Source organism: Drosophila nasuta, chromosome 3 (genome assembly GCF_023558535.2).
Source record: "Drosophila nasuta strain 15112-1781.00 chromosome 3, ASM2355853v1, whole genome shotgun sequence".
NCBI classification, from domain to species: Eukaryota; Metazoa; Arthropoda; class Insecta; order Diptera; family Drosophilidae; genus Drosophila; species Drosophila nasuta.
Window position 1 is genome coordinate 22877659 of NC_083457.1, and position 210853 is coordinate 23088511.

Here is a 210853-nt window from a genome sequence, read left to right on the forward strand (position 1 = left end):
TTTGCGTCATTTCGAATGCCAGACTCAGACTCTGAGCCAGAGCCAAAGTGTTGCGGCATTTGACGGCTTAGCATCTGACTATGTGTGTGTGTGTGTTTGCATATGTGTACGTGTGTGTGGTGGGATGTTATGACAAGTATGACTGACATTTGCTAGCATCGAGAGAGATAGAAATAGAGAGAAAGTGAAGCAAACGTGGCGTTTAAAGCGAACGACCCATTGACCTCGGCTCTCTCTCTCTCTCTCTCTCTACTGAGTACGTTTAACGTGCGAGCTTATCTGTGTATAGGTGTACAACAACGACAATAGCAACAACAACAACAAGTACTATAACCATAACAACAACATTATGTTAGCTGCGTGTTGCTTTCATGATTTTTTTACACCATTTGCTGGCGCTGCGACAGGAAACGCCTTTAGTGATTTCCGCCTGTAGCCGCTGGCCCCGTTAACACACACACACACACACACACACACACACACACATACAGTCTCGCATACAGACAGCAGCATATTGTGGCTGACATATTTTGTATGGTTTCCATTCCTTTTTCTATTCGCACAATTTAAAGTGGCGAAGCCAAATCCCATAAAAAATGCAAAGCTAAAAACCAGCCAAACGATTTGCGTGCTTCTAATGCATGTGTGTACTGGTGTGTGTGCTTGTGTGTACTCGGGTGTGTGTGTGTTGAACCACATAATTAAAGCGTGTTGCAAGCAAAACTGCAACTTAGCTTGATATCTGACAAAAAGAGTTAGCCAACTTGGACTATCAACAACTAAAAACGTTAAAAAGTTACAAGTTTAACTTGAAGCAGCAGCAGCAACAGGAAATGCAACAGCAACAGCAACTACAAGCAGCAACTCACAGGTGCAACACAAGCATAGCAACTACATCAATGAGTGGCAATGGATGAGTTGCTTGCCATGCCACACGAATTGACATTACACTTGCTGCGGCTTCAGCTTAAAATAATCGCATTTGCGACAGTTTCATCTAGATGTTTCACAACAACAATTTCATAAACAAAGTCTTATCTACTTTTGTGTCTAATAACATTTTATTAAAGTGTTATGCAAAATGAATCAAATTAAATGTGACAATTCAATAGTTGAAGTTGTTTTACAAGCTGTCAAAAAAGCGTTACCTAAGTTGTAATACATTTAAAATCAAAATGCATTTTTTGTATAGCAATATAGCAATATATCATATTTGATATTTTAATTAGAGTAATCTAAAGCATATTTAAGTTCAGTAAATATTTAAGAATGTTATAAAAGTTTCTGACAAAAGATTGACGATTTATATAAATAGGGATTTAAGGCCTTATTTGTTCTATCTACTAGATTTTAAATACAAATTTAGCAAACTAAAGCACTTCAAGTAAGGAATTTTAAGTATTGTAAGTGAAGCTAAAATAAAATAGTAAATAATTGGCAAATGAAGAAAAGTGTTATCAAGTCGATAATGAAAATAAAAATCATATTTCAAATTTTATCAGATTCAAAAATAGGCAAAGTGAATAGGAAACATATGAATTTAACTTAACTGCTTCAATGAAAATACGACTTCTTGCTGATCCATTAAGCAATGATATAAACTTTATAAGAGGAAGTCTTCTATTAAATAGTAAATAGCCATGCGGAGTTGTAGAGTTTAAGTTGCAGCCATAAAATGTGTGATTCATATTAGAAGTAAAATGCGCATAATATGGCAAAACTTAATCCTGTGCGTGGCAAACGGAATGACAAAGGCGCAAGGCTCTGGCGAAGGACTATCACATACTTATAATAATAGAGGGATAAGTTTTACAGGCGCTCAACGTGCAACAACTTAACCATAGGCACTTGCCGTGCCACACTACATGTGTTCCAGCCAGCGGGGTGGCAAAGGAAGTGCAAAAGTGGAAAAGAGCTGGAGGTGAAGGTGGAGGGAAGCTGCACTTAAACGCAACTTCAGTGTGCAGTTTAACGGACGGCAGCTTATCAGCTGCCACTGGGGCAACGTTTTATTTGCGGCACGGCTGCGAGCGCTGAGCTCAGCTGAGTGAGCAACAACAACAATTAGGATAAGCAGCAGCAGAGAAGAAGGAGGCAAGAAGAAGCTTTCGTGAATAGCAAGTCAGACATTCGAGGCTACATTTGATGCCGAGGGCAAAACGAGTTGTCATTATGAATGTTGCCCACCCCACTCACTCAAGTCGAAGGCGGACGGAGCGAAATAAACCAGAGCATTATTAACGTGCCACAAAGTAGCGCAAAATGCCAAAAGTGTAAATGGTTTCGCAGTGCGTAGTGAGTAGATTGCGTATACGCAGCGTGCGCTGTCCCCAGAGCATAACATCACAACACAACACATAATGCCCCATTGCTGCCCCCGAGAAATGTGAATCCTTTCGGCATTATTATGCGATTATTAGCCAATATTTTATTTGAGCTCGTGCCGTGCTCTCTCTCCCTCTCTTTTGCTCTCCTCATCTGGTTGGTAATAAATTTTTATTTGCTGCAGCAAAGGGTTGTAAGGAGGACCATTATGCTTGCTTTTAGCTTTTATTTGGCCATGTCGCAGACGTGCACAAGATGCGCCAAGGGGCGACTCAAAACAGACTAACACCACCCCATCAACCAAGACAGACCGAGGCAGCCAACAGTCGAGAGTTGAGAGCTGGGGCCACATGGAATTTATGGCCGCAAATTGATTGCAAGTGCATAAAATGTATGCCACTTGGACTCCTTCTACGACTCCGACTCCAACTCCAACTGCGATGTTCACCAATTTTTCTGTGGCATGGACTTGGGCCGCGCATAAACATAAAAGCTGCCAAAAGGCTTTTAACAGCCACTGCGAGCGAGTGCCAGGCTTGGGCATAGCACATCCATCATGTCTCTTGTAACGATCTCGCACAAGTCCATGAAATGCGTCTGAATCTCGAGAATAAATGTGCTCTTCGATTATGCTAAATTGTGAACATATGTAGAGTAGGTTAAACTACAGATGTTCCAGCTTAAACAAGCGATTAACATTTAACGAAGGTTATGAATGTGATTGGAAATAGTTTTGACTTAATTTGTGAATTGCTAATCATACAATTTCATTTATGAGTCAAGATATTGGAGGAGAATTCTATAAAAAGCTGCTTTTTACTTTTTGTGGCAAGCATAGAATACTTTACTTATAACTAAGTTAAACCATTTCCTATTAAGCGTATGAATTTTAAATAGGAACATTTAAAAAAGTGAATGTGACAATGAATTCATATCAATTTAATTAGTGGATCAGTAGCAAACTTTTTTTTTAAGATAATTCCTTTCGAATTTAAAGCACTTACAATATGGGTTTAATTCACCAAAAATGTTCCCTGAATATTTCTAAGCTACTTGTCAAAGTTTATTGCTCTCTTTTATTTTGAGTTTTCTGTAAAATATCTAATAATACGTGCTTATAGCAGTTTTTTCCTTTTTAATGTAAAGCACTTAATTGTCTTCAATTTACGAGAAATGTTTTGTGAATATTTGATTTCTTTTCTCCGATTGTTCTGCGAAATGTCTAATAACAAATTTAATTAGAAATCGACCTTTTTTAATTAAATCTTTAAGTTTATTCCGGAGATATTTAAATATACTCCTACTTAGTCTTGTGCCTACACAATAAATAATAACTAATATACTAAACATACTTAAATATACAAAATTCTAGTATACCAAACATTCATTAATTTACTATATTTGAATATAGTAAATATAAATAAATATGCTGAACTATAATATCAGTTAAGTAACATAAACACACTAAATTTAAATATACCAAAAATACATCAACATACAAAATCCCAATAAACCAATAATAATACTAAATATAAACAAACATACTAAATTCTAATATACTAAACATACATAAGCATTCTAAATTGTATTCAACAGCACACCTATAAAGGCAATTTTGAAAACGTTTGCAAACCACTTTGAAACGCTTCACTAAAAGATTTCATCGCTTCATAGAGGAACTCAAAAGTCACAGCAGTCGATTGAGCATATTTCAGAGTCGGCCATTGTCTACGTTGTAGCTGGTTTTTATCAAAGGCATTTTTTTTTGTGGCTCTCCCAAAGGTGGCAACAGAGTGTGCGGAAATTGTGTGCTGCCGGAGGGAGTAAAAGAGAGAGAAAAAGAGTCGGTTATGCTTGTTTACCGTTGATTGGCGTGCTAAGCAGAGAGTGAGAGGGAGACAAAAAACGAAAGAAAGAGAGTGAGAGCGAATGGCAACCACACACTGACAATCAAGCAAAACCAACTGTGGGAAAATCTATGAAAATAGAGGCCGGCATTTTGGGGCCACAGTTTTGATATTGGCATGCTAACTTTAACTTGGCCACAAAACAATCAAAATTGTCGACCGCAATGCGCAGCCAGCGATTGCTTCCCACCTCCCTCCTCTCCCAGTTTAGCATTTCATTTTCAGATTCGAGCTTTGCTTTGCCAATGCGGTTGTCTTGGATTGGAGAATTGGAATTGGAGTGCCGAGAGATGGCAAAAGAGAATTAGTCTTGAGGGTGTTTAGTTTTGCTGCGAAGCGATTTGCTGCTTGTTAGTGAAGCTGCCGCTATTTGTGGCACTTGTAAAGACACTGCAACACGCAGAAGAACTTGTTAAGTATTCTCTGTAAATGCATATTGAAAATCCGCAACAACTTCAGCTACAACCTAGTGCTATATAAATTGCAGTCAGCTTTCGGCTTTGGGCTTGCATTTCCCTCGCTCTCTTTCTCTCTCTACTTGTCATTGTCAATGTGACAGCTGTGAAACAGCAATGGCAAACTTGTTGTGGCTGCTGTTGCAATACATTCACATTCACTGGCTGCCTCTTTTGTTTGCCACAGCTGCCAGGCAGTTGTAGCGTTCGTTCCAGCAATTGACACATTGAGCGATGAGCCTTTGGTTAATGCGGCTGCCTAGAGAAAATTATAATACTGCTAAAATTCTAATCGAAATTCCACAAGAAATTCCATATCAGTTGTGTTTTTCGTGAAATACTGAAATTTGTATTGAATTTCTCTAGAAATTCCATATTAATTATATTTTTGTTGTGTTCTAAGCATTTCCATTTTTTTGTCTTTTAAATATACTAAATTAACACATACTGAACATACTGATTCTGAAACATACTAAATTCGAAAATACTAAACATATATAAACATGCTGAAATTGTAGTGCACATTCCACTAGAAATTGCATACCATTTCCGTTTTATTGTATCTATTCTTCAATTGCCAGAATACATTCGAAATGCAAAAATTAACCATTTTGCATGCACATTAAATTGTATTTTGTCTCAATTAGCGCCAAATACTTTTGCGGTTTTGCTGCCTGTCAAAATGGCCAAAGTCATTAGTGTGTGTGCTTTTTTTTTGGTTGCCAACTCAACTTCCCCAAAAGTATTTGCACATCAAAATGATTTGACTTTTGTTAGCATTTTAGCCAAATGCTTTTTGACCCAAGTGCGCGCACCGAACTCGAAGAGCAGCGCAAATATTTGTGTGCAGGCTTTTAGCTTCACTTTCGTATCGATTGCAAGCGCATTAACATTGGGAACACGAAAAAAAGTGCAAAATTAATTACATAATTAGCAGCTGGGGGCAGCAACAAGAAAAAGCTAAAGCTGAGAGCTGAGAGAGCTCTGCGTTCAGTTTGCAGTTTGACTGCGAGTTTCATTTGTCAAAGGCAAACACAATTTTTCGAGGAGGCTTGATGGCAATTTGAGTGAGCAGCAACAAAAGTGAGCATGTAATGAAAACTAACAAACATTTCAGCATACCCACACACACACACACATGTAGATGTCACACACATTCACATATAAAAAGAGAGAGAGAGAGAAAAAGAGAAATCCACCACACGGCACGTAGTCGGCTTCCGAGTCTGACAGCTGATGCTGATGACGGACGTGACAGCTGCACAATGGAAAGGACCCTAAAAGCTGAAGCTGCCGCCGCCGTTGCCGCCAACGTCGCTGCCCCAACTGCTGTCATCTCTGCCCCCAACAAAAAGTAGGCAACAAAAATGAATACCGTATTTTGAAATAAATGAATTCGTTTCGGTTTGCCCCAAAAAAAAACATTGTAGAAGCAGCATGCGAGGAAAAAAAAACACAAACACCAAAAGTTCAAATTATTCTTAGTTTGTTGGTCAAATAAAAAAAAAATATGTCCGTATAAAGTATGAATATGACGAGACTGCTAAGTGCTGCAATACCTTGTAAAATGTACACAATTTGATAAAATCGAAATGCAAATATTAAACCACAAATACATAGTTGGAGATGGTTTTTGCTACGATTCATTGCTAAAAATGTGAATTCATTTGAATGTGAAGTACAATTAAATTGTAATTGAATTACATTTATGCAGAATTTTTACAAATTTAACTTATACAAATTAAATATTTTAGAGAAATTCAAAATATAGTTGCAAATAATTTAAGTTGACATTTAAATACACATCAAAAGAAATATCTATTAAAAATAATTTAAATTAAAAATACAAAAGTTAGTTATTTGTCGAGTAGAATTCTAATTAAATTATATTTAAATGGAAAACAAAATTTTACAAATGATTTAAGAAAATAATATTTTTCAAAAAGCTTTTGATGTATGAAATCTGTAATCTACATTTCAATTTCAATTTTTCGCTCATATCAATAGTATTGTATTTTACAGGGTATGTTTTATGCGTAGTGTCAGAAAATTGAGTCAATTTTCTCTTTTCTATTTCTGTGGGAATGCTTTTTTTGCTATGTTTTTTTGGTAGTTGAAAGATTACTGGCCCAAGGGTGTTAGGCTGTCTACGTGCATACACCGAAAACTGTTCACACACACACACGAAAATGTGGTGTTATGTGTATGTGAGTGTGTGTGGTTGTGTGTGTGTGTGTGTCGCTGGACGGCACAGGTGGTCGGTCGGTCGGTTGGTCAGCCAGCAGGAGCAAGCAAATGATGTCAGCCATTACAATGCACGAGTCAAAAGTTGAATTTTAATCAAAAAAGCGCAAAATCCAAACGCAAAAGAAAACTGTATATACATATGTATGTGTGTGTGTTTGAGGCTGGCATGATTAATGAGACAGTGTTGAACATTTGCTTGACATGACCTGCCCTGAGTACACACACACACACAAGTGAGAGAGAAAGTTTGAGTGGGCCTCACACTTCAGCACAGATGTCGCCTCCCCAAAAAGTATGCAACGTTTTTTTTAAATTTCATTGTCCGTCGAACATTTTAGCAATTTGTTCGCTTAGCCTTGAGAGCCAAAGACATGTAAAATGGAAACTGAAAGAGAATGAGAGTTAGAGTTAGAGAGCATCGCTTTGTCAATTGTTCAATAATTGAAATTTATGAAATATGCGCTTAGCTGCGATGACCTTGCTGCTGACCAGCGAGCACGATGCTCGAGAGAATTGAAATTCAATGCGCTGACAAATATTTTACTAACCCCAATGTTTGAAAAGGCAAAACTGGGCAAACAAACAAGCCAAGCTGGCAAGCAAGCAAATTGCTAAACAAGGCCTCATCTCAAATTACTCGAACATCAATACACACCCACACACACACACACATACACATGGATGTTTGCCTCAGGCATTAAACTTTAATTTGTGTGTAATTTAAGTTAAATCTAGTTGAAAATAACAGACAGCTAGCTGCATGTGTGCCACCCCTTCGATCAACGTTTCCTTTTACATACCATCAATTTCATATAACCTTAGCCCAAAAAAAAAAATCAACAAAAAAATAATAAAAAACAAGTTGGAAATTTGTGGGCAAAAGTATTGGACTAGCAAAATACTCTGTAGAGAATTTCAACAATATTTTGCTCCTTCAAATATCAATCCTTAAACGTTGAATAATAAAATAGTTTTCTTTGAATAAATTGATCAAAATAAGTGAATTTTCAAAACGTGTTTTTAGTGACTAATGCAATGCATTTAAATGAACTTGAACAATTGAATTTGTAACATATGCAAATGGAGACTTATATTCCAAATTGGCCAGCTTCGTTTCTGGCGGTGCGTCTGCACCGTTAAGCAGGGTATACAAATAACGTGAAAAATCATAAAATAGAAAATGAAAATGGAGCGCTGTGCTCGTAGTTTGGGCACTGAAATCGAAGCTCGATAATTTATTTTGCTGCCATTCCAAGCGATTTCTCTCATGCGGCGTAGTACATTTATTACTTATGCTAAGGAGCAGCCAGCAGCACACACACACACACACTAACACACACACGGCAGGATATCTGTCTCAGTGTGTGTTAGTGTGCATGAATTCCCATGCATGCGGCTGGCAGCTGGCGGGTGTTTTGGGAACTGAAAGTTGCATGCCTCGGATTATATATGAGTTCGATTATTTCAAGTTACGTTGCCTAAATGGCAGCCCCGAAGAGCGGGGCGACAGAAGAGGGCAAAGGCGTCGCGTCAGCAGCAGCAGCAACAACATAAACCATCAGGCCAGGCATCGACCTTGTTTTGGCATTTTATATTGAAAAGTTCTTATAATACGAATATATAATATTCCACATTCGATGTGCTAACGAGAACATGCCTTAATTTGTTTGACTGAAGCTGAAAAATCATTCATAGAAAATGTTGCTGTCAGAAATGAATATTCATAAAATACTCAGTTGAATTTTAATGGATTCGTATGCACTCACTCGGCTCGCTTGTTCAGCACAATAAAACAGGCCATTCAATTATGGCTATTGAATCACATTTGCCTTCTTCATTTCACCATTGTTTTGAGCAAAAAACCAGCTGGATTCAAGTGCTGTCCAAATATTTACAGCATCAGCAAATATTTGCATTGCAAATACCCTGTAAAGTGGTTGCGAAATATATGATACAGAGTAAGTGATCGGAAACAATTTGTTCTTCAAATCTTGATTTGATTATTGCAGATGTGAAAATTAAACTCGTGTAAGGCAACAAAATATTTCTGTTTTGTTAGAAAAGAAATAATTTGTTCAATAAAAATTGAAAAAAATAAAAATAAATTGTTATAAAACAACGAAACAATTTTTTTAGTTGTAAGAAATTAAATTATTTTTCATTTTAGAATTTAAGAGAATAATAAAATCAATTCTAAATATTTTCTACTATTTGAAGGCTCTATTATTTACAATCTAGGGTATCCCTTCCCCGAGTTATACATTCTTATTATTTATTTATTCTATTTTTACGTATTTTTGCTCTCGTGTGCAATTTAAACGAATCGATAATGTTATTATCCAGTTTCATTTCTCTGCCTTTTATCAACAATTAATTGAAGAATAGTTGCAGTATTTTATATCTCAATGCAAAAACTTTGTGTTTAATTAATGCATCGAATTTTGCTATAAAATAACAAGGATTAATGGGATTTTATGTGCAGCAAAAGACATTGTTATTTGATATTAATGAAATATTTAAATAATGAAATTTATGATGAAAATAACTTTTTAGTTGTCATCTAACAACTTGACACTTAATAACTTTGTTGAATGCTCCTCAAGGAATATAATTTCATCGTCAATCGTTGGCATATTTCAATAGCTATGCACAATTTCCATAATGTTGTAAGAAATCTTCGCAACGTTTCTCGATGATGGCTTCTCAATGATGACTCCCATTTTCCACCTTCAACTGCAGTTATCATCAGTCATTGACCGCTCTGCTCGCCGGCTGTCTGTGCAATTTAAGTTCGTCTAATGTTCGTTCTCTAGGTGCCGCGTGTAACTTGCTGCTTGCTGCTTGCTTGTCGGCCACGTCAATATGAAAACTCATTAATATGGAAAACTTTTATGAGCATAGTCCCGGTGGCAATGGCTTTCTGTTCTTCGCTACTTTGCTCGGCTGTGTTCATTGTTCGCTTTGCTTTCGCATGTAATTTCGCTTTTAGCAAGGTATAATTTTAATAGCATACTTTTCAGCGCCGGACGCCGCGGCCGCGGCTGTCTAAAGCAAGTGCCACGAAATATGGTGGTGCATCAATTTCTGAAGTTTCTTTCGCTTCGCATTTTAATGGACACGCTGCAGCCATTTCGGGTGCTATGAGCTAACAAGCGTATAAATTTCATGGTCTTGCCCAAAGTTATGTTGAGGGCAGTTTCCCGCCCACCCCGAAAATATCACGGGGCGGAGAGGTAAGCCGGTAAGCTTGCAGTGGCATTGCATACTTTTTGGTCATTAAGCGTTTAGTGTAATGTAAATTTAATGTGCGCTAAAAGCTTAATAACGATATCAAAAGGTATTATGATCGATTGCCGGTTCGCAGCAGGTATGTTGTCATCCACTTCTCCTAGTCAGTCAACCTCCGCAACCAATGACTGGAATTTTTATGATGGTTATTAAAAATTGTTGAACAATTTTACAAGAGATAGAGCGAGAGACGTTTGGATAATAATTGAATTTCTATGCAAACTCTGTGTGTGTGATAATTTAACAGGGCAGTTAAAGCCCGAAACGTGCCCGAGCGAGCTATCAACTAATTGCCAATGTTGTGAAAGTCGAATGTTGGGCAATTTAAGAAAAAGTCTTGTAATACTCTTCGCCAACACACTGCAGCAGCACTGCAATTGCAAATATTTGAGCAAGCCTTTGATAAATACTACTAGCATTCAGGGTCTGCCCATCTGTTTGGCTTTGGCTCTGGCTCTGGCTCCAGCTACTATCTTGTGGTAGTTACTGGCACAAAGACGAACATTATTGGGGCTCGTGTTATGCCTGACCTTGTGTGTGTACGCACACTCGTGCGTATACGTGATTTATACGCTTTTGGGCTGCCAATTTCGCTAGCCTGAACACTGCACAATTGACTGTCTGATTGATTTACTCACAAAGCATTTGATTGATTCGCCAACAAGCAGCCGAAACAGCAAGCAGACAGAAAGACAACCGGACCGACGCGACGGATGGACAGATGGACAAGGATGAAAATGCCAGAAAACTCGTGCGTACAGTTTTGCAATCAGCTCAAACGGAATGGCTCAACGCTCTGTGGCCATTTTATGGAGCTCTAATCGAAAATTTGCATCGCATAAAATGGCTTGGGATAAAAGCTATGCGGATATTGCGCATACGCCATGTGCAACGACTAACAAATACTCAAGCACTCTTCATTCGCTTATTAGCGCCCGTAATTTTAATTAGTTTGCGCCACAACTGATGGATCTAAAGCAAGAGGAGGGAGGAGGAAGGGTAGAGTAAAACACACCTGGAATCATCAGTTGGACTGGTTCAAAACTGGAGTGGCAGCTAATTAAATTAGAAGCAGCTCGAGATTTTGGGGAGAAGCAGCATAGCACAGCTGCCACCTTGTGTGTGCAGTTACTCGTATATGCTAATTGATGTGTCTGTTTAACTACGAGTACATTGTTGCACGTTGCACGTTGCACGTGGAACGTTGCTAGCAGCAGCCGTAGCACGTTGCACGTAGCTGTAAGCTGTAAGTCTCGATTAAGTCGCTCTCAGCCTGTAGGCAACAATTTCCAGTTATGGGACACACAAAGTGTCCTAATTGAGTTTATTCACATCGAGGCATCGATACGAAGAGAAGACTGAAGAGAGATAGGAGAAAGTGACTGAGTGACTGAGACAGCCAGGTAAATGAGAAAATTAACTGAAAACCGGGCGACACACAAATAGGAAATTATAACGAAATTTCATTTTAATATGCAATGTGTTTGCGAAACTCAAATTCAGTTGGAAAAGTCTTAAACGAAATGGAAAAGTTTTCAAGGATAAATCTGAGACTTGAATCTTACACACAGCGAGCGAAATAAATGATTTTGTTATAATTAATTACGCTGCACACTTAGAGAACCTGCCACAAAAAGTCGCTTAAGCAGCTTAGGCAGCAACAACAGCAAAACAAATCATATCAACACAGCGAGAGAGAGAAATGAAGAGAGAGGGAAAGTGAAATAAAAATGCCGCACAAATGTGCTGTGATGTCGTGCAGAAAATGGGCAAATGACAAAGGCAAATGCTGTCTGAAGATTGTATACATTGGACAGGAAACTAAACAATTGGCCAACAAATTAATGATGCCCCAACTGGTTGGGGCTGCAACACAGAACAATGAACCGAGTTTCTGTTGCTGTTGCTGCTCTAAACTCGCTCCCACTCCACTCCAAGTTTTGCCTGTTTGATTAATTGCTGTTTTGCCTCGAACTCTCTCTGCTTTTTCCTCATATGCAGATGCAGGCACTGCATGTTAAAGTGTAAAGCTTATAGTTATAATGGGAACTCATACTCTCTCGGCTTTATCATTTGCTAACCTTGCTAACCGCATATGGACATTCTCTGTGGAATTTCTTTGCCTTTGCCTTTGTCTCTTGCACACACACACAAACCCACACACACGCCCATACTGCGAAATTACGATGAAATAACTTGCATATCAAAGAGACGTTACGCCTACTCCGACCACGCCTCAAGGCATTTCTATTTCTATTTGTACCTTGCTTTTTTTTCTCTTGCCTTCTTTGCACACAATAAAATTGAAGACGAACTGCAAAAGACGTCAGATATGTACAAATAAAATGCAAAAAGGGGGGCTCAAATAAAGAAGAAAAAACGGAAAAAAGGGAAGCTGGCGCAAAGTTATGGCACAAAAGAAAATACCGCGCTAAAAAACGCAAAAATATTGCCAAGCATTTTCCAATAAATTTGCATAAGTTGCATTGCCGCAAACGTCGTCGTCAGCGTCATCGTCGTTGCCTGCAGTTTTCATTCCTATTTTATGCCTCGCTTTTTTTTTACCCCCATTTGTGTGTTGCATACTTTTGTGGGCGCAGCAGGTAACTTGCCTCATGGCGGCAGGCGAACTTTGTCCTGCCTTGCCTCTCTCACTCTCTCTGCCAGGCATTGTTGATCGTGTTTGGCTTGACTGTAAACGTGTTGTTGTTGTTGTCGCTTCGTACTTAGTTAGTTGGCTGCAAAAAGTAGTTTCTTCTTGAAAAAGCATTGGCTATCTTATCTGCAGTTCTTTTGCCGCTTCCATTTTCACTTAAATATCTGTGACTGTTGGTCGAGTAACTCTGCACAATAAACTAGAGTTTCTCAAAGCGAGTCGAGTCTTTAGCAACTTTTGATATAAACAGCAACAGTTAACTTTCAAATTATTAATGTATATTTTATGTATATTTTCGTACTAATTATACTTAGCTTGAATGTATGCAAACATTAATAATTTATTCAATGTAATCTGTAATTCTCAGAAGAAAAAAACTTGTTTGCTTTGCTGCAGCATTCCATTTGAAGCTAAGTTTGTTGTTCAATAAGATTGCGTATCAATTTCGTTGAAATAAGCCCCAAATTCCAGGAACCAAAATAAAATGTTGCAAGTCTGGGAAAAAGTAAACTACAGCTCTCACGTACTTTTTGCTTAAATGGAATACACAATGGATTAATCGTTCTATTTCTATAACAAGTGCAATTTGTGCTAGGAAAATAAATAAAAAATGAGAGCAAAACGAACACAAGGCTGAAGAAGAAGTCTATGCATTGTCAACGTTACACGTATGACAGAGAAAACTTCTCAAGGTGTTCGACGGATATAAATAACAGAGAGACAACTTAACTATAGAGGGGGAGGCAAAGAGGCAGCTACAAGTGTTGGTCCCATGGCAGGCAGCTAAGAGCTGAAAGCGGAAATCGAACACAAAGCGCCAAAGCATAAACCAAAAATGGGCAAACTCAGCTAGAGGCAGATCAGGGTCAGCAGCTAAGGCTGAATTATAAATTTTCAATGAATTGACACTTAAGGTCATATTGGGCTAAGCTTTTAATTTTGTGCACGTAGCAGGGGGCAGGAGTAAAGCGGGAGCAGAGCAGAGGTGAACACAACTATGTGTGCTGTGGCCAACATTGCGTATGCGTGTTAAGCCTGACAGCCATGGGCGGCCTTGAAGTGAAAGCTGAACGGAAAGGAATGGAACGGAACGGAGGCAAAACGAATGAAATCTAATGGTGCACATTTTTTGTCGCTGTTATTGGAAAGTGTCGTCGCCTGAGGCCACTTGGCACATGTGGCAAGCTCTGCCTGCTTTTGCACAAATTGATGGGTTGAACCGAAAGTTTTGCCGCACAACTTTTGCAGGATGTGCACGACGACAGTTCGCATCCTTCTCCTCCACGCCTCTTATTCATTTATTCCGTGTTCCATGCGAAGTCTTCAAGGACATGGCAGAGCAAGAAGCAAGGAACCTCGAGCCTGGAGCCTGACCACCAACGACACCCTTGATAATTCTAATTACCTTGGTCCAGGTAATAAATGTGCATTGAAATTAGTTAAACACATTTATGCCGTAAATCGCAGCACACAGCACAGCACAAAAAGAAAACTAAGAGTGATGCTTGCCGCATTGCGCAGTCGCCGCCAGGACGAAGCGTCATTTAAGAGCAGTCCAGCTAAAAGGATATTTTCTCTTAGCCACGTTTAACGAGTGTTTGTTGGCTAACAAACAATCTCCGGCTGGCTTCAGCTGTTAATTTATGTGTTTAATTTGTGCGTTCGCATTATTCGTGAGACGCAATTGCGAGAGATTTGCTCAACTGTTGCATGGGGCATGCAACACACACACACATACACACACACAAGTCGTGTAGTATGTAACACTGTACCGAAATAAATGTGCTCACATTTATTCGCCAGATTGAAATATAACTAAACCATAAATTGTTAATTGCCACACACATACACACTATATACTAAATATATGTATGCGTGTGTGTGGAATCTGTGCAAGGACTTCTGACATCAGACAAACGACAATCAAGACAAATGACGGAAGGTTCCATTTGTTATTACATTTTACAATAATGCTCTATAATCATTGAGGAAATGTCCTTTACTCAACGTGCTTTCAATTTCCATTTACTGCCACAAAGACACAAATTTATGCCGCAAGAATTTGAGTTCAGTTCCTAGTTTACAACAACATTGAGATTACAATTTAAATATAAATATTTAGTAACGTTTGTCTATAATATTTATTATTTATTGTTCTCAATTGCCCAAAAACTAGTTGCTAATAAATCATTAAAGCGAACATTACTTAAATAAACATGTGACCAAAAATACGCAGTGTGTTTTTGATTTACTCGCAAATTGGGCAAATATTTCAAATATTTAATAGCGTTCTGCGAATTGAACAATTAAACTATTTAACTCGGTTATTTGGGCGATAAAAAAAAAAACGCTGCAAACATGAAATATGTTCATTAAAATATTTTGTGAAGTTTTACATCAAAATTAAGTTGCGTATTAAATTTGCATTTGAATTAAGTGAAATAATAGAGAACAGATTTATATATTCAATTGGTTAGCATTAATTTAGATAATTTATAAAAATGTGGAGAATGTATTTTAAATTCACATTAGCTGAATTGAAGGACATATGACAGCCAATATGTTCAATAAAAATTGCGTTGTGAATTTAATTTGAAATTTGAAATAAGTAAAATAATTGTATAAAATATATATATATCAATCTGCTGTTTATATTTTATTAATGTATAAAATCTATGTTGTTTAAATAATTATAAATATAGCAAACATTTTTGAATTGCGAAATTCTTTAATTAAAGGACAACAAAATATTTAGTATAGATTTGCAACAAAATTGAGTTGCGAAATAAATTTAATTTAATTCAAATAAAATATATGTGAATATTTTGTTAGTAAACGAAAATTAATATTGTTTAAATGGTTGAACGTGTAACCAAATATTATTAAAATTCGACACAGGTGAAATGAGGCACATAAAATGCATTAATTAACTTCAGTTTACTTTAAAATTTGAAACCCCTTTCGCATCTCAATTACGAAAAGTAAAATTGCTCAAATGGCATTACAATCAAAGTGTTATTGGAAACAAGGAACTACATTAATTCATTTGAAATTGACTTGAGTTTCCTCGCAGCATAATTGGCGAGAGAGAAAGGAGAGAACATCGTCTTGGGTAGACGAACAGCTGCTGGCACAATGAAAGGTAGCTCAAGTTCTTTCCACCTGTCCATTAGCTGCAGCCTTTGTTTTCTCATTTTCAGAAGTCAAACATAATTGGTTCGGGCAATTAACAGAATGTGCATAAAAAGTTCCCGAAGCAACAACAACAGAAAGAGCAAAAAAATCTCGTTAAAATTTCCGTTGTTGCTTTATAAATAAACCATTAAGCTGGCAGGCAGCAGGCAGCATTCAGCATTCAGGAACAAAACGCACTGAATATGCCGGCAATATGCTTTTGCCTCTGGCTTATACATGTTGATTGTTGCTATTGTTGCAGCAACTGTTGCTACCACTACTATTCGATTGCCTCGACTGGCTGACTGGCAGTCATGCCTCAAGTTACAATATGTTGTTACTGAATAAATTCCAAAACTTGGCCAGCCTCGATCCCCGTTGTTCCACGCTTGAGCTAAGGGCCAAAGCAATTTCTATTTTCATTTAATAGCTAAAGTTGTTTCCTCGAAATACCCTTGCGGAGGTTATGCCAAGTTTCGCATAAACTGTGCAACGCATTTCGAAGTAAACTGTTTATTATATTAGAATAATGTTGAGCAAGTTTGAGAATTAGTTGTCTTCTATACTAAACTTCTTCGATAGTATTAAAAAGTCAGGCAGAGTATTGTCGCTTCAGCAAAGTAAATCTGATCTTTTTTTTTTTTAGAAATTTGTGCCAAATATTTTGTTAAGCAGCAAACTTTTTTTTCGTACTTTTACTTTTTGGCGATAAAAAGCAAAGCGTTTGCTTCAACCCAAAAGGTGTGCCCTAAGAGAGCGTAAAATGGAGGCCATAAAACACACGAGTCCAAGCACACCCACACAGACACACCCCCTCACACACACAGACATACAAATACACAAACACTTTCCACATGTTTTTTGCTTAACATTTCAATTTGAATTGCTTTTTGTTTTGCGCGTTTCTTTGGCATTTCTTTTTTTGTTCTCCGTTTGGGTTAAAGTATGAAAATTGTTGTGTGGATTTTCGTCAATTTAATAACCTGACCGAAATTGCGCTAAAAAAATCTGAAATATTTATGAAATTAAATTTGCCATGACAGACATTAATTTGCCTGGCTCAAGTTCAGCGTGGGGAAGAGAAATGATTCTGAGAAGGGGGAGAAGGGGAGGAGAAGGCAATGCTTGACTCGGCAGCGCGCTTTGAATTTGCAATTTCAATTTGAAAACAATAAACTAAGTACATCGATTAAATCCTGCGCACGTAAGGCTCGACCGTCTCGGCTTAGTGTTGTGTCCTTTGTCCTCGTTGTGCCTCTCGGTTGTCTTTTTGGCCGTTTACAGTTACTTGATTTATGCAAGGCATGACCATCCTCTGCTCCTCTCCTTTCTCCCCGCTCGCTTTGGCTTCATTATGCCAACGCAATCGCTTCAAAAACAAAACCCAACCAGGGGGGAGCAGGGAAGGAGAAAAAAAAACTGCCAAGAAGAGGAATAGCCAGGCTAATGCGCTTCGAAGGATAATATTGAGGCGTCCCCGGGGCGAGGCAAATTCCCCCCATACCCCATCCTTGGCTGGCGATCTTTATTGGCGCACATATTTATGCCGGCAACAAGAAATTACGAGCCTGAAAATGGCCACAGTTTCCTCATTTGTTAGTCCTTCTGCGTTGGCTCATATTTTATTTGGTTTTTGCTTTTGCCACAAAAAATAAATTTAGCGCATAATCAGGCTTTAATGCCGTAGCCGTTGCCACGCCATCGGCCATCCGACTGTCTGTATATCTGTGTCTGTATCTCTAACTGGTGAAGTTGTTGCTCTTGTTGTTGTTGTCTTGCTTGTTGTTGTTGCCAAAATCCACATAACAGCTGTCAATTAAAAAGGATAATTTGCCTGATATTCATCACAATGCAAATGAAAATGAAAGCAAAGAAAAAGGTTTTCTCTTTGCGGCTTGCAAATAGCCGACAATTTAATACCCTGCGGAAATTACAGTGCTTCGGCAACTGCACAGGAAATGAGTCATTGACAGCAAATACCCTATAATTGGCTGTATGCTGGGCGAGGGTATAACAAAGACTGGCCTAAGAGCAGCCAACTTGAAACAGCTTAGCCCGAAGTGAATTATGGCCAACAAATTAGTGTGGATTAACACGGCTGTGTGTGAATTGTGTGGCGCTATTCGGAGGGGAGAAAGGAAAGCAAAGGAAAGTGAAAGGCAAAGTAGAAGAAGGAGAGATGGAGAAAGACCAAAACAAAACAAACCAAACTGTGGTTATCCTGCCTTCAATTTGCTTTCGCTTAGATTGGCAGCTCCCTTTGGCACTCTATCAGCTGCCACGCACACATACATATGCGTGTGCAAGTGTGTGTGTGTTTGAGTGTATTCGAGGAAAACCTTTTAAAGGCCAAAGTCAGTTTTTGGCTCGTTTGTCAGCGCATTGTGCGCACGAGCGAGATTTTGATACATTTTGATAGATGGCCCCGCGAAAAACAAAATGCCCAATTATTTTTTACTTTAAGGCCAACGAAATAAATTGCCTGCAACAAAGAATCCTACTAAGTCCTGTAGCCAGGACAACAATTAGAGTTTTGCGCCACCGAAGTTACTTATCAGAATGAAAGGCCGCCGCCTCGACCTCGATGGACTTTGTCTCTCTTTCTCGACTCCTTGCTATCACTATCGCTGTCGCTGTCAAAGTCAATGGCTTTGTCGTTTACACATACACATACACGTTGATAGACAGCACATACACAACACACACTCGGACACACACACATTGACAGACAGTGGCTATAATCCAGTGTAGCAATTTGCTGGACAAGAGCAATGCGAGAGCACCACAATGGCTATTGACAGCCGACAGTTCTTGGCATAAAGCAAAAGAATGAAAATGTTAACAAAGTGAAAATAAAATACAACAAAAATAAAACAGCATAAATCCATAATGGAACCTTATACATAAAGTCGTACTCCTCGCATCATCGAAGGAACAGAAAAGCTTTAGCGATTAGTTGATGTTCTTTGCGAGCTTATCCTCGGCAGTTATGATTTGGATTTGCTGCTCGCTTTTTTTTTTCGGGGCAGATTGTCAACTTGCTTGATTGGCAATCAATGTGGAGTTCACTGCTTTGCAGTCACTTGTGGCGCAGAACTTTGTAGACTACCCTAAAAAATAATAGTGTGTTAAAAATGCTCAAGAGTTTAAGCTAAAGTAATCACATTTTTTCAGATATTCTCGAAATCTTAAGCTTCCTAGAAATAATTTTATTAATTTTATTGTACACACAGCGAAAAATATCGCTCTAAACCAAAAACAGTATTCTAAGATGTATTATGTTTTGATCCTCAAAAAATCATAGAAACAATATTTCGTTCTTCAACCTCTTCAACCTTCTTCATAAAAAATATAAAATTATATATATATATTCTTTTCAACAATTGAAATTGGAGAACGTCTGAAAATGATCTAAAATGATTCGAACTGGCTTTTTGATATTTTTGCATTATTCAAATGTATTCTATAATTTAAAAAATGGCAATTACAAGTATATTTATTATTAGACAAGAATCAATGTAGAATTTTGATATTAATTCAACAATTTATCTGCTGTGTTCATGTATGATCATGCTTTAAGAATTTGTTCTCAATTTTAGAACTTTTTTTTTCTGTGCAGTCACTTTAAAAGCATTAATATGCCCTGGAGAAATATTCTATATGAAAATGTGGAAAAACAATTTTCGTTTCTTAGAATACAATATAAAAAATATTCACTTGAAGATAGAGATTAATTCTCTATACAAATATTGCAGCACTTGAAATTTTTATGATTTATTATCATTTTATTTTCAACGTTTCCGCGGAGCTCATCATTAAATGTTTATTCTGCAATAACATTACCAGTCGATTGAACAGCAATAAAAACAGCAGCATAGACTAGACATAGAAACCAAAATTAATTGACTTGCAGATAATTTCGTCTGCTAGGCTGAAGTTTATTTTTTCTCCTTTTTTTTTGGTGAGAATCTATGGGTTAAAATTGCTGCAATATCAGATGAAGCGGACGTTCATCTATGACACTTAAAGAGAGAGGACAACAAAAGAAATGAAGAAGCGAATGCTACGCTTAAAGAGTCGTTCCAAGAAAGGGCTTCATCTCGACGACGGCAACAGAGGCGAGACAATTTTTCCTTTTTGGGTTTCCTTGGCATTGGGGCAAGTTGACTTTGCCACGTGCTGTCTACTGCAGGCACTGCTCTGTATGAGTTTGTGTGTCTAGCCACACATACATAGACATATGTGGAGAGCGCAGAGAGAGGGAGAGAGAGAAAGAGTGGAAGAGAGAGAAGGAAATAGCGAAATGGGAAGGCAGTCAAAGTCAAAGTCAAGCGGCACTATTAAAGCACAATCACATTTTAGCATTTATTGTGGCAATTTCGCCAAACGATTTCCATCTAATGGCTTCTTTGATATGCTCTCCCAACCAGCCACCAGCTACGAGCTACCAGCTACCAGCAGGAATTGCTCTAGTTGTGGCGCTCGTGCACCAAATGGCCATTGTTATGTGTATCAGTTACTAAATTCAAATATTGAATACTCTGGGCACAAGCGGGTTCAGGTTCAGGTCCCTTTTTGTCTTGCGGCTGGCTCTCGCAATCGCATTTCCCAAACCAATCTTCATCCTCAATCTGCAGATGTTTCTCGATGTGTGTGTGCTTATGCTCTAATAACCATACTAATAATAATAAGCAACGTCAACGACATCGATAACTTTCGATATGCCACTTACATTTGACTTTTGTGCAGCGCTTGCTAATTGATTTCGGTTCGGTTCTCTCTCGCTCGGCCTTAGGACAATGGGGCGTATGAGTGCTATGCAAATGGTTTAGGCTAAGGGTGCGCGTGTCTACAGCTAATGCATGTGGCATGTGCCAAGTGGTGAGATAAGTGTGGGAGTGAGGGAATGAGGAAAGGCATGCAACAGCCGCTGCTATCATCAATTATGTATGTGTTTAATTCCATTTATTGTTAACCAAACTTAATTGAAATTCAACAACAGCACATGCATAGTCATGGAGTGAGAGAGAAGTTGGTATTGGAAAATGGGGGAAAAACTGGCAACAACGAGTTTCCCGACTATCCTATTTATCACGCAATTATAATGAAAATGTAAATACCAGCCAGAAAACAATGACCGTACGCCTAATGCGCACTATTTGCGGCCTTTTTCGCATTCCGCATTCCGCTTTCAGCATTCAGTTGGGATGCTGCAAGCGGATGTCCAGCTGCAAAAGGGTTGGTGCTGCGGCTGTTGCATTGCCATTGGCATTGGTATATTGCCTGTGGCAAACTGTGAGCATGTCAAAGTCGCCGCTGTTTCATTATGCGCCAAACAACTGAGGCAGCTGCAAAACCCAGTCAACATGCAATGGCTGCTGCCTCCTCCTCCTGCGTCTCTATCTTCTCACTCCATGAGTGGCATTTGACATCAGCCTGATAATGAACAGCAGCAGCAGCGCATTAAGCAAATAAAGCGCTGAGTTTGCAACGTAATTACATAGACCGATTCGGGAATACTGTCATGGAATCTATATGTACATATAAATGAGACACCCTAAAACATTTCCATTTCACTCCTCTAAAAAAAAGCCAGCCAGAGACTTGTTTGGATTGTGGCAAACGCATGTTGCAGTGCACGAAAAAGGTCTGCATAAAATGTGGCATATTGCAAAAGCTTCTAATTTATAGTTATCAAATTAAAACGCGCAAACTATTTTGCGCTAATCTTGATTCATGCCGGACACAACAGATTCAATTGACCTACAATATAAACCAACTCCAATTCAATTAATATTCTAATGGAATCGATACAAATTTATCACATACTTTATGCTCTCAGTTATGGTATAAAACTCTTTTGGTTTATGGTTTAAATTGATTCAAAATTATTCATAACTTTTCGCGTTTTAAAGTATTCAATTTCTGCGTTATACATTTTAAAAATGAATTTTTACATTTTTAAATTGAGATAAAAATCAGTTGATTTCGAATAAAGTAAATTAAACCAAAGTTATGTTTTTGTATTATTGGAGAGGCAGTTTTACGATAATTTTTTAGTTTTACATCAATTAAAAAAAAGGTGCACACAAATTTCTATCATCATGAATATAATTTAGTTCTTCCTTTATAACATTTTTAACATTTTTCAGCGGAAGAATTTTTGAAATTTGTGCTATTTTTAATTTCGTCTATATATATATTAAATTTTATGTTTTTTATCAATTTAAAAGTGGTGAATTAATAACAAAAAACTAACTAAAGTACTGGCAAAAGCCAGAAAGAATTTTCTTTGCTTTCTTTACTATTAACAAAGGAAATGCTTATTCAGAAAATTAATGTCAATCTATTTTACAGGGTATATCTGCAAATGTGCCACACAATGCTATTGGCTACTGCCTAATGCAGCACAGAATTTACACGTAATTAATGTGTAAGAACAATTGCAGCTTAACACACTGGCACGAAACTTTTGCCAGGCACTGTGTGTGCGCCGAAAACATTGAATTAAATGGTCGCATATGGAATTACCAGTAAATGATGCTAAATTTGCATGTACAAAACTATTTGGAGGCGGCTGTTTGCATGTTGCACGTTGAATGTTACGAGTACATTCAAAATGTTGATTGTTGCATGTTGTATGTGGCATGCTGTCGCACTATTTCCGACGCTTTTCGGTGTGCTGCAAATTGAACAGCGAGTGATGTTTGACTAACCGACGCCAAAGATTGAGCCGAGGTTGCGCCTCTAATGACACGGCCACGCCCCGCTCGCAACAATTTCAAGCGCATGCAACAATTGTGGCACACACACACAGTCACGTTGTCAGCAGTCTAGACACAATCTTTGGGGAAGCGTCTCTTTGTTAGTTCCTCGAATGTATATGTTTACTGTTCTACGAGCTTGTCGCTAACAGCTTCTTACAATTGCTTCTCTCAATTGTTGTTTCAAAGCGTGTTTACTCGTGTTAGCTCGACAAAATGTTCAGAGCGAGGCATGAGGCATACGGGGCATGAGACATGAGGCATACGGGGCACGAGGCATGTGCATAGTATGTTAGCTCCAAGTTAACAATGTAATTATTGCAAAAAGCAAGCAAGTGCTTAAGTGATTGCGTATGGAACGAACTGCAAATGATGTTGTCAATTAAGGCGAAAATCAAATGAAATTAACGAGATGTTCAAGAAAAAGTGCGCTTGGCTCCGCTGAATCCAAATTGCATAAGCGCAGCTCTTTCACAAACTAGGAAGAGGGAAATATCACACATATGTACATTTTTATAAAATTCGAAATGGGAATTAGAAAGACAAGACTCCAATGCTAAAGCCTTTAATATATGATTAGAAAATAAATTAAAAAACTTTCTGACTCTGTCATAAATAATCTTAATTCAAAATAATGAAAATAATACCATTTCTTCGTATAATACTATGTAAAAAAAATCTTATGATAAAATAATTAAAAGCTTACCACAGAACTTTTTTAGTATTCAATAGTTCAAGCCAATGTGCTGGTAAATTGAAAGTATTTGCGTAATTGGAATCAACCGAATATACCAATATTTTATACAATAAGTAGATGATTTTGTTCTTGTTATAATAAGTTTATAATTTAAATCATTTCCCTTTCCACACCACAATCAGTTTTCCAAGATGACGAGCAAAATTAAAAGAGTGTCACCAAATAAAAATGTATGGATTGACGGAAGTCTTTGCCTCGATAACATAATTGCTTATTAACTATATTATTTTGAATAAAAGCCATTAATTCATAATTAATAATTAATAAAGAATTCTTTCTTTTAAAAATAATTAACTTTCTTAGTATGTAACATTTTAACCAAGCTTTCAATTCTATTTCCATTCGATTCCAAACGAACTGGTGATTTTAAAGTTTCTGCGTAATTTGGAACAACCGCATATAGCATTAGTTTATGTGGCCGATAAGTACACACTTGTTCGAGGGATTTCCGGCCAACCGACAATCAACCGTGAGACTCATTTGCGGTATTGCAGCTCGCTGCGAAATCGCCTTCGTTCGACTCGTTTATTGCCATCAATTATTTATACATACAATTATTCTTTCTCCATGTGTTCGTTACATACTGTTTGGCGCATTTCTTTTCCTTCATTTTTTTTCGCTCTCTCCCTTTCGGCGCTGCTGCTGCTGCTGCCGACAATGATCCTTAATCGGGTTCGAGTGGAGTGCAATTGCTTGTTGTTGCCAGGTGAACGAAGCGAAGCCAAACAAATGCTCCTGGCCAGGCCAATTATGTGCGCCTGGCTGTGAGCCAAATTGTAGCCGCTTTGTGGCAACCATTTCAGTCAGTTTTGGGGGGGGAGACGGAGGCAAAGTTGTCGATATCGTCGAGGAGAGGGGAGGAGAGAAGGAGACGCCTGCATTTTACAACTTCGCAATAAATCAAACTTGATAAATTGGGGTCAAAGTAGGGCCCGAGAGTGGACACAAGTCGCATATTAATTATTGAATTGTTGACTGTTGCTTGTTAGTTTGTTTAATGGAATTGTGATTGTTGCAATTTCATTTCTCTCTCTCTTTCTCTCTCTCTTTCTCTATCTGTTTTCACCTGGGTTTGCCGTTAATTAATGCCTTGCGCTTTGCATTACGTATACGCCGCGTTGTCCTCGCATTTGTGTGCATTATTTATAGAAACCAAAAAGAAATATGCTTCACATGAGAACATCATCATTTGCTTCCACGTGCGCGTCGCTGTTCATTGTTTTCGCGGAATTTCTACTTTTAAATTGCTTTGTTTGTCTGCCCTTAAAATTTAATCAGTTAAAAAATCAAATCAGCTACAATGTGAGAAGCTCACACGCGCGCGCGTTCTGATTTGTTTTCTTCGTTATTTTAATTTTTTTCTTCTCGCCTCGAAAAATTTCCACTTTCATGCACAACAATTTGCACCTTTTCCAAGCAGCGCGCTTCGGGTTCTTTGACAAAATTTGTTTTTCTTTCGCTGATGTTTTTCACGCGCCCCATTTTCGAGAGTTTTGCCCACTTGTTTTGATACCCAGCAGGGCGAATAAAGGTATCGTCAATCAAAGATCAAGCGCTAGAGCATCATAAATATTCATCTAGAGCGTATTTGCTCGTCGTTCCCGACGGCAGTTTGTTTTGCCTTTGCATATGTGTTGGAAATAATTGAAAATTAACTTCTTTGCCAGGGTGAGAAAGAGAAAGAGAGAGTTTGAGGGGCGCGCATTCATTTAACTTGGCCAACGAGCCAAATCAATGGCGGCATTATTTTTTCTTCTTTTTTTTTTTTTGAGGTAAACAACAATTTTGGCAATTGTTTTTCTCTCTAGCAAGGACAGCTGGCGCAACAAAATAAAAATATTATGTATCAAGAATCTACGACTTTTTGTTTCGCATATAATTTGGATTTCATTTCCTTTTGCGCTTTCGCCATCTAATGATATGGAAATAATTATTGATTTCAATTTATACATCATATTTGAGTTGCCAACACACACACACAATACAAGTGTGAGTGTGAAAGTTGTGGGGCACAAACATATAACAATCCCTGCATATACATATACATATACATATGTATGTTATCCCATTGTGTTATCCATTGAAGCTTAATAGATGTTGGCGCCTTCGTGCGTACATTTCAGTTATCCTTAAACTTTTTTGCTTCCCTTCCGACGCTCGTTCGTGCGTATGTGTGTGTGTGTGGCTGTGCTGTAATTTTCCACATATGAGATTGCAGAGAGCAGCAGAAGCAGAAGAAGTAGTAGAAGCAGAAAAAAATGAAATAAAAATAACAACGGGAAAACAAGGCAAAAGCTGTTCGGAATATATGGCAAGCCATTTGCAAATAAATTGAATGCTCAATTTCAATAATTTTGCATACTTTCTGGCGCACGACGACGCTGCAGACAAAGTTGCCTCTAATCCATTTCGACTACCCAGACTAGCAACAACAACAAGTAAGAGAGAACGAGAGCGAGAGATAACCACAAACTTTAGACGGTGTGCGGCAGCATTTGCTTATTGCATATGGATACCCTAGAAATTTAAATTTAGTTACTTAGAGATGGAATTGATTGAATTTTAATTTAAAACTAAGTGATTAAATTTAAATTTTATAAACTGTAAAGTGACTTTATTTTCAATAATATTTCTGCTATAAATAAAATTTAGATTGTAAAGTGTGTTGTAAAGAAAAGAGAAAGAAAGCAAATGCATTAAAAATTATTAAAAAAAACTATTGTAAACTATAAAGTGAATTTATTTGAGAAAACATCTAGTTTCTGAATAGTGTTTTAAAGGTTTACTACAGAGTATTTGGTAGTCTTGCTAGCTAATCTTTACTGTTATTATGAGTCTAGTCAAGTGAGAAAAACGCGTTGCTCTAAGCAAATGTGTGTGTGTGTGTGGGTGTGTGAAAAAGTCGACCAGCTGTTAAATGCGCACATTCATGATTAAAAAAGTTTGGCGCTCAAGGCGCTTGAAGCAATTAAAGTTTTTATATTCGCAGTGGCCACACACACAGACACCCACACACACATAGCTGCATGTGTATTAAAGGCAGACACACCTCGGTGATATTTGCCCAGTGATGATGAGTGTAATCTTATAACTGCGCGCCATTCTATTGTTCGCCAAGGTCGCTGTCTAGACGTGTATTCTAAAATGATCTGAAGCGTCGCGGGAGTCGCAATTTATGCTACGACTTATGACGACCTTCGGCAAATTTACACACACACACACTTAATGCAAATGCAAACTGGGAAACAAAACAAGCAAACACAAAACAAACAATACGATCAACAAACAGGCGAAGCAAACAAATCAGGCAGACGGACGTACGAACGTACGGACGGACGGGGAAAACAATTGACAAACATGCAATGGCAAAAGTTGAGCGGCCAGACAACAGAATAAAATGATACGGAATGAAAATGCTTCAATGAATAAACCGACTGGGCTGAATGACTAAATGAATAACTGACTGAGTGCACGCTTGAATGTTGTGCACATGAAATTGTAAAATTTATTTGTTATTTTATTTGCATAAATTTCCCAGGGGAAATTGCAACTCACACACATACAACCACGTCCTTATGCACAATGCATTGACGCAAAGGACCTTCTGCAATGGTCCAACGAACGCACACACACATGCACAAAACACAAACACACACACACACACTTCGATGCCCACACACATCTAGCATACAGACTGAGCCGCTTATGGTTATTTTTGTGGGTCCATGAGTTCCATGTGCTGCCTTCAGCCAACTCTAGATGGCATAAGAGGGCCTTTATCGATGCCGAAACAAATACCCTGTGCTGTAATGCCAATCAAAGGGTATGCACACTATACAAAAAGGCAGATATTTAATTTGTGATGCACTTTTTATTAAACTTTTAGTTAAGGAATCTTTTCTCATTGGCGTGCATTGATTTTACTAGCTCAGAAATATATTAATGTAGTTTTTTGACTTCAAAATTTGTAATATACGCCAGTGAAATTTTAAACTCCAATTATTTATACAACTAATTATTCTCGTAAAAAATATTCCATAAATTTAGTTATTTCTAAATGTAATAAAAATGAAATTGGGTTATTGTGACAAGCGGTTAAATTTGTGGGGAAATTTTTTAAGCCGTAGAATTTTTAAAAGTTATGCAATTTTTGATTCGCTGGTGTATATCTAAATTTGCAATTATTTTATGAATCTTGTTTACTATTAACTTTTCCATTTCAATGCATAGCTTAAGATCTATCATTCCCATAATTATTTTCTAAGAATCATTTTACAGCTCAGAGTTTTTATGCCATGCAAATTTGTGCTTGTGAAAGTTTTAGTTTCTTTCGACGAGAATTTTCGTTAGTTTTCGTTTTTAATAAAAATAATTGCTGAAAACAGAGCACTGTCAAGGCGAACCGAAAAAGGCACTGCACACTCCTATATATGAGAGATGTTTGTTTGTTAGCTTTTGCCTTGTGGTTGGAAAGTTGTTAGCTCCAAGGGAATTTTTGGACAACATTTTTGCGTTGGCTTTGATGCAATTAATTCGAGCTAAGAATGCAAACAGGCAGCAGCTGCTCCATCTCCAGTTCTTGGAGGGGACATTGTCAAGGTCTGAGAAGGTACAAAGTAAATCGTATGCAACTTGGAGAAGACTTTTGGTGGGCGCCACTTGAGGCAGCTGCCGCTGTTGCCTTTGCTGCCGCTGCCGGCGCTGCTCTACATTGCGGGCATTCTAAACTGCGTCCGTGGCAAGCTGCTGTTTCCGTCCGTTTTTGTGCGCTGTGGCATGGAGTGGCAACAAGTGCCACTTGCACTTTGACTGATGTGCCACGCCTACCACATCCCCCCAACCCCCAACCCGCCAGCCCATTGCAGCATCAGCAAGACATCTTAGGCAGCTAAAAAGTGCGCAAAATTAAGTGGCAGCTGCTGTCTGAAAGGTGCTTCAACTTGAAGCACGCACGCAGCAGCAGCAGAAGAAGAAGCACAAACTGCCACACGGTCATATTCAACGACAGCTCAGACGTTGTGTGTTGGTGTGTGTTTTCTTCTCCTTCTTCTTCTCTCGTTGCTTCTCTCTCAGCTGAATGACACTCGACTTGGCTTGGCTTGCCAGTTAACCTGTTTAGCTTGAAATTCAATTCAACTGCAGTTTTTTTTTTCGCTCTAAGCATCGACTCACCTGGTCGCCGAGCTGTGATTAATTGCATGCAGCAGCTGCGTTCAGGGTCACTCTCGAGGGGGGCGGCAGGCAGATCCACTCCATTCACTGCTCGCCGCTCGGCTCCTGTCACATTGACCAACTGACAGTCTGCTACTTTACATGCTCTGATGGCATCGCCAACGCCAACGCCGACGCGGCGTCTGAAAAATTGTGTTTCTGCACGTACGAATTTATTTTTGGAATTTTTCAACCTCTCGCCGCAGATTTATATGTTTGGACATTTTTTTTGATGCCAACAAAAATTGCGAAAACAGACGGGAGAGAGATCTGAATAAAAAATAAAATAAAAACGCAACTCGGCCATCGGCAATCAAATTGTCTAAAATAAATCTAAATTTTCGTTGCGCTTCTGCATGGCATATTGAGAGTGTAGTTTATGCATGACGCCAAATCATTTGAAGCAAGATACATATACAACATGAAATTAAGTGCTCTCTGTCGAATCTAGAATGCCCTTGGCAATACAACGTATATACAAGTATTTTTGAAAAAGATTCATATTTTATGAACTTGCAAGCGAGTTCAATGATCATCAATCAAACAAAATCTGAACGCATATAAATATTATTAATAGATATTTTGCACTATGAGATAATAAGCGAGTACAATGCAGACTAACAATAAATATGATGAACGCTTAAACTAAATATTAATGGAGATATGCAAATAGTAAATAAAACAGTTTGGAAAGGAAAACGATTGACGAGTTACGAACGCAACAAGTGAAAATCATTTTCAGCGAGTAATTGAACTGTTGTTAGATGCAGCGAGTAAAAATTAATGGTTATCTAACGAGTTAAGAATAGATTGTGTGTATCGACGATTAGAAATTGCTTTGTCGCTTTAGCGAGAAAATAAAAATCATTATGATATTTGGTTAGCTGTAAGTTTAACATTGAAACTTGGAGGTTTTACCAAATTCGGCAACTCGTAACTCGCTTGTTTCGGCATATTGATGGTTATCTAACGACTGAATCACACATAGTCTAAGCGAGTGATTAGTTCGATTCAACAAGCATATTAAAAGTTTTTAGATATACAATTATAAAAATATTGGGCGTCTGGGAAAGCTAAGCGAAACTTAGCTAAGATACTTCGCTACTCGTCACTCGCTCACTTCGGCAAATTGATGATTATCAAACAAGTGAGACACAGTTTGAGCGAGTGATTTGTTTGACAGAATGAAATTACTAAATATTAGGTAATGATGCAACAACATGTAAAATTTGAATATTCAACCAGAAGTTCATCAGCCACTTAGCATGCACACGCTTCGCAGGCATCTTTTCTTCTCCTCGGCACTCGCTCGGTTCTGCGGCAGATTGATGATTATCTAACGAGTGAATTATGCAGTCAGGCTGACAAACTTACTGCCTGAGCTTATGCTCCACTAAGGGTGAGGGTATAACAATTATAAAACCATTTTCAAATGAATTGTTGGCCCTGGTCTGGCACTTGTTGTCGCCGCTGCGTTTCCGGCAATCAAAATGGGCATTGCCAATGTGCTTGTGGCACCTGTGTCCAACAAAAACTCGCAGCGTGCTCAGCACACACACTTTTAGGCGCCACTAACGCTGCGTTTACAGGTAGAACAGCGGCATTTTCGGTATTTTGATTTATTGTCAATTTGACTTAAATTATGCATGTGGCAGATAAGGCGAGGGGGGTGAACTAGAGACTGAGCTTGGGGTATTCGGCTGCTGCATCTTGGCATATTTTTAGACATTTGTCATATTTTATCACTGCCTAAATGCGTACCATAAATAATTCGCATTTTTTTCTCTTTCTCTCGGCTTCCGAGTACTGATTTAATAGACTCGACACAAGGCACGTGAGCTTGGTTTTGGTGGCAGGCAGCAGCACTCGATGCTTAGTCTCCTGGTTACCTGTAGCGCATAAATTTAAGCCGAAAGCCACGCAGCAGCGTCGGCGATGCCAACTCGATAATAATTTGTCAAATGGGGTTGGCAACGCCGCGTTCCGTGCGCTTCATTCCGCTGGCTAACCGCTTGGCGACGATTTGCAGTGCATGCAATTTATCGAGGCGCTTATGCCTTTGAAACATTTTGTCTCATTTTGTTGGCTTTGGCATTCGCCGCATCGCTGTCGCCGTCGCCCACAGCAACGCCCGCTGTAAAACCCGAGGCGTGGTCCACATAAATGGCTGTGGCAGCCGTGCGCTCAATTAAACAGCAATTGCATTTTGCCTTACAACTGCATATACGCGTGTGTATTTGTGTGTGTGTGTGCTCTTAATGGGCACAGCTTATGCGACCGTTAATTGGTTGCGGCGCTTTCGTTAACTGCGCGCCTTAAAATGTTGCTTGCCACAGCAACAACTGCAACTGCAACTGCCACTGCAACAATTTATGTCAAACACAACTCACAATTATCAATGATCCTGCAAACGAATTTTAGTTATCGACTTAATCGACTCTGATTTCAATTCAATTGAAATGTTTTGCTCTCCGCTCAGATATTAATCGCCAACGGAATCTGGTTAGGCTTCATTTGTTCCACGTGCTGGCAGCTCGTAATTCGAATGCTGACTGTGGGTGTGTGCTCAAATAATTAAAACTTTTTTATGCGCATTGCCAAGGCCAACACAATAACACGAAAAAAAGAGAGCAGCGAAGGAATTGCGAAGTGAGAATTCGACATTGGGTATAAGTTGAAACTTGAATACCCTAAGGCAGAAAGGAAAAGTAGAAGAGGAATTGAGGATATGAAGAAATGTTTGGTTAAAACTTTTGTAAACACTTTGATACACTTTTTGTATAGATAAATACAATTATTCACCAAATTATTTATTAGAAAAATGAAATAATATAGATCAATAATGAAATATCACTCATCAACTTTGTAAAAGTAGTCTTTTTAAAGTAGTCTAGACACATTGAGATTCAAAAAAAAATGTTTTATATTTTTAAATTATTTGCCCAAATTATTTAAAATTTTTAGTAAATTAAATAGTTTAGATTAATCAAATATTATTCGTATACATTTCTTTACACAAACGATTTCATAGAACTAGAACATTTAACTACAAATAAATTCATAAATTTAAATTGAAACATAAATAATTTAGACTTAAAATACATGCATAAATACAATATTACATAGCTGTATATAGTATCTATTTTAGATTTGGCAAATAGAAGCAAATTGAATCAGTTCTGCAAGTAAGCAAAACCAAAAGGTTTTCTTTTGTTGTGCTAGAGACGTTACAGACGTTAATACAAAATCAATTCGTTGCAGAGCACGAAATGGAATTGTAAAAGCGTCGCCACAAACACGCAGCAGTAGCTGGAGCACCAGAAGAAGTGGCAACAACAACAGCAGCAGCAACTGTGAGGTGGCAGAGAGCATTTTCGGGTAGGGAGGCGGCATAAACCAAATTCCTTGGCCATTGGATGCCTCAACCACTTTGCAATGTGCTGAAAATCAAGCGGTCGAGTCGTAAACATTTTTTAATTCATTTTCCAGCGTGCTTAAAAATACACTCACACAGACACACACACACACACGTACGTTCACACGGACACACATACTTGTAGAGCTGGGCTGCCATTAAACAGCTGCAGCTGTACTTTAGCTACCGCCATTTTCTTTGGCTTCCGTTGTCGACGCCGCTGCCATTGGCTCTCTTTCTATCTATCCCTCTCGTTCTATCGCTTTCTCTCAATGCGGTTGCTCTTGTGTGTGGCTGTGGCTGCGGCTGTGGCTGAGTGTTTGTGTTTTTCAAATTGTGTGAATTTATTTTTGTTTTGTTTTTATTTTTATGGCGCCTGAAATTATGCTTATTTCGCCATTTCTGTTTAGCTCTTAAAGAAATTAAAAAAAGGCAAAGCAAAAGCAAACCCAAAGGCAGCCCCATTCAGCCAAAGCATAGGCGTTGTGTTTTTTGGGCATGGGGCGTGTCTGCCTTATGCCTTGCCTTGGCGCCTCCAAATAGACATTGTTCTTGATAGCGCTGTTGTTGTTGTTGTTGTTGCTCTCTGGACTCTGGGAAAACGGAGTATGGCCCATGGCGTGTGTTCTAAATGCAAAGCAAAAACTTTCTCTTGTTTCCAGCCCGAGTCTTTTGTGTGTGTCTGTGGCCATTGTCAATGACAAATTTAAATATATAAAAATAATAATACAATAATAAAGGCATAATAATTTCAGCCTTTCTCTCGGCACGTGCACATTAAACAATTAGACAAAGTCGCAAATTTGCAATTTAAATGCGAAAACGAACATTTTCTACAGTGTTATTTTTACTTGCTCTCTCCATGTTGTGTTTCTTGTCTGTCAATTTAATATGGCTTTAATGGTTTTTGGACAACTGCTTTTGGCAGCCACTATGTCACACTGTCTGACATTCTGACAGCCGCTCTGCAAACATTTTGATATTGACACACGGATACATTTATAGAGCATCTTGTGCACTGGCAGATATCAAATACTCATTACCAGTCCAGACCAGACCTCGCTCTCAATCTCGTTGCTCTTGTGTGGGCGGCCGAAAATGAGAGAGCTTAATGATCATTACCCCAATAGATTGAACGGCACATGAAATATTGAAATAATACATAGTTAAAAATAGAATAGAATATTTGCCGAGCAAAAGAATCACAAAAAACAATCACTGAGAAAGCAGGCGAAAATTATCTACACAACACTGAACTTCAAATGCCTTTTCACTTATTTCAATAGTTGTTTCAATAATTATATTCGTAGAAAATTTGAAATACTCGTATCTTTCGTCAAATGCTTTTGCGCCGCCAACTTTGTTTGACATTTCTATGGAGCCTCTTCTCTGTTAGTGTATCAAAAGAGGCCACATTGCCAACCCACATTTCAGTTTCATTGTATCTTTGGCAGAAACTTTGCTTATATAGTATATTTTTTTTTTAATTTTTTTTCGTGTACTGTTTTTTTTCTTTCTGTGGTGTAGCTATGTTAATTACTGTTTGCTTCTTTTATTCGCTGCGACTTTTTGTTAATTAAAACTTCAAGTACACTTTGGGGGCTCGATATTGCAATTCGATGTTCAAGTACTTGGACTTATTAAAAATTGAATTCTCATTTAATGAGCGGGCACTTGACACTAAACGCATCAATGGCTTTATGAGCATAGTAGCAAAGCAAAAAATTAATTATTTATTGCAAAATTATTGGCCGAATTTTCGCCTTTTCAGTAGTCGCAATCCGTACATATAATGTATTTTGTTCTGATTGGTGATTAGTGACAAGCACATCCTAAATGGGAAATAGTGACAAATTTCAATACTTCATAAAAATATTTATCCCTCTCCTTGGCTGCGGGAACTTCAGAAAAACAAGTAAGAAAGTTACAGTCGAGTTATCTCGACTGTGAGATATCCGCTACCTCTCAATATATACTATAGAATACACAATATACCCTTCTATCTTATTGGTCTAAGCAACTTCAAGAACTAGCTAAATTGAATTGATTAATATGATTACATATTAATTTTCATACGAAAATAAACACCTCTAAGAAAAATATATAAGGTTTAATGATTCTACTAATTAAAGCATCAAAACATCCGCATTGACATTTTTCTTTAGAAGTTATTTGAGAAATCTTGTTCTCTTACTTTAATAGATATTTCCAATGAATCCATGTCGATATTTTCTTTTTTGACCTGTAATCAATTATTTGTAGAAATGATCAAACTGTTGATAGCTATAATTAAATATTTTTTTGCATGCATAGCAACGCAACGCAAAGCATTTGAATTTGACAGTTTAATTAACCTAATTTCCAATTTCTGTTTTTATTCACTTTATGGCAATTACCATAAAGTATTATAAAGTTTGACATGAAGAAAGAAAAAAAAATAGCAAAAGTCAGCGGAATTTTTATTTTTTCATTTTCCACAAATATTGCAAGCCATAAAAATGTAACGTTAAGTAAGTCAACTGATATGCTAACTTCATTTTGTATTTCCGGCGCCTTCAAGTACTTCCGTCGTGCTCAGCGTCGTCGACGTCGTCGGTTGCCAGGCTCAGGAATTCACAATTCCTAGGTACAAAAGAAACACAAAAATGTTTGCCTTTAAAAAGGACCCCAGCCAAATTCGTGAATGACATTTTTATACTCTGGCAGCGAGTCAAAAAGAATTTCTAATACACTGTATGAAAATTCATTCGGTTACATAAATAGAAAGTAAAGATAGAAATGTAAGGCTATGTAAGATATTAAAATATTAAAGTTGATAAACATAAATATATTTACGGTTCTAGCTTTATAAACCTGCAGCGTATGCAAGCTTCGTCATATGAAAAACCTCAATGGTTGCCTTAGAAAAATGCTGGCCTCAGTTGGGCAACAGTTGAGCCAAAGTCAGAGTTAGAGTCGGAGCCCAAAATGGGGCAGGAACATGCTGTGGCATGCCTCGGCTGAAAAAGAGTGCCATTGTGGCAGCGTGGCACTGCAAAATATATAGTTTATGGGCACGACCGTAGTAAGCTCTCTGGCATATTTATGGCGTGCATTATATGCTTTATCGAGGTTTCCCTGCTGCAAACATAAATATATGAATGTATAAATTGTAGAGTGTAATTTCATAAATTACATGATTATCTGTGGATAATTGCTCCAAGTCGCTTTTGTTTAAATAATTAAGCACAAGACAGTTTAGATGCCTTCGATTGAGTTGGCCTCTCTCCGTGGCACAATCGTGTTCCTCATTTCATTAGCTGTTGGTTATGGTAGAGTAAACACAGATAATTGTAGTGCTATTCTCTCCCCTTCGCAGTTAGACAAACCTATACGAGGAGTAACCACTTCAAAGCCTACCCAAGCGTTGCCCCCATCAAGCACACACACACACACATATACATAAATGATAGGGGAGACACACACACTGACCCACACTCTCATAACTAGGCAAAGTGGCAGCATAAAGTAAACAAATTACACTGTTGACCTTCGCTCGATGGCAGCAAAAGTTTTCCTTTTGAATGCTAGCTGAGCCTCAATTGACTCACAAAGGCCGAAACAGGAAAACTCAAGCTCCAATGCTAGAACAGACAATTTCTTTAGCATATTTATAGGCATTATTTTTCAATGATTTCCAGCAGCAGCGCGCATTTGCCTCGTTAGCGGCCAGCTCTGAGTTCTTATTCTAGTTACTGTTTTGTCGTTGCTGTTGTCGCTGGCAGCAGCGGCAGATTTATGCTTTTGCCAAAGTTTTTTAACAATATCTAGAATTTACGATTGTCAAAACATACTCGTATACAAAACACATAACAAGGCGTGGGGGGAGACGCCGCATCTTGGTTAACTTGGCTTTTGGTTTGAATTGTTTTGATTTAGTGAGTCGGGTTGGACATTTAATTAGTGTCGCCAGCAAGTCGGCTCAACTCGATAAATAAGCTGGCTATTAGTTAGCAGACAGCCAGTCATGTTGGCCCTCTTAAAGACGTGATAAGCCTTCAAATCGACTCATTCACTGCATTAAAATTGAATCTTATTCAAGTCAACGAACTTTTATGGCAATTTACATTGCCATTTACATTTCTCAAATATTAACTTGCTTTCATTCTTTATTTTTGAATTTTTTTTTGTTAAAAACGGAATGTATCTCTGGCAATTATCAAAGTCTTGGCCCGAAAAGTCTGCGCCTGACAATTGTGTTAATGAGCTTCCCAATGTCAATTGCAACCTAATACTCGGCCCGCCCGCAGCGCTTTGTGTTCATAAGAAAAGCATTCGGAAAATGTCTCACAAAATTAAATGAAAAATATTAGACAACGTCACACAAAACTGACTTTTAGATATCCTATATACGCTTTTATAATTATCAATTTTATTCAGCTTTATTCGATGTAAATTTCACTTATTGTATTTAGGCATTAGTTGGTTTGCCAATACACAACCAAAAATGTGCCATTTTTTTTGCAGATCGGATCGGATAGCTCAGCTGTAGAAGTAGGCTTCGTTGGAATCGTTGGAATTGTTGGAGTCGTTGGAATCGAGAGTAAAGATGGTCTTGGAGTGGGAGGAACGGGTATAGATGGTCTTGGAGTGGGAGGAAGGGGATAATTAGGATAATAGGGATAAGAAGGATCGTAAGGATCCAGATAGGTTGGATATCTAGGAGGAAGAGGCGGAAAGAGCGGCAGAATAGCTGGATCGAATGCGACTGTTGCCTCTGTTGATGTTGTCTCTGCTGTTGTCGAATCAGTTGGTGCTGCTGTTGTTGTTGATGATGTTGTTGATGATGTTGTTGGTGCTTCCGTTTCTGGATCGGTTTCCGGCTCGGGTTGCGGTTTTGGCTTGTGCTTTGCTCGCCAGTCAAGCAAATATTTATAGGCCAACAATTGTGGAAATTGTTTATAGGTTTGGAGCAGAGCTTCGTATTCAGCGTACTTTCCAATTGGTCCATGTTGTGAATACTTGCCGAATTGACGTCCTTCGGGAATTAATTCTACATAAGCTTCACCATTATCCTCAAAACTATTTCTTTCATGCTTGTAGAAGGACTTGGCCTTTGCAAAGGCAAATGAAAGTGCCAAAATGAAGCACAGTGCGAACTTTAAGTCCATTTTGTGAATGCTTCTATCGAACTGAAGAATTAAAGCCAAGACATTAGTATTTATAGTTCACGCCAAGACAAACATTGTGATTAAATGATAACTTAAATGATACACATTAAATACAAGCTTAATGGTTCCACATACTCCAGTACTAAACATAAATCTAAATTCTAAAGCGAATGTGCAAAACAATCTGATAAGCTTCACACGCTCAGTTGAGTATTTGTCTTTTTTATTACTGAGGTTATTTATTTTCATTACATTGCAGAAACAATACAAATCTTTGCTATTTGTTCTAACCACTTCCATATTGTAAAGTTGAACCTTAATAATAATACCTTGAACCTTAGTAAAAAGCATATCAAAGAAAGTTAAAGAATCAAAGCCAAAATTCATGCATTGCAATATATCTTCATTTCACTATAAGAATATTTTAAAGAACTGTAAAGACACGTAAAATAAATCTTATTTAAATTATTATTATGAGTATAATCTGTAAGTATGTTAAAAAGTGTTGGAAACTAACTATAATATGTCCTAACTCTAAAATGCATTGCGGTTTTGTTGTCACTATTCATAAAGATTATTTTCATATCATTTTTAAAGAAAAACTTTCTTTCTAACAAAAAAAAAATTATTAAATAAATAAAAGTATTAAAAAAAAAGAAAAATATGAGATACTATCAAAGCACATTTTTTGAAGAAAAATATTCGATAAGTGCACAGCGCTAGACAATTTATTCTTAATATCGATCTTGATTTGAAATATTATTTCTCAAACCGTTCACTTCGGCAATCATATAGACGAAATGCAAAGAACTGTAATAAGTAAATTACCTCTTAATTAGAATATCTAAATTATACATAGCTTACAAAATAAAACAAAAAATAAATTACATTGTTTTATAAAATTGTTTTATTGTCAATAAATAGTATTAAGTTAAGTGACATCGTTCGTTTTGAGATGCAAATAAATGCTCTACAAGCACACCACACCAATGGGGAAGATCTTCTTGCAGTACTTAGTGGTCTCAGTTGAAGGAGCCTTTGTGGTTGTGGTGTGCGGCTTGGGATAAGGATATCCAGGATAGTATGGAGGATAAGGGTAGCCGGAAGGAGGAGGAGGATAAGGGTAGCCAGGGTGGTGTCCATGCTTTGGTGGATAAGGTCCAGGAGGGTAAGGTCCTGGTGGATATGGTCCTGGTGGATAAGGTCCTGGTGGATAAGGTCCAGGAGGATAAGGCCTTGGTGGATAATACTGTCCAGGAGGGCCTGGTGGTGGTGGTGGTGGTGGCGGTGGCGGTGGTGGAGCTGGCTTTGACGACGACGGAGTGTCCGAACTGGATGATGAACTGGATGATGAACTGGATGATGAACTAGATGATGAAGTTGGTGGTTTAGGTGGTGGTGGTCCGGGTGGTGGGTAAGGATAGTAGTATGGTGAGTATCCGTAAGGAGGATAGTAGTACGGTTGATAGTTGTACTGACGACCGGATTCCTCTTCTTGCTCCTCGTCGTCCACAGCATTAAAGTCGTTCTCTTCCAGATCGGTTCTCAGGTTGCTGTAGTAAGCCTGAGAGTCGTAGAGTTCCTGATCGTCGCTGTCGTCATCCTGCAGCTTGTAGATGAGCACATTCTTGGTGGCCTTTGGAGCAGCCTTGGCTACGGCAATGCCGCAGCAAAGTGCCGCAAATAGGCAGAGAACAAATTTTGAACTCATTTTCTGAGTGTTTGTGTCGAACTGATTAATGTCTCTTTTGGATTGTGTATTTATAGGCATTTCTTGTCTCTGTGGACTGCATACGGTTTGTTGTCTTTGTGGGAGATAAGTCAATTCACAAATTTTCCGTTTACATATTAAAACTGACCCACATATTGTCAGCTAGACCATCTGTGATTAGCGTGAAGACAACGCCTTAAATATACAAAATTTGAATACAAAGATGCCAATCAATGATGGCATGCAAATAAGTCAGACTATAAAAAAACAACTAAGAACTCGACGAAATGTCGTTCTGTTTTACCCGTTTTTATCGGTGTCATCGAACATTAAATTTATTTCTTCGCGAAATGATCAATTTTATATCAAGGTAATAAAAATAAAACTATCTGTCTCAGGATGATGTGACAGTTTTCTGCTATCGATCGAGCATTATGTGAATGGATAGCATCAAAGTGCTTTCTTTTCTTGTCTAATTTAGAGCAATAAATGATGAATGGTTTTCTTAATATTATGTTTAATTTTGTTTGTAGAAAGATCGCAAAGATAGAATCGGCAAGTATTTACACATGTCGTTTCCAGTTAAGCAAGTTATTGTTCTTATGTTTGGAGCTAAAACTAGTTTGCAGACCAGAAATCGTTTACAAACATATTAACATTGATCAATATTTATCTAATTCCATTAAAACATTTACATACTCAACCATATTGTGAGCCATGAGCACTAGATGGCGCCAGTTTATTTTTCCCCTCTTTATAACCGCCGTCACTACTATGGAATATTAAAACTTCAATGGATGTCTGTATGAAAACAAGGACCTCAAAGACTATAAGGGATAGAACATACATAGATATAATGACACAATAACAACTACAGTGCTAATGATTCCTGTAAATTTTGTTGTAACCAGATACAAACAGTTATTTAGAAATCAATTATATACGGTATATTTAGAATGCTGTAGTAAGTATATATACCAAATATGCATATCTTCTGGGTTAGTTTAGTATTTTTCTTATAAGTTGAAGTTGGTATAATTTCACAATACTACCGCGTCTTCGCACTGTTTTTCTCTTAGCTGTAGTTTCCTTAATGGTTAAATTAATAGAATAAACGTTTCTTGAATAATTTAATTTATTACTCGATCTTTAAAGTAGATACATATAATTAAAATGTTATCCAAGCTTGACAAATTGTTCTAAAGTTGCTTCTCTTAATAGCAAGTCTTGCCCCTCGTTTGGGTTTGACGGCAGTTTTTGGCATTCTTTCCAGATTTACGTGGAGCACCGTAATAGTAACGATTGTAGTACTTAGTTCCTTGAACCGGACCTTGGTAAACGAAATCCGGGTATGGAGAAGGAAAACCACTATAGCTGCTATAGGGATATGGAGAAGGAAAAGCAGCATAGGCGCCATAAGCTGAATAAGCAGAAATAGGAGCACTGGGAAAGAAAGGAGGTGGAGGAGGAAGTTGCTCTGGATCAGTTTCCGGATCGAAATCGGGATATTCGTCACTATCTGAATCGAATTCCCCATCCTTGTCTACATGTTGTTCGCTTTTTGTAAAGAGATAATTCTTTAAGGGCAATTGTCCCCAGTTTAGTCCAATAAGTCTTCCTTGGCCAGCAGCGACTCTCTTGATGCTCCTGGGACTTGCATAGTAGGCTGCAGCAGCCTGAATGCTGCTCTCGTCCATCTTGTAGACCACAGCATCGTTCTCATCCTTGGCCATGGAAAGACCACACCAAAGTGCCAATAACAAGCTAAGCGCAATTGTTGAGTTCATGTTTAGGGTGAACGATTGCTGCAACTGCTGAACTCTGCAACTAGTTCTTAGTTTTTATAGTGACAGCTGTCAAGTGTCACTTGGAGCAATCATCAAGTCACCAACCATCCAAGTAAGAAGTATGCTCAGTTGATCTACACTTCTTTGTCAAAGATGGAGAATCATTAACATGCAAATCAGTTAATCTTACAGAAAGCTAATGTTGTCGATCTTTGTCATATTAGTCAAGCTATAAATATCAAACTCAGCAAGTTGAACTTTAAATCTTAAATGCTTGCTTCCTAATAAATCACGGTTTTCTATGACTATTAACTGATTAATTTTGTAAGTCAAAGTCTAATAATTTACAATAGATTTATAATCTATCCGAATGCTCAATAAATCAATACACTCCTAATAAGTCTTTAAATATGATTTATTTCAAAATTTGTGATTTCGTTGTTATCATTTCGTAGTGCAAATTCTTCCTAGGCCTAGTATAGTCTTTGAGCAGATCCTTGTCGCATCTTCAGTTGACTCCCTGCCGCGGAAGGGATAACCAAGATTGGGATAAGGATATCCTGGATAAGCATAGGGATATCCATAGTTGGGATAACCAGGGTACTGGTAACCAGGATAACCAGGATAACCAGAGTAGCCAGGATAGCCAGGAGAATAGTAACCGGGATAAGGCCAGCCAGAATAGGGGCGATAACCGTGATGATGTCCATGTGATCCAGGTCGTGGATAGCCCGGATAGAAGTAGGGCGGATAACCGAAAAATGGATTGTTTAAATAGTATGGAAATGAACCTTGGAGAGCTGCAGTCTCGGTTTCCAGCAGCGCCTCTTCTTCACCAGTTTCAATAGCCGAAGCGAGTGCAATGGTATTGCTTTCTTCTTCGATGTCATCGATGTCATCGTAATCATCTTGTCTTGTCTTGGCTGGTTCCCCTTCGATGGCAACGGCTATGCCACACCAGAGTGCCAGGCACAGGCATAAGGCCAATTTCAAGCTCATTTTGCAAGCGTTGCAGGCCAAATGATTAGAATCTTATATTCCACTTACGTATTTATACATACATTCATACAGCAAAGCAGATCAAATATTCCACACTTATGCGAATGGTAACCCAATTTTGGAGATAAAAAAAATGCCGCAAAAGGCCTAATGTAATATGACATTTTTTTGTCGCATTAGGAAGAGAAACATCGTCATCGTCATCGTCGTTAAGAACAATTCGAATGCTAATAACTTGGACTAATATCATCAGATTAGACCACACTCTAAATTCCGCGCCCAACAAACGATGAATAAAATATGAAACAAAACAAAATCACTGGAAAGAAAAGAACATAAAAAGATGAATATCATTACTTGAAGAAGAGCAACACTTTGATATGGATCAGTTTGTGGTTCAGTTGTAGGTTAATGTCTTGCTAATCTAACCGATCAATGTGTTCTTGTTGAGCTGTTAAACTCTGAACTCTGACAGTGACATGTGACTGACATGATGCCTTAGACTTGTTCTGCAATTAATCAGTTTACTTTGGTCTACTTGAGCGCATTCTCCATGGTATATAAGCTGAAGAACAATGAAAGAACTATACTTAGAATTCAGTTGACTTTCAAGCGAAATGTTTGTGGTTCTATTTAGTTGTCTTTTGCTTGGCCTTGCAAATGGCCAACAGTTCTCATATACAAACTCGAATGGCGTAGTTGTCGTTACAATCAATGTGACTGATATTGTGAAAAATATAACAAGTCTCATAAAGCCTCAACCAACGTCTGATACCCCGTTACAAACATTCTTATCGAACATATTCAATCAGTTTGGAATACCGGCAACTATTACTTTCGGTCGAAACCTTGAGGAGGTGCCACAGGCTTTAATACTCCATCCTCAATTGGAACCAGTACATGTGGGCGACGTTGACTTGGATGTGCCTCAACAGACTGAAGGACGCTACACTGCGGAAGACTTACAAGAATCACGTAAAGTTCGCGTGCCAATCTACAAGACTGAACCGAAGTCCTATCGTCTCTATAGCTACATCAACAATAGAGCCAACTACGCCGACGCTTTGTATAAACGATCATCACGTGTGGGCCATAAACCTAATTAGTGAAATGATTGGGACTTTCATTCACACGTTGTGTGACGCAAATCTTCAAAATATGCAGATATTTTAACGACTATAACTGAATGAAATTAAATAAAAATTATTGAATTCAAATTTCCTAATAGGAACTATCAACTTTGACATCAGCCTGTGATACGCAGTCAAATTATGCGCATATATTTTAGGGCCAGACAATTAATATGCACAGATATAATATGTATATACATATGTTTCTGAGCTGCAGAACACAAAAACGCTACATTTACATAACTAATGGTTACTATTAATGAGCTGGAACTGAACCCGACCCGAACGTTCTGTAATCTATATAAAGGCCTCTTGTCATCTGCTGTGCATCAGTTGCTTTTATTCCTCAATAGATCAGAGAATGCGTCGCTTGAACTCCATACTCCTCCTTCTTGGCCTTTGTGCCCTAACGCAAACGCAGGCCTTGAGGGTCTTCGCCCGCACAGCGTTGCCCACTTCCCAGGAGCTCGACGATGAGGAGCCTGAGCCACAGGGACGTCTCTTCTCGATTATCCGAGAGACGGAGCCAGCGCGCTACCCACTGTACGACCCCAAGCCGATCATAATCTCGCAACCACCCCAGGCATCGTATCCACCACTGCCATACTACCAAAGTCCAGTACCAGCTCCACCGCCACCACCACCGCCAGCACCAGCTCCAGCGCCTTATCCCGTGCCACAGCCCATTCCCTTCCCGGTGCCAGTGCCACCGCCAATTCCACCCACGATCATCAGGCCCATCATCAGCAGGCCACATCATCATCATAATCCCGGCTTCGGCGGCTTTGGCGGTTTCCCGCCATTCATCAACATCACCTACTCGCCAGTGGTGCCTGCAACCCGCTCAGGTCTGCTCAATCGTGGTGTCGAAGAAGCGCAACTGAATGATCTTAACCAACTGTCGCAGTTGCTGTTCCCTCAAGGTCAGCCTCAGTTTATGCCTCAGCAGCTGTCGCAGCTGCAACAGCTTCAACAGTTCCAACAATTGCAGCAACTCTCCCAGCTGCAGAATCAGGCACTGCCCACCAATGTGGCCTATCCGCCATTCAACGGCAACGTCAACAACAACGCCAACAACCAAGAGGGCACCATTACTCTGGCTCAATTCCAACAGTTGCTTTCAAACTATGTGCCATCGCAACAACTGATCGATATTGATATGAATGCAGAGCCGGATCAGCGTATCAAGATGCGTCGCTCTCAAAAGTCCAAGAGGAAGTCCAAGAAATCCAAGAAGTCCAGGGTGCATCCTCAAACGGTTTACCTAGCCATTGACCCCGTCCAAGGACAATTGCCAATCGATGTTCAAGCGCAAGCGCAAGCTCAAGCTAATGCTGTACAGGCTTAAAATAAGTACTTTAATGAACTTTGTAATGAAAAACTGAGTATGTTTTATGAAAAAATAAACAAACAAAAATATAATTGAAATAGATATTTATGAACTGCATTCACACGAGAATTCGCTTCTGTTGGGCTAATTAGGATGGCCTCAGGGGAAAAAGGATAGGGTAAAAGCAATGAAATTGATATGGCAAATATTCAATAGAACTGCGTGCATATAAATTATCATATTTATGATGCATTGTTTTTATTCAATTTAAATAAAAGCTAAACTGTGTTAAGCATATTCAAAGTTGTAAAATGTAATTTGTTACACACTTCTCAATGAAATTTAAATTGCGAATAGATTCATAGCAAATGACAGAAAAGTTGACCAAGTTGCTAAATCGATTCTTAGCTGTTAAACTGACATAAAATATATGCTAAACTATCCAGGAATGTGTGCAAAAATATTGCATAATTAAGAAATGCCAAAACAAGATTAGAAGATTAGGCAAATGTGTAAGTCCTTTTCACCTTTCACCAGCACCAGTTTGACCATTTGACCAGGTGACCAAATGACCAAATGCAAATGATATCGGAATTCACGTCTTCGCATTATATTTTTATTGCCGAATACTTTCATTTTTAGAAGGAGACGCCTCAATTTAAGCATCAATTATTTATGCAAATTGCGCTCGAATCGGAATATTAATATTAACACTAAAAGAAGAAGTCTTGAGAAAAAATAAACAAAAGAAGGTCAGATGGGTTATAAGCATGTTATAAAAGCCACTGTTCATTCTTTACTGACCTCAGTCAGTAAACATACAGAAAGTTTGCCGCACGCGCAAAAGATTCTTTCAAAGTTCACAGCCACAGAAATATACAAAAATGTTTGGACGCCAACTGAAATTGGTGATCCTGCTGGTCCTGGCGACCATGGCAACAGCCCAGGTGGGTTTCCAAGCACGGGAATTGGAGAACAATAAACTGGTGGTTGAGTTGCCCACTGTCAACTTTACTAGACTCTACAATGCCCTCAGTCTTAGCCCGCTCTATACTAAGCTCTTGAATTTGACTTCCAAGACCGGACTGATATCTGCGCTGGAGACTGCCACCGACACAAGGACAACCCCAGAAGCCGTCAATCTGCGTCAGGCGCTTCTCACACAAACTCTTGCCGCTTCTCTTCTACAGAATGGCCTCCGCTACAGGCTTACCCCACAAGTGCCCACTGGATACTTTGGCGGTGTGCCCACCCTAGCTACAAATACTATAACACGCACTGGAACCCCAACGTTAAACAATTTAATCACAGGTCAGGTACCCACCGGAGTAAATGGATTACAAATTTATGGTGGCAATTATGCTCCCCAGCTTGGTGCTAACTATGGAACGCGTCTTGGCAATGGTTATGGATATCCTGGAGTACAACAGATCATTGGCTTGAACAACCTAAACAATATACCCGGTCTGCGAGTTCAGGAGCTGCCCTACTCCGTGTTACAGAACAATGGAGGACTCTACACCTTGTACAACGACTACAACAATCGTCGCCGACAAGGATATCGCAGGCGTGGCAGCAACCGGGATCGCTACTCCAGTGAAATTGACGGCTATCGCCAGTGGCTGCGTAACAGGTATTCTTCACAGAGATACGACAACTCCCCGAAATATCATCGCTATGGTTATGGCCAGCAGAATGTGAACAGTTATGGCCAAGATGATTATGGCGACGATGAGGATGATTATGCTGAGCCAAGTGGAACTGATTTCGCCGAGGGCGATGACTTTGGCGACGACTACGAAGATGGTGATGATTTGTGGCGCAAAGCGAATGCTGATACACAAAGCAAACCAAAGCAAAAAAAAGACAGCAAGAAAGAGAAGAAACGGATAGAGCCAGAGCAACAATCTCAACAACGTTCCAAACGCATTAGTTATTAATGAGTTAAAAGTGTTTTCAATAAATTGAATGACTGCTCCGACTTTGACTACGAATCGATTGTTAAGCAGTTTTTTTCCGGGGGAGAAATTTTGATAGAAATTTAACCAGATACATTTGCATTAAATAATTTCGGCGCTTTTGCTGAGCTCTAGTTAAATATGCATAAACCATGGGCGAATCATTTAGTTGGTTTGCAAACTTGTAGCGAAATGAATCCCAAAACGTCTCTGATCTGGCCTTTGATCGTTGCCCTGGCCTGCCTTCAACTGGGCATCCACAGCTTGCCTCTAAAGAAAATAAAACAAGAGACGCGTTCACTCTTACCCTTGGTATTCCTAGTGGGATCTTCGAAAGTGAATGTAAACGTGGCAAATACCGATTCAACAGAGTCGGCACTTCGACGACAACAAGAACAGTACGACGATAACCGACAGCAAAATTTGGTGGCTGACGCATTGTCACAGAATGCCGCTCAGATTGAGGAAGCTTTAATCCGTCAACAGTTTCTGCAAAGTCTTGCGGAGTCGCTTTCAGGCAACAATCTGGACAACAATGGAGCAACAATATCAGAAGCTGCCCTGTTGGATTTGCTTGCACAGTCGAAGAATCGCGGGGCTATTGACGTTAACGATGGAGAATACGATTACATAGATTTTAATAAGGGTTCACGCATCAAATACGATTTCGTTAATAATGAACAATCATTTAATTATGCTCCAACAACAAACAATATTTTAGCATCACAGATTGGTTATCTCATTCCATCTTGATGGGAATGAAAGCAAGTCTAGTTAATGCTGATCGAATGCCATTATTCAAATGTTCCTTGTCTCTTGTATTCATTGTATTTGCTTGCCAATAGCCTAAGATAATAAAGTTATGCTCTGATCATTTCTTTTTTTTTTTTGATAGAAACTCACCCGGACCCATTTGCATTAAGTATCTACGGAGCTTTGTCTGAACTCTAGTTAAATATGCATAAACCATAGCCGAATCATTTAGTTGGTTAGCGAACTCGTAGCGAAATGATACCAAAGTCTGCTCTGCATTGGCCTTTGATCGTTGCCCTGGCCGCCTGTCTTCAGCTAGGCGTTAACAGTGTGCCCATAGAAGCGAAACCCGAGACGCGTTCGCTATTCTTCCTGTTAGGATCTTCGAAAGTTAATGTCAACGTTGGAAACAATGGGTCGTCAGAGTTGGCTCTTCGACAAGCACTTGAGGATTACCCACCATTCCAAGACCCAATTTTGCTGGCTGACGCGTTACAAAATGCAGCTCAACTCCAGGAAGCGTTGATACGTCAACAGTTTTTGCAAAGCTTTGTGCAGTCGCTTTTGGCCAACAATGCGCCCAACACTATTGCAACAATATTACCAGATGCTCCCATAGACTTGGATGCACAGACGGATGAAACCGATGAAACAGACTCCGAGGCCATAGATGAGAATGATGGCGAATACGATTACATAGACTTTAACAAGGGATCACGCATCAAATACGATTTGGATAACAATCGGCAACTAGTTGATTATGTTCGAAACCCCAACAAAATTTTAAGGGTTCGACCAGCTCCACAGATTGTCGGCGTCTTTAATAGACAGCAAACTGGTTATCTAATTCCATCTTGATGGGAATGAAAGCAAGTCTAGTTAACGCTGATCGAAAGCCATTATTCAAATGTTCCTTGTCTCTTGTCTTCATTGTATTTGCTTGCGAATAGCCTAAGATAATAAAGCTATGCTCTGATCTTTTCACATTTTATTACATTTGCCCTGCTGTCTTCTGTTTGCTGTCCGCTATCTACAGTGACTGCTGGGTTAAAACTATAAATTAGCAATTCCCTCTAGCAGACTAGTTAAGTAGCTGCAAATATATAAAAGCATTTGCACTAACCTCACGAAGGTTCAGTTCTTAACGAGTTGCTTTGACGTGAGGTCGTCGAAATGTTAATTAATCGCGTCTGGCTCCTACTTGTCTTTGCCTGTGCACCTGCATGGGCTCAGTTCTCTACGCTCAACGTTGGGCCTTTTACTCTGCCAGTTTTTAATATACGGGATGCTATTAATCAGCTCACAGGACAATCGACGAATGGACAAAACGCACAAAACAATAATGGAGCCGGTAATAATGGAGGCGGCAATAATGCTTTTAATCAGTATAATCAATATGAAGCCGACTTATGGAATGCCTACTACAATGATTACAACTATGCCCAATACCTGCAAAACTACGAGTACTACGCCGCTTTGCTGGCCTATCTAGAAGCCCAAAATGCGAACTCACAGACCACAACTACCACAACAACCGCAGCACCGACAACTACCACAACAACAACAGAGGCTACAACGGTTTCCACTTCTACAGCATTGCCAACACAGTCTCCCACGGTGACTACATCGACAGCATTGCCAACATCTTCGCCCACGGTGACTACTTCGACAGCATTGCCAACATCTTCTACTACAGATTCAACCACTTCTTCTACAACTGAATCGACAACAGCTTCAACAACTGTCTCGACGTCAACCGCCTTGCCAACATCTTCAACAATTACCACCTCCACAGCAATACCAACATCTTCTACCACAGATTCAACTACTTCCTCAACAACAGAGTCAACCACAGCTTCAACAACTGTTTCGACCTCCACAGCAATACCAACATCTTCTACCACAGATTCAACTACTTCCTCAACAACAGAGTCAACCACAGCTTCAACAACTGTTTCGACCTCCACAGCAATACCAACATCTTCTACTACAGATTCAACTACTTCCTCAACAACAGAGTCAACCACAGCTTCAACAACTGTTTCGACCTCCACAGCAATACCAACATCTTCTACTACAGATTCCACCACTTCATCAACAACAGAGTCGACCACAGCTTCAACAACGGTTTCGACCTCCACAGCAATACCAACATCTTCTACTACAGATTCAACCACTTCATCAACAACAGAGTCGACCACAGCTTCAACAACGGTTTCGACATCCACAGCGATACCAACATCTTCTACTACAGATTCAACCACTTCATCAACAACAGAGTCAACCACATCTTCAACAACGGTTTCGACCTCCACAGCAATACCAACATCTTCTACTACAGATTCAACCACTTCATCAACAACAGAGTCGACCACAGCTTCAACAACGGTTTCGACATCCACAGCGATACCAACATCTTCTACTACAGATTCAACCACTTCATCAACAACAGAGTCGACCACAGCTTCAACAACTGTTTCGACCTCCACAGCAATACCAACATCTTCTACTACAGACTCAACCACTTCATCAACAACAGAGTCAACCACAGCTTCAACAACGGTTTCGACATCCACAGCGATACCAACATCTTCTACTACAGATTCAACCACTTCATCAACAACAGAGTCGACCACAGCTTCAACAACTGTTTCGACCTCCACAGCAATACCAACATCTTCTACTACAGACTCAACCACTTCATCAACAACAGAGTCAACCACAGCTTCAACAACGGTTTCGACATCCACAGCAATACCAACATCTTCTACTACAGATTCCACCACTTCATCAACAACAGAGTCGACCACAGCTTCAACAACGGTTTCGACCTCCACAGCACTACCAACAGAATCTACGACAGCTTCGTCAGATATTACAACTTCCACAGCGTTGCCAACATCTACAGATATTTCAACATCAACTGCAGTGGCCCCGTCAACCACACCAACCACGACTGTTCCAGTACGAAAGTTTGTTCCTTATCCTTTACTGATTAGCAACAGCAATGGAAACAATCAAAGAATTCAGGCTCCCGCATCTGTGAGCGAAGATGAAGTTCACTACCCAAGTGTCGTCGAAGGTCATCAAGGACAAATTTCGCTGCCACCAAATGCACAGTTTGTTCGATTAACTGATAAAGATGGAAGACCTTTGATATTGATAATGCCCAGCTCCGACAAACAGAGCTGGCAAATGGCTCCAAGCACATTCAACCGGTATCAACAGCCTTTGCCACTGGCACGGCCCCGGCCACAAAAACAGCCACAGAGACGACGACCTGTTGCACCTTACACCAGCTACCCATATTATTACAACAATCAGAATTCGTTGTATCATAAAAGAGGTCAGAAGTAGACAACTTTGGAATGCATTGATAGCTCATTAGATTAGAAAGTTATTCAAGCGATAATCTTGTGTATGATTTGGAAAGACAATAAAATGCAAAAAAAATTTATTAATATGATTAAGCAAGAGGGAACGAGGGTATTGTCTTAGCGGCTCTCCGTATAAAATCTCATGATGCGGCAGAATGGATTTAGTAATAATCCAGTTTCCATGATCTGAACACATAGCGAAAATGCTGCTTACCGTGGGCACAGCATGGGCAATCACTTTTAAGATTGGAGACTACAGAATAACAGGGCCTATTTTGGATTTTAGTGACACAGCGCAACTAATCAACGAAGCAAAAGGACTTTTCATTCCAAGGCCGGCAATTGATAGACAATACTATTACTATTATCCGCCTGCTCCGCAACTATGGTACTATCGTATCAATCCTGTAAGACCAATAAGACCACCAAGACCGCCAAAACCATCGCATCCCACACGGCCGCAGCCAAGAACACCACCAAATGAGACGACAACTGAGTCATCAACTGAGACACCAACGAAACCAGAGGTCACAACAGTTTCTACTCTGACAAGAAATCGGGCATCGAATCAAAATTTTATTCAAAGATTATCTCTTGTCTCTGCTCCGAATCCATTGACACTGTTATGTCTACTAAATTCACAGCTCTGTGAACAAAACACAAATCTTATAAACTAACCGACTGATTTCTAAGTCTTTAAGAACGAAATATTATTATTGAAGGTACTTTGCTTTTAAAAGTGATTTTATTAATGTGGCTATTTAAAATCCTTATCTAAATTATTCTTTAAAACACAATGAGAAAAAATCAAAATATTTTCTAAAGCTAATCGTAGTGATAATTTATTCTTTATCAGTGTCACCTTTTCTTATTTCTGCATTTGGATCGATTTCATTGTACCCAAAAGCGAGTTAGTTTTCGCAAAACTCGTGCTGCATCTGTAGGTCATTAGTCTAGAAAGTTATTCATGCTAAAACCAAATTGGAGCGTGCAAAGAAAGACAAAAAAATTAAAGACGTCAGACAGGTTTTGTTCCTGTTTATCGCAATTCAGATAATATTTAATTACTACTAGCCCACAAATATTGAGAACTATAGGGGTATTCATAATATTGATAAAAAAATAGAAGAAATCATCAAAAGGATAAAAAACAATTATCTTTATTTTTACTTGTTTATTGAATTTACTTCCTAAAAATTTAAATTATGGGATTAAATACAAAAAAAATTAGGAAAAGTTTCAGTACTCCAAAAGTTATAAAATTTAATAAATTCCAAACTTTGTACATTTTAAAGACTAATCTTCTAAAGATTAATATAATGATATTCAAAAGCTGCCTTATAAAAACACTTCTTGAATGAAAGTAAAATCTATAGAAACATTTTCTAATCCACAATAACAATATTAAAAGTGATGAAAAGCAAGTTAAAGAAGTGATAATAGCCAGGTATTGTTTCATCTAAAGGTGCGTAGTTTTATGCTATTGAATGTGAATTAACGCTTTAGGCAACCATTAATCATCAATATTAGAATGGATAGCTTTATTAGTTTTATTGCGAGATTAGCCCCAACTGATGTCTATATAAAAGCACTTGGACTTTGCCAATCTCTCCTAAGTTCCGACCAAGACGCGTGCCCGTAAAGTGATGTAAAATTTACCGAAAAATTCGAATCCGTAATGTTTATAAGTCGCGTCTGCATTTGGCTATTGCTCGCAGGGTCAACATGGAGTCAGTCACCAGGCGATATTGGACAGATGAGACTACATATTCCTGTGTGGGATATAACCGATATTTACTCCAGGATAACGAATGCATTGCACGCTCCGCATAAAAAGCAAAAGACTGAGAGGAAAAAAAAAGTTGATGTTGCTGCTTTGGACAACTATTACAATGATTATTGGGAGAATTATTATTATCACAATCCGCCGTACGTGGAGTATGTGCTTCCGCCGCCACCTCCTCCCCCTAGACCAAGACCTTCGCGCAGACCCACCAGAAGAACAACCACAACGAGGAGAACAACCACAACCACTGCCGCCACAACCACAGTTGCCACAACAGCTGCAACCACAACAACAGCAGCCACAACAACAATTGCCACAACTGCTTCTACAACTGCAGCCACAACTGCATCATCTGTGGACTCAAACAATGCTACTACTACAACACCGCAACCAGAGACAACCACAGTTTCTTCCGACACAACAACAACCATCCCAACAGCCACTACCACACCATCATTTCCCAGCGCAAGCAGTGAGCCTTCTATCATCGTCTCAAGTGACTCTGAAGACATTTTAAGTCCCGCTCAGCAGTTGTCCATCAAGTCGCCACCAAAGTCTATGAACTCATTGTGCTACAACTTTCCAAAGCTATGCACGCAGCCGGAGGATGCACAGTACGTGGAACTCACCGATGGCAATGGTAATCCTTTCTTGCTGATATCGCCCAGAGCAATTGCTAAAACAGTCAAAAAGCCAAACATCTACAAACCTACGTTAAGACCTTATAATCAACGGAAGCGAAGTGGCAATCAGTTCTACAGGACTTTAAGAAAAGAAACGAGAAAGCGTCCGTCCTATTATTAGTTCTATGTATTGAAAATAATTCAATAAAGTATTTGTGGAATATTGTTGTGATTGAAAAGAAATAGTCTGCGAAATATGATAGAAATTAATTTTAAAAGCCAAGATTACATCTTTACATTTTACTTTACTAAATTGTTTTGCATTTGCTGAGTAAGGCATTACTTATGGGAAACAAAATCATCCCAAAGTGCTTTTATGATACATTACATTTTGCATTGTAAAACTTACTTATTATTCTTCGAGTATCTACAGCTCCAAATTAAGAGCAGAAGGCTATGACTAAGATCTTTTGGAATTCGGTGAAATAGATTTCTGATAGAAATCAAATCTGACAACCAGAGCGAAGCCCAACTTTTTCTATATCTTTTAACCGATTAACTTTCTAATGATTCCAAGAAACTCTCGACTGAAACCAGCCAGAAGTGAGCTCACCCAAGAAGGAGAGCTGACAAACTCTATAAAATCAAATCTCAATCGCAGAGATGTTGTTACGTAATTGCCAGGTAGCAAGAGTGGGCGCCTCTGGTGAAGCGAAAGGGTTCAGGGCATCAGCATAAATTCGGTTGTCATTGTCATTGCCATGGCCATTGTCTTTGTGTTTGTCTTTGACATGTCAAAGCAAAAAACGGGTTTGAGTTCAGCTGACTTGAAAGCCAAATGCCAGTCGCAATCGTAACTCAAGAGCAGCAGGTACTTAGCTCACAAGGTGTCGCTATGGCAATGTGCGATGGATTGCGGATGCTGTTGTTACTGCCAGCGATGGTCTTAGCCTGGTCAGTTGTACGTGTGGACGCCACACTCGTTGAGACACTGCAGCATATACCCAAATTAAGCCACGCCCAAGTGGCGCTAATCGCTGACAATGCCACAGCACGTTGCAAGCTAACGCCAGAGCTGTGCGATTGGCAACTTCATCTGTACGAGGGGCACGCATTCAGCGTCCAACTGCCACAAGACAACAACATCACAAACAGTACAAGTACTACCACAAGTCCATCGACTTCAAGCACAACATCCACAACTAGTTCACCGCCAGTTGAGACTAAACCCATTCCCGTAATCTTTACGGTGCCTGGCAGCGATCAGAGCCACAAATTACTTATCTATGCGCAGGTGGAGCGACAACAGAGCTGGACAAAGTTGGGCAAGTCACAACGGCAACGACAACGGAGACGGCGACGACGACGGCGAAAGCTGTTGGCCAACTTCAAAACGGTTATGTAAACAAAGCGATAGACAAGTTCAAAAGTTCCGCTTTGCTGCTTAAATTCAATAAATGAAGACAACAAATAAAACGACAAAGAACAAAATCCCAAGAAGTCTTAAATGGCTCAAGATTCATGATAGTTTCCCATTTGACTTATTTAACGTCTTGGATGCTGTTCTGGCGCTTTAGGCCAGACCAACAAAACTGCCTTACAGGTTATCGAACAATAAATAAGACTATTATCTCATTAATGTCCATTCACGCCATGCTGAGCGCTGTCTGCTGTCGGCCGTCCAAACTGGAAGTCAGAACTAGAAGCCGTTGGACCGCTTTCAACTTTAACCTGTGACCGCATCGTCGCGTGTCCCCTTCCCCTTGTGCGTCTCCGTCACTTCGATAAGCTGTCTAAACACATTTCATTTGGTGTGAACTAAGCCGTCATTATGCTCATCTTCTATTTGTTTACTTAAATATTAATAAATTGCCTTTTAAATGCCAGAACGTATTTAATTAAGTCATTCGTTGAGTTTCTGAATGAACTGAGCTTTCGATTTCTCGATAAACTCGACGGGGGGAGAATTTAGTATTGAGAGACAGGTGAGTGACAATTGAAGGCATTAAGAATAGATTAATTCTTACTTAGCGCATTTGCATACTTAAGAATTTGTAGAAAGTGAGAGAAGAGCATTCATTATTCATTGTTAACAGTGACAGTTATTCACGCGGAAGAGAATCCGTGTCATAATTATTCATTCTCAATCGAATGAATTGGCAACAATTATTTGGAAAGTAAAGGTATAGGTCAAGAGAAAGTTGCCTAAAAACTAACCAGGATAAGCCAACAATCAAGTAGGACAAATCAGTTCTTTCTTGCATCAGTTACAATCCCAGGCGCGCCATTCATTTCCAAAGTATTCATTTCGAAATGGTTACAAGTGAATACAAAATGTGAAATTGCCCAAGTTGAGCAGGAACTTCTCCAACTTTCGCTCGGCATTTTACGATTATATTTTATTTTTTACGACCAAGTGCTGAGCATAAAAATGAAGTTTAGATCCACTAACTTAGTTGGTAGTTGTAATCAACACTAAAAACTTACCCCGATCCCTACCAAACAGCTAACATACAACTGGACAGCAAACTGGGCTCATTTGAACGGAAATTCAATTCAACGCTCGCTGGACACCAGTTTTGTTGTTGCCGTTCCCCGCTGTTCCCAAAACCTGACAATAGAACTGGTTGCACAGTCATATCCGTTGGGCTGGATGATCATTATCATGATGATGACGACCAAGGCGACGGTCATCGTCATCCTCGGTGATGCTATCATAAATCGTATTCAAAAATTTTCTAATTTCCGCATATGGTAGTATCTGCCACCAATTTGTCGTAGTTTCGATTTCCTGCTCCAACTCCTGCTGACTGCCACTGGGTCGACGTTGTGAACCCTTCCTCCGCTTGCCCTTCCCCTTTCCCTTGCTCTTTTTAGTGTTGGGGGCGTGTGTGCTCGTCGTCGTTGTGCTGATTTCCGGTGATACTTTCACTGGCGCCTTGACATTTGCTGTCCCAACCATCAGCATTGCTCCAGAGCTCGGTCTGATTCTGCTGCCACTGCTGCTGCTGCTGCTACTCGAAGTCGTCGGCTTTGTATCAATTTCATTGGGTCTCTTCTTTGTTTTTGGTTTTGTTTGCTTTCGCCTGGACTTGGGAATAGTGAGAGGCTTATCTACAGCAGCAACTGGTCGTGGCATCGACTCGAGTTGAAGCACAGCATTGATGCCATTTGCTTGTCCATCATTGTCATGCCGACTGTCGTTCTTCTTCGTGGAATGGTGATGCTCACCATCAGCATCAGTCTCAGCCTCATTCTCGACCTGCAACTCTGGCTTCGGCATCAGTTGCTCCTTGTCATATGCATTAGCTGTATTAGCTGCTTCAATTGTCGTCATATTGTTCGCATCCTTTGCTCCATGTTTGCTGTCATCAATGCCAGCAGTGCCATCATTGGCATTGCTCTTATTAGGCTGCTCAGTTGTCGACTCTCTGCTCATGCTTTCCATTTCATCTAATGTGCTAATTGCTTGAGAGTGCTCAGAGTCCGGCTTGACTAGCATCTCTGCTGTGCTCAAATTTTCGATCATTTTCGGTGTTGTTGTGTGTTCCTGTTCCTGTTTTTCTTGCTCCTCGTTCTCCTCGAGTGTTGGCATTGCCAATTTCAAATTCAATGGCTGCGTTTGCTGCGCAATAACTTCTGCACTGTCTGGTTTACGATCCTGTTGCTGGCTGGCATTCTTGCTGAGCGTGTTGAGCAGCACAATCTTCCGTTTGCCCATGTGCTCACATGGAACTCATGCGAGTATAAATTACGCATTGCATGCGAGTTTTTCAGACTGGAATTCATTTGCTGCTCGGCTAATTGACTGTTTATTGCCTCGCTATTGCTGGTTGCAGTTGCAGTTGTTTCGGTTAGTTTAAGATCCTCGTTCGATTGTTTTCGCTGCGTAATTATCTGTTCTGCATCTGCGGTTGCATTAGCTGAGGCAACTTCTGGGTAACTCGCCATGTAATTATCGGTGTCGAGGTTACGGTAATGTGATTTCGCCACTGTCAATTCACGACGACTGATATGCGAGAGTTGCTCCAGCAGTTGACCCATGGGCAGCGCCTGGCCAGGTTCAGCTATCGCCTGCTTGCCTACCAAATTGGACAGTGGTTTGTTGTACGCATAAACATCAACGTTGAATACGCCATGAACTGGCGCTCGCTTCCAGTGCTTGCGTGCTCCATGGACAACAGCAGCTGGTTGAGCTGCAAGAGAATTCCGTTGGGATTTAGTCAGTGGAGTAAATTAACATTAACGTTAGTTGCTTTACATGCCAAGGCGATGATTATCAATATCTTTACTGCCGGCAGCCACATGACTTTAGCATAATTTGGGCGTTCCGTTCCCGTCCGTTCCGTCAACGACTAAACCGATTGTGCGACACTCACGCAATTTTATCACCTCTGAATTTGGGTCAGACTAAGACATGGAGCTGTGAAGATCAAGTTTTGGCTGCTGTCTAATTTGCATTAACCATTCACATTCATTCGCAAATGTTCTAAGAATGTGAAAATCAACTTGAATTGCCAAAAAAGCAAAAACTGGTTTCCCAATTGGCTCAGACAACGGCACTTTTCTGTTTTTTACCCTGTCTGTCAACACAATGGATCGGAATGGGATCTGTTTGGGTTCGAATATTGTTATTGTTGCTGTTTGCTAATGCTATGCCATAAAACTTGATTGTTATGGATAAGACAAGATGATGGGCCTGTCGTTTAGTTGCCGCTTTGACACGCTGACCTGTCAGAGCCTTGACCAATTTCATTTTTACGCGATGGCGATGCTTGAAAACTTAATAAAGTGACACACGCGATGACGCGAGGTGAAAGTCGATTGTCGCCAATTTGCATATGAATATCGATAGTAATATCGATAATTAATACCAAAAGGAAAGTAAAAAATACCACCTCCATAGACATTACTTATATACTTAATCACAAATGTCAAAAATAAATTGCATTTGTTTGTGTTTCGTTCCCCTCCATCCAAATTCCCCCAATTCAATTTTCGGGCATTTGGGAATTTTATTTATCTTTGCGAAAATGTCAAAAGCAGTTGAGCGAACGGCAAACAAAAGAAAACAAACGAATTGAAGAATTGGGCAGCAGCAGTAGCAGGGGAATACGGCGAGTGACAGCTTGCACTTAGAGCACTTAAGATAACTGTATCTTGTGGCAAGTGCAAGCAGGGCTCACGGTCCAGCCCAGCGCTGATGACTACGATGATGTCTACTATGCAAGATTTATGAAAACTGTTGACATTTAGTGCTTCGAACCGTAAACAGTGAAGCAAGGCTGCCAAATCTACATGCGAACAATAGCGGCTCCAATGAATGCAGAGGCATAACGCAAATAACACACAAAATGAAAAAAAGAGAGTGCAAAAAAAGAGAGACGAAAATGACAAGCGGGCGGACAGTTGGACAGTCTGACAAGCAAACACACACAAAGACAGTTTACTGCATTTGGCAGAGAAAGTGATGGCGATGGAAATTGCAAAGGGTAGGTAAAACAAAAGGCATAAATGAAACATTTAAAAAAAGGTTCTGATTTTGGCTTCATCAAATAGGGCATGATAACTAATTCAAACGGTTCAATTTAAATACGCTACATTTTTATTTATATTTATCGTTTCGCAATAAATCGAAATTCGAACAACAAACGTTGTCTCTCAATTGCTGAATGATATGGAAGTATCAACTCCAACGAAAGCTGCAATCGAAATTCTTATCGATTACGCATGAGTTGCGCTAATTACTAAAGTATGGAAAAGTAAAGCGTAAATACTATAACTCTAGACTGTTTCTAAATATATTATTTATTTATTAATAAGTTTAACTTAGTTTTCAAAAAGTAAACAAATTACTTGTGGCAACGTCTTGTGGAAATATCCTGCTTAAAATGCAATTCGATTAATTATCGTCAACCAGCGAATAATCGATAGGAGGCCATAAATAATATATTTGCAAACGCGCGCGCAAAAGGAATTTTTCGCTTATTGCGCACAGTTTTTATGGTACTGCAAAGTGAATTGAATTGTTGTAAGTTTGGCATACTTAAAGGGTATTTAGACTTCACAACTTTCTGGCATTGTTGCAATAAAAAACTTTGTTTCTTTCTGCTCTTTGCAGTTTTGCTTACAGAGGCGAGCATAAGTGGCAACTACGAGTCTCAATTCAGTGCTGAAGTGGCAGTGGGAGTGGAAGAGCGAGGGTTATACTGCAATCAGATGAAGCTGACGCCGTCAGTTGCTGTTTGCTGACCAGTGGACATCCTTCCGGTCGGCTGGTCGTGCCAAGGTGCCTATGCAAATAAAAATAAGGCATGGGCCAGCGCACACAAGCAAAAGTTAAGCGGATAAACGGAACGGAACGACAGCGATAGAGAGAGACAGCAAGAGAGAGAAAGGATTTACAAGATGGCGTTGCTGCAAAGGCGAACAAAGACGGGTGAGACAATTAAGAGCATTGTCATCAGCATCTTAATTAAAGAGAATCAAAAGAACAACAACATTATGAACTGCCTTTTGTGGTTGACTCTTGAAGAAAGAACTTCTTTCATTATTTATTCAATTGGCAACTTTAAACTTCAATGCAAATAGTTTAAGTTGCTTTATTGTTGCTGTCACTCTCAATGTTGTTGTCTCTGCTGTTATTGTTGTTGTTGCTCAGAAGTCCAAATGCAAACAATTTACTTTGTCATTAGACGGACAATTTCAACACCCCACTTTCCACTCTTCCCCTATCACCGTGTCCTGTGTCTGCCTTTGTTATCCTTTTGTATACGGCTTGTCCTGGCTGCTGCTGCTCATTTGAGCCAACCAATTGCCCAGTTGGCAAATACTTTGTGTCCCGTTTGTTTTTTACTTTTATTTGGACATTCATTTGTTGCATTTGAAGCAGAGACTAAAATAACAAACAAATGGCAACTCACAGCACAACAAATGGAAAACTCGTTCACAGTATTTTGCACATTTTTCGCTTAATTTGAATTTTTCTATGCAAATGAACAGCACAAACAAATAAAAAAACACAAAAAATACAAAATTGTATCCCAAATTTGAATGGTTTTTCGTACAAGTTTTTGGTCTGTGCCAAATTGTTATTGCAATTTTCTTTGTGTCTCTTGTGCATTTGCAGCTTGACGCCCCCGCTTCCCCCTTCGCGCTGTGGCATTGCAACTTGCCGCATTGCATCTCTCGCGGTTCATTGCGCCTGTCCTTATATACAGGGTATATACGAGTCCTATACATATATTTCTAGTTCGCTTTTGCTTTCTCTCGTCGTTTAGTCTTTACTTTTTTTTAAACCGTATTTGATGACAGGGACAGACTCGCCACAATTTGAGGCAGAGGTTGCATTCAACGGTGGCAAATTTGAAGCAAATTGAGCGAATATTTGCTAATGGCGACTTGATAATATCAATTACCACTTAATGTCTTTTATACCCTTTGCCTTGAACTTTTGGGCGTCCTCAATGGGGCTTCTTTGAATCGAATAAAATATATTTGACATGAGAGGAGATATCTAAGTAAGGTTAGAGTATACTTAAATGTACATCATTGTCTCCATTCTTTGTGTAAAATGGCTTTCAATCGATTATTAATCGAATACAAATATTGTAGAATATCTTCTTAACGGCTCTGTTTAATGTATTAATAAAAATATTTTAAGTACATATCTGTTTAGAATCTTGATATAAAACTAATTTCTTTATAGTTAAAGTTCCACTTTTTCAATTCAACTTTAGTCTGCATGTCCCTCAAGAGAATTTTATTGTCATTATACCATCTCCAAAACTTTCAGTTCAAAGTTAAGCAAAAGGGTATTAAGTTTGCAAGCCACAACTTTCGCTGGCCACTGGTTTATTTTTCACTTGGGGTTTTTCAATTTGAATTTAATTTCGGTGGGTGGTAAAAATGGTTGCATAACTCAATGTGCAAAAGCTAATCAAATTGCTGTGAATAATTATTATGCAAAACCAAAAATGGGGCCATAACAATCAATGGCAATAAACTTGGCCAGCCAACGAATAAACGAGACTTTGATTTAGTGCAACAACAAGGATAATAACAGTAGAACTCTAGGCGCTATACGAGCAGACAATAAAACAAAACAAAGGCTAATGCCAGCAGCAGAAGCATCAGTAAAGAAGAACAACATCGAAACGAGAGCAGCGAGAGCAAAATCCAAATGCAGGCGGCAACTTTATGGCCAACATAAAAATCCGATTCTTTGTCACGGTCTCACTTTATCCTACATTCTATGGCACGCAGCCTGAATGTCAATGACAAAAGCCGACAAAACTTCTGCAGTCAAACACGCACACGCTGCGTATGCGCAACGCAATGTCAGTCGAAGAGGAAGTGGACGCTGCTGAGAGTGGAAGTGGTTGGGGCAGTGGTAAACAGAATGGCAATGGGAACGGTAACAGCAAATTTATGAGTGCCACAAATTTGATAGTTGTAGAGATGACGATTACTGTCGCTCGCTCTCTCGTAACTTGTTGCCTTCCTTACTTAGAAGAGTACGCGAGGGAGAAATGATAAACTTTTGCACCTAATGCCACATCAATATGCAAAGCCAACCAATTTTGGCATAAGAAGCTGGCAAAACGCTCTGCTAAGCTGCTTTAAACTTAAAGTTCATTTAACTTTTGCAATCAGCCAGAGAGAATAACACGAGGCGGGGGGCGTGGTAGTTGGGGGCGGTTGAGGCAAAACCAAAAGCACGCCCAAACGATGGTTACGCCAATTTATGATTTATTAACAACAACTTACAAGTTTAAACTGCAACTTATGCGACTCTTAGATACTCTACATATGATCAAAAAAATGTTCAATTTGTGTTTAATTGATTCATTAATTACTGACTTTATTATCATACAAATTACTCTTAATAAAAACAAATAAAAATAAATGTAAATCAAAATAAACAGAATGTCTTTTGCAAAAAGTGAAGACTATCTCTTAAGTAAACATTTTTGAAATCTATAAATATTCTCTTTGATATATATCTCTAACGAAGTGTTGTATATAAAAATAAAAGACAATCAAAACAGAACAGAAATTGCGAAAAAAAAGAATTTTGAAGAAAGTGAAAGCTATCTCTTACAAAACTGTAACGAATTTCTCATTTATTTCTCATTCTTATTTGTATGTTCTATTTGCCATTCATATTTTTCAAATGAAGTGTTCAAAATAAAAATAAAAGTAAGTCAAAATGAACAGAAAATCATTGGCAGTAAAGTGAAAGTTTTCTCTTAAGAAATAAATTTTTTTCACTCTATAAATAATTTCACTCATTCATATTTTAAAGTGTTCTAAATAAAAATAAAAAAATTAAGTTGAATCAAAATTTGCAGAAACACATTCGCAAAAAAGTGATTGTTACCTCATAAGTATGGAATTCTTTCAACTCTATATAGCATTCCTCTCTCATCTTTGGTAGAATTAATCCATTGTGCTCATCGTATGTAGGGTATAGAATGCTAAGGGCCTCTTCAAACTAATTGCATAAATAAATATGAATGAACTGTAATGATTGCTAAGCTGAGAATGAAGTGAGTAATTTTAATTAAATATTTTCTTTTTGTTGTTTTCGACCCAAACTTTAGTAAGCAGTTGGAACTAGAAGTATGCAAACTGGACAATCGTACTATAATACCCCTAAGGTTAAATCACCGACACGCGCCAGCAATGGCCACCTCTCGACCACATATACACACACTCACACATATAGAGGGGTAGACACCAATTATCTAGGCAAGTGAGCGTGTAATGGGACGAAACCAACGTTGTCTGCTTGTCTTTTCTTTTGCTTTTCGTCTTTTTTTTTGGGTGTTGGAGCTTTCTTTTTTTCATTCTTACTTGTCGCTTCTTCTGTTTGTTGTTGTTGCCGTTGTCTCTTCTCTGGAGTTCAGCAGCTTTTGTTGCTGTCTACGTTGTCTTGTTCTGCATTAAAATTGACCAAATGATTTATGACTTCGGTTGCCCGTCGTGCAGAGTTGTGTGTGGTGGTAGCTTCATTTTGTGGTGCTACTGTTCCCGCTGCTGCTGCTTTTCAATAATACGCGGTCCAGCATTAAATTTTAATAGCCTTTTTGGCAAGCTCAAGTGAAGCGTTTCCCACCACAGACAATGCAAAATATGTTGTGTACTCTCCCCACACACACACAACACAACACACACACTCGCAACAGATTATTTATGAAGTGGCTTCAATTGAGGCAAACGTTGGTCATAAATTTGGCTGGATTTTATATATGAATTTATGCACTTGTCTTGTCAGTAGTTTTTAGTGTGTCTAATGCGAATTTATGGCTCATGCAACTCAAATTCAATGATTGCTCAGCTCAGTTCAGTTCGTGCGTGGGAGGCAAGCAGAAGAGAGACGAATTCAGTTTGTATGCCAATCAATCATAATTTGTAACTGTCGCCGCTGAATGTGGCAAGCAACAGCAGCAGCAGCAGTGGCAGTATTGAGTGATGAAGTTGTTGCTGCCGCGACAACCAAAGCCAAAACTCAACAAACAAATCGAGTCGAGTCGAGTTGAGTTGAGCTGTGTCCCGTGCCGGAGTTCACTTCAGTCCGGCAGACATGCAGTCAAAATTGACGACGTCGCTCTGCATGTGTGTCACCTGGCGGGGCGAGGAAAGACAGTCGTCCCCTCTCACCTTGTGTGTGATATGAAATTTTGGCTGTTGTCTCTCTGATTTATCGTGAATTTTGTACGCGTTCCCGCTTCTGGCCTGCAAGTCGAAAAACAAACACGAACACAAATAGAAACACAAACACAAACAAACAAAAGGCGCAGGCCAAGTTGACAACTGTCGCGTCGTCGTCGTCCTCATTCACGTCCTCGCTCATCCTCATTCTATCTGTCCTCGTCTGATATGCTCGAATTTGACAAATGTCTGACAAATCCTGTCAGCTTCTACTATGGCTAATGAAAGGCAATTGCCGCTGCAAAAACAAAAGAAAAATGTACAACAAAAATTCTCCAAAAATTCCAAAAGCTCCAAAAAAAAAAAACAACGATTCATTGCTGGGCAAATCCTTGACACGTGCTTCCGCTTAGCTGCAACATTGCGATTGCGTTTCATAGCATTTGCCATTATTATGAGCATTATTATATATTGTATTTTTTAAATTCCTCATACGGTTTGCTCGCACACGCGTGACCAAAAGCCAAAAGCCAACGGCAGGCGTCACTTCAACACTTGTTGTTATTCCCAACAGGTAAATGCTACATGAATTAAACATCCTTTCACTTATGAAGAAGGCAAAGTTTTTAGGAAGCACACTAGCAAGCCCAGGGTTCAGATCAAAAGGAATCACGAGTAGATAACCAATTTTTGAGAGGTTGACAATCTGAAATGGGAAGCTAAGAGGAAATATGAATGTTTAAATATGGTAGATATGTTAAAGAGGAAATATATGAGATACAAATTTAGGCAAGAATTATGGTTGATGAATTACATCGTTTTTGATTATTATTAATTAGCTATCGTCATCCTATTAGCTTATTTTGACATTAAGAATTTGTAGCTAAACTAATTAAATTAAATTGTGTATTTCCATATTGATTTTTATAACAATTTTAGTTTTTCAACAAGCAATTTTATAATACATTTGAGAGATTGAGAATGTAATCAAAAATCTAAAGGTAAATTTTAATGTAAATGTTTATGCTTAAGTTTTAAAGAAATTATGCAAGAACGATTAATCGCTTAATAGTGGCAAAGTTTATTTATCATGAAGTTTTTATCAATATCTTCTCTAATACAAATTTTATATTCTGTTTCTTATATGGCTTTTTACCTATACTCTTTTTTCGTGTAAATTTCATTTTTTAATAATTTGTTTCAATTATTGTTATTTGTTTATCATTGTTTTATTTAAATTCACCTCAGTACTATAAACTAATTATGTTGTTAACGAATTTTAATTATACTTTTTAATCATGCATTTTTACATAGATTATTCTAACAACTTAAATTTAAACAAGCGCAAATGTTAAATATAAATTATATGGGACACAATCTAAAGCTGGAATTATCGCTGCTAAATGACAAAGTAAAGTATTTATTTATTAATTTATTATCATATTTACATTCATGTTACTAAAAGCTAATTATGTCGATTACATAGATAATTATAACAATAATAATTTGATATTACCGAATTAAACTCAAAAGCTAATATTGATTCTCTAATATATCTCAAATCAATAAATAATTAAAGCCATTCGCTAAATATATTTCAAACTACTGCCGTGTTATTAGACGAATTCTCGTTGCAGCAAAATGAATCTAGATTTTGTTGAGTTTTCAATTTGAAATTTCATGGCATTTTAAATATTTGACATAGGCTTAAATTTGATTTCCCAGTTGAGGTAGCGCAGTGTAGTCCATTTGACACACTGGAATCTCAGATTTGACTGGAAACCACACACACAAACACTCTCAAACACACACACACAACCATACACACATAAAAGCTGTTGCAATAGGCTGCCATTTAAAGTGGATGCCTGAGCGACTAGCTGCCTGGTCAGCTGTGATTTGTGTCAAAGTGTCGAGCCCGGGCACAGTCAAGTAAATCAAAGCGAGCTCTCTGCTGGCTCAGAGAGCTCAGAGCCAACAGTTGCTGCCACAACAGTTACGACCCAAACACTCGAGCACTAACACCAACACGAACACGAACACCTTTTCTCTTTCTCTCCCTTATTTGGCTGCCATCGGTCATTTTTCATGTTAGCATGGTGGTCACACGGGGAAAGGGGAAGGGGAGGAAACAGAGTGTGGCCAAAGCGAATGTGAAAGCGATTATTGATTGGTGTTCACCTAAATTCATGGATGGCTTGAACGCTGACGAATCATCTATCTAACTATGGCCAAAAGTCAAGAGTCCCGCTTTCGCTCTCTCTCTCTCTCTCGTTCTCTCTCCCACTCTTTGCTTCTATTTTCCTGTCACTTTTAGCATTATTATCAGCATAGATGAAACAACAGCAGCTGCAGTTGCACTGTGTGTTGAAGCAGGATGGAAAATATGGTTCGCATCCATTGCAAAGTTTGACGTTTATGTGACATTTGATATCAATTTGCGACGACAATTGAATTTTCAATTTAGGAGTGCTGTTTGTTATAACGCGTTTTGTTTGTCCTCGCTGCTGGCAGACAGTTTAACTGACAGACAGACAGATGGTCAGTCAGACAGAGAGTTGCAAAAACGATGCGTTTTCATGTCAATTAGCAATTTATGCGTGCAAATTTGTTTCGTGTTTTTCAATTGCCCGTTGAATATTTAATTGCCAGCCGCAATGAATTGAATGCATTCGCTCACTCATTCAGTCATTCACTCATTCAGACCGCAGAATGTGCCGCAGAGTGCTACTTTCATCAATGTCTAAATAAATATCGAGTAAACGCAATCGTTGATTAAATCAAAACTGAAATTCCGCTTTAAAAATCGCTGAATCAATTCATATTCATATTTATTCATTTCTCGACTATTCAGCTATTCATAATGCGTTATTAGATTACATCAAACGCATACCAGTAATTAGTGCGATAATTAATATGGATTTATGCTTGAATTCAATTTGATCTATTTTCATATGTTTTCCTCCCAAAAACGTTCTTGCGGAAGGGTTCAATTTCCGTTTGCTTTCCAAACGTTAAACAGCTGCTAGTTGAAACTAATTTGAAATTCAGGTTAACCGGAATGTTGGATAGCATTTTACATTGTTTTCAAGAGCAAAAACTACGATTTATTCAATTTGTATTTGGGTAAAAAATAAAGCTGGATTTATGTCATACCAAACTTGTTTTTTACCGAACTCTCTGCCTTAGAAGTTGAATCGTATTTTTGCATCACACACAGGTTATGGCATATTTTGGCATTATGATTTTCTTCCAACTTTATTGTTATTTCGAGCTGCATTGAAATGAATACAGACAGAGTTTGATCTCCGTTTAAGTACTACTTTTGAGTCGACATGTGGCCAGGTTGTTTGCAAGCAAATTGGACAAAAAAGTTTCCAAAGATATAACATTTTCTGGCCAAGTATTGCAGCAGCAGCTGCTCTGCAATTGTTCTGATTTATGCCGTCTAGCCACAATTTGAGGCTCTGCAGCAGTTTGTTGATTCCCATACTTCTTTTGTTTGCAAGCAGCAGAAAATTGAATAAAAAGCATAACAGCAACTCTTAATTATGTTACGGGAATATTCTGTGGCGAAAAGAAGCTGCCAAATATTAATGCTTCTTCTATATTAAAGCTGTGCACAAAGCAAAAGCTGAGCGTGTCCTGTTTTGTAAGTGCTGCTGTGTTTGCCTGTTAATGAAAGCTGTGTTGCTTGCGGCTCTCTTTCCGGGAATCAAGTGCCCACATACAACCAGGCAAAGGTGTCTGTCTGAAAGTCCATGTGTTAAAGGGATGCTGTGGAGCCTTGTAGTGTACACTGTGTGAGTGGTTGCTGTAGCTGTGTGCTGTGAATCCTTCTTACCAAGCCAAGGCATAAATTCTACCAACAAAATGGCGGAAGTAATATTTTTCATATCAGCATACGCTGTGAATGCCAGCACACACACACAAAAACAGCGAGGGTTGCTGGACAAGTTATAGAGGTAAATCTCAGCTTTATTCTTTAAGAAATTGTAAAAGATCAAATTCATAATATGCACTTTGAATTACTCTTTATTTTTCTTTTTCATTTCATGCAAATGCAATATTCGTTTTTTTTTCTTTAATATATTTTTTTTTTGGCAATATCTGCAGCATCAAACCGTTTTAGTAAATTGAAGTTTGTATTGAGTTGGCAAGAACTTAAAGCCCAACCTCGTATAATAAGCATATAACGCAGCATGTTAGATGTCTGGACTGTAGCAATGTTTGGTTGTAGTTGTTGTTGTTGCTGTTACTGTTGCCAGCTTCAGCGGAAGTGCGCTATGTCTGTAAGTCCGCAAATGCCCAGTCGGTAAATTTAAATGCTCATCTTAGCTAGAGCAAAGCATATGCATGTGTGTGCACACATACTCACACACACAAACACCGAGACATTTTCATAATTGTGTGGCGAGTATCTATGGGTGCAAAGATAGCATATATAATATTTAGTGGCAGCTGCTGCAAAGTTTTCGGCATACGCTGCGTATGCGTGTTGCTTCATTGCCGCCGGCCGCTGGCGGCGTTGTCGTTGTCGTTGTCGTCGTTGGCGTCGGCAACTGCGAAACTCTCGCAACTCTCGTTGAGAGGATGAGAGCTTGGAACATTAAGATGGCCAGGACTTTTGTTGTTATTTATGCAACGGAAAAGGGAAGTTGATGCTGGCAACTCCGTTAGCTTTAAGATGGTTTCCTACTTCTAAGCGGAAGTTTGGCACTTGCCACATTGCAACACACACTTGCCACACACAGTAGAGACAGCTCGCCACATGTGCATTTAAAATCCTTATAATTGCATGCAGTTGGTTAGCCTGGCAACAGTTTAGCAAACGTAGTTAGCCAACTTTCGGGACGCCGCTTATGCAATTTGCCATTTGATTTATGACGCTCACCGCATAATTTAATTAAATAAACGCGGGCGAAATGATAGTCCCGACAGCGACGGCGACACCGCCACCGCAGCATCAGCTTGGCTTCTCTCTAATTATTGATTTCTGCCACACTTCAAGCAAAGTGAGAAATATTGTTGGAAAGGAGAAAAAGAAAACCTTAAAAGCCTAAACCACAACATTTTACCTGGAAAATGTTGGCAGAAAATGTGGCATTTTATATAATTTATCATTCTGCCGGGCTTTCGGGGCACAAACACATATCACCATAAATAATATTTATAGACTATTTTCGAGCCCCCTTTTGGTGCTCTCGCCACACTTTGCAACTCAACTTAATCTACATAATTTTTGCTACGTCCCTTTTCACAAGCGGTTTGATTTACACAGAGGATAATCATTAAAGGGGCAGCAGAATTTATACAAAACAACATAAATGAGGAAAAAATAGAAACCATCTCTAGTTTATGTTGTATACCCTACGAAGTTAAAAACGCAGTAAATTGATATTGAAATATAGTTTGTTTTTATTTTTTTTGTAAGGTAAACGTTTTTATTCAAATACCTTATATTTATTATTCCATATAATGTTTACACTATCTAATTCGAGTTTTTTTTAATTAATGCGACAAAACATATTTTTAATTTTTTAATTGACAAATCATTAAAAGGTGATTGTAAATTAATTAGCATTCTGCAAAGTTATGAAATTTCTCACTGGCGCCATCTATGGCTCATTGCTTGCCAGGCGTTTGTAAGCGAGTTTTATTAGCTTCATTTTTGACTACTTTTTCAAGAGGTATCTTTGACGCGAGCCCACTTATTGCTTCCATTTTTTCTTGATCTTTTTTTGTAGTTGTTTTTTGTTATTTGCCTGTTTATTTATTTACACAGAAAGTAAGTAACTAGTGAAGTTGTTGGCAGCCTGGTCGAGGTTGCCTGTTGGCGATTGGGGTTGGAGTTCTTTTTTTCAGAAAGGTTCAGGTTCAGATGGGTTTAATAATATACGAGCATATAAAGCAGCGGTAGCGGCAGAGGCAACGACGATTAGAGAGTGCCAGGCTGTTGTGCGTGTGTGTGTGTGGGTCCTTTTATTATTGTTGTTACAACCCGTCAGGCAGGTTGTTGTTGCTACTGATGTTGGTGTTGTGGCTGCTGCTGTTGTTGTTGTAGTTGATGATGTGTTTTTGCAACTGTGTGCCTGAAGTTTTTGTGGCATCGTTTACATAAATGCCACACGCACATGAAGCCCGCTCCTAGACAGGTTCCCCTACTCCCCTCTCCAACTCCCTTCTCATCTTCTCGGCAAAACAAACGCAATGAAAACCAAAGAATAAAAAGGAAAAAACAAAATAGAACCCAACGATTATCCTTTTTTAATAGACTCATAAAACGGTTATTAACTTTGTTTGCCCGTTGCACAAAAAGTCATATAATATATGTATAACTGTGTGGGAGTGTGTGCGAGTATGTGTGTGTGCCTGTGTGTGTGTGAGCGTCGTATATAGTGTTTCATTAAAGTGATTTCATGGCTTTGCCCCTTGGTCCGCTAATGTTCCCTCAATTTATTATGTTTTTGCATAGTTTTTTTTTTTGGTTTTGCGCAGTTTTCGGTTTTTGGCTGAGTATCGTTTGTTCTGCCAGGGTTGCCAACGACGAGCGAAATATGTAAAGAAATTACATTTGACATTAATAAATGAGGAGCTGAATCTCGCTGGGCGCGACGCAAGTCGTTGCAACTTGAACCCGTGGCTGCCACATGATGCTACCAAAGCTTGTTTTTTTTTTCTGTTTTGTTTAACGTTGACTGGCAAATTGTTGCTACGTGCTGATGGCATATTGAGTTTCACAGCGAGCTTGTCATTCGATTGTGAAATTGGGCAAATTGATTGATGGCAAGTAAAGGGCCTAATTTCTATTGTCGAGTGCGATTATGAAAAGGGTTTGACTTGCGGTTACCAAATGATAGTTCCCGATAAACTTTATACACTATAGAAAAACCTTTTTTGCAGGTCATTTCAGGGTCGTACAATTCATCTTTCAATTCAGTTTCTCTCTCGCTCTTTCTCTCTCTGTCTGTTGCTTGTTATTTCTGATTTTGCAACTGGCAAATACAATTTCACTTTTACTGCGTTACAACCAAGAGCAACGCCCATTCGCCCCTCCCCAGCGGACTGAGAGCTGTGTAGTTGCCACACAGCAAAACAAGATAAATGAAATTCTGATGCAAATTTGATTTGTTTGTAAATGTTCGACGCAGCAAGCAAAGAGAAAAAGAGTGAGAGAGAGACCCTTGTTGCAGTTGCAGCTGTTACTGTTGCGGGGCAGCAGCAGCAGCAACATGTTGCAACAGCTTCTCGTTTCCATTCGTTTCAGTTGACATTTTTATGCGCGTATGATTAATTATGCAACTTTGCCCAGCCAGCCCAGCTCTTGGGGGACTTTAATGCTGCAGTGCTGCAATGCTGCTGGTGTTAAAGTCTCAATCGCATCAATCAACATTAACGTCTTAAACAAGATGGCGGTGGATATTGAAAAGAGCTCCACAATTAGCAGCAATTAAAAAAATAGAAAGGGCTAGCATTACGATACGAATCGCTTTGAATATTTAAATATAAAAGGAAAGTAATTAGCAAACATCACAGAGAGAGAGAGAGAGAGAGGAACGTATTTACTTATGCTGCCAAATGGAACTCGAAAGTGTAGGCGTGTGGCAGGCGCATGCATAACCGAAATGCTAACAGAACTTAATCACTGCGACTCATGCGATTGCCGTGACTAAGCGCCAAACGTGAGAGCTCTGCGAGACTCGGGACTAGGGATTCTCACGCAAACAGCAAACGGCAGCGGCAAATGGCAAACACACAAAAAACAACAGAGAGAAAGGAAAAAATATGAAATAACAAGGAGAGAGACTGACTGAAAATGGAGTTGCCACTTTGCATGCCACACTGGCTCCACTGGCTGCAGCCACATTCCGTTGCTGCCTCCCACAGGCCAAACTGGAAAACTGGGAACTGAGAACTGGGAAACTGGTAACTGGGCAACAGTCAGACAGTCGTACGCAAATAGAAGCAGCCATCCGGACGCGTTAATGCCGAATGGTCCATTTGAGGCACGTTTCAGTTATTAACGGGACTGCTTCCTGGTTGCTTGTAAAGTGCATGCAACTCAGTCAGTCAGTCTGGGATGGGGGAGTGGCAGTGGGTGGAGCTGTTAACGTGACCAATACGCTTGTCATTGCCATGATAATCAGCTTTGTGCACGCCGCGAATTGGTCAGCAATGTGGCAACATCAATGTGGCAGCTTCTCCCCCAGCCTGTTGCCTCCTGCTGCAGCATGTTTGTCCAGCAGTTACGCACGATGTGGCACTAACAGCAAATATTTGTTAAGCAAGTCCTGCAGAACATCGCTTTGCTAATAGCCTACAATATGGGAGACAGACTTCAAATACAAGATAAGCCGCAACTTGTGCAGCTGCTTTAGGCTGATCAAACTTCTGAGAAGCAATATCAATACCTTTCAACGGGTGACAATCTGCTAAGATTTCCATCAAGTCTAATTATAAATTAAAACTACTCTCACAGAGTCTTAGCAGCCTTCATGTCATTTAACATAATTTAATTCATAACTTTTAAATTGTCGGCTTGAACAATACTTCATATCTCAAATATTGTATCTTTTGTATTTGTACTTAATTCTGATGCATGTATTAAACATATTTGATATTCATTGAAAAGAGAACATGATTAAAACCTTTCATACTGCTGTATTAAATTTCTGAGATTTCAATCAAATTATTTTTAAAATATACATTCTCTTTTTGCAGGTTCACACAATTTAATTCTCAGTATTTTAATGGTTCTTTTTAATAATATTTCACAATTTTCCTAATTGTCTCTTTTTGGTAGTTTGTAATCCTTGGCATACAATATTTGATATTGATTTGAGAGAAGTGAACTGAATTGCAACATGAACTCTATTTTACAACGTTAATTGAACATTTTTCAAAACGTTTTTGTTTAAATTTCGTAAACATTTCTGCTTGCATTTTACGTATAAAATTTTTTTCCATTGACATATTTGCATTGCATATTTCATTGTTTTGGCATATCGGAAAGTTTCGTGGCTCTGCTCGAGAGGGGGAAAGAAGCGATAAATTTTGGGTGAAAGGGGCAATGTATATTGTGTTTGATTTTGATTTTATGTGAAAACAAAGTCGCTTTGACTGTGGCCGTGTGTGGCCATAAACTCCAATGAAAATTGAATGAAAAGCGAGTGCAAACGCTTGAATAAACAATTTTTGGTACGTCATGAATTTTTGTCAATTGCAATTGTTTATTAAAATTCAATCTAAACCGATTTGCGGTACAGATTCTAATAAAAATATAAATAAAATATGCAGTAGATTTAATTATTTTTGTTCGCTCTTTTTTAGTCCATGGCGAAAATAGTAAAAAACACACATGTCAATTCAGATAAGGCAACGTGGCGTATACGCAACATGAAATTGAAGTGTTCAATGCTTTTCGATATTTTTTTTATAGGTGTGTGTGTGTGTGACTTTGTGGTTGTGTTTTTGTATGTGTGTGTGATTCGCGGTTGTGAATAGCCTTGGCAGACATTAATTAGATTTTATGATTTACGGCACTTGATTTCCAGATGCGATTGTTTTAATGCCCCGGCAGTTCCGCTGCCGCTTCAGTTGCTTCAGTTACTGATGCCTCAGTTGCTACTGCTGTTGTTGGCTTAATGAAGTTGTCTGTTGTCTGTTGTAATTAGAAGTAATAATAATTTCCTAGCCAGAGTCATTACGAATTTGGATTGCGGCCAAGGAAATGCCATTAATCAAATTAGCAAGCGCATAACTTTTTTATGATTATGCTCAAGATAGTCGTCGTGAGTCCTTCTGCCTTGTCTCTTTGCATCCTCAGTCGGAGTGTCCTCTGCTCAGTCGGGTTATTCTCTCTGACTCTCTGGCTGTCAGTGATAAGGGGGAAAGCTGTGGGAGTCGCGCATATGCAAAAGATAAACTTGGCCATCAGCGGGACAGGCCGCTGACAGCGTCGTGGCTTGCTCGTCGTTTTGTTCTCAACATTGTACTTCTTATTGTTTTATGCTATTTATTTTTTTAATAAACAATCTTTCTAATGAAACGCCAGTCGACAACGACGATGGGAGATGGAAGATGAGGCCACAAGCAACAGCCGCAAAATTAATTACGATAAACCCGCCCGTGGGGGTGGGGGGAGGCAAATGAAATGCTCACTCGAGCGGGAAGAAGGACAAACTCGCGGCATTCTAATGGCTTTGCAGCAAGTTAATAATAATTGAAAAATTTCATAATTATTAAATGCAGCTGTTGTTGTTGTTGTAGTAGTTGTTGTTTGTGTTGCGCCCCTGTGTGCTTTGTCGATATGTGACCCAAGTCTCAGCTTAATTAGCCCAAATTATCTCATTGTGGCAAGCGTGTATGTGTGCGAGTCTGTGAGTGGGTGTGTTTGGTACCGTGTGTGTAAATGCCCATGCACTTACAAGTGCCAATTAATTTTCATAGCATAACAGCGGGCGATTGCCTTGGATTGAAGTCAATAGTGCAAGCTATCGATATCACAGTATCAGAGGCACTTGCAAGTTCCAGTGCTGGAAATCAGCAAATCCTTGGGCTAAACTTGGCGGAAATTTGAGAATGCAAAACTTCACGCAAAGAAGATGTATTTAAAACTACATCAAGAAAAGTTGCGATCAAAGCTTAAATCAATTTTTACTTTAAATTATTTTAAAGTTGTTTGCGAAATTTTTAATTAAATATTTCAGCGAACAATTTAAGCTAATGAAAGAGTAAACAAATAGTTTTGTTTGCATTTATTTATTAAGTATTATTCGCAGCCAAACAAAGTAATTAATACACAAATGTTTTCGTTTGCAATTTTAGCTTGAAAATGGCCAAAATCCGGCTGCTGTTGCTGCTGTGTTGGTGAACTCGTTTAATTTGGCATTTTGGGCAAGGGATATTTAACGCATTTTGACCTAATTTAGCCCAACGACGACAATGCCAGACAGCAACAACTGCAACAACAGCAACAACATTGTTAAGACCCACATCAATGACAATGGGATGCAGGAGTTCGAGCTAGAATTGAGCTAGGTCTGGTGGCACTTTGAACTGATTATGGGCAAATAGCTTTTGTGGCCTAAACAGTTTTGCCAGCTTGGTAGTTGTAGTTGTGCCTGTTTGGCTATTTGCTTATTTGCAGTTGTTGGCAGTTGTGTTGCCTGCATTTAATGTGCAATGTAAGTGAAATTAACAGCATAACTGCATTTGCTATTGACACGTGAATCTCGTTCCCCCCTCCGCTCAAATTGTAAAATGTCTTAAAGTCGAACACATTTAAAGTGTGCAGTCAAAGGATTAACTAAGACACAATTCGAGCAAGCAATATGCAAATGACAGACACAGTCTGTCTTCTTCAGCTCCAGCGCCAGCTCCTGCTTCTGCTCTTGCTGCTGCTTGCAAGTTTCAATCAAAATGCAAATATTGATGCAGTTGACATATGACGTTGCTTCGGCCAGCCGACGAGCTCAAGTGGCAAACAGAAATCCGAATCAAAATCAGAGACCAGCCTCTCAGCCTCTGAGCTTGTGATTCAGCTTTAGTCAGCATACCATAAGCTACAACAGCATGCAGATTTATGATAACAACACCACCAAGTGAGAGGAGCGAAGAGAGAGAAGTGGTTGCGAGGATATATGCATAAGCCCAGTACTCGGCTTTGGAAATGCAATAACAAAGGATAAAATAATAAGATTTAGCTCTTGACTCTGCCATCAAGTTTGGCCCAAACGCGATGTGATGTAGCGCCAGTGTTTTATTAAAATGCAAACACAAACACTGATAACAACAACAACATGAAAGGGACGCAGAGGGCGCATCAAGACGCCATCAGATTGAATAATGGAAGTAACATCGGCAACAACAACAGTAACAACATCAGCATCAGCAGCAGCAACAACAACAACAGCAACAACATGCTCAGCAGGTGCCAGGAGCTGCGGGCTTGTAGATAAATTAAAAGCAAGACAAAGAAAAGCAAAAAAAGAACTCATCGCTACAACTACAACAGCAACCACCACAACTTGACAACAAACAACCAACCAACAACCAGCAACAACAACAACCAGAAGTAGCAGAGCAAATAAGAAGCAAACACCAAGAGCAGCAGCAGCAGCCGCTGCCAAGGTAACTTTTTGTTATTATTTTTCAATTTCTTCTAAAGTTTGATGTCATTTTTCAAGTGCTTATGATGTGTGCGCCTGAGTGTGTGTGTATGCGTATGTGTGTGTGGCGGTGTGTTTGTATGTGTGCGTCTTGTGCATTGTTAAACAATTTTTGATTAAGTTTTGCATAGAATTTCAATTTAGTCTGGCCGCACAAAAGAAAACTTCTTCCTCAATTCACGTCAGGCCTTTGTCATTTTCCTGCCCGGAAAATTATTACAATACATTGTGTTTGTGTGCGTATGTGTGTGTTTAAGCATGACAAAGCAGAATTCAACTGGTTGCCCGAAAAAAAGAAACAAACTGGTCAACTTCTCAAGTTATCTGTGCAATCGTAAAGCCTGCAAAACATTTTCATTCAGTCACTCAGTTATCACAAAGGGGCAAATTCAATTAAATTTTACTTTTGAAATGCGCACTGAAAGCATTTTAATCATTTGTAATGCATTGCAAAAGGGCATCAATAAATAAATATTTCTATTTTTAGAGAGCTAATTGATTAAAGAAAAATGTCTCTAAGCTTAGCTCAATTTAGATGCAAAAACAATTTGAGGTTTTTCGAAAGAAAATATTTCAAATTAAAATAAATATTTGTGAGTGAGCTGAAGTTTATTTAGCAACAGTTTAAAAGAGTATTCGATGAGAGAATAAAATTTATTTCTTTATTTATTTGAACTTTAATATTTACAATTTCGTTAACAGCAAAAGGAAGCATTATTCAATCGAATATGTTATTTTAGTAGCCATATTCTGAGACTGCATCTGTCAGCCATAATATAGCACTAATAACGCTTCGTGATTTATGTTGCAGCTCATCCTGACTGTGAGTTGTATTTTGATTGTATCGACAATTGCGTTCGCTGCAATCGAATCAGAATTCTCAGATACGAGGCGAGTGTGTGCTCGAGTGGCAATTCATCAAGCTGACTTGGCAGGCAGATGAATCAACCCAATAAAAAGCCAGTCAAAGCAATTTATAGTTATACAAATAGTGTATAAAATGTGTATACATAAGTAAAAGTATGTGTGTTCCGCACTTAAGAGCCGGAAAGTTGTTGCGAGAAATTTTAATTGAATGGCAACGGATTGAAAAAGTTTGCGACGCCACTAAAATTGATTACACACATGCAACACTCAATGGAGGCAACACACATATTGAGATATTGAGAGCTTGTTCAAGCAGAAAGGGAAGGGAAAGGAGTTCGGGGGGAACGCCGCAACACTTGTGTCAAATGCATGTGTTAAGCCAATATCCTGGGCTGTGTGGCTGTGCTGCAAGTCCTGTCGCTTTGCCGGCTTGTTGCAATTTATTCTAATCGCTTGTCAGGCAACAGCAGCAGCAGCAACACAAAAATCGAAAGGAGGCAAACAGTAGGCAACACTCGTTGGTGCAACGATGCGTGTAACGAGCTGCAACTGGCGTCAGAACGACGGTTAACCAAGCTGAGCCGAGTCAGGTCGAGATCAGGCAGGCCATAAGGTTGCTGCCGCTGCTGCTGCTGTTGGTGTTGCTGTGGCGTTGCCAATTGAGTGGCGGCAATCAATCTGTGCCCCCGGAATGTGTGTCAAAAGCCGCCTATGCCATAAGCAGAAGCAGTCCGCCTGCTCTCCTCTCGTCTTCTCTTCCCTTGCTACCTGCCACCTCTCAGACTCATTTGATTGACTGATTGACGGACTGATTGATTGACTGACTGTCGAACTGACTGCTTGTTGTGTCGCCTTATGCCACTTAATTGACGTCAATCGCATTGGATATTTTTTTTTTGTGTTGTTGGCTAAAAATCACAGCTCGTTAGTCAAGTTTTGTTGCGTCGTCGATTGAATCCAATTCGTAGAGCATGTTGCATGCCACATTTTGAAATAATTTTCAAAAAGCAGAGAGTGAGTGCTGTGTGCTGTGTGTGGTCTAGGAGTATGAAATTTGGCAATTATTAAATGACACACAACTGAAGAGGGTCTTCAACAAGCAGGCGCTGCCACGCCTACTTTTGTTGTGCCTAAGCCACAAATCAGTTTTACCACCAAATCAACGACAACTACATGACAGCTGAGCACACACACACACAATGTTGCACTCACACCATCAGAAACTTATTTCTTACTTCGGTTCAAGTTGTTTCTCTGCTGCCTTTTAAATTGACACGGCTCGAGTGTAAGTGTGTGTGTGTCTCTGTGTATGTGTGAGTGCTGCTTAATGATTATTTGACGCCATATTTGATTGACGTTCCACTGTCTGTGTGTGTGTGCGTTGCTCGTTATGTGTCTCTGCTTCCTAATAAATATTTCTTATTGTATATATTTGATTGTGCGTACAACTGTCTCTCCGTCCATCTCTCTGTCTCTGTGTGTGTTCGTGTCTGTCAGCGTTCAATGTGTGTTGGTGTGTATACGTGTTAATGGCCGCCACAACCACAGGGCACTTATCAATTTTTCGCCTTAGCCAAAATGACACTTAGGGCGTGTGTTTCTCCACAACTGACGCAGTTCCTGACTGCCTGATTTCCTGCCTGTCTGTCTGCCTGCCTACCATATTATCAAGTATTCCAATAACTCTTAAATGCCAGTTCGTATTTGAGTGTGACAGTTATTTTTCGATGACGCAATGCTGAACGCAACTAACGCCAGTTTATAATTGCTTAATTAGCATTCGAATCAATTAAACGCTTGTCAAGGGTCGGCGAAAGGTGAGGAAATTGGGCAAAGTTATTTTCATAATGAGACACAATTCGATTTAGAACTTCCAAGTGGTGATGGACTTTGAAATACTCTGTATATGTAAAAATATTTAGAAGACATTTAACGTGAACGGTACTCACATAATTAGTCATGTTTAACAGTGATTTCTTTGAATAAAAAAATGGTTGATTGTTAAAGAAGACAAGCAGTTAAAGCATAAGACAATTATATTAGTTAATGTCCTTGTGAAGATTGTAAGTAAAACATGTACGTAATGTTGGTTATATAGATAACCGATGATTATTTAATATTATTATGTAATATAGTACAGGTTGACTAACTTAATTAATATTAAAAAAAACGTATTTTTAATATAAAATTTAGTTAGAAGAATTTATGAAAGTATTATTATTAAAAGGATCCAATTTCAACAACCGTTTTTTGTCAAATACAATGGTTTCTAAAAACTTGAACAATTACTACCTACTCTTGTCTGAAATTGACTCTAAATGTCAAGCTATTTTGGTTCATGAAAGAAATATTATTAATATTTAGGTGTTAAAATGCTACTGATTAATAGTATTAAATCAATGTTCTACTCTTTATATTGTTACTGATTAGTACCCTTAAATAGCATTAAAATATTGTCAAACTCGATTAAAACCAAATAAGTTAAACTACAAAACACACAGAAATACTTTACTTATAATCATGACTTGCAACTATTCTAATTGCATGGTATTTTATGTCCCAAATACTTGACATGTTTATTATTAATATGAACAACTATTTATGGTGATAGATGCTTATTTAAATAAGAACATTTGGTGAGAATTATATTTTTAGCTTTGGCATTTGCAGTTAATTGTAGATTATTATTTACATTATTCTATTTCCATGCCATTCACAATTCAACAACGAAAATGAGCAATTGATTCATAAAATTTTGTTGCATAGTTTGTGTGTTAACTGTTCAACTAATTGTTAACTACAAATTGAGCATATTCCTTCCTTTAATCAGTTTGCCATCATCCTGTCTGTCGCTTGAGCATTTCACGACTATTCAAGTTGAGACTTTGCCAGCGCCTGCAGCGATTTCTCTGCTCGTTTTCAACGCTTGTTCACCCATACGTGAGTCTTGTTGTATGCGTGTGTATGTGAATGGACATGTATATGTGTGTGTGTTTCAGTATATGGATAAACTATGTAGAGTCCTTGAAAAATATGTAAGCCATACAAGCGTAATGCCAGCGGCTAAAAAAAGTTAACAGTTGACATAGTTTAGAGTTGCTCGGCCAGACGATGGGCGAAATAGCAAGGGAGAAGAAGGAGGGGGAAGGAGGGGGCGAGGTTCAACAGCCAGCATGCAAAGGCCGTTGAATGTGGAATGAATGAATGAATGTCTTAATAGCGTGTCAGGCAGTTGTTGTCGTTTTTGTTGTTGTTAGTGTTGTTGTGGTAGTTGCTGGATGAAAATTGGTGCCAAACTAAATGAATTTAATTGCCGCTGGATATGAAAGTAATTATTTTGCTGTAGCTCGAGCATAGACACAGCAAGCGGGGGCGTGTAAATCTAGCAGCTAAGAGAAAGCGATGGAGATGGAGGCTGAAGATGTGGATGTAGATATGGATGCGGATGAGAGCCAAGCTCAGGCAGCTAAAACGCAGCGAGGCCAAAGGCGCTTGTCTCTCACTCTGGACATATGTGTGTGTGTGTAAGTGTATGTATGTGTGTGCGATGTTTGCTTAATTGTAGATGTGTGTGCGGACTGCAATCGATGCGATGCTGCACTTGCACTTAACAGCAGCTGCACTGACGTAGACAAGCAAATCGAGCACACACATACGACCCATCAGCCAGCCAGGGAGCCTCCTCTTCCTCCACCTCTCCTAGTCACGCCCCTTGCAGTCCATGCACAGTTTGAGAGCAACTGCAAATTGCCCCGCGGATATTTTGAGTTGTTCTTTAATTTATTCTCTTTTTGTGCGTTGTCCTTGCTGTTGTTGTTGCTCTTGTTGCAACTGCAACCCTACAAAAGGCAACCATGTGTATTGCCGCCTATGTCAATGTGTGTATATGTGTGTGTGACAGTGTAATGTCAGTTGTTTACATGGCTGCCCCTATTTTCTTTTTTTTTTCGTTGTTGTTGTTGTTTGTTGCCTAGATCAAGTTTTTATGCTGGCATTCGATGCTGCTGTTAGTTCGCAGACCTTGTAACACTTTCGATCACACCCGATTTGCGAGCACCCATTGCAAATTAGCATTCAATCCGAATGCAATTTAAGTGCAGTCGCAATTAGAATGTTGCCTGTTGTTCGTGACGATTAAATTTATAAATTTCTTTAAAATAAATATAATCAATACAAGTTGAAAATAGGATAAATGAAAGAATTTAGTCGAAGTGCAATTCAACTTAAATTTTAATGTGCATGCTAAATGCAAATAACAATTATATAGCCTGCAAACATGATGGTTAACATGAATTGATATATATTTCATTAAATTAGTATCAATTTAGACACTCTAGACTTTTGTTTAATAAAGAACACTAAACCACACTCCTTTTTTTCAATTATGTTAAGAAATAGTAAAACTGATCTAAGAATTTAGTAGAAAATCAATTCGAGTTCTTTTTTTTCAGCTGAAGTAATTAGAAATAATTCTGCCAGTCTGCAAACTAAACCAACTATTTTTTTAACTTTGTGCCAGCAGGAAATGTCTGTAACAGGCGAAGGCGGCATCTCCGAACCCATTGAGTACATATATTCATGATCACCGTTAACAGTCATATGAACATCTAGATTTCCGAGACTATAAGAGATAGAAATATAATTTTTCCAGACAGCGCAAGTTATTTTTTCAGTTTGTTTAAAATTTTTGCAACGCCTACTAGTACTTCAGCGATATACCAAATACAACCTTCTATAGTTATATTATAGTATTTTTCCGGTAAATAAATTTGGTATATTTTTAGAATATGGTTTTATTGGAAATGGGTAACAGGTATCTCACAGTCGAGTATATTGAGAATTCAGAAAAATCCTTTTGGGCAATCTTCTTTTTTGGGATCACAATCATCTTTCGGTGGCTTGCTGTGAGGTGGGGGACCATAGGGTCCATATGGGCCAGGTGGTGGGTAGTAGATGGGATACCAACCCCAGAATGGTGGTGGATAAGGTGGACGGTTGGGATAACCGGGTGGATAGTGACCAGATTGGTGACCAGACTGGTGGCCAGATTGGTGACCCGATTGGTGGCCAGAGTGATGAGGCTTTGGCTTTGGCTTAGGCTTGGGCTTGGGCTTGCCGCTGCTACCGCTGTTTGCGCTGCTGCCACCGATGTCGCCACCCTGCACCACCAGTGTGCAGAATGTGGTCGTAGGCTTCTGACCGTGGTGCTCATGTTCCTCATTGCTCTCGTTTTCGTTACCGTTACCGTCACCGTTGTCTTGATTGTCATCATCGGAGGGAGCTTCATCGTGGTAGTGGCTCAGCGATTTGCCACCATCATCGTCATCATCAGTGGAGACCACGCAAAGTGGATAGACTTTCTTGGTCTTCTTCTTGTCAAAGTCAAAGAAAGAGGGGAAATAATCGGAGGAGGACAGGCCTGTCTTGTGAGCCAGATGCTTGATGCCATTCAATGGACTGCTAAGCAGACGAGCCTCAGAGACTTGACCCTCATCGTTGGTCAGCTTGAGCAGCTCATCGTACTCCTCACGCGTCACCTGATGGAAACGCAGCAATTGTGCCCTAGGAGCTGTTGAGTGTGAGAAGGAAGCGGGTGTTTTTTTATAGGAATCATTTCAATACTTTGTACAACTCACCAGCATTGGCTGCAACTGCGCAAAGCACGATCACTGCCACAAGTTGTAGGATCTTCATAACAGCCTTAGCTCAGCGGTCGCTGTGATAGAATAACTTTCGTCAGGCCTGACAACATATTTATATCCGACTTTTGCTCTCGCTGATTTCGTATTGACTGTTTTGATGGCCCTAAAGTGCCCATTGGTCATTATCATTCAAATCAGTTGGAACTTAATAGTGTTATTAAACTGCCCCGCCCTTGAGCCAACTTAAACTATACCAAGTTAAGCAGCGACAATGTGGGTATAATTTAATCGCTGTTCCACATTCTGTAAGAATTCGCTCAATGATGATTTCCACTTGAATGAACCAAGCCCCTAATTGGTTATTCGCTTGCTTTCGTCTGGGCCCCAAAATGAAAAAAAACACACACAGAAAACATGAAATAAAATAAGAACATGGGAACATGAGAGATTATACTTAATAGTCGATGCCTTTATGCGATAACTGTTTATTTATGGTCCATTTCGCTCAACGAGCAACGGCGAAATGCTTTCCCATTCAATGGCTTGCGATCTAAATATTGTCTTGGATTTGTGCCATCGATTCAATTATAAATATGGCAACACGAGTAGCTCCATTTTTGGTTTTGGCCTACAATAGAAACAGCATTAAGGAAACTCCATCTAATAAAACTCTTTTTAAGTATTGCAAATTTAAATTGTATTATATTTGTCAGTTAATCACAGGTCAAGTGGACTCTTAGATATTATATTTATTCTGGTCAAACAAGGGATTCAAGTTTTACTTTTCCCATAAACTTCTTCCTTTGTTTAAGTATTTTGGAACTCGTGACTTTACCTAATTGAGTTATTCCTATTGGAGAGAATTTATTGTGAAGAAACTGTGTCATAGCATCAATTGGATAAAGCTTGATTTTATAGCTTTTTATGTCAGTTTTATTTTATGAATTTCATGAGAGTCAGCTCATATTTAGAAGATTCTAAAAATAGTGTTTGGTTAACTTTGTGAAAGATAGATGTAAAGATTCATCTTTTGACATTTACTAGAATTTTTTCGATCACTTAATTCACGAAGTTTTCTATAAAAACGTTTTCTATAAAATATTAAATCTTTTCAAAGTTTATTTTTGGAATCAAACTGTTTTTATCTTTAAACTATTAATTTCTTTTTCAATTAACATAAATGCAATTTTTCAATTCGACTGCAATTAAAGTACTTTCATATAAAACTTCAAACAGTTTTCCAAGTGTCGTTTATTTTTCTATATAATCAAATTATTAAAGAAATAGGTTTAAAAACTAATGGTAATATTCATTTTCATAGCTTCCATCCACATCGCCATCGACTTCATATGCCTCCTCGTCTTCGTCTTCCTCCTCCTCAAGTGCGGCGGTCTGCTCGTAAAACTGATACGGATTAAAAGGTGGTGGAGGGGGTCTGTAGTAAGGGGAAGAAGGATAGAATGGCGGCTGGCCAAAAGATGGTGGAAACTGGCCATAGCCGGGCTGATTGCCAAAGGAGCCATAGGGATTGAAGCCATCGTAGGGATTCTGATTGAAGCCTCCATAGGGATAGCCGCCGCCATAGGGACTGCCATAGGAGCTGCCATAAAGGGTTGGTGGGAGAGGAGGTGGGGGCAAACCATAGGGGTTGTATTCACGGGAGGCACCAGCCTCTGATTTCTTCTTTTGCACCTTCGACTTGGACTTGGATCTGGTCTTGGGCTTGGGCTTGTTCACTTTGGGCGCGGGGGTTGTAGTGGCCACCAGTTGCTCCTTATTGCTCTCGGCAACAATGGGAACTGGCTCGGCAACAGCTGGAGCAACTGACTCGTTGGTTTGTGGCTCAATAGGCAGCTCTTGCTCTGGCACAACAGCAGCATTGTTTTCGTGATACCAGTAAGGAGCAAAGCTGGGATTGTTAACAGCCGATTGCGACTCTATTGCCGGGTCCTTCTTCAGCACAACGATGCAATTGATGACAGAATCCTCATCGGAAAGTTCCTTAGTCTCCAGCGCTCTTGGTTCGGTTGCATCTACAACAGCGTCCGAGAGACTGCGCTTCATCACACATAAAGGCTGGCCATCGAAATCGATCTTTGACTGCTCCGAACGACTTGTGGTGGTCAGTCCAATGATGCGCAGCAATGAATTCCAGCCGTTGTCGAGACTGTTGCGTACGGCGGTGAATCCAGCGCTGGTTAAGCGCGCCTCGGAGATCAGATTCTTGCCATTGGTAAGCTTGAGCAGCTTCTCGTACTGTTCCTCATTGATGGGATAGACGCGAACGAGTTGCTCCGCCTTGGGTGACGATTGCTCCACTGTCTGCTTATCCGTTGAGGGTGCCGCTTGAAGGCAACTCAACGTGGTTAGCACGAAGAGCAGGCTCAGATATCGAAGCACGCTCGATTGCATTGTGAAAAAGCTGTGCAAAAGCTTAAGATACTAAGATTCATTTGGCCTGCGACGGTTTTATTTATACATTTGTCCAACAAAGTGAGGAGAAAACAACGGTAAATATTAGCCAAATATTGCAATTAACCATAGAAGTTGAACATGCGAGCAGCGATTTCATCCATTTTAATAAATTAAGTAGTCTGTAATCTGACACACATTCGAGATCGAGTCAATGAACGCATTAAAGCCCAGCTCCATCAACATCACTCTGACCACAGCTCAGTCAAGCCATAAACTGAACTAGAGAAGTTGTCATGAGACTTGAAACTTGGAACTGGTTGTCAGAGCCTATGACGACAAATGCTAATGAGCATAACGAATTTGTCAGTCGCAAATAGATTAAAAATCATCGTTTAGCTCGATTGACATCTGATTGTGGGAATAACACACTAACAGTTCTTTAATTTATGTGCATACGGTTCCATCGCCACCTCAAGATACTCTCACAACGAGGCGGGCACATTGATGTGTTCATGTGGCATACAGCTTGTTTCTCTGAACCGGATCTGAATTGTGTGAAAAGTAACAAATATTTACTTTCATTATGTGTGTTTAATTTTACTGATTGAAGGGAGCGCTTAAATTGTAAAATTTATTCTGAGAAATATTTTTAATCAATTTAATCTGGGTAAAAGTTTTATCTCTTTTACCATTAGTGAGATTCAGATTTGTTCTTCTTAAAAAATTAAAGATGTTATGTATTTATCTAGATATATGTCAGTAATATTCTTTGTATAGTTTTACAACTAATGGTATTTATATATTCTGTTTTTTTTTTTTTTCTACTCGCTTTGGTTTTGGGTTAAATAGCTGAATGATTGGCTCGATACTCCATCACATGGAAGTCTGTTAAACTGCGATGAAACGAAGAGACACAAATATCATTTTTTTTTTAATTTTTTTAAGTGTCTCTCTGATTCAGATTTGAATTGTGTGATAAGTACCAACTATTTACTTTCATTATGTGTGTACTATTTAAATGATTGATGCGAGTGCTAAAATTGTTTGTTCTGGGAAACAATTTTGTCGAAGATTGTCAGGGTGAAAGTTTTTCATTTTGTTTTTTTATTTTAGCGAAATTAAGATACACCTAGATTCATTGTTTTCAAAGAATGAAAGGTGATCTCTATTTAACTAGATATACATCAGAAATATTTTTTGAATAGTTCAACACCCAAGAGTAGGAGAAACGACTACTACGACATTAATTACGAAATTAAAATTCTTCAAATGTTTGCATAGTTCCACTACAAAGAGTATTTCAAATTCGAAGATGTTTGTTCTAATTTTAGTTTTCTTCTCTTCGTTTATCGATATTGGTGTTCATTTGACGAGGGATTTGCTCAATGCTCAATTATCTGAAATTCTGTGAAGACGAAATAAGACACACCGAGTTTTTTGTAATTTTTCTAACTCATAATTATATTTCACTTATTTAATTTAAATTATGTGTGTGTGTGTGTGGGTGTATTTGGTATGGTGTGTGTGTATGTAAGTGTACCTAAACAAATGCTGCGACACATATGAATAAACACTTAGTTTATTGTACACATTTCTCTTTGTTTGATAGACTGTCATGTTGCTTACAGTTAATAGATAAACTGACACAATACAGCTTAAGATATGCGTGTATGTGTGTGACAGTGTGTGAATGGGTGTCTGTGTATGTATATCTTATGATTCTGTTTATATATATATTTCTTTCGGTTTATGCTTATTATAAATATTAGTTATCGTCTGACCATTTAATGCAAAATTAATTATAAGTAATTTATGTATTTACAGAGTGTTTTCATTACTTAATTATCTACGCTTACAAACGCACATACACACGCACTTATACTCACACATACGCACACCCACACACACAGCTGCACTCACATACACACAAACAAATCGATCATTTATACCCAACAAATCTCGTGTCCTGATTTCCACTCTCTGTATCCATTTATTTTTTGTTTTATAAAATTCTCACTAACTTTGTCTATTTGTTGTTGCTGAAATGTTATTTATATATATTTTTTGTTGTTGCTTTGTTTTTTTTTTATAAATAGTTTATTCCTTGTCTGTTACTCGTTTTGCTGTAGTTTGTGTTGCCAATTTGTGTTTTTGTTTTTTTGGTGCCGCAGTTATCCAAATGAAAACAGATATAACATTTAAATTGTATGTAGCTTTTATGTTCGATTTTATTATTATTTAAGAGTTAATTAAATCTACAGTTTGCTACTAATGAATTTATTTACAGTGCTCGCACATTTTCATCAATTTCCATCGATTTCCAGCCAATCACCACTTACCATCAATTTTCATTCAGCTTGCGTTAAGCACAATTATAAATCGCATTTCCATATGCTCTTCTCTTCAATCAGCCAAAACTAATTATCTCTCTACCGATGCTCTCTCTTTCTATATATATGTATATACATGGTACTATCGAACCCAAATTGGAAAGCTTTTAACAAATTTGTTCAACACGAATTTCTCTACCAGTTTTGTTATTGTGTTTTTCATTTTCATTTGCGTTTGCGTTTTTGAGTGTGTTTCTATGTGACAATTTAATGAGCCCGATAATGCTGATGAATTGGGTAGCTAGTGAGTTGTTAAGCAATTATATAAATTCAGATTGATTTCGTACTGTTTTACCCTAGCAGATAGTTTTCCACTTTGAACGTGGGGATAAGAACTAATCGAGTGTTGAATGATAATATGGAGCATTGAATTTTGTGCAAAATTATAAAGCCAACACAATTTCAATTTCTAATTTAAATTAATGGTAAATTAAATTAAATATCTTTCAATGTATAAAAATATATATATAAAATACCTCATCTGCCAGGGTTTGCTAAAAATCAACTTGCGATGTTCTTTTATGTAGTTTTAAATTTGCGATTTAAATGAGCAAATCATATGAAAATTTTGGATGCTACTCAGACTAAAATAAACTTTAAATATACGGATTTGAATACACTAAAAACCTGCGGAATGCTATTTATTTACAGCGAATAATTTGTTGTATTGTGTTTTGGTTTTCAGGCTAATCGAATAACAGTGAGCGACAGAAGTTTGTATACGATCGACTGACTGACGGGGCTTGAATATGAAGCATATTTATAGCTAGTAAGTCTTAATTCATAATGAGAAATGTCGGTAATCTGTTTTTCTATTGGCAAGTGAAGTGGTGTGCCAACAAATGCGCTAAGTGATCACAAAATGTGTTTTATCTGACAATATTAAGATAACAAAATACTTACATCAAAAGAAATATTTATTGCAAATTGTGAATTACTTTTGTGACCACAAGTGCATTTGCTGTTTGCTGTTCTACAGTTGGCTTAACTCTTAACTAGTTATCGATATATGTTTATATATAAAGAGATACTTATTTATTCTGATTATTTTGTTTGCTTTTTATATATATTTTTTTGTGTTGTTCTCCATGGTTGATTCCGTTTTTCGTCTGCTTGGCTAAACTTACTCGAAATCGCTTAAAGTTAGAGAGTTTTTTGTTATTCACTAAGTGCATGTTTATCTTTAGATACGAAATCAATGCGATCCGATTCGATTCGATTCAATCATGTCTTGAATTTAACTAAACTGCAGCTTTCTTATATCATCATTCCCATCATCATCGTCATCGTTATCAATAGCATTGCGATGATTGTAGAGTTCACCATCATATCCTTGGGGGTTCCATTCCTTCATCTCATGCACTGCACAAGCCGTCGACTATCGAGGCGATTGCTGGGACGGGGGCGGGCATTAAATGTAGTTGCTGTTGCTGCAGCTGCTGCTGCTGTCGCTGCAACTGTTGTTGGGTAGTGCGACAATTGCCTCGGTGGCAACTTTGACAGCTGCAACAGCGCGGCCATTGTCTCAGACGTCGCACCACTCACATACCAATGCTGCAGGCAGCAGGAGACGATGCTCAGCAGCATGCAACAAATTCCGCAATAGAAACTGTTGCTGTTGCTGCTCGAATTGTGCTGCATTGCCGCCGGGTGTTCACCTGACAATAACAAACAAGAATAGAACAACATATAAATGTCAACATGGATGATAATAAAAGTAAAGTGAAAGTGAAAAGTGCATTGTTAGTTGTTAATTGTTAACAAGACTCCAGTGAAGCGCATGCGTAAACGGATGCAATTTAGCTGAGCAGCTCTTCAAGCAATTGCTGTCGTTGTTGCTGCTCTGATTACCTGTGTCAGGGCAGGTTCAATCGCCCCAGGGCATAAAGTCACACACACATAAAGGGGCATCTTCTTGGCTCGCATCAGAGCACTGATAATATCGACGACTTGCTATTGCTGCTGCTGCAGTTGCTCCACTTTGCCTGTGCGCATTTCCTGTTTGCCAAACAAGCAACTAACAACATCGACAACAACAACAACAACACGTTGTTATGTGTTATATGCGCACTTGAGCACACAGAAGCGGTTGCTGCCTCTGCTTCTGCTGTTGAAGTTGATGTTGTTTGCTCTATATGTGTGTGTGTGTCTTTCCACCTGAAGCAGCTCTTGATTATTGGCATTTCAGCTCACAAGAAATAATTTCCGCACTTCTTTCATACAGTGTGTTTTCCCTGTTTTCTCCACGTTCCCCACTTTTCCCCACTTGCGAACACTTCTTTCGTCTTCCCTTGTAGTTGGCATTCAATGCATTCAGTTGAAATGCTCAAATTGCAATGTGCGCGCTCTGCTAACAGGCAACTTCCTGTCATAAACATGCAAAACTGTCAAACACACAAGTACACACATACATACACACACTGACATTCGCATACTCACGCAGACACACACACACACACACATTCAGTACACACACATACTCACCAATAATTACGTGCACGTAGACGCTGGAGGTTTTTGCCACAGTCGGCACACAGGTGTAGTTGCCGGTGTCGCCGGGCATGGCACGCTTGATTTTTAATCTATGGAAAAACAGTGAGAGAGACAGCAAATAAATGAGTGAAAGGGATAGAACGAAGCATGCACAGTTGGTTAGTGGTGGCTGAAAGTGAATGCGAATTGCGAATGCCAGCAAATGAATAACCTACTCTATGCCAGGGCACGGTGTAGCTGCCACATCAAATGCGCCTGTCTCCTGCCCCCTTTCTACCCTTTCTCTTCTCCTACCAATTGGAGGCAAACGTTTTGTAGCATCAACATTAAAAACTTTTGCTACTTTATGGGCGCGTATTCCTCTCTCTCCCTCTCTTCTATAGTATCCTTTGACTATGAATCTGACTCTGATACTGATGCTGATGCTGACTGCTGCTCTTATTGCCCGGCATCTGCATTTTATGGTCGACAGTGTCGTTAGTTAACGGCATAAATGCACAATGAGCACATGTAGCCATGTATAGCCATAGGGTAAACTCTCAGCTAACCAACCAACGAGCTACGAACACTGCACTTCAGCTACTCCCTGCTTCGTGTCCTCTTCCTGTGTGGACAGCAACTCTGCGACTGTAACTTCCGAGGGTGACAGCAAAAACTAAGGCAAATTAAAAGTCACACACGGCTAACTGCAGACAATTGTGTACGATATTATCCGTAGCTAGTTTATACGCTATGAAATACCCTTTGAGCGTCAGATTTAGTAATACAACAAGAATTTTATTAGTATTGAAAATAATTTCCCATTTAATGACTTTCAAACCGACTTTAATATATTTTTAATGTCTTTTTAATTGTCTCTCTTATTGTTATTGTTATTTACTTTTTCTAATAATACTTTATCTACTTATTAACTTAACATTATGATATTTATTATTTAACATCTTCTCTTTTATTAAAAATCTTCAATATTCTTATTTTCTTCTAATAAATATTAACTCTACATTTTCTACAGATGTTCTGATTATTTATTACTTATGTAATGCATTTTATTTATTTATTTTGACTATTTTTTCTTTTTAATTACTAACTTTAAATTTAATAATATCTAAAATTCTTTTTTCCTTCTATTAAATTTATACTTTGTTTCCTTAAAGAAGTACTTTCTTAATTAATCTCTGAATTTCTTTATTTACACGAACATTTTTATTGCATATTATTTATTAAATTTTACTATTTTCTTTCTTTCCTAAAGTGCTTCCAGTTTTCGCTTCAAATGGCTCTCTAAAGTTTTCTACTCAAATATATCCTGTAAAATTGAAAGCAATAGCTAGCATTCTCACTTCTTTCCGCTTCTCCACTCTTTGCATGTCTGCTATTCTTTGCAAGTGGAATTGTACTTTACATTTCCGCTTTACAATTTAATTAAGTGCTCGACATTTTAAGGCAAATACTTGAAATGGATGTTCGAGTCGAGCTTTGTTTTGCAATCACACATACCTGGAAGTCAGGCCATCCGACCAATCATCCTCAACTCGTATCCTGGCCATGGAGCTGTCGATTTCGTTCTCGTTCTTGCTGTCGAGCATTTCGCTGCCTGCCAATTTGGAATGAGCATTCAAATTAAATTGTTTTCTTATGTATGTGAGTGGGTATACATTACGCATACGCACCTTTGTACCAGAATATGTTGCCCAGCTCGTGTGGGCCTTGCATAATTTTGCAGGTTAGGTTAATGTCGCTGCCCGTTTTAACCATCAGATCGCTGGGTCCAAAGATTTCCGCTTTGAGCTCTGCTTAACAATGCCAAGAAAAGGGAAAGGGAGAGAGAGAATGAAAAAAAGAATGCAGAACAAAAAGTCACTTAAGTTGAGAACACATATACAGACACAAAGCGCTGTTTGTGTAATGATAATAATAATAATAATGTTAATGATAACGCCCGACTTGACTGTATGCCTCCCTCCATCCGTCTAACCGTCCGACTTTCTGTCTGTCCCACTGTCTGTCTGACTGCCTACTTTATTACACAGACGCGTGTCTCTATTATGCTGGCGATAAGCTTTTGTTATGCCATATAAAAGCCAGCAGCAACCACATACACTCACAGCGAAAAAGTGTGTGGGCGAGATACTCGTACTGAATGCGCACTCATACGCCCCGTTGTACCTGCAACGGTTATTCTTTCTGCGTTTGCCACAATGGGGAATTGTCTAAAAAATTTGCCGCTTTTCATTTGCAGCGAGCGAAATCAAAGTGTCAACGCTGAAGTGCCTTTTGTTGTTAAAGCCAAACTGTCGAACGATTTCAATTGAAAATGGAAAATTGCTTTGGACAGCACGCCAAATAAGATTTTCGGTGCGAGCTTATGACTTTCGACTATCCCGCCCACGTATATACATTGAGCTAAGAGTCTTGACAGTCGCTGTAATGGAAAATGTCCCGATTGAATTGAGCGATGGTGACTTTAAGTTTAACATTTTGTTGCCTCATTGCCACTAATGTCTGTAAGCGCTTAAAAGCGAACACCAAAAACTAGCACACACACACATTCGCAATTTGCCGCGTCACTGTTGTTGCAACAACAGCAAGAACACACGTTGTTTGCTCCACTTTTGAGCAGCGACAAGCGTGCACCACGTTTTTGCGCCTTTGCAACTTTGGTGCTAAAGAACCGCAAAGCCAGCGTAAATAAATTGCAACCGACGACTTCAACGGCAACGGCAACTGCAAATGAAAGTGGAACTGGAACTGGAACTCTGCCTGCCTGCCTGACTGCAACGATGATGGGATGAAAAAGGAACCAGAGGCATAAGGGCACTCGGTTGGCGCGACTCTACAGCTGATACTTTGGCACTCTTTTCTCATGCCACACACACCATTGACATGGCTAAGCTTTGCTTTGCTTACTCTACACTCTACTTCACTCCGTTATTGTGTGCTTCGCGTTATTCCCCTCAACTATTCCCATCTTATGTAGCTCCCTTCGGCTGCCATTCAATCGAGCGGCAACGAAAAACCATTTGGCAAAAGTGTAACGCAAAAAGTGTTGCATACTTTTGGGCTCTCGTTGATTTGCATGAGCTTCATATGCGCTCTGCCACGAGTGTGTGTATTTATGCGCGCCCATAAATTGCCATGCGAGGGTTGCCCAAGGCATCTACCTAAACCACTAAGGTGTATGAGTATACCTGATGCCGATAGCGAAATGAACAGCTGGAATTGAAAAGTTTTTAATGTTCCATATAACTTTTGTTTCCCATTTCTGCAGCTTGTTTTATGGCTACTTGTGTGTAAGAAGTCTATGCCTACTCTATTTTCAATTGGGGTATATTAGCGAACCAATTCATAAAGCCGAAATTCGTTAGTATTTTTAATTAATTTTTGTGAAATTTGTTGACTAGGAAATTAATAATTACAGGTTATTCACTTGCACAATTAGAATACAATACATATTTTATTTACGTGAGTAGCTTCGACTATTGCTATACCAATTTGAGTTTGACTCTTCACCTATAACGCAAGCTATTTGTTTAATGAAGTTAACCTTTTAAACATATATGATTATCAGGTGACAATGATGAATGACATTTACCGCAGCTAAAATAAGCCTACTTTTTATACCCGCTACCCATAGGGTAGAAGGGTATTATAACTTTGTGCCGGCAGGAAATGTATGTAACAGGTAGAAGGAGGCATCTCCGACCCTATAAAGTATATATATTCTTGATCAGCGTCAACAGCCGAGACGATATAGCCATGTCCGTCTGTCCGTCCGTCCGTCTGTCCGTCTGTCCGTATGATCACCTAGATCTCAGAGACTATAAGGGATAGAGCTATAATTTTTTTTCGACAGCATTTGTTATGTTTGCACGCAGATCAAGTTTGTTTCAAATTTTTGCCACGCCTACTTCCGCCCCTGCAAATCAAAAAAATCGAATAACAAGCGTATTTTTTAAGCTAGAGTTACGAATTTTGGTATATACAGTAATTACAATAGTAGTTATGATCCCTGAAAAATTGGTTGCGATCAGAAAAAAATTGTGGAAGTAATTAAAGAAATACTTTTGTATGGGCAAAAACGCCTACTTACTAGGGTCTGAGTTGCTTTGGCCGACAATCTGGTACATTGTGCCGTCTATGGTATTTTTTGAATGCGGTACTATATCGATATACCACATATACCATTTGGTATATTTTTAGTATTTTTGCAGTATATTCGGTATATTTTGAGAATAATACCGCAAAGTATATTGCTTTTAATCAAAATGGGTAGCGGGTATCTCACAGTCGAGTACACTCGACTGTAGCTTTCTTACTTGTTTATTATGAAACTTATCAAATGAAGATCGTATTTAACTTTAATAGTTCCAAAATTCCGATTTTATCGATTGAATGCATAATTGGATTGTATTATATTATATGTACAATATTAAACTAAAGTTTTCACAAACCCCTACACATTGCAAGCAGTGTACCAGCAAGCAGAGCAAAGATGAATTCAAGCAGTGTGTAACAATATGACTACAAGCAGTGTATCAAGTAGATCAACCTAGTAATCTTTTTAGCAATAATAATAATTCCAGTTAAAATTAACCATACATTTTGGTTGATGAGTTTTTATTCCCATGTCAAAAATAAAAATATAATAAAATATAATGATTTTTTAACAACTCTATATATTTTTGATTAATAGTCCATTTGCATATATAGATTTTGATAGTACGATAAATGTGAAATCATTTTAATAAGTTAATATTATTTTAAATGTCTATTCGAACGAGCAAACGTTCGAACGTTTCAGTTGTGCTTACTGAGTTCAAAGCGTAGTTATGGTAATAAAATGGATTATTGTCGCAATACTTGCAGTCTATCAGCTGAGTTTTAATGTGAGTCTTGTGTTTAAAGCTATTCCATTCTAAAATAAATAAATTGTATTACTAAATATAGAACGCAATAGAATGTAAGATGACGAATTTGGTTTGTCGCTCATACAATGAATCTTGGTTTCTCATTCATCATTGCCGGCTTCGAGCGTTAAATCGTCACAAAACTGTGTTGAATTTTAATGCAACTGTCTTGCATCCTGCTTATCACATTAATTTGGAGGCACGCTTTCTAAAGAAGGCCAGCGGCTATAAGCCTTTTCTCTACAAAGTCAACCTTGATGTTTGCCAATTTGTAAATAGACCTTATAATCCGGTTGCTATAATATTTTATAGAATGGTGAAACAATTTACGAATTTCAATCATTCGTGTCCCTACATGGTGAGTAGTTCAAATGAAAAAGTATCGCTTACAGCAGTTGAATTCTATTCAAGGGCCCACAAATTGTTGATGGATTTCATACCAACTATGAGATGTTTCGAGTTCCATGGCCAGGAGGCGAATTTTTACTCGAAATCGATTGGTTCTTTGACAAAAAACGACAGTTTTCAACTAACATTTACTTTACAGTTGAGGAAAATGTATAAACTGTGATTATTAATATGAATAAAATATGATATAAATGTTAAATGATTGCGTGTTAATATTTTAAATACGCATTTCTATTTCACGAATAGAGAAAGCAAATTTTCTATTTGTTTTGTAATTCATATACAAAAAATCAGCGGCACCCTGAAAAAAAGTTATTAAAGTGAGTCAAGTAATTTACGCTATGATTACTTATTTCTTATTAAATTGCTTAATGAATTCTTTCTTTCTATTGATTCAGATGAGTTTATTCCAAATAATAGAATTATACGAATACTGAAATTATACGCATTCAAATCATATTTTCATCTACTTAAAGCAAATATGAAAAAGGTATTTTTATTCTTATTTCTTTCGTAAATTTCTTATTGTTTAGGAAATGTTGAGATTTATATCTAGCACTTCTATGAAAAGAACCTGCCAAAGACAACGATTCTGGTTTGCAGAGAATCTGATCTGGTGGAGTAAATGTTAATCTAAATTAAATGCCAAGCATGGTAATAATACACTGCCGAAAGTGGAAAACAAACCCCAAATGGAATTCGAACATTGCAGACGATTATCTGGCTGCTTTATGTACCCGCAGAGGGTGTTGACTGCGCGTTCTTCTTCTGCAGCTCCTTTGCTGATTGTTGTTGCTGTTATTGGGGTTGTAGTTGAAGAAGTAGTTGTTATCGTTGTTATTGTCCTTGCTGTTGCTGTTGTTGTGCCTGGCAAAACAATTGTGGCTGGAAAAGCTAAACCTCTCTCGACTATGACTTTTGCCGCTGACTTGGCTACAGCAGTTGGCCCAAATGCGCGCAAACAAAGAGGAAGAAAGCCGAAAATTATTGCCACACACATGCAGCTGACAACGCGCTAACTTTGCGCCCACAACCGCACACGTTACCCCTCGCACTCTTTACTCTATATGCTTCTGTGTGTTGGTTAATTCATGTGGCATCACGTATACGTATGCAGGTGCTAACTGTGTGTGTGTTTGGAAGTGTGTTTGTACCCGCATATAACTGTGCTTTCGTATGGCTTCCGTTTTAGCCATGTTTGCCATTCTTGCATTGCCTGCTGACAACGCTCGGAAATATATGAGAGAGTTTTTCTCTCCACGCTCCTTTCTAATAATAGAAATATACTTGCCAGTTGCCCTCGGGGGCAAATTGCTTATTTAACAATAATTAGATTAACTGTTTGCGGCAATTGGCATCTCTGCTTTGCTGCTACCACCAAGAGGGTCACCTGCATTATGAATGTCGAGCGTTTAGGCCAAAACCAATTGGGGCAGGCTCTGCCTTGTTTGCCAGTCTAAGCGCAATTCCTGTTATTGGCCCAGCTGTTTGAAGTTTTCATTAGTTGACCCAGGCACAGCAGTAACACACACAGAGCAAGAGAGAGAGGCCAAAAAGCTGCCGAGTCCACGTTCTACACGTTTTGGCCACATTATGCTGGCCAGCTGCCAAGAGGCCTCACAAAAAACACGATAAAGGCAGCTGGCAAACAGAACTGAGAACTCAGCTTGACTGAGTCTTGTTTACACACACAAGAGAGTCAACGAGGAAAGCTCAGAATTTGTGCAGCCACAGAAGGCCAGCTGACAGACAGACAGACAGACAGACGGACTGGTAGACATATAGACAGCCAACGAGACGAGACGAGAGAGAGGGAGAAAAGTCATGAAAATGCATTTTCATTTTTCTTGATTTCGCGCATAAAATGCGCATAAGCCTATATGCCCATAAACATAAACATTTGGAGCAATGAACTTTGCGCATGGCATACTTTTGGGCGCCACAATGCAGCTACTAGGCTTGTGTTATGCTCTGTGCAATCAACTGCGGGAACGGGTATGCCAGGCTAATGGATGCACTAGAAGAGCTCTGAATTCCTTTGATGCTCCAGGGTTGTATAGAGAAAACTACGGGAGCCAAAACATAGCACGGTTGTGAGTCAGTCATTTATCTAATAAAAGCTTTCTGTATAGTCAAATTTTGCTTTGAGTTTAAAGACAGATATCAAGTTTATTTGAAACTATAAAATCCGTCAAGTTTTAAGCAAATTAAAAACAAATAAATTGAAGCAAAATCATAATATTTAAAAAGCCAGTGAGTCATCACTTTATTTAAAATATTCTACTTTAAAAATAAACATAAAATATTATTACAATTTTAAGTTCTACATTCTTTGTATTATATAGGGTAACCCTTGGACCATCCTTTAGCCTTGTTTACTATTGCAATGTGGCTGCTGCTGTTGTAAAAATTTATTGCCCCGCATATGTTGATGTATGTTTGCACACATGTACAACATATACGAGTATTTATTGCCTCGTTCTTGTTCTCGTTCTCGTTCGCATTCGCAATTCTCATGCTCGTTTCGCAGCGCTAAGTGACATACAACAATTTAACAGTTTTCCTCATTCTTCTTGTTGTTTTTTTTTTATTTGGGGTGCAGATTTAAAGCATAATTTGAGTGTTGGTTGCGAAATGCAAAGTTGAGCGCTTTAAGCACACATCCCCTGTCCATTAATCTTGCGTCTCGAAACGCAAATTGCTTGGAATTAATTGTCAAATCAAATAAATAAATTCAATTTGTAAAAGTCAGTCGCACAATTGATTGGAATATTCTTAAGAATTTCTGCGCGATGCTTGTCAAAATGGCCCCGAACAAAAGGCCCCCAATGAAATGCCAAAACATCATCATCATCAAACATCGTCATCGCCGTCGCCGTCTGCCCCAGACATAATCCTGAGCTCCCCTCTCCTTCATAATCATAATCGCGGCAATGTCCTTCATGCCATTGCCAATTTCATTCTTCTGATTATTATTATTATTATTATTAATAATTCGGGAGACATTAATCATGCGTCTAGCAAGCGCTCCACCTACAGCTTGATAATATCCTTGTAATTTATCATTGTGAGCGCTTTTTTGCCCTCTGTATCTTTCACTCTCTCCTACTCTCTCTCTCTCTTTTTCTACTTGCCGACCTGCCACAAACAATGCAAATAGTAAAACATTTTGTTATTACTAGCGCAAATTATGTTTGCAATTTCATTTGCGTTGCGGCCTTTCCTACATTCCTACACTCTACCTAAAACAGAACTCGTTTCACTATTTAAGTAAGAAATATACTCACATTTTGTAGAAAGTGGAAACAAGAGAAAATATTTAAGTATTTTTGATCATTAATCTAGAAATGCTTGTGTCAAATTAATATAATTTTTATTTTTATTGGTTGCTCTTTAGTTTGTAGTTTATTAGTACAAGAAGTATGAAGTTTGTAGTTTATTAGTAAAATAAGTATGATTGACTTTTAGATTAAAAATAAAATTGTATTTTACATAATTCATGCATTGTGAATTTTGTTTTCATTTTAAAATTCAGTTTATAATTTTAATAACAATTAATTCTAAACGAACGAATGAACATTCTAAAAGAACATTGAACATTATTCTATAAAAGTTCAAGACCGAAGCGGAATTAATTTAAGAATATTATTTTGTAGAACAAATTGGACTGCTTTTCACTGAGAGTTACTACTATGAAACTGATTATGAATATTATATATAAAATGTAATTCTTTTTTAAAATTTGTAATTATATTACATTAATTTTTACTTAATTTACAAGTAAATGTATTTTCCCACCAATAACAAGCTTCTTTTCAAGAAATTTGACTTTTAGTTGATCAAAAGTTGTAGAATATTGCAACTGCGACCAGCTTTCTATTTATTTTTTCGCAGTGCCTGCTGTGTATGTGTGTGTGTTCTGCTTGAATGTATAGTATGTGTGTGGCAGATTGGCATAAATAAAACTTAATGCACTTTTTAATGCTACTCAATTCATTTTGGCGGATTCGCTGCGTCGTTGTTCTGTGCTATAAATACAATTTGCCAGAGAATTGGGTCAGCCCAGGAATCTCAGAGCAGGCTCTAAGAATAACAAGAACGAATAAAATACACTCCAAAGTAGAGCAAAAGACGCGTTACTAAGACAATCGCATTGCCATAACTTTAAAGCGCACAAGTGTAATTGTAGCAACTGTAGATTTGAGCTTTTAATATGCAAATAATTGTTAGCTTATTGTGCGCTGGTTTATGAACCGCGCACTTCACAGCTTTAGCGTCGGGCATTTAAATTGCGGTTTAATAGACAAATTGCTGACGATACACTCGAATGATTCCCTAAGATGATCTAAGCTCCGAATTAATAACAAGTAATTAAGCATGTCTACGGGCATGTGTGTGTAGTGTGAGTCTTTGAGATTTAAGTGTAATTACTTAACCAATTGAATTTCTCAAATGACTCAACAACAACTGACCACACAACGACTTATTACCGTGAATTACATGAGACTCACTTAGGGCTCAGAGTCAACTTTAAGCTTCCCTTTTCAATTATATATTTCCAGCTGAAATACATTTACTTGGTCGATGAACTTTACACCTTTGCAAATTTCGTTTCCTACTTGTGCATTTCTTGATTCCGACTCAGTGAATCACAGAAATAAATATGCAATGATTGAGCATAAAAGATTTGTCGACTCGGTTTTAATGTTATAATTAAATTAAGTATTAATAACGAACAGAACCATTGAATTATGCATCAGTCAGTTGAGTTTCATTTGAGTTCGCGTTCATCATTCAGTCTCAAAACTAATCGATTGCGTTGCTTCAGAGAATATTGCAAAATTTATCAATGCAGATTTTTATTAATACTGTTTTTTTCAATTTTTTAATGTGTATAATTTGTTTCACTCATTCATTTCATTTTTTTGCGAGCATAAATATAGAAGCTAAAAATTGAAGTTATAAATTTTAGAGCTGCAACTGGGAAAGTATTTTGCAAAATTCTAATCGATTTCAAGCTACAATTTATTTCATAGTAAAGCTTTTCGTTTAAATTGTCTGTTTTGTTTAAACATTTTAGCATCTTTCTATTGTGGGAGTCTTTCTGCTAAATATTTGTTAGCATTGCTTTTGTTTATTTTTGTTCAGCAAACATTTGCTGGGAAATATTTAAATTATTTTATGTTAAGTATGTGCTCACTTATCGCTTGGGTATATCAGACACAGACACAGGCACAGACAGAAGCGTAGAGCGTCCATTTTAATTTATTATTTATTTATGTATTTACATTTTGACGAAGTGCTTTTTGTGCATGATTTGGCCTTTGGCTGCGCCTTAAATAAACAATATTGTGCAATATAAAAAGCGCACAAATTGAATCGCTTTCTCACTCGCTTTTGCTCTCTAACTGGGCTGCTATGTAGCTGGAAAGGCAGTGAAATTATTTGCGCTTGATTGCATGCAATTTGCTGGCTGCTAATGTCAACAACAAGAGTGGAACGGAGAGAGAGAGTTGTTTCCCTCTCTATCTATCTTAAAAAAGAGCAATCTAGCGAGCTAGAGACAGACATCTTCTTTAGCTTTTCATTCTATGCCTGGCTACGCATTTAAATTGCCAGCATTTTGTTTAAATTCAAACATAGCTCCTTCTCTTTTCCTTTACCTTACTCCTTCCCACCTTTCCAGGCCCTTTCTTTCGGTCTATCGTCAGCTGCTGGCACCTTGACTGTCTTGGCAGCGCTTGAGCAATTTATTTTTTAAGATATTTTCCTGTTTTATTTTTTTTTCTCCACTGCTGTATAGTTACGCTTGATTACTTTCGCGCTGGTAAACAAATTTTTTTTGCAGCGGCATCAACAACACCTTTTTAAGGATCTTTCCCCACAGCTACGCCTACTTCATCTTCATCTTCATCTTCATTTTCACGCGGTGTCGCTGTCGTCTGTTTTGACGCACACGCAAAGTACATAATTTCATTTACAATTTGCCTTCTTTATCAGTAGCGTCTTCTGCTGTTCGTAATTTGCCTTAAATTTCAAATTAAAATCTACCAGCAACGAACAACGAACAGCGAACAGCAAACTGAGTTCAGAGTTCAGAGTTCTTAGTTCCCGATTCTCTCTTTTTCTTTAGTGTTTCGTCCAGAGTTTGACACCTTGTCGAGACTCGCTAATAAACTTGGTAATTTAAGCAATTGAAGTGGGTGCCATTGCATTAAAATGTCTAAAGTATTCCAACACCTACACTACATGCCATCTCGCATCTCGACATCCGCATCTCGACGTCCTCGAGTGTCTTGACTGATGTTTATGGTTCTTCTGGTCAACTTGGCGCTGGCGTTTGTTTTTCCCCGTCGCGACTTTTTGAGGGTGTGTGTAATAGAATTTTCACTAGCGCCAAAAAGAGGGCAACAACAACAAAGGCATCAAGACAAACAAATTTATGGAATTTTTAGTGCAAAATTTTTTATTTGCATAAGCGCATAAAAAATACTGACACAACATCCAGATGTATGCAACGACAACAGCATCAGATGATGTACAGTGGCAACAGGCATTCCAAATAAAAAAGACGTATTTGAATGAAGGAATTTTAAAAAGCAGAAATATTGCTTAAAGTGCCAAACATCAAAATTTGATTATTAAACAGTTATAATTAAGTAAATGAGTTTCATAATTGCATAGGCCATAAATTAATCATTAAATATTTAGAAATTCATACAAGAATTCTTTAGAATACATTCACAGAATTTAAATCTTTAAATTGAGTATTACATGCAGTTCTTGTTAGTTAATGCATTTCATAATTAAAGTCCATAAATAAATTATCATATATTTAGAATTTCTTTACCTTAATTTAAAAAACTATCACATATTCTATCTTTCTATAAATTATTTAAGTATTAAATTGCAATTCCTGTTAGTTAATGCATTTCATAATTAAAGCAATTTTTTCTAAAATATTTAAAAAAATTTCTACCACATACTAAGTTCAGTATTTATGATTCCTGAGAAATTGGTAACGATAGGTTAAAAATTGTAGAAGTTTTTAATGAAATAATACAATCGGGTGTTAGATGTTTCGGTGACAATCTGGTTATATAATAATCTATGGTTGTTCTTCAATATTGCACTATGTCAATATACCAAAAGTTTTGGTATTTTTCGCATATTAATGAGGTATATTTTTAGCAGGTATCTCACAGTCGAGCAAACTCAGCTCAGCTGCAGCTTTCTTACTTGTTTAAATTTTGCATCACAAATTTAAATCCTACAAATTATTGCTAAAATCTTTAAAAATTCCCAACAATATTTCAAAGCACATTTGCTTATTTAATTAAGATTTAATTAAAGTTCAAAATGTTATATTAAGTAGACATTTAAATAAAGTTCTTTTTACTGAATTCATTTCACAAATACAGTCCAAAAATTCTTCCTGAAATATTCAGAAACTCCTTACGCATATTTTAAATAATTATCATTTAATTAAAGCATCGAATTTTATATTAAATTTGTGAATTACATGCAATTCTTGTTAGCTTGCCGCAAACAACAAGTTTTTGCCACAGTGTGGCAGGCATTGCTGCCGCAGCCGCTGCCACCGCTTCCACGTGAGTGGCATGTCGAATATTTTATATGCACATTTCTTTTTGGGCATTCAAATGAGTATGAACACATGAAGCTATGCCCTGGCATGCGATTCGAGGAGTTTCTTTTTATTTTCTTTATACTATATGTAGTTTGCACTCGTACTAGTTTGCATGGGCGGGGAGCGAGTGGGCGTGGTTTATTCAGCCGTTTGGCAGTCATTTGCATTTCCGCAAATGTAATATTTATGACTCGTGCTCTGTGAGATGTCTATGCAGCGGCCTGTCTCACTTGACGTTTGCTCTGTCCAGCTGTCTGTCGAGTCTGTCAAGTTGCTGTCTGCAGAAATATGTTTGTGTGTATGTGTGTGTGCGTGTTAACTTGTTTTCCCAACCGCTTTTCATATTGGTCATGTCAAATAGTGTGTATGTGTGTGTGTGCTAAAACATTCATAACATCAGATGCTGACCAAAGCATTTTAGAGTGGACACAAGTCGTTGAGTGTATATTGCACTCGCATGTGGCCAAGTTCAGTTCAGTTGGCTAAAACAACAACACACAGGGGGAGCACAGAGGGGGGTCAGAAATCAAATAAGCTCATTGAAGGCATTCTTCCGCACCAGAAAGTTTTAACAAAAATGCATTGCTAATGCGATGCGATAAAAATGCACTAAACGAACCAAAACGAACGAAAAATGTATAAGCAAAGCAAACACAAATGGCCATCTAACCCGTTTAGCTTGGCCAACTTATAGGCCAGAGATAAAAAGTTACATTTATAGTCTGCAGTGCAGTCAGGCAACACCTTCGCCAAGATACCGAAACATTTTTCATTTTTCAATTAGCTGCAAAACTGCTGACTACACAAAAGGGTTAACAGGATCTCTGTGTGTGTGTGTGTTCGGTCTAAACGGGTGAGAAACTTAAGCTAATTACTGGGGCATTTGGGTGCCAGACTGACAGCCAGTTAGTGAAACAAAAGGCAAGCAAAAGCAAGCAAGGCAAAGCGTAATCTAAGCTAAGCTTAGCTTTACTACATTTAAGCGTCCATCCTTAAGCCAACTTAAGAACAAACGTGGCCAACAGCAGCAGCAACAAGCCAATTTGCGCATAATCGAATTTACAATTTTATAATCACACGAGGACACAACGAGCAAGCAAGCTGCCTTTCTCTCAAAGGTCGCAGCGTGGCCATTTTTTACTTGTCAAGAAGAGACTCGGAAGTATAGCAAACACCCACACCACCACACACACTCCCACACATATGCATGATGTGTAAATAACATGCATATTGAATGGCTTCCTTAAGCCCACTCAGTGAAGGCTGCAGTACAGAGCGAGAGCGAAGCAACTGGAGTCTAAAGTCCCGTCTCGTCGTTTGGCCTGTGCTTAAAACAAATTTTCAAGAGCAACAACACTTACTCGTAAAAGTAATCACTTCAGTGGTTTGTGACCAATTTTACCTCCCACCTCACCACCTGCTGCTGCAAACTTGGATTTTTCGGTAAATTCACAATTTTCAGCATGCGAATTTGCCTATTTTTCGGTATGTGGTCTGCTTTCAGGCCAAGAGAGTTATGATAATTGCCGTTGGGCAAAAAAGTTCTTTATGCCGTACATTGACTATTAACTGGCCTGGCTTCACATTACACAGCATTAGAGAGCATAACACACAGCCTGTCGATATTTGTGAGCACTCGGCTGCGCAACGAGTTTGGCAAGTAAATTTTGGCAGCCCAACAAATGTTCACATTTGTTCGAGTATTACGACCTATGGCTTGGGCCCCTCTTTTGTCATCCTGTCCTTTTACCCTCTGTGCACACTTTAAAGTTCTCCAGGGTCGCCCGAAAATAATGTCAGCAAATACTAAAAATGGGTAATCAAATGCCAGAAAAAGGACACCTTTAGGTGTTTTCTTTCTATGCGAAGAAGGTGCGTGTGAAAATTAATACACTTCCCCTTCGAATGTGCTTGTAATTACATATGTAACCGAAAATCGAGTATTCAAATGGTCAATATCCAAGTGTCTTTTGGGCTTTGCTGTTCAATGTGCATTTTGTAAAGTCGCTTTTATAAATTTTGCATTTCATACTACTTTGAATATGTTTCGTATAACTCTAAATTCAATTCTAAGGCAACTTTAATTTCTAATAAGATTAAGACCTTCTTCGAATTTTCCGCTTTTAAAAACTGAAATTAAGGTTTTAACTATTATTACTTGAAAATAAAATCACGTTAAAACATACTCAGATACGGATATTTTGTGTATTTCTTTAAACACTCCAAAATTTGCATTTCTTTAAGAAAATAAATATATGTTTGACTTCTTAGCTTTTCATTTTATACCACAACTTCAAGCAGCAAATTTGACAGCAATCAATTTAACTTAAGGTCTAGTAAAACTCGGACTTAATGAATTAATTCCTCAAACTCAAAGTCCATTTAAAACTTTACTTAGCTTCAATTCAATATGTTTTTCAATTTATTTTGAAACCCCAATATTGTTATTGTTGTTATTGTTATTGTTAATTCAGTCAACATTTTGTTTGATCAAAGGCAACTTTAAGCTCTTATAATTTCCTAGTTTAAATTTAGTAATAAATTAAATTAAAATTTTTAAATATTAGCATATAAAATGAATTGAGTTCTTCTTCTTTGTTTTTCATTTCAAATAACAATTCGAAGAGGGAAATTCTACAACGATAAATTCAACTTGTAGGCCAATAATTGTAAGATTATATAAAATTTACTTGCTTGTTTAAGATTCTAAACATTTTAAACTCTAAATTTCTTTCAAAATATACATTTTTTTTTTATAAATATACCCAAAGCTGCCTAAGTTCTTAATGCGCATAAATGTTTTCATTTGAATTTACTCAGCATTTTATTTGGCCAAGAGCGACTTTATCTTGGGCTCTATTCCCTAATAATATTACCTATTATATGATTTGCTAACAGTTTGATTAAATTCATTTCTCGCTTACAAGCTTAACATTCAATATCGTTGCCTTTCGGGTTTGCTGCGAGTATTTAAGTCACGTAGAGTGCGTCGTAGCCTTTGTTTTAAATTTCCTATCACAAGAATCCTAAGCAGCCGGTCACAAATACCCGAGTGCTCAGGGTCAAGTGTTGCCCAAGTATTTAGTGAGACAATTTGTTGTTGTCGTTGCTGTTGTCTATATTGGAGTTTCGTTGTAATGTAATACTCACCCACAACGTTAAATGTGTAGGAGAGGGACATCTTTGGCTCTGTGTTGATTTGACACTCGTAGACGCCAGAGTCACGCGGCTGTGGATATTTGATTTGCAGTGTCCAATTGGCAGAGTTATCTGGTCGCAGAACCTGCAGCATGTCATAAAGATGAGTTAAAACATGCTCAGAGTCACAGACAGAGAGCGAGACTCACCTGAAAACGCTGATCGGAGGTGTAGGTGGTGCTGCCAGCGGTGAGGATATGCAGATCACGTTTGCGTATCCACGAGACCTGCAAGTAAATTGTGAGTCGTGAGTTTTCCGAACAGATAAAGACTTTGCTTACACATTGTTCACTATGCTTAGAGCTTTAAAAGAAAGAGAACTGAGCTGAGCTGAGAACTTGTGAGTTCCTCACATTGCTTGGGTCTTATGTCTGCAAAGTTTAAAAATTACAAATTCCCGCACTTAAAAGTTTCGCCCAAGTGCGTTTAACAGCGCTTTGTGTATCCTGTGTGCTGCCACTTGCCACTTGCCACTTGCAGCGCAAAACAGTAACAAAAGAAAGCGCAAAGTTTACTTTTTTGTGTGTGCTGTTTCGTTTGGGGTTTGCTGCTGTTTGGTAATCTTTAGATTTCTGCTTTTGTTTTTGGCATTTAATCAAGCAACAAAAACAACAACAAACGCGAACAATAAACAACAACAAATGCCCAACGCACATAATCCCTGCACACATTTGAGTGTGAAAAGGGTTGCGTATACGCCATGCTGACACACCAAATGAAAATGAAAATGAAAACTGAAATTAAATGAATATTTGGCTCGTCTTATCGATGCTCAAACCTACGTTTTTATTACGCCGGTCAACATAAATTACTTAGACACAATTGCAGAAAAGTCTTTAAGCCGGAAACACTTTCTCGATGAACTGTCACTGTCTCGCTCTTATTATTTACCTCTCTCTCTCTCTCTCTCTTTCTCTATGTCTCCTTCTCAGACTCGAATTGTTTCAAATGCCTTTCAATTCGCTGTCACAGATAGTCGCAGTCAGCCTCATTGTGCTGGCCTCTATTTTGGGACCGATTTTTATTAGAGCTTGAATTACATTTTCATTTGATTGCCTTGGCTTCTAGCTTCTGGCTTCTGGCTCCTGGCGTTGCCTGGCTCCCGTAACTTTTTCGGGGTAACCATTAGCCCTGGTTTTGTCTCTCTGTGATTTCTTTTCTCCTCTGCGTTCTCTGCTTCTTTTGTCGTCCTTTGTGCCCTTTTCTGGCACATTGTTGCCAATTTATTTAATGTTCTTAGTTGTCCTCTTACTGTTGCCGCTGTTGTCACTGCTGCTTTTGCTGCTACTGTTATTGTGATGCTCAATTTTAATTACAGTGCTGCCAAAGTTTTGCCGACTCGGCCAATTTAAAGTTTAAATATTTGCGGGCACAAAACTTGGCAATATTCAGTTTTGCCGGCCAGGCTCATTAATAACTGTTATGACTTGGCCTTGGGGCCATTCCATAAACAAGCCAAGCATGTGCGAACAACGAACGAAATGAACGAAACAATCGCCAATAAAAGAGAAACTACCAAGTGCTCGCTTCGCAAATAAACAATCCTTTGCCGCTCGAATCCTTTTCTGACAACTATTGCCACTGATCTCATCCTGGACGAGACTAATAAATTCATTCGATTGGCGCTAAAGTCAACACACACACAAAGCCGGGCTATGAAAATGAAGCTGAAAGCAGGCAGTGAAAACGGTCACGTAATACGTAAAAATAAAATTCATTTGCTTGTAAAAGTTTTATGCGGCAATTTTATGATTTTCATCATAGACTTTTCGCCTTCGCCGAATCCCGCATTGGATTTTACTTGTCCCAGATTCCCCGAATGCTTTCGTCCGAAATGAGCCAATGCATTGGGAATTCGATATTAAACGCCTACAACGAACAGCGAACAAAACAAGAAGAAGAATTCGAAAACCTAAAGCACTGAATTGACTTCAAACTAAACCTTTTTTTACCCACCAGCTTATAGAGCAGCAAGGTCAGTCTTTTAATAGCTGTGGCAGGAACAGCGGGAGAGTTGAACTATCACCCAATATATTGAAGCAATAAGCGGCGCACTTCCATCATAAAAAAGCGGAGTATTCATTGTGTTCAGAAAGTAAGCACTACTCAATGCGTATGATGAGTCCATGAATACGCCAAACTTGTTCGTATGACCACAATAAAATCGCAACTATAAAATAAATAATCGAAAAAGGCATAACAAAAGAAGAAAATAAAGTAGTGAAATTCTAATTAAATATAAGAAACTTATGGCTGCTTAATAGAATTATTTTTATTTTATGAGGAAAGTATTTATGTATTTAAAGAGTTCGTTTTGTTATTAGTAAAGAAAGGGTTAAAGATAATCCTAAACTAAAAACTAATAAGTATACAAAAACATGGACTTATTTTGTATTTTAATTTTCCTATGATTTATATATAATATAAATTACCTGACATATAATATTAATGAGTAAAGTGTATATATAAGATATACAGCATTATAGTTGTAATAATCTTCTGGATAAATATTATAATTTTTATCATTTTTATTTAGAAAGTGTATAAATAAAGAGTGAGTGTTGTTATTAGTTAGGCAACGGTCATTCACAGACATAAACTAAAAGCTAAACTAAATTTAAAATAAAGATTATTCTAGTATTAACAAACTTTTGGCTGGTTCATCTACTTATTCGGAAAGTAAGGAGTAATACAATCATTTCTCAACTATTTATAACAAATAAAGTACTCTAGTTTAGGAAAAGTAGGTGAACTAAGAATTGCTTTTTCTTTGGCTCTCCTTGAGCAAACAAACGTGAGGCGACTAATTGCGCTAATTGAGCATACTTCCATAGGTAATAATTTAAGTTCGAATTCGAGTTTTGTGCGCAATCTATTAGAGCAATTAGTTAGCTTTCGCTTCAAAAAAGTAATCGATATTGAATGTGTATAAAAAAGAGTAGACTCATTACTTTATTTATAGTCGAAAGTGCAAGTCTTAAAGTCTTGCAACTGATAATTGTGGTAAAAAAGTGTGTCGGCATGCACTCAAATAATGGCCATTTCATTGTACATATTCCATTTCATTACATTTAGTTTAGTTTTCACAGTTTGTGTGTGTTTCTAGAGTGTAGAATGTTCATTAGTTTTTGGGCACTCGCAATTTGTAAATAGGAAAACAACAAGCGTACTCTCAGGCACATTTTCATGGCTTTTACAATTTTAATGAAATTTTCACACCATTTCCGGCAAACGTAGTACAAAGAGTGCTCGAGTGCTTCGCTTCGCTTTGGTTGTGGTGGTGAAGGGCCACGTACCAAAAAGTGGAAAATAACGAAGAAGTCGGGGGCCAAAACCAAGAACTCTGTGGCAACAGCAACTGCAACTGTGTGTCAGTTCTCAAGTTACCCGAAGCATCGGCCAACAACTTGGGCCAAAGTCTAAAGTCTCTCTCTCTCTCTCTCTCCGTCTTGCTCTGGCTTGGTTAGAGACGCAGAAAATGCGTCAGCAAAGTTTTTAATGTATTTTCGCCAAGTTTGTACACACACACACTCTCGCACACTCGCACATACATTGAAACTTCCTTCATTTGGCTGTGCTATAAAATGACAAAAACAACAAGAAGAAGCAAAAAAAAAAGGAAAGTAAAAGCAGCCAAAAAACTGGCACAACGAAGCGAAAGTTTTCGGTTGAAGCAAACCAACACAAAGTGTTAAATAATATAAAACTATGCTTGTGGTATTTATTTAAACCTAAGGACATTACGAAAATTATACCCCCCGGCACAAAGTTTGCTTGCGCTGACACACTGGGGATCTAGCTGGGGATCTACTTGTTTCCCTCCCTCTATACCTCTTCGCTACCTGCCACGTGCAACCTGTGGCAAATCCCTAAGCTACGCGAATTGAACTCAACTGCTGTCCAAATCTAAGCATACTTATGTACACACACCATTCAGGTGAACTTCAAGTGGGTGTGCTGATGTGTGTGCGAGTGAAGTTGCCACAAATGAAATCCATGCAAAGTTTATCAACTTTTCACTTCTGCTCTTTTTGATTTTGCTGGCAAAATTAAATATTAACGGCTTTGCTTCTTCGCATTGCCCGAGGTGAAAGCTGAGTGAAATGCTTGTATTATGCGTGTAAATAAATAGTCGCAGCTTACTTATGCAACCCTTTCACTATACTCTATTTATTATACATACACTTCTCATTCTTATTCCCCTCGCTTTGATCTCGAACCTTTTGGAAATGATTTTCCCAGGATTAAAGCAGCGATTTTCATTCACAGAGAAAGAAATTCGGGTTTTATTTTGTAGATTTCTCACCGAAGAAATTTCCGAAATTAATTTGAAATAACTCGCAATATAATTAGTTAGCAATTCAATGCCACCAAATACTCTTGAGCATTTCAAAAATGTTTGTCAAAAAGTAATTAATTAATTCTTTCAGAATATTAAACATTTCAGATATTATATAATAATCTTATTCATCCAATCTCAAGATATAATTAGTTGGAAAGCACTTCAATTATATTAAATCATAATTTATTGATCACACTATTCAAATAAAAATCCAACTTTTTTGGTATATATTTTAAGTCCAGATACTTCCGAAATTATAAATCAATCTATTGACTCAGTTTTGCGATATAATTTGCATTAAGTATTTTAAATATTTTCATAAATCGTAAATTTATTGATCTATTGATGACACTATAAAAGAGTTCTCTGAGCAATTTTCAAATAAGACTTATATTTTTTTTCGCCAAAAAACTTTTGGGATTATTATTAATTCTATTGACCCAGTTTCGCGATATAATTGGATGGCAATTTGCATAAAGCATGTCAAACATTTTCTTTTCATAATTCATAAATTAATTGACCACACTGCAAAAGAATTATGTCGACTTATTTTCCATAAAATATTTCAAATATTTTCCTTTTCTGTTTGTTGCTTTGCATTCACCTAATGTAAGCTTCAATTGAGCCATTTAACCTTTTGTTCAGAGTTTGAGCATTATTTAAATATCGACACCAGATTTTAGCCCAATTATCAGACAATAAGCAAATGAAGTCTTCAACTTTGGTAAAACTCCCTGGCTCAACTTTCAACTCTTTCACTTTTAACTTTGAGAGTTTCGAGAAAGCAGAAACAGCAGCAGCAGTTCGCTTTTTTGGGGCTGCGTTGTAAACAAAGTTGTTAACTGATTTTGGGACAACGCGTCAGAAACAACGGCCATGGCATTAAAAAGGGTTCGCTGGCTAAACTTTTGTTCTTTGATATACACATAAAATCCCCTTGCATCTTTTTTTCTCTGTTTTCGTCAGTATTTTTTATACAAGTATTTGAGAGTTTATTTTTTCACTGGTTTCTCTGGTGTTATTGTTGTTGTTGCTGTAACATGACCAAATTGCGGGTGTTCATCTTGCTGTTCTTGTTGTTGTTGTTGTTGTTGTTGGGGGCGCGCTTATGAGAAAATGTTCTCGAAACATTGGCTGGCGTTGGGTGCCACGGCGCAATAAATCAACGAAGAGAACGGACAATCCTGTGAAGTCAAGTTGAACAAGCGGATTCAAGCAGCTTCCGGCGCCCAAAAAACATAAAAACAACTCAACGCACACGCCAAAAGCCAGAGCGAAAAAGCAGGCCAAAAAAAAAAAAACGAAAAACACAAAAAGTGAAGTCAAAGAGAAGCAGCAGCAGTTGGTATGGTAATGGGCACACAGACAGTAGAGATGTTCTACACTCCTCTCCCCCTCTTGAAGTGGGAGAACCTAACGAACTAACGGCGCAAGCATAAATTACCCCAAACAGCAGACTCGACAGACTTCTCGAGTGCAATAGCCCAAGCACGGCTGAAGGGAAGGTAAGGTAGTCGAGTAATGGCGAGAGTGCGACGACAAAGTTATTTGGCGTAACTGCTACACTTTCAATTTGAGTTTATGGTCAGGAGAAGCAGGAGCAGGAGGAGAAGCAGCAGGGGAGCAGCTGCTGCTGTGGGTGACAGCGCGCGGTTCCAGTCTGTCAATTACAATTAATGCTTGCCCTTTTTTGTTTGCTGTTTTCGAGCAACTTTTCGGTTCTATCGAACACAGCAGCCCACGATTTGCTTGACTAATGTCACATCGATTCACCCACACATACATACTGTGATAATTACAAGTCTGACTATTTACATGAGAAATTTGTTCAAATTTTGGTTGATTTTTGTATACCATAAGTTTGCCTGCTCGTGAGCCATGGAGGGCGAGAGATTTGGTGCGTCAAAAATCACTCACTTCGTATACTTCATGCTTATTAATCTCATCCCCTTCAGATGCCACTCGAGATACACTGGAGCCAAACTCACTGAAGCCAGACACCACGCTAGAGCTGGAAATTGAGGAGTGTAACAACAGCAGCGTGGACGATACACCGCCTGCTATGATCATCGTCGAAACATGCATCAACTCTGCGGTCGACAGTCGCATGCCAATCGCGCTGCAAGCAGCCACAAAACAGGCAGATGCAATCGAGACTGTCGAACAGGAGGCTGGCTGCTCCATTACACTGGGTCTCAAGCCCAATGTGCAGTTCATGCGCTTGCCACAAAGTGCGGCCACTACCCAAGGCGAGCAGCAATTGTCCAGCACTGAGGCAGCTCTGGCCGCAGCAAATATCTCGTGTGCGACCGAAATCTTTGCTGGCAACAGCAAAAGTTATGTGACAGCGGAGTTGGAGAAGCTTCAATTGCAGCAGCAGCATCGTCGCTCGGTTGCTGATGGCGCCACACAGTGCAACAACCTCAACAACCTGGACTATGAGGCGTCCAATTCGAGCGGTTCGGTGCCATCGATTGGCTCGCTCGTCTGTCGCATTTGCCACAATGCGGATAATCCCGAACTGTGAGTGCAAAAGTTAAGCTACACGTATATATAGCGTATAAATCCATCGATTGCAATTAGCATTTTTTGCTGTAGTTTGCGTGACTAAGTGATATCCAGCAACTACATTTGTATTTAAGCATTGTTGCTTGCATATGCCAACACTACGTATACTTGATTTTTATATAATTTATCTATAATTTTAATGGATGCATATTAACATCAATTTTTTACCTTTTATATATAATTTAATAGAGTTTAATACTTTATTATATATATTGGTTATACTAATTGCTTATATTTTTGCTTAATAATAATTTTAATGATTCCATTTAATTTATTTTTTATACATAATTTATTATTAATTTTGGTTAGTGAATACTTTTTACTATATTTTTCATATACTTTATTAAATTACTTTTCCTAATTAAAATCTTTATCAATATGCTAATTTTCCTTTCCTTATTTATTTTGTCGAGACTTTTTTAGACTTTGCTACTACTAAATTTAGTTTTAAATTTTAATTAATTTCTTGTTCTCGGAAACTATCAAACCCTTATCGTTTGCGGTTTATAGGGTATAACAAATGACATTACAATTTGTGCGTGCAGCCGCAAAATGCGCCAAATTAATTGCGTGGCATTTTAATAAAATTAGCGTAATGCCATTTGTTAAACTATATTTACATTGCAATATATATATATATATAAGTATTATATAATGTGTAGCAGAGATTTATATTTATATAAATTATATAAAAAAGAACATGAAGTAGATGCTTTAGCTTCTGCTTGCTGCTTTTCTGCTTGCTGATGTTGACTGTTGCCTGTTTGCTCATCTGTCCGCACATTTAATCCACGCTTTTAATGTTGATGCTGCTATTGTTTGTTGTCGTTATGGTTATTGTTTTGTTGCTACTCTTGTTGTTGTTTTTGTTGTTGATGTTTACAGACTGGTGTCGCCGTGTTTGTGCAAAGGCTCGCTGTCATATGTGCACGTGCATTGCCTGGAGCGCTGGATTAGCACATCGCGTTGCACGATCTGTGAACTGTGCCAGTTTCATTACAACACGGAGCAGACATTGCGGTAAGTGCAAGAGTGGGGAAACCGGCTAACCAAGTGGCAACAGTTCAAAGTGCCCCACGGCTGACTCAACTCGAGTCGAGTCGACTCGTCAGTTGACAGCCGCCCTTCATCTTCATCAGCGTGGATTGCACTTTGAGCCGCAGTCGCCAGGTGTGAATAAAAGTCAGACGGGGGACAGAGACGGAGACAGAGTTTTAATCAGTGAACTCTCAAGCTGACAAACTGGCTGCCGCTGCTTACTCTAATTGCGATTTACCGTTGTAACTGTTGCTGTTGCAACTTCCCTTAGATACACCTGCTTGCAATCGCTGCGTTTGTGGTACTCACGTGCGATGAGTCGTCGGGCGTTGCAGGAGGATTGCCAGATGTTCTCGCTGCTGACACTGGTGGCATTTGGCATTATTGGCACATTGCTGGTGGGCATTCAGTACTATGCGCTCAACACACAGTCCTGGGGTGTCAGCAAGCTCTGGACCAAGTCCTGGATGCTCTTCTTTCTGCTGATGACGGTACGTATGCGCAATCTTTCTTTGATTATCTTTTAAGGTGCAATTGCCACACAGATTGTGGTTTATTTTGCCAATGTTTACATGCTGGTCAAATCGCAACTGACGCCCTGGTATCGGTAAGCAGCCCTGGTTTCAATTTCGCCCACTTTAATGTCTTGCACTTAGCTGGTGGCAATCGGCGCGTGACATTAAGCTCATCTTGGAGAACAAGCGACCTTTTCCCAATCCCAATCGTGTGCAGCCCTTGATTGTGGATGCGGCCTCGGTGTCCGCCTCCATGTTCACCCACCATGATCAGCAGGACGTGCATCCGCGCTCCTCACAGCCCACCTTTGTCACGCCCACCTCCAGTGCCAACTCAAGTGTCACCTCGTTGCCGCCGCCTCCGCCTCCGCTGCCAGCTTCAACTGCAGCCAAGTCAGCCCTGACCCAAGCGCTACCCGAGGCGGCCATTGAGCTGGCGATGCTGTGCAGCAGTCCCCAGAGTCCCGAAGATTGCGCTACGCTGACGTCTGACGGAGATGCTGAGGCTGCTGCTGCTGAGGGGGAGCAGCTCAAGCAGGCGACAGAAAACAGCCAGGAGGAGGACAGCCTCAAGGCCGAGGGCAATGGCGACTAGAAGCGCGGGGTTGAGTTCAGTTGAGTTCAGTTTTGTAATTAAGACTCAAGGGCAAGGCTCTCGCTCTGACGTTCATTTTGAGTGTCCTTTATTTAATATTGTTTTGCCAATGCTTTTAATGAACTCTTCTTACCAAGAGAAAGGCTGAAAGTTTTAGCCACTCGTCTACAACGTTCGTCGGTGCGTGTCTGCACTTCGACTGCTTCCTACTCTCAGCAGCAGCAGCAGTAGAAGCAACAGCAACTCGCACAACTTCCGTTTCCGGCATGAGCTCGTGCAAATTAAAGCTGATAACGTTTCGCCTCCTGCGCTGCAATGCGCTCACGTCAAATGGCTGATGGCATAGCCAGTCACGTGATTGATGGCTCATAAATTAGTCATTTCGCCTTAGCTGAGCTGTCTTCCTGCCGCCTCCGCTTCCTGCTGCCTGCCTGCCTGCCTGCCTGCGAATGCTGCGTCACTCGTTAGGCTATGAGCAGGACATTCACTCAGCTCGCTTGTCGCCTGTCTTGTTAGTCGTGCACCCTGCTTCGTTCTCTGTGGCACATTTTTCGCTATGGCTGCAGCCCCCGTAATCAAGCAGTAATTTGGCATAAGCCCGCCTCAGCTCTTCCCACAAAGAGTAGGTATTTAATATCGGCACCAGCAACGTGTTCTTCAGTTCCTCCCCTTCTTCCCTTCCTCGACTACTCTTCGCATCTATTTGCCTTTGTGTGCGCCCTAAAGCTCTATTGCTACTGCGTGGGCCGTTTGCTGCTGATGTTGACATATTACATGCCACGCCCCCAAACTCAGCCTCCGCCTCCGTCACAAACTGGCCAGTCTCTAGTGCCAAGTGGTGAGTGAAGAGTGCCGAGTGCCTACACAGACTCCCTTCTACAGCCTCTATTGCCTCTGCATATTTTGTGAAGGGTTAACAACTCGACGACCTTCAATCATGCTCATGCTGCTTCTGGCCTTGGTTAGGCAATCACTGCGCGACTATGTCAGCCCAAATGATTGAACGTTTTCAGCCTAAATCGCACCAAAATCCCTTGTACCATTTTCATATAGGCATGTGTGCTCCCCTCTGTGTGAGTGTTTGCTTACGTGTGTGTGTGTGTACTTGTGTGGCTGCGTTTTCGCCATGGACTAAGTCCAAATTGAAAGCAAAGACTCTTAGCATATTCATTTGGCACTCAGCAGCTAATTCCATACCCTTTAACCTTAGCTCAGTGGATTTAATTGATGCATCCGTTATTCACTTTGAGTGTAGCCGGCTAGCTTTATACTCTGTAAATCCGAAGAGTGCTGAATGTACTCAAGAACGTTTTATTGCTTTAATAGCTAAGATTGTTGGATAACTTTGTTTAAAAAGAAAAAGTTAGCAGTTCTGCATTTATTTCTTTTTTTTTATAACTTTAGTTATGCATATTCTATACTCTGCAGTTAAGAAATACTCTGTCTTTGCCATTTACTATTCCTTAACGAAAGCTGGTAAAATGATCATATTCTATACTAAGTACTATTAGCTCAGCTATTTTGGTTTGTCTCTTATTTACTTTAAAGTAAACTAAAAGTTGAAACGGTATAATTTAGATAATGGATGAATAGTACTAACAAGTTAACATTTTACTATTCATTTTTTTTTTTCTTTTTTTTATAAGAGGATGAATCAATTCAGTGATGAAAATTCTATCACAATATTGAAAAAATACATCTTGCTCACTGATTAAGGAGCTAAGAGTGTTAGTTAGTTAGTGTTTAAAATTTTTATTTTTGTTTTTAAATCTACATTCTAGAAAAGGCTGATAAATCCGTCATGATGTTCTTGTGTTCTAAATACTTAAGCCTGGGTTATCATGAATTGTCGTTTGTTTACTTTGAGGTAGACCAAATATGTAAAAGAAAAGATTTAGTCAGTACTTAATGCAGATGCTAAATTCCAATTATAATAATGGCATACTTTCATTACTACAACTGCTGCCACTGCTTATCTCTATGACAATGTTGTGGATACCCTGCAAAATTGAAATATGTAAAGCATTAAATGTTGCTTAGAGCTGGCAACGCAAGCTGCTCGACCCCTGATTATATAGACAAAAGCAAACCAAGAAACTGATTGCGAAAATGCAAGTAGATTGCTATCTCCATGGGTAAGTGCTTCCCTACCTTACCCTGCTTATCGCCATGGTAATGGGTATGTTTTGTCATATGCTTGTTATGTTTTTAAATGTAAGCAATAAGCATATTTTGAATGCCCGTCTTTTGGTTTAACAAGCAGCAATTAAACTATACCAAGTGTGTGTGTGTGTGTGTGTGTTACCAAGTGTGTGTGCTACTCACATCCTTATCCCCCAGTCGCTCGACGCGGCAATGCAGGAATCCTGTTTGGCCCACGGTGACGGTCAAGTTGCGTGGCACATCAAAGTCGAAATAGGGCAACAGATTCGAGGGTGAGACAGTTGTCGTTGTTGTTGTTGGTGGCGTTGGTGCTATCGCAGCATTATAGCCTGCAAGAGTAAGAGAGAGAGAGAGAGAAAACATAAATGGGTGAGCAGGACAGCGAGAGTGTGAAATTGCTATAGCATACATTGCGGCGAATATAAAAAACTTGTGCCAAATGGAAATTTATTTTCATTTTCATTGTTCGGTAAAAGGCCCACAAAATGTATGTGTGAATGCTCATGTATGTGTGTGTGTGTGTGTGTGTGTGTGTGTGTGTGTGTGTGTGTGTGTGTGTGTGTGTGTGTGTGTGTGTGTGTGTGTGTGTGGTGCTTTGTTGCCTCGCTAAAACTGAAAAGTAATAAAATTCTCATAAAAATTCAGCAGAAAAACACAAAAATCTTCAACAAACAATTATATCCCCTTTGCTGTTTGTTTGCTCGTTCGCTTTTTTTTTTACCATGCTTTATGCTTTCTGCTTCAGTTGGGTTTCAGTTCAGTTCAGTTGAGTTCAGTTTGCATACGCCACGCAGAGTGGATTGTATATATATATTTTATATATATATATATATGCTCAGACGTGTGTTAAACCGGAACCCTGCAGCTTTGGTCTAACATACGCAACAGTATTAAACAACAACATATTGAAAATTCAAATGCAAATTTATTTATCTTTGTTGCAATGTTTACATCTTGCTAAGCAAACTATTTGCAAAGCTCTATCAGTGGCCCTAAAGTAGCATTTCACTGGAAGCGCAATATATTTCAAACAACGCACTCTTTAGTTACTTAAAATAGAATCCAATAAAATGCAAGTATGTAAACTATACACTCAGTTTGCTTTACGTATACTTAATATGTGCTTTTAAGATATTTCTATATTTATTGAACTATACTCTAGGGTAACTCTTAGTCGCATAGGGTCTTCGTTAGCATTTTTGCTTAATTTGTAAAGCATTTTGGTCATTTTTTTGGTGTCCATTTTTGGGCTCAGAGCTAGGATTGATGCGGCATTAACAAACAGGCCGCACAACTGAAGCAATATGAAACGCAATTTAATTGAAAATTAATATGGCTGCCCAAGAGGTATTCAACTGGTGAGCAGTAGGGAGGAGAGCAAGAGAGATGGAGACAAAGACTTTAAGGTTATTAGGACAGTTGGCAGCTTATGTAATGCGGAATCAAATCGAAAAGTTGACTTGGCTTCTCAACTATGTACAAAGTTTGAGCAGAGCCAACAAAAGTCGACCAAAAAAGAGCAGCACGCGACTTAGATAAGCGTGTTGAGCAAGAACAAGACAGGACAAGAGCAAAAGGAATCTTGTTATAGGAAGCTGGTAAAAATAAGTTCATCAATACAAGCAAAGAAAGGGAGCAAAGAGACAGACAGAAGTTGAGCAGATCAAAGCAGTGTGGAAATCAGCGTACATCGCATGCAGCCAACTGTAAGAGAAGGAATAATTGAATGAGGCAACGTTGAAGGGGCAAGCAGTTTATCGAACTTTGAACTGGATTGCTGGAGTGGCAAGTGGGAAGGCAAAGGCAAAGGGTTTGGCAATCTCAATGCGAATGGCAGCAGTTGAAATGTACAATGCTCTTGCAAAAGTATGCTACGACTTTTCGCCCGCCCCCGAATACGAAAAACTGCTGTTGCACATTTCCTTTTCCGCACGCGCCCAAAAGCACGCAACGAAATCGGCACACAGCACACCAAAAAAAAAAAAAAAGAAAGAAAACAGAAAGTTGAAGCTCAGCACGCGCAAAAGAGGCAGAGAGAAAGAGCAACAGCAAAGGCAAAACATACGCAAAACTTTTGCCACATGCGTACGCAGCAGCAGCAGCGGCAGCAAAGAGGGAAGGACAGGGCAACAGGCAAGCTGGCAGGATGCAAGCGGGTGGCAGACACGGAGCATGGAGCATGGGGCACGCCGAAAATGGTGTGACGAGGTCGGGCATGACAAATTTTACGATTTACTGCGAAAATTCGAACACAAAGTTAAATTTAATGTGCGCCCGCAACATTTCTGTACGTGCCCCATTCGCTTAGCTCTGCTTGTGGCAGCGCGGCAATATGCAAAGTATCCTAAAGTCTAGATAATTCTAGAAAACCAAAAAGACTAGCAAAATATATATCCCGAAAAGGCAAACTGAACAAAAAGAAGAGCAATTTTCAGCGCAACACTGCAGATATGCAGAAAGCGAAAAGGCGAACGAACTAATGCAAAAAAGAAAACTTAAAACTGAATTTGCATATTTAATTTGCTATTTGATATCTTGAGAAACAAAGCAGAAAGAACAAGTTAAAAACTGCTTCGTGTCCTGTGAGCAAAGGTCTATCGTAAGATTAATGCTGCAATCCCTACTTTTGCTTATAGGCAATGAGTATTTATTGTTGATTAACAATTGGCAAGCTGAGAAAATTCGGTAAAGGAAAGTATTTCGCTTTGATGTCTAAAGTAATACAAATGGAGTTTGAAAATATTTTTGTGGGATAAAGAGGCTTGATGGCAAAATTGACGGGAGAAAATTAGCCTAAATGATAGAATATTTTACTAACTTTGAAGAGAAAGCTTGGGAATGTTTATTTTATATTAAACGAAATTTAATATAATATTAATAAAACGATGTTCTTATTATTTATTGCATAATTATCAATAATTAATCAATACTTAGATATTTCTTATTTAAAAATACAAATAAAAAATAGTAAAATATTAATAAATATAACTATTTTTATTCTAAGATATTATGAAGGAATGTATGGAATGTTTTTAAATAAATCAAGTAAGAAAGCTACAGTCGAGTGCGCTCGACTGTGAGATACCCGCTACCCATTTTTAATAAAAGCAAAATATTGCGGTATCATTTTCAAAATATACCGAATATACTGCAAAAATACTAAAAGTATACCAAATGGTATATTTGCAATATCGATATAGTACACCATTCAAAATATACAATAGACGGCACAATGTAACAGATTGTCGGCCAAAGCAACTCAGACCCTAGTAAGTAGGCGCTTTTGCCCATACAAAAGTTTTTCTTTAAAAACTTCCACAATTTTTATCTGATCGTAACCAAATTTTCAGCAATCATAACTACTATAGTTATTATTGTATATACCAAAATTCGCAATTCTAGCTTGTTATTTGATTTTTTTTAATTTCGGAGGCGGAAGTGGGCGTGGCAAAAATTTGATACAAACTTGATCTGCGTGCAAACATAACAAATGCTGTCGAAAAAATATTATAGCTCTATCTCTTATAGTCTCTGAGATCTAGGTGTTCATACGGACGGACGGACGGACGGACAGACGAACAGACGGACAGACGGACATGGCTATATCGTCTCGGCTGTTGACGCTGATCAAGAATATATATACTTTATAGGGTCGGAGATGCCTCCTTCTACCTGTTACATACATTTCCTGCCGGTACAAAGTTATAATACCCTTCTACCCTATGGGTAACGGGTATAAAATGACATTAGTAAACTTTATTTCTATTTCTATTTCCATTGCTATTTCTATTTTCAACTAATTATTTAATACTGCAAAGGGGACTTAAAATCTTTTACTTAATTTGATATCAAACAACAGTGAGAACTTTATTGAAAAGGTTAGTGCACTTCCAATTTTAATTAAAAATGTTCAGCTAACTCTCTTCGTAAATGGTTCACATATTAAAGATGGCCAGCAGCAAGCTAGATTTCGGCGGGTAATATTAATTATGCTGTATATTTCGCAATGGTGCAAGCTCAATTGGTCGCTTCAATGCAACAGTAGAGGGGCACAAAAAAAAACACAAATTGAATGTGTGCGCTCAGTTGCTGGAAGGCAACAGGAGAACAACGAACACAGAAAGCAAGCACATACTGAAAAGAGGGGTGGAGAAGTTTGGGTCTGGCTATAAACTCGACAACGTTAGGCTAATACCCGAAATCGTGTATAGAAAAAAAGTGGCCTAGAGCAGGCGCATGGCCAACGAAATTAGCTTTGGAATTTTGCACGTATGCGTGTTGCGCTGTGTGTGATGTGGTGGTGTGTGCGTGTGTGTGTGTGTGTGCTGTGGTGTGTGTGGCGTGGCGATTGGAGGCGTGGAAATGTGCGTGGAAAATTCGTGAGGCGGCAACGTCAACGACGTCGGATAAATACGTGCCATGTTTGGCTGAAGCTGAACTTAATTTATTGTTTATCAGCGGGCATGAAATTTATGACCAGAGTGCCAAGATTTCCCTGCAAAACAAATGTCTCTCTGTGTGTGTGTTCGAACTGGCGCTAATTTTAAGTTTATGCATGGAAAATTTGCTGCGTGCTCATGTTTGAGCAAATTAACGATGCGGCTGGTGGAAAAACGGCACACAACTTGTCGCTGTTGTTGTTTCCATCCGCTTTGCTATCGATCAGGCACACACACAGAGCGACAACTAAACAGAAACAGACAAGGCAACAACAACAACAACAATAATAACAAGAGGAAAAACAGCTGGTGTTGTCAGATTTTGGGCTTTGGCTTTCAGTGCGTTTAATCAAAAACGCTGCGAACAGCAAAAGGCAATGCCTACAAATTGACATGATGCATGGGCAATGCCACAACTTCACAACCCAAACTCGATACCCAGTTTTATGCGGGCAGCGCGGCTTTTCACCAAATTAGCAAATGTGGTGGAAAATTTACCAACGAGTTTACATAACGCACGCCAAAATTTATGAACGTCGCCAAATGCGTTCCTATTATAATAGATCGAATGGAAACCCGGGAGCAGGAGCATTAGCTATAGCTAAATATATATTGAATGTGACTGCCAGAGAGAAATTCCCCCTTTAGTGAAAGGGTCACATTAATTGAGCGCTAAATGCATTGCAAAGCGCTTTGTTTATGCAAATCAAGGGTAAACATTTGAGAGGAGCAAACAAACGGCATGATTAGTGATACGCTCTGTGTGACAAGAGTAAACTATCAGCCAGATATCACGTATGGCAAACAGAAAGAGCACAGCGAAAAGCATCGTATATCGCAAAAGCGAGGAAGCAGACACCAAGCACCAGACAGCAGACAACAACGCAGCACAGTGGCACAACAACAGCGAAAAGGGGTTGCAAGGTAGTTGCTGTTGGGGTTGGGGTTAGAGTTGGGGTTGTTAAGTCCATAAGCATTCTCTTGATGGCGCTTTTGTGCTGCCATCAATCAGTTGCCCAACTAAACACACTTAAGAATCAATCACACTTGTCCCACTAGTTTCCCTTCACTGTCATTCTACAGCATTGCTCCCCTTCACTGCTGCAGAAAATATATACAACACTTTCACGCTGGCAAATGACAATTTGTATTGCGTATACGTAAGGTTGTTTCACCGGTTGGAAATGTGCCAAAAAGCTTTAAAATAAATCATATTAGTAAGAGCGAAATGCACAGAAAATAAATAATATGTGCAATACCAAGTAATAAGAGTACAACTATTAATTCTAATAATACTAAAGCAATAGCATTGCGTAAACACAAGGTTGCTTCACCTGTTGGAACTGTTGTGAAATATTTTAATATAAATCATATAATATTAAATTGTAAAAAATAAAATAAATAGCACAGAAAAATGAATAATATGTCTAATAATAATAGTAACAGTAACAGTATTGCGCATACGCAAGATCTTTACAAAATGTTTTAAATCATATTGAATTGTAAAAGATAAGTGCACAGTATAATAAATAATACGTATAATACAAGTATAATAAGTAATACAAGCAGTACTAGTTGTAAGTAAATAAATAAAAAGTAATTCAAATAATATTGCGTAAGCGCAAGTCTTCTTAAACTGCATTAAGTAATATTGACAATAATAAGTAAACGTAATAATGATTAGAGTAATGTTAAAAATATATAAATTAATAGCAAATAGAAAATAATTATAATACTTGTAATATTAGAAGTTATAGCTGTTATATGTTAATAGTAATTATTTTGTAAAGTACAAAATTGTAAATACAAAATTATATTTAAAAATATTGTGGAAATTGTAAATTATTTTGGGGTTTTGCACTAATTGTAAATTCAAAAAAAATAAATAAAATACATAAAAAGTTGTGCAAAACTTGTACAATTTAATACCGTAACAACACAATTATAATATTGATTATTACTAATTAACTACTAATTGTTATAGTATATATTAATTAAATGAATACTTTTGTAGTATCAATGCTATTTAATACTAGTGTGTCTATTAACTGTTCTTGGCTTGCTCTATTTACTTAAACTGATTTGCTACTAATGTGCTAAAATGCACCTATTGATTTCACTTGTTAATACTAAGCTACCACAAGGGGCTTCAATCACAGCAACGCTCAATTGAACAAAGCTTTAACAGCACGCTATTTATGCAGCGTAAAGCACAGTTAGCTATCCTGCTCTCACTCGCACTTAAGCTGTTAACAGCGAAACATGCGATCAGCAGAGTGTGAGAGTGAGATAACTGCTGCTGCACACATTTCGATTAAAGCATTTATTTCTCTCTTGTTTCTGTTCACCTATTTAAATTGTTATCGAATTTCATTGTTATAGGATATTTCAATAGTCAATCAGCTACTTAAAAGTTTTTATTTGCTTAAGCACACACATGTGAAGCACAAATCAATGGCAACAGAAGCGGTCGAATCGAGATGCCAGTTAAGTCTTGACTTGCCTTGGATTTTTCATGATCCCAGCACTTAAGGTTAAGTTGCGCCTGACAACACACATTGACGCATTGAGTGGCAACGTTGCTTGCCGTTGCACTCGAGATACGTTGTTGACTTGCCACAAAATTGTCTAGACTGCAGCAGACGATAGAGCAAGAGAGACAGAGTTGGAGATGCTGCCACTCAGCTGCCGCAGAGTGCAGCTCTTTTAAATATGTTGAACTATCGATTATGTTGCCAAAGTGTTTCCGATTTCCACATGCTGGAAGATAGCCCACCATGACTGGCTGACTGAGATTTGCCCCAGCTTTCGAATGCAATAAATATTTGTAATGTTAAATGCAGTTTATCTTCGCAGCAGCTCACAAAAACGGACTTCGACCTCAAACTGAGCGCAGCAATGAAATTGAGGTTTCGTTTGATTAACATGTGTTGTCTTTTCATTCTCTATACATATATTTAAACTAAATTGCTGGCAATTAGACAGGCAAATGGCCAAAACACATTCTTCTCCCATTGCTGTTAATATGTCAAATTTAATTGCTGTAACAACTCAAAGGTGTATTTAATTACACTCTGAGGCAGACGGTATTGTTTTTCGTATTTCAATGAATGCAAACTTTTGCTCAAATTTCAATTCGCAAACTCAATCTCAGTCTGCTGAAATTACTGCAATTATTTTTATGAAGTAAATCAAAAATGAACATGAAATCAATTTCAAATTTCAGCTCGGTTTTTATTTCATATTTAAAGAGTATGTTAAAGTCTAGACAGTGTATTCAGATTTTATCTCGAATGTGCGTGTTGAATAATTACCTAATGCTAATGACTCAATTAGAATTCCCTTTCCATGACATATTCTCCAATTTTATTACTCAACATTAAACACAGGGAAGGAGACAAAGACAGAGAGAGAAAGAGAAATTGAATTGTGCTTTTGAGATTTACTGGGCGATTATGCGTAGCCAAAAATGGAAACTTTTTAGCTTTTCATGCAACTTTTCCAGGGGCGAATTACTTATTGTTGCTAAATGGCGCTGAGCTGCATTTAATTTTCAGCAAATGTGCATTAGTGTCGAGCGAGCAAGAGAGAGATAGATGGAGAGGGAGATAGCAAGTGAACTTGTGTTTAGTTCTTCTGAAAGCTGAAAGTTGTGGCTGTTCTTTATTCATTCGATAAGTTCAAGTGCGTATAAAGACACACACACATATGTACGCGCGTGTCTCTGTCTCTTTCTCTTATGTGTGTGTGTGTGTGACGCATGTAAAACTTTTTTGATGCGTCGCCACTTTTATAGCATACCCAGAGGCGCAATGTCTGAAACTGAGTCTGAGACCCGAAACTGAAGCGAATAGTTGCCATTGAGCTAATGTTATTAGTGTCGCGCTTGGAATTTATTATTATTTTCGTTCGTTTTTTTTTTTTTGAAGAATAAGAAGTAGAAGCCGCCTTGTCTTTTACTCGTATGAATGCTTAACGCACTTACATAACTTGCGACATGAGTCAGATTTTTAGGCTAGGCTAGGCTCCTCGATTCAAATGAATAAGAAAAATACTTTGGCTGACTGTTGACACTGTTGAGCGGGCATCAGCGCGAAATGATGTCGCGACGTTGTCGCATTTCAATGAGCATAAAGTACAACAACAACACAAACACATGTGTGAGAGTCGCTTCGAGTTGAGTTAAGTTGAGTTGCGTTGAGTTGAGTTGAATCTCAGCATCAGTCTCTGACAGTTGCGCATAATATACGGACGAATACTATGTGGCTGCCACATTTGCATTCGCATCACATGTCAACGCTGGCAAGCGCGCAAAACCAGAGCGTGGGCTTACGGGGCGTATGAAAATAACAACGAGAAGGAGTGCGAGTACGAGTATGAAAAAAAAAACAGATAGGCGAGCATGCCAAAGAGCGGAAACGAAATCAGATAAACGCTTGCTGAATGGCGCCCATGGCGACGATGGCAACAGCAGCGACGATGGCGACAACTGACGGATATGGCTCGTAAATTCTTGTCAAGAGTCCTCTTAAAAACGACAAAAAAAAAACGAAAACCAGATCGTTTAATGTTAATCCAGAAATCATCTGCAATTCGCTCGCATAGTTGCTTTGCCACTCACTCGATTTTTTGGGTTTTGTGTCTGCCAAATATTTCAATATTTAAGCAGATTAACAATGACAACAGCCCAAAGACTGCTTCTCTGCATCTCGACATTCTCGGCATCAGCATGTATTTTCAATAATAAATACCCAAAGGTGATATTTAACGTCAGTATACAATAAATTCTTTTTGTGCCACGCGCCGAGTGTGTTGACAATGCCGCACACACACACACTCATACACCCACTCACTCACATTCAGTTACACAATGGCAGCAAGAAATGCTGGCGTGTGCAGCTTTGACTGGAATTTCCGAAGGCATTTTTACTGCTGAGAGCAGCATTTACTCGACACCGGCAACTAACCCAAAAATACAGTAGGACTATACTATATATGTGTACTGTATGTGTGTGTGTAGGCTAAATGATTTGACACACAAAAGTGCTTCACTTAAATACAGACATTAATCGAAGCTCGACAATCCGCTTTACAGTTTACATTTCCTGTTTTTTTGCCTCTCAAAGTTGCACTTAACTCCAACTTAAATCCCTCGCATTAAAGCGACTAAAAAACGCATAAAAAAGTTAATTCAAAGTGTGTGTGTTATGAGTGCACTTTTGTCATGCACTTGCGTATACGACGCGTATGCCAAAAACTGGCAATGGCAATTAGCTTTAACAGATTGTTGCCATTTGCCAGCTCGTGAATAGATATATATCAAAGCTGGCTTTCAGCCACTCCACGCTCCACTCTCCACTTGCCAACTCTCCAACTGTCTTTCAGCCTATTTCGATTGACTCCATTTTGCTGGTTTCCTATTCCTATTGCTGTCTCGCTCACTCGTCGCATTTGGGCGCGACAATTAATTTACGGCGTAGACGTTAGCCAGGCCATAAATTATGCCCGGAATACGGACAAGCGTGCTTGGCGAAGCCATAATAATTGAACCACATGCCGTATGCATAAGGCGACTTGAATTTGGGGAGCAAGAGAAAACAGAGAAGATGAAGGAGAATGTATAGCGAGTGCTACGTGTTGCAGTTACTTTTGACAGTTTCAAAATGTAGCCAATTTATTTGATTTTAAAACTTAACAAACATAAATTTATTTAATTTATTATCGAAGCAAAGTTTCCAAAGCCCCTCCAACCACAAACTTGTCTGCTTATCAAAACTTGCAATACCAACCTCGGCGTTATGTGTTATGTGTGCTTCTGACAGCACAATCATGTTGAGCTGCCAATGTTGTTGTGCTTGATAATATATTCATGTTACGCTACACTGAACGAAACTTTTACTTGAAGTGCCAAATTTCAAGTAAATTAAAGTATTTCGAGTTTTATTAACAATGTGTTTTGGCCAATGGCTTCGCTCAGTGTATGGTCAAAAGTTTGGTCGCAGAGTGATGCCACAGCAAGCACACTCATTACCTGGCCACAAGCACATATGTTACTGCGCCGCATATTGATGTGTTGTTGCGGCTTGCAACAGTGCAGCTAATTATACGCTAATTGAATTCTCAGGCAATCAGTTGCAGTTGGCATCAAAGCAATTCACGAAGCTTGGCCAGGTTTATGGCGCAACTTCAGCCTTTGAGTTCGTCACTTTAAGCAAATGTCCTTCAATGATGATATGCCCATCGTCTTTTGTTGTTTAACTCTTAACTGGACAAGTAGCCACCTCTTTGGCTTTTGCGACGACAACTTCAAAAGGCCAAAGCAAGCCGGGCAAAAAAAAAAGATGTCATGCACAAAGGGCAAGTTTGTCAAAAGTCGATTTCAGTGTACGAGAATTTTGGTTTTTTATTTTCGTTTTCTGGTTGGGGGACTGAAAAATGTGCAAACTGTTGGGGCGTACCCTACAATATGGGATTGGAGATTGGGTTGAGTTCAGTTTTGGGTTTGGCATTGTGTATTGTTTCCGACATGGCCATTGTTCGGCTGCTTCGTTCCCGCTTTTGGCTGGCAGCACAAACACTCTCTCTAAGCGGGGCTGCTCAAATTGCCAAACAGACATTGAACTTTGCCCACACACACACACTCACAGATATATAGAGGAAAACAATACTCAGTCGCTGGGTCACAGTTACAGTTACAAGAGTGTGCCACTTACACACGCACACACAGTATGTTCGAGTGTGTGGCAAAGGCAAAAGTTAAAGCTTGCGACAATACTCGTAACATTGAAGCAAAACAAAAAGTGCTGCAGACTTTTGGGCGTCGCATTTATAGCGTCGCTCTTGCCACTGACTTCTTCTTCTTCTTCGTTCAGTGGCTCCCTTTTCTGTTGTTGTTGCTCAGCTCTACTCTGCTTTCCTGTTGGTGTTATTGTTTTCATGATTATGTGCCTCATTTCAGACGTTTTTGCACACAGCTCTGATTTAATTTAACAAAACGCCGCCAACTTCTTTGGGTTTGTCTTTCGCAACGCCTTGCCTTTAGCTCGGCCATTGGCCAAAGCTTGTTGGCCATTGACTTGGTCAATTTTCCCTCTACGATTGTGCGACGCCAGCGACTACTATCTGTCGCACTGTCATAATTCAGCACATTTTATTGGCCTGCGCCCCAAAGTCGATAAGCGCGCCCACTGCCATGGATTCCTATTACATCCGAGTGCTTCCAGCAGCAGCAGCAACTGGAGCAGCAGACGCCTTCCGTCTATTATGAAAGCCAGAAGACGCGACAGCAAGTCGCAGGGCACACACACACAAGGACACATCAAATTAGGTTAGCCAACAATGCGTATGAGTGATTTTTATGGCATTTTTATTTGTGCTGAGATTTAAGCACATTGTATGGCCTGCTGATGGCTGACTGGCTGACTGCATTCATTGCCATGAACCTAAGCCACGTCTAGACGCCCGGGCTGTGCCAACAAATGAAAGCTATGCTGTCCACAGGCGAGCTCATTAGCCGGCATTTATAAAGCACACAGCTTGGCGCAACTTCTTAAGCACATTAACACAATTGCTCAGCTATGAAAAATGCAATGTAAATCATATGCGGCCAAAATAAACAAATGGCAACAAATGCAGTGGCTAAAGCTCATTTAATATGCTAAGAAGAAAACTCACTGCAAAATTCCCGAATGCAAATGCACAGCGAAAACTTTTGGTTTGCTTTAATCAGTGCGTAAAATATTATGCAGCGGATGAAGAGAGTGAGAATAGGAAAGTAAGGGGAAAGACAGACCATTTGCTTGTTCTCCCTTTTATTTTTCTTCATCTGCTTCATGTCTTGCTGCGTTTCTTTTCTCGCTGCTTGCGCTGACTTAATGTCAAGCCAAAAGTTTGCTTTACATGCGCCTTAAAATGGATTTCGCTGATGGTGCAGTTGCAGTTGCAGCTGTAGTTGCAAGTTGCAACTGCTGCTGTCATTGCTGACAATGTCGCGTGCCACAGTCGCATGCAAGAGACAGTTAACGAAAAGGGAGATATGGCAACCGCAATAGAATCGCCTCCCTCTCCCTTTGCATTGTGGGCACGTAGAGCCACCTCAACTATATCCGCTTACTGCCCTACATACACATGTGTGTAAATGAGTTTTACGCCTGCACAACATATGCGTGACAGCTGGGCAGAGCGAGTGGGAGTGAGGAGGGGAGGGAATTGCAGTCGAATGACTGTGAATTGACTTTGACTGCAAGTTGGCGTGCAAATAGAAACAAAATAAAAACCCAATCATGGCTCAACAACTTTATTTCCCCACATAAAAATGAGCACTCTCTCGTTCTCGCTCCCCCAACCACTTTCGCACTCATTAAATTTGTCGTTTAACACGCAGTTTTCGATTGTGTGTGGCGCCCTAAAAAGTATGCTATGATAATTGTTATGTGACCCAAATAAAAGAAGCGCGTGTGTTGCGGTTGATTTAATGTATTAATAAAATATGCAAGAAGCCAATATACAATTGTGTGTTTATTTTTATACCCGCTACCCATAGGGTAGAAGGGTATTATAACTTTGTGCTGGCAGGAAATGTATGTTACAGGTAGAAGGAGGCATCTCCGACCCTATAAAGTATATGTATTCTTGATCAGCGTCAACAGCCGAGACGATATAGCCATGTCCGTCTGTCCGTCCGTCCGTATGAACACCTAGATCTCAGAGACTATAAGAGATAGAGCTATAATTTTTTTTCGACAGCATTTGTTATGTTTGCACGCAGATCAAGTTTGTTTCAAGTTTTTGCCACGCCCCCTTCCGCCCCCGCAAATCAAAAAAATCGAACAACAAGCCTAATTTTAAAGCTAGAGCTACGAATTTTGGTATATACAATAATTACTGTAGTAGTTATGCAAAAACGCCTACTTACTAAGGGTATGAGTTGCTTTGGCCGACAATCTGGCACATTGTGCCGTTTATGGTATATTTTGAATGGTGTACTATATCGATATACCAAACATACCATTTGTTGTATTTTAATATTTTTTAGTATTTTCGGTAGATTTTGAAAATGATACCGCAATATTTTGCCTTTATTAAAAATGGGTAGCGGGTATCTCACAGTCGAGCACACTCGAGTGTAACTTTCTTACTTGTTATACCCTGTGGGTAAAACAAACAATAACTTTGCAGCCTGCTTGCATATGCATTACGCATAACAATTCAGAGAGAACTGTAACGCAATCTAATAACAAGCACAAAAGTTAGTCAACAAACTGTTCTCCTCAGGGAGAATGTCAATGCAGCGCCACCTGTCGAGCGAATCATGCAACTTTTGAGTCTATTTTAATGACTTTTGTTTGGTTAGTATATACTGTATATACATTTTTAATGTATTTTTGAGCCATACAAACTCAAAAGTAGTATTTTTACTCGCGTTTGTTTGGTATACTGTATATACTTTTTTTGGGGGGCATTTTTGAGTCGCGCAACAGAAGTATATTTACTTGTGTTCTCTGGTATTTCCTTTCTTAAATATAGTATATACTATATTATTTTTTTTTCTTTTCTTTTTTGGTATTTTCAAGTCGAGCATACTCATATTTTTACTTGCGTCCTCTGGTATTTGCTTGACCCTTGGCAGAGTGGAGAAGAAAATATGAAACTGTAACCGAAGCTGAAACTTTAAGCGCATAGCAAACAAGTGAATTAAGGGCAGGCAGCGCAACCACGCCCACCGTCGCACCGTACGTTGAGCGCCTTATATGCGAAATGATGATGAATGGCAAAGGCATTTATTGAAATATTTTGTTTTTATTTTTTTGGTGTTGCTCTTGCAACGCCCGCAAGCCACATTCTGGTTGCCGTCGTTCTTAAATGAAATAAATGGCAGGGAAAATGAGATTAACGAATTTTTGGCTGCGCTTTATTTTTTTTATGCTTATGAATTTGATTGCCACATTTTAATGCTGATATTCGGGTCATAACTTTACTTTTAATGACAGCATTTGAAGCACACGCTCATAAATGAAATTGATTTGACGCAAGCTGCACCCAGACAAGCTGCCACTTCATTTTGCTGTCTCACGACGCTGTGGCTTTAATATCACAGCATGAATTGGCACTTTAAACGCATCTACTTACGAAACTCTTAAATTAATGGTGCTCCCAGTCCCGGTCCCGGTCTCGGTGTCGGCTAAAGGCCATCTTGAAAGTCAACAAGGCGCGCAACAGTTCACCATGGGAGATCAACGATGTCCCTCGCATCCCAGTCTAGTCTAGTCCACAAAAGTCCGTTACCAATTTGCATTGAGTGGCTTTCTAGTTGGCTAATACCCTCAAACACACAGACACACACCAACACACACGGAATACAATGAACCCGGCCAAACGAGACTCAATGACTGTTTTGGCAAATAAATATGTTTGCCATTGACTCCAACAACAACATCGACAACAACAACGAGAAGTAGGGCGACGAAATGTGTCCAGCTTATTCATAGTCCGGTCACAAATTCAACACCTACGCAACTACTCGTATTGTGCCAATTTGGCGACCAGTTTTCGTCCTGCTAGATTTGACCTTTTTCTCCCCTACTCCACAGTATTTCCAACCTGCGCCTGACAATGCATGCAAATGACGGCATTTGTTGTGTGTGTATGTGTAGGAGGGGGGGGCCAAAACGACGTAGGTTTTTCATTTGGCCAACAGCCTATGGCCTACACATAGCGAGCAATGTGTCCAACATTCCAGTTCCTTTTTTTTCTGCTTGCTTGTCTCTTCTCTACTTTATTTTTTTGGGTTACTTTCGCACTAATGTCTTCACTCTCGGCAACTTGGCTTTGCCTTTTCTATCTTTTTTTTCTTTTTTGTTGGCTACTCGATGTTGCTGCTGTGTTGTCGCCGCACTCATAAAACTGCCTAAAAGTATGCCATTCAGAATGCTTTGTAATTTTATGCTCCGGCAACGTAAACAGCCTCCTATTCAAAAGAGAGAGGAGAGAGACAACTTTAAGTCCTTGCTGATGACGTGTCTCCCATAGAAATATGCAAATTCTTTGTCGGCTGAGCTTCGTTTAGCTTTAATGCGTCATAATCAACACAATCATAATTTGCATGAGGCGCGCTCTGCATAATTTTCCACATCATTACCACGCATCTTCCACGGCACACATTTCCCTTTTGGCATCACTGGAAATTAGCTAGCATTGCGGCCAAAACAAATACTAGCTTTTGCTCTTTCTCTTGCTCATGCTCTTGCGGCTACCACGGCTTATTGCGCAACCAAAAGCCGCAACACAACAACTGCAAAACCCTTTTTTTAGCCACTAATTTGGCTGGCTCTCACATATGCGCGCTGGCCAAATCTCACGGGAGCTAGAAAACCTGACGACAACCTCGAATCTCAGACAGACTTCGAGGCTGACTGACTGACTGACTGACTGGCAGATCTTTGTTTGCCCATTTGGGGCGACAAACTTTGAAGGCGCTGTCAAACACACACGTTGCGTGACTTTCAGACTCTCAACTCAACTCTCAACACAACTCGAGTCTCTCATGTGATGCTACTTCAATACGAAAGTACATACACATGTCTGGCAGCCAAATGAGGCAAAATGTCTTACTTCGAACCGCACTTGAAGTTGCTACTTGACTGCAAACTTTTTCAACCGCCGAAAACTTCACACAGGTTTCGAACATGGCCACAACAAACACGCACACCGCAGGCATCTTGTCAGGCCGTCGAGCAGGCTTTAAAAGCTATTAATGATGGGCAGACCAAGTTAACAAATTGTTGGCCAAAACATAGGAATGTGAGGAGGCAACTTTGCTGTACTAGAATAAATATCAAGTATACGCACGTGCTTTTTAAAGACTATGCAAATAGGGATAACAATACAGGTGGTCTTATAGTTAAAAACAAATAGTTTTGATGAAGAAAGAAATTTCTATAAAACTGCTGTGCTCTTGCAGTTAAATATATTTATTATTGCTAAAGAATGAAATTAATAAGAAAACTAAAATAAAACAGAGCCAAAAAAAAAATAATAAAATTGAAAATACAAATTCGATTACATAATTAGATTACTATATTAAAATATAAAAGACTTATAAAAAATAAATAAACACAAATTATAATTAAGAAAATCACTTTAATCCAATAATTTAGCAACAATTAATAATTCCCTAAAAAATATATTCTCTCATATTTTCCTAAGCGATTAGACACTAACACAACAATAAACAACATGTTAAGCCGTTTAATTTTTTGCGCAAACACAGTAACTATTTATCGCTAAATAACAATAATTACATGGAATTAGACAAAATGGGAAAATATTCGTGGCATTTCATTTCAAAACGAAATACGCAACAATTAGTTAAACATTTGAATGAATGATTTATACGACAAACAACGAGTGTGTAATGTAAATACGATATTCATTACAATGATGTCAGAAAATTGCGCTAATTATGAGTTAATCAATTTCAATTTGAATTTGCATAAAATGCTTGAATAATTCAAACTGTTTGTAAAATCTGCAAAATTATTTGCATTGCATATTTAATAAACAAAACTAAAATTGAGTGCTGCTGCATCATTAATGAGGGCATAAGGGGTGCAATTGAGTTGTGAGGCCAACTCAATAAACAAACATTTTCGAGTACTCTTTACTCTATTCATTAGTCAATCATTTAAGGGGTTTGGGAAGTTTAAAAACGGACTGCGAATTGGGCACACCAAAAGACATTTGACATGCGTCTTGACAAAGCACTTTTCATTTGCTAAATTGACTTGCAATCAACGGCCTTGCCACTAATTGACGTGGCTTCTGTCACCCCGCTTTTGAAAAAGTCTTAGCAACCCGTTCGTATTTAATGCCTTGGGCTAAGGCAATCTAATTAGCTACATTGAGTGACGCATAAGCGGCTTAAACGTCCAACAAAATTATGTTTAATTAAAAATTAAACGAAATAAATCAAATACGAATGCGAATGCGTCCTGTATTTGGCTTTGCAATCAAGTGCAATTTCGATGTCGTTGAGAGAGCGAAAACCTGTGCCGTCAAACCGCGAAAGTGAGCGCGACGGGCAAACTGAAATCAAACGTGACAACGTGGCGGATGCGCAACGACGCGACTCAGCTGAGGCACTAATTGATGTGCGACCACATGGCGTATCCGCATTATTTGAATAGTTTACTTAATTATGCATGTGGAGCGCATTGTTGTTTTTCATTTAACAATTTATTTATGAATGGGCGCAAAACCACATGAAAGCAACTCGTCGCTCACAAAATGATTTAAAGTTGTGTCGAAAGTTTTGTGACGCATATAAATAGAACGCGAATCGAATGCTGATTGTTGTTTATTTTGCTTCATTGTTGCTGTTGTTGTTTCTCTTCGCTTGTTATTGTTGCTATTGTTCTTTGTTCTCGCTACTGTTGTTGTTGTCTAGCAACCGCAGCATCTTGCGCCAATAATAGAAAATAAATAACTATATGTAGATACAAATTACTTTTGCGCATTTTGTTTTGCATTTTGATGAGTTTGGCGTACATCCAATTTATGCCCACGGCTCTTTTGTCTGACTAACAAATATGCCAGCATAGTTTACGACAACACAACACAGCACAGTCAGAGAAGCAGACCGAAAAGGAAAGAGAGAGATACACTCAGATAGATGGATACTCGCGCGTATACTTGATATCCAAGCTGAGACTGAAGGCAGTCGAAATCGATTTTACGCTTTGATGAGCTTCTGCCCCTAGCTTCAATCACACACATACACACGAACACACGCACACGTGTGTAGATTAAGTAAGTGAGAGTAGAGTACACTTTAATAAACGCATTGGGGCAAACTCGATACTCGAGGAGCAGCTGAAAGCTCATCACTCAAATGCTGCGGTTCGCTGTCAGCCCAAAATCCCCCAAGTGCTGCGGCACCAAAAAAAAAAAGAAACCAACAAAAAGTATGCTTTAATATGCAACGACCTCAGTTCAGTTGCAGCTGGACAGAATTCCCGCTCCTCATGGTCTGTTATGAAGAGAGAGCTTAAGCAATGTTTCATGGCTTAAATATTTCATTAATGCGCAATGTAAAACCGTGAAAGCTTTTCGGCGCACAGTCGTTGACCATTTAAATTGTATACCATATAAATTGGCTAACACATCAGGCAAAGTCACTCTGAAATTGTATTTGTTTGGAGGGGGGTAAGGGAGCCAGACATAAATTCCAAATGATTTGCGCTGATTGCCGTCGACATAATTAAACTTTTATAACCTAATTAAGGCGTTCGCGCAATGCGACGCAAGTGGCCACGCCCCCAGGCTCAGGCTCAGTCTCTGCTCAGCTGCAACTGCGAGTAATGTGACCAGCCTGTCAATTAGGCCACGCGCCGAGGGTTTCGTTGGCCGAAAAACAACAGAGACGCATCAACATTTTAATGACTGTCGCAGCACAAGAGAGAGACAGTTTGGCAAGAAAGATCAGCAGCTGGAGTTGGAGTTGGAGTTGGTGTTGGGGTTGGGAGCAGCTAACAGCTCGCATCCTTGTCAAAGGACGCGCCATAAAAGCGCCGTTAAATGCCCCAAAGACAATGACTAACAGTCGTTGCCCCGCCTCCCCCTATATGCGCGTGTGTATGTATGTGTGTGGGTGTCGTGTGGCATTGGCGAGTTTGCGGCCGTTTGCCGTTAATGGATGTGTAAAATATTCGCAACGCTAGAGCAGCGCCTGCAGCAATCGGGGCAAACGGTAACCAGCCCAGCAACCAGTTTATCTATGCGACGCACACACACATACTCCCACACACACACACACACACACACAGACAAGAACAGTTATGTATGAAGTGACAATGTTCGTTTTTATACCCAGTGCATTAGACACAAAAGGGTATTAAATACACAGCGAGAGCTCTATCAAGATCTGACGAACAGAGGCTTATCAGCATTATTAAAGAGCTTAGCTTTGCCTTTTGCGTATAATTATTTCAACAAAATCAATATTAACGATGTGTTTTGTGCAAGCAAATACTTTAAATAAATAATATAGTAACTTTTTTGATTAAAAGTGCTTAAGAACTCTGTGTATTCTTGTATTTATTACAGAATTTAATTCTAAGTGACAATTAAAATAAAGAAATAAATAAAATGGTTAAGTTTTTTGATTCAAAGTGTTTAAGAAATAAATGCTTTAAATAAAATAAAAAAATAAACAATATAGTTAGGTTATTTAATTAAACTAGCTTAGGAACTTTGTAAATATTCATTAAGATATTTACAATAAAAGTTTTTGTAGTTTCGCATTGCAGACTCGATTTTTGCATATATGTTAAATATAAATAAAAAGATAAAATATAATAATAAAAATTCAAATACTATAATAATAAATTTAATTCTAATCAAAAATTTGATTAAATTAATATAATCAAATCAATGAATAAACAAATAAATATTTAATATAAATATTGAATAAATACAATGATTGTATAAGGCGTAAACATTTATAAAAGTGTTTAAAAGCATTTAAATTACTTTCGCAGCTCTTCGAAATTGCTTTTTGCATTTAAGCCAACTGTTAATTTGATAATTAAATTGCTTAAACTAATTATGTCTTGTCTTTAAAGCATGCACATGAAGACTAAATTTGCAGTTATTGAACTAAAAGTGCTGCTCTGGAATTCATGTGATTTACTGAAATCAACCAACTAGGCAATGCTTCGAATTTGTGCAGGGTATTAATTGATTCAACATATGGCAATGTCTTGTGACAGCTAATGTTTATGTAATGTGACTGTCCCAAACAGTTGATTATACGAGCATTGCTGACTGTTGACTGCCTTTTATTGTCTTCCAATCAAATAATCACAGTCTCGAAGTCATGAGTATTTTATTTTCGCATTTCGCATTTGATGTTTTGCGTGCTATCGAATTACTCATTAGCAAGCTAAAATGTCATCGCATTCCATTTCACCATTTGCCCATTTTGCGCCATTTGTCACTTTTATGAGCACATTTATGCAAATTGACATAAGTTAAGCACAGTCCTGCGATTAAGGTCCCGATGCAGAAGAAGAATCAGTAAGAAAGAATGAGAAAACTTGCCTGCGTCTGCGTCTGCTTCCGTTTCCACTTCCGCATCCGTTCACAGTTATTTGCTGTCTGTAAAGTGTATTTTTGTTTTCTGTTTGCCTGTTTTGTTCTCACGCTCTTTGGCCCCAAAAAAAAAAAAGCGAGTATCGCACTTTGCATGCAAATAAACATTTAGTAGGGCGAACGAATACGAAAAGAAATCATTAAAAACCTTTTTGGGAAGCCCTAAAAATACTTGAGCGTGTAAAATGTTGCATGAAATTACATGATAAAATGAAAACCGAGCAAAAGCTGCCACGAAATATGTACAAGCAGCAGTTGCAACAGCTGCAGCAACAACACCAACAACAGCAACAACATCGAGGGCACAGTGAGAACATCAAAACTAATTACTTTGTTTTGCTTCGTTTTTTTTATTTTTCGGTGGCGAGCTGCTTTTTCGGTAGCAAATGCATTTAGGCCTTGCGGGTCTTCTTTCCCCCTCCCCCTCCCTCGCCCCATCCACCGTCTCTTCTCCTTCATTTGCATTTAAGTGTTGCATACTTTAAGGCGCTTTCTTCATAGTGTTGCGGCTGCTTTATGACTAATACAATATAACTGCATAATGCCAAAAACACAGCAAGCAAAGGCTGCTTTTGCTAGTGCTTCTGCTGCTTCTCTAGTTGAACTTTATACATATTTCTGTGTATATATAAATACATTTCCTTTGTGGAGAGCATGATTTACTTATCTTTGCAGTCCCATTCTTTGCGCCGTGTTTGGGCCATTTGCTTTCGGCCATTCCCAGTGCACTTTTTTTATGGCAAACGGACGGAATTTCTCTGCCATAGCATTTGTGGCTAAATACATTTGGTTAGTTTCCTTGCTCTGGCTTTCTGATGCAATTTAAATGATTAAGTATACGCAGCGCTTTCCCTCTGTCTGCTGCCTCTGTTTGTTTCTCTGCTGGCATTCAGTTATGAATCTCTATCTCTATTTAAGAAGTGCATAAGCCTTAGCTGTTTGCAATGATGTTAAAGCACTAAAAATCTTTCAATAACAAGCTGAAATTTAAGTACTTCATTCGAAATTCTCTTTATTCACATTGCTCTCTAGACAATACATAAATCAACTATTTTGCTAAGCTTCTAACTAATGACTGAACATTAAAGTGATTGAAATCGAAACATTCCCCAAATGCAACTACTATATTAAATTACCATAATTATTAATTTGGTTAGAGAATTTTGCTGGGATTTTTCGCAACAGTTTTCTATAAATAATTTGTGTGCGGCACAGAAAACCCCTTTGATGGGTAAATAAATTTCATTTTGATTACCTGTGCCTAGGGAAAATGTGCTGAGCTTTAAATTTTGCTGTGCGCCGGTGGTAATTTTATATGGAATGTTGTACAAAATGCTCGTATTTATCGGCATGCCAAGGATGCGCATCCTTCAGCACAGCTGAAGAAGGGAGGCAAGTAGCAAAACATTTCCATTGCTTGTTTGGCATTTCATTAATGCGGCCCATTCATTAATTGAGGCAGTCGTTAATTTATGATGATGATGCCCCCGTTGTCCGTACTGTCCACTCATCGGTTGCCACACACACAGCAACAGCAACAACAACAACAACAACAACCGTGCCGCAACGTGGAAATGAGTTTTTGTTTACAATGAGTGCTGCTGGTGGTGGCCAAGCAAAAGGCTGGCGGAAGACAAACATGCCCCAGACAGGACACGACACAATGCGAAATCATGAAACGTAACCCAAAGACGACAGCGACAGCAACAAACAGCAACCACAACAACAAGCAGCAGCAGCAAGCTGAAGGATCTACGACGAAGAAGAAGGAAAAAGAACTCTGACAGGGTGCAAATTACATGTATAATCAAGTGAAGAAATACGAGCGCACATTAATAAACCGGATTCATTAATGCGACGCAAAGCAAATAGCAAAAACAGCAGAAAACCAGCTGAAAAACAAGCAAAAGCCAAACAGAATACGGAGTACACCGAAGACTCCTCAAATTGCAACAAACAGCACAAAAAAAATCCAAACGAAAACCCCAAAAAAAGGGCAAGGCTAGCAAATTTCAACTTAAAAGGATTCGAATAAAAAACTGAAAAGGTATCGCCTAATATACATTAGGTTGTATCTATTGCTTTTAGCTGGCCAAGATATAGTGTTGAAATTTACGAGCACATTTGATAAGTAATTGCTCATTAACCTTGCAAATGATTTATTTGTATTGTTGGAACTTTTTATACAAGTCTCTATATTTATTATTCTACAGATAATATGAATAATATATAAATATTTATAGTGAGTTCTAAACAGCAACAGATAAGGCATTCCACTTCATTTTTTATCCCTCAAAGTTTCAACATTTTAGTTTCAATAAGTGTCTCTAAAATTAATGAGTTAATAGTAAATTATCAAGAATAAATAGAACAAATTGTCAAGTATATATGAATATTTTGCCAACAAGAATTATATTAAATCCTTTTATTAGTTGACAAATATAATAAATGTAATAAATATTATATAATATAATAATCATACATTTTTTAGTTTTTAGTTCAATTTTGTTAGTTAGATAATTCGACACATGCAAATATTCTTTCATGTATTGTAATAAAGTGTTATGTCTTGAAATCTTATAAAATAAAATGCAATGCAACATCATTCAGTACTCTTAAACATTGAATAATAGTAATATATCTTTAATTCAGCTTTAAATTGTCTCTTCTCAAATTATGATTTTCAAAACTTAAAAAGCATAACATATGCATATTTCTATATAAAATGACTAGTAACTCTAAATTTTAAATGCTTATATTACAAATGTTTATATAATTACCATTCTTTTAAGTAATATTAACTTATTAGCGCATCTTTTGTTTATTCAAGCTATTTTATTAAGTAAAATTGATAACTGTTTGTGCTACTGGCAAATTAAGAGTAACGACTCCTAGTCGACACATCATAACTCGCAGCTAGGCAATTGTACATTTAATTAAAGTGACTTGCGACCTGCCACTTGCCGCTTGCCACTTGCCGCTTGCCATGAATAATCGAGTGCAAATAAAGAGAAAATGAAATTATTTTGAATTTGTCAGCGTCGCGGTTTCTGCTCCAAGTAAGTGGCTGCGATAGTAACGCGGCCAGGCACAAGCTGTCACTGACAAGCACTGCTTAGATGCCCCATCAGGTGGCAGCAACAGTCGGCGACGCGCAGCACTCGAAAACAAATTGCCACAAGTGCGGCGGCAACGACGATGACGACAAAGACTTTTACTCTGACTCAGACTGCGACTCTGACTCTGGTTGTCTGTGGGCTGTCGTGCACCTTGGCAACCACAGCAATAACCGCGACTCCCATAAGTCTTCATCAGTCAAAGTAAGCGGCAACCGCAGCGCAGCGCAACGCAACGTAACGCACATGTCACGCCCACACGCCCATTTGCAGAATGAGTGTGTGAGTGTGCAATTTTTTCTTTGCTCTTCTCTTTACGCTGTTGTTGCTTCTGCTGTTGCTGCTAACAAGGTTTAATTAAAAATTTATTTAAATGAATTTTTTCGGCAATCATCTGGGCGGCAACACACGGGGGCAAGGCGAGCACGTGGCAAGCGAAGAGAAGCCGAGAGAAGCGGCACCAACGAGCGTGATTTATAATGAAAAGTTCACAGTCGCTGGTCGCACGCTAACGAAATGCAAACATGCATACTAATTACATTTAAAACCGTCAGCTAAGCCAAGTTAAGCATCCAAATAAATCCTTTTTCTTCCTCTTCGACGGCGACGCCGTTTTTCTCCTCCATCTCCATCTGCGTCTCTGTCTCTTTATCAGTGTGTGGCAAATGCGTCCTTCTCTCTCTAACAGATTATAAACACAAAGCGTACCCTGTGTGAGTGTCACAGTTGCAACACCAACAACAAAAGCACCAGCGAGGATAAGATGATGAAGAAGAAGACTGAGAAGAAGAAAATGTCCCTGCCCCTCTTTATTATTATTATTTTGCCACTGTAAATGCTGTTCAAAGAGGCTTTTCCCTTTTGCTTACGCGCTGTCGTTGTTGTTGTTAGGTTCTTGTGTTGTCGGGCAGAGCTTATTATTTGCATAATGCCGTGTGAAGCCTGCAGAAATGTGAAAGCGATTCAACGCGCACACACACACACACACACACTCATACTCATTGATGTGCACACTCACACAAACACAGTGCAGCAACAGTTGATACTCTATGAAAAGGTAAACAATTGACAACTAAAAATACATTTGACACAAATTTTTTTAATGCGCTTTCAGTTTTTTTTAGAAAGTATATATTTATATTAGTACTTAATTTGCAACAATTTCAATTTTTAATTTATTGAGTAATCAAATTATTCAAAATCTAAGAAAATTTGAATTTTTCATTTATCGAATAATCATTATTTGTGTTAGGGACAAAAAGATGTCTAAGTGGCTTTATCTGACATATATTTGATATATTATATAATATATTGATATATATTTTATTCTCTGTGGTATATTTTAAATGTAGTACTATATAAATATAGCAAATATAGCCGTTATTATATTTTGTGGTATATAAATTTGGTAAACTTTAAAATTAATACCGCACTATTTTGCTTTTATTCAATTTATTTATTATTTATTCACAGTGTTCGTACTTGTTAAATACCAATACAATTGATTAATTTGTACTTTCTTTTTAAATTAAAATTTTTTTTTATCGAACAGGATTAATTATAATATTCAACCACTATAAATATTTTCAAAAAATTTATAAAATATTTATCCAACCGCTTTCTGCACAATTATGTTGTCAAGTTATTTGCTTAGTTGTGAGCAGCTCTAAATAAGTATTATCTTTTTCATCTCATAAATAATCTTTAATCTGTCCACCTTAAAATGTTGTTTTATTTCTTAGTCTGTTATACCTACTTTGCTTCACTCTCTCTCTCTCGCAAAAAAATGAGCATAACAATAGTTTGCATGCCAGAATTCTGCAGGTATTACAAACACGAAGTCAGATATGCTGCTTACAAGTGCTCTTCAAGCTTAACATTACTTTTATAATACCCGATTTTCCTGCAGCTTTCCCTCTGCTCATTCTCATCATTTTTTTCTGCTCTCATCTTTTTTTGGGGGGTTCTGTTAACAGCATTAAACCAGATTAAATTCTTGCACGTTTCTGATGGCGGCTGCTTTGGGCGTTTTTCCTTCGTTTTTTTCAAACGAATTTTCGTGCAACTTTCTTGCTTGAAACTCAAAAGTGCTAATGAAATTATGTATCTGTCTCTCCGTCTGTCAGTCTGTCTGTCCTCTCGTTCTCCGTTGTGTGTACTTACATTTTTGTGTGTGCTGCGGTTGAGCTTAATACGGTTTGCTTTTTATGTTAATGTATTTAATGAAATGCCATATGTTTATTAGCATATTAAAGAAATTTACGCTGCTTTTGCCACATCACGTATACGCCATGTGCGCGGGCGGCAACAAAACAAGAACCTGCAACTTCTGTCAGTCCAAACAATTGACATTTGAAATGTTTGCTTCACTTCAAAAAGTTAATTAGCAACGTCCCCGTCTCTTGAATCAACTTTTTATTTGTTTAAGAACGCGAGAATATCAACATACATCTCGATGAATTCAGTGCTTGGATTTCTCTTTTCGATTCTGACTGACTGACTGACTCTATGACTGTTTGTCGTTCTGACTCAATTAATAACATTTTCATAAGGCATCATACATACAAAATGTGCTTACAAATTTGCGCTTGATTGGCTCTCGTTCTCCCCTCACTTCTCTTTGCTCTTTCTCTTGCTCCGTTTGATTTCGTCGTTTGTTTGCCTTTCACTCTGCAATTATCTGCGCAAATGTGTTCTTAAGCTGACACACACGAATAGACACCCACACACACACACACACTGATGAGTTATAGATAGCTGCTGATTGGAGCTGTGCAAGCTGTCGCATAAATAATCTCGTTGCTTCATTGCATTTCAATTATTTTAGTCCTTCTGGCACAACAAATCCATTTTAAAGGCACAATTACTCGGTCAAAAACTTAATAACAGAGCGAAATGGAGAGAGAGAGAAATTGAGTGAGACAGACAGACACGTATTTTCCTTTTGCTTTTGTTAATTAGAAGACGAAGCCATAAAGCATGCGCCCCACATTCATACAAAATTTAACACGAAACAATTAATTGTAACATGACACACTTGCCGTAAACCAAACCAAACCAAGCCCAGCAACAATAGCAATACAGCCCCCAGATATAATATACTATATGTATATGTATATACTTTTGGATATTCATTCATACATATATGATTTCCTACCGCATACCCACTAAAAGTGTGCCAGGAAAGCTATGAATGCTTGTAGTATTTTGTATACTTCTGCATTTTTCTCATTTAATGTTTTATTTTGTACATATTTTTATATATTTAAAGTATTAATAACTTGGACTAATATTTTATTGCCCGCTTTGTAGGTATATTTAAAATCAATTTTTATTTATAAAACATTACAGTTGTAAAACTAATATATTATTTGAAAACTATTCTACAGCTCAAGTTAAAAAAAAATATAAGGAAAATGCTATTTGAGTTTAAAAATTGAGTTATAAACAATTTAGGATTTAATTTTCAGATCATACTGGAATTCCTTTTAATATATGTATAAACATAATAAAATAAATTATGGAGAAAAACTAAGTAATAACGAATGTAATTTCTTTATATCATTCTACAGTTCAATTTTAAATTTATTATTAATCACAACACATAAGTGAAATTCTTTTGAGCTTTAAAATGAGCAATGTGGAATGCAGCTTTAGTTGAAATCAATGCATAGTGACAAGTTAAGAGAATTTCTGTATTGATATTAATATAACACAGATCTAATGTTCACACTTATTTCAATTTTTATCAGTTAAATTAGCTCTCAAAGTCTTTTTTCCATGGTATCTTTAAGTCAGTTAAACTCTGTCGCAGTATTTATTTTCCTTCGCTTATATGCATTTGCATGGAGTGTGGTAAATAAAACAAACAGTTGCTGTCCCAACAAAAGCAACAAAATGCTGCTTACAGCGCCACAGATTTAGGCAAGTGATACATCAGCAGCAGAGACAGCGAAAGCGGAAGCGGGAAGCGAGGAACGAGTTGGGGCAGGTAGCTGCAGCAGTGTGTGTGTGTGAGTGTGTGTATGTGGCTGTGGCAAGTGGCAAACTGGGCCTAGAAACGGGTTAATGAAAATGAATGCGGCACTCACACACACATACAAAAAAGGGAGCTTGCCTCAACTCAGCTCAACTCTCGACTCTGCCACATACAATCAACGTTATGCACATGTGCCGTACTCTCCGCCTCTATCTCCGAGTGTTTGTGTGTGTGTGTAGTTCTTTTTATGGCACCTCTGCTGCTTTGTCTTTTTTTTGGCTGGCTGGCTGGCAGTTCTCGGGGGATTTTAACATAATGAATGAATATGAATTTGCTGTGACATTTTAACTGTGGCGATATTTTGCAGTGCACACTTTTAGGCGCAGCCTTTTGTTGCTCGTCAAGTGAGTGCACATAATATGAGGTCCTGTCCCGCTCCTCTAGAGTTCTTTGTAGCCGCAGCGCGTATATCAATCATTGTGGATTATAAAATGTGCCACTGACTGCTGCAGCCAGTCGAAAGGCAAAGTGAAACGGACACACACAGCGAGAGCAGTGTTTCGTGCTACCAAATGTGGCAGCCAACAGAAAGACAACAGACACAGAGTATGGCAAAAAAAAGAGGGAATTCTGTGTTGGCAAATGTATCATTAATATATAATGCGCTGCAAGAAGCAACGCGCGTAAAAAAAAAGAACAGAGTATGCAAAACTTTTTCGCACTCATTTTTTCACTTCACACTGCTCTTTTAGCCTGCCGCCTGTCAACATCCCCAACAAGAAGAACAACAGCAACAGCCACATTAATGCTGCTGTGTATTAAGTGAGTTGTGGCAGTTAAAAGCCATCGGGGGATTAGGTTTGCGTTTTCATATTGGATTTTTGTCAGTCGCTCTGCGCTTTTTTTTTGTGGTTTGCGCTAAACTTTTTGCATGAAATTGAAATTAAATTATGTCAGTGTATGATAAATTATTTTGTATAATCGGGAAAGCAGCATATCAAATCTGAGAGCGATTAGCTTAAAAGACAACAAGGGAAATGAGAAATGGTTTACACCAAGGCAACTTATCTATTATTGAAATGAATTTTCTTTAGATTTCCATTCAAAAAGCATACGAAACAATTTAAATACTATTTCTTGTTTTGACTTAATTTTCTTTCGTTTGAAGAATGACTTGATTTCCAATATTTAAGTATAATCAGGCTTAGTTGTACATTTTAATTAAATACATATTAATATTCTGTATTCGGATTTTATTGGAAACGAAGAGTGGGTATATTTTGAATGTATATTTATATATCATTATATCGTTCGGTATATTTTACTATTCTTTTTTGTATCTTAATTTGTTTGTGCTTTTGTTGATAATGGATACCTGAAATGGTATTTCAATGTCGAACACACTAGACTGTAGTTTTCTTGCTTGTTTCGATTTAATTTGGTTCCTTGATTGTCCATCATCTCTAAGAGAAGTCACTTTTAATAATTGACATTATTCCTTTGAAGTGTATTCGCCGTAAGACTTCTGACAAATTTTGCAGTAGCTTAATTGGCAATCTATCTGAACTGACATTTTATGAATACTTTGTTCACTATTTTTCACAAGAGATCGTCTCATAGACAACTGGGACACTGAAATGCACCACCAACTGCAACTGCCTGCAATATTCAGGCAGCAACTGCACTTCAATAATTAATATCTCACACAGAGGCAGCAATGCATAAGCAGAAGAAGAAGAGGCAGAGTGTAGAACAAATGAACTTGTCAACATTGGCATAACTTTTGCTGCACTTCTCGTTTGGTTTTAAAGCCAGAGTTGAGCCAAAAGCAAATTGTTTGTCGTACATAAAACAGAAACAACGACGTGCAACAGCAGCCGCAAAACTGCCATAAAAGCCAAGGCAAAGAGGCAGCTTATTAACTGCTTACAGGCTTTGCAGCATGTAGCATGAAGCATGTAGCTGAAGCTGTAGTTGTAGCTGTAACTGTAACTGTAACTGCAACTGCAGCGTGCAACTGCAACAAACCTGCGGCTGGCAACAGAAATAATTAAAAATAATTACAACCACAACGTTGACGATGACTATGGCAGCAACACTGACAGAAGGATATGTGCAACGGCTTCAGCATAAGCTGCAGATGCAGCTGCAGCTGCCAGCTACTTGCCACTTCCAACTTGTAACGTGCAACTGCAACACAGCCAGCATGTGCCATGAAGTCGCTTCACATCAAATTAATAACCTGATAAAAGAGTCTCGCTCTCTCTCTTTGCTTGAGAACGAAAGGAAAACCAAACAGGTCCTTGCTCCCGCTCCTTTGCATTCCTTCTACTCCCCTCTCCTCCCACTTCCCTACTGCCCCCCTTGCACTCCTCTCGCTCCCTTGGCCAAAATAAATGCATACAATTCGTCTCATTAAATGCCAAGCCAAGCAGAATGTTGCCCAAATGTTTGTGTGTTTGTGTTAAAAATACAAACACATAGCAACGAAGGAAGGCAAAGGAGTAAGAAAGAAATATAGATAGTGAGTAAAAGAGACAGCAAGAGGTGTGTGCAGTCAGGCTGGCGTGTAATTACAGCAATTGTAGCAATTTTAGAGAGGAGTTTTGTCGCTAGCAGCAAGCTCACATTAAGTATACGCAACAACAATGAGCCAAAACAAAAAAAAAACAACACGTTGCCTCAACAAAATGGGTCAAAGAGGCGAAATGGCGGCGAACAGCTTAAACAGTTGCTGTTGCAGCTCTCAAAAGTATTTTAACACCCAGTCGAAATTTCACAGCACAAAAGTTGTAATTTTCTTGTTAATTTCAGTTCTAATCCCCTTAACTGGGCGAAACTACTCGGACTTTGGCTTGAACGCAACTGAGATTCATTTCGCTCTCTCTCTCTCTGTCTTCTAACACTTTTGGCCAAATTAGCCAATTAGCTCATGAATTTTGGACAACGATTTGCAAAATGGGCTTTTGGCTTATGCTGAAATCTGAATTTGAGCCCCCAGCCCCAAGAGGAAGAGACTCCGAACTGAGACTAGTGCTTGGGCAAGTGGAATTTTTAATTACGAATAGCAAATCATACTAGAAATTAATAATAATAAGAGTTATGCCAAGTGGGTCGATGTCATTCTGCTGCTGCTCAAATTGTGGATTGGGACCGAAACACGTGCACACAACTTGCCAACTGAATGTTGCCTTTTGCCTCACAGTCCTCAGTCCAATGACCCCCAGTGGCCCAAATGCCTAAGTATTACGTGTAAGCCGTATGTAAGACACAGTGAGAGAGAGTAAGAGGGAGAGGGGAGAGAGAGAGGGAGAGAAGGACACGCACACCATTTAGTTGACACACACTCAGGACATTGCTCAAATTATTTTAGATTGTCGCTCAAAGTTGAACCGAGCCCCAGCTCCCAGCTCCCATCTCGCATCTCTCTGTTGTAGGCTCAGAATATCCCGTTGTACATCAGAGACCTCGTCTGCCTATTCAGTCGGCTTTAGCCTAAGCTTTGCTTATTGCACTCGGGAGCGTGAGTCACACAGAGCAGAGTCGGAGCGAGAATGAGAGCCCAGGCAGCAGCAGCCCACTTGGGGATTGTTTTTGGTGACCATTCGTTGCTGAAGCTCCTAATGTCCACACGTAGGCGTCGTTCCCCCCGCTGACCCCTGCCACCTCTACACACACACTCACACACTCATCCACAATTCATTCTCTGTTGTGAAATTTAACATATGTGCACAATTTGTAAGTGTGTAAGTGTTGCCATGTCTTTCTTTCTGTCTCCGACTGTGTGTGTATTTGAAAATTGTGTAATTTTTCAGCGACACGCTGCTTGCTGGGCCTCTCTACTCTAGGGATAACTAGCCGAAGCAGAACAGTAGCGAACAGAGGGTCAGTTTGCTGACTGCGCCTATTTTTCAATTTAAATGACAAACTTTATTTAATGCCGCAATTTATTTGGCCCTAGACTTTGGCCCACGCGTAATTCTGTTTGACGCTCGTCGAATGCTCCGCAATTTAAATTGAATTTCCTATTGCAATCTATAAGAAACAGGACGAGCTTAGCAGCAGCCCTTAGACTAGAATACCCTGTAATTAGCAAGACAGAAGGAGGGAAGAAGGGCACGAAAGAGTTACTTAAATTTTAAATTTTATATAATAAAAACTCTCAACCAACTTATAGCATTTTCTTTTTTTTTATTGATCAGCGCATTTTATAAAGAATTTAAACATCAATTTATTGGCAAATATTTCAAATCTGTCATTGATAGAAAATCTTAAAACAAAAGTTTAACAATAAGTTATTTATAGGTCTGTTCATCGAATAAAAAGTACATATAAAAAATTATTCAGTAGCAGAAATTTCAAATCTGTCATTGATTGAAAATCTTAAATCAAAAAGTTGAACAATTTCTGACAAAATCTTGCCTCAAGGCTTTACACTTCGCCAATCAGTTGCCAGCTTAAGTGGTCTGCCTCATATTTCTCGCTGAGTATGTCGAACGTCTAACATATGTCACTCTTAGCTCTTTTCGCAGTCGTTTTCTTGTGTTTTCAATATATTTTTCTTCGATTTTTTTCTTAACTCATCTGCGTGGGCATCGATTGAGTCTTCGCTGTGTCCTGCGGCTTGCTGCTTGCTGCTTGTTTGATGCTAAACAAAAGTAAAGCAATTTGTGCGCCAATCAAATTGAAACGCCGCCAGCAAATTGTGTGCGTCCTCACTTTAAGATCGCACTTTCTGATGCATAAAAAGCAGCTTAAGTGGTCCGACAAGGACACGGAAAAAGAACGGGCAGAACGGGCCTAAGCTGTCCTGCAATTAACATCAAAAATGCCCGAGCCAAATATCTATTCCATTCAAGGCAAAGTGGATTGCCAGCACCTGCGCCCCGTCCCCGAGACTGTGGCTGGTCCTCACGAGTCTCAATATCTACTTATTACATGAGAAGAGGCAGGGGGAGAAGTGTGAGTAAAACAACTCACAGCTGTTGCTTTGGGCCATAAAAAGCAAGCTGAGACTCGAAACTGTAACTGAAACAGCAAAAGCAACAACATCGACATCACTGCGTGGGCAGCCAAGCAAAAACCGCAGACACTTTCAATAACTTGACCGATATTTGTCTGTACTGCGGCTACGCCAGTTTCCCTTGACTGTGGCCAGCAGCTGTGGCTCGTCGATTTTAATTACGGCGCAATATACAGTAATAAAATACAAACATTTTTGGCTTAATTAAGCCGCAGCTTGCACTTCACTCCACACTATTTGTGCCGAGGAGGCTTCGTTTCTTTTTCTTTTTTTGATAATTCAAAGCGCTGTCAAAACACAGCGTCTGCAGATAACGGTACTTCACACACACACACACACACACATACAGATTGAAAAAAGGGAACTGCCGCTTAATATTCATGGGAAAAGTCGACAAGTTTTGTGTCAAAAACAAACATTTGACGCCCCAAACACATACACACACAGAAGGAAACACAGAGAAACAGAGAGACCAAAGTGAGGCGAAATTTCTGGACGCGTTGCCATTTTGATCAGCCATTGAGGCGGCTTAATTACTCCGACGAGGCGAGGATATAGCCCCAAAAAACGAGCTAAATGTCTATGGGAGAGAAACCACAGCAAATACAACAGCAACAACTAAAACGTGAACGTGAAACGAGAATGGGAACAGGCGAAACATTAAAGTAAATTTTGCGAGCGTATAAAAAGTTCAATAAATGTCGCTGCCATCGGCGTTAGCCATGAATATGAATGTCAATGGGCGATGACGCTGACTCTGATGCTGATGCTGATGCTGACGCTGACCTGAACGACAAAGCACTGAACCCAACAGCGACAGCAACGACCACATAACAGCCTGAATACAAAATACAACAAAAAGGAAAGGTATCAAATTGCCAGCACATTTTACATAGAGTGTTGTTCACTATGGCTATGGCAGCATGGTCACAACAGAATTAAACAAAGAAGAAGAGTTTGCAAAACGATTTGCAAAAATGTGTTGCCTACTTTGCGGCGCAGCGTTGGAAAAAGTTCCAACAAATTCTGTTGCCTACTTTTGCGCGCACAGTGTAAATACAAAACGCATTGACAGCAAATAGAAAAAGCATTATTAAGCACATTTTAAGCATGCTGGCACTAGCTCAAGTATCAGTCGAAAAACAAGCGAACGAAAGAGTTGCAAAAAACGTGCTGCCTTCGGTTTTAAGGGCAGGCAAGGCGCATTTTTGTCTCTTACAACAACTTTAATCGCTTTCCGTGCAAACAAAATGGCAAAGTTTAATTGCTTTCTGCTGTTTTTGCAGCGCCCAACCAATTGTAGCGGTTGTTCTGGTCGTTGTTGCTGTTGTTGTTGTTGGCCACATGCCAGGCACAGCAGCCGCCTGACAACGCTTGCAGCCTGCAGCTTCTCCTGCTGCTGCTGCTGCTGTTGCATTTTTCGACGGCGCCGTGTTTTTTGGTTTTTACACGGTTCGCAAAAAACGCCACAAAAATTAAAGCAATGCGAGTTCATTGAACCAAATGTGGCACAGCCACAGCCTCAATATAAACGACGCAAAAAACAGGCTCATAATTGTTAAACATGGCCATAAAAGTGTCACACGACCCGCTGCAACTGCAGCCATAAATGTTAATTGTAGCCACATTTTGATAAACGATCGACTAATTGACTTTTGGCCGTTGCTTGTTCGTTGGCTGCTGGCCGTTAACTGTTGAACGTCTGTCTAATCAATTGTTAAATTAGCCATAGGCTTAGGCAACAGGCGCCAACGAAGAGCCTTTAAAGGAGGGGGAAACGGAAAGAGAGGTGGAGACAAGCCAAAAGCTTGTGGCAGAGTCTGTAATTGTGTGTTGCATAAGCGAGCGACTGGCAGATTTTGCATATCAAAGCATACAAAATAAACTGTGCGGATGCCGACAAACGGGAAATGAAAAACGTGTTGGCCGCACACACACCCACACTCACACACATTCGCATCCACACACTCATGCTGAGATAGAGAGAATGACACATCAACACAATGGCAAACTGTGTGGCATACAAACATCCCAAGACGAAATAAATAAATATGACACGCGCGAGCGAGCGCATGAGAAATGTGGCAGCCCTTTAGGCGCCACACCGCCTTCGTTGTTGACAATACAACAACACAACAGTAGCAACAACAAAAACAGCATTCGCGTCAACAACAATAACAAAAGTTTGATAGCAATTGCAATTGAGTGAATTGTGAGATACCCTGTGAGTTTTGAGCACAGCAATTCAATAAACATCAAATGAAAGATCTTTAAAAAGTAAATATACACAAAAGAATGGCAATCAATATGGCGAGATACCCTGTAAATAATGTTAAGTTGTGGGAAAAGGAAAGCTACCAATTTAAGTTACACTTTTTGAAGGATTTTCTAGCACCAAAATATGCAATTTTGCTTCTTTTGATTATATATAATTTTGAATATAATTTCAAATACATATTGATTTAATATTTCTGGTTTATATTTAGTCAAATCACAAAACAAAAATCGAGCACCTTACTTTCAAAGGAATCTCAACTAAGCTCACAACTTTAGATCATATTTATTTAGCTTTCTTTTACAAAATTGTATCATATTCTTAGACTACATTTATTCACTGCACAAATCAAGGTTTAAGCAAAAAGGAAATAGCAAAAGTGTTATACAATACATTTAATATTAAGCGCATACCCTGTGAAAGTAGCAAAAACACAAAAGAATGGAATTGAATTCACAATCAAAAACGGTCGTAAATCGTAACAAGAAATCTAAGTAAAGCCCTAAACATAGTCTCTGACACACTGTAATGGGTATCTAAACCAAATGTAAATGTGCATAAATTTGGAGCTTAAGCCACAGCATACCCTGTAATGCGAGTGCGCTTTGCTACAGGATAGAAATAGCAGCAATGCGGCAACTCAAAGGCTTTGCTAGAGATGCCGCCTGCTCTCTGACTATACGAGTGGTGTGTGTGTTTGTTGTGTGGTGTGTGTTGTCTGACTGTGTGTTGTTGTTGTTGTGAAATATGTAGGAATGACAAAGCAATAAAAGTGCTACAGCAGCAACACAGTGGCAACAACAGAGGAACACCAGCAACAATTGCTTTAGCGCGTTGCTGTTTCCTGCTAGTTGGTTGCCTTAAACATGCTTAAACAACACTCGCTCTCTCTCTCTCTCTTTCTAACTGCCTCTTTCTCCATCTCTCTCTAGCTGTGTGTTTGTGGAATTTTTAATAAAACGGCTCAGGCAAAAGACAAGGCAAGCAAATGGCTCAAAAACTGTAAAGCGTCTTCCATCTATGTAGGTTACTGGCACGCCTTGAGGTATGCAACAAAAAGCAAAAGAGCTGCTTACCTCCTTTCCCCCCTTTCTCCTACACATCTTTCGCTGTCTGTGTGTGTCGCCTCTGCTGCTGTGTGTGCGTGTTAATAAAACGCAAAATGAGCTTGTATTGCTACAAAATCATTGAGGCCTACAAGATTTAGAGTCGCGAAACTGGTTTATGTGCCTCGCCTCTGACTCCTTTTTGGCTGCTGCTGCTCCTTGGTCCAAACTACTTACAAGCCTGAAACACAGAAGCGCCGCGCACATCGTTTTACGACTTGTATGTTGGCACTTTAGGTAAAGGCTTAAACATTTCAGCCCGGCTTTCGCAGCCAGTCGAGCAGCTGCGCTCGATGCCAAAGCGTTTTTTAATAGTCTGCAGACATTTCTTTTTGCGCTGTTGAACGAGCCCAATTTATGATAGCATCTAATTTGCTGAAGCCTCGAGACAATGGCAATGAGACGCAAGTTGGGACGTGCATGAATTTAATTATATTTATGCCGTTGAAAATTAGTTGAAATCAAATGCATAAATTTCTTTTAGCAACAACACAAAGAGAGCAACAACAATGTCAGTTACGTGACTGAAATGCGATAAGCATAACAAAATTGTGCCAAATGCCTCAAAAAGACTACACACACACACATACACACATAAATCTTTATATACTATATATGCGTGTGTTTGTGCGTACAGTTGTGGCAAAATAAAAAACAATTTCAGTTGCTTTAGTCCTTGTAAGCGCGCACGTTTCGCCAAGCCAAGCAAAAAATAGAAAAGCGGAAGAAAAATAAAACAAACACGAGCGCATCACTTTTGGGAATTGACAATGCTCGACTGGCAAACACGCTGTAAATGGATTCAGTCATAAACTGATTATCTTTATTACATTTAACAGCAGTTTTATTTTCCAGTTGCAGTCAAACAATGAAGTTTGCAGCTGCTCTAATTTTGCCTAACTCTTGCGATTAACAAGGTAACATATTGTCGTGAAATTTTCAGCATAACTGAAGATTAGAATAAATGAAAGCACTTACAATATTTATAATGTATTTCATTAAAATAGTCAGGAAGCTATATACTTAAAGCAGAGGAAGCAGTCACATTTTATAACTTCATAAATTCGTTAAACAAAAAACGCAACATTTTTATTCAAGTTTTGCTAGTCACAGCACACACAAGAAAAAGGGCAAAGAGTATGAGTATTATAAGATGCATATAACAGACTTCCAACCCACATGGCTTGGCATATTGCGTCTTGTGCGCGTACACAAAAATCCAACTGTCATATAAATGTCAAATCCATAAGTGTTGCGAAATGTTGCGGCTACAGATCGAGCAAAACAAAAAAAAGAACACGAAAGGCGAAACTTAAGCACAAAGAGACAAGCGACAGCTCAATAAATTTTTTGCTAAACCAAAGCAAAGGCTGCTCAACAAAAAAAAAACACATAGAAGGAAACTTTAGTCATAAAATCAGCAGGAGGAAAGACCGGCTCATTGAAGTCTCCGCATAAAGCGCAAACAAATTCATAAATTAGTCGAACGATGCGTTGTGTTGTGTTGTGTTGTGTTGTGTTGTGAGTGTAGTTACCTAGAGTATGACTCGATGAATATGCAAAAGATAGACTTCAAGCTGTCTACTTGAGGATATGTTACATCATTGGCAGCTTTTTTATTTGAACGAGCACGTCGCATACATTTTTCAGCAGCATCTCCAGTTCCATATGCTGTTCTGCTTAAATCGACAACAACGACTCAACGACGGCAACGACAACCTTTTAAAGATGCCCCCCAGGCAGGTGGCAAGTCGCAACAGTCGCCCACGTTCGCTCCTTGAATCTTCGTGGAAAGTGTGGTGCGATGTGAATAACCTTCGCCTGTAGGCAATACTTGAATCTACTTGCGAGCAACTGTGCACACACACTTCAAAACTTCTACGCTTCTGCTTCTGCTTCTTTCTGCCTGTTTGTTTTCTGCTTTGCATACTTTGCGGCGCGTTCGTTACTGCTGCCTCATCGATTTGACGCTGATATTTTTGTGCGTGCCGCACGCCTCATGCCGCACGCCGCATGCCGCACGTCGCTTGCCACATGCGTGTCCGTGTCCGTGTCCATGTTCCATGCTCATGTCCATGTCTAAGCGGTCGTCGCGCTCCATTCATCAGTCTGACACCAGTCAAGTCGCCACCTCGGCATCTCGTTCCCTTTTGCCGCCTCTTCACTCTGATTGCCAATGCCTTTGGGCCATAAGTTTGCTTTGGCATTTCATCAAGTTGCGCACCCCCGGGACAAACGCCTTGTACTTCATTCTGTTCCATTTTTCTGCCTGCCTTTCACACGCACACTTCCAAGTGGGAGAAAGAGAAGTGATGGAAGGGAGGCAGCTGGTAAAGCATATGCATTAGATACTTGATTGGATATGAGCATGTTTAACTGTCTGTCAACGAGATGGCCCAGATTAGCATGTGAGCGGCAGCAAACTTGCATTCCAATGCGAAATTGAAATGGAATTCGAATTGAAATTGAAATTGAGTATTAACGCATAATTTACTAGATCATTATTATTATTGTCTGCGGTAATTAGTTGGCCAACTTTGTGGGTCAAGCAACTGCGTGTCTAGACAAAGCTTTTGCAGACACATATTATATACTGAATATATTCTAAGTTTATTTTTGAAGCATGTCTGAGTAAAGTATAAGTAGTTATTTATTCTAGGAGTCAAAAGTATGTTAAATATCTAATAATGTATCTGAGCTAAACCTGTATTTAACAATTTGTAATTCCATTAACGAGACTGGTTATTCATTAAGAAATTGATTTTCTAGTTCACATTTTTATAATTTATTTACATATGAATATATTTAATTATATTTAACCATTTAACTAACTATAGTTTCTATGATTCTTGAAACTTTTATTGAGATTAGATAAAAATTTTAAAAGCTATTAAAGAAATTTTTTTGTATGGCAATTTATGCCCACTTCAGTAAGTTTTTAGTTGATTTGGCTGACAATCTGATATATCATATTTTGGACTCTGTGGTATAATTTGTATAGAGTATTGTATAAATATACTTAATGAAGTCATTAATTTGGAATAATTTAAACAAAATATCGAATTGTTTTGATTTCATTTAAAATGGGTAATCTCACAGTCGAGTAAAATCGACAATAGTTTTTTTACTTGTTTCACTAAATATCTGAAAAGCTGATAACTTTTTTATCTGTTAAACGAATTTGTTAATGTAGAAATTACCAATTTAAGCTGTTTTCTTCCCTCTCTTCTTTTTTGTTCCATTCTAAAACCTTTTTTCTGTCATCATAATAACAAAAGATTCTCTATTATATATGTCAATTTTCTGAATAAACTACAATTGAACACAAAATGATTTAACAAGAAAAATGCAATTCATTCATTAAGCAATTTTTTTTTGCGTGCTTAAATTAATAAATAAAAATACCTAAGGCACTAGACAATACTTTTTGGTGTGTGTCTTATTGAAACAATTAATTGTTCCGACAATAATTGACATAACAACCTCATGCGTTTTCACGCAATTATGCGTTAAATTATGTCAATTGTATAGTTGAGAACTGAATGAATGAATGAATTGAGTTTGTTTTCAATTCAATGAATTTTTATCGCTATCGATAGCTGTGAATAGTTTGCGGATAATTTTTTATACTCAAATGTGTGTGCTTTTGCACTTGATCGGTGAGTTGTTTTTATTAATTCATAAAGAGATCAAAAGCGTATTGCATGTGCATTAAAAACGATTTTATTGTTGTTTGTTGTTGTTGGGAGTTGGAGTTGGAGTCGGAATCGTAAATCACGACAAGTGCAACAAAGCCGCGGCGCTTTTTGTGTGCTTACTTTTGCTTTTGATGTGAAAATATTTGCAAAAATGTTTAAACTGGCCGACAGCTAAAAGAATAACAACAAAAGCAACAACAATGAAGCAATTTGTTTGTTGTTAAATGGCGAACAGCTGTGCAAATAACAGCAATTTACATTTAACCGCATCCGTCGCATATTTCTCGTCGCGCGTTCTCTCACTAAATAAATACATAAAAATGCAAGAGGGAAAACCGCAAGTGTAAATATATTTAATAATAAACAATGCAAGCAAAACGCAACTTTTATGAATTCATTATTGAATCCAACACACACACACAACTTGCAACACACGCAAACACACTTTTATTTATTGAAATGCAAATACTCTCTCTGAAAAAAAAAAAAATGAAAGGCAGCAAGTTCAAACAGGAAAGAGGAAAGGTTTGCATATGCTTTTTTTTTTGTAGTCGCCCTTCGCTCTCTATTTTGCTAACGAAATATGCTCACGTGTGCGTGTGTGTGTGTAGTATTGTTTATGTGTGTGAGTGTGCCACACAATTTGTATTTGTGTTTGTATATGGCGAGCAGTTGTGGCACTCGACCAACCTTCGCGCTGTGGTTTTGCGACAGTTGCTTTGAGCTTGCCACATGCGTTGAGCTGCGTTGAGTTCCATTGCGTTGCGTTGCCTCATGTTGCACATTCAAACTGGTCACACACACACACACTCGCAACTCATATGTGAGCCTGTGCCTGTGCGGTTGCACCACAACAGTTTGACTTATTCAACATGCGTCAATGTCACCTGACAAACTGGAAAATGGCATTGGCAACGCCGTCACCATCGCCATCGCCATCGCTGTCGTGCTGTGTGCAACCAGGGACATTTCTCATTTCCCATTTACCATTTCCCCATTTTCACCTGCAATTGCAACCAACAATTCGGACAGCTAGCTAGCTAGCTTTCCTTTTATTAATTGAGTTCGTTTGCTGCTCTGCTCTTGTTAATTCATCTCATGCCCCCAAAATCGCAATCAACAGAATTGAATTGATGCAACGAAAGCTAAAATATATTTTAAAGAAAGTCATGACCAAAAACACTTACTATTCAAATTGGAAATCAAACTCTATGAATAAATATGTCAATTAAGTTTCTATAAAATTTCTGTAAACAAAACTATTCAGTATTTTTATTAAAATCTTGTTTTACTAAAATCATTTTCTTTTCCGAGATACAAAAACCTTTTAACCAAGACTAAAATATATACATAAGAATATTTGAAGTAAAAAATTTAACAGTTTCCTACGATTTCTACGAAACTAAACCGCATTAATTTAAAACTCTTGTATTCTATTAAATTATAAAAGAAAATGTCAACAGATTTCAAAATAAACATAGTACAAATTTCGCACTAGAAAAATCAGTAAAAATGTGAAAGAAATTACTAAAATTCATCTCAAAATTTAACTTCAATAAATATTCCAACTAAATTGTCTTAAACAAAAATTTCTTTAAAAAAAAAACATAATTAATTTTAACTTATTTATTAAATCTTTGCACAATTTGCCATAAAAGTGCATCATTTCCTGTCTGAGATTATTTTCATTGATACTTTAGAAGAAATCAGACACTTGAAAAATGTTAAATCACAAATAACAAAGCAAATATTATTGCAGCTTAAGTGATTAGTTGAGAATTCACTTAAAAATTATTAAAAGAAAGAAGTGAAGCTGCTTTGCAATTCAGCTAAAAACTTTGTCAAATTTTATGCAAAATTTGTTATAAGTTAAAGTAAGACTGCAAAAACCATAATTCAATTTATGTATAACAAAAAGCTTAAAGCTTTTTATTTTTATGAAAAACAATGCTAAAAACTGAATTTTGTTGAGAAATTATTAAATGATTTTCCCCATGTTTTTTTCTTGACTGACTGTTCGCTTTGGGAATCTTTCAATTGCGAATGACTTAAGCTGCAGAGTAATTTCTATTTGCCTTTTATTTCGCAACGACAAGTAGCTTTTAGCAAAATGAAATGCACACACACACAGAGCAAGAGAATCAGAAATAGATAGAGTGATAGATGAAGAGACACAGTTGGAGATGGAGCTGAAGGTAAACGGCGAATGTTGCAACAATTTGCAGCAGAAAATTGCATTTGGAAAGCATTTCATTTTGAAATTACAAAGCAGGCAGAACACAATTTCACGCAGTCGAAGACAAAACAGAGAACTAAGAGAACTGAGAATAGGAGAGACACAGACACAGACACATACAGAGACAGAGACATAGAGAAGTGCAAAAGCTGAAAGCGGAAAAATGTGAAATGAAAATGTTGATGAAATGCATTTAGGCAATGACGTCCCGCGGCTGCTGACAGCAAATTGCATCAGCAAACTTATTGCACGTCTCTCACTAGGTTATATATCTATCTGTGTGTGTGTGTTTGTGTGCATGGCTGTGTGTGTGTGTGTGAACTGCCTGTAAAGTGTTTGGCTTTTAGTCACTAGCTGTATGCTGCGTGCTGTGCCTGGAAATGAGTGAATGAGTCCATCTATGGTTGCAACAAACAAAAGCTGCCAACTGCTCCCAACCATTGCAGATGTCAACTGCAACCACAACAACAACAACAACTACAACCAAGTCCCTGAACAAGATCAAACAAAATTTCGTAATACCAACACTTTGAAATATTTAACTAGTTAGCACACGCTTCAAATGCTCTTTTCCTAGAGCAACGAAAGCTAATAAATATAGTTTTTATTATTGCAATAATAACCAACAGTATTCTGTTAAAATTTGCTAAATTGTTCTTATTATTTATTTCATTAGTATACCGTATTGTTAGTCTACCTTAAAAATAAATATAATAGTATTTTCTATCTAGTTTTTATAAATATTATTATGTATTTCAATAATCATCAAACCACAACAATACAAGTTATATTTTGATAATGTCATGGTAAACAAATATTTAACTAAGCAAAAAATTACTCAACATCAAAAATGGTTTTGTCAGCATGTGGTTTAAAATAACAAATCCCACGATTTGTCAATTTGCAAGCTAATAATGCTACTCTCGCTGACGATTGTTTAAAATAAACAAATCCAAAAATCGTTTGATATTGCGCCGCATAAACTTTTATGCACTCAAACTGCAATACAAAAAAATTTTGTGTTTTCACACAGTTGTTATCAAATAGTTTGTATTCTTTTTGGGGTAATATTATCTACGCCATTAAAAAAAAAGATATATTTTAAAAAATTGAATTTATTTGTAATTTAAATTAATGTTTTTTTTTTTTTTTCTTTGTGATACATTTTACTAAAATTTATCAAATTTTTATCCATATTTATTACTAAATTATCATTTATATTATATTGCTTTTATTACAAAAAAAAGTTCAATATTCTATTAAATTTCCATTTAACTTTACTTGCTTTATTGCTTATATTAAATTCCCAAATAACTTAAATATTCAACAGCATTTTGTAAAAGCTTGCTTAACCATTTTTATAATTTATTATTTTAAAAAAGTTCCCACTTAAAATTAAATAGAAAAATATTTATCAACATTATGTTTAAATATTGTTAACCTATTCATAATATTATTTTACCGAAAATTTTATTGAATTAATAATCCTAGGGGTTTTATCCTAACTTTTTGGATTGAAGTGAATTTTTAAGAAGAATTTTTAAGAATTTTTAATGCAATTCCAACAGAAAGTTAACATATAAACTATAAACAAGGAGTGTTTACTAAGCTTAAAGTTTTATTTATATTTCTAAGTATGCAAATTAGAATGTGTTATGAAATAAAATATTCTTAACTGGGATTTATGCTGTGAGAATTTCAAATTGTTTAATAGTTCCAAAAAGAACTCGTACAACACCTCCACACTTGAGGAGCTTTGTTGTGGGTTTTAATCTCAGGCTTGCGCACGTTTGCATTTAGTTTGAAGGACATTCTGTCTGCGCAATAATAGAATATAATTTTTGCTTTTCATTTCGGGCATTGCCAGGACGCACACATACTATTTGCAAGTTTCGAGCATATCCTAAACCCAACAACTTTATCAACGTGCAAAAGAGAGAAAATTTTGTTGTTTTAGTGGGCGCAAAAAAATTTGTGTTTTTATTTTTTAGCCACGAAAACTTAATAAACCCTTCCACAACCAAATGGGTTTGGGTATAACAACAACAAGAACAGCAACAACAACACCAACAACTGATGCAGCTGCAGCAACAACAAAAAGTGGAGCAGCAACAACAACAAGATGAACTGCAGCCAAGGCAACCGCTGCATTTACGAGTGCTTTCTGCTCGTTAGTTTGTCATCGTGTGTGGATTTTTGTTTGCTGTCTGCGTGTGTGTGGGCGAGTGTGTGTGTTGTGTATTTTTTTTACCATTTTTACGTTTTTTATTTTTTCACTTTTTACGCTTCTTTTTTGCACTGAGAGACGAGCGAGCCCCGAATGTTGAGAATGAATTGAAAATGAAATTTTATGTCAGTGTTGCAGAAAGTGCGAGTGTGTGCGGCAGCGAGTGTGTGTGTGTGAGAGGGTGTGTAGCAGTGTGTGTGTGTGTGTGTGTGTGTTTGAAAAGTTGGCGTGGCAGACAGACATATGGAGATGCCATCAGCAGCAGAGAAGGATGCGAAGGACTAAGGGCTACAAGTGTTTAGCTGGTTGATGTTGTTCTTGTTGTGGTTGTTGTTGTTGTTGTTGTTGTTGTTACTGTGACCTTGCCACACATGCATAAATGAGCAAACAGAATACAAAACGCCGTTAGCTAGGCAGAGTTCGACACGCCCACAAAAAGTTGGCTTTAAACAAATTTTGTGTTGCCTACTTCAAGGCTTCAAGCAATTTAAACGCAATTAGCTCACGATTGTGATTGCGACTGCGAATGGATTGACACAGTCATCAAATAAGCAAAACGAACAACATCTCAACATTGTATATAAAAGTCTTGCCTCCTTTCGCTTTCGCTTTTCGTCAGTTATTCCCTTTTTCCCAGGCAAGGCGAGAAAAGCGAATGACAATGAAACTTTTGTCTCGAAATTGAAATTCCTGTCAGCAAAATTTAAAGAATTTCAATTGTGAAACATTCGCAGCGCAGTTTTCCTTTGACGCCACGCCCCCACACGCCACACGCCGTACGCCTTTGCCTCAGCTTCAGTCTCGGCCTTTATTGTGCCAGCCGGAAATTAGACGAGAAATTCAAAGCGACAAAAACAAAACGCAGAGCAGAAGCAATTAGAGCCCGCCGGCTCAAACAAAGTCTCTGTGTATGTGTATTGAGAGACCAAAAGTAGGGGTTGATAGAGGGGCGATGGTGGACGGTGGCAAACAAATTAAATTTAATTAGAAATTAAATGAAAATAAATTGGATTATTTAATTAAAAAGCGCGCACTCACCTTTAAACAGCATCAACAGCAGCCAACTGATGAGCCAGTTGAGTAATCCGAAATTGGCTCTGGACATTCTCGCTGCTGGGCGGGCAAACAACATTTTGCTCGTTTTTGTATTTTCGTTTTTATTTTTATTTTTATTTTCGGTATTTTTCCCGGGGTCTTGTTAGCCCCACTTTATTGTTATGATCGTTGTAGTTGTTGTCAGTCCTCACTTAAGCGCGTAATTCGCTGTGGTCTTTTATATGATATCTTTGTTACTGTTGTTGTTGCTGCTCGTCCAATTAGAGTCAGCGTTTGAAAGAGCAACAAGAGCCCTGCCAGAAAACGCTCCAGCTGCGGAGTAAGCTAAGCGCTCACACGGGACCAATAACAAGATGAGTCGAGTAGCTTGTATCTTTTTAAATGTATATACTTGTATATATATATATATAGATTTCGATATCTATATCCTATTCGCGTGAACTTCCTTTTGGCGCTTTTTAGTGCCCGCTCAGCAGTTAATTTGTTTTCAAGATTTCTTTTCTCTTTCTCACGTAACTTTGCTTGTCTTTTTTATTTTCTTTTATTTTTGGCGCATGTAAAACTTTGTATTTTTTTGGTTTTATTTTGTGTGTGCTTTTGTTTTACTGTAAATTCAATTTGCTTGTTTTGCTTTTAAACTAATTTGCTGTTCTCCAACTTGTTTCACAGCAGCAGCAGCAGCACCAAGAACAACAAGCGCATAAATCATACGCCATGTGCGCATCGGCGAGCGCCTCAAAGTATGCAACGATTACGACACGCAACACGACACTCGCTGAATCGCACAGATACAATTGTTATTGTTGTTGTTGTTGTTGTTGATGGTTGTTGTTGATTTGGTTTAGATAACAAAATATGCGACAACGACGGAGGCCCAAGTAATTTATCTTGTTGTTTTGCGGCTTAGCACTTTCACCACTTTGGTTTGGGGGTTCAGATTCGGATTGGGATTGGGATTCGAGTTTGCAGCATCCCCACGCACCCCCCACGCACTAGTCCTAGTCGTACTAGTCCTGGGTGTGGCTAGATCAAATGTTTTGCTTTCGCTTGTTACATGCACAAAAGTTGCAAAGTGCTTTTCCTTGTGTGCTTGTTGTTTGTATTTGTTTCTGTTTCCAATGACAGTTGTTAGATTGATGGAATTAACACGATTTGATTACCGCTTTTTTTTTGTTGTTGTTCTCGACGACGTTTGGTTCGCTCTTGTTGGTTTTTTGGTTGGCTGAATTATGAATATGTTTATTGCACCTTAATCACCCAGCCATTAACTGGCCATTAACACGCACGGTTCGGCGCCATTAAGCAACTCCAAAAACCCGACACAAAAAAAGCCCACACATTAGGCTTTTAGCAGGCAGCAGGCAGCGGCTTTTGGGTTAAGCGCGTCGCAACACTGTTCGAGGAAACACACAGAACACACAGAACTTTCAGCACTTGACAACACTCTTGACAGCTCCCCCACGAACATAAATCAAAAACGCGTGCTTCGCACTCGAGTCACAGGATTGAACTGAACTGCTCGCGTCATTTTGCCGTTTGCCGTTCGTCTTTCGTCGCACGAAGTCTCGCCACTTAACGAACTCAACCGCGCTTCGGCTCGCACACGATGAAACCAGAGTCAAAGAGAGTGCAAATGTGTTTTGAGTGAGAGCGAATATTACTCTTTGGGCAAGAGCTCAGTGTGTGTGTGTTTGTTTGTTGTTGCTTTTTGGAATTATTGGTGCACGAAATTACAGCCGAACTTTGGAGTACTCTTAAGTTCCACGTAGTACTAGGAGTACACTCGTTGTGTGCTCCTTGTTGATGCTATTTTATTTGTTTATAGTTGTTGTTCTTTTTATTCGCGTTGTTGTTGTAGTTTGTTGATATTATTGCTGGCAGAGTTATTTTTCCAAATATAATATAGAATGTATTTCAATAAAACAGAATTAACTGAAACTGGTTTTCAGTTGAATATTATTTGGTTCCACTTTTGTTAAACTTATAGTGAAATATTCAGCAATAAAATGTTAATATAATTTGAAGAGGACTTTAAATTATATTTTTAAGAACTACCTATTTCAACTAAATGCTATTTTATTTTGTATATTAAATTCAAGCAAAGATTTATTGAAATTATTAATTAACTTATTAGAACCCATAACTTTTTATTTTACCAGAGTTCTTTCGAATATGCAATTTTCATATTATAAGAAAAGTCTCAATACTTTATTTTTTTGACATACTATCATCTTCTTTTTTGTTTAATTATTTTCAAATTCAATGAAATGGAATTTATTTAGAATTTTAATTTGTTTACTTTTAACGGACTCAAAACTGACCGCCTCAATTAACAATTGATGCAAACTGTAAACTTAGCAACTATGGCATGACCTAGGTCAGTTAGCCGCGCGTATAAGAGTCTGCTTATCTGCGCTCTTATACTGTCATCTGAGTGTTAGATTAAGAGAGAATTTCCTGCTTAACGTGACTGCGTACAAACTCTTAAGCTGACTGGCTAACAATAACAAAAAAGTGCATTTTTAATTAATGCTTGTAATTAGCCGCTTCTTTTCGTTTTGTTTTTTGTTTGTGTGGTTTCATTGTTGCCAAATGGCGAAAAGGCCACATAAACACACCAACACACACACACACACACATACACATAGAAAAAAGCGAGAGCGAATTCGAAGCGAGTTTCAATCAATTTGCAAAACTTTTTAATTACAAGTCAATTTCATTTAAGCAAACAAACAGATAATAAAGTCAATAGCTTATATGCTGGACTGCACACACTCACACACACACACATAGATAGCTAGTTGAAATGCTTAAATCAATTAAATTAATTAGCGCCACGAAATATTTGAACGATGCAGCGATAAGGTTGCAACTTTGTGCTCTTTTTTTCCCCATCAATTCAATTCAATTCGGTTCGATTCAACAATATTTAATTAATTGCTTGGCCAGTTACAATGCTCAACAAATAGGACAGCTGCTGATTAGGAGTGCTTGACTGCAAAATACCCTATACAACTGTATAGTTAATCGCTTAAGTTTAACAATCATTCCCATTTGTAATCCCACTCATCTCATACAGTTTGATATCTACGTACACTAGATGGCGCCACCAATTGCTCTCAAACAGTTTGTTAATTATAAGTTGTTTGTTGCAGAAAAGTTTTCGAATATTGCTGACTAAAATTACTTTATTTTGTATTCAGTTTGAAAAGAATTAATGAATTTAATAAACGAAAAGCAATAAATCTATATTTGCAACCAGCTTTAGTAAGTTCAATACGAGATAGAGAGATAAAGATATAAATTATCAGTTTTAACTATTAACTATCCTTTAGTTAAATTACATTTGTACATATTATAATAGTTGAATATTGTAGTTCATCTGAAATATAAAATCACGATATATATTGCACTCTTATAATATTCGATTATTGTTGAAAAGTTTAGAAAAAATGTGTTGGTAGATTTAGATAGAGAAAGAACAGATATGAAATTAAATTTTCCAAATGAAACCTTTTATTTTAGCTGCCTTGTGCAACCTGTTACATGCAACTGCAGCAGTCTCGCATTACTCACAAAAGTTTCCATGGCCACAGGGTATAATTAGGAGCAATGTCACTGTACGTGTATTTGTGTGCGTGTGCGTGTGTTATGCAATCGCGCTTTTGACTTATAAATACGCTGCCAAGGCCGCCGAAATTACAAGTTTTACTTAAGCCAAAAGTTGAGCTTGTTCCCGTCTCCGTCTGCAATCTATCTTCATCTCTATCCCCGCTATCTATCTCTAGTTGTGGCATGTACTTATGGTCGCAATTAGCGCTCATTTTCCATTGAGGCACGTGTCAATCGCATGCGGGGCCATGCCCCAAAGCCGATTAGAGACGCCTCCGCTTACGCAGTTGCCACAGGGTGAGACGCTAAAACCGAAAGCGAAAAGAATGTAAGTGAAAAGCAACAACAGCAAAAGCGAGCCAAAAGTAAACTTTTTAATTGAAACAATTTGTAAAAAAGACGCACAACAACAAAACTGAACTGAACTGAAGACAGCAACAAAGATTGGTGTAACAAAGTTTCGTTTCAGCCGCTTTTAATCTTGGCCAACGGCTAAGAAAATCCAAGGCTAGAGAACCTGTCCTCAACTTCTTCTCTGTCTCTCGCTTCGCTTCGCTTCGCTTTGTCTTTTTGTGTTTGTCTTTGTCTGCTGTTTGCGTGATTTCTTTATTGAATTATGCGGCTGCTTTAACACGATACCAGGATACCTCGAACCGTATTGATTTACCATATAGACAAGGGATGTGGATGGGAGGAGTGAGGGGATCGCATAAATTTGAAGCATTTGGCAAATCATTATTCGAATCAGCGTTCGCACACACAATTGGATTTTGCCAACGCGGCGCGCACAAAACAAATCAAAAATCTATTAAGCAACCCGCCCACGCGATAGCTACCCCCAAAAACCCCTCCTCCCCCTCTGTATAACCACCCCTAACTCCACTCTGCAAATTTTTTGCTTGTAGCGGATATCTTGCGGTCACGTGTCACACGAATTGCAATGATATCGCGCCACGTTGTTGACACTCGCTAAAGCGAACAATTTGACTCGAGTCGAGTTGAGTTGAGTTAAGGGTGGCTTTTGGGGTGCAGAGGGGAGGGAGATGACTTCATTAGAGCGCGCACAGTGTAAAGGCGAAAGTGAAGGCGTGTGTGAGAGAGTGAAAGTGATGACCCTTAAGCTGAAGCATTGCTCCCCAAAAGTGCCATTAATTGAAATGCCAAGTACCCCCCTTTTCTCCCACCCTGCTACTCCCACTGAATGCTTGTGTAGTCAAGGATGCATGAAAAACAACAACAACAACAACGACGAAATGACAAGCACATTCATAAGAGCATACAAAACAAAAAATATGTATTTCGATGCGCGTTGACTTTTCAAATGATTTTGATTTGTGCAGAGCTGCACCCCCACCTAGCGGCAGGTGGCGGCAGCCAAGCAGCGCCATCCACTGGGACCTTTAACAATCAAAACGAACGCATAAAACAAAAGCAAAGCAACAACAAGAACAGCACAACGAAAACAGATAGAGAAAGCGAAAACGAAAGCGAAAGCAAAAGAAATGAGCGGCAAAGTGCAATAAAAAGCAAAGCCCGCATAATTTAACACAAGTGCGCGCACTTGTCAGCTCCCCTGCTCCCCTTCACACTCAAAACCTAACCACACTCTCTCTCACACTCGCTCTCTTTCTGCACATATGTCTGCGTGTGAGTTTGAGCGTTCGTGTATGCTTATGTTTGTGTGTGTGTGTGTGTGTGTGTGTGTGCAGGGTGCAAAAGCGTCTCAATTATTTGTTTGCACTGGGATTTCCCGCACACTTTGTCTTCTGGCTGTGCGTGCGAAAAGTGGGCGTTGTCACGCCTCTTTTTATTGTGCCACAAGGCGGGCAGCAGCACTGCGACTGGCTCTGGCAGCCAACGAAAGCAACAACAACAAGCAGCATTAACATTTAAAACAATTTTCAATGTTGTAAAAATAACTGTAAAAATTTCAGTGCCACAGACAGAGAACAGCAACAACTACAACACGAAGAAGAAGAGCACATTTGCTATTTATACCCCTCTCGCTCACACACACTCTCGCTTGCTCTTCAACTAAGTGTGTTTGTGTGTCTGTGTGTGTTTGACACACGCCTGCATACTTAATACAAACAAGCAGCAACAACATTTGCCTTTGGCTTTGCTTGTTTGACCTGCCACCTCGCTCGCTCCTCCTCCGCCTCCTCCTCCTTCTCGTCCTCCTCTATTCACACTCTGCAGACGGTTTCCTAAAGCCACAACAGTTTTTCTTATCGCTCAAATGTCATCGACTGTCGACAGTTTGGCTTTGCCACTTGCCACTTGCCACAATTTTTGGCGACTGGTTTAGAACTGCTCCACTGCGACCCTCTAACCCGCCCCTCCTCCTTCTGCTCTGCCTCCCCCCTGCCCATGTCTTGGCCTGGCCAACAAAGAGGCGTTCATTTGTGAAATCTAAGCCATGCCCATGGGCGGCACTTGCGGCGTTTAGTTTGTAATTTAGCGCATTTAGTGCTCCATTTCCAGCTCGCTCTTCCAGCTTGCTTTCTTGCCATTTCGAATGCGAGTCCTTCGGCGTGTGTCCTGGCTCTGCAAGAGACTCTGAGTGTGTCTACCATGCATGTGGTTGTTCTGTGTGGCAACTCGCTTGCAAAATTTCACTTGATTCCTAATTGTTCAGAGATCCGATACATAGCACGTACTATGACAACTACTAGAATATTCAGCACGATATCTTATTTGCAGGTAATTTTCTATGATTTATGATTCAAATTTAGTCGATGTAGTATGTTAATTTATTATTAAATACGCATTTACTATATTTATTTATAATAAATAATTTCTATCTTCAAAATTATGTTGCCGTCTCATTTTATTTTCAATGAAAGTTCGTGAAACTCGCAAGCAACCTTGGAAATATTGTTGCTAAATATCTATCTATGCTTTAATATGACTGGACAGACGGACAACGGGATTTAGTCATAGGTGAATATTGATAACTAATTAGGAGCCTTAAGCTGTCTATCCTGTTAGACATCTGAAACTATTTCTGTGGAATATCCAATTAATTTCAACCGAATGTTTTATAAATGTAATATAATTTTATAATTGATAATATAATTGTAAGAGATAATAAAGCTTTAAAAAACACAAACTAACTTAGTTGAAAAGGCACTCAGTGCTATTCAGTTATTTTCAGTAGGTTCTTGTAATTGATAATATATGTTGTATGGCAATCAATATAATAACATCAATCATATAAATACATTTCCAACTGAACTAAGCGAAGTTACTAAGTAAAGATAGTAATAGTGTTGATCAATTTGGTGATTGTGGCTATTGTAGTTTTTGAAATCCAAATCTTTTTGTGAATGGACAGACAGACAGCCGGAGTTAGTGATATTAGCCCAATATTACTAAGTAATTTAGTTGTGGACGCCTTTAGCTGTCTATGCTGCTGTCCATCTGAAGATATTCCAATCTGACTACTTGTCTGACTAGCTGTCTTTCAATCCATCCTTCTTCGTAGCTGTCTCGCTATCCATCTTTTCAAACAGATTAACAACATTTGTAGAGCTTCAACCAAGAGACATCCAAATCATAAATTCGATGTAAAATCTACAAAACCCCAACTCACCATCTATTACAACAGTCGGTAATTAAAGCTCTGATAAATTGAATTAATTTGATTAAAACTCAATCAGAATGGCGTATGGCTTTCAACGAATTACCATTAATAATCAATGGCAACTAATGCAATGACCATTTGCCAAGCACAACTCCTGCAATTGCGTCCCAACTAGAGAGGGGGAACAAAATAAACGAAAGCTGAATCATAGCTAATAGTTTCCATAATGCCAGGTTGCAAAAGGGACAGCAGACAGGTGGCTGGAGACCTTTGGGAGGGGGAAAAGAAGACAGTAGAGCAGGAGGAGGAGGAGGATGGGAAAAAGTCGACAGCTGGAGTGGAGCCAGTTGCTTGGGGTCCTTCAACCACATAAATTTCTCATCAAAATCAATAGCAAATCAAATGAGACAGGCGCGGCCGAGGCCACAAAATGGATATCGAAGTCGATGTGGATGTGGATGTGGAAGTGAAATGGGAAGCCTGATGACATTGGCTAGTGTTAAAGTTAATAAATTGCCGGCAGGATTTATGGGCTGGTCGCTGCCCTTGGCGGCAATGACATTTCAATGTTTACATAAGCCGACCAACTGTTTATTTCTATATATATTTGTGGATAGTAGTACATAGTATCAACATAACTATATAGTCTGATGGTTTGGGATTGGCGCTCAATGATGATGGCTGCTTTTGCTCTGTCGCCTTCTGCGTGGCTCTTTGCATTAATTTCTATTTATGCCACGCTTCGCATGTGCCACAAACTGTGTCTAGGCATGACACTGCAAATGGTGACATATGCATTGCTAAAACCTTTTACATTGACCACGCTCCACGCTCCACACTCCCCAATCTTTCTCTCTTCCCCCTTTTTTTGGTCTTTGGCTGGCGGCTCATTTTGATTAAATCAGCCATGCGAGAAATTCAATCAGGTTTTAGCTCCCTATTTGATGGCTTTAAAAGGCTTTTAGGGCTCGGACTCTGCAACCGAATTCGAGTCGCATTCAAACCCAATGTTTGTGTGTGTGTGTGTGGCATGCTATAATATCATTTATCCAATTGCCACACACACTTTTTGACATGTCATGCGATTATCAGCATTCTGCCACATTCAATTTGCGCTCAATTTAAGTCTTTAATTTCTATAAAATTTCCCCCAAGTGCGAAGCTGATAAATAAGATATGTTATGTTTGACATTTCTGAAAATATGAATAAGAAATAGGTTGGCAACTGTTGAGTTTAAGTGCCAACGACCTCACGATGAGCTAGCTTTTTAAAACGTAAACAATAAATCTTTCACACAAACTAGTAACTTTTATTTCGCTGCTTTTCTAATGAATATCACTTCTCCCTCTTGACCTGTTATCTGTTCATTACCAAGGCTACGACGATGCCGCAAAATGGCTTGTCCCGTGTTGACCACAATGCAGGTGAGTGCATTACCAATGGAATTGTCACTATAGTCAACTTGTCTCAGCTGTTCTTCTGGCTCCTCTTCCTGCTCATCATCATAGAACTCTTGATCATCATCCAACTCCTCCTCCTCATCATCCTCATTATTGTAACGTGCTTGTATCGCATCGCCATTTAGACTGCGACTGGAGAAGCAAACTTCCTGCACAGTTCCTTCATCGTTGCTGCTGCTGCTGCTGCCAGAGCTGGAGTAGCTACTCAAGGTAGTGTTGAGTTGATCGAAGAGATTGCTCAGGTAAGCGATCGTCTCATTTGAGGTGGCCACATCGTAGAGCAAAGCGCCGCCAATGCCATTGGTGACACCCAAAGCGAATCCTTTCAGAGCAGCCAAAGCTGACGAAACCGAGCGACCATCCGGAGATCTTTCGACTCCTTGGTTGGTGACATCGCGCAGAGCGCTGCGCAGTTCACTGGGCGACAGAGGACGCAACGAGATGCGACCGGCTGCAGTTCAGAAGTTGGAAAAGTTAATAGGAGTTTACTAGCACAGTATTTTTGCCAACTTACCTGCCACAGGTGAGCTGAGAGCTGAGAGTAGAAAAAGGGCAAATGCCCAAAGAAGAATTGGCGACGATTTCATGCCTCGATCTGTTTGTTAACTGAAACAGCCGCGAGGTTCTGTGCCACTTTTATTGGCCGCATTTGCCAAAGAAAGTTACAGATTAAGTTTTGCATATATGTAAAGCACTTTTGCCCTCGTTTTCGTGACCCGCCGACAACAAAAACAATAACAATAACAACAGCAACCGGTTTTGACCTCAAAGTTCATCTATTTCGATATAAAATTATACAAGTGGCAACATTGGAATCCGCATCGCTCGACGTCGTTGCCGTGTCCCCAGAATCGGTGCTAGTTGTGTCGCTATCTGTATCTGTGGTTGTAGATTGTCGCCCTAGATTATCATAGATATCGTCGTCTTCATACGGATTGTAGACAGACTTATCATCATCATCTTCATCGATAATATTATTGGAGCGACCTTCGGTAGTTGTCAGCAAACCGTTTGTGTTGAAGCACACTTGTTGCGCATATCCGTTGCTTGTTTCACTCTCAATGCTGCTCACATTCGCCGTTATCACATCATAGATGAACACACCCAACAGCGCCTTGCTCAATCCCAGGGTATAGCCACCAAGTGCCGCAAGTCCACTGCGAACTGAGCGACCCTCGGCAAGCTCTTGACGATCGAGGAGAGCTCGAGTCTCGGCTCCACTCAGCGGACGCAGCATCAGTTGTCTACCTGGAAGCACACGCAACTCGATTGTGAGTTTGTTTTGTGGCCAGCAAAATTGTTGCCACATTCACCTGCAACTGTGGCCAAAAGCACAAACAAGAGCTGGAGCAGCAGCTGCTTTGACATCTTTGTTGGATATGCGACTTGGTCGAAGTGGACTTCTGTGATTTATATGGCATCTGGGCACATTTGAAAGTCTATTAATCAATTATTACAATTAGTCAGCGATAGTAAACTTTTCCAGTCGATAACTTTCACGACTTAAAACCTTGTTCTCGATAAGCTAGCGCCGATCGCTGGGATACACTTCAAAAAGTTTGCTTAATATTTATTTAGCCAACTACAGTAATTAACACTAAAAATCCATGTTATAGTAATAGTAATTCTCCTCGGGCACACCATCTTCTGTTTTTTCACCATCTTTTGAGTCATCAAAATCCATACTAATATTTACGCTTGACTCATCCTCAGCAAACGTTTGCACTGCAAGTGTTAGCCAAGTTAATTTAAAAAATTGATGGCCAACTATGCGATTAACTCACTTGTGAATGTCATAACCAAAAGCAGCACAAGTGCCCAAAGTGTGAATTGCAGGCGCATGATTTATTTTATGAAATCGTCTTCACTTTCAACCAGCATCAACTGAAACAGCCGTCAAGATCTGCGACAGTTTTTATACGTTTAATCAATGATTTTGTTGATATTCCACTTTTATTTTGTTGACACCAGTCTAACAACTTATTTGACATTTGTTTATAATTTCAATGTTTGCGCGTGCGATAAATATAATTTTTATTATTTTTTTTAGTTTGCCGGCTTGATCTTAATACAGCAACCACGAAGACATTCCATTTCCTCGCTGTATCAAACATAAATATTTAGTTAGCTTAAAACAAGTTTTATGAAACATTTAGCAAACATATTCTCTCATAACCAGTTTTAACTAAATCTTTATTCAAATAATTAAGTTTTCTCAAATCATGAAACCCACATGCTCAGCATATTAAAGAGTATTTGAAACTGGAATTGTCGGCCCAAAAAAAGAACGCATAATTAAGCAGAGAAACTAAGGCTGCGATTAGCTAAACTTAAGAGCACAGCCCGAAGGCAGTTCTGCTTGTATCTTTATTTCATTCCCTCATATTCTCAGCTCAGCTGTGATTATGCAACATGCCACAGACACACTCATCGATTCAAGCACTGATTTCTGGCAGTGTATCACATCATTGATGATCTCTCTCAAGGGAATTTGTGAAATTCGTGCTTTTACTTGTGCTGTGTTGTTCTGTTCGATTTTGTTTTACTTTGTTTTATTTTGTATGGTTGGCAAAATAAATGTTAATATTCTTGATGGAAAAGAGCAGCAGCTCAGCTCAGATGAGAAACAAAACCATGTCAAAAGGTAAGAACATCGCTCGATGATTCTATATTTTTATACCCGCTACCCATCAAGTGAAAGTGTATAATAATTTTGTGCCTACAGAAAATGCATTTGGTTTCGGTTGGATAAAAACTTTAGAAGCTATTTAAGAGATATTTCTATTTTTCAAATCTGATATATTTTGTACTGTATGGTATATTTTCAAAGTAGTTGTATATTGATATTATAGATATACAATTCGGTATATATCAGTACCGAGTATGTCATAGTCGAGCACACTCAACTTTAGCTGTTTTACTTGTTTTTCGTTAGCTTGTTAGCATATTTTTCGTTGCTTGTAACCCTTTGTGGCAGCTAGAACAATCTGAAGCATTCGTAGTTGTACTTATTAAGCCATAAGCTGCTTTTATGCTCTGGCAAATGCAATGTCTAGAGCACAGCGCATATTGTTGATCCCGTTCAAGTGGCAAGCTTCTCTTTCATTCCATTCCTCCAACCTCCCACACACATAAGTTTTTCCCCAATTGCTGTTAACTGCAGTATAAAAACTTTTACTTGCAGCTTTGTCAGTTTTTGCTTTCTTTCTACTTCCTTCCCCTTCATTTTTTTTGGTCTTGCCTTTTTTAATGGCTTTAAAGTGACGAGCGTCCGCTGTTGCCAGTTGCCAGTTGCCAGTTGCCGCAGCTGCCAATTGGTGTCGCAATTCAAAGTTTTGTCGCCTTTGGGGGCGTGTGGCATGCAACGCAAGTTTGGCAGCAAACCGTTCAAAGTGTCAGACGATGCGGCATGTCTACGGCTCTATATAAATAACAACAAGAGGCAAGAAGCAAGAGAGGCTGAAGTCAAGTGCAAGTGCAAGAGCAAGTGCAACAACAGCTGCAACATGCAACAAGTGAAACGCATCGAATGCCAAGTTTGCTGCGCACTTCAACAATGCCACATCAACGGCGAACGACGAACGATAACGACAACAACCTTATTAGCAACATGCTTGCAGATTTGTTGCATGCAACACACACATACACACAACTCTCTCCCCTCTCAACACACGCTCAATTGTTTGTGATTTACGCACGCTGCGAGCGCTGGCGCATAACATCATTTGCAGCTCATTAATCAGTTCTCTGGTGGCAGGCAGTCAATGTGGGAGGGAAGGGGACGGGCAGTCGATGTGGTCGTCAACATGCCACATCGTGCGGCATAATCGGCTTTCCGTCTCCGCCGCCACACATATAACGAGCAAGAATATTTCGCAAATATTTGCCCAACAACAGGCAACGAAACTGATTAAGACGCTTTCTGTTTTCTGCCTTCTGCCCGTTCGTTTCCGTCCACATGCAACTTGTGGCAGCATCGGGCAACGCATCAAATATCCCGCAATAAGTATACTTCATTTGCTTGCTCTCTCTCTCCCAGCAATCCACATCACAAATTTGCCATACTCTGCCACTCTCTGCAAGTATTTAGGCATTTAATGCTCCATCATCGGACTCGCCGCAACACTTGAGTGTAATTCTCCAGCGTATGACAACCCTGGTAGAGTGACAGGGTTGCCAATCTACTGCGAATTTGTTAGAAAAGAAATTAAAAAAGTATTTGAATTTATCTCTAATTATGAACTTTTTTAATGAAATAATAATAAAAACCAGTCCAAAAAGCCAACACTCAATTAAGAAAAGATATGTATTATATGTTAAACTTCTCTATTTTAAATAGAAACGTAAAAATAACTTAAAACATAAAGAAAACAAAAAAGTTTAAATATTTGAATTAAATATTTGGTTGCCACTCCTTGAGAAGATCTTTTATATAGACGATTTACTTAGTATATATTGAATAAATACTAATATACTGAATATGTCATAAAAATCAATGATTGATATCAAAATTTCATGTTTTAAAATAAAAAAATCATATTCATAAAGCCTTTATTATATGAGAAATATACTAAATAAAAGACCAGCTTAAAAATACATTTGATATGACTTAATACTGAATAAAACACTTTTACAAATACTTTTGATTCAAAGACTATTTCTTTGAAATCGAATTCCTTCTTCGAAATTGGAAAACAAAAATTAGTTGGCTTTAGAAATTCATCGCGTCTTTTAGCTGGACAATGTTAATCTGTTAGCTGAGTTACCAGAGCATCTTTTTTTATAGTATGCCTCGGCTCACACCTGAGCCAAAGAGTTGGTAATGCGATGAGCACCAGTAGAAGAATAATAATTGAAGTTGATTTTTTTGTAGCTGCCTCTTTTTTATGTTGCACGCTTCAGCGGCTTTTATGCTGCTTCAGCAGTAGCTCCTTTTGGTGGCCGGAAAGTGCGATGGACGTGGGCATATTTCATCAAGGGCCATGAGATAAAACAGGCGCGATGAAAATACTTCAGATATGAGAACCGAGAAAGGAACAAAGAGAAAATCTGTTGCAGTGGCAGCAACAGTCGGCCGTAGCAACATCATCAGCAGTAACTCCTGCTCGTTACCCACTCGTTAACATAAAGCGCATTTATGCATGCAATTTTTGATATTACGAGAGCGGGAGGAGGAAGTAAAAAGTGGAAGTTGAGGGCCAACGATATGCTTGCAACAACTGTTTGACGGCCAGCACATTTGGCCAGTTGATGGGCGAAATGTATAAGTACTCGTATTCAAACTCACATCCACACTGGTACTCACACTCACTCAGTCTTGTGCTCGTTGGCGTATTGGCAATCAATGCAGCGATATTAACATTTATTGCCAAATTGCTATAAGTTGCATTACCCTGTTATGGCCCATTGATTTGTGCGCTTTTGAGCAGCGCCCTCGTTATCATATTGCCTTAATTTATGATACACTTTATGGCGGCCTACATACATACTCATACTCATATATGTGATACTTGAAGCACTTGCCGCTTATGCTTAGTTTTATCAATGAGCCATTCAGCAGCATTCAGTAGCCTTTGACTGGGGCTTTGAGTCAAGGGCATTTGAGCATGAAATACCCTATAACAGGCACAAAGGGCAGCTTAACGCAGACATACAGATAGTGGATGCCTTATTAATAGACTGTCCAGACGCCGTCGCACCTCAGTTCGATGGCAGCTATAATTAGTGGAGATTAAATCTGTTTATGAGCTATGAATAATGGTATCAGAAAGCACTAGACAGCTTTCCACAGCAAAAAAATAAATATGCTTCTAGAATAAAGAATTAATCTTTCTCAAATTACCATTTGAATCTATCTTATTTGATTATTGATTCTATTTATAAATTGATTAATTGTTTATATTTGTGCAGTTAATAATTTGATGAAAATTATTAAATAAAGTATTAGAAAATCAATTTATTTTAATTGAATTCTACATTTTGGAATTAATAACTTTATCTTAGATCCTCTTATGAGATTTGACAAAATAATAATAACATTTCACTTTTATTTTATCTGAAGAAGAAAACTTCTTGGTTTGCAACGATGTCTTGTATATCATTTTTTTCCGTATATTAGTAAATTAGTTATTTATGTGTATCTTGACTACTCACACAATTCAAAACCTTTATACATAGACAGATCGGTTATAAAAGAAAGCAGTACTCTATTTTGAAATAAGAGTTTCAATTATATAGCACAAGTTAAAGTAAAATGTACTTAATTTTCCTGTATTCTTTATTTAATTATTATTAATTATTATTTTTGTTTATTTTTTTATTTGCTTATTTATTAATTTTTTCCACTTTGCTTATTTTTTAAGCTATCTACAAGCTGTAAACAAAGATTATAATTATATTTTAAAAATTTTAAATAATAAAATTTGTAAAGAATTGTATAGCTAGCCAAAGCAAAAAGAAATACAATTAAATTAACAATTTTGGATTTCAAGAATTACCATATTTTGTATCTGCTTCTGAGATAATTAAACCGTACCCAGCGAAATCGAAAGCCGTTGGCAAAACAAAAATTAAGCAATAAGAATAGAAATTCAAGCGAACGTTGGGGTCAAAAGTTTCATTGTGAGAACGAAAACATGCGTGGCCAGCGTTGTGATAATAAATCATTCTTTATTTCAAGCTGGTCATACACCCACTCACACACACACCTACACCTACACCTACACACACATATGCACACATTCGAACGCAGTCTACTTTAATAATGAATGGCGTTGGCACGGCGAGCATTAACACCTTAGAGGCTGTTCTGCGTGCCACATGAAATGCTGCTAACAAATCAAGCCAAACAAACTTGTGGCCAACGAAATGATTCTTTTAGCTTGCCCACTCACTCACTCTCCGTCTCGCTCTCTCTTAGTATCAGGTAATTAATTATGGTGTTATTTAATTTAATTGCAGGCAGCATTAAGACGCAGTCGGTTAGCAAGTGCGTACAAATGGCTCCGCTATTACGGAACCTCCTTTTAAAGTGTGTCCCTACACACATGCACTTTGCAGACTAAGCGATAAGTTAACACACACACTCTCAAAGAGAGAGATGCGTGTGTGTGCTCTGAAGCCCGCCTGCGGGCAGACAAATGTGTTTTCATGTTTGGCAAGCAACTTCAACATTTGTCAATGTGCATTTAGATACAAGCGTGTGTGTTTGTGTGTGTGTGTGCGAGTGTGTAATGATTATGATGATGATGCTGATGATTATGTGCGCCATAAAAGCTGCAAATGTGGCGTCGACCTGCTGTGCCTACATGGCGTATACGCATTATAAGCTCATTTGTATCGCGAAGTAGCAAAACGAGAGTTTAACTTCAACTGCCGACAAACATTCATCTATTTATACCCTACTATCTAATAAACGTAAAAATACACATATTTCAATATCTCACATTACTTGATTGTCATGGCTGAGTGCACAATTAGGTCGCAGAACCTTTCAAATTTACACTTTGATTTGATTGTTCGCCTTCGCACAAAAATATTATAGTGAACAGACATGGGGCAAGTTGTTTGTTGTTTGCTCGCATAGAACAGTTAACGCCTCGCAGCACTGACAGACTAAAAACAAGCGACCGAAAAAACCCCCAAAATGATGCCAAATGTCAACACTTAGCTCCTAGTGACAACAACTTTGATGGGGGTCATGTGGTAAATTGGGGTTGCACTTCCTCTTCATCACTTTTTTTTTTGTTTTGCTTTTGTGTTGCTCTCTTTTATTTTTACTCTTAGCTAGAGTTCGGCATGTTGGCATTTTAAATTAGCGCTAATTGAATCAAGTGGAGAACCTCTTGTCTCGGTCATCTGTCAGTTTGTCAGTTAGCCAGCTAGTCAACTGTCACATGTGCAAATTTCCCAAATAAATTTTGACAACGAAAAACGATTGAATTTTCAGCACAACGAACTTGAAATTATTTCTATTTCTATTTATTAAATTAGCGTTATATTTCCAATAAATATTCATTCCAAAAATCAACAGACTGCGTTGATTTAAATACATCGATCTGTGTTGAATATATTATTTACCTCCCTGGTCTTTAAAAACAACATTGAGATACCCGCTATCCATTTTGAATACGAGCAAAATAGCGCGGAATTATTTTTGAAATATACTAAATAAATATACCACAAAAATATACAGAAGGCTACACTTGGAATATCAATGTAGTAATATCCAGTTTAAATAGGAGCAAAATAGTGCGGTATTATTCATAAAATATAGTAAATCAATATACCGCAATAATACTAAAGTATACCGAGTTTTATATTTGATATATCATTCTACCTCTTACATACATTTCCTGAAAGCACAAAGTTTTAATACCCTTTTACCCAATGAGTATCAGATATAAAAATATATTTCAAATGTATGGAATATAGAAGAATATCATGCAAAAATAAATATACACTGTGAATTAGCTTTAACCACTTTACTTTTGAACATTTTCAGACACATTAAATACTTTGTTTGTGACTTTTTTAAAGTAATTAGCACAATTTTTTGGGAAATGCATTGTCATTCGAGTTTAGCTGTGCAATTTGATTAGTTAATTAGTCGGCAAGTATTGGAAAACAAGATTATCTAATTACATAATTATTTAATTACATAATTAAAAACAAATTTATTTCAAATTATTGCCTGAAACAATCAAAATTATATAAATCTCTTCACATGAAAATTGTAATCGCAACAGTTGAAAACATGGCTTTAAGACAATTGCTAATAATAAATCTCTGGCTCATCGGTCAAGTGGCAAGTACACTAAGTTGTCAAGTTGTGTTCATTGAAGAGACAACATCAAATTATTTGACAGGCCTGCGATTCGAAAATAGTTTACAAGTTAACCAATGTACAATGCTATTCTTATACGAACAATATTGTAAATGTTACTTGTGTTCTCAAGGCAGTTAATTGGAGTAAAGCCACGGCTACAATGGATCTAGATATTCTGCAACCTATTGTTAATTTATCTGTAAGTAAATCAAATTTCAATTCAATGTACATTTATTATTATATTTACGAGTATAGGCCCACGTTGAACTGCTCAAAAAAGGATTACGCCAATCAATACAAGCCATTTCTTGTAAACGTTCGTTTTAATCTGTGTGACGTGATCTCTAAACGAAACAGTTTAATTTACGGCACAATTATTTGGAAAACAATGAAACGTTTCTCGAATGTAAATCATTCGTGTCCCTTAAACGGTCACTTATTTGCAAGAAACTTATACATAGATGAAAGCTATATACCGATATTTCCCTTAGGAATATACCAATTACGTTTGAATTTTACTGAGTACTTGAGCAATCGGATTGGTGAAGTTGGTGCTATTATTTTATATGCTCAAGCTATGGAAGAACATAGATCAAAATCTAAAAAAGAAAACAAACCTAAAAGCTAAAACTATAATTCACAAAAAAAAATCACATTATTTTATTTAAATTAACTGTGAAAAACGGTAACATATTTTTATTTGAACTCTTCTATTTTGGCCTTATATTATCATGCGACAAATTCCATTAAAAACTAATCAATTTCAAATTATTGTCCAACCGAAATTGTTTTCAAACTATTGTAAGCTATAAATGTCGATATCAATTTAATGAGTCGATCAGTCTATTCAATGGCGTTAAAAATAGTGTTAATTGATATTTTTTGGATCTTCTGGTAAGGGGAAATTATTTTTAATGTAAATTTTTTAAATTTATAATAAAAGCAATGAATATTTTATTTGAAAGATCTGTGATTCAAAAACAGTTTATAAATTTAGAAATGCGCAATGTATTTTTTATTCAAATATAGGGACAAACGTAACGTGTTTGATAAAGGCAAAGCAACTGCTATAATAGATATACATACATCTTCTACGGCCTATAAATGTTAATGTTTAGATGGTTATCAAATTATACAAAACTTTCATTAAAAACTTATTTATTTTAAATTATTCGATTTGTTTTGCAAAATCTACCTAAAGCTTTTGAAATTATTCACATTTGCAAATTGTCAATCCAACAGTTCAAATCATGTCTTTGAAACATTTGTTAATTATAAATCTCTGGCTCGCCGCGCAAGTGGCAAGTAATCTAGAATATCAAGTGTTAAGAATAAAACACGATTCCAATTTGCTTATCAGGCCAGTGATTCTAAAACAGTTTACAAGTTTATGAGTGTCCAATGCGATGCGCATACGAAAGTGGCTGTAAACCTTTCTTGTTCTATAAAGGCTGTAAATTGGAATAAAGCGACTGCTGAGATGGACGCTTATCTTCTTCGTCCTATTGATAACATATCTGTAAGAACCTTAAATTATAATTAAGTTTAGACGTAAACTATTTATAGGTCCACTTTGAGCTGTTCAAAAAGGATTATGCCAATCAATACAAGAAATTCCTCATAAACATTCGTTTTAATCTCTGTGACGTGATTTCTAAGCGAGACAGTTTAATTTACGGTACAATTGCCTGGAAAATGTTAAAACGATTCTCGAATGTAAATCATTCGTGTCCTATAGAAGGGCATTTATTTGCAAGAAACTTATACATGGACGAAAGCTACGTACCAATATTTCCATTAGGTTTCTACCAATTACGTATCAATTTTACTGAGTACTTAAACAATCGGATTGATACACTTGGTGTCGTAAGTTTATTTGTTCAGGCTATGAAAGAATATAGATCAAAATCAAAAAAAAGATAAAACAAATCCAAAACCATAATAAACAAACACTTATATTTATATTTTTATTTGAGTTCAAAATAATTATTAAAGTGAAAAACGAAAAATAAGTGAAAGCAATTCTCTTTGAACTAAACATATATACGAATTACGGATGGTTAGGTTTTCTATTTTGTTGTTAAATAATTAGACGATAAATTCTATTAAAAACTAATTACTTTCAAATTATTGTTCAACCGAATTGTTTTCAAACTAATGTAAGCTATAAATGTCGATGTCAATTTAATCATCCGATCAGTCGAAACTATCATGTTAAAAATAGTGTTAGTTGTAACTATTTGGAGCTTCTGGCAAGAGGAAAGTAATTTTTTTGAAGATAAATATTTTTTAATTTGTAGTAAAAACAACGCATAATTCGTTTGACAGAGTTGTGATACCAAAACAGTTTATAAATTTACAAATATACAATGCTGTGACTATACAAATTTCGCTGCAAACTTTACTTGCTTTGAAATAAAACCTTTCTTAATATAGATGTGTATCCTCATGAAACTTTAAATATTACGACCGTAAATAACCAAAACAAATAATATCCTGCAATAAAACTATAATATAATTATAATTTTTATAGATTCAGTTTAAGGTTTTCAAAAAAGGATAATCCAATCCATATAAGCCTTTTCTCATAGACGTTCAATTTAATCTATGTGATATAATTTTAAAAATAAATTTTTGAATCTATGGAACAATTGCTTATAAAACAATGCAACGATTGACGAATATGAACCACTCTTGTCCTTGCAAGAAACTTGTACCTGGACGAAAGCTACATTCCGATTTTATTATTAGGCTTATATAACTATAGTGAACATACTCGCGATCGGATTGAGGAAACGAAAGAAAAAGAAAAAGGAAAAATGCCAGATTTTAAATATTCAATATATGTATGGATGGAAGCTGCAATATTAAAGTAATAAATCAACTTATATTAATAGTTTTGTTTTAACTTACCGTAAGTAGTATTAGCAATATTTAAATGCCTGAACTGCTTGATTTGAATGCGTTCTGCTTGCGAAGTCGTATTCTGCAAGCAGTTCAATGCTATTGCACCTCTTTATGTTATCATATTTTAAGTGGCGTTAATTTCATAGTTTGTCATTTATCATGTCATTTTAATCGTTTATATTAGTATAGTTGTTATTATTAACATGGAAGCATACGCAGCGAATTGTAACTTAAGCAAATCTTTTTTGGTCGATGTCAATTTGATGATATTACTAGTTTAAGCTATGCCATAAAAGCAGCTGTTTTTACGGATTGATTCCTCGAATAGCAATTGGTACGTATTAAAATATAATATATATAATTAAAATATGATACAATTAGCTTAGGGTCGCACATAAAAATTTCTGCCATAACCATAATTATTATTGTTATTTATTAAATACAGTATCTCTAACAAATAATTGTACAGCATTTCAGGAAATTTAACGTACATACACTGTCACTTTCCAATAAATACGTTTAAGTTTATCGGAATGCATAATCGGATTGCTACACTTGGTGTTGTATTAATGAATGAATAAAGATTGAACATAAAGAAACTACAAAAAAAACTATTAATTCTTTTATATTTGAAGTTAAAAAATGTCATTACGGATTGCTATATTTTCAATTAGATAATATATAATAAACTCAATTAAAAATAAATCTATTCTAAAATAACCCCCCAATTAAGTTTTTTTTAAAGCTATATATATAGCAAAATCAATTTAATGAGACCATCAATTGGAACTATGTCGCTAAAAATATTTTTAATTTTAAGTCTTTGGATCTGCTGGCAAGGGGTAAGTATTCTTTCAAGTGAAATGCTTTTCCTATGAGGTAATCGCAGTCAAAAATTTCATTAACAGAGATGCTCAACTAAAACAGTTTATAAATTCACATATGCGGAGTGCTGTACCTACACAAATATCGCTACAAACGTTACTTGTTTGATTAAGGCCATTAATTGGAGTAAAGCCATTGCTAAAATAGATATGTATCTGATTCGACCTTTGAAAAATATATCTGTAAGTTATTAAAAGTGAATACTAAATAGATTGCAGTTCCTACTTCTATATAATTCTAATATTTATAGATTCATTTTAAGCTCTTCAAAAAGGATTACGCGAATCAATATAAACCATTTTTAATAGATGTTCGATTTAATCTGTGTGATATAATTTCAAAACGAAATTATTTAGTTTATGGCACAATAGTTTGGAAAACAATGCAACGGTTCACAAATGTGAATCACTCTTGTCCATTAATAGGTCATCTATATGCAAGAAACATGTACCTTGACGATATCTACTTACCAAGTTTTCCCTTGGGCTTTTATAAAATACTATTTAACGTTAATGATGTCAATCGCGATCAGATTGAGGATCATGGCTCGATTGCTCTTTTCTTTGAAGCTATGGAAGAACGTCGATCGAAAACAAAGAAAGGCCAAATATCAAATATTTATTACATGTTAAGTGAAGAGCAGAAATTTTAAAGTCATTCTTTATCGAGTTTTGTTAATATTCATAGTTTTTTGTTAAATTTCATAATAATATTTATTCTTAATTTATTCGTACCATAAGTCTTAACAATATTTCGAACTGCTTACTTTTACTTCTTCTAAAAATAAATTGTTATTGTTGTTTAAAAGCAAAGCTATTAATGTAAAAATATTGTTATTGTATTGTGTATCCATTAAAACAAAATTAAGTGAAATAAAATTGTATATTAATTCCTTTTACAATATTTAAATGAGCATTCACGTGTGGGGTGAGTAAATTACAATTGATATTAGCATTCTCATAATGAAATCAATTAAAAGTGGTTTAGTTTGGACTATGTTCTATTAGTTACAAATAAATTAACAAACAGTTTGAATGATGAATCCAAGCATCTACAACATAATATTTATTCTGGGCTTTTGGCGCCTCCTTCAAGTGGTAAAAACAAATTTTTGAACTAAATCTGAATTTTCTCATATAATTCAAATATGTCCATATATCAAACAGTGTGTTAATACCGAAATGGTATTTAAAACAACAAATATTGTATGTACTGGAAATCCCAAGTACATAGAAAATGTCACCTGTTCTGTGAAGGCACGAAATTGGAATAATGCAGTTGCTTACATGGATTGTGATTTAGTTTTGCCCCTTCAGAATACTACGGTAAGTCAAGCTGTTAAGTGATTAACATTGTGAGTTGGAAGCTTATTTATTATCAATGCAGTTTCACCTCGAATTCTTCAAGAAGGGATATAACAATCGATACCATCCGTTTCTGGTCAATGTTATGATCAAAATGTGCGACGTTATGACCAATCGAAATTTTCTACCTTACGGCACAATAGCGAAGAAGATATTTAAGGAGTATTCAAATGTCAATCATAGTTGTCCTTTTACGGTGAGGTTGAATAATTATCAAGTGTTACTTATATAAATGAAAAAATTTTGTATTATTTAAATCTTAGGGTCATCTAATGGCACGGAACATATCTTTTCATGAGAGCTATCTACCAAATCTTCCACTGGGTATTTATCTATTTACATTTGATGTTTTAGAAAACTTTGATAACGGAACCACTGAATCGGCTGGCTTTGTTAAATTTTATTTTGAAGCTATGGAAAAGATTAAGCCAAGAAAAAAACAAAAGAATTCAACAATCAATTTCAAATTGTAAATCTCCATTTAACAGAAATTGATTTAAAAACTCCAGTGGCACTCAGTCTACTCTATTCTTTTAATGAGTTCAATGCTGATTAACCGATCAATATTATTTTCTCATCTTGTGCTGTACTATTTATTCAAATTACCTTCTGTAACTGTTTCATATTCACAATAAAACAATTTTTATTTTTCCTCAAAAAATAATTTTAAAAAATAAACTATATTTACCGATAATAAATGATTTAGTGACCGACTACCAAAACAATATTAATGCATTTTTAAGAAAATTTTTAAGTTATGATGTGAGTAAGCAAAATTATAATGCAAATATAATTAAGCCATTGAAATAATTATTCAAGCGTCAATCAATGTAAACAGATTTTTAGTAATAGCACAGAATGTAGATATTATTTTTCAGTATTAACCATGTCCTCGTATATTACACTCGTTTATGTTATTCTGAGCGTCCAACTGCTCTGGGAAGTGGTAATAAAAATTTCAAATATTTATTACATGTTAAGTGAAGAGCAGAAATTTTAAAGTCATTCTTTATCGAGTTTTGTTAATATTCATAGCTTTTTATCTTTCATAATAATATTTATTTAATTTATTCGTCCCATAAGTCTTAACAATATTTCGTACTGCTTACTTTTACTTCGCTCTGCTTGCCAAATAACGAACAAGCAGTTCGCTCTTTTATTATTGCTGCACTGCTTTGTGCTGTCAGATTTTTGTGCTCTTGCGTTCAACATTAAAATAACCCTTAGTATGTAATAGTACAACTATTTAAATTATTACTTAAATATTTAAACAAAGCTTTTTAACAAACTAATTATCTTTATTCCATCATTATATTAAACCAGTCGTTAATTATGAACCTTTGAATATTTATGATTTGCAATATGATTTGAATATATGTATGTATGTATAAAATATAAAATTAAAATACCATTTATATTAATAAGTACCAAGTTGTGATCATAAAACAGTTTTCAAGTTCATAAATATAAAATTAGAGCCGAATATAAAAAAACTATAAATGTAGTTAAATTTATGTATAATTGGAAAAATAAACAAACACTTTATTTCATTTTATTTTCATGTTTAATTAGATAAACGTATTGAACATTTCGCTTATTAAATTGTTCAAGTGAAAGAATGTACATTAATTAAATACATACTCGTAAATGCCTATTAAAGTCTGAGTTACATAATTTTGTTAACAAGTTTGTAACTTCAATTTGAACACAATAGAAAAAGTAAAATATGAACTACATATAATATAATTGTTTATTATGAGAATGCTGTGAGCGTCAAATTAAAAATGTCTGTTTTTAATTTATTGCTTTAATCAAAATAAAAATAAATACTTAATTAATCACTTCGAGTATATGTCACAATGCGATTATGTAGGGCAATTTGTTGGTGTTTAAATAGGGTTAATAAATAGCTGTATTGTTCATCTCGCCAGTTGGCCATGCATAATGAATTAGATAGTTCAGTTCAGTTTGAATGTGTTCTGTGCATTCAACTGATTCAACAACAATTTATTATTGCAGCTATTGCTATTTTGTAATTGTTATTGTTCTTTTCGCATGCCTAATTAATTTCATACCTTTTCTTTTATATATTATAATGCAGTTTTTTTTTTTTGTGTGTTAGTCAGCCCTTTTTTGGGCCCAAGCTCATAAATATTTAATGCAAAATAATTAACACGCCCGCGCGCGCTGAATGAGCTTCCTGTCCGTGTTGGCGCCCTGACTTTCTCTCTCATCTCGCTCTGTGTCGCTGTTAGTGGCCATGGTCATGATTGATTGCCTCCTGGTGCCATTGGACAATCATAAAATTTTCGTTAATCAAGTTTAATTAATTAAAGCAGACAAAATGGACGATGCTGGCGGCATCAACTGGCATAATGACAACGCCATACTGCCTGAATGCCATTCTGGCATATCCGTGTCAATATTTCCGCTTTTCGGCAGCCGTAAATTATGCAATACTTTCAGCCTGTCCTGCTTCTCCATCCACTGTCCATCGATCCGTCCGTCTGACTGCCACTCATCCAAATGGCACCGTAACCATTTCGTTGTGTCGTGCACGTGTCGCCAACCATCGCCGTTGTCTTTGTCAACATTTTGGGGCATCATCAGCTTTGTCAGCTTCGTCAGCGACTTTTGGAAACACGCCAGCTCTGATGACAGTCACCATAATCCCGCAGATTACGTTGTTTAATTCAAGCCATGAGCCTGACCAACAACCGTTGCCGTTACAGACGAACAGTTCATAATCATTGCCATGTTGATTTATCAGCATACTCCATGTTTAAATTTTAAGTCATCATTGATAGCTAACTACAGGCAACGAAGTACCATAAAGCTAAGTTAGTTTAATATTCAATTTCACGTAAATATGCAAACATGTTTTTAAAAATGTTCAATTGATTTTCTGGCAGAGATATAGATACTTATCTAAACGATTTTTTTTATTATCAATAGAATGGTAGAAAAAATTAGTAAAAAATGATTTCATGTATTTAATTTTCTATCAATTTTATAAAACATTTTTCTAAAAATTATTTCCTTTAATTGTCCATTGCAATTAAGGTGTAATTGCTTTAAAAATAAGAGTTAATCTGACTTATATGGAATGAAATATATAAATGAATCACAGTTGCTTCAATGCATTTCACTTTGGTGTTTTTTCTGGTCTTTTCACAGTTATTGAAAATGGTAAGAAGTAAATAGAGCTGTGTTATTACATACTCATATTACATTATTCGCTTCTTATGTCACAGTTCGATGGGGCACAGATAGTATATAAAACAACAAACATTGAGTGCTCAGCTAGTAAGAACTTTGTGGAAAACTACACTTGCTCCTTAAAGGCTAAAAATTGGAATAAGGCCGTCATTCAAATGGATTGTCATCTTAAATCGTCAATACGTAATATATCGGTAAGCAAAGTAATAATTGATTTATCTATAAATAATGTATAAAAATATCTTTAGATACATATGGAACTTTTTCAAAAGGGTTATAATAATGCCTATCAACCCTTTCTTATAAATGTCCAATTTAATATTTGCGACATATTGTCAAAAAGGAATTACTTTCAATACGGAACAATAGTTGCAAAGGTTTTACAGCAGTTTTCCAATGTGAACCACAGCTGCCCCTTGGAGGTAATTTATTAATTTTTTACGTTCCACTAAAAAGAGATTTTTCTACGATCTACAGGGTTCATTAATTGCACGGAATATGTATATTCAGGATCAACTATTTCCAGTCTTCCCATTAGGAGCATATTTATTTTCATTCAGCGCTTTTGAAAACTATTCAAAGCAGCCCAAAGCATCGCTTGGTGTAATTAAAATTTTTGTACAAGTCATGGAAATGATAGAATCGAAACGCAAACCAAGAGTCTACAAATAAATTGTTATTATTGTTTAAAAGCAAAGCGATTAATGTAATTGAATTGTGTATCCATTACAACAAAATTAAGTGAAATAAAATTCTATATTAATTATTGTTACAATATTTAGATGAGCATTCATTTACAATTGATATTAGCATTCTCATAACGAAGTCAATAAAAAGGGCTTTAGTTTGGAATAATTTCGATTAGTTACAAATAAATTAACAAACAGTTTGAATGATGAATCCGAGCATCTACAACATAATATTTATTCTGGGCTTTTGGCGCCTCCTTCAAGTGGTAATAGAATTGTTCAACTAAATCTGAATATTCTCATTTTGTTCAAATATATCCAACGCAGTGTGTGAATACCCAAATGGTATTTAAAACGAGAAATATTGTGTGTACTGGAAACCCCAAGTATGTAGAAAATGTCACCTGTTCAGTGAAGGCACGAAATTGGAATAATGCAGTTGCTTACATGGATTGTGATTTAGTTTTGCCCCTTCAGAATACTACAGTAAGTCAAGCTGTTAAGTGATTAACATTGTGAGTTGGAAGCTTATTAATTATCAATGCAGATACACGTCGAGTTCTTCAAGAAGGGATATAACAATCGATATCATCCGTTTCTGGTCAATGTTATAATCAAAGTGTGCGACGTTATGACCAATCGAAATTTTCTAGCATACGGTACAATGGTGAAGAAGATTTTTAAGGAGTATTCAAATGTTAATCACAGTTGTCCTTTTACGGTGATTTCGAATAGTAATCTAATATTACTCATATAAATTGAATAATTTTTTATTGTTTAAATATTTAGGGTCATCTAATGGCACGGAACATATCATTCCATGCGAGCTATCTACCAAATCTTCCACTGGGAATTTATCTAATCACATTTGATTATTTGCAAAACTTCGATAACGGAACCACAGAATCGGCTGGCTTTGTTAAATTTTATTTCGAAGCTATGGAAATGATTAAGCCAAGAAAAAAACAAAGGAATTCAACAATCAATTTCAAATTGTAAATCTCTATTTAACAGAAATTGATTTAAAAACTCCAGTGGAACTCAGTCTACTCTATTTTTTTAATGAGTTCAATGCTAATTAACCGATCAATATTATTTGCTCATCTTGTGCTGTACTATTTATTCAAATTACCTTCTGTAAAACAATTTTTATTTTTCCACAAAAAATAATTTTAAAAAATAAACAATTTTTACTGATAATAAATGATTTTGTGACGGACTACCTAAACAATATTAATGAGTTTTTTAGAACATTTTCAAGTTATGATGTGAGTATATTGCAAATATAATTAAGCCATTGAAATAATTATTCAAGGGTCAATCAATGTAACCAGATTTTTAGTTCAATAGCACAGAATGTAGATATTATTTTTCAGTATTAACTATGTGCTCGTATATTACACTCGTTTATTTTATTCTGGGCGTCCAACTGCTCTGGGAAGTGGTAATAAAAAATAAAATTCAACTACAATACAATTGTTTAACAAGATGATAATGCGATAATTACTTCACAGTTTAGTGATCCTAAAACTGTATTCAAAACAAGAAATATCGAGTGTTATCCAAATCCCAAGCATGTCAAAAATGTTTCCTGTTCACTAAAAGCTAAAAATTGGAATAAGGCAGTTGCACAAATGGATTGCGATTTTACCCGCACAGCTTATAACTTCCAGTTCCAGTTTTCCCATTAGGAGCCTATTTATTTTCATTTAGCGTTTTTGAAAACTATTCAAAGCAGCCAAAAGCATCGCTTGGTGTGATTAAAATTTTTGTACAAGTCATGGAAATGATAGAATCGAAACGAAAACCAAGAGTCTAAAAATAAATTGTTATTGTTGTTTAAAAGCAAAGCTATTAATGTAAAAATATTGTTATTGTATTGTGTATCCATTAAAACAAAATTAAGTGAAATAAAATTGTATATTAATTCTTTTTACAATATTTAAATGAGCATTCACGTGTGGGGTGAGTAAATTACAATTGATATTAGCATTCTCATAATGAAATCAATTAAAAGTGGTTTAGTTTGGACTATGTTCTATTAGTTACAAATAAATTAACAAACAGTTTGAATGATGAATCCAAGCATCTACAACATAATATTTATTCTGGGCTTTTGGCGCCTCCTTCAAGTGGTAAAAACAAATTTTTGAACTAAATCTGAATTTTCTCTTATAATTCAAATATGTACATATATCAAACAGTGTGTTAATACCGAAATGGTATTTAAAACAACAAATATTGTATGTACTGGAAATCCCAAGTACATAGAAAATGTCACCTGTTCTGTGAAGGCACGAAATTGGAATAATGCAGTTGCTTACATGGATTGTGATTTAGTTTTGCCCCTTCAGAATACTACGGTAAGTCAAGCTGTTAAGTGATTAACATTGTGAGATGGAAGCCCATTTATTATCAATGCAGTTTCACCTCGAATTCTTCAAGAAGGGATATAACAATCGATATCATCCGTTTCTGGTCAATGTTATGATTAAAATGTGCGACGTTATGACCAATCGAAATTTTCTACCTTACGGCACAATAGCGAAGAAGATATTTAAGGAGTATTCAAATGTCAATCATAGTTGTCCTTTTACGGTGAGGTTGAATAATTATCAAGTGTTACTTATATAAATGAAAAAATTTTGTATTATTCAAATCTTAGGGTCATCTAATGGCACGGAACATATCTTTTCATGAGAGCTATCTACCAAATCTTCCACTGGGTATTTATCTATTTACATTTGATGTTTTAGAAAACTTTGATAACGGAACCACTGAATCGGCTGGCTTTGTTAAATTTTATTTCGAAGCTATGGAAATGATTAAGCCAAGAAAAAAACAAAAGAATTCAACAATCAATTTCAAATTGTAAATCTCCATTTAACAGAAATTGATTTAAAAACTCCAGTGGAACTCAGTCTACTCTATTCTTTTAATGAGGTCAATGCTTATTAACCGATCAATATTATTTTCTCATCTTGTGCTGTACTATTTATTCAAATTACCTTCTGTAAAACAATTTTTATTTTTCCACAAAAAATAATTTTAAAAAATAAACTATATTTACCGATAATAAATGATTTAGTGACCGACTACCAAAACAATATTAATGACTTTTTAGAATATTTTCAAGTTATAATGTGAGTAAGCAAAATTATAATACAAATATAATAAAGCCGTTGAAATAATTATTCAAGCGTCAATCAATGTAACTAGATTTTCAGTTGAACAGCACAGAATGTAGATAATTTTTTTCAGTATTAACCGTGTCCTCGTATATTGCACTCGTTTGTTTTATTCTGGGCGTCCAACTGCTCTGGGAAGTAATAAAAAATAAAATTCAAATGCAATACAATTATTTAACAAGATGATAATACGATAATTACTTCACAGTCTAGTGATCCTAAAACTGTATTCAAAACAAGAAATCTCGAGTGTTATCCAAATCCCAAGCATGTCAAAAATGTTTCCTGTTCACTAAAAGCTAAAAACTGGAATACAGCAGTTGCTCAAATGGATTGCGATTTAGTTATTCAATTACGTAATCCATCCGTAAGTGAATTGATTGATCTGTGTGTTTAATATTATTTTTATATAAAAACTATCTTACAGGGACAAAATCAGTACTTTAAAAAAGGTTATAACAATAGGTTTCATCCATTTCTGGTAAACGTTCAAGTAAATTTCTGTGATTTGTTATCCAAAAGAAATTATGCAACATATGGCGTAATAATGATAAAAGTTCTCAAACGATTTTCGAATGTAAATCACAGTTGTCCATTTACGGTAATATCCCACAAAGAAAAGAACAAATTTTATTTAATTTGCAAAATATTTACAGGGCCATATGATGGCACGAAACATGTACATATTTTGCTGATACTGATTTTCCAGTTGTTGCATTGGGAGTTTACCAAATCGATTTTAATTTTTATGAGAACTTTTCTAATGGAACACGAGAGTCGATTGGCAACGTCAAATTTTTTTTTGAAGCCATGGAGTACGTAACCCCAAAGAAGAAACAACCTAAATAATATACATACGAGTATATCTAGTTATAGTTTTTACATATCCCGGTTCATCTTCTATTTATGTTTTGTTCATTATTCTTATATTTTGAACATGCAAATTTGAATTGAATAGATTATTATATGATTAATCGATATGTTAAGGTAATATGGAATTCACCGTCCATTAAATGAAGATTTTTTACAATTTAATCTATAACTTTGGTAAACAATATGGTTTATGGTTTTGTAATTTACGGTATATTTTACATGTAGTGTATCGAAATACGAAATATACATTTTTGGAATATTTGAGTATTTGGCGATATATTAAGATGGGATATTTTAAAGAAAATACTTTTCAGCTTTTATTGAGAATTTAGCTTTCTTACTTATTTATATACTCTCTACCCAACAAAATAGAAGGACATTCAAATTTTGTGCCTTCCGGAAAACTATAGGAAATGTAAAGTATATAAATTCTTTAATTGCTTGGTTGCCAATCTGGTATATTTTTGGCTTTTTAATATATTTTAATATAGACTATATTCCAGTATATTTTTTCTTTTTTTTTTAATTTATTTAGTATGCTTTAAGGATAATACTATATTGATTTTATTGTGCTCTCTTGCAGCTCAGCTTACTTTTCTGTAGTTTACGCAAATTGTGATTTATTATGGTAGTGTAAAAGCAATGCTTTCAATCTAAGAATAATTATTCGAGTGTGAGGCAAATAAATGACATTTTAAATTGGCATTTTCATACCCAACAAAATTAAATGTGTTTTAGGTTGAAGAATGTTCGATTAGTTACAAAAAAATTTACAGTTTCAATGATGTATTTGAGCAATCCATGGACTGTGATATAGTTTTGAGCAAACAGAATACTTCGGTAAGTCAGGAAGTTCATTGGGACTGTCTTTGTATATAAACGTATTACTAAAATAGAAAAATATATATATTTAAATTCAATATATGTATATCAAAACATTTTTTTTTCTAGTAAATACATAAATAAAACAAAAATGTTTTTCAATAAGACTTCACTTGAATTTAAGTGGAAAATAAATGATATTGCCTTATTTACGCCGACGAAATAAAATATAATATTAATGACTTTTTTATAGCATTTGCATATCAGGCATAAATCTATAGTTTATGAGTAAATAACATTATAATGTCAATATAATAAAGCTATTCAAATAATAATTCAAAGGTCAATTCTTTCAATGTATTTAGATATTTAGTTGAAAAGCCCAAAGTTAGATGCTAGTTCTCAGTATTAATCATGTCTTCTTATATTGCACTTGTTTATTTTATTCTGGGATTTCAACTTCTCTGGGAAGTGGTAATAAAAAAAAAACTCAATAAAATTTAATTATCCTGATGATAATGCGATAATTGTTTCACAGTGTAGTGACTCCCAAACTGTATTCAAAACCAAAAAAAAATCGAGTGTTGTGGAAATCCCAATTATGTTGTAAATGTTTCCTGCTCAATTAAAGCTAAAAACTGGAATAATGCAGTTGCACAAATGGATTGCGATTTTACCCACACAGCTTATAACTTATCGGTAGGTGAATTGATAGTCTTATGTTATTATTATTGATTTTCATCAAGAACTGTCTTTCAGGGGCACATTCAATTCTTTAAAAAGGGTTATAACAATAGGTTCCATCCACTTCTGGTAAACGTTCAAGTAAATTTGTATGATTTGTTATCCAAAAGAAATTATGCAACATATGTAACGTAATAATGATGAAAGTTCTCAAACGATTTTCGAATGTAAATCACAGCTGTCCTTATACGTTAATATCCTTTAAATATTACATAACTAGCTTAACTTTCATTCAATTAATCAATTGCAAATATGTTATTAACAGGGTCATTTGATGTCAAGAAATTTGTATTTTAGTGATACTGATTTTCCAGTTGTCGCATTGGGAGTTTATCTAATAGACTTTCAATTTTATGAGAACTTTTCTAATGGAACTCAAGAGTTGCTTGGCCATGTTAAACTATTTTTCGAAGCAATGGAATATGTGCAGCTAAAGAAGAAAAAACTCAATTAAATTTAATCCCAAGTCTAGACATACATTTTTATATTTTAATTAATTTTATGTTCATGTTTTGTTCATTATCCTTATATTTGAAACACTAAACATTGGAATAAAGGGATTTTTATAAATGATGATTTTAACAAATTGTGTAGTTTATGTGGTCGAGGCTATAAATATTACTATACTGATCGATACCTTCGATATGATGAAAGAATGTCTGATATTGGAGTCAACAACATTAACACAAAATGCAAATATAATAAAACAATTAAAAAGGCTACCCAAAAGCGATTTAGTAAAGGGTTTATTTGGTGTAGTATAAAAATATGAAATTTTAAATAACAAGTTTACAGTTTCTATCATGTATTCGTATATTTCACATGTTTATTTCATTCTCGGCTTTTACCTGGTCTGTGAAGTGGTAATAAAAAGGCGAATTATATTTAGTTATCTCATCTTATTATGATAATTACTTCACAGTGTAGTGATACGCACACAATATTCAAAACGACAAATCTCGAATGCTTTCCAAGCCCGAAGTTTGTCGCTAATTCCGCATGCCTCGTGAAGGCAAAAAAATGGACTCATGAAATTGCTCAAATGGATTGCGATTTTATATTTCCAATTCGTAATATTTCGGTAACATTCTTAATCGATTCTGGCTTATTAAAAATATATACTATTTTAATGTGTTTTTAGGTAAAAATTCAATTCTTTAAAAAGGGTTATAATAATATATTTCATCCATTCCTGGTCAATGTACTTGTCAATTTGTTTGATGTAATGTCGAAGAGAAATTTCACAGCATACGGCGTTATGATAATAAAGATACTAAAACTATTTACAAATGTAAATCGCACTTGTCCTTTCGAGGTAATATCCATCAAATACAGCACATCTATTAAATTTACGCCATTTTTACAGGGTCATCTGATGGCTCGTAACTTGTACGTTCGTGATTCTGATTTTATGATGCCATTGATGCCTTTGGGAATTTATCTCATTAATCTTAATATTTATGAAAACTATGCGAATGGAAGTTTCGATTCGATTGGCGAAATAAAGTTTTATTTCGATGGATTTTTTTAAGCCAAAGAAGAAGAAGCTGTAAAAATAATTACAAAAAATTGAGCAAAAAAAAAGTATTTGGCAATATTCTCAAAAAAAAGCATGCTAATTATTATTACTGGAAAATTGTAATTGAAATATAAACGATGAACAATTTAAAGTGCATTAAAGTGTGGTCCATTTGACAACGATTGTTGAACCATTAAACCATTTCCATTGCTCGCAGTCGTTATAATGCCTTATATATTTGTGGTTATTCTATGTTTGTCGTACGTTTTGAGTGTGGTAATTGATAACATATTATATATATTTCAATCCAAAACGTATACGGATGTGTATTTTCAGCTTGCAGATTCTCCAATGGTATACAAATCGATGAATATTGAGTGTCTGCCCGATGCCAAATATGTTGTAAACTCCACGTGCGTGGTAAAGGCTGAAAATTGGAATAAAGCTGTTCTATTTATGGACTGTGAGCTCATTTTGCCACTGCGAAATTCAACGGTAAACCATCACGTTTATTATTTGAATTATTATATTCATTATTTTTAAATAGGTCCACATGGAACTCTTCAAGAAGGGTTACAACAATCGCTATCATCCGTTTCTAATCAATGCTGCGTTCAACATGTGCGACATAATATCAAAAAGAAATTTTATACCCTATGGCACAATCTTTTGGAAGATAATCAAACAGTATACGAACGTAAATCACAGTTGTCCTTATCTGGTAAATATATCTTAATTATTTATAACCAATTATTCTGATTTCATTGATTTCTTAGGGCCATCTCTTTGCACGCAACTTGTATATTGATGCGAATAGCTCTTTCATACCGAAATTTCCTCTTGGCTTCTATGTGATATCCTTTAGAATTATCAAAAACTATCCCGATCGACCCAGCGAACATGTTGGTCTCATCAAGTATTATGTTCATGCTGCGGAAATGGTGCAACTTAAGAAGCGAAGGGATCAAATCAGTAAATCGGCAAATGGATAAATTGATACTTTATCAAAAAAAAATAGAGCAATGCATCTGAACATTCAATAGAGTGTAGAATACCTATCAATCATTGAATTATAAATAAATTTAATTGCATTTTGTCTCTGTATTTCATTTATTTGATTCGAATCTTAATTGTCCCCATTTCATAGTTATTGAAATGTTTAATGGGACAACCGATTATAAAAGGAATTTCGCGGTTAGTTTATTCACAGTATTCTAAACAACATGAAACAATTGGTGGATCAATTCTTGATCGGCTTGTTACTGAACTATGGATTATTATAGTGTGTAGAACGTATATAGATTAGATTTATGAGCTGCTTAATATGGAGATATCCACTGGAAAGTTCGCAGGTCCTGTATCTCACAAAGTCAAGAGCATTGTCTGCCAAGGGAATTCGGAAGATTCTTGCGAATGTCAGCTGCACTCTCATCATTAAGCCATTCATATAATTATTCAAGGGTCAATCAATATAACCAGATTTTCAGTTCAATAGTACAGAATGTAGATATTATTTTTCAGTATTAACCATGTCCTCGTATATTACAATCGTTTATTTTATTCTGGCGTCCAACTGCTTTGGGAAGTGGTAATAAAAAATAAAATTCAACTACAATACAATTGTTTAACAAGAAGATAATACGATAATTACTTCACAGTCTAGTGATCCTAAAAGTGTATTCAAAACAAGAAATCTCGAGTGTTATCCAAATCCCAAGTATGTGAAAAATGTTTCCTGCTCGCTAAAAGCTAAGAACTGGAATACTCAAATGAATTGTGATTTTTTATTCAATTACGTAATGCATCCGTAAGTGAATTGAACGATCTGTGTGTTTAATATTATTTTTTTTTATAAAAACTGTCTTTGAGGGGCACATTCAATTCTTAAAAAAAGGTTATAACAACAGGTTCCATCCATTTCTGGTAAACGTTCAAGTAAATTTCTGTTATTTGTTATCCAAAAGAAATTATGGAACATTCGGCGTAATAATGATGAAAGTTCTCAAACGATTTTCGAATGTAAATCCTTTAACGGTAATATCCGTTAAATATTACATAACTATGTAGCTCAACTTTCATTCAATTAGTCAATTGCAAATATTAACAGGGCCATTTGATGATACGAAATTTGTAGTTTGGAGAGTTGCTTGGCCATGTCAAACTATTTTTCGAAGCCATGGAATACTTATGTACAGCCAAAGAAGAAACAACTTTATTAAATTTAATCTAGACGTACATTTTTATATTTTAATTAATTTTATATTCACGTTTTCTTCATTCTCCTTATATTTGAAGCATTAAACATTGGAATAAAGGGATTTTTATATATGATGATTTTACCAAAATTGTGTTGTTAATTCAGTCGATGTTATAAATATTACTACACTGATCGATACTTTCGATATGATGAAATAATGACTCTTCCACACAATTTTTGAGTCAACAACATTAACACATAATGCAAATATAATAAAGCAATTAAAAACGCTACTCATAGTGATTTACTATAGGGTTTATTTGTTATACTATAGTCGCAAACTTAGTATAATAATGTGAAATTTTACATAAAAAGTTTACAGTTTTAATCATGTATTCATATATTTCACATGTTTATTTCATTCTCGCCTTTCACTTGTTTTGTGAAGTGGTAATTAAAATAGCGAAGTAAACTTTATTATCTTGACCTAATTGAGATAATTACTCCACAGTTCAGTGATCCACAAATTGTACTTAAAACAAAGAATCTCGAATGCAATCCAAACCCGAGGTTTGTCGTTAATTCTACTTGCCTCGTAAAGGCTAAAAATTGGACTAATGCAGTTGTTCAAATGGATTGCGATCTTGTTATGCCAATACGCAATATTTCGGTAAGTCTACAGCGAGGCGTATATAGCAAAAATACAAATATATTATTATTTTTATTTTCAGACAAGAATTGAATTTTTTAAAAAGGGTTATAATAATAGTTTCCATCCGTTCCTGGTCAATGTACTTGTCAATGTGTGTGATTTACTATCGAAGAGAAATTTCTCAGCGTACGGCACTATGATGATAAAGATTTTTAAGCAGTTTACCAATGTAAATCACACTTGTCCTTTCGAAGTAATATCCTTCAATATAATTAAGATTTCTATTAAATTTACGTCATTTTTACAGGGTCATATGATAGCCCGAAACTTGTACATTCGTGGTACTGATTTTATGATGCCATTGATACCTGTGGGCGTTTATCAAATGTCTTTTAGTGTTTATGAAAACTTTCCGAATGGAAGCATCGATTCGATTGGCGTCATCAAATTGTATTTCGAAGCGATGGATTTTGTTAAGCCAAAAAAGAAGAAGCTGTAAAAATGTTTACAAAAAATGGGCTACAAAAATGTAATTAGAAACAAGCTTAGTTTAAAATGTTCTCAAAAAAAAGCATATTACTGGAAAATTGTAATTTAAATATAAACGTTGAACAATTTAAAGTGAATTAAAGTGTGTCCATTTCACAACGATTGTCAAACAATCGAACCATTTCCATTGCTCGCAGACGTTATAATGCCATATCCATTTGTGGTTATTATGTATGTCGTACGTTTTGAGTGTGGTAATTGATAACATATGTATTTCAATCCAAAATATATATGAATTTATATTTGCAGCTTACAGATTCACCAATGGTATACAAATCGGTGAATATTGAATGTTTGCCCAATGTTGTAAACTCCACATGCGTGTTAAAGGCTGAAAATTGGAATAAAGCTGTTCTATTTATGGACTGTGAGCTCTTTTTGGCACTGCGAAATTCAGTGGTAATTATATAGACTTAATGTAATTTGTAATTAATCATTCACAAATAGGTTCACTTGGAACTTTTTAAGAAGACCCGCTCGGTTTCTATATGATATCCTTTAGAATTATCGATTGACCAAGCGAACATGTTGGTTTCATTAAATATTATGTTCATGCTGCGCAAATGGTGCAAATCAAGAAACCAAGGGATCAAAGTAGTAAGTCAGCAAATGTATAAATTAGAACTATTTCATAAATATTCAATACATAACCCACTTATCAATTATAGATGAATTTAATTGCATTATACGTCGACGTTTATTTTAGTTGATTGAAATCTTAATTATCCTCATTTTGCAGTTACGGTGGGCTTAATGAGTGAGCTGATAATAAAAGAAATGTTACTATTAGTTCATTTGGCGGTATTCTAAACGACATGAAACAGCTGGTTGATCAATTCTTGCTCAGTTTGTTGCTGATCAATTGCATATCAAGTGTAGTACGTATATAAAATAGATTCATGAGCTGCTTAATATACTACATGTCCTCTGGAAAGTCCGCAGGACCCGTGTCCTTCAAAGCAAAAAGTATAATATGCCAAGCGAATTCGATGTTTATTTCGAATGTCAGCTGCAATCTGATCGCCGTTAGTTGGGTAAAGTCCTATGTTATCTATTGCAGCCGATAAAATATCTCACGGTGAGTGAACGTATTATTATATATTCAACCTGGAAATATATTTCATTGGCTAATTGATTGCAGATTGAGGCGACTTTCTTCAAGAAAGACAATACCAATCAGTTCAAGCCATTCATGTTCCCATTCAACTTCAGTGTTTGTCACCAAGATATGAAGTATCAACTCATTCCCTTTTCGGATCTCGTCATTAAACAGCTGCGCACCTACACGAATGTCAATCACAGCTGTCCTTATATGGTAGGTGTTTGTTGTTCATTGTTCAACATTAACAAACTGTTTTCTAGGGACACATGTTTGCCCGCCAACTAATGACCGACGAAGGTCAATTACCCAATGTGCCCATTAGCGAATACAAGATGATATTTCGTTTCTTTGAAAACTCGAACTTTCTGGGGCAAGTGAGTGCGGTTTTAGAAGTTTTCGAAGATCACAGTTTGCGCAGGAAGTTGAAGACTATAAAATAATAGTTACATATAGAAAAGTAACGTTGATGTATACAAAATGAGAATCATAAAATCAATTGATTTTTAATGGATTTTTAATTCATTTGCAAAGGAACAAGTAAAATGAAACTTTGTATATTATTTTACAATATTAAATGTAAAAAATGTAAAATGTTATTATAAAATTTTATATTCTTTCGATACAAAATATGATAAATTAAGGAAGTAAATTATAATATTATTGTATATGTTTTTTTATGCTGTTTCAAATTTCCCTATGATTTTTGGTGACTTGCAACACATGAAAATTTTCACAATTTCCACATCATTAAGTGACTAACGTGGGTTCATCAGATAATCTAGATTAACTGATTCACTGCTTCAAGCAGACAGTCACGAGGTTTTTTTTTGTGATGCCAGCGATAAGTTGCAATAAATTAACTAATTACATTAAATGCTCCAATCTGGCTTAGGACTTTACTAACTCACTAATCATATTCATTTTCAGCTCAGACCGTAGAGCATGTTTCCGTGTCCATCAACTGCCTCAACATGGTAGCTTTACGCTGGGAACCTGGATCACTGCTTGAATCCGTTAGCCTCACCACCATGGGACAGTTTGTGGTCTGCTGCAGCGGCTTCTTTCCACGTGGCGGTGAGTTCGTCATCAACAAGTGGACACGTCTCTACTCCGTGTGCTGCGCCAGCTTGGCGGTGCTCGGTCTCTGCGGCTGCCTCTATGCTATTGGATTGAACGATGAACTGCGCAGCCGAGTGCTGCAACTGGATAAACTCGTGTTGAGCATCATGGGCATGGAGCTGGTCATCTCCTCGCTGGTGTTTATACTCACAGTGCTGTCACTGCAGCTGGGCGCAAAACAACATCTTGGTATCTACGAGCGACTGGCGGAGATTGACAGGCGACTGATGCGGGACTTTGGTGCCAATCTCAACTATCGCAAGTTGTCGCGCAAGAACATCATTGTGCTCTCCGTTGTGGGTGTGTTGTATGTAAGTGCTGTCAATACAGCTTTGGCACGCGGTGCTGCAGGACATCAGTTGGAGGTGGTGGTGCCCGCTGCTTTGTGCTATATTCTGGTCACCAGTGGACCGCATCTCACGGGCTATGTACACATGTCGCTCACCGAGCTGCTGAGCATACGCTTTCGCCTGCTGCAGCAGATCCTCCAACCGCAGTTTCTCTATAAGCGCTTTGGCAAGGGGCCTCTGGTCGAGCGGCGTCTGCGATCGCTGGTGGACATCGTCAAGGAGCTGCACTACATTATACAGCAGATCAATGAGGTCTACAATGTGAGCTTGTGGTCTGCCATGGCTCACGACTTTACTCTGAGTACCAGTGAGCTGTATATCATCTTTGCCCGCTCCGACAACAGCAGCAATGATGCCAGCGGTGTGAGCTTGATGCTTCTGGGTTTCCTCTGCGTCTGCATGCTGGTGCCCTTCTACAAGATGCTCATCGCTCCTGTCTACTGCAGTCGAAGTGTGGACGAGGGACGTCGTTGTCTGCGTCTTCTCGAGCAGCTGGACGATTGGTTTCCTGACAGTGCGCCAGCCAAGCAGCTAGTCGAAGCGATGATGCGATGGCGATGGCAGTTTAAGGTGGAATTCACCAGCGGCACAAGCATCACACTCAATAAAACTGTTATTACACTGGTGAGTAGAGTTTAGAGGCATTGTATTGCAGTAAGTACTTCGTGCAATTCACTTTCGCAGTTCGCTTCGATTGTATGCAACTATTTGCTGGTGCTCATACAGTTTGCAATGACCCAGAAGCTGGGCGAACAGGTGGAGCAGCAGAAAGTCGCACTGCAGGAATGGATAGGCATCTAATGGCTGCGGGGAGCAGAGGAGTTCGCTCGAACGTCGTTCGTTCGTCGTGGTCGTCGTCGTTCGCTGCATATATCATTAGCTAAATTAATTTACGGCTCGTTAACATAGAAACACCATAAATATGTCAGCGGCCTCAACGGACCTCCCACCACCCACTCGTCCCCTCCGCATCCCCGCGTTGCAATCAGCAGCTTGGCCCGCGGCCTGACTGGGAAACAACACTGCACCCAGGAGGCGGTCGCCAGGCTAATGATTATAATGTTTGTCGTTTATTTTATTTGAATTTTATGCAAATGAAGCGTACCCCGGACTACCGTCGGACCGTCTGTCTGGCCAGCCCAGGCTTATCAATGCGGCCAGCGACCACTTTTCCAAGTGCGTCATAAAATTGAAAGCAGCCCCGGCCACGCCCACTAATTGAGCGACACTAATTTAAGGCATTGCTTCAATATGATTTGCCTTTGCCTGAAATCGTAGCACAACGAACTATTGAAAACTTAATTTTCCTGAACAATTTTCATTGATTGTTGAAACTGAAATTTAAATATGCAACGCTTTGAAATTTGAATTTTTGAAAGCCTCAAAATCAGTGCGGTAAACTCTTGAAAGAAATTAATATTAGTACAAGAGATGCTCATAAAAAATGTCATGGAACCTTTTAAAAAGACCCAATCTTAAGTTTACAAAATTATGTGAAATATAATTCGATTGTTGTAAAAACACAATTAAAATTTGCAATGCTTTCAAAATTAATTTCATCTTAAAAGCCTTAAAATAAACACATAAAATGTGTGAAAATGGAAACCCGAAATGCTCACTTGATTCCAAGGAAAACTATTTAGTCTTAAGTTTTATTAAAAATATTGGTTTTTAAATTGCATTAAAAAGGTAAAGTCAATAAAACAGTTTACGAAAATAAAGCAAATTTAATGAACGTCACCCTTTTTTTTAATAATGCTTTGATTAAAAATTGTTTGATTTCTAGAAAATGTATTGCATAAGACATGAATTCTTAATAAATTCGATTCATTTCGTGTGATATACTTTAGTTTTATTGCTCTCATTAAATTGTATTTACTTTACCCAATAACATTGTACATTTGGTTAAAAAGTAAAATGGAAGTCTCTCGGGGTTTTTCCGTTTGCGAGAAAAACACGATTATTATTATACACTTTCAGTTGGGAGTATGTCATATAAGAAGTAAAGTTCATCAACAAATAATAAAACACACACTTATTGAAACACAAAAATAAATTCAATTCAACATCAGAACAAGAACGTAAGTAAAATATAGGAAACGTTGCAAAATGTCTGAAAATACTAATGTACCGGCTTAGGCTGAAATCTCGGTATAAAATCAGATGACAATGGATACTGGAATTGGTTGAATTTTGTGTGACATTATTGGGTTTTGGTTAAAAACGAATATTTTTGTAAAGCAGTCGAGTCGAACTATGAATGAATACAATGAGTATTGTGAATGGCAACACAGCGCATTATTGTTATTATTGCAATTTGTGAGAGAGAGAGAGAGAGAGAGCAAAGAAGAGAAGCGAGAGAAGAGAGTGGCGCGATTGCCAGAGGAAACTTCAAGTATTTATTGAATCGCATATTTTATCATGATGATTATCAGTGGCATGGTCTGTCGATTTCACTCTGCAACATTCCATTGACCATTGTCGTAATTGAATAATATTTTTTCGCCCTCTTGGCATTCCTTTGTTTCATTCATTTTCATGTCATGAGTTTTTCCATTATTCAACTGGTACTCGGCATTCGACATTTTGGGGAATCGCTTCGCTCTGCTCTGCTCTGCTCCGCCACATAATGCAATCTCATATGTATATGGGCGATATAATTTGCGATAATTGCTATTGCTGTGGCATGCCACACATGTATGTTATGTGGCCAGTTGCCAGTGGCCTGCCGCTTGCGGCCTGCGGCTCTCGAAATTTAAGCGTTCCCATTTAAAGGCAAAAACAAGAAATAATCAAAAATTATCGCATGAGCCTAATTGCATATTAATTGCATGCACTTATGCCTCAATTACCACGCAAATGTCTACAAATAAAAAGCCTCAATTAATGCAATACTCAATTCTTGGGAATCGTAAAAACGCTTAACAACAATTGCAATTTTATTCGATGGCGCTGTAATTAATTACCCATTATAAGAACTAGTTAGAACAAAATTTTACAGCACGCATTCGAGTGTATTACCATGTGAGAATGAGTGACATATAATGGCTATTGTAATTAAAATAAATGTTTAACCACAAAATCCTAAGAGAATATGTTAATGTAAAAGGCCACTTCTACGCTAACTGGCAGTTAAAAGTGAATTTATTAAAAGTGCAAGTAGAAACACAATTAATTTAGGTTGACTTTGAGTTATTGAGTTGCTAAGTTTAATGCAAATATAAAATTATTAATGGTAAATAGTTCAGAAATAGTAATGTGTAAGGCATATATAATTTAACAGTGAAAATAAATTTAACAATCGTATTCCATTAATTCGCTAGGCGACTGTTAAAATGTATTGCTTTGGTTGATTATATAGTATATTTTGTTATCTATGAAATTATATAATAATAATAAAACATACAGCAAGTGAAATAGTAACCGATGTGTAGGGCACTTGTATTTTAATTTCCATTTTCAATAAGTCTGTTAACTGGCTGTTAAAATTAATTGCTTTGGTTGAAATTTTAGTATATTTTGTCCTCTATAGTATATTTTGAATTCTGTAGTATGTCGACGTATTTTATGGTATATTAGTTTGGTATACGTATTAATTGCTTTGGTTGACAATGTTTTATTTTAAATGCATGTTTGTCGTTTTATTTCTTGGTATATTAGTTTAGTATATTTTCACTATGTATGTTCTGCCTTGGCACTGTTTTGCATTTATATAAATTAGGCAGCGTGTATCTCACAATCGAGCACACTCTACTATAGCTTCATTACCGATACTCTATGCCCCTTCAAACTTTTAGAATAATTTGTTTGAGTGCATATGGAACTCGTATGTTAATGAGACAGCAAATGTTATTTCACTTAACATACTCTACAAACTCTAAAAGACTTTTTGAACTCAGAAAATAAAACAATGTTAATGAAAAGCCACTTAATTTGTCTTGTGCCGTTTGACGAACTATTTAAAGAACAATTCCATGAATTATGCAAGTGCTGTAATTACTTTGATACCATGTGAGTCGTATATATAGTAGGATGGTATACCACAGGTATAGCTTAGAGTATGTAGAATACTTGCCTTGCGGCTCTCTGTGGGTTAACAGTCTGTTAAGCTGAACAAGCAAAGCTGACAAGCTTTTGTTATAGCGAATGCCAACTCATAACAGCATTACCCGCTTTACTTAACTAACTCATTTAAAAGTTTCTCTAATAGCATGTCACACATGCAAGCAGCCAGCCAGCAGTCACTGGACAGAGATTCACTTGTCAGACTCGAAGGGTTGTACTTAGCCCAATTAAAATGTGGTCAGGGCTGACAACGAGTGAGGGGAGCGAGAGGAGTGAGGTGCAACCTCTTAGCCCGCATCAGAGGAATAGAGCAGCATCTGTTCCATTTTATGCACAAAAGTTACTGGCAACACAATGCGTTAGCATTTGACCCCCTCTCCCCATCCCCGTCGCCTCCTTCGAGTTGGCTGCGTTTTCATTTCAGTTTTTAGTTTTCTTTTTCATTTTGGCGAGCAACTTAATTAGCAGACGGCGCATTTTTTATGCGTGTTGTCAGCTTTTTGTCTAAAAGAGAATATAGTTCGCACCTGCATGAGGACTATAACAATGCATGAAAAAAACACAAAAAAAAAGAAGAAGTAAGGGGCGGCAATAAAAAGACACCACGCTAGGATTAAGTGAGCTAACATGGAATTAAGGTTAAGTTGGGCCAGACAAAACGCTTCATTATAATTATGCAGCTCAGTGAATCGCATATTATTTTACATTGCGATTCCTTCATCGCCATCGTCGTCCCTCGACGCCAAAAACAATCGCATTGAAATCAAAACCAAAGCCAATGCTTTAATTAAGTCAATAAATGTGTGAGCTTGCATGTGTATAACACACACACATACACACACGCACATAAATCATCATAAAATACTCAGCTAATTAGTTTTATGTGTTCGCTGTGAACAGTTTGGAGAAGTCGCCGTAAATATTTGTTTTAGTTTAATGTTAAGTCAATCAAAGCCTGACTTTACTCGTATTTTATTTGCATATTTCACTTAAAGTGTCACGTCAAGGATACGCACACACACATACATTGAGATACATTTAAGGACTTGTCATTGTGCACACTTGACACTTGCAAATCATGCAAACTTTTGTCTGTTTACCTTTTCTGGCGAATGTCCTTTTGACTTTTTCAGCACAAATTTATCAAAGCTAAACCAGACGCAGACCGAGTTTTGAACAAGGACAACGGCAGAGAGGGGGATGAAAGCCAATTCGTATGCAAATATCACAATCTGTTGGCATGTCACATATTTTCTGGCAAATATTTAAACAAATTTCTATGCAAATATTTGCCAATTGACTGCTCAAAACTAAATTTTTTTGTATTCCTGTTTGACATTCAATGCACGAAAATATTTTGCTTGAAAAATTGCGACACAAAAATACAAATCAACTTTTATTAGTTGCAATTATTTTAATCATTTTATAAACTTTGAAAATTGTCTTACTTGAGAATGTTACTCTTTCGCATAGTTTTCATATTAAGCATACTACATGTGTGCCACATTGTAATAGATTTGCAATAAAATATTTTGGCCCCAAATCAAATCATTTTTGGTATTTTATAAATGTTTATCAAATCTTTTATTAAGCATACGCCACGTATGCTTTTGAAAAAAAGAACAACAAAGAGAAATTTTGCACATGCAGCAGAGCGTGGGCAGTGGGTTACGCATACGCCATGTGAGCCACCTTTTAATGTGAATAATTAATGGAGCAATCAATTAAAACTCATACCACGTGTCCGCCCCACCAAAACGCTTTGAGTGCCATATCCTTTTGCTGCTATAGTTGTTGCTGCCTTCTGGGAAATTTGTGTGTGTCAATTTCGAATGCAAATCCACTTAATTAAAGCAATTTGAATGCAATTTTACGTCTTCAGAATGTGTTTGATGCATTAAAAAATGCATTAAGCAAACGCACAACACACACACACACACACACACACATTTAGACATCGGAACAAAGGCAGCAACATTTGCGTTGTTTCCCAGCTGCAACAACAGCGATGAGGATGATGAGGCTCTGGGCTTTGCCTAACGACGCATTTGACAAATGAAAATTGCATGGAGCTTAGAGCCTAGGAGCCAAAGTCTTGTAAGCTTCAAGCCTAACCCTGACTGCTGCGCCTATGCCAAAAACTTCAATTACTAATGAGGCGAGCGGCTAAAAGCAAACACACACAATGTTGCACTAAAGGTGACGCTGGCAGACAGCAACATTTTGACTAACAACATTCTAGGGAGGGACACCGAAAAAAAAGAACAGAACGCGGCCGCGTAATAAACATTTTTATGAGCATCTACTCGACAGCGTCAACGACAACGACAACAAAAAATCAACATATGTGTCGCGTCGATGGCACTCATCATATGTCTTTATTTATTTAGATTTACCGTGTGTGTGTGTGTGGGTGTGTGTGCATAAAAAAAGAGCGAATAAACATGTAGCTTATGCATTTAAAATAGCATAAAATGCCATAAGCAGCCCAACTGACTGTCTGATGGCACTTAACGAGGCCAGCACGCGGCTCAAGAAATGTCCTGATCTTCATGATGCAAAGCGCAATCAAAACGACGACGACGACGACAACGATGGCGATGGCGATGACGATGACGATGGCAGCGCCAGCAAAAAAACACTTCAGGCGCCAAGCTGAGCATTCCAGCCATGTCGCAACGCAAACACTGTAGCCTCACTTCACACACACACACACACACTTAGACACACACATATGCTGCACACACGCATGTAATCTGTAATGGGCGCAAATTTGCGAGGTGAGCGCTTTTGGCACGAAGCTTACAGCCAGAGTGCTGCCGGAGTCAGGCAGCTGAAGGGTCTGCAATTGCAGTTGGTGGGAAGCCAAGGGAAGTGAGGGGCGCGCAGAGTGCAAGGCGAGGCAGCCATTAATGCATTTACTAGTTGGCCAGGTCGTTGTTGTTCATGATGGTGATGCGGGGCGGTTTTTTGTTGGTGTTGGGCTTCTCATGTTGTTTGAACAGTCCGAGCAAACGACTTGACAAGTGCCGCAGCTGCAAGGACACGCCAGGCGCAAAGGTAAAGCTCAAAAATAACACAACTTACAAACATGTTTACTTGCATATACATATATATATACGTGCATGTGTGTTTGTGTGTGTGTGAACGCTCATCTAATTCAAGTGCAAAGAAACAAGCAAATTACAAGCATTTTGTGCAAGCTGCTTAAGCAAAATAAACGAGCACACAAAAGTGCAAAGGTGAAGGCTACTTCTGGCCAAGGGCTTAACCTATGCTACGCTATATACTTTTACTCACATATATAGTATAGTTTCTACCTATGTCTGTATGTGTGTGTGTGTTCATGACTTTGCTTTTTTGGTGTGTCATTTAAATGCATAACGCTGGCAAACGCCTTAATCCAAATGTTGAACAAAGACATTCGACTTGGCAACTGCAGACAAAACAGATTCAAGCTTTGCATGAAAGTAACGCATATGCAAAATTAAGCTAATCATATTATAAATCCCCAAATATGAAAATAGTTTCAGCATATTAAAGCATTAAATTGAATAAGCTCTGCACTGTAACGCTCTTTCAAAAGAAAGAAAAATGAAATGAAATATTAAGTTGATAAATTCAATTTTTCTTGTATTGGTTTAGCAGCAATATTAACTGCTGTTTATTAACAAATAGTAGAGCATTACTTATGCAAAAAAGCTGTTCATTGCATACATCAAAGTGTGGTTTAGACCCCACTCAATGAATTGCAAGCCTTGGCATAAATCAGCAGCATGAATCGTTGCATTAACTTAGAGCATAATATTTCGTCAAGCATGTGATAAATTAAGATATTACACACTTTATCTGCATGCATCATTCATATGCATTTGCGTTGCATATTTGCCAACTTGACCACAATCCAAATGCAGCGCATAAGCCAAACCACCCACAAACCAAACCAGACCAAACCAAACCAAACCGATGCAAAGTAAACCGAACCGAACCGAACCAGAGCAATCCATTCAGTAGTTGAACGCATAAACAGACTGGGAAAAAAGAGCTGAAACAACAAACAAACAACAGAAGAGGGCGAATGAGTGTGCGCTATCTGTCACACATGGACACACACATATTCGGGGGCATTAAGTCGCGTCCGTTGATGACACCCTCTCCTTCCACCTCCCCTTTCGCCACTGCTCTGCCTGCGGGTCCAGCGAATTGTAATTACAGTCTGTGATGCGTATTTGGCACCAAATGCGATGCGACTCGACAGAGCGACAAGTCAATGACGCTAATTCGATTGGTGAGCCGCTGGGGCTTAGTTTTGCGACGGGAAAAATGCGAGTTCGCACACGAGGCGTATGCTTAATAAAGTGTGGCAAACGTGGCAAAAATCGTTGCATACTTTAAGGGGCAGCTAACATATTTCCAATGTTTCGCATTTGCAAATGTTAGACACCACATCCGGCGGATGTCTGCGCCACAAGGTGAACGACTGCCAATGAGGAAGAGATAGACACAGAGATTTGAGACACAGAGAGAGAGCGAGAGAGAGAGAGAAAGGAGAAACGATGGCTGTCGTTGGCTGATTGTGTGCTAAGCTATTTTCGAGCAGAAATTGCTTTGTAATTTGAATTTGATTTTGGCAAACAATTTGGCAATGCGGAAATTGAAAGCGCACACTGCTGCCGCTGCCAACATAATTACCAACGGAAGCGTTCAGACAACACCAACAACAACAACAACGAGAACGAGAAAAAGATGGTAAAACAACAACAACAAAAACTTCATGTGCTGCAGTTGTTTGGCTAAAACTGCGACAAGAAGCTGCAAACGCAACGCGCGTTAAGAAACTTTCGCGGTTCCGGCATTTGCTAAATTGACTGACAATACACACACACACACACACCCATATTCACATACAGAGAGAGAGAGGGAGAGAATCCACTTAGAGAAAGTTCACATAATGGTCGACCCAGGCAGAAGGGCAGGCAGAGAGGCAGCACTTCAGCTGCA

At 37.7% G+C, this 210853-nt stretch overlaps 16 protein-coding genes and 1 long non-coding RNA gene across 21 annotated transcripts; 9 read left to right on the forward strand and 8 right to left on the reverse strand.

Annotated features, from left to right (window-relative positions):
• Window positions 1-38319: 38319 nt before the first annotated feature.
• Window positions 38320-40236, reverse strand: LOC132794083 (nematocyst expressed protein 4-like). The gene is made up of 4 exons (XM_060804323.1): window positions 40039-40236; window positions 39908-39949; window positions 39760-39832; window positions 38320-39231 (listed from the first exon to the last, which is right to left on the reverse strand). The coding sequence occupies exon 4, from the start codon at window positions 39118-39120 to the stop codon at window positions 38320-38322; it is 801 nt and encodes a 266-aa protein (XP_060660306.1). The 5' UTR covers window positions 39121-39231; window positions 39760-39832; window positions 39908-39949; window positions 40039-40236.
• A 1055-nt stretch (window positions 40237-41291) lies between these two features.
• On the reverse strand, window positions 41292-41846 carry LOC132794090 (uncharacterized). The gene has a single exon (XM_060804335.1). It carries the CDS (start codon window positions 41844-41846, stop codon window positions 41292-41294), a length of 555 nt encoding a protein of 184 aa, XP_060660318.1.
• A 1491-nt stretch (window positions 41847-43337) lies between these two features.
• On the forward strand, window positions 43338-44324 carry LOC132794094 (YLP motif-containing protein 1-like). Its single transcript, XM_060804342.1, has one exon. It carries the CDS (start codon window positions 43338-43340, stop codon window positions 44322-44324), a length of 987 nt encoding a protein of 328 aa, XP_060660325.1.
• A 2948-nt stretch (window positions 44325-47272) lies between these two features.
• LOC132794097 (putative uncharacterized protein DDB_G0282133) lies at window positions 47273-52656 on the forward strand. Its single transcript, XM_060804348.1, has 4 exons — window positions 47273-47779; window positions 48317-48768; window positions 48837-49989; window positions 52366-52656. Exons 1-4 carry the CDS (start codon window positions 47273-47275, stop codon window positions 52654-52656), a joined length of 2403 nt encoding a protein of 800 aa, XP_060660331.1.
• Window positions 52657-53070: 414 nt separating this feature from the next.
• Window positions 53071-54700, forward strand: LOC132790269 (uncharacterized). Its single transcript, XM_060798755.1, has one exon. The coding sequence runs from the start codon at window positions 53642-53644 to the stop codon at window positions 54206-54208; it is 567 nt and encodes a 188-aa protein (XP_060654738.1). The 5' UTR covers window positions 53071-53641; the 3' UTR covers window positions 54209-54700.
• A 567-nt stretch (window positions 54701-55267) lies between these two features.
• LOC132791007 (uncharacterized protein DDB_G0284459) lies at window positions 55268-57459 on the reverse strand. The gene is given in 3 exon segments (XM_060799781.1): window positions 55268-56526; window positions 56529-56999; window positions 57065-57459. Coding segments are annotated over 3 exon segments (1605 nt in total). The 5' UTR covers window positions 57111-57459; the 3' UTR covers window positions 55268-55438.
• Window positions 57460-57767: 308 nt separating this feature from the next.
• LOC132790375 (uncharacterized) lies at window positions 57768-59801 on the forward strand. 3 transcript variants are annotated; one of them, XR_009632793.1, is made up of 4 exons: window positions 57768-58295; window positions 58363-58565; window positions 58637-58834; window positions 58925-59801. It is a non-coding gene; the product is annotated as an uncharacterized LOC132790375 (long non-coding RNA). The 3 variants fall into 3 exon arrangements; XR_009632792.1 differs by having other exon boundaries at window positions 57769-58295; window positions 58363-58555; window positions 58627-58834; window positions 58925-59800; XR_009632791.1 differs by having other exon boundaries at window positions 57775-58295; window positions 58363-58555; window positions 58925-59795.
• Window positions 59802-81337: 21536 nt separating this feature from the next.
• Window positions 81338-82190, reverse strand: LOC132794098 (salivary acidic proline-rich phosphoprotein 1/2). Its single transcript, XM_060804349.1, has 2 exons — window positions 82133-82190; window positions 81338-82065 (listed from the first exon to the last, which is right to left on the reverse strand). The coding sequence occupies exons 1-2, from the start codon at window positions 82188-82190 to the stop codon at window positions 81338-81340; spliced, it is 786 nt and encodes a 261-aa protein (XP_060660332.1).
• Window positions 82191-83434: 1244 nt separating this feature from the next.
• LOC132794099 (uncharacterized) lies at window positions 83435-84550 on the reverse strand. Its single transcript, XM_060804350.1, has one exon. The coding sequence runs from the start codon at window positions 84548-84550 to the stop codon at window positions 83435-83437; it is 1116 nt and encodes a 371-aa protein (XP_060660333.1).
• Window positions 84551-86002: 1452 nt separating this feature from the next.
• On the reverse strand, window positions 86003-163615 carry LOC132790373 (zwei Ig domain protein zig-8). Of its 2 annotated transcripts, none has more exons than XM_060798870.1 (8): window positions 162105-163615; window positions 116981-117147; window positions 105747-105824; window positions 105550-105682; window positions 91107-91226; window positions 90934-91030; window positions 89428-89525; window positions 86003-88601 (listed from the first exon to the last, which is right to left on the reverse strand). In XM_060798870.1, the coding sequence occupies exons 1-8, from the start codon at window positions 162196-162198 to the stop codon at window positions 88294-88296; spliced, it is 1095 nt and encodes a 364-aa protein (XP_060654853.1). In that variant the 5' UTR covers window positions 162199-163615; the 3' UTR covers window positions 86003-88293. The 2 variants fall into 2 exon arrangements, with proteins under 2 accessions (XP_060654853.1, XP_060654852.1); XM_060798869.1 differs by having other exon boundaries at window positions 91107-91229.
• LOC132790371 (uncharacterized) lies at window positions 111695-114797 on the forward strand. Its single transcript, XM_060798868.1, has 6 exons — window positions 111695-111836; window positions 111895-112462; window positions 113393-113527; window positions 113817-114036; window positions 114091-114152; window positions 114202-114797. The coding sequence occupies exons 1-6, from the start codon at window positions 111818-111820 to the stop codon at window positions 114653-114655; spliced, it is 1458 nt and encodes a 485-aa protein (XP_060654851.1). The 5' UTR covers window positions 111695-111817; the 3' UTR covers window positions 114656-114797.
• A 7015-nt stretch (window positions 163616-170630) lies between the features above and the next one.
• On the reverse strand, window positions 170631-171434 carry LOC132788094 (uncharacterized). The gene is made up of 2 exons (XM_060795411.1): window positions 171296-171434; window positions 170631-171232 (listed from the first exon to the last, which is right to left on the reverse strand). The coding sequence occupies exons 1-2, from the start codon at window positions 171366-171368 to the stop codon at window positions 170631-170633; spliced, it is 675 nt and encodes a 224-aa protein (XP_060651394.1). The 5' UTR covers window positions 171369-171434.
• A 109-nt stretch (window positions 171435-171543) lies between these two features.
• LOC132791497 (uncharacterized) lies at window positions 171544-172780 on the reverse strand. 2 transcript variants are annotated; one of them, XM_060800441.1, is made up of 3 exons: window positions 172566-172779; window positions 172095-172506; window positions 171544-172029 (listed from the first exon to the last, which is right to left on the reverse strand). In XM_060800441.1, exons 2-3 carry the CDS (start codon window positions 172147-172149, stop codon window positions 171554-171556), a joined length of 531 nt encoding a protein of 176 aa, XP_060656424.1. In that variant the 5' UTR covers window positions 172150-172506; window positions 172566-172779; the 3' UTR covers window positions 171544-171553. The 2 variants fall into 2 exon arrangements, with proteins under 2 accessions (XP_060656424.1, XP_060656423.1); XM_060800440.1 differs by having other exon boundaries at window positions 171544-172506; window positions 172566-172780.
• Window positions 172781-183306: 10526 nt separating this feature from the next.
• Window positions 183307-184052, forward strand: LOC132788095 (uncharacterized). Its single transcript, XM_060795412.1, has 3 exons — window positions 183307-183357; window positions 183424-183582; window positions 183651-184052. The coding sequence occupies exons 1-3, from the start codon at window positions 183307-183309 to the stop codon at window positions 184050-184052; spliced, it is 612 nt and encodes a 203-aa protein (XP_060651395.1).
• Window positions 184053-184581: 529 nt separating this feature from the next.
• On the forward strand, window positions 184582-189429 carry LOC132788096 (uncharacterized). The gene is made up of 4 exons (XM_060795414.1): window positions 184582-184725; window positions 184787-184960; window positions 185028-185156; window positions 189220-189429. The coding sequence occupies exons 1-4, from the start codon at window positions 184582-184584 to the stop codon at window positions 189427-189429; spliced, it is 657 nt and encodes a 218-aa protein (XP_060651397.1).
• Window positions 189430-190891: 1462 nt separating this feature from the next.
• Window positions 190892-196810, forward strand: LOC132788097 (uncharacterized). The gene is made up of 4 exons (XM_060795415.1): window positions 190892-191035; window positions 191097-191270; window positions 196366-196539; window positions 196595-196810. The coding sequence occupies exons 1-4, from the start codon at window positions 190892-190894 to the stop codon at window positions 196808-196810; spliced, it is 708 nt and encodes a 235-aa protein (XP_060651398.1).
• A 3326-nt stretch (window positions 196811-200136) lies between these two features.
• LOC132788098 (putative gustatory receptor 57a) lies at window positions 200137-202588 on the forward strand. Its single transcript, XM_060795416.1, has 5 exons — window positions 200137-200250; window positions 200358-200531; window positions 200579-200692; window positions 201251-202411; window positions 202472-202588. Exons 1-5 carry the CDS (start codon window positions 200137-200139, stop codon window positions 202586-202588), a joined length of 1680 nt encoding a protein of 559 aa, XP_060651399.1.
• Window positions 202589-210853: the final 8265 nt, after the last annotated feature.

Coding starts and splice junctions, on each gene's coding strand:
- LOC132794083 (XM_060804323.1), bottom strand. CDS start 39,120: ATGCCTATAAATACACAATCCAAAAGAGACATTAATCAGTTCGACACA.
- LOC132794090 (XM_060804335.1), bottom strand. CDS start 41,846: ATGAGCTTGAAATTGGCCTTATGCCTGTGCCTGGCACTCTGGTGTGGC.
- LOC132794094 (XM_060804342.1), top strand. CDS start 43,338: ATGCGTCGCTTGAACTCCATACTCCTCCTTCTTGGCCTTTGTGCCCTA.
- LOC132794097 (XM_060804348.1), top strand. CDS start 47,273: ATGATACCAAAGTCTGCTCTGCATTGGCCTTTGATCGTTGCCCTGGCC. Junction 47,780..48,316: donor ATCGGCAACTAGTTGATTAT/GTTCGAAACCCC, acceptor GCTATTAATCAG/CTCACAGGACAATCGACGAA. Junction 48,769..48,836: donor GCTTCAACAACTGTCTCGAC/GTCAACCGCCTT, acceptor CTTCTACCACAG/ATTCAACTACTTCCTCAACA.
- LOC132790269 (XM_060798755.1), top strand. CDS start 53,642: ATGCCAGTCGCAATCGTAACTCAAGAGCAGCAGGTACTTAGCTCACAA.
- LOC132794098 (XM_060804349.1), bottom strand. CDS start 82,190: ATGAAGATCCTACAACTTGTGGCAGTGATCGTGCTTTGCGCAGTTGCA. Junction 82,066..82,132: donor CGCAGTTGCAGCCAATGCTG/GTGAGTTGTACA, acceptor CACACTCAACAG/CTCCTAGGGCACAATTGCTG.
- LOC132794099 (XM_060804350.1), bottom strand. CDS start 84,550: ATGCAATCGAGCGTGCTTCGATATCTGAGCCTGCTCTTCGTGCTAACC.
- LOC132790371 (XM_060798868.1), top strand. Junction 113,528..113,816: donor AACACGGAGCAGACATTGCG/GTAAGTGCAAGA, acceptor AACTTCCCTTAG/ATACACCTGCTTGCAATCGC. Junction 114,037..114,090: donor TCTTCTTTCTGCTGATGACG/GTACGTATGCGC, acceptor ATTGCCACACAG/ATTGTGGTTTATTTTGCCAA.
- LOC132790373 (XM_060798869.1), bottom strand. CDS start 162,198: ATGTTGTTTGCCCGCCCAGCAGCGAGAATGTCCAGAGCCAATTTCGGA. Junction 105,825..116,980: donor AGCGACTGGGGGATAAGGAT/GTGAGTAGCACA, acceptor ATTTACTTGCAG/GTCTCGTGGATACGCAAACG. Junction 88,602..89,427: donor CTACGTGCACGTAATTATTG/GTGAGTATGTGT, acceptor TGTTATTGTCAG/GTGAACACCCGGCGGCAATG.
- LOC132788094 (XM_060795411.1), bottom strand. CDS start 171,368: ATGAAATCGTCGCCAATTCTTCTTTGGGCATTTGCCCTTTTTCTACTC. Junction 171,233..171,295: donor TCTCAGCTCACCTGTGGCAG/GTAAGTTGGCAA, acceptor TCTGAACTGCAG/CCGGTCGCATCTCGTTGCGT.
- LOC132791497 (XM_060800440.1), bottom strand. CDS start 172,090: ATGTGGCAACAATTTTGCTGGCCACAAAACAAACTCACAATCGAGTTG.
- LOC132788095 (XM_060795412.1), top strand. CDS start 183,307: ATGTCGCTAAAAATATTTTTAATTTTAAGTCTTTGGATCTGCTGGCAA. Junction 183,358..183,423: donor TTTGGATCTGCTGGCAAGGG/GTAAGTATTCTT, acceptor TTTCATTAACAG/AGATGCTCAACTAAAACAGT. Junction 183,583..183,650: donor GACCTTTGAAAAATATATCT/GTAAGTTATTAA, acceptor TAATATTTATAG/ATTCATTTTAAGCTCTTCAA.
- LOC132788096 (XM_060795414.1), top strand. CDS start 184,582: ATGGTATTTAAAACAACAAATATTGTATGTACTGGAAATCCCAAGTAC. Junction 184,726..184,786: donor TGCCCCTTCAGAATACTACG/GTAAGTCAAGCT, acceptor TTATCAATGCAG/TTTCACCTCGAATTCTTCAA. Junction 185,157..189,219: donor CCACTGAATCGGCTGGCTTT/GTTAAATTTTAT, acceptor TTATCAATGCAG/ATACACGTCGAGTTCTTCAA.
- LOC132788097 (XM_060795415.1), top strand. CDS start 190,892: ATGGTATTTAAAACAACAAATATTGTATGTACTGGAAATCCCAAGTAC. Junction 191,036..191,096: donor TGCCCCTTCAGAATACTACG/GTAAGTCAAGCT, acceptor TTATCAATGCAG/TTTCACCTCGAATTCTTCAA. Junction 196,540..196,594: donor ATCACAGTTGTCCTTATCTG/GTAAATATATCT, acceptor TTGATTTCTTAG/GGCCATCTCTTTGCACGCAA.
- LOC132788098 (XM_060795416.1), top strand. CDS start 200,137: ATGTCCTCTGGAAAGTCCGCAGGACCCGTGTCCTTCAAAGCAAAAAGT. Junction 200,693..201,250: donor ACTCGAACTTTCTGGGGCAA/GTGAGTGCGGTT, acceptor TTTTCAGCTCAG/ACCGTAGAGCATGTTTCCGT. Junction 202,412..202,471: donor ATAAAACTGTTATTACACTG/GTGAGTAGAGTT, acceptor TCACTTTCGCAG/TTCGCTTCGATTGTATGCAA.